The sequence below is a fragment of the Halichoeres trimaculatus genome, unplaced genomic scaffold (genome assembly GCF_033239565.1).
Source record: "Halichoeres trimaculatus isolate MK-OKI-2021-1 unplaced genomic scaffold, fHalTri1.1 fHalTri1_scaffold_5, whole genome shotgun sequence".
Classification (NCBI taxonomy): Eukaryota; Metazoa; Chordata; class Actinopteri; order Labriformes; family Labridae; genus Halichoeres; species Halichoeres trimaculatus.
The window spans coordinates 36,315,284-36,603,641 of NW_027437183.1; the positions used below are offsets into that span (position 1 = coordinate 36,315,284).

General features: G+C 42.2%; 4 protein-coding genes across 4 annotated transcripts in view; 3 read left to right on the forward strand and 1 right to left on the reverse strand.

The window, feature by feature from the left end:
- Positions 1–87,809, forward strand: part of whrnb (whirlin b) — a 200,259-nt gene extending 112,450 nt beyond the window's left edge. Inside the window, exons 4-12 of the mRNA XM_074669842.1 lie at positions 24,919–25,187; positions 33,148–33,184; positions 52,562–52,747; positions 55,576–55,767; positions 62,325–62,399; positions 66,674–67,385; positions 71,199–71,374; positions 73,619–73,747; positions 87,585–87,809. Of these exons, the coding sequence (XP_074525943.1) occupies positions 24,919–25,187; positions 33,148–33,184; positions 52,562–52,747; positions 55,576–55,767; positions 62,325–62,399; positions 66,674–67,385; positions 71,199–71,374; positions 73,619–73,747; positions 87,585–87,761 (1,953 nt within the window). The 3' untranslated portion in view covers positions 87,762–87,809. The remainder of the gene's footprint in view (positions 1–24,918; positions 25,188–33,147; positions 33,185–52,561; positions 52,748–55,575; positions 55,768–62,324; positions 62,400–66,673; positions 67,386–71,198; positions 71,375–73,618; positions 73,748–87,584) is intronic.
- A 28,284-nt stretch (positions 87,810–116,093) lies between these two features.
- stxbp1b (syntaxin binding protein 1b) lies at positions 116,094–148,718 on the reverse strand. The gene is made up of 20 exons (XM_074669846.1): positions 148,659–148,718; positions 137,876–137,925; positions 137,636–137,717; positions 135,256–135,332; positions 134,583–134,661; positions 134,207–134,310; positions 131,393–131,541; positions 127,879–127,963; positions 127,512–127,642; positions 127,209–127,316; positions 127,046–127,106; positions 126,798–126,863; positions 125,092–125,172; positions 123,414–123,552; positions 123,116–123,225; positions 120,979–121,080; positions 120,806–120,891; positions 120,513–120,670; positions 120,132–120,255; positions 116,094–116,911 (listed from the first exon to the last, which is right to left on the reverse strand). The coding sequence occupies exons 1-19, from the start codon at positions 148,693–148,695 to the stop codon at positions 120,146–120,148; spliced, it is 1,815 nt and encodes a 604-aa protein (XP_074525947.1). The 5' UTR covers positions 148,696–148,718; the 3' UTR covers positions 116,094–116,911; positions 120,132–120,145.
- A 13,003-nt stretch (positions 148,719–161,721) lies between these two features.
- niban2b (niban apoptosis regulator 2b) lies at positions 161,722–233,546 on the forward strand. The gene is made up of 14 exons (XM_074669843.1): positions 161,722–161,996; positions 192,519–192,649; positions 194,737–194,865; positions 194,963–195,068; positions 199,367–199,534; positions 213,137–213,252; positions 213,897–214,001; positions 216,332–216,494; positions 216,891–217,078; positions 218,230–218,385; positions 227,700–227,813; positions 228,317–228,424; positions 228,679–228,790; positions 231,885–233,546. The coding sequence occupies exons 1-14, from the start codon at positions 161,942–161,944 to the stop codon at positions 232,751–232,753; spliced, it is 2,520 nt and encodes an 839-aa protein (XP_074525944.1). The 5' UTR covers positions 161,722–161,941; the 3' UTR covers positions 232,754–233,546.
- Positions 233,547–268,988: 35,442 nt separating this feature from the next.
- LOC141790362 (NLR family CARD domain-containing protein 3-like) lies at positions 268,989–275,832 on the forward strand. The gene is made up of 11 exons (XM_074670186.1): positions 268,989–269,098; positions 269,765–269,870; positions 270,052–270,180; positions 270,255–270,371; positions 270,650–270,722; positions 271,132–271,339; positions 271,621–273,409; positions 273,549–273,722; positions 274,246–274,419; positions 275,126–275,172; positions 275,297–275,832. The coding sequence occupies exons 2-11, from the start codon at positions 269,779–269,781 to the stop codon at positions 275,830–275,832; spliced, it is 3,339 nt and encodes a 1,112-aa protein (XP_074526287.1). The 5' UTR covers positions 268,989–269,098; positions 269,765–269,778.
- The last annotated feature ends 12,526 nt before the right edge of the window (positions 275,833–288,358 follow it).

Genomic DNA, 288,358 nt, shown 5'->3' on the forward strand with positions numbered 1-288,358 from the left:
GAGCCGAGGTGTAACCGTGATTAATGTCCGGTCGGAAACGGCGTCCAGTCAGAAGAGAAGGATGGTGTAGCAATATTGTTGTCAGGGTGGAAATCGGGAGAAATTCGTGAGAATTGTGGGCCCAGTAGATTTTCCAGAGGGGCACTGAAATTCGGGACTCTTCTGGGAAAATCGGGAGGGTTGGCAACCTTGGGTTAACTCTAACCCTAACACTAACCCTAACCCTTCCATTCATCAATCAACAAGCAAAGTCATTTGTATACGGGGCAGGCAGTGATTGACTGAGGTAACCACACTTATTCTCCAGCCAGAAACATCACAAATACAACCAAATCATCAACAATCAGGCTGAGGAGGGGGTTGAGACAGACACAGATACCGACACACATGTATAGAGGCTGATAGGAGACGATTGAGGAGGACTATCCCGGTAAAAGTTGACATTTTATATTTTTAGGAAAATCCTGCAGACCCTACCTTTAGATCTACAAACAGTGAATAGTGTTCATTAGGAATGGGTACCGAATGAGGTACTTTTAAAGGTACCAACTGAATTCCATCTGTAGTACCGAGTATCGATTCACATAAAATCAAGAGGTTCCACGTATAGGTACCTAACACATCCTGTGACTGTGAGAGTGGAGGAGTAGGTGATTTCCCACGCTGGACATGAACACAGCATTGCAAGGTTACATATTGAAGAATAAATATGTTAAACTGAAAAAGTTTGAGATTTTATTTGTAAACAATTTATTACCACATAAACATACACAAAAGTACCGCTGAGTACCGATACCAATTTCCAGGTACCAGGCATCTGTACCATATCATTTCAAATGTGAAAGGTATCCACCCCTGGTGTTTGTGTTTTGAAAAGTGACTTGTGTTAAGCAAGGCAGCTAACATGCTGGAGTGAGCACCCTGACTGGGGAACATAGTGAGTGACAGATTTAGCCTCCAGCTTAAAGCTAGAGCTGTTAAACACCTCCTAATAATGATGACCAGCATGTACCAACAGGGAGCTGTAAGCAGCATTGATCTGGTTTGTATGCAGTGTGTGTGTAGAAGAATAGACTGGAGGGGAACAGTAGACAGGAGGTTCAGTTTCTTAGCCTGGTAGCTTTTTGTGCCTCTAAATAATAAATGTGCGTCAAACTAAAACACAGACAGTAGGGTGGAGAAACCATACTCTCTAAAGTGACAGTAGAAAGCATTAGAGACTCTCAGAATAGTCTGTTTGTTCCAGCGTTTGTTCCAGAGTGGTGGACGCTCTCTGCAGTCCGAGCTCCTGCATGGGGTGTGCTCAGGTCAAACAAAAGCAAACGTGGGACGTGAGTGAAACAAACAATCATTAAAAGAACCTGTGCAAACATGGTGTGTTCGAGGAGTTAAAGCAGATCAGCAGCATGTTGGCAGCTGAACAGGACAGAAAGAGACGAGCAGCGGGTTTCAGGGTTTTTACTGAAGGTTAAAGAACCCCTCAGAGCTGAACACCAGGATGGAGATAAATGAATCAGTCAGGAAGTCACCTGAACCAGGAGTTAGTTTGGTTTATCCTCTTGGACTCACAAACTGAAGGAGAAATTTAGTCTAACAGTTTGTCTGATACACTGATGAACTCTACACTCCCAGTGACAGCTTGAACCACCCATTCAGTGTCTCTTCATTCACTCTGTTTTTACACAAAGGTTCAGCCACAATTTATAGTCAGAAACAAAAAAAAGAACCTAACTGACTCAGCTTCTTTTTTCAGGCAAGTATTTTTTGTTTAAATCGGGATTCAAAAAAAAAAAAATATATATATATATATATATATATATATATATATATATATATATATATATATATATATATATATATATATATATATATATATATATATATATATCCCAGAAATGGAAACTGTCTCATAATACGCCTTTGTGTCCTTAAAGAGTGGGGATTCTACTTTCAGATACTTTTAACACATATGTAAATTAATACAGCTTTATGTTCAGTTGAAACATGCAGATTTTCAAACCTCTACATATTCATATGTTGTAGAAATCCCTGAATCTGTCTGTGAGCTGATCAAAAACACCCTGTTTTAAAATTAGCACCAGATCTCCATGAGACTTGCTGAAATGGATAATGTTAACACATTGAAGGGGCTGTGAGGAGTTTGAAAGTGGTCTTGAAAAAGTCACCCATCTATATATATATATATATATATATATATATATATATATATATATATATATATATATATATATATATATATATATATATATATATATATATATATGCCTAATCATAACCCGCCCCCTTAAAAATAAGATTATCAGCACCAATATAGGTTATTTTGAAATGCTACTTCTTAGCTTCTTTGTAGCTTCTTGACAGGGTCGGGCAAAACCACATTGATTTAAGGCAAGTCCAAGTCTCTATGACAACACCACGCTGGCAAATGAAGTTTAGTAGCAAGTAAACAGATCTGTGTTTTTCCCTGCTCAAAAAAGGATTCCTGTGATTAATTTTGTAGTGGTGGTGGACACTGGAGCCTAACTGTCAGACAGAAAAAGGACAGATTCTAACACAGGGGCTAAACTGTTTGTGCTAATGTCCATTCCAACCCACAGTCAGCAGTTATTCTGCAGTGGTCTGTTCAAACTTGAGAGTCCATCAATAAAATGAAGAGTTAGATTATGTTAACTCTGATTGGTAGATGACTGGCAGGATATAGCTAACCAGGACTTAATAACATTACACATTACAGACGTGTCTTAGAGCATCAAGTTGTCGGCTGTGCTAAATATAAACAGCTACTTTAGTACCTACAAACTGACAGTGTTTACTTGTTGTCACGTTTCAAACAACAGGGCCACACAATTGAACTGAGAAATACCTTACTTTTTTTCGTTGTATCTAATAAAAAAATTGCCTTGGACAAAGAAAATTTGTTCCAAAACAAACACACTTGGTTAAAAGTCACATCTTTACGACAGTGTGCGTGGGACTCCGGGCCCAGAAGGTGGCGATGCAGTCACATTAAAACAGACCCTCCTTACAGCATCTTTAAGCATAACTCTTTCGTGACCATACACTGTAAAAAAAAATAAAAAAGTAAATAAAGGAAGTCATCTTGCTCAGCTCAATGTGAGGTCGCCACAAAAACTGATCCCCCTGGTGACTGGTTGCAGTATAGGTCCAAAACTCTGTCTCCCCAGCCACTCCAGATGAACTGTGGTCAAACTTAAAAAAAATTGAAACACCTGGTAGAAATGTTTCTCACACCCACATGCTGTGGTGATTTGAAGATATTATTGAGTTGAGTTGTTGTTAAGTCTGCTTTTTTTCTGAAAAGTTTAATTTTCATTAGTTATTAGGTTTAAAATAAGGCTTTACATTATGTTTACAATGATTGGCAGATGACTTTCTTTTGTAGGTTTTTTCTGTTAATATGTTGGGAGGTAGAGCAAAGAAAAGATTAGACTTTCAAAATAACATTTAAATTTAAAGGGTGGAGCCACGCTGTCCAGAGTGGGCCTCAAACACCGAGGTCTGCACAGGCCTCCAGTGTTCTGGCCAATAAAAGGGAAAGAGGATTGTAGAGCAGGGGGCCTTAAAGAGACAGCAGCCAGATAAAGTGTTTCAGACAGAGGCTGAAATAAAGGTTGTCTTCAACAATGCTGTGAGAAAAATAGTTGTTGTTTTTTTTCAGCTGTAAATCATGTAAGATTCTACAGGGGCACCAGAGACAGAATAAAGCTAATAAATAGCACAATGCCCTCTCTTTAAAGCTACACAACTCCTCTGCCATTACAGAAACTTCAGACTGATTCTGAAACTCATGGATTTGTTTTCTATTACACAACATTTGGAGGTAAAATCCAAAAAGAAATGATTTTTCAAAGCTGGATCTGACATATTTTCTGAGGAGTTGATTTGTGTTTAAAATGCTAAAACAGTAAAAACTCTGGTGTGGTCCTTAAAGTCATGTTGGTGTATTAAAGTGGTTGTTGGAAAGATTTTCCGGCGCAGAGCCAGCTGTCATCATCAACATCTGCTCCCTAATTCAGATGAACCTGTTAGCATTCCTGCCACCTGCTTCCCATTAGACCGCTAAACCTGTTAGCGCTGCTAACATCTGCTACCTGCCTAACAGCCTCAGTCAGCCAGCTGACTGCACTGCAGCGACGGGCCAGCAAAGATGCTTTATTAGCCGTCTAAATCTGTGCTGTGTGCTTTCAGGTCAGCTTTCTGCCTCAACAAGCAGGCCACTCTCACTGAGCTATTTTTCATCCTGCCCGAGGCACCGCGAACAGAAGCCAGCTTCTCCTACCTGTAAACAATGAGGCTGAAACCTCAATCTGGCTTTCCTGATAATATCACACTGTGTCCTACTTGGGGATGGAAATCAAACACGTCCTTATCTATTTATTTCTGTATTATTTCCCAGTCATCCAGACCATTTGGGATGCTTTAGAAAAATCATCTTACGCTAAGAGGAAGGAGATTAAAAAGCAGGAGCTTGAAAGACATCCTGGAAATTTAAATGTTCTCCTTTGAAAGAAACAGCGAGACGTTTCTCAGCTTCTGTGACGGAGAGATGAAGAGGTTCCTCTTTTAACACAGGGAATTGTTCAGTCATGCTGCAGGACTGGAGGCTCTGACGCGCAGTGACAGAAATGTTAAAGCAGAGAAAGGTGAAAGAGCGGGGCGGGTGGAAGAAAAAAGAAATATAGTAGATTTCCCTCCGTTCCTCGCCAAGTTTCACAGACGAGCCTCCATTCAGCGCTCGTCTGCAGGCAGTCGCTGCTCATGGAGCAGAGCTGCTGTCCATCTTTACAGTGTGTGTGTGTGTGTGTGTGTGTGTGTGTGTGTGTGTGTGTGTGTGTGTGTGATAGACTGGGTGCATCAGATTGAGTGATCCTGCCATTAGACTGAGAGCAGCAGACAGAGAAAGAGGCTGTTTATAATTTCCAGCCGAGCATCTCTCTTCCTCTGTTTACTCCCATTCTGTCTCTGCCTCTGTCTGTCAGAGTTTTTGGCTCTTAATAAAATGGAGGGTAGACGAGAAGTAGTGACAGTAGTCATCACAAGATAAATGTACAGCCTGTTTTTACTCGTTTGTCTTCTTTAGATATAACTAATCCCATGTTTTGTCTTTTTTTCTGCACAGCCCCATTTATTTGTCTGTTCGTGAAACATTTCTCTATTCCCTTATTTGCTTTTTATGATTATCATTTTGCAGTATTGCAAAGCAAAATGTGATCACACATGTGAGACCCTGCCCCCTTGTACCTCTGAAATAAGTCTGCAATGTAAGATTTAAAGGTAGAGTCAGCAGGATTTTCCTAAAAAAAAATAAATGTCAACTTTTCCTGCCCCATTGTCGTTGATGGGCTTACATGTGTGTCAGTGTCTGTGTCAGCCCCCTCCTCTGCCTGTATGTTGATGATTTGATTGTATCGGGACATTTCTAGGTCACGGCTAAAGTACACCAGATGCATCTGCAGTGCATCTTCGCACCATCACTGCAAACACAGGTTTTATTCAAGTCAATGTATCTGGATCTGCTCTGTTGCAGTCTGTCTGCATGGCTGATCCGTCGTGTTGCAGGTAACACGCAACCATCCTACTTTTGACAGACGCAGAGCTGTGACGCATAAATTCAGCGTGGGTGTGGTGTGTTTTATAGCCTCACTGACCACCGCCTGCTACAACGCTGCCTCCTTTTTTGTCTTTTAAGTTAGAGGTACGTCAGCAAAAGTCCTCCACAGTCACCATGTTTGTTTTTGAGTTTTTTGTTGTCATAAACTTTTGACCCCACCTTAACACGAAGAGGAAGGGGTCTGATCTACGTTGTTGTCGGTTGCAGATCATTTTTTTTTGCTACTATACGTCGCCTGGTACTGTATGCATCAGGGTTGTAGATCTCTGTTATGTGTGCTCTCAAACCTAATAGTCACACCAGCAATGACGGTGTAGAATCCTTGTCATGGTACAGTGCATCTCCAGTAACTGTAATGAAACATCATACGCCACTATCAGGTTGTTCTTCCACTTTGGTGGTCTAGTTAGTGATGCAAAGTTGGTTAGAGCTCCAAGCTCGTCAGGACGGGTATGTGACATGACCAACAGTTTGGAAATCAGTGATTCAGAGGAACCAGTGATTTTTCTGTTCACTTTTTGTGGTTTGTTTTGGTGTTGTTGTTGTTCTTTGATGCCAGTGGGTTTGTGCAGTATGAGCATTGTGCAATGTGTTGAGCAGTGTGTGTGTATGGGCCATTGTGTAGATATGTTTAAGGGTTTTTATTACAATTTATGAAGGCAGTATGATGTCAGCACTGAGTCCACAACAAATTTCCCCAAGGGGCTATTTTAATCTATTCTGTTCTATTCTATTCTATTTTATTCTATTAGTTAAGATTAGATTAGATTGTATCGTCCCTTTTCAATAGAGATTTGGTATGGTGAAGGTAAACAAAAAAAGTATTTAAATGTTAAAAAAAAAAAAAAATGACATAACCCCTTATCCATCCTGTCTTTATACAAGACTCTCAGTTGTTGCACCTTGCTGATGCAGCAGTTTTATAGTTTCTTGTGCCTTTGACAAAGAACGAGGAAAAAACATCCACTTTTTTATGGTCCATTTATTCTGATTACAGCACAGACAGATTTTTTTTTCCCTCACAGCCACCTTTGTCTGAATAAGCTCCGTAGATGTTAAATCATAATCAAGAAGAAACATAAAGTCTACACTATGGGCCATCGGGCACCATATTATTTCAAAAGTGAGGGGTATCCGTCCTTAATTTTCATTAGTGTTGTGGTGCTTCATATTCATTGAGGCAGAAACAGATTCTGTGGTTAAAAAAAAAATCAACATAAACATTTAAACAACATCTGTTTAAAAGTCTTTAACCCTTACTGGGTGACCTCCTCCAGCACCAACACCCTGATCTGTGACAGACTCCCACAGGGTATTTAAATACATGAAAGTGGATTGTGAGTCCATCGTGGATCTCCTTTAAACTAGTCCATTTTGGGGCAGGATGCTTTGTAACACAGCATGTTAGATTTATGGTCCAGCCTTTATGAAGCTGAAAGCAGCAGAGCAGCCTCCTACATACTCTGAAACTGTAATCTGAAATATCCCTAGACTCAGCAGTGCTGAGACTGTGGTAGATCCATCATCTGCTCCATGTGAATAAGCCCAGCTGAAAGTCATATTACTCATTTATATTTGTTCAACATAGCGACACTTTGTGCTGCCCATTCATTACTTAAAGAGAGTGGAAACACTCAGCCGTATCCATTAGAAAGTTATATAAATCTGCCCCAAATCCATCCAATTATAAGGCTGCTTCTGACCTTGGAGAGGGGCACTGAGACCAGCATTCTGATCCATTATTTTACTGAGAAGTACTTTTTTATTTGTTTGGGTTGCATTAAAAGCTGGAGCAGGTTGATAAGAAAGGTATCTCCACTTCAGTACTTAAGGTATTTTGGTTATTTACATAACATCAGTAAATAGCAGTGTGGCATGATTAGAGGTAATTAAAGAGCTTTATTGATCCCCTGTTGGGAACTCAATTGCCACAGAATACACATGACTTATTTGCCAGATACATCATACATCAGCTGTTACGAGGCAGAAGGAGCAGGACAGGAAATAAGAAACGAATATATATCCAGTGAATTTTTCAGAATAAAACACAACATGGTGACCCCAGATCCTACTTCACTCTGCTACAAAATAAGAAGAACCGGGCCTGAAGCCGATAGGCCCATGGTGTTAAGAGGCAGAGGGAGACAACATGAAGCATTTTGGCAAAGCATCTGATGGTCACTAACAGATAAGAAAGGCAGTGGAGAAGGTTGGTACACAGATCTGGTGCCTCTTGATTGACAGGTGGTCACCCTGTAGCTGTTTGAAAAGAGGCTAAAGTCCCGCCTCTTAACCTCATTTAACAAAGCTAGGTAAGGTTTAGCTTTTCCAATGTGGCCCCCAACGATGATGGGCTTTAAATTCTGTATGAGAAAAGAATGGGTGATGTCATGAACAATAAGTCCATAGTATACATATTCACTTACAAGCTACTTTATTAATCCTCTATTGTACACATAGTGATGCCAGTTAGAAAAAAAAGAGTATTTTTTATGTTTTTTTTTTTTGTTTTTTTTTTTATTTTTTAATAGATCAAATAAACAGAATCTAAAGAAATTTTCAAAAAAAAAAAAAAGTAAAAATTAATAAATAAAAATAATATATCTTTTGGATTTGTTGCGTAGCATAATGGTCAGTAATGAAGGGAGAGTTATTTATACATATTTCAACACATAAAAAAATAAAAATAAAATAAAAATAAACACATGCATAATACTTGATGGCCTTAACAGCTTACAATGCATGCCACAAAAAAGTGTTTCCATTTATACATGTTCCTATTTATTAATAAGCAAAGATAGTGCATTAAACTATTTACATATTTTATTACATATTTTATTTTATTCAAACATATTTTTTTTCTAGACTGAGAAATACTCTGGAAAAAAAGTTATTGCACAGTTTTGAAGAGAGAATTGGCTGAGTTGATCCTTACAAGAAAGTCTGCAAAAAAGAGATTCTGTATGACCTCCAGAGGGTCACATGGCAAATCAAACACTGCTGTTGGTTCCTTAAGGTCAATTCTCTTTTTAAAACTATTTAATGACAACTGTGATGTACTGCGCAAGTGTCAAAGGCCAAAAAGTTCAACCTGAGCATCAGAGTGAAGAAGAAAGGTGATTTAAGATACTTTGAATGTGGCATGGTTGTTGGTCTAAGTGTTTCTCAAACTGCTGATTTCCTAGGATTTGAACCAACAACCATCTCTAGGGTTTACAGAGAATGATCCCAAAAAGAGAAAATATCCAGTGAGCAGCAGTTCTGTGGGTGAAAATGCCTTGTTGATGCCAGAGGTCAGAGGAGAATGGACAGACTGGTTGGAGCTGATAGAAAGGCAACAGTAACTCAAATAACCACTGGCTACAACCGAGGTCTGCAGAAGAGCATCTCTGAACACACAACACGTCCAACCTTGAGGCAGATGGGCTACAGCAGCAGAAGACCACACCGGGTGACCCTCCTGTCAGCTAAGAACAGGAAACTGAGGCTACAATTCACACAGCAACACCAAAACTGGACAATAGAAGATTGGAAAAACGTTGTCTGGTCTGATGAGTCTGGATTTCTGCTCCACATTCAGATGGTAGGGTCAGAATTTGACGTCAGCAACATGAAAGCATGGATCCATCCTGCCTTGTATCAACGGTTCAGGCTGCTGGTGTAATGGTGTGGGGGATATTTTCTTGGCTCACTTTGGTTCTCCTTAGTACCAACTCAGCATGGTTTAAAGTCCACAGCCTACCTGAGTATTGTTGCTGACCATGTCCATCCCTTTATGAGCACAGTGTACCCATCTTCTGATGGCTACTTCCAGCAGGATAACGCTCCATGTCATAAAGCTGGAATCATCTCAGACTGCTTTCTTCAACATGATGGTGAGTTCTCTGGACTCCAAAGGCCTCCACAGTCCCCAGATCTCAATCCAACAGAGATCTTTTGGGATGTGGTGAAACGGGAGATTCTCATCATTGATGTTCAGTCAACGAATCTGCAACAACTGTGTGATGCTATCATGTCAATATGGACCAAACTCTCTGAGGAATGTTTCCAGCTCCTTGTTGAATCTATGCCAGTCAGACAGATGAGGGAGGATTGGACAGCAATTCAGATCAAGTTGAAGTCCAGCAACACTGCTGACAGCTCCTCTCATGCTGAAGGTCACAACACTGTTTTGTCCATCATGCTCTAGTCTGAGTCTTCCTCAGGCAGCAGGGCAGAGCAGGCCTCTCACTTCACGATGAAACCACCAGAGGAGGAAGATTTGAAGATATCTGAGATTAGACAGATATGAATCGATAGTGGGCCTGACTTTGGCAGTCTAACAGACAGTCAGTGGGTCTAACAATGACTGGAGCCCACTGATGCTGACAGCCAGTGTTTATTTGTCGATTTTGACTGGGGCTCAAAAATTACAGGCTGCCTACAATCAATGAAATCATGGATTGTGTTTCTCTAAAGCTTGATGCTTGAATACTGGGCCAGATGATCAGGATCTTCAGTTTTAATACAATGAAACGCTGCCTGAAAGTGTTCTTAATTTTTAAAGATTACCAAGTTAACATTCACTAAATCCTCTTACCCTCCATGTTTTTCTCTGACTTGTCTATCCTGTATGCTCTGATGGATACACAGACAGAAAATGTGGAGAGAAGAAACAACCTGTTCACAGCCGACATCAACATGTGCATGTGCATCTTGTGCTCCATTCATCCAGACAGACAAGCCTTCAACAACAGATGAAAAGTGTAATGAGCTTTGAATCGTCTGGCTGTTGTGTGGATGGTTGTCAGAGTCGATGCTCCAACGGTTGACACGGGTTTCATTCAGACAGGATCATGACTTTGAGCGACTGGTGTGTTAACTCCAGTCGCTCAAAGTTGATTCAGGTCTGACTGCAGACAAATGACATTAGCAGCTGAAATTCAGAATCCATTTGCCACTGTGTAGCTAATAAAGAAGTTAGTTTAGGCCCCACAGTAAAAGAGAAAACCACAGTAGACAGAAAGATCAATGTTGGTGTTTCTTCTTTAGCAGTTAAACAGTCAGCTTCAAAAACAGAGTAATAAAAGAAAATGTGGTAAAACAAGAAAATCTGTGCTCTTAGGAGGAGGTGCTGCTCTGTGAGTGACTCCTGGCACCGCTGTCTTCTGAGCCATGTCAGAGAAGAAATTCTGTCACCTTTAGAGCAGACAATAAAGTCTATCCACCTGTCTATCGATATACCTCAGAAAGTGTGTGTCACTGTCATTTTTCATGCCTTCTTTTGCTGCCTTTATGCGACTCAAGGTCTTCTTGAACCTTGGTCTGGTGCAGAATTGTTTTAGTACTGTACCATAGGTATTTAAAGCCATAGACTGTGTCTCCATGATGTCACTCATTTGTTTCTGATACAGAGTTTTGAAGCCTATTGTAAGCAGATACCATATTGAAAATGCTGAATTCATCCTCACTTTGTTAGAGTTAGGGCCAAAGAATCAACAGAAGAAGATTATTTGTAGCCCTAAATATGTTAACATTTTGTCTCTCCCATTCTCTTATTCCTCTTCCCTACAGTGTCCATGACAGTTACATGCAAACAGTACGGACTGAGACAAAAACCATCCCTGGTATTTTAAACCATATGGGACACCCACATTTGATAACCCACACCTTTTTTGCTCTTTTCAGTCTCTTGTGTTCGTGTTCTATACCAACTAGGGCTGGGATGATATGCCATTCTCGCGATCAATTCTATTACGATTTTTGGGGTGCTGATTAATTTTAAATCATGATGCATTGATATTTACGAGTTTTGCGATTTTTAGTTCACTTTTGTAACACCAGACCAAGTGAAAAAAGTGAATTTTAATTCAATTTAAATTTTAAAGTTGATTTCAAACTTTTGTTGTTTGTGTTAAATGCCACTCAGGGCCTGGTTCCTCTATATCTGTCAGAGACTTTAACTTTACACAGCCATACAAGGTTCCTTTTAGATGTTCCAAGGTCTAGATACAAACATTGGAGGGACCATTCTTTTGCTGTTGCTGCACCTACAGTGTGGAACAGGTTACCCCCCAGACACCCGCACCACCACAAGCTTTGGTCTTTTTAAATCTAAACTGAAAACTCACCATTTTAGAACGGCTTTTAACCCTGACTAAGGCTTTTGGGTCTTATGCTCATGTTAGTTTTATCTTGTTTTATCTCTTTCGAATGGCTTTTATGCACCCTGCCGCTGCATCCCACCTACCGTTGCTTTTTTAAGGTATCTTTTTTTTATGTTTTGTTCTTACAGTATAGTTTTATGCTGCTTTTATCTACAGTGTTCTTATTTATTCTCTGACACTGCCGTAAAGCACTTTTGGGAGCCTTTTGATTGATTGATTGATTGATTGATTGATTGATTGATTGATTGATTCAAATGATGATGATAATGTCTACAGACTATATCAGGAGCCATATTTTCGCATAAAATGCACATCACCTGAGTCACAGAGAAACATTTTGCCCTCCCCTGGAGAAAAGTGGTAACTTTATTCCAATCCTGTTTATGAGAAAATACTGAAATGAAGATTTTGAATTTGAAAAAACAAAAAAAAATTACGAAGAATCCCGATTTTTATAATGTCAAACAAAAAATCTCAACATACAGATTTTTCGTTTTTTCTACCACCCCTAATACTTAGTGTGCAACTCTTTGAAACCATGTACACCATGCAATGGGTTAACTGAAATCATTGAGAGTGGACACAATTTATACTTAGAAAAAATGTCATTTATCAACATTATAAAGTATTCACAATAACTGTAGATATAAATTCACTGCAAAACTATTGAACTATTCATCCATGTTTCTCCCTATTTATGCTATCCAGTCACTGCACATGAATACACTCATTCAATTACTGTTCATCATCTACTGACCACTCATTCACTTACTGAGGGTAAAAAAAAACATTGTATTTTGTTTTCTTTGTATTTACTTTCTACAAAGTTTTGTTGTCTATTTTATACAATGACAATAAGGTGTATTATATTCTATGTTTACCCCACCACTCCACTCCAGTAATGAATCTTAAAGCAGCATTCATCCTTTTCAGTCTTACAAATAGCTACCGGCAGTGAGGACATTTAATTCAATTTCACTTGAGTTCACAATACACACTTGGCCAAACAACCTTAGCCAAAATGATCTCAACATTTTATAATAATAATAAAAAAAAAAAAAATACAGACAATGGGCCTCAGTATGTCTCAATGGCCAGTGGTCAGGAAACCTTTTTTTTTTTTTTTTTTTTTTTTTTTTTAATGCATCACAAAACAAGGCAGGACCAAAAAAGGACTGGTGTCTAACAATGTGATTGGTCCAGTCCAGTGTCAATCAGTGGCTGATCTACTGGTTTATCTATGTACCGTTTATCTACTCAGGATACCAGATGGCCAGTCTATCCCTACATGCAAACAGACAATTTTGCAAACCAGGCAATGACTCCATTTAGCAACTTCTAGCAAATTCTAGGATAGGTGGTAGCTACTTTTCTTACTGAAGAGTGGGCAACACTTCAGACAGCTGCAGACACAAGACTGAGGAGTTCCCACAGTCGGTATGTTGTTGTAGTTAAGCTAAACACAATCTGGTTTTGTCACAGTTGGTTTTATTGTGAAAGTCAAACGATTACTGGAAATGTACAGCATACTTCAATGGAAGTTGTTCTGACCAGATAGCTGTGAGCTGTGGGGTGCCCCAAGGAAGTTGTTTGGGCCTGCTTTTGTTTTCCATATTTATTGATAATTTTCCTTTGATTTTGGATTGTGCCACTGTTGCAGCATATGCAGATGATTTGACAATTTATGCTTCAGCATATACAATAGATGAATTGACTAAAATATTAAATAAGGCATTAGAGTTAACAGAAAAATTGATGCATTGTAATAAACTGGTTCTTAATAGGGGCTAAACAAAATGAATAGTTTTAGGCTCTAAACAATCATTAAAAGAAACTCATAAGCTTCACATATCTTTGGGTAACATAGAGATAGAACAACTAACAGAGGTAAAACTATTACGATTGTGTACAGTCAAATGTCCGGGAATAACCAGGTAGATGGAATAGTTAAAAAGATGGGTAGTGGTATGTGATTAAACGCTGCAGAAATTTAATGTCTAACTAAAGTCTACTAAAGCAAGTGAAGCAGGCAATGTTGCAGTCACAATTAGACTATTGCTCTATAATTTGGTTGAGTAGAATAGAGAGTGGTATGAAAAGGTTACAGGTGGCCCAAAATAAAGCAGTTTTTTTTAATTCCTATATGCCCCTCTAAACAAAAGTTAGATCAATGAATGACAGTTTGGCTTGGTTAAGTGTTAAATGCAGGGTGCAATACTTACTAATATGTCTTATCAAAAATATCACCAGAAATACTACAAAGGACCTCAGAATCATAATCATTTTACCCGACAGTCATCGGAACGTCAGTTGGTGTTGCCCTGATGCAAAACCAACTTTAAACAGAGGACAATATGTTACAGTGTAATGGTGGCATGGCATGTCTTACCCTTTTTTTCTGGTCTGAAAGAGTAATGTTAGGTGCTTTAAGAAAAAATTTAAGATTGTTTCTATTTACCCAACATGTATAACTGAGAAAATGCATTGTCAAGTGAGCATTATTTATTTTGTTGAAGTGATGAACTGCAGTCTGAGTTTGTGAATTTGACTGTGATATAATGTATTAGTGTTTGATGTTTGCTGCTTTTTCGGTTGATGAGATTGGTCAGACCCCAGGAAGAGGAGCTGCTGTTAATTTCAGAAGGGGATCTAATAAATAATAAATAAATAATAGATTGACAGCTGTTCTTCTTCTTCTTGTGTATTATTTTCGGGGATTGTAAAGATGTGGGGAGGGAGACCCAAGAGGAGGTCAGACTCTCAAAAGAAAAAAAATTAATTGTTTTTGTCACCCGGCTCCACTCAGATTCTCCCAGAATCCCTCACAGTCTCTACTCCGCAGCCATTGGCTGCACAACTGCTGCCAATGGCTGCACCTGTGACGGGGGAATTTTGCTTCAAAACCGTACAGTGGTAAATGGCAGAGCCACGCTGTCCACTCTATACAGTCTATGCTTAAAACCCACAGGATCTTTTAAGAAACTCAAAATGAATCTTGCTGTGTCCAACTTTTAGACTGGTGGCGTGCTGTGAGAGGCCTTGCCGGTACTCTTTAATAATCCTGTGAAGATTGAAAACAAAAAGTCTAATCCCAGTGGGAATACAGGAATGAAAATGTGATGAAAAACTGATTTCTGAGCAGGTTTTGGCTTCTTGAGACTCTGGTCTTAAACTCTCAATCAGCTGATGAACAACCTGTTTGAGTTCAAATCCAGTTTTGGATTAAAAAAAAACATACTCTCTATTTTTTTGTCTCTTGCTCCTGTTTCTTTTTTTTTTTAAATTTGCATTTTGAAGTTTCACTTACAAACTGCGATACCATCTATCTGTGCAAAATGCAGATTCTTGTAATTCTATCCCACGGTTTGCAGATATAGTTCAGGAGTGTATAAAGGAGATGCAGCTGTGTATTATTATTAGTAATATGTGTGTTTTTACTGCATGGAGTGGTCTGTTTTTACGTGTAGCAGGCTCAGAGTAAAACTATCTTTTATTTCGACCTGTGTTTGCGTTCCCTGTGTTTCTATCGCCTGTGGCCTGGACAAATCCTGTGCAGACACAGAGGAGGAGTGAAGCCTCCGCTGCTGCGCTCTGACACGCTGCTCACGCTACACATCCTGTGTAGGTGTTGGAGAGGACACTCATATTTGCACAATCACAAGAGGTCTCTTGTCAGATAGTGTTGGAACAAAGCACAAAGCCGATGTTTGTCCCGCTCTGTCGTGCTCAGGAAAAACAACTTCAACTCGAAAAGGCAGGTGAGATGAGTTTGATGAGGTTCGTGCTCGGTTCTTATCACGGCTTGTTCCTTTAATACCTCATGTAGGACGGTCTCTGCGTTATTAACAACCTCTCATCTCTTCCTCCAACAACCTGCAGGCCAAAAAAACAGCTCCTGCTGCTGAAAATAGAGGTTAGCTTTCTCCTTGTGAAGAGGACAGAAACCATGCACCTCCAGCGCTCTGCACTCACATCTTTCATCTCACACTTTATCAGGAGTGATCGATGAAACTCAAAAATGTAAATCATTACCGCCGTGGACTCAGAGAGAGTGGAGGAGCTGCCGTTCCTGGAGGAGATATTGAGTTAGAGTGACAGCTGCACATGTTTCTGTGTGTTCCAGCTGTTAATAAGTGTGTGTGTGTGTGTGTGTGTGTGTGTGTGTGTGTGTGTGTGTGTGTGTGTGTGTGTGTGTGTGTGTGTGTGTGTGTGTGTGTGTGTGTGTGTGTGTTTACAGAAGGTTATCTTATGAGGGTGATGGGACAACGTGTGAGCCCCTCCGTGTAGTGTTACGTTTGCAGAATATGTAAATCAGGTTCCTCTTATCCTCAGCGGGCTCCTGCTGCTTCTGCTTTACATAATCATGGCAGTGCAGGGAGGTGAGGGGAAGAGAAGTCAATAACTAATTTCTGCCTCCACTCTTCCTGCTGTGATATAGTGGAAGCAGGCTTTTTCTGCTGCTTTCAGCACTCTCCTGTTTTCCTGCATCCTGCTTCACGTCAGTCTTGACGAACAGGCCTGATTAGACGTGTAATTCACAGATTCTGTCCGTCTGTTTACATGATCCAAGCTGGAGCTCATTTGGCTGGATTAAGTTGAGCATTAAGGTTGTTTCATCCTCTGATAATCAGCTCTGCGGGTCCTTAAAAAGGTCCTCAAAGTGAATTACATGGTGAACAGGGAGGGGGTTATGCAGATGTGTGTAAAAGTCTTTAAAGCAGGAACCTTTGATAGCCCTCTGTCAGAAACCACAGAGCAGGAAACAAAAGGAGGTGGACCCAATCACAGTTTAACACAAAAAGTTTTTATTTAAACTAAACTCCAAAACCAAAAACACTAGAAAAACTCACTGGGTAACAGAGAAGATATAGCAACACAGGACAGCCAACACAGACAGGATACAATGAACCACCCAACAACATACTACGGGCTCTAATTTCGTAGACCAGGCACAAGCGCAAGCGCACCTGCCCTGCGCCGGCCGCACAGACAGGGTGTGACCAGGGCACTTTGCAAGTTTCCTGCAGTGCCAAGAGAGGTGCAGTCAAGGCGCAGAGGAGCGCAGAAACTCGAGTCCACGCCTCCCTCCGCGCAAACGGCAGAGAGGGAGGAGAAAAGCCGTGAGTGGGTTTAACACAGCCAAGCACTGTTTTCACCAATCAAATGAGCACCTTTCCTCGCCTTTAAATGCCCTGCGGCCGAGGCGCAGCGTCTGATTGGTCTGACTGATCCCTGCCACTGGGAAAGTGTGCTGGAAAGACCCAGTAGCGGAGACGGTCAGAGCCGCTGTCCATGCAGCAGGAGGATGGACATTGGAGTGCACGAAACGGGTCACCTTGTGGGCCAGCTCCTGGGACAGATTTAATCTGTTCCTTTGTCATTAATAGGAGTACAAAATGAAGAGACATTTACACAGCTGGCTTATCCATTCAGAATACTTTTGATCCACCCGCACTCCTGGTTTGTCATCACCAAATAGCAGAACCTTTGGTGATATACTGTATACTCTCCCAGTGTCTCCACCTCATCCTCCTAACAATAATGTACTCCATCTTTTTAGATCACCTGAAAAATAAAGACTAAAACAGAGAAATATGGGAAATCACGGGTAAATCCTTAGTGACATACATTTATTTTGTCTCTTTTTTCTCCGTCTTTTTTCTCCCTCTTTTCTTTGAATTCAATGAAATGAGAGAACCAGATATATACTCAGTATCAGATGTTAAGGCTGTTTATTGTTTAATTGTAAGATGTGCATCAAACTTCCAGCTGCCGTCAGGTTAACTTTCCATTATGACAAACGGCTTTAATCTGACATCAGATGTGACGGGACAGTTAATATAGATACAAATGTATATGCTGGTTCAGACAGTTACATTAAATAGTGATTGCTGTGATTGTTTACTGCATTAAAATGTGCCTGACACTCTGGAAACCTGCCTCTGAGGCTTTGTTAACGTGAGCGCACATGTGCACCTGTCACCAAATTACAGCTGTGGAGGGTGCGCTCCGCCTTGTGCCGAGGATAGACCAGGTTGGAGCTGGCGAGCTTTCAGCGCACTTTCTGCGCTGTTTTTGGCACAAAAATGGCACTGTGCCAACATGAATCTGCCGACACCTCCCCCTGGTGCGCCGTCAACTCCCCCTGGTGCGCAGTCACACCCATCTCTGCGCAGACGGTCTACCAAATTGTCAAACTGGCTGCACACTGTGGTGTGCTGCACGAAATAAACACTGCGCGGGGAGCGCGGGGTGCGCACCCCTTGCGCTGTGCCACGAAATTAGAGCCCTACATGTGAATGTTGTATGTAGTAGGCACAGCATACTGCCTACTGCTTTTACATGTGCTATGTAGTCTGACTGTTCTGTTTGGTCTGTTTTGTAGCATACTACTCTGGTTGTAAATTTTAGAAGGTAGAGCTACAGATGATATATATATATATATATATATATATATATATATATATATATATATATATATATATATATATATATATATATATATATATATATATATTTTTTTTTTTTTTTACCTTACCTAATAAAAAAACATACATAACAAACCAAGGGTAGATCTTGACATTTAAGTTATTGTGTTAATCACATCACAACAGAATCATCATATTTGATTTTTAATCTTACACCAAAAGTTATATCTGTTACTGCAAATAAATCTGGAAGGGGTTTACTTCTTATTTTTACAGCTGATGGAAAAAACACTTCTCTAAAATCCATGTATGGTTAAAAAAAGTAATTATTGGTTTATATAGGCCTTAATGAATTTGTAGAAGTAAACACCTCTTTAACAACTGGAAGTAACAAGATTTACTATTGTTTCTTTCGGTCTATTCGTTTAACGTTAGTACTGTTGTATTGTAGTTGTAGTGCCAACTCATTCCAGTAGATGGCGGTAATTCACCAAAACTCTCCACTCACATAGACAAATAGCGTTAGCACCGTGCATTGTTGGAAACAGTATGCCAGGTAGACTGGTGTGTTGCATGCTGCATATTTTCCTGGATCATTACGGCATCTGGGGATTTTGGCATACTGCAAATTTTGCTGTGCATTGTGGGAAACAGTATGGTACACTGGTCCGTTGTATACTGAGAAATTTTCCTGGATCTGTAGGGCAAGTTTTCACATATTGACTACTACAGACTGGATTTCAGCCAAAATAGTAGGCACTGTTGGTGTAGTAGGCGGTTTGGAAAACAGTCAGAGACTATATAGGGAGGTGATCAAACACAGGTGAGTAACAAGACACAGGTGACACTCATGAGGGGCAGTTAACCTGGAGGGAAACACAAGGAGAACTGAATCAAACACAGTATGTGGTGCCATCTTGAGCTACCACAACCATAACATTTTAAAGCACAGTGTAGTACAGACATGGCAGTAGATGGAGACACTCCTGCTATGGAGAGACACATATGGAGTACCAAGGTTTTTTAGGCAGATCTTTCATGATTTTTGAAGTTGAGATGATAACATGGTCTGTCTTTGACCTTGTGTGTGTTTAAAATAACATCTTAATGCCACAATCTAATGAGCTGCTTTGTTGCATTAAGTCTCCTAGCACAGTTTATTTCCTCTTTGGAGTTTGTAGCCTTCATCGTCTGTCAGAAACAGTAACAGAGTTGTGTTTGTCATGGTTGAAATGTCCCTGTCCACACAGTGATTTTTGGAGCTTGGCTAAAAATCAGAGACTTTTCATCTGGTATTCTTGCTGTTTGTTGATTCTGTGACAAAGACAGAGTCTGAATATTCAGTGTTTGGTCCTGGGCCGCGGTGACTGACCATTTGTTGTCCTGTCTTGTGTCTGTCATCTGGTTGTCTTATCTCTGACGCGCCGTGTGGAGAAAAGCCAGGATGTCACCTTTTGTTCAGCTGTCCCAAACAGGATAATTAACCTCAGAGCTGCATCACTTTGTTTGTCTGTGCATGCGTGTGTGTGTGTGTGTGTTCCATCCTGCAGACAACTGAAAAGTTGGGAAAGTTGGAATGACCTTGTGTTTCGCACTTCCTGTTTGGTAATAAATCTGTGGCCTGAGGCGGGGAGAAAGAAAAGACACATTGCCCGAGTCACAGATTGTAAATCGAGGCACGTGGAGAGGAGCATATATAACCAGAGGGGGAAAAATGGAGATATTCACTGAGTACGTGAGAAATGCTCTCTGACGTGCTGCTGTGATCGAGGAGAATCAAATCAACCTCTGTGCCTGGATATGTATTTCTTTAAAATTCCTGGAACGCTGACAACAAAAGAAACCTTCCTGGAGTTTCAGGTTCATGTCTTCAAAGCCTGACTCTTCATTGTTACAGGAACTCTGTAAAATAACAACAAATCCTTTTTGTTTGGCTCTCTGTGTTTGCTGAAGATCAAAGTACAGCCAAAGAAGCAGTCAGCATGAAACCACCTGACAGTGAGGTCTGAGGATTACTGAGAGTAACTCAGCTTCAAACAGAGAGAGGTCTCTGAACAGGAGCTTAGCATCATAACCAGACACTCATGTGGTTTTCTTTAGCTTAGCATGTCACCCCAATCATAGCTTTTATATTTCACTCTTTAGAGAGCACCTGTAAAAACATGGGTTTATAAAGTGCTTTGACAGACGAGCATGTTTCACTTATAATGATAATAACAGGGTGTTTTCTGGGTTTTAAAAAGTTTTTAAAGGTGTGTTAAATGGGTTTAGATGGGTTTTCTAGATATATGCCTGATCATAATCCACACTGTAAAATGAGATTATCAGCAACAATATTACACAGTACAGGTTATTTTAAAATACTACTTCTTAGCCTTCTGACCAGGTTGACCAGCACCAGATTGATTTACAGCACGTCCAGGTCTCTATGACAACACCACCCCAGCTGACGAAGTTTAGCAGTGAGAAGAGAGATCTGTGTTTTTCTCTGCTGAAAACGATTTCTGTGATTATTTTTGTAGTGATGGTGGACACAGGAGCCTAGTCAGAAAGAAAAAGGACAGAAGAGCAGAGGAAAGAGAAACAGGAGAGAGATAGAGCACAAGCTAAAGGCTAACACAGGAGCTAAACTGTTGGTGATGATGTTCACTCCAACCCACAGTCAGCAGTTATTCTGTAGTGGTCTGTTCAAACTTGAGAGTCAATCAATAAAATGAAGAGTGAGGTTACGTTAGCTCTGATTAGTGGATGACTGGCAGGATTCACTAACATTAGACATTACAGACATGTCTTAGAGCATCGGACTGCCAGTTGCACTAAATTACGACAGCTACTAAACTACAAACAAACTACACAAACTGACAGTGTTTACTTGTTGTCACGGTAGCCTACAGATACGTCGGAGCACCAGGCTGCCAATAGCGCAACATATAGCCGGCTACTACAACGTTTGCTTGATGTCAAGTTTCAAACGGTAGTGCTATGTAACTGTCCTGATAAAGCCACAGGTGTCGCTGGTGTTTCAGTGTAAAGTGTGACCCTGTTAACTGTTGACTCTTAGTCAGTCATCAGTAGCCACATTTACATACAGACCTTTTCTCATTCGGATTATAATCATTCCGATTAAAGCTCTCAGGCGAACTGTTTACATGTTAAGCAATCTATTCCAATTTGGTGTTTACATGTGCCATATTCTTCGTGGACTTTTTTAAATAGTTCAGTATTTCTTGTTTTCCTACCGTCTAAGCGTGCAACAATGTCTAGTTCTTTGAGAGTTTGTATTAGAAACAAACTTTCCGACGCAGACCAGTGCTGTGTGCTCTGTTTGGAAGCCGCCATGTTTCCATGTGAGTAAACGTCATACGTCACTGCTTGTTTACGCCAGGACAGAGCATTCGCAGACAGAACCCAGCCTGACAACTTTCCGATTCACTGTTTACATGACAGGATTTTGCTTTTAATCGGAAAGAGAAAAGGAAAATTCTACCCCTGTGTATCGGAATGAAATTCCATTCAGATTCGGCCTGTTAATTCCAAATGAGGTGTTTATATGGAGCATTTCATTCCCTTTGGGCTTCTAACCCGATTCTATTTGGAATATCTGGCTCCATTTTAACGTGGCTAATGACACGTTCAACTGAGAGTGAACAGTTAGCAGGGTCACTCTTCACTTCAAAACACCTGCAGCTCTGTAACGTTCAGTACTTGACAGAAGTTGACTCCATGGTGTAGTGTCTTTTCTGACAACTGACCACAGAACAACCAGACATTTTCATGCTGCTTACAGCTTTAATTTAGTGTTTATAGAATGTTAACTTGTCCGAATGAATGGAGCTAAACGCTGCTTCCATTGCCAAAATGCACACACATATTTATAGACGTTGACAGTAAATTGGTCTCTAAAACATTTTCATAGGTTTTGACCACTTAGAACTATCATGTATCTCTGACAGCTGGAGGACACACACTAACACACACTGACAATTTAAAGTCTCTAGTTAACCTCAGTCTGTGGACAAAAAGCCCACAAATTAACAAGTATAATGTGCAAAGGCCCCAGCTGAGACTCAAACCAGGGACTCTCTCTAAGTGTAGCAACAGCTCTGACACTATGACGCCCCACATTCAGAAGACATGTTAGATTCTCCATGTCATAAAAAAAAAAAAAACCTCTCAGCCTCACAGGTTACAGAGCTCATCTGTCAGGATCCCACACAGCAGTGACTCAGCTCCTTCAGCACTGATGACTTATCAGCTGTGTGAGGATGTAGTCATCATCTTTAGGGTCAGAGGTCAGTTAAGAGAGCAACTTCAACCTTTGCAAGCACTGACAGAGACCAACATGCCATTGTCCTGATTAGTTAGAGCCTCTTACAGCCTTATCAGAGTTTCAAAATCCTGGGAATCTTCAGAGTTGGAAGCTTTCCTGGGGAGTATTAGGCAATTTATGGGAATTTCCTGGAATTTATATCAACTGCATTTATCTGGTCATATACGTGTATAAAAATACATTTTGGTTTGGAATAAGCAGACTTGGATATAAACATGTCAAATGCAATCTTTTCAATCGGCATAAATTTTCTCTGAGTCTAACTGTCTGTATATAGGAAAATATAGGCCTGGCTCAAGGGCCAGGGCAAAAACAGGAAGGACACTGTAAGTATTACGAGGGTTGACTGTTCATTGAACTAAAGTAACCCTTATTAATGAGTAAATGTAAAAAGGTGTGTTAGTCAAGTCAGTGGTGTGAATGCGGACATGTGTGATATTGAAGTGTGAGAAGTTGTCAAGCAAAACAAAGACAGACGAAGGTTCATGTGGTGGCCTTTTAAGTCAACTCCAACATTGAGCACTTAAGGATCTTCAAGACCGAGCGGAGGTAACAGGGCAGGTTCAACAAACATAAATGCAAATGTGCTTTATACAACATTCGAAAATTGATTCAAGTTGTAGAACAGTAGAGGTTTAGTGGTTTCTTTCACGGAACAACAGACACAACAAATGGTGAAAAATAAAAGAAGATTCCGAAATTTAAAACAAACAAACAAAAAATTCCTCTCAGCACTAGAGAACCTAAGAAAGTCCCTTTCAAAAATGACAAAAAAAAAAAAATTCATTGAGCTTCTCTTCAGGTCATGTTTTCTACTCATCAAGAAGCCAGACTTTGGCTAACATCTCATTATGACTGTTCATTGGTTTCTTTTTTTATATATTTATTTTTATTAATATTGGCTTTCAGCCCCGCGTGAGACTCTTCTCCTGTTTTAGTATTTTAACGCTTGTTTTCATTTATTCCTTCAGTTTTTAATAATAAATCCATCATTTTAATTGTTTTATGCCAGCTTTTTTATCTTTTTTTTTGTTGTTTATTTATGTACAGCACAAGGGGCAACATCCGGTTTGGAAAAACAAAGCCTTTTCAGGAAGTGCTAAAAGTTTCTGTTCATTGTAGGGATGTTCAATACCACTTTTCTTTTTTTTTTTTTCAGACCAATACCAGTACGGGTACGAGTACTCTCTGATACCGAATACCGATACTACTAGTACTTTTGATCCATAAAATTTCAATGAGCAGTGACAGATCATTTTGATCAAAGACAGCACAGTCACTCTGACAGTAAGTCCAAATAAAACACAAACGACTCTCTCTGAGTTTAGCTTTTTTTTTATAAATATTTTTTAAAAATATTAAAAGTGCACAATAAAACAAGCAACTGTCAGAGTTTAAGATTTTTTTTAGTAAACTAAAGCGCAAAATCAAACATTCATTCATGTTGTCTGAACAGGACCCGGCGCACATTTGCCGTGGTGTTAAACTGCAGTAATTAGCAGCAACTTGTGGCCAGGAGGAGTTACTCAATGTCGAGATTTTCTTGCCTAGAGTATCTACTGCTTGTATCTGCAGCCTTCATAAGTACTGATCCCTAGTTCATTGAGAATCCACTTGAGTCTGGCTGCAGAGACCTGAAGTCAGCCACACACCCAGCCATAAAAAAACAGACTTTTACAGCATTAAAAACATAAATAAATAAATAAATAAATGAAATTACAGCCTGGCTCCAAAAACAGCCTTTGAGTTGAGTTGAATTGGGAGCTGAGGTCATCATGGTCAATGTCATTAAATGATGTTTTTCACAGAACAACAAAACCATGAATGGTGAAACATAAATAAAAGAACTTTTTAGCAATCAAGTTTTTAGTAAAATGTATTCAAATTGACGGTGACAAAACACTGAAAACCAATTAATTTCCCAATATGCCATGAAAAATTTCTATAACTTACCAGAAATTTCTCCAACTCGTCCAACCCTGTTCTCAGATGAAACCCTCACAACCAAACAAGTGGAAGCTAAAAAGCCAACCTGACTAGTCACTGAATAAGAGAGGGCCAAAATGTTCACAGAGGCAAATACTGACTCTGGGGTCAAATTGGTCTGGTTAAAAGAGTTACTGAGTTGAAAGGGAAACCTGTGCCTCAGGAAGCTAAGAAGACCTGACTTAAAGTGCCATCAGTACAGAGTTTGACATCGCCCACATATCTGTCTGACCCAGTACAATAAAATGTCCTCCACTGCTGACGGAGGTCCGCCCGAGTTCATCAAAATAAAAGTGCAACCAAAGGTCTTACAAAGACCAAACTGGTCTGGGAAGGTGGATCGTTTACCTGGTGTATTTCCCTGGTGTGTTACAGGTGGGCGACCAGATCATGGAGGTCAACGGTCAGAGCTTTATCACCATTTCCCACGATGAGGCCGTCCACATCCTGAAAACAGGACGCCACCTGTTGATGAAGGTGAGGGATGTGGGTCGTCTGCCTCACGCTCGAACCGTGGTGGATGAGACCAAGTGGATCTGCAGTCAGGCCATCGCAGAGACCAGCGCCACAATTAACCAGGGCTCGGTTAGCAGCCCTGCTGTCAACGCTGGAGTCCAGACCAGCGCCGGTACCTGCAGTTCAAGGTAAGAGCATGACTCAGGTCTGTGTGTGGCGCTGCAGCACAGGTGTGTCTTTTTCCTGGGTGGATTACAGTGGAGAAAAACACTGATACAAAGTTAAAGATACAATCTGTAATGACTTTTGTGTTATATTTGCTAAAACTGTCATTACGATCCAACAGCAGAATAAGATACAGAGAAGCTGGGACATAATTCACTCTCTCTGGGGCTAACTAGTGTTTTCCAAATGATTTTCCTGAGTAAAACGTTTCCACCAAGTGGTTCCGTTTAGATCAGTACTATTACGGGTACGGGTTGGATTGGTAAAACCTGATCCTGTTTGCGTTTCCACAGCCAACCTTGACCCTCTTGGCAGGCAGCGTTTAAGCCAGATGTGGTTAGCCGCTACGTAAAAACATGGTGCCACAGTAGTGTAACACAGTGTACCCCGCAAATAAATCCAACGAAGAAGAAAAACACGAAACAGTAAACAAGAAGCAACAATGATCATCCAGCAGTTTTTCCTCTCTGTGATTGGCATGTAGCTCTTTGTTACAAAGAACAATCGAGCTTTGTTTCAGAGAAGTCTGTGTGCCACCAGGAGAAATACAGCAGCCACTGTTGTACAGGAAGTGATGATTCTTTTGACCAATCAACGGACAGCAGTGTTGTAGATCCACCTTCTGGGGTTGGAATGTCGGGCACCCCAACAGAAGGGTACCAAAAAGTGAGACGGTACGGGTCAGTAATTTGAGGAGCTGTCTCAGTTTTGGTCAAAAGAAATGCCATAAAATTTGTGCTATACCAAGACGATCCAAACTTAACATTTTGACCGGAATGGGGCTGTAGATGTCCGTCTCCAGTGCTGCTCACAGGGGCCGTTTACACGACAACAGTTTTAGGGTGAAACACAAAAGTTTTGTTGCGTTTCAGCCTCGCATTCACATGGAAACAGCATTTCAGCCGACCTAAAATGCAAACTTTTGTAAACGGCCTCCAGAGTGAGATTTTTCTGAAATGCTGCTGACACTGTTGAGTGGGGGACAGGCAGCTATGAGCCTCAGCCTGGGCTACTGTTGACGTCCTCAATGACGTGGAAAGCTTTGACAATAAAAAGATGCTGTCACAGGCAAGACAAAAACCGTTGGACTTGGTCATCCTTGGCCATCCATCCTTGTTAAGGAAGCACTTGACCTGTGCCCTCTGATCATCTCTGTTAGCGGTAGTCTCCTCCTGGGACTATAAACAAAAAAACACAGCACTGAGTCCCAGTATTTGCACTGCTTTCAAAGTTGTTGTACAATTATGATTTTAGTCTTATAGTTAATATCTAGTTTTTCCAGGGCAGGTCTTTGCTGGTACTGTGTCTCCTGACAGACGTGCAAGGAGGTTGTACCACATTATTAAGTAAGGCACAAATATTAAATTATCCACCTACACGGCTGGTTTATGTAGGCTATAAATGATCATACCTTCTGCTGTAAGTGGTGTATGGTCCCTGAGGAAATGGTTGAGTGCGATACACGGTGTAAAGCCCACTCAGTGGGCCCTCAATTTTCTTGGCCGTCACATTTTTCCTCACTGCATCTGAAAAGCGAGCTGGAGTCTGTGGGCCGTGCAGTGGATCCCCAGCGTGTACGATCAGTCTGCACGCAGCTCGGTAACTACGGCGTTGTTGACCCCTGTCATTACGGCTGCACCATCTGTGCTGATGGCCTCCAGCTTGTTCCTCCAATCAGTGCTGACTTCACTCCGCATTACGTTACACACAGCCTCAGCCATGCTTCGAGCATCTGGCTTTAAAACAACTTTAATCCCCACAAAATCAACTTTGATGTTCCCCTCAGTGGCGCTCCTGACATAGACCATTTCTTCCTCAATCACTGCTCCGTCCAGGGATCCGTCTGAGATGACAAAGATTAACCTGACATCTGACAATCTTGCCCTCATCTTCCTCCTCTCATCCTCCGTTATGAAGTGAACGAACTCTTTTGCCTGATAGTCCTTTCAGTATGTATCTTCTATAGTCAAGCCTGAAATAAATAAAAGGCAAAAACACACATGAATAAATACACTTCTGGTAGGGCAACCATGGTGGCCATGTGATATATTCCTGGTGGTTTTTTTCCTCAGGTGCTCCTGATGATTCTGACTCTCAAATGCACTCAAATGATCCTTTACTGCCTCTGCTTTGTAATTATTAGTTCCCATCACAAAGTAATTCATTTTGTGTTTCACTTTAGCATGCATTCAGCAATCCTTACAGACTGTACATTATTTTCACGATCATACATGAGCCACTCACCACCAGTTAGCCATTTACAGTAAAACTTCCTTGAATCCAAGGAGGTCCAATATCCTCCTCCTCCCAGATCTCTTAGGTTGGCCCATCCTTTTTCTTCAAAGCTGGCTGTCCCAACCATCACCACATTTTAGTTCCATTTCCACCGAGTGGTTCAGTTCGGTTCGTCTTGCAATTCCACTGACTAATCCTGGGACAGATCCCCAAATAACTGCAATGAGTGGTCCCACTTTTTAGAACCCCTCTGTTGGGGTGCCAGACCAAACTGATCTAATCCCAGAAGGTTGAGCTATAAAACTGCAGTCATTGATTGGTCGAAAGAATCGTCACTTACCGTGAAACAGTGGCTGCTGTATTTCCCCTGGTGGCACACAGACTTCTCTGAAACAAAACTTGATTGTTCTTTGTATCAAAGAGCTACATGCCAATCACAAAGAGGACGAACTGCTGCATGTCTTCCATCGTTGCTCTTTGTTTACTGTGTGGCATTTTTCTTCTTTGTTGGATTTATTAGAATAGAATAGAATAGAATAGAAAATACTTTATTTATCCCCGAGGGGAAATTCAGGAGTCACCGCAGCATTTAAGAAAACAAAAGTAAGAAAGAGTATAGAAAGTGCAAATAGGTCCACAAGAAATTAGATGACGACTTCCCGTCCACCACTCGTCCACCACTCTCCAGCCCAGCCAGTCTCCACCTCCACAGGGTCCAGGACTCTCCAGCAGTCTGTTCAGTCTCTGTCTCCTGGATCCTGTCTGCTCACAGCAGGCGAAGCTCCTCCGATGTGTCGCCGGCGTCCGATGTCAGCTCCGTCAGCCACGTCCGTGAACAGCACGATGCCGCTGGGTCAGCACGACTAGCTCGTCCATCCCCTGGAGCTGGATCCCACGTTCCCAACAACGATGGATGGAAGGACAGGTCCACGTTGTCATCTCCCAGCTCACACTGGAGAACCGGCACGTCGTCCTCACCTCCTCCTCCTCAGCTCGAGGGAAATCATCAAGCCCTACACTAGTTAGCATTGGCATGCTACAGGCTGCTAACAGCTAATTTCACATGTAAACAATGCAGCCATGGTTACATGTAGGATCTCCAGACAAACACAGGAGAAAAGTAGTAAAAAATACCGCCGAAGCCACAAAAAGTTTGGTGTCCGTGACCGACAATGAACCATACAAAGTGATGATCCACTCCAAATACAAAGATGACGAAAAAGAGACGAAAAAAATTACAAGAAACGGAAAAAGACGAGAGAGCTGCTGCAACAGGCAGCTACTTGGGTAGCGCCTAGCAACGGAAAAATGAATTAGTGGGGTAAACTGTGTTGGGCTGCTATGGCGTCACGTTATTGTGTTACTGATCTGGCTGTCAGCATCTGGCTTGCAAGCCACCTACCACGAGGGGACACGGTTGGCTTTAAAAAAAAAAAACAGTGCCAGACTTAGCCAAGCCAACCTGTACCAAACTTTACTGACCAAACCAGACTACTTAGTGGAAACGGGGCTGTGTTTGTTTTTGTACTGGAATCTACCTTTTTTTTCCAGACCAATATAGATGAAACCATGCCCCCTTCTTTAGTACCATGTTCATGTCCCGCAAATTAGATGGTCATGGGATGCCCTTTAATCACCAGTCAAGCTAGCTAGTGAGGTTTTTTTAATACCTTCTAAAATGAATTTTCACCCACATTTGGTGGGTTGATGGGGGATGGGGGGTTAGATCAAAAGAACAAAAAAAATCACCCTGTGATGGGCCCATTGAAAAATGAGGTATTGAGACCCGAACAGGAACAGGCTGTTAAAGCTATGGTCTACGATCTGAATCCTAGTTTGGCTGATGAGACACATTTGAAAAACGCAGCCTCACTCACCCCTCCCCACCGTGTTCCAAGATCCCGCCCCCCAGCTTGTATGGCCCTTCTTCACCTCCTAACAACACGCCCCCTCCGACAGAGCAAGAAGTGGCCAGCAGAAAATGTAACAAACAACACAGTCACCCTCCTTGTAACACACAGTGGTAGATTTTTCAATTAGACCAACGCGATCAAAACCATGAATTAGCCGGCGAAGCAGGTCTGGCGTTGCCACTGCCAGCTGATCAGAGAAGAGCCGACTGTGGGCGGGGCTTTACCTTTCTCTGTGTCTTCACCAGCTCAGTTTACAATGCTAAAGATGTGTGGCTAACTTATGCTGAAATCTATTGACAGAGCTGACCCGTTCCGACCAGCAGCGTTCAGTCATTAGCCAGTACAGGTACAGACTAACCAGAGTTATTCAGCTGACATCTCCCACTGTGGGAAACAAAGTCATTACCTGTTGTGGCGAACAGTTGTTTGCCAGCTGATATGTGAAGCACAGCCTCGGTTTCCCCGTGACACACACAACACACAGCCAAACTGCGTCTTAGATTTCTGTGGTTTTTAAGGAAGCACTCACCAGAGCAGGTAGGCACTTGTCTCCACCCTGGTGGGTTTTTAAGTAGTTTGGCATGAGTTCAGCTACAGTGGGAGTAGCAGTATCCAGTGTTAAAGCTAATTAGTTTGTGTTTAGCCCTATGTGTAACTGTTGGGGCGAGCGCACCTGTCCTGTCAGCTGGTTTGTGTGCACGTTAATTGCTCAGCTGTGTTAATCAAGCAGGAGGAAAGGAGATGGTAAATGTGAGCAGGTCAGATCAGTTCGGGTTTCTCATCAAGCTATCTACTGAGCTGTGTGTGTACCAAAATCCAAGAGCTAAACGGACAGCCGGTAAGATCAAACTTATTTCTTTTGTGGATACAGCATGGCACTTGTGGTGGTGAGGCACTGTGACGTGGGGGAGAAATGTTTGTTATTGTGTTGGATCCTTGAGGAAATTAGAGAAAGTGATCATTTTTCCGCTTGAAAGGTCAAACTGAGTGTTTTACTGTTCAACAGAAACTCCGCTGTCTCTGCGTCAGTCGTCATCTCTGGCTCCATGACGTCTCGGTAGCTGAGCAGCTAGCTGACGTGAGAGAGGTAGTGGGGAAGGACGAGGTGGGACCATGGGCATAACGGTGCGAAGCGAGGGAGATAGATTGGATGGACCCACGTACCTATGCGAACCGCGCATAGGTCAACTAGTATGCAGCTTTGCAGCGGATATACTGAATGGAATTTTTTCATTTTTTTTGGTCCTTATATTGTGTAGTTTGGACTACACAATAGAACCATTACAGCCCTAAAATCAGTATTATTTAGATGTACAAAGCCTCCAAATCGTAGACCGTAGCTTTACCATGTTAGCTTCTGCTGTATTTTTTTCCCTTTTTTAAATTGGTGTTTTCAATTTCTGGTGTGCCAGCCTCAAGTAGACTGTTTAAAAACTACGAATTGTGGCACTTACTAATTGGCTTCATATTTTAACCTTTATTGGGCAAGGTACTAGGGCTAGGTACTGCCAAGAACCTCACAATTCGATTCCAATTCTATTCTTTAGGTCATGATTAGATTCAATATCAATTCACTATTGATTTAAATGCTTCGATTATCGATTTTCATGCCCCATGTGATCATATGTGGTACGTCACCTCACATTTTGGAGCAAGAAAACAACCCAAACATCAGACTTTAAAGTCGAAGGATCTGGCTTTATGCTGCTGCTGCTGCTGCTTTGGCTGCCATTTTTTGGTTGTAGGGTCTCTGGTGGCGCTCATCCATACAACACAAATAACACGCACAGTCCCCCTCACTTGCCAGGAGATGAATCATCAGAGGATTTGCTGAATTGATATTGAATTGGGCGAGGAAATATTTCGATGCATAGATTCATCAATAATTTTAGCCACCCCTACAAGGTACAATACTTGGTTTATTTGGAGCGCATGGGAATGAAACATTTTTTAAAATATCACAAAAGGTTTTCTTTTTTTTAAGGGAAAAAGTTATATCCTCCAATAACTCCAGGGTTGACATTTGGAATTTCAAAGGATTTCATTGAGTGCTCTATAAAAGGCTGCTTGGTCTACGTGGTGATGCCTCTTGGGTGAGAGTCAAACAGGGCTTTATTCAAATTGGCCAAAAAGCTGCAACTTACAGTTTGACCCGGCACACCCAGGTCGGTTTGGTTATTTTTTGGTTAATCCTTTTTTTTTTTTCTTTTTTTTTTTTTTTTTTTCAAAAAGCAGTTTCAGCCAACCTGTGCTGCTTTCCTAACCTGACACACCAGACAAACAGTTTCATATATCCGCCACGGAAATATTTCACTAGTTCATCTGGGTAACAGCTCTTCAGGTTTGTTTTCAGAGGTGGGACCTTCAAAAAAAATCAACAGCTGGTGGTTGGACGACCGTTTTGATTGACACACTCACTACAGACCAATTCACATCAAACCACGGTAAGACGTAGCTTATGTGTGCCGCTGCTGAGAAACAATAGACGAAAAACTACAGGAACACGAGGAACAGTTGTGATAATGGCGTTAAACGACTGCTGCCGTTTTTGTAAAGTTAACTCAAGAATCAAAGGAACGCCCACAAGTACGAAAGTCTGCTGACGGCACGTCTGCTTGTCACTTCTGCTGCTCCCGCCTCTCTTTCCTGATTGGGCTGGTCAGAATTTAGCCGAGTGAAATCGTTGGTTATTGGAGCCTGGCAAGATGGATCTGCAGGATTACAGAAACTGAATCAGGCAGGTCCATCTACTCTGCAAGGTTACTGCTTTCCTGTACATTTAACCAATCACTGTCAGTTTCTGTTATGTCACATTTGAACATATTCAATTCCTTTAATGCCCATTTGCAGTCATGTGTTTTCAATGATCTCAGTACAGTGGATGACAGAAGTTGCGGTGTTAGCATCGAGGCTCAAACAGCTAAAAACCAAAGCTGTTTCAGTTTGTCTCTCCTGGGAGGACTCTGGGTTTATTTGAATACGTGACTCTGTCTTCTTTGCCTGACAAACAAACCTTTGCTGTATCTGACTCAGACTGTCTCCAGAGATCCTTTAAATGGTTTTGTTTTAAGATTCACAGTATTTTTGCAAAGTTTTTTGAGGACAAGAAATGATTTACTACATTAAGGGAGGCCTGAAAGTTCCTGGTGGGACGAGAAGAAGCAGGGCTTTGATTGGCTGAGAGCAATTTGATGATTAGACTCTTGACTCTAGGCAGTCAAAGTATCATTACCCATGATTACTGTGGCTTTTTATACAGATGCATGACCGCAGCTGACTGAATGTGAAGATGTAAAAGAAACTCTGCGGTTCATGTTGGAGCTGCACCGTGAGAGCAGAAACTCTGTCATGTGGAGGCACTGTGGTCTGATGGAGGCTCCATTACTGGGTGTGGGATCTGTTCAGGAGGTCCATGACATGAGGGATTATGTTTGACAGGAAAGCAATATGTGGACGCCCCCATGTCCCCCCCGCCCTCCTCCATCTGTCCCCAGCTTTAATGGAGCTGGCTCTGATTGATAAACTGAAAAGGTATCAATTTCTCCGCCTGCTGTTTCTGTGGAGATCACATAAAGTGTTTGACAGCCACACACCTCATTACGGCGGCGCTTCCTCTGTGCTGCCTCGGGGCTGACCTGGCTTTAATGTGCTGTGTTTTTAATGTTTAACATGCATCAGAGCTGCTAAGACGTGACGTTCTGCTTTTAATTTCATGCGTTGCTCTGGTTTCACCCTTTCTCTGATATGACGTGCGTTTCTTTCTTCTTTGTTGCAGACCGTCCTCGGCTAGAGCTACACCTGTTCTTGGAAAGGTAAGAATAACGGTCATGCACATCTGCCCTCTGCAAACACATTAAGATTCAAAGCAGAGCTATGTTGCTCTCACACACAGCACCCTGAATTTGATGTTCATGCTGCTAGTTTTCAAGTTTTGTCCTTGTGTTTTTAGAAATGAAGCGTTTTTTTTTTTTCTTTTTTGTGAAACCATTATCTTTAATCTGTTTGCATGTCACAAATCTTCTGCACTACTTCCCATGTACACGTTACATCTCAGGCTGCTGTGACATTGCACTACCTGTACTGTGCAGATTGTTTCTTTGTCTTCTTGTTTCTTTTATTTCATTTCCTATGATTTCTTACACTGACTTCTTCTTCCTTGGAAGAGAGGAACAGTATTTCCATTTTTCCATACACAATGAAAACCTTTGAATCTTGAATCTGGCATCAGAGGGCTCTAGTCAGACTGGTTTAGTAGTTACCCTGTTTGGGAGACACCAATAAGTTTGTGTGAGAAACCTTAAATGATCTTACAAATCCATCAATCATGGGGTTCCACAGGGTTACATTTTAGTGCTGCTTCTTTTTATTCTGAACATAAAGGATTTTGTTGATACCCCATCTATATCGCATAAAATATTTTTTGCCAATAACACAAACTTGCAATTTTACTTACAAGACTCCAGATGAACTTAACTCTTTCACTGCCATTGACATATATAGATGTCCTTTCAGTGCGGAATGTTTCCCTCTGAAGAACAGAAAAAGGTAGAGACAATCTTTTTATTGATGACAGAAGAGAGTCTACTCTTTATTTCGGTAGTTTCTGTGTTTACAGAGTCATAGAACTCAATATTCTGTGGATCTTGAAAGATAGGTCAAAATGCGCTAAAAAGGCTGGCAGTGAATGAGTAAATCATAAATGATGAGTTTGTGGAAATAGGTAACTGGTTCAGGTGCAACAACAAAAACTGCACTGATCCCATAAAAAGCCTGACACGCAGGGTCTGATCTACTAAAAGTTTCTGTGTTTCAAACACGTGAAAACTTCATATTGCACGTAAAGCTGATGCACTACGAGAGTGCATAGAGGCTAGCGTCTGTCAAATGAGCGAAACAGCAATCCAATTCAGCGTGCTTGCCTTCAAGAATGTGCAGATTATACACAGATTAAAAGGACACACAAAATTCTGGGAGGAGGAGATGCTATGTAATTTCATACAAACACCACAATACAACATTAGTACAGCCACATCGCAAGTTAAATGGTCAGTTATCCCAAAAATAAATAGAATATAGAAAAATGGTGAAAGTTGGTAAATGATTATCCTTTATAACTTCATCCATGATAAGTAAAGTTTTGTAGTGGTCTCACCTTTTGACATCCTTCATATTACTTATATTTCAGTATTGTGTCATCTTGTATTGAGGTTTATGAATCAGTCATGTAAATATGCTACTTAATGCTGTCAAAGTCTGTTTCTCTGGTGTGTACATGGTTTCCTGTCTTTATGCAGCCAGCCGCGTGATTATGCTCAATGAACACTTTTTGCACTTCTGCATGGGCATCATTCTTCTAAACTAGATGTTGCCCCATGGTCTATATTTAGCATGTTTGAAAGGCAGGTGCAAACTGGCACAGCGTTCAAACAAACAGCTGTTGACATTGTGGCGAGGAGGAGGCAGAGAGAATCTTCTGTGCGGGGGTCAGCATATTCGGACACTCAGACATAATATCTGAATACAAACAATCCTCTTTTTATTGCATCTTCAGATTTTCTGGTTTTAATCACCTAGCTGCTACTAAGTCAACCATATAGCCGCAACAATCCCACAAAAAAGTCTGCAAAATCCTGGAGGGACTGATAAAATCAATTTGTAGCTATAGCCAAGTTAAATTCAATCTGGTTTGGCCAAGTTTTGTTTTTATTTTGAAAGTCCTGGTTGTTCTGGGTGGTTTTCACGCACAACTTTTTGTACCCCTTGATCTGCTTTTATGTGAAATTGAGGTGTAACAGCCAGACAGTTGGACTTGGGTCATAAAGACTTGACTCAAGTCGCAAATTTGACAACTTGCAACTCGACTCAACTTGAGGGTAAAAAACTTCAGACTTGACTCGACTTGAGACAAGCTGAGTCGGACGACTCATAGTATGTTCTCCACGCTATGGGTTCACACTTTCAGTGATTGATTGATTGATGGATTGATTGATTGACTGGAGACAGGTGTGTAGCAAGATAACAAGCACGCAAGCAACCAATGGGTACACACAACACAGTGCAGTTGTTAGCTGATAATGGCGACCGTCCCCAAGCCTGTAGCCAGTTCTGCTGCTCCAAAAGTCGAGCAGTTTGTGTTCAAAAACTTCCACTGGAATGGAAAAAGGAGGAACGCGCAATGCAAGATATGTGACGCTAAAATAAACCAAGAAGAGGGAACGACGTCCAACTTTATCTGCCATTTAAAGACTGCACTCCAAGCCTAGGAAGTGAAACCAAGCTAACACTATTAGAAGTGTGTGAGGGTGTGCATGTGTGTGCGCATATGATATGTTTGTCGATCGTGTTTTGAACATTGTTGTTAATAATAAGACAAACACTTTCACTCACCACTGTCGCAGTAACAAACATCCAGTTGAGACTCATCAGCAGAGGAAATAACTCCCACAGTAAACCTTTATTCCTTCTCATTTAGCCTCCCATCACATTTTCCTGGCCAGGCAGCTAAATTAGTGCCTGATGAAAAATGACATTAAATATGATTAAACCTCTCCATTATAATATTAAAATATATGGTTTAATCCACGCAGAGCTGCAGACCAATCTACATGGTATTTTTGGACATTTACTTTAGGAAGATAAGGTTTCTCTCTTCAAGACATAAACCTGAGATATAACCTGTGACTCCACTCGACAACCTTGTGACTTGACTCGACTTGACTTGCCCACAACAGAAAAACTTGAGACTTGCTTGGGACTTGGACCAAATGACTTGCTACTTGCTTGGGCTTCGGATTGGAGGGACTCGTACAATTGTCTGGTAACAGCGCTGGCCCCTTGGGGTCACCCTCTCCACACATCCAGCCACTGTGAAAATGTCCACTGAGTGTATACATGTGTGTATATTTGTGATGATGTGTGTGAATAAACTGGATGAATAAACTAATCAAGCACCACTTCACTGACAGCAAACTGAAGAGGAGGATGTGGCAGGGATACAGCACAGCAAATCTTACAAAGGCAACAGCCATGGGATTGTAGGTGCTGACGCCTCGCTGGCAGAGACATTAAACTGTTTCTTTGTCCAACTTGAGGCTGAAAGGCTCCTATAAGGCACTTCACTTCCACAAGCCTCCAGTTCTGACACAGTGACTGTGGAACAACATGAAGTGAGACGTGCTGAGCTGTGTTCACCTCAGGAAGCTGCTGGCCCTCACAGAGTACCAGGAAAGGTACTGGAGGGACGTGCTGATCAGCTGACTGAGGTCTTCACTGGGATTGTTAACCTTTTTCTGTGACAAGCAACCATTTCTTCATGGCTCCAAAGAGCCACTGGCATCTTTGTCTGAAAACAGACATAGACAGTTTCAGAGACACAGGCCAGTGACACTATGGGCTCCAATTTCGTGGCGCAGCGCAGGGGGCGCAAGCCTGGCGCACCCTGCTAAGTTTTAATTTCATGCGGCGTACCGCCGTGCGCTGCCAATTTGACAATTTGATAGACCGTCTGCGTAGAGGTGGGTGTGACGGCGCGCCAGGGGGAGTTGACGGCGCACCAGGGGGAGGTGTCAGCAGATTCATGTTGGCGCAGTGACAATTTCATGCCAAAAAAGTGCACTGAAAGCTCGCCAGCTCCAACCTGGTCTATCCTTGGGGCAAGGCGGAGCGCACCCCACGCAGCTGTAATTTGGTGACAGGCCCACATGTGCGCACATGTCAACAAAGCCTCAGAGGCAGGTTTCCAGAGTGTTACGCACATTTTAATGCAATAAACAATCACAGCAATCACTATTTAATGTAAACGTCTGAACCAGCATATACATTTATATCTATATTAACTGTCCCGTCACATCTGATGTCAGATTAAAGCCGTTTGTCATAATGGAAAGTTAACCTGACAGCAGCTGGAAGTTTGATGCACATCTTACAATTAAACAATAAACAGCCTTAACATCTGATACTGAGTATATATCTGGTTCTCTCATTTCATTTAATTCAAAGAAAAGAGGGAGAGAAAAGACGAAGAAAAAAGAGACAAAATAAATGTATGTCACTCAGGATTTACCCGTGATTTCCCATATGTCTCTGTTTTAGTCTTTATTTTTAACGTGATCTAAAAAGATGGAGCACATTATTGTAAGGAGGATGAGGCGGAGACACCAGGAGAGTATACAGTATATCACCAAAGGTTCTGCTTGGCGATGACAAACCAGGAGTGCAGGTGGATCAAAAGTATTCTGAATGGATAAGCCAGCTGTGTAACTGTCTCTTCATTTTGTTCTCCTATTAATGACAAAGGAACAGATTAAATCTGTCCCGGGAGCTGGCCCACACAGTGACCCGCTTCGTGTCCTCCGATGTCCCCCGTTGTCCATTCTCCTGCAGCAGGGACAGCGGCTCTGACCGTCTCTGCTACCGGGTCTTTCCAGCACACTGTTTCCGTGGTGCTGGGGATCAGTCAGACCAATCAGATGCTGCGCCTCAGCTGCAGGGCATTTAAAGGCGCTCATTTGATTGGTGAAAACAGCACTCGGCTGTGTTAAACCCACTCACGGCTTTTCTCCTCCCTCTCTGCCATTTGCGCGGAGGGAGGCGTGGACGTGCAGCTCTGCGCTCCTCTGTGCTCCTCTGCACTCCTCTGTGCCTTGACTGCGCCTCTCTTAGCACTGCAGGAAACTTGCAAAGTGCGCCGGTCACGCCCTGTCAGCGCGGCTAAGGCCGGCGCAGGGCAGGTGCGCCTGCGCTTGCGCCTGGTCTACGAAATTAGAGCCCCATGTCCTTGCTGCGTTGGCTTGCTTGTGCTCATGTATGAAGTGTAGCATGCTGGAGCATACCCCTCAGAAGAGTACCATGCTTGAGCATAGCACGGGGCGGTCACACTGGCCGTGTGAACTGGACTTTATGGTGGAAGCGTGCCTAGCCACGATACAGATGGCCAATTTGAAACGTGCACTAAAACATCAACGTGAGGATAAAAAAAAAAAGAAGCTTTTTTGAGCTGTGAATCATGAAAGCTACTACAGGGTACTGAAGTGAAAGAATAATTCTTAAAAGCCCTTCTTTAAGATTTATACCTGTTACTTGTGTATGTCTGCTTTCTTTATAGAGCCTAGCTTCCTGCTCTGATCACTGAAGTCAGATGAACTGAGATGAAAAGCCTTTGCTTGTGGTCACAAACAAACCTGAGAGGGTTGTTTTTATGCACAGGGATCACTGGGTACCATCCAGCTCCAAAGTTTCGTTGTCAGTCCACCTTGGTGCTGATATTTACAGTTTGTGCTGTGAATTAATGCCACATTGTTGACTGAGCTCATCCTGAGCTGCTTGTTTGTTGTTGGCTCTATCCTCCACAGTGCCTCTGTATTGGTCTCTATAGGGCCCAACATAAATCTGTTTGTACACAAACTCTCTGGTGGGATAATGTTTGCGTGTGGGCTTGGGGAATTGCAAACTCAGTTCTTTCTTTTTAATTTATATACTTAAAAGAGGAAACAAAACAAGAGCTAGTGAAAATTATAAAGCTCTTTTCACATCTCCACCCCTAATACATATAGGATTACTGCAGCAATACTTTTGTTGTGTAAAGCAAACAGCTTTAAAGGGACCAATAAGTTAAATAAAAAACTACCAAGTTCTTCCTAATCACAGAGGACCCAGACGCAGACATAAAAGAAGAAAGCTCATGATGGTCACAAAAGACATCAAAAAAGAAAACAAGGTCCAGGATACAGAAAAATGTTTTGGCATCCAAAACCTGGAGGATAAAGGAGGGGGATTAGAAATCACAAAACAGAACTAAAAAGTGTTAGTCCATAATGATATAAAACTAAAACGTTGGCATTATGCTGACTTAACAGACATAGCTTTAAAGGTAGGGTCTGCAGGATATTTGATATTTGTTGATATTTTGATTTTGTCAGGACGTTTCTGGGTGGAGAGTAGCCATGGTTACCTCAGCCAATCACAGCGCATCCAGTGCGCAAGTGACTTTGGGTGTTGATGATAGCAAGTGGAAGTAGCTAATTAGAGAAGCTATGATAGTGGACGTAGCACAGAGAAAGAAAAATAAAGCAAAGTTAAACAGAACGCCAAACAGATAAAGCTTTTTACTGAAAGAGGTTGAAGCTTGGCTCGACTTTCACTCACTTTAGGGAACTTGGAGAGCAGCACGGGACAAACAGCGCATGGGTTAGCTTCTGCTAACCAGGTATGTGTCAAATACCTGTGGTTAGCCTGTGCTAACATGTCAAGTCAGGTGCACTGCTCTCAAGTCTCTCCCACATAGAAATGTGATGCTACAGGTGGTTGGTGGGGCTAGTGAGTGTGTTTACATAGTCACGGTTGGAGGCTGTGGGTGTGTGCTGCTGCTGGCACTGAGCCGAGGAGGAGGAGCCCGGTTTGAATGTTGTGTGTACTAACGAGCAGGGAAAATTCCTGCAGACCCTACCTGTAATGTCAATGAATAACTTGAGCAAATATTTAATTTGTGAGGTTAGCGTGTTCTGAACTATCCCAGGTGGAGACTGAGGCTGCTCTTTAAGTCCTGTCCAGAAAGTAACTTAAAGGATAAGTTCGGTTAATACAGCTTTTACATTGTTTATAGAATGAAGCAGAACAAAATACTCACCAAGAAGGTTTTCCTGATCCAAGCAGTGCTTCAGGAGATATTTAGATCCAAAATCTTGCTGCAGACATCCGTTCAATAGCGAGCCGGCACTTCAATGGAAGAGAAACACGAGCAAACCATGATGAAACATTGGTGAAACTAATGAGTTTTTGGACGATTAATGCAGTTTTAGGAGTGGCGCTGTCTATGCCCTGATGAATCCTATTAAAGGGACGTCCGCTGCACGATTTTGGATCTAAATATCTCCCGAAGCACTGCTTGCGTTGTGCAACGCCCCTCAATCCAAGGGGGAGGGCTGGTCCTTGGAGAGTGTCAGGCTCTCGTGTAAATAGCGATATCACACGATCACCATCCACTCCCATAACTTTTGATATGACAGTCAACACCTAGTCCTTTCTGCGTGTATCCATATTAAAAGGATGTTTGGGATCATACAGAATGTTGAACTTCTCCACTTCCAAGATCAGCCTCTCTTCATCCACGGCGTTGCGTTGCATCTGGGACCCTCTGACCGACTTTATACCTAATGCATGTGAAGTATTTATAACATATTGGGAAAATTTACGTTTGAGAGTTTATGCAATGTGTCTTATTTTGAATCTTCCGGGTACTTCACACGATAACTTCCTGTCTAGTGCTTTCTTATCCACAGTGAATTTACGAGGTTTGGAAGCGGTTGCGCAGAAAATAGACCTGAAGTGTATTTCTTGCACCTGGACCTTCAACAGTGCGTGCAGTAGAATTTGCCTGATAGATTAAGGTGGAAGCTAAGTGCTCTGTTTGAATGTTTCAAGGGCCCGGCTCGGCGCGTGCGTTGGAATTTAGCGTGAGCCATGTGGGATTTGCTCAGACTGTGACATCACTGATTGGTGGGTCTCCTTCAGAGAGCAAAATAAACGTAACTCATTCTTCTCTTTTCTGGCTGAGGATCTGTGTTTCCCTGCAAACCATCTGGTTCTGATTCATGTCCCGAAACACAAGCCATATTAAATCATTTTTTTCTTTTTAAATGGCAAACCAGTTGTTAGCTTAGCGAGGGGATCATCAGCAAAGAAATGAAAGGTTTCACAAGGAGGCGACAAAGCTAACCCAGAGTGCCTGACTGTAGCTTCAACATTCAGCACCTTGGTTAGGTCACTAAACACTCACTTTTCAAGTCTTAGATGAAAGTTTTCATGCTTTGGAATCTTAATTTTTCAAATGACCTAAAAAAAAAGTAATGTGGAAAGAGCTTTTCCTTGTCTGGAGAACGTAAAGGTTTGAGTTGTGCCTTGAATTAATGGTTCCTGTAGATGTGACGTTTCTTCGTTTTCACAGCCTGGTCATGTGGACCTGAATCAAGAACTTTGAAGTGGCATAAAGTCTTCATCAGGAGGAGATAAACAGGAGAGATAAAAATGGATGGACATGATGTAACGTCAGTGCCTCCTCCATGAATATTAAACCCTCTGATGTAACTGTCATGGTAATTATTCACGTCTTCTATTACAGCCCAGTACTCGTTTCCCCTCCCCCTCCTGTTGTCCCTTTTGTTAAATGATCCTCATTGACACAGTAAACAGCTAAGCTAATATGTGCACAAAGACAACCCCATGCATCAAAGCCTCCGCTATGATGAGGCAGCATCTCCTCAGAAACTCTCTGTGCCCCAGGCTGCCCGGCCTAATGAGTTCTGTAATTTAACAACGGATGGGTGGCCATGTTGATTTAATGCATGTCCAACAAGCGCTGGAGCAGCCGCTGGGCAACCGTTAATGAATTAAGAAGAGTGTATGAAGGATGCCGCTGTGGGAGCCGAGTGGGTTCTGGAGGACAGGGTGTGTGGTGTTCAGGGTTTGTGTCACAGTGACTCAAACACAGTGTTATCACACAGCAGCTTGTTAGAGGAGGCTGTGTGCCCAGCGTTAATTTAGACTCCAGCTTTTGTGATGGATTGGCAGCAACGTGATGGATGACAGGACAACGTTTAGAGGTCGGACAGCTTTTTTCCCTTCTTTTTATGGCTTTCCCTATAGTTCATATACAGACAGATCCACACAGAGTAAAAAACAGTCATCTACACACTGTTCATGAAAAACAAGAAGTCAAGGTGAACAAGCCCGGAGTGATGTGAGAATGTTTCCCCGGGGGTAAAATTAGCTGTTTTATGGGGGTGTATCGCCCACTCTGCCCTCTGTGGATTCTATATGTGTGTACCCCATCAACCACAAACATCCATTAAAGCCCTCAGCCCCCCCCCCCTTTAAAGTTCTCATGAGACTAATATGCACTGTGCTTCATCAAGGGGTAAACTCATCCCTCCACCTCATCGTTTACACCTATATTAATCGACTTTTCAACCTTGGGCCTATGTGAACTCACTTTGGTTGATCTTATACTAAAAAAAGGTAGGAAAGTTTCTCCAGTAAAATGTAGCAGCCACCAATTCCCAAATGTAATGACTTCAACAAATCCCACTAATAGTTATCTGATCATAATGAGCAGAAAAATGAAGTACAGAAAAGAAAAGCTTCATTAATTTACAAGGTGGAATATGTTTTTCGTGGCCTTTAGAGGGAAGACAGGTCAATCTATACTTCTCCATGATGGTAGCATTTCATTCAGCAATGTGCAGTTTCTGTGCAGATGTGTAGCTCTTTCCAGTTTCATCTTGTATCACTATCTTGCTAACAGACTTCGACTTTGGTAAATTCAATCAATTGATTCAGCTGTGAGATAAGGGTAGACCCACTTCACCTCCCACCAGTAATTCACTGCCCCCTGCTGGTCACTTGCTGATTTTGAATGTCTGTTTCGTCAAACAGCATCCCACAAGGTTTATCTTATACTTAATATGCCACTGTTTTAATTCAACGCACACATACAACCTAAAGAATAAGAAAAAAGTGGTATGTCTTTTGAACCGATGTTCTGTTAAGCTGGACTCATCAGGGCTGTCTCAAGAACTAGTATGATGATCACTGTCTTTAACCCTTTAACTTTCACTTTTTAAATGCAGGGGATGCAAAGTTAGTTTGGTTTTTAACCCTTTAACAGTCCTTACAAGACAAGAACAGGACGAATTTTTAAAATAACTTTTTGCTGTTGGAGCACTAAAATCAGAATCCAAAAAAAAAGACAAAAAATTATTTCAAGCTGAAGAAAGTGTGTTCCACCCACAAATATTAAATTAAATTTAATTCAATTTAATTTAATTTGATTTGATTTAATTTAATTTGATTTAAAAAAAATAATGGGAAAGAGGCCTTCATCAAATTTCACATTCATAGAATAACAACACTTACCAAAACTAATTTTACTCTTTTGTTATGTAAGATCAAATTTATTCAGAAAAATTAAAGATGTGAGGTTTGTCTCATTTTGGATACATGTTTGACTTAATTGAACCTTCAAAACAGAAATTAAAACATTCAATGCCTTTTCATCCCATGGTGATTAACCTTTAATTAATAGTTTTGCAAAGGGGATTTCTATTGGCAGACAAAACTGCTGAGGAAAATACAATATAAACGTGAAATCAACAAAACTAACAAAACTAAAGTAATGATACATGTGAAACAAAATCATTTTAAAGTGTTTTTTCCCAGAGTGTTTAAATCTTCAATCACAGTGTCACAACCTTACACTATCTTGAGTTTCCAGGTGAGGTACACAGTATTGAAGCAGAATGGAAGAGGAAGTGAACCTGGTGAACCAGATACTTGATCATTTGTGACTGTGCCCTGACTAACTGGGTTAAGTTGGATTATGAAATGGACGATTATAGAAAGTAAAGGCTCAATAGTAAATAAACTACAAAAAATAATACAAAAAATTAACCAACTTCTAAAGCTAGGTCCAAGAGGGGTTTATTTTTTTCTTTTCTTTTTTTAGGAGTTATTAAATACAGCTACTAGTGGTGTTTGTTCTAAGATTGCAAGGAAAGCTCAGCTTCCCCTAAAATGTCCCCAAAAAGTGGTGATGTGTTCTGCTGTGTGTACATTTTATTGACAAAGTATGAGCTACAATTCCTTCATCTTTTGTTCAGAATCAGCTCCTATCACAGGTTACTGGCTCCACCTCCTTCTCATTCATCCTCGCAGCGTCTCAGCGCTTTAACAGTTATACGCTGAGCGTCTTCTGACTTCAGCAGGGAAGTGTAGAGTGGGTTGTTCCACTGTGGAAACTGGACGGTCATTGGGTAAACGCTGGGATTTGTCCTGCCCATCGGACTCTCAGCGTCTCTGGGGGTCTATGAGGCAGTGAGCTGGCCTGGACACTGAGATTCTGCATGATGATTGGATGATCCGTCTGAGGCTGAATCCCTTTTTGATTGACAGTGAAATGAGCCAGTCAGCGATCTTGAAGTATAACCCTCCACCGGAGCATCTTCTATGTTGTTCTGGACTGATTCGGTGGCTTTATTGATCCCCAGTGAGTTTACCTTTCTTAAAATCAACGGGCGTTGAGAGAACACTGGTAAAATCTCTGGAAAAAACACCTGGTTGGTACGACAGGGTCGTATGTTCATAACTTTTATGGACAGAATTTCTAGGCGCAGCCAGGGTGTCGAGGGGGTCCAGTTTGGTGACCTCAGGATTGGATCACTGCTTTTTGCAGATGATGTGGTCCTGTTGGCTTCATCAAGCCGTGACCTTCAACTCTCTCTGGAGCTGTTCGCAGCCCAGTGTGAAGCGGCTGGGATGAGAATCAGCACCTCCTAATCTGAGTCCATGGTCCTCAGCTGGAAAAGGGTGGAGTGTTCTGACCGGGTCGGGGATGAGATCCTGCCCCAAGTGGAGGAGTTTAAGTATCTCGGGGTCTTGTTCACGAGTGAGGGAAGGATGGAGCGAGAGATCGACAGGCGGATCGGTGCGGCGTCCGCAGTAATGCGGACTCTGCACAGGTCTGTCGTGGTGGAGAGGGAGCTGAGCCGGAAGGCGAAGCTCTCTGTTTACCGGTCGTTCTCTATCGTCTCGAGACTATCTCTCCACTCCGTTACATATTCCATATGTACGGGATATGATCCCTGCTGCTTGTCAGGGTACTTGGATAATTCTTTAAGACACACCGGCTAGCCTGGCCACGCCCCATCGCGTAGCTATAAAGCGCCAGCGCAGGCGTGTGATCATTGATTGTTTGATCTCCACGTGTGCGTCAGGGTGCAGAATCTCTCAATCTACGTACAGAAAGAGCCAGGGTGCTGTTATCGAATCCGCTTACCTGTTGTAAGTCGGGACGTCTGTCTTTGGCAGCCTCCCTGGATTACTGTGTCTTGGGCTCTTCTTGTCTGTCTTTTGTGAACGAAGTCATCCTGTCTGGTTGAGCCGGAGGTCCTCCGGCTCCCGGCGGGGGTGGCTGTGTTCCTCTGAGTGTATTGCTCGCGGATCGTGAGCTAACGCGCTCGGTGGATACACGCTTGGTGCTGACTGTTCGGTACGGTGCTCTCTCCCCAACGTATTGCTCACGGCTCGTGAGCTGACGCGTTCGGTGGTGAGGTACTGACTGTGACAGCTGCGCTGATCGTCTGAGGGTCGGTCCAGAGCTAAGCTCCGGCTCCCGGCTCTGGTGGTGTCCTCTCGCCGGTGTATTGCTTGCGGCTCGCGGGCTAACGCACCTGGCAACGGATGCCGGTCTTTCCTCCTCCGATAGTTTAAGCACTCCTTTGTCCACCCCACCGTAGCGCACGGCTCTCACGAGAAGAAAGGCGACCGGCGCGCACAGCCATTACAAGAACAAACACACACACACAAAAAAAAAAAAGAGAAATAAGTGAGCTAGCTTCAGTGCTACGGCTAACAGGAAGTGACATATTACCTCGGGGTCAGCATGGCGGCTCAGGAGGGACATTGTTGTGTGGGCTGTGGGGTGGCGATGCCCCTAGAGGATGGGCATGATAACTGCATTTTATGTCTGGGGCATGAACATGCTTTAGTCTCCAGAGAAAACCCTCAGTTGTGCATGGACTGTTTTATTCTGCCTGCACGTACAAGAGAGGCCCGTTGCAGATTCTTTGCTCAAAAGCGTATGGGTGCTCAGGTTTGTGAGGTACCACAGCCTAAGACCAGTCGATTGGTTGCGGCTTCGGAGGGGAGGGGGGAGTGTTCTGGTGCCTGGCAGGCTCCATTACCTCCTCTTCAGCCTATCAGGGTTCGGCCTCCGCTGAGCTCTTTTCCTCCCTTAGGGGAGGAGGAGGAGGAGGCGGAGGACGAGGATGTAGATGTGGAGACCATTTCTTCCTCAGAGGAGAATGTTCTCTCATGCGCCCAGCCGTCTGTGAGTGAGGTTACTAGGGGAGAGGTAGCCCGTCGGTTTGAGGAAGTAATTACCAGGGCTTCTAGGGCTCTGGGTGTTGCCCTTCCTGAGAATCCCAGGGCTGCGTCCTCAAGGTTTGAAGAGGGTGAGGAGATGAGCCCTGCTTCTACGCAGGTGCCGCTCCTACCTGATTTTAAGGAGCTGCTGTGCCAGCAGTTCCACACTCCAGCCACTGCCCACAGGTGGTCTGCAGCATGTCGCCGGTTCTCTAACATGCACGACAGGGACCAGGTTGCTTGTGGGACACTTCCCCCAGTGGACCGGGTCCTCACTCCTTTGGTGTCCCCCTCTAACTCCATACTTGGCAACGCCACCTGCTCGAGTAAAAATTGCAGGGTCATGGATAGTCTGCTCGCCAGGCTACATAAAGCCATGTCAGTGCAGACTCGGCTGGCAAATACAGGGGCTATCTTGTCTCTTTACCTCCGAGACTTGTCTCGGCAGGTTCAGCTCGACACCAGTATCGGTGAGGAGCTGCAGATGGCCTCCTCATGCCTCTCCTCAGTGATGAGGGAGCAGGCTGAGGCGGCAGGCAGTGCCTTAGCTTCCTTTTGGGTAGCTAGGCGCCACTTGTGGCTGTCTCAATCCCAGCTGCAACAGGGGGATAGAGACTGTCTGCTTAAGGTGCCGGTGGAACCCACAGCCATGTTTGGCCCTCACGCCATTGCCTTACTGCAGCAGGCGCAGGAGAGCCGCCGCTGTGCTAAGGAGGTTTCAGGGGGCCTTGTCAAGCGTGCCGCAGGCTCCAGGCCTAGACGGTCTCGCTCTCGACCAGTAGCAGCTCCTGAGGCCTCGTCATGGGGTCAAGGGGAGGGCAGGGGCAGAGGACTGTCTGCTAAGGCAGAGGGGTCCTCTAAGCACCCTCAACCCTCCTGACAATTATCGGACTTGGGCCAACCAGGCTCCCCCATCCGCTGCTCGCAGGATGGCTTGGTTGGCCCTGGAGGCCAACCCGTGGGTGGTTTCCACCATGACCCACGGGTATCGCATCCAATTTTTGCGCCGACCGCCAGTTACAAGGACACCCATGTTTACAACAGTGGCCGATCCTCACCAGAGGGCGGTTCTGCAGGCAGAGCTGTCCGCTCTTCTGGAAAAAGGGGCTATAAGGGAGGTGGCCTCAGGGGATCAGCAGGCTGGGTTTTTCTCCCGCTACTTTCTGGCCCCGAAGAGGGATGGAGGGCTTCGCCCTATTCTGGACCTCAGGGGGTTGAATCAGTATCTCCGGCCCCTGCGATGCCGGATTTTGACGGTCCCCAGGGTGAGGCAGGCAATCTCTGCAGGAGATTGGTTCGCCACTATAGACCTGAAGGACGCCTATTTCCAGATACCAATCTGGAGGGGTCACTGGCGGTTCCTGCGGTTCGGCTTTGCAGGCAAGATATACGAGTTTCAGGTGCTGCCGTTCGGTATTTCTCTGGCACCACGCACCTTCACTCGTTGTATGGATGCGGTTCTCTCCCCCCTGAGGCACAGGGGCGTCAGGATCCTGAACTACCTCGACGACTGGCTGGTTTGCGCAGTCTCAGAGGAGCAATGCCGCCAACATGTGGCCCTGCTGCTGGACCACGTTCAGAGTTTAGGCCTGCGCTTAAACTACAAAAAGAGCAGGCTCGAACCGGCCCAGGTGACCTCCTTCTTAGGTATGGTCCTGGACTCGTGGAGCGGTACACTTTCTCTGACCCAGGAGAGGCAGCTGGCCTTCAGGTCTTGTGTTGCCCTGTTCAGGTTGCACGATCTGGCCAACTGGGGCCTCTGCCTTCGCCTCATGGGCCTAATGGCGGCCATGGTGCAGGTAGTTCCCCTCGCCCTCCTGCACATGCGGCCTGTACAAAGGTGTCTGCTAAGCTTGGGGTTGTGCCCTCAGAGGTCCCACAAGACCAAAGTACGGGTCTCCCGGAGGCTCCACAGAGCCCTACGGTGGTGGAAGGTCCCCGCGAACATCAGGGCGGGCCGCGATCTGGGTCCAGTGATATATCGCCAGCTGGTGTACACCGACACATCCCCGGCAGGGTGGGGCGCGGTACACGAAGGCTGGGGGGTCAATGGTGTCTGGACCGGCCGGTGGCAGGGTCAGCACATAAATGTCCTGGAACTGAGGGCGGCTCTTCTTGCTCTGCGTCATTTTCTGCCGAGACTGAAGGGTCATCATGTGATTGTCCGCACCGACAGCACAGTGGCGGCCGCTTACATCAACAGGCAGGGGGGGCTGGGCTCTCCGGTCCTGTGCAGGCTGGCGACAGTTCTCTGGCAGTGGGCCCACCCCATCTTCCTCTCGCTCAGAGCCGTGCATGTGCCGGGAGTTCTGAACTCCGCGGCGGACATCATGTCGAGGGGGGGCCCTCAGCCGGGGGAATGGAGGCTCCATCCGGAAGTGGTGTCCGAGATATGGCATCGCTTCGGCAGGGCAGAAATTGACCTGTTTGCATCAAGGGAGTCGTCCCACTGCCAGCTCTTCTTCTCGCTGAGGAACGACGATCCCCCCTTGGGCTGGGATGCTCTGGCTCATCCATGGCCCAGGGTTCTGCTCTACGCTTTCCCCCCCTTTGCTCTTCTCCAGCCTCTTCTGCAAAGAGTCCAGGTGGAGCATGTGCGGGTGATACTGGTGGCGCCTCTGTGGCCCCACATGGCATGGTTCTCGGGCATTCCTCCTCTGCTGGACGGACCACCATGGGAGCTCCCGTGCCGGAGGGACCTTCTCTCCCAGGCGGACGGAGCCCTGTTCCACCCCTTTCCAGCGGGGCTCAGGTTGGTGGCTTGGCCCCTGAGAGGGACAGGCTTCTGGCCTTAGGGTTACCAGAGCCAGTCGTGGCAACGATTCAGCAGGCCCGGGCTCCATCCACAAGGGCGGCGTATTCCTACCGTTGGCAACTGTTTGCTGCCTGGTGTGGGTCTAACCAGGTAGACCCCTACTTAGCCTCAGCCCAGCACATCCTGCAGTTTTTGCAGTCTCAGCTGGAGGCCCGGAAGGCTGCGGTAACACTGCGAGGATTGGTGGCAGCAATTAAAGCAGTGCGAATCGGTCATGTTGCGCTTGGCGCTGAGGACTGTGCCCTCATCTCTCGGTTTCTCCGGGGGGCCCACAGGCTTACGGTGCAGACTACTGGTCCCGCAGTTCCTTCATGGGACTTGTATATCGTCCTTGAGGCTCTTCAGAGTCCCCCTTTTGAACCCCTAGGGGGTACTGGTCTGAAGTGGCTTTCCATTAAGACCGCCTTCCTGCTTGCCATTACATCGGCCAGGAGGGTGGGTGAACTTCATGCATTGTCAGTGCATGGAGACTGCTGCCGGTTCTCCTCAGACGGTTCCAGTGTCGTTCTGAGGCCCAAACCAGCCTTTCTCCCTAAGGTCCTCACTGAGTTCCACCTGTCTCAATCGATTGAGCTTAGGTCTCTCTCCTCTCCGGATGGTGGTGGGGATGCCGAGCAGGATCAGTCCGCTCTGTGCCCGGTGAGGACTTTGACAGAGTACATTCGGCGGACTCAGGCTATCCGGAGGTCGGATCAGCTCTTTGTCTGCTATGACCCTGGACGTCTGGGAAGGCCTTTGTCTAAGTCCAGACTGTCACATTGGGTGGTGGACGCGATCCGTCAGGCTTACCTTCTGTCAGGCGTGCCCGTCCCATCAGGGGTCCGGGCGCACTCCACTCGGGGTGTGGCTGCCTCCTGGGCCTTGTGGCGAGGAGCCTCACTTGCCTCCATTTGCTCTGCCGCCACATGGTCATCCCCGTCGACCTTTACCAGGTTCTACCACCTTAACGTCGCTGCCAGCCCCTCTCTTGGGGAGCGGGTGCTGGGCTCAGCACGACGGTAGACACGTAGTCTCCCCTCGGCCTTGCGTCTTGCGGGCCGGGTGAGCGGCTTCCCTCCGGCCAGCTGGCCCTTGCGTCTTGCGGGGCCTCTGGCTGGTTCCCTCTGGTTGTCTAGCGTCTTGCAGGCTTCCATACCGCCCCTTTCCCTCTCAGGATGGGCCCTAGCGTCTGGCGGGGCCTACTCCGGGGTCTTGTATATATTGTATATTTGTACATAGTTCATTCGTTGCACATTGTGGTGTGGGATTGTGGGCTGCACTGTCTCCTCACGGGGTGTCTTAAAGGTCTACCCCGTTCATATGGAATATGTAACGGAGTGGAGAGATAGTCTCGAGACGATAGAGAACGTATGGTTACTGTGTAACCTTGGTTCTCTGAGTGAAGAGACTATCTCTCCAGTCCTAAGGCCGCTCGGAGACACGTTTCAATCAAACTATCAATGATCACACGCCTGCGCTGGCGCTTTATAGCTACGCGATGGGGCGTGGCCGGGCTAGCCGGTGTGTCTTAAAGAATTATCCAAGTACCCTGACAAGCAGCGGGGATCATATCCCGTACATATGGAATATGTAACGGAGTGGAGAGATAGTCTCTTCACTCAGAGAACCAAGGTTACACAGTAACCATACGATCTTTGTTCCCACCCTCACCTATGGTCATGAGCTTTGGGTAGTGACCCAAAGAACAAGATCGCGGGTACAAGCAGCCGAAATGAGCTTCCTCCGTAGGGTGGCCGGGCTCTCCCTTAGAGATAGGGTGAGAAGCTCTGCTAACCGGGAGGAGCTCGGAGTAGAGCCGCTACTCCTCCGCGTTGAGAGGAGCCAGATGAGGTGGCTCGGGCATCTGACCAGGATGCCTCCTGGACGCCTCCCTGGTGAGGTGTTCAGGGCACGTCCCACCGGGAGGAGACCCCGGGGCAGACCCAGGACACGCTGAAGAGACTACATCTCTCGGCTGGCCTGGGAACGTCTTGGGATCCCCCCGGGAAGAGCTGGACGAAGTGGCTAGGGAGAGGGAAGTCTGGGCTTCCCTGCTTAGGCTGCTGCCCCCGCGACCCGACCCCGGATAAGCGGCAGAAGATGGATGGACGGATGGATGGACAGAGAAAAGGTGCAGACATGCTCATCAAGATGTCAGAGCAGTTTTTGTCTGTCTCCTTCTCTATTTTGCAAATTTTTTGTATGAACTCATTTATTTGTCTCTGAGGACAAACCTGTCTCAGATTTGGATGCTGCACACATTTATCCGTCTCCATAGAAGCATTTAGAGATATCTACACTAATAATAACTCCATCCTTTAGCTAAACGTCCCTTCAGTTTGGAGAGCCTGTCACAGACAGCAGTCTGGGTACGACCCTGTTTCTATTGATGAGCCCAGACGGTGAATCCAGCCTCAGTCGGGCTAACCTAATACAGCTGATTAAATTGCAAACATAAAGGTCAGGATGGATAAATTATGTCAGAGAGGAGACATGAGCTGGAAACATTCAGACCAGAGGGAGCAGGATGACCTCAGGTTGTTTTCCTCTCTTTCTCTCACATGTGCTTGTGATGAACTCCATCTGTAAACCTGTTTTTATGGATATCGACACACAGCTTGAAACCTACTCATCCGTCTCCTCCTCATATTACATTTGATAAACTTCATCTGATAAACCCAGCTTCAGGTGCGTTTCTGTTAGACATCAAAGTGTTCATTCTCCTTCACCCTGAACTTTAAAAGTTCCTCTTTTAGAAATTCAGAACACAGAGACGATCCTTTATCCTGACAGGAGAAGACTCAAGGACACTTTTTAGTATTCAAATATTGATTTTCAAATCCAGTAAAATTACAGAGAGAGCTCCTCTTCATCCTGGTATTGTCTTCATCTTTTCTTTTCTCTTCCCTCTTTGAAAGTCAGCCTTCATTTCTGTATTCAAATGCAGAGAAAAGCTTTCTCATTAATGGCCTGTTGTATTTTCATTTATTGTGATGGGTTTGACTTGAGTTTCATCATCTGAAGCGCATCAGCGCAGAGGCCCCTTCTGTCTGCATTCGCTCCATCTTACCAGGCGTGTGTTTGTTTTGCTCCTACGTGGGTAACTCTTTGTGGGAGGGAGGAATCGTCCGCCGCAGCTCGCAGGGTCCCATTTTCTCTCCTTATTTAATACAAAGGTTTTCACAGTTGTCACAAAGCCACAGGACCTCGCTGAGACCGTCTCTGAGCAGAGAGACGAGCTGTTTCCAGAAGGCGAGCTGCTCGTGGAGATAACAATGATGGAGACTTAAAGGCAAATAAGTTCTGACTGTGCACCCTGCAGCTTTGAAGTGCTGCCTTTCCTCGACAGAGATAAGGCCGCCGACGCTGCCATGTGTGTCCGTGATGTGAGGCTTTGAGCACATCTGACGACTCTCACTCAGCACACAATCAGTTTATATTACTTTTTGCATGCTTACATGTTTTCCTCCACTCTCCACAGCCAGCAGGGCACCGAGGCGTGGGCCCCCCAGGAGCTCAGGTGTCCCTGGAGCAGCAGGCCTACATGCTGCTGACAGAGCCGGAGAGACAGACCATGGCTTACTACCTGCAGGAGTACCAGGAGGGACACATCGGAGTGGAGCCACTGACCATGGCTCTGTTTGAGCTCTTCAACACACACGCTAAGGTACCATAGCCAAGGGAAGGGTGCAAGAGAGCCTCATCGAGAGAAAACAGCAATAAGTGAACTTTGGGTGAAGCTTTATGTTAGAAGATGAAACAGAAAGTCAGATGATGGGAGAAAGTTGTTCAGTACCTATAAAGATAACATCTCTTAACTGTGGAACTGGCCTCCACATTGGTCTCACAGCCCGCCCCCCCTAATATTAACAGAGGAAACATGGGTTAAAACATGAGATAAATGTTCCTCAAGGTTTCTGTTGTCTGCTTAATGTGACAGTTTTTTATTACCCCTCGCATGTGTTTTCAAATGAGCTTTGAGGATTGATGTGTTTGTTGCTGGTCATCCTCACAGTCAGTGTTCTTCTCCCACACTGCTTTAACTTTTGACTGCAAAACAAATCCAAGTTTGTGGATTAGGCGAGGTCTTCAGCCCAGCAGTCAAGTGTACCAACTTTCCATCATGGATAAGTACAACATGCTGATAGCCCTTAACTGCACTGTAAAAAATATTTGTTGATGAAAATTAACTCACTTAAGTCATCTTGTTGCTTCGACTGAAATAAGCTAATTTGAACTCGAGGAAAAAAACGACAAAACTACAAAAGGGGTTGAACTAAATTCGTTAAGTTTTTACAGCAAACTGAGATGTTGCAGGAGGCACAGACTGTGTTCTACATAGCACAGACCAGCTGTTTATGCTCCAAGACAATAACCAGCTGTCTTGTCTGTCCTAACTCCAACCCATCACCACATCTCAACTGTTAGCATAAACACTAAATGCAATGTAAAAATCATTGAGCACATGGGTCCATACCATGTGGAGCACAGATAGATGGTCTGTGCCGTCTGTGCAGAGGGGCACAGACAGCTTGTGCCTCCCACAGTGTAACAACTCAATGTAAAGCAGGGGCTCATATCTGCTGTGTTTCCTCCTCACTCACGGTTACATTCAGCCAATGATATTTTATGGTGGTATTTTTTTCAGTGCTGTTTTTTAACATAAAAGGATTTTACTGTTGAAATTTCAAAGTAAATTTTCAGTTATTTTTGACAGTGTACTGAAGAAAACTCTGCTTTCATGAGCAAAAAAAAAGCAAGTTTTTTTGTTTTGTTTTGAAAGTTATCCTGTTTATGGATACAAAATGTCATTTACTAAAATTACATTTATTGACAATAGTAAATGACATAAATAACCTTGAAATTTTAAAAAAATAACAGCCACAATGCACCTGGGTAACACTTGCAGAAACATGATGACGTAGGCGTGTTTTATTCCCACTGCCACCCAAATGCCTCCATTGTCAAGTGGCAATGCATTTCTGATTCATGTGAGCATAGAATTTTTGACATATTTTGTAGTTCAGACTAGGCCAACTTACAATCATGTGTTATCACACTAACTTCAGTAATCTTTTGACATCCCAAAATCACTTTTCACAGTGAACTGACATCGTCAGCACATTGCACCTGGTTTCCTGTAGGACAGATGTCTGTCAGCAAGGGAATGTTGACCCAACCTGAGTCTGCCTGCACCAGCTCAAAGGATGAGCAGCCTAAAGTCTTGCCCTGTGCAGCACTTTGCTCACTGCCATCTGGTGACCAGCAGTGTTACAGACCTCAAAGTCAGGTTATTTAGATGAAGTCTGTTCATTTACATCTATGAGGCTGGTTGCGGTTAATTTAAATGGAATACTGCTATATCAAAGGTCCCGTTAACAGAGCAACATTGTACCAAAAAAGCACGAAAAACACAGTGAAAAAAAAATCTGTGTTACACACAAACACTGTGAGATTGAAAACGCTGTATGCATGCATGCCTGTAGTTGGCGACAGACAGACAGAAGTGTCTTTTGTTAGCCCTTTGCTAGAGTAGAGCTGGGTTGATCATCTGACATAGACTCATACTGAATGCGTCTTCACTGAATGTAGTAGTGGAGTAACAAGTGCACATTTTGTTAAGAGGCAGTCAGTAGGAGCACAACATGGAACTTGACCATTGTTACTGTTGTTGTTGCCTGGCTTAGCACACCAAGTTTATGTTGTCACAATGAAAATGTAATGCGCAAAGTGCAGTGTGACGGCATCTCCACTGAAAATTTGCTTTCTGTTTGTATCGCAATAGAGTCCGTAATGTCTCTGAAAATTCCACTCTGGAGGCTGTTTTCAAAAGTTTTTGTTTTGGGTCAGCTCAAACACTCTTGGGGTGTCAATGAGAGGATGCAACGCAAGAATACCTTTGCGCCTCATCCTAAAACTGTTGTTGTGTAAACGGGCCTTAAGGCCTGCGTCCTAGATGTCCTGTAATCTCTCACTTCTCTCTCTTTAACGCTGTAAACCTCTCTGAGAGCTAGAGTGTTGGCTGGACTAAGTCACTGAGTGGTATCATTACAAGAAGCTTGGAGGGATTGTCAGTCTTTGAATGTGTTCTGTAACTGAAGAAGTCTCTTAGGCTTATCTGATGTGATGGTATCTCAAATTAAAGTTGAGATTAAGACCGTCTTTTAAGAATCCAACACTATTCATTTTTATTCTCACTGATTTTTGTAGATACTGATATGGGGAGCTTTTTTTTCCCTGACCACCTGTTTCTCATAAATCTTTCAATCAAATTTAAGCTCATACTGAAGTTCCACTTCTCCAAAACAATGAAAAGCTGGTTGAATTAAATCTGAGATTGAGCCAGAATTATAGCAGACATCTTTGGGTCGGATCCAAGTTTGCTTATGTTCATAGAAATTATTTGGATGTTTGTACTTGAATTTAGTATTTTCTATGAAGAATATTATGACTAATGCTAACAGGTGTTTCATTTCCTGCTCACCCTCCCTGCAGCTGTCCATGCTGTCCGAGGTGAGGAGTCTGGTGGCCCCTCAGGATCTGGAGCTGTTCGACAGGCTGGTTCTGCACAGAGAGAGGGAGGCCCACCAGGCCTGGCATGGAGGGATTGGAGTCATACACCCACAGGCTCTCTGCACCCATGCAGCCCCTGTGGTCCACGACCCAGGCCATGGCGTCACCTCTGGGGTAGATCTCTTTAGCTTGCTGTCCCTCTAAATGTGCCGTTCAGTGTAATTCTGCTAAACTCATCCCTCTCTGCCTCGTTAGTGTGACCTCACTCAGAGATGTGTATCAAATAATGAAGCTGTAGTGGGGTGAGATAAGCACTGACAGGCATGCAGGAATTTTAAACTTCTCAAGGTGATTTTAAACAACAGACGACCCTGTTCCTACAGCTTATCATGAAGCTGCTCAACAAATCATCCCACTGCAAACAGTGACTCAAATTATTCTCTGGGAGCTAAACTCTGCCAGCCGGCTGCACAAAGAGCTGCTTCTTCATTTAATCAGCGCTTTAACAAAAAAAAAAAAAAAGGCTTAACCTCTCGGAAGTCGGCTGACGGACTTAATTGGATAAAAGGTGAGAAATCACGCTGAGTTTCATTAAGAGTCAGGCTTCATTTATGACACAATCACAACTCAACACAGCTGCTGAACTGACGAGCTCTTTTATACCTGCGCTCTTTTTCTCTTGAAACATCATCAGTCAAAGCGGAAAGTCTGAAAGTTCAATTAAAAGTTCCCTTAAAGTCCCTGTGAGGAGTTTCTGAGTGATCTCGAAAAAGTCTCACTTTTAGATTTATGCCTGATAATAACCCACAATTTAAAACGAGATTATCAGCAACAAATTAAGTGATTTCTAAATGCTATGTGGTTGAGTTATCCAGGATCAGATTCATTTATGGCACCTACAAGTCGTCATAACAACACCTACCATGCCAGCCAATACAGTTTAGTAGTGAGAAGAGAGATCTGTGTTTTTCTTTGCTGATTTCTGTGATTAATTTTGTAGTGATGGTGAACACAAGAGCCTAACTGTCGGACAGAGAAAGGATAATGTGCGTCATTTCCACTTTATCTTAACAACAACAGCAGCAGCAGCAGCAGCAGCACAGAGGACTTTCTGTACTCAAAAGACCATGATTCCTTATGAACAGAACATGCACTGAACACAAGTTAAACTGGACATATCATGCTGATCCGTGATTTAATACTTGCATATACAATAAAAAAGTTGAAAACAAGACCTTACAACCCCTGAATTTTAAAAAAATGAGGTATTGTGTTTTTTTCTGATATCCTAGAACGAGATTTGATGCCTCTGAAAATAGGTCATTGACATTTGGCTTCGAGATTTCGATCCTCATGACGACACAATGATCCTTTCTTTTTATTGGAGTAATCTGATAAAGCAGCTCCTCTGCCACCGAGGGATACACTCACCAAGAGCCGAGTATAAACATATAAACTATACATGTTACAGTCTTACCACACTGAAGCGTCCTGAGATGATCTGTGTCCAGGTGGATTTTCTTCCTCCTGAGCTGCAGAACTGTCCGGGTCTGACTCGGGGTCCAATACAAAAGGACGTATCCTACACTCTGCCATTTTATTAGTGCTATCAATGCCTTACGATGAGGTTTTGACAAACAGCAAACTCGCTCGGTCTGCCCCATTCAATATGGCGATTTTGTAAATACTGCCATGCTGCAAAAACCGCCCCCTGGCTCTACCCCCTCCGCCCCTCTGATAGAACTGACCAATCAGAGCACAAAGGGCTGTGACGTTGTGAGGTTACTGGAGGTCATTCTCCAAACGGAGCGTTCCAATGAGATCTTCAGAATGGTCTAAACTGAGGATATTGCGAACACTATTGTGGGGCAATGAAGGAACTAAATGACTTGTACTGAGGGCAGAAATGCTTTACAGGCATCCTAGTCTGGTTTAGTGAAAAGGAGAAACAAGCATGATATGTCCACTTTAATGTTCCTCTGGATGTGGATATCCTAATAGGATCTCCCCATCCATTAGCAACTACTCTTCCAGGGGTCCACTGGAGATGTCCCAATCCTGATCTACTATCTAACTGTCTGATCTGAGTCGATCAGGGTAGAAAAGTTGGGTTCAATACTTCCTACCTAATTTGATGTGTTGATATATCTTATTTCCTGACAAAACAAGAGTGAAACATGCACCAGGGTATCTGCAGGTTTCAGCAAGTCAAATGTAAGACTTTTTACTCCCACCTTAAATAAAGACCCAGACTGGCTAGCTGGCATGCAAAAACTTGATATCACAGGGATAATAGGAAAAAAAAGTCTATAAATTGCATGCTTTTTTTCGGGGCCAATAAACAGCTCCTCCCAGCTCTGCACTCCACCACCTCCCAGTGCTGCAACAGAGAGCAGGGTGAGACAAAGGCTGTTTTCCAAACCGCCTACTACACTTGCAGTGCTAACTATTACATTAGCTGAAATTCAGTCTGTAGTAGGTAGTATGTGAACACTTTCAAAACCTGCAGTTTGCCATAAATCCCCAGATGTCCTACTGATTCTGGAAAATTCCCTAGTATGCAATGGACCAGTCTACCTGGCATACTGTTTACCACAATGCATAGCACTAACGCTGTGTGTCAATAAGCGTGGCAAGATTTGGTGAATTACCACCATCTACTGGAACTATAACTACAATACAACTACACTAATGTTAGATGGTCTGTGAGATAGAAGTGAAGTGATGAAAAGTAAATCTTGTCACTTTCACTTATAAAAGAGGTGTTTACTTTTACAAATTCATGAAAGCCCATATAAACCATTATTACCTTTTTAACCATACATAGACTTGATGGAAGTGGTTTTTCCATCAGCTGTAAAAAATAAAAATGCCTTTCAGATTTATTTTCAGGTAAAGATGTAACTTTTTGGTGTAAGATTAAAAATCAAATGTGATGATTCTGTGTGATGTGATTAACATGATAACGAAACGTAACAAACCCAAAGTTTGTGTTGTACATTTATAATGAAGGCAAAATAAAATCCATCAGCTGTAGTTTCGTTTTCTGAAACTGAAAACCAGAGTAGTATACTACGAAACAGATCACACAGAACAGTCAGACTACATACTACAAGCAAAAGCAGTAGGTAGTATGCAGGAGGAGGAGGAGTAGTGGGAGGGGCTGTCACACCAGTGCAGAGTTGAGGTGAAGCCATGAGTCACATTCACCTAACAAGTCTAGAAAAAATGTCTTTTTCAAGATTTTAAAAAACAAAAATGATGCGAAGTTGCTTGTAAAGAGTAAAAATAAATAAAAAATAAAAAAGATCTATGTCTTTACATATTTGTTTATTATACAAAGTCATTATTCTTATTTCAAGAAGAAAGCAAATCTAGATATTAGATTGATATATTTTTACTTTACAAGCAAGTCAACTATTTTTGCCTTTTAATATCTTTTTACAAGTTGTTTTTTCAGGACTTTTCAGGTGAATGTGTCTCAGATTGACAGTCTAAAAAGACCTTTTTCCTGTAAAATAAGACGTTAACCCTTGCTTAGATTTCAGGTTTTGCAGAGAAGGAACCTCCCTGTATCTCTGTGTTTGACAAGCAGAGGAAAACGACACACAGTATCGCCTGTGTACCAAAATAGTGTGTCAGGTGAACGATCCAGCGCCCCACATTTGAAAACACTTTGATACATTGAGCTTTTCCTGAATCCTGCAGCAGAGCTTGTTCATAAAGTCGTCTTCTGCCTTGGACCCTCTTCAAACAATGCTCTGGTTTTTTGGAGGGTCCCCATAGATCACTCCAAATGTGTGTGTGTGTGAGAGAGAGGGAGAGGGTCAGTCCCTCCATCAGTCTGAGATCCCTGCCATCAGTCTCTGACACCCAGCAGCTCGTCTTTGTGTCAGGTCAGAGACTCTGCGCTGTCGATGTTTCACTGAGGTCCTCATCCATCCACAGAGACCTCATTCTGCCAGGTCACAGTCTGCTCTGAACCCACTTCCTCCTGCAGCCAGGCCTTTTCAGAGGCCCCAGCAGAGCAACGTCCCCCTCAGACTCTGTGACCTCAGAGTGTGGGCTCTGGCCCTGCTCCTGGCTTCAGGTGTTGCATCTGTCTCCTCAGCGTGCTCGTCTGTCTGCCGCTGCCTTTAAAGCTTGCTGGTGACAGTGTTTGCAGCAGCACACCATGCGTCTGTGTAATTGGCCGCGCTGACACACTCATTACTGTGCTGGTGAAATTACAACCCCTCAATAAAAAGCTAATTGTGTTTAATTTACAGGCAGTTAGTAACTCAGCAGGAAACACTGAGATTCATGGTTGTAAAACCATGTTGTGACACATTGTTGTCTCATTAGATGGATTTTTTTTTACGCTGGTTGGCTGCATGATAGTCATTTAGAGGAGCCAATAGCTGTAATTAACGTAGCTTCAAACGTGGGAGCATGCCAGGAGAGGGGAGTGGGAGTGGGAGTGTGTGGAGACGGGTACAAAGAGCTGTGCATCATGCATACTAATTTATTGAAGTGTTTTTTGTTTTGAGGTTATTAAGCCCACAAATTAGATTCAGATGTACACTTTGTTTTGTTTTACGCTTCGTTTTTAAATATCAATACTTGGATGTTAGATTATCCTTTTGAAAACTACCAGAAAACCAGAAGAGGAGCAAAGGTCAGGATCAGTCAGACATCCAAGGATTGACATGAAGAATGATCCCAGTCAGATTAAATCATGATCACAGGTTAAAATGTGAATTAGGATGTTTGTGAGTCTTGGAGCAGAGGCCCACCAGAAAGACATGCATAAAGGTGCTTGTTGAAAGGTGTTTGTTGCTGTTGGTGTCCCACCTCTTCTTGTTTACTCTGTGTGTCTCTGCTTCTCCCTCTGTCACAGCCTCTACACCTTCTACTTTCCTCATCTATAGAGGGGTTATCAGTCTATGCAGTGTTGTGCATGAATGAGGAAAAATGAGTGCATTCATTGAACAAGCAAAGATTCCTGAGGTAGTGAGCAGCCACTCACAATCTGACCCTAATTCACATATGCATGCGCGCTGTGATCCACCAGTGCCGAGATCACCAACAGCTGCGCATGTGAAACTGTCAATTTGATTACAACCATTGAGTGCATCTAAAAAAGTCAATTATATATTTTAGCAGGGGGAGGCGGGGTTTGGCAGATCTTGTCAATCAAAACCCTTCTCGTAAACTACTGTGGGTGAGAGCAGTGTGCCCTTTGGATGAGAGCTCAGCATGGATATGGGGAGAAGATGTGAGATGACAGAGACATAGTGAGACGCTGCAAGTCAGGAAAGTTCAGGCAGCTCACGCTCCAACTGAGGACGCTCGTAGTTCAGAGAGAAAGAGCGGCCTGATTGTAAGAAAAGACAACAGAGATCAAGGAGAGGATCAAAGGATGGAGCGCCAGAAGTGAACATGATCAAAAACAGCAGGAGACATAAAAGAAGAGAGTCCATTCTTCTTAGGTAGTTTTGGTGTTAACATGATGATAGGAAACAAGATTATTTGGGTCTTGAATGGTTGTTCAAGATGCTCTGGAAATGGTTGGTAGCCAATGAGTTAATATAAACATCAGTTTTGGCGACCAGCCTGAATAGAGTTCGTTGGCTGGAAATGAGCCATACAGTTATGGGGCGCAGTTGGAGAATGCGCTTGGTCGGTGATCGGAAGGTTGCAGGTTCAAACCCAGCTCTGGGCGACACATGGCGACGTGTCCTTGGGCAAGACACTTAACCCCAAGTTGCTCCCACTGCTGCGTCAGTGGTGTGTGAATGGGTATGAAAGGGCGTGACTGTGTTAGATGTACTGATGGATAGCTATCATAGTAAAGATTGGATCCATCAGTGTGTGAGTGTGAGAACGAATGGGTGTGGATGGGTAAGTGTGACCTGTGGTGTACAGCAGCTTTGAGTGGTCCATGACTAGAAAAGCACTATATAAGCTCAAGTCCATCCATTTACCATTTAAATGTCTGTGCATTTTCATCATTTAAAGCTTTATGAACTTTCTGTAATTTGAAAACTCTACAAGAAGTCCAGACTTTGGTTGCAGCTGTACCAACAGGAAAGCTGCAGTGAGTCTAAATCAGAGTCTTTGTAAATCAATGCTGATGAGATGAAACCGTGTCTGTGGAGTTTCAGCCAGGCTCTCATCCAGCTCTGACCTTTGGGTTGGGCAAACCATGGGCTCACCCGTTTCTCCACAGGGTGAAGAGATGACCTATGAAAGATAACCAGAACGCACATCAGAAACATCCTGTAACATGCACTGTGACACAGGATAAAAGGCATCAGTTGCCTGGAAACAACACCGTTTCAATGAGTCTGCCCAAAAACCCTGAAACACGAAATTCTGCTGCTTTACACAGTGAAAAAAACCCTCTACTCTGATAGATGTGTGGTGAATGTAAAGGTAATCCTCCCCTAGATGATCTGGATTTCCCTGAGGTATCCCGAGGCTCCCTAAAGCCCACTCTGAAAACTCCACAGATGAAACAATGGAGCCTGGAGCCTGAAACGGCCCCAGATGATTAAGCTGTTGCATAAAAAGCTGTCTCTCAAACACTTTGTTCCAACTGTCCAAACTTTCTGCACTCATTATGTTGTCCTGTGGGGTAAATCCCATCCATCTGCTATCTGTAATAAGTAGGCTGAAGTAAACTGTGCAAAGTTTTCATTACAGATTGAGCCCTGCGGTACTCAAACGCCTCACGCTGTCTCTTTCAGACTGACGGCTCCGCTGGTGGCTGGACGGAAAAAGGCGAGGAGGAGAGCATGAATGCCTTACAAAACATTGTACTGGTGAGTGTCACTCTGTGTTTGGAGAACAAGGGAGGATTTGTTTCCTGGTTTTGACATTAAAAAAAATCCATTATGAAAGGAAAAATTAGCCTGACGTTACAAAACGTCAAGCTGGCAGTCTGAGAAGGATCATTACTAACAGGATGATGTACATTTAATCAAACAACCAGAAACTGAGAGAGTATTTATTAAACACTGGGACTTAAATCCAAAGCATCCCTCTAAGGTACCAGAGCTTTGTTTAAACTGTAGATGGTCACATCCTCCAATCACATCTTTTAAGATTGGCTCTGCTGTTTGCCCTGGACAAGAAGACAAAAACCTATCATCGCAACTCTTTCAATAATCACTACATTCAGTGGGCATCATCTCTGGCTGATTTATAAGTTTACCACATTATATAGACATGAACAGTTTATATGTTTTTATTCTAGGTTTATACAACCAATTTATGGAATATGCAACTTTTTTATAGTTTGTTTGTCAAGAACTTAGGCTCAGAAAGGTGGATACAAGTGCAGGACGCCAAAACCAAAGTTCAAAGGCAAAAGAAGTTTAATCAGAGTCAAACAAGGTCGGTACACAGAAAGGCAATCCAAAACAGGCAGAGGTAACAGACAGATGTGAGGCAAAAGGGGAGGCCAAAATGAAATATGAAAGAAGGCTGGGACAAAGACTTTGAGGTACAATGAACTGGGAACAAGACAGTAGCCACGTTTACATGGACCCAAATATTCCGCTTGCATTCGGTTTATTTGCGCAAACAGAAAGAATTTAACCTTTGTGTACACCTCATTCTGAAAGAAAAGTGCCAATCCCAATGGACATTTAATTGGTTTCACAGGGGTGGAATATTCCTTTCCCCAAACCGATTGAGGTATCATGTATCCACTCAAACAGAAAGTTGTCAGGGTACGTTCTTTCAGCGCATGCTCAGATATGACGTAAGACGCAACTAAAGACGCTCCTCAATTTTAAAAATGGCAGTGAGCAGTCAGCACTGAAGGAAAGTTTGCTTTTGATCCAAACTTTGAAAGAACTGAACATAATTTCAAGACTGGTCGGACAAAAAACTAGCAATACGGAGTTATTCCAACAAGTGAAAGAAAAACTCTTTGATAAATCACGTGATGTTTACATTTTTCAGCGCATGCCCCATTGACTATTCTGTTTGATTACAGCGACGCATGTAGACCAGAGATTGGAATATTCCTTTCCATGTATACTAGTGTTTTTGGAAAAGTCATTCAGAAAGGTTACATTCGGACAGACGAAAAACTCCTCATATAACCGTGGCTAGTGAGAGACATGAGTTTAAACACGAGAGGTAATGAGGGTGATGGGAAAGGGGGAGGGATTGGGGAGGAACAATCAGGGAGCAGGTGTGACCAGACAGGACAGAGCAGACAGGAACACATCTAAAACAGAGACAAGGGTTGGTGACTTCAAAATAAAAGCATGACATGAATGTGCAGAAATGAATCAAACTATAAAGACGTAACAATGTACCATAAACTGTACAAAATATGGATGTAGTCTCTGATACATCACCTGTTTGTTGCAGAGTGATGAAGTACAGTGGTCTAGGTTTGATTTCCACATTGTTGGAGACATAACAAGCATCAAGGATTTAACCTCTTGTGCGCCTTATGAGGCTCTTTTTTTTTTTAGCAGTAGTATTGGTGGGGACATTTCAGCCATCATGTGAGATTGGTGTGGACATGTCCATACTGTCGATACGCAATTCTACACCCTTGGAAGTTGATCATTGGCATGGGAGCAATACTGGATACGATGCTGGCTTTGAGCTTCCTTTTTAACAGCGACAGGGCAACTCTCAGTCACGTGAGCTGAGCTGTGACTCTGATTGGACAATCAGATCCTAATATCTTCTTGAACCACAGAGTTAGAAAAATTTACCCCCGAATGGTGTGTGTTGATAGTGACTTTAGCGTTTTTCGAACCAGGCTGTAAATATGCTTTTTAATACCGTAAAAGTCTGTTCTTTTGGCTGGGTGTGTACAAGGTTTTTTGGTCAGTTCTCAACTTTTAGCACCCTCGTGTAGGCTTATTTTTCTAAATTGGATGTTTCCCCTTGACTTTAAATTAACGACTGTAAGGGAGTAACAAGTCATTTTTTAACTGTTATATTATTACCAGAATTTCAAGTATCTAGTTACACTACTTCTTACTAGTACAAGTAAGATTATCACTGTAATGTGTTACTGCTAACCACCAACCACCTCCCCACCACCAAAATAAACCAAGAACTGGACCAAGGGAGACAAAGCATTCTGGGTATCTGCTCTCACCCTCTGAAATTCCCTGCCAAAGTTTATCCATGACTGTTGTAGCGCAGCAGAGGTACAGCATATGACAGTCGGTAATGATTCTGATGATTTCTTGCCTACGGCTGTGGTATAAATATTAATAACTTGTTTTATAAACCAGTAATTAGTGGGGAGGAAGCGTGTCTCTGTTAGCCCGTTTTTAAATGAGCCATTGTGCTTTTATTTGGGTCTGATTCACAAACACAGACACTAAGAGCCATGAACAGTGACAGGGAAATTAGAGCTGTCTGCTGAGTGTTGGAGTAATTATACAGCAGTGTTTATAAGGGATCAAACTATTCAATGATCATGACAATAACTCCACCTCTGCATTAGTGCTGCATGAATTATCTAACCACAGCGGGGATGTGAGGATGTGTAATAGCACAAAAGGCTTTGTTGTCTGTTTGGCTACGCCTCAAATGTTCTGTCATTTCTAACAGACTTTATCTGGTTTACTACAAAACAACAAAATGCAAGTCAATTTACAGATATTTTCGGGAATTTTATTAACGTTTGATAACCCTTAATTTTTAAGTATTTTTTCTGTTTTTCAAAAAACGTATACAGAACTCTAAAATTACAGACATTTTCTGGAAAATAACAACCTGTATGTTTGTTTGTTTGATTGTTTGTTTAAGTGTTGTGCTAATAATAACATACTATGTTTACTTCTCATTTTTTGTGGGAGAAAATATTTTTCGGTCTCTTGAATCACAGTCAATTGATGTTAAATGACAGTAATTATCTGTAACAAAATTTGCAGCTCGTTTTATAGAAGTTTATGTCCATACTAGTTATCTAATTTTTAAATTGGAATTTGCAGGTAAACCTTAGTGTATGCGGCTGCATTCTGTTCCCTCCTGATTGATGGTTAAACACTGTGGATGTGTGACCCTGCCCACGGGGGCACAGCATGTCTGTGCTCCTGAGTATGGACTGGCTGTTTGTGCTCCACAACACTGACTGGCTGTCTGTGCTGTGGAGCACAGACAGACCATGTATCCAGTGATTTTACAGTGTGTTTTGTGGTTTAATAGATTAAGTGTGTTTATGGGCTATGCTGTGTTGGTCAGTTTAAATAACAGTAAGATAACATTTACACAGCTGGTCAATGCAGCGTTGCACAGGCAGCCTGTTCCCTCAGTGCAAAATTTTGATGTACAGAAGAGTCTTGTATCCACTGTGTGCCCTCCTGACTCAGGGTTACAAAACATCATCACTACAAAACGTATTTTGCTGCAAACAACAGTATTTTTTTCTGCAGAACTCTTTGCATTTTCACTAAATTGAAGGTTTTTGACTGTAATAATTTAGAAAAAGTCTGTTAAATTTATTTTTTATGCAGAACTCTTAATTTCTGTAAATGTAATGTATTTATACTTTATTTGGATAAGAATAATTTCCTTAATTTAGAGGTTTTTGTTTCGCAACTGAAACTGCCAGCCATTTCCTTTTTTTTTTTTTTTTTTTTTTGCAGGTTTCTGATTTGAATCAGTTTTGACTGAATTTTAATTTTATTTTAAAGTAGAATGGACATTTAAAAATGTATGAAACATTGTGTTTTAAATTTTTTCACTGTAAAATCTAGTCCTGTATTTTCACAGGTATTTCATGTAGTTCTATGTAACAGTGTTTGTAATTTTACAGTATCTGTCTGGAAACTTTGCTGCCAGTGCTTTCACTGTTTTTTTTTCTTTCCTTTTTTTTTCATTTATTTATTTATTTTTTAACAGTGTGTGTGTATACAGTCTTTGTGAGTGTGTACATGTTGAATACACACACACTGTCCAAAAAGCTGGTTTTAAAACATCCCTGCTTCTGATGAGGCGTCTAACTGATCCTAGGTCAGGCTTTTTGGTGACACCAAAGTTGGTCAATTGGATTTCTTTTTGCAGCTGAATCTGCTTCATGTACTCAAAGCGACCGTCTCTCCCCTGACAGGAGGACAGACAGGCTTCAGGAGAATCCCCGCCCCCCTTCAGAGCAGCCCCCCTGCAGGCTCAGAGCAGACCGTCCAGAGAGAAGGAGCTCAGAGGGAAACCTTCAGCCCGGCTGGTGCAGCCCGGCTCTAACCTGGTCTTCAGCGGCCCCACCCGGCTCCTTCAGGAGTGTCTCCATAAGTCCCTAAAGTCCCTCCCCACCATCAACCAGCCCTCCACAGCCTCCGCCCACCACACCTGTGCTGGCGCCTGTCACCACACCTCCCTGCCCAACCACCTCCATCACACCTGTCAGAGCCCACTCCAGCTCTCCGACTCTGAACACCTCAACCACTCCCAGTTCCCCCACCACTTCCACCACCACCCTGCTCCCCACAGCCGGCCCAGCTCAGGACACCACACCTGCCCGGGCTTCCTGCACCACCGGGACTCTGCTAAACCGGAAGGCTCTGTCAGGCTAGCTTCCAGATCCAGCTCCTACGAGAAGTCCTCCGTCTTGTCTAAGTCGGCGTCCTCGTCCAAGGCAGCCTCCCCCATGGTGTCCCCTCATCCATCCCCCCGCCCTTCACCATGCCCCTCCCCCTGCCCCTCCCTCATCACACCGTCAGCTCCGCCCTGTAGCCCTGACCGGCCCTGCTCACCAGCTATGACGCAGAGAATCATCGTAACAGACATGAACCGGCTGTCGGCAGACTCCAGACCCCAGCAGAGAGGTACGCAGAACGTCAGAATGTTATAACATGTCTCAGACGGACTTATGACTTTAACAGCTTAAAGAAACAAGAAATAAACAGCTTTAATCACATTAAAGTTTACTTTCAATGAAACTCTGCAGTTGGTAACTGCACATTTGTGATATTAGTCACCAAAAGAAAATATGACACCTCAGATTGTGACCTTTAGCTCATGAGGTGTCATATTTTCTAACATCCAGGACATGTGATACACCAGAGTATGAGAAGCCCTCTGAATACTGAGGTTTCTGCAGCTATTAGTTAATAAATCTGAGTGAACAAGTTGTTTCAACTCTATTTCAATGTTTTTCAACCCAGATCCATCAATGACAGGCTCAGGCTGATTGCTCCTTTCATTGATTCGTTCAGGCCACTTCAAATACTGTCTTATGAAAGCAGAAGACAGAGACAGTCACAGTGATGACTTCTGCTCGAACTGGCTGGAATACAATGAGACACAAGTTTTAGTCTTTTGAAATACACCAGATGCATCTTCAGTCCATCTCACACTTTTTGCATAGTTTGACTGGTCCTGAGACTTAGGCCTGAACCACATGTATATGGATATATTCCTAAACGCACAATTTTCTGTCCAATTGGGCCTCTCAACCACACGAACACAGCAATTTCACCCACATAAACGGAGATTTTTTAAAAACAGATAAAAAAGTGAAGAGATAAAAAAATATCCGGTTGAGAGGATCCGTGTAGCGGTGTCAAACGGAGCTGGTGTTGACGCGAAGACGTCAAGCGCCTAGCAACAAGCCACTGTAGCAACAGTTAAAATCCTGTGTTTGACTGCGCATGCTCATAACGTTCTTCTTCTATGGTTTTCACATTTTGCTAACCTGTGGCTTATCGTCCAGGCATGGCATTGCAGGCTTCAGAGGCGATCGTTTTCAGTTTGGCCTCTTCGTATGGACAGAGATATTTCGGTGGTGTGGACAAAGATTTTTTTTTAAATGTGGACAAAGACATCCGATCAAAAAAATATCCATATATGTGTGGTTCAGGCCTTATTGTCTGGTGTAAATTTGACATAAATAAATGAGGTTCTGTGTTATTTGATACTTTTATGGAAAAAGTTTTTGAGGAGTATTGATAAGGAAATATCTCCACAGCACTCACTGCGTGCTGTCAGAGGCTCTGCATCTACAGCCCGACAGCTCCCGGTGTTCAGTGTCTGATAACGTAATTTACAGAAATAAAAGTTCACTTGCGTCTCTTTTGCTTTCCAATGTTGGTCGTTTTTCAGGATTGAGTCACAAACTAGTGTCAATACTTGCATATACTTTTCAAAGTGAGGACGCTTATCAGATCAATTAAGCTCACACTGCACCAGTCCAACAGGCAACACTCACAGTAGAGCAGGAGAGGAGGGCGAAAGCACACATAGAAAGGAGAAACCGAAACTTAACTATGGCCACACATATATGAGGTGCTGGAGGAACAATATTTAAACCTCCTAATACACAAATACCTATCAAAGTTTTATAAAAGTACTTCCCTCGATTTTCAAACTCAACAATATGAATGCAGGTGACATGACAAAGCAAACAGAAAAACACGAATGCAAACACAAGAACACAACAGAGATGCAGCCGTTACACAGTAACGAGGACAATTATCCCAAAAAACACAAACAAGTAGTGAAAGTTAGTAATTGATTGTTTTCTTATTGAACTTCAGCTATGATAAATTTTGCTTTAATGCTAATGTTATGAGATGACTGATTCATAAAGCTATTAGATGACATATTACAGGTAAATTAAGAAATATAAATTCTATGTAAGACATCACAAGGTAGCAAGTTAAAAAAAGAAAACATTTACAAAGTAACTCTTCTGTGCCTATTTGGATAATCGACTTCTTTTAACTTCTGCTGTGGCTGTGCTTCTGTTGAGTTTTTGCTTTTGCATTCATGCTGCGGCTTTTGCAAATCGTCTGACCCCTACTGGCCACCATAGAAAATTCTGTAAACACACTAAATCACTCCAAATAAATGCTTTTTAGAGTCCATTGAGACTTAAATATGTTTTTTCCCCCTCATGACGCAGTTTTTCACTGATGAGGCTAATACTCTGGAGTGACTTCTAGTCCAGAAAATGTGCTATGTGTAGCAGTAATCTGAGTGAAGAAGTGTGAGGAGTCTGAGCCTTCAGTATGACTTATTTATGCAGCAAATAATCTGGTTGTTGGTTTAATCTCAACACGGAGCAACCTGCTGATGATAAAGGCAAACAGAAAAGGCTAAATGCTCTGAGTATTTGCCCCCGTGTCTTTCAGAACCAGGTTTTATTTCTCAACTGTTATTTTCAGAACCCAAAGAAATGTTTCTGGGCCTCTGGGAACAATAATGGGGTCAGTGATCTAGAAAAGCCACAAGTCCAGAGGGCCATTGGCACATTGAGTTTAATGTCATCCCCTAAACGTGTCAAAAGCTTGAGTTGGCAGCAGCTTTGGGCTCCTGTAGACGAAGTTTTCCCTCACCCTGATGTGTCTGTGTTCAGAGCTTTGCTGCTAAAGTTTGACAACAAGCTGGAGGAGTTTTTTCTCTTCAGATCATTTACTTTGGACAACACGTTTTGTCCTCGTGGTTGATACTGGAGCAGAAAAGACTTTCTGTTCAGGTTTTGTTTCTCTACAACCAGAGCTTTGCTAGCTGAAAGAGCTGAATGTCAATGAACAGGATTTAATATTCATGTCTGTGAATGCTTCACTGCTCCCTGAGGATTGGATAGCTAAACTGTGTTCACATTTACTAGTGGTGAGACTGGATTAGAAAACTGAAATGTGATGTTTCTTTTCAAGTTTAACTTGCAGAACATGCTTCAGGTGCTTCTTACAATCAGAATTCATGTTGGGTAGCAAAGGAAGTCCTAATGTCATAAACAGTTGCTTCTATGTGGAGTGAAATGTACCCACATCAAATGTGCACACATAAAATTTATACCTAAGTGAAGAGAACTTACATTTAAATTGAAACGTTTTATGTAATAATATATGGAAGAGTTCATCCTGAATTTTGCTGAGTCATCTTTTTGTTACATTTCATCCAAAGGGTTTACCAGAATCAAAAGTACAAGGACAATCCTAACAGAGCCTTTAAAAAAAAAAAAATAACAAGACGCAAAATGAATTTAAAAGATATTTAAAAGAATGGGAGTGTGAGTTAAGATGTATTAAAATGATGAACAATAGGATTAATGAGATATTAAGAACACAGCACAGATTTCAGGAGAAAGCCTCTGAATGTTGTGACATGAGACCAGACTGAAAAAGGTTAAAGATGAAGCTCAGCCTCCTCTGAGCTGCTCTGCACCCCGAGGCGATGAACTGGTCAGGGCATCACCACCACGGTCTGACCTTTGTGTGTAGAGCATGTGGAAAAGGTCAGCGCCCAGTGCTCACACAGCATCAGTGTCATCACCAATAAAGCTCACACATCCCTCCCCAGGTAGAATCACCTTTATCCTGCTCTTCATGCTAAAAAAAAAAAAAAAAAAAAGTTATCGTTGGTATTTTTGATGACTGTAAATGTTGTTTGGTTGTTGGTGTGTAGAAAAAAATCCTGCACAAGAACATTTCTAATCCAATGTAATCCATAACATCCTGCTTGGCTTCATGAGACGTTATACGAGGTCAGTGGAGGTAAACTGAGCCTCTGATAACCTCTGCAGCAGAGGAGAAGAAGGATCACCGTTAGGTTTTACTCTTCTCTCCTCTTTGTGTGTGTGTGTGTGTGTGTGCTGCTCTTTCCTCTGCTCACCAACGCTGTGTTCCTCCACCCAGGAGCCACGCTGTCCCAGCTGTCAGACAGCGGGCAGACTCTGAGTGAAGACAGCGGGGTGGATATAGCTGAGGCAGGGGGCCTGAGTAAGGACGGCAGCCCCCGACCCAGCAAGAACCAGCAAGGCCACCAGGAACAGGCAGGGGCCCACGCACCTCCTGCAGGGGCCACCAGACAGGTGAGTCATGAAGTCTTTAGATCCTGAAAAGAGAAAACACCACCAGGAGGACTTTGGACTTTGAAATCAAATTGTATTTTCAATCATGCTCTGAAAGAAACTTATAAGGATAAAGTGTTAGCATGCTACATTAGCTACTAGTTTAAGGGATGGGTTTGGAAAATTAAACCTGCTCAAAATAAGGCGACAACTCTCCACATCGAGCTCTAACACCTTGTAAAAACATGGTGTGGATCTTTTCAGTTACTTTTTTCTATCACTTTTAAAGCAATATTTAATCTTTTTAATATCTATTTTACGATTCGTGATATTCAGCTCAGAGGACATAAACTTCATGAGCACAGAATAAACCTGCAGATCATCACGTTTGGTCAGAGTTTTAGGACAATCGTACACCAAATGACCCAGAGGAGGAAGTTTCTGAGCTGACCAGGTTTCTTGTTGCTCTAATTAACTTGAGCTAACTTAGCTACACCAAAGGTCATTAGACACAAATCATGCATAATGTGAGCTATAACCTCACCACTGTCTGACTGCAATCCAATCACAGAGAGAAGAGCTCTGTCTCAACACGTGCTTTGAATGATTTGTTGGTCGTTCAGTCATTGCATGTGAAAGAATTATGTTAAAAATGATTAAATCTGTCACACACCAAAGACAATGACACAGATAAGCTTCTCCTCTGGTATCTGGGTTAATCTTAAAATTAAAGCACAGATGAGACAACGAGAAATGAAGAGGGTAAACTGGTACAAACTCAAAAAAAATAAAAAATAAAGGAGATTATAACAGAGAGAGGCATGGAGCTAATTTAAGAACAGAGGTCCAAACACTCTGGACATGTTTCATGAGCATACAGCTACACCACAGAGGTGTTAGAGAAACTCATCAAATGTCTGTTTCTGCTTTAGTTCACAAATCAAGTGAACTTTTCCATTGAAGGTAACAGAACACAAGGTAAATCAGGACTTCTTCAAGAATATATTTCTGTCCTTATTCAGCTCTCCTTCACAAAACTTTGACGTTGACTGACTTCTTTAAACAGAAAAGAGTCAAATGCCTCAGCTTTTAACTTTACTGCTGTCATCTCTTCCTCTCCTGACTGAAGTGACTCTGTAAAGAGTCTGCAAAAAGTTGCTAGGCGCCACCCAAAGTGCCTGCCTGTTGCGGCAGCTCTCTCTTCTTTGTCCGTTTCTTGTAATTTTTTGTCTCTTTTTCGTCATTTCTGCATTTGGAATGGATCATTACTTTGTATGATTCATTTGTTGATCCTGGACACCAAACTGGTTTTGTCTTCAGTGTTTTTTTTATTGTTTTTGCTCCTGTGTTTGTGAGGAGAGCCTACATGTAACCATGGCCACACTTTTTACATTTGAGATCAGCTGTTAGCAACCCATAGCATGTCAATGCTAACTGGTGCAAGGCCGGATGTTTCCCCACAAAGTGAGAAGAAGGAGATGAGGACGACGTGCTGGTTCTCAGGTGTGAGCGAAGAAGTGACGACATCCACCTGTCATTCCATCCATCATTATTGGGAACATAAAATCTATCTCCAGATGGATAAGCTTGCTATGCTAACCCAGCAACAGAGGGAATACCGGAGAGCAGAGTAGCATCATGCTATTCACAGACATGGCTAACAGAGCTAACACCAGACACCATTGGAGGAGCTTCACCTGCTGTGAGCAGACAGGATCCAGGAGACAGAGACTGAACAGACTGCTGAAGAAGCTCAGTCCTGGACCCTGTGGAGGTGGAGGCTGGCTGAACTGGACAATGATGGACAAGCTGTCAGCATCTATTTTCTTATGGACCTTTTTGCACTTTCTATACACTTTCTTACTTTTGTTTTCTTGATTGCTGCTGTGATTCTTCCTAAATTTAGTAAAGTATTTTCTTTTCTATTCAATTCTATTCTAAAGATCAGCAGCTCATAGCTGCTCCCAGCTACAGCTGTGTCTGGATTGCAGGACAGGATGTTGTCCCACATTTCTCTCTCAGAGATGTTTGGGGTCCAGTATCTCCTCAGGCTGCTTTAACACCTGTATGTGAGAGAATGACACCCACACTAACCTTTTTACCTCAGAGTCACCCAGTAAAGTAGTTATGCGACAGACTGCTTTCTGCGAATTGAAGATTCATCACTGTTGTTTTGACCAATCAGATTCAAGTATTTACCACAGCCTGGTAATGATTTAAAATCTGCTTTTTATACTAAAACCTCTTCGCTTCGTGTCCCAGCAGACTGCCTCACCGGTCCCAGCGACCTCTGCTACTCTGGTGCGAGTGATGAAGAACGCCAGTACCCTGGGCATCGCTATAGAGGGCGGAGCCAACACACGCCAACCTCTGCCACGAATCGTCACCATCCAGGTGAGACAGCAGCCTTGTCTCACTGCTATTGTTAAAATATAATCTGATCAGATTAAAAACTTCAGACTCAGATTTATCTAGAGACCATAAGGGTTTAATCTGGATCAAACTTCCTGTTTATGTTCAGACTATTGAGAAGGACTGTGGTATCTCTGATCCAGATCAGGATTATTCTGATTCAGTCATTCATGTACTCACATGAAGATGTTTTATGTGAGACATTTCTTCCTTCCCTGCGAGAAAAAACTCACGGCTGAATGCTAAGGCTGACTGAATGTACAACAAAAGCACAGAAAGGAACAGAAGAGAAAAAAACATCCTCAGTGCTCACACGCACAGCAAAGCCGACTTCACCTCAGCAGTTTCAGACCACTGCAAAGAGAGAACAGCATCATGGGTGAGAAAAGGCCAAGGTCACCTGCTCAGAGGAACAGGTACCAGCACTGGAGAGGGCGGCTGTAGCTCAGAGGTAGAGTCTCTCTGATCCTCTGTCAGTCAGCAGCAAACCAGGATCAGACAACAGGGGGCGTGGTCATCCTGCTGCTCAGATCAACCAAACCTTTATAAGTCAGCTGACAGATCAATATCAAAACAATATTGCATGGTTTATCAGAAGAAGAATGAAAGCAGAATGTAAACACACTAAAAAAAAAAAACATACTGTTCACATCTCATGACCAGCCCAGAGTTAGGGCTGACGTGAAGCTACATCCTGTGGACCAGGTAGACTCTGGTGTCCCTGTATCTTTACATGATTCACAGCTGGAAATAACCTCTATTTTTCTCACACTGAAGTTTAAGAAAACCCTTATTTCAGCCTCTCTCTGAAACACTTTGTTTTGGATGCTGTCTCTTTAACAAACCCCCTTCCCTCTGATTGGACAGTACAGTGAGTACCAGAGGCCTTTCCAGGGCAGAGCTACGGGCAGATCTTGGAGCACTTGATGTAAATTTGATAGAAAGGGTCTTTTCTAGCTTTAACTGATGTGAAGAGCCAAATCGGACCAAAACAGTCTCCAGACCATGTCCGCAGCATCACAGCTCTGACAAAAAAAAAAGTTTCAGTTTAGGTTGATGTGTCAGCTACCTTCTGCTCTGCTACGTTCTGACTGCAAGTCAGATCCCTGAAGGTCGGATAGAATCCTTTTCACTCAAACAATGACGCTTAACTTTGAACAAAGCAGACAGAGCAGGACAGGAAGTCAAGAACTGTAAGCACATTAAAACATCTGGTCAACTTTCAAATTGGAACAAACCACATCCACGACAGATCACATTGACAGCAGTGGTGTAAAGGAACCAAGTAAAAGCACTTAGTTATAGTACTTAAGTACGTTTTGGGAGGATCTATACTTTAGTTAAGTTTCTATTTTAATTGCAACTTGTACTTTTACTCTGCTACTTTTACGTTGTCACCATTGTTACTCGCTACAAAAGGAAATGTGAAAAAAACGCTAATCATCTCATCATGCTTGGAGTATCAGGACTGTATTCTCGTGCATATAACTGGCTCTCTATTGTGAATTTGACAATCACCTCAGTGAGACCGCACACAGCCCAGGAGAATTCCTCAGTGTTTACAGCTTGATTGAAGGAACCTCGTCCACTGGTGATAGTAGACATACCACCACCTGCTAGTTTAGCTTCAGAATAAAACAGACACCTGTCGCTATGTCTAAGGGCGTATTCAGACCTGAACTGTTTGGTCCACTTTAAACGGACCAGGGTTTGTTTCCCACGCTGGTGCGAACTTTTCATGCAGGTGTGAATAGACACAAATGAACCCTGGTGCGGACCAAACAACCGGACCGAGACCCACTTTTTGAGGTGGTCTTGGTCCGCTTCCAAACGAACTCTGGTGCGGTTCGTGGTTCTCTGGTGCAGGTCTGAATACAAACCAAGGTCCATCTGAACTAACTTCAGGATACATGCTCCTTTTGGGCCTATAAAGCCACCGTAACCTGACCGTCTTTGGTTCATACCTGATTCTCCGTCTTCTGTTTAGCCACGCTGTTGCTAGCATGTTGTGGGTCAGGACACACAGAGCATAGCGCCTCCTTGCTGCGCGCATTCGTCTTCGCTGTCCCAAAATTGTAAACGGTGTTGTTAAGCCTTCTTTGAAGGAGCTGCTCTTGAAACAGAAAATGATTTTGCTGCTCTAATAAGAGCACAAACACGTTTACCTCCATTTCTGGGTCTGTATTCTGTGTGCTGCCCTTTGTCAGTGCTGTCCAATGAGAGCACTGATCGTCACACACGTGGATGTGTTTACAGAATATAGTCCACTTGCAAAAAGTACAATCTGAATACGAACCGCACCAAACGAAAAAAGTAAAGTCCGCTTTTGGTCCAGACCAAACAAGTGGACCAAAGGACTTTTCTGGTCTGAATACAGCCTAAAAGACATTTTCACTTTTGTCAGGGTTAAAAGTTCATCCTACAGGATAAACAGCCTCTGTTTGCCAAATAACAACATATTGGCCAAAACTCATCATCAAACCTTTAAAAAGGGAGTAGGAGGAGAAGGAATGAGTTAGATAGCAAGAGGTGATGGTGGGAGGGAGGGAGGAAGCAAGAAGTGAAGGAGAGGTAAATGGAGTTGAGGGAGGGATGGAGAATTAATCGTATTAAAAAATTTTGAGAGAAACAACCACTTCTAACTTTTTTGTTTCCTTGTGTTTTGACTTTTGACACTTTTAATTTGATCTACTTTAACCCCTTGATGCATGTTGTCACAAATTTGCAACATACCCTGTCAGGCCTTGATGCAGCTGAAATGACCTTTGTATCTCATGAATCCTGGGAAAACAAGAAAGGGAGGACCCAGATTCAGATAACTTAAAAATAACTTTTATCTTAACTTAACTGAAAATTCAAAAACTCTAAAACATCTAACAAAAGAAACAACAACAACTCCAGAAAGCTGGAGTCACAAAGCCAAGGAGTTCCCACACTTCCCACAACAGTGAAGAACCTTTCCTCATTCATGTTCAGCTGTAAAACCTCTAAACTGTTCACACTCCTGATCTGACCCCACTTCTCAATTCATTTCAATGGGGAAAACTGATTTGACGCAGGAGTCAATTGAGTTACAAGCTCCGTCATGTAAGTTAAGGCGCCGCTGTATTTGTTTAAGAAGTTTGCTTCTCTTTAAAACTCACTGAGTTGTCTCCTTTAACAGACCCTCTGTACCTTTTCAGCGTCTGATGATAAGCTGCCTTAAGCTCGGTGCAGGAAGCTATCTACAGCAGTAAGTCCTAAAAACAAAAGTCCTGTCAGTACCACTTCTCTCCAAGTCCTTTTCAATCTGTTAAAGCCAAATAAGTTACAATAAAGCAGAGCAGTACGTTTCTGTAAGAGTCGTCTACGGGCTGCGGGGCGAAGGCGATAACATCAGCTAATCACTGAATGAGTTACAGCCTCACACACACACACACACACACACACACACACACACACACACACACACACACACACACACACACACACACACACACACACACACACACACACACACATACACACACACACACACACACACACGCTCACATTATTCAGTTTTATACTCAGGCCATCCTTGAAGGGGTTTTGTTCCTGTGCAGTCATTTCCATAACAATGGCTCCTCTCCGTAGTCTGTGAGAGTTTCAGGTCTTCAGGGTGACAGTGACTGTCAGTCCACTCCTCAAACGCAGCGCCCCCTACAATCAGTCTGACAAGATGCACACTCATCCAATTATAATCCTATCATTTGATAGGGCTCTCATCAAATGAGCTTCATGTTTCTTTCTTCTGGCTGGTCACACACAGACAGAGGGATCATTGTGAGTGCTGCAGAGACCAAACGGACGAAGACTGTGAAAGGAGAGGCAGAGGAGATATTTAATTTAATCATGAAACACTGAAGAGTGGTTCCTGTTCTGTTTCTTCCACTTTGAAATAAAAACGAATGAAAATGTGTTCGCTTTTTATAAGATCCACTTTGTTACTATAGATGAAGGGGAGTTAAATCACGGCCATGGGTGGATTTTGAATTTATTATTAAATATATCCAAGTATTCTGACCCTGAAGTTGCAGACAGAGTAGCTTTTCTGTCAAGAGAGCGTAGATGAGGCTGACTGGATGTTAGTTGTAGATGCAAGGATGAACGGTTGCTTTCATTCAAAAGAGCTATTTGTGACATTAACACTTCACTTTGTGAAGGAGTATACATAAAACTGACATGACCCTGTCATAAACATGACATGACATCTATCATTAAGATAAAGGAGGCTTTGTGCATCTCTATGGATGTTGTCATTAACCCATTTATTCCTCTTTTTTTTCAGAGTTGTAAGGTATAAAGTTTTATCAGTTGAGTCCCTCTGAATCATGTTGTGTGTTTTTTTTTTTTGAGGAAAATAGGACTTTTAAAATACCATTATTTTACAGACTTTTCCTAATGATTACATTCAGACACATTTACAGGTATAATTGGTAGTTTGATTTAGATACACTTTTTGTTATGCTGGTTAAAATGATCTTAAAGTAGAGCTGAAAATATCCGCTTTCTACAGCAAGAGTAAAACAGGGAAAACACCAACCAATCGTCTTCCCGGGACACCTTGGTTGTAAACCAATCAAATCCTGTCGCCGTTCTGCCCGCCTCCTGCGCGTACATTTCGCAGGCGTGCACATGATTCAGTGCGCGTGGCCGAGCTGAGAAGGGAGGAGCAGCGCTGCAGAACGGCGGAGATGCTACCTATACCTCCATTGCCCGCTACCGCTCCTCCAGCTAAACAGCGCAAGAAAAGAAAGACGGAGGCTTTCTTTTCTTGCTCTGTTTAGCTGTCTCTAATTACTGCCCCTCTCGCTCCACCTCGGGCATGTCCCCTCTGACCTGATGAGGTACTTGGCTCTGGGCTGTAGTCTGGATCAGAGTCTAATAAACTCTCACCACAGGGGCTCTGACAAGCAAAAAAAAAAAAAACTGTGATATTTGGTAAGTCTAAGAGAAAATGTACATGTACTGTTTGTATTTTAGCTTTACTCCTGATATCATGTCACAGGTAAAAGTGGACGATTCTAACATGACAGTCGCGAGTACTGACAAAAGCCACGTTTGTTTATTGTTTTTTTTTTAAGCTTTACATTTTAACGTTTTGGTGTTTCCTTACCTCTAAATGAAACATGACTCAACGTAGTGCAAAACAAAAACTGATGTGCTGAGTCTGTCTCTCAGTCATTCACAATCATAATTGCGAATCAGCGGCACCTGTGCATGTGAGCAGGGGCGTTACTTTGTGGGAGCCCCAAGGGGAGGGGGAGGAGGGGCTAGGAGGAGTCCTGACGAGATGCTACATTCAAATTCATGCTAGTTTTTCAGGACTGCCAACCCTGCCTTTAAATAAGAGAGAATTAAATCAAAATCAGCCCATAGCCCGTGATTAAACTTCCCTTTTTTGGATCTATTCTAAAGCCTGTTTCCACCAAGCAGTCCGGTTCAGATCAACACGGTTTGGTACAGCATGTCTCGATTAAGCTTGGTCTTGTTTGTGTTTCCACAGCCAACTGTGCCCGCTCGTGGTAGGCAGCGTATAAGCTGGAAGCTGACAGCTGCATGTAGTGTGACACCTTAGCAACCCGACGCAGTTTACCCCACCTGTGGAAACACGGCTTAACAAACAAAAGATTGAAAAACAGACAAGTTTTCCTTTGTTTTTCATTTCAAAAAGGAAAAAGAGGAAATATAACCACTGAATATCATTAAACGAATAATACACAGATTGTATATGTCTGTGTGTAAAGATGATTTAGTTTCTCACTTGGAGCTTTTTCAAAAACAATCAAAGTTCAAGTTTGAAGTTTTCTGCGTGTTTGAGAGGTTTGCAGCGCTTCATCTCCAGTAACAATCTGTGAAGCGGAACACAAGCAGGAAGGCTGGGGACAGGTTTTCCTGGAAAGATGAAGAAATGATGTGAAATGCTGGGTGCTTTCACCGTCCGTTGTTGGTGAATTCCCTCTGAGTGTGTTCTGTCTGTGGTTTCCTTTAAAGCCTCCTCTTCACCAGCAGGTGGTTGAATGTGGCGAGCTGCTGCCAGCAGGAAACAATGTCTGTGTGAGGACGACTGAATGTGTTTGGCATCGAGGCCTGTTTCCGTTTCCTGTAGTGACAGCCGTACAGATTCCTCTGACACACGACGCGTCTTAGTCATCAAATCCCTGATACTTCATCCTGCTTCACAGCTGACAAAGCTGCGTTTATGTGAATCCGCCTTAATATGTCAGGAATTTCACGCACTGGCATTCCCCACAGGATGTTGAATCCCTCTGGTGAAGCCTTTATGTTCGAGAAGCGAGCAGAGAACAACGACCTCCGCCTGTCCTGCAGCGGTTGCAGTGAAGCAGGCTGGTTAACGCCTTGCTCGTAGGCACATTAGTGATAGCTGCGGAAGCAGGAGAGAGTGAAACTGATTCATTACCTTCCTCTTGGCCCGTCTGCAAAATAAGAATTCATTAATGGGGGCCTGGACGGCCTGTAGCGATGTTTTCAGCCGCTGCGCTGTAATTGAATGTCACAGCTAATAAACATGTTTAGCTCTGAGGATGAAATTGGAGCAGGCAATTTGTCCCGTTTGTCCTGAGTGATGGAGGGATCAATGGATGGATGGATGGATCAGACTGCCCTGTGGAAGATGAGTAAAGGTCATGTTATTCTACACACAGATTAGCACACACACACACACACACACACACACACACACACACACACACACACACACACACACACACACACACACACACACACACTCTAATAACAAATGACTCATCTCACCCCAGGACTCGTGTCCTCACTGATGCTTTTTTTGTTTTGCCACATTAACACCACTCTGAGCGCGGAAACTCAGCTCAACCGTCTTTGTTCAAATACTGAAACACACTTCAGACTGTGGTAAAGATTACATGGAGGTTACTTTTTGATGCAGACTGACCGTCAAGCCTCCACTCAACGAGCAAATGTTGCACATTCTGCTAAAGGAAGCATGCTTAGGTACAGAACAACCCAGACCAAGCTCTTTAAGCAGCTTTAAGCTGTCGTTAGGTCACCATCATGCAGTCAGAGAAAACAGAAGTAGTTTTGAAAAACACCTCGTCATGAAACCTGGACACATCATCAGTGAAGATTCCAGGTCATTGGGTGTTTGCTTGGTCTCAACATCATACACCCTCACTCCAGGCCAGGGGCGTATTTAGTGGTTTGGGGGCCCAAGGCAAACCCAGTCAATGGGGCCCTCCATGTCCTTGTAACTCATCTTCCTCAGAGCTAGACTGGCCTTCCCTGGGTCCACTGTCTCTTTCTGAGAATCAAGGCATGAGACAGTGCTAATCTTGTACATGGTAACTTAACACAACTAAATACATTTCCTCAAGTTCTGTACTTTAGTTTGATTTTGAAAAAAGTGAATACATCATTTAGTCACTTTGTCCTGGATTTGAAATCTTTTATGGTCAACTGACAGCTTATTTGTCCCACAATGGGGAATTTACAGAGTAACAGTAACAAACAAGAAAGTATGAAGTGAAAAACATTACAATAGGTAAATATTTGAAAAAATAATTTTGTAAAGAAAAAATATGTAAATATCAAGCACAACATAAAACTGGAAAAAAATCTACTGAAAGAGGTGATACTTACAGTGACCATACTTTCTGGTACTATTATTTTAAAGTTAATGTATTTTTATTTGACCCCCTGTCCAGTGAGTTATGTTTCCAAAAAAGAGATTTTGTACAATAATGTTTCTCACCAACTCAAAAAGTTTGATTTAGAGAAAATGATCCTGTTTCCTGGGCTAGATAAAGTCCTTAAAATCCTAAAAGTCTTATATGTTTATCTCAGATCTCAGAGCAACATTGTTTTTTATTTCCGACTTGGTTGAAAATAAAAAAAATAAAAAATAGGGAAAAAAGTGGGGGTTTTTTTCCACTTTCTTCCTGAATCAAATTTTCAGATGTGTTGTAACATGGAACAGCCCATTGAATAAGAAGGGAGGGGGAGTACCCAAAACCATCATTAAAGATTAAGCCTTTTGATGTATTTTGAAGCATGTGAAGTAAGATTTAGAAAAAAGAAATGCTTTCAATTGAAGAGAACTTCATAAATCAGTTTTTAAGAGATGCTTTGGGGGCCCCTGGGAATCTTGGGGCCCCAGGCAACTGCCTGTGTTTGCCTAATTGTAGCTACGCCCCTGCTCCAGGTTGCCCAGCCAAGGGTGAACAGACCTGTTAGAGCCCAACATGTAAAGACTCAAAACGTATTTTAAAAAAATGTAAGAAAACCCGCAATGTGATAACTTTTTCCCCAAATGTAACAACTTGTTCGATGCTGGTGTTATTACATGTTTGTTTTTATGACATTTTAGGCTCAGCCCTTTTTATATTATCCAACAGTTATTACATTTTAGGCTTTATTAGATTTCCATTATTACTTTTTGGGTTGTTGTTACATTTCTGCCCAACTTGTGTCCAGATAGCACACTTCCCCACTTTTCACCCCTCTTGTACGAGGAATTGCTCTGCAGCCCACACCTGAGCCTCTAATGTCTACCTGGACTTTTTTTTTTTTTTTTTGCTTGTTTTGACAATAAAAAGTTTGGAAAGTGTCCTGTTAGTAAACAGTGATGACGCTAGTAAAGCAGTTTTTTCTGTAACAACTAAATTAATGTGTCCCTTTTTTTCCAAACCAGTAATCTGATTACTCATCTAATTCACTGTGAATTACTGTTCTTTTCCTTTTTCTTGTAAAAAATATATATATTTGCTATTTCCTTGTGTCGCGGGAGTGATGAGCTTTGTTTATTCATCACGTTTTCAGCATGAGGACAATTCAGGTGTAATAGCAGCCAATGACACAAAGGTAAACAGAGGAGGAGAGGAGAAATGAGCGTTTTCTAGCAGGAAATACAGTCACTGTTTAGAGTTTTGTGTCAGCTAAAGATGACAATACTATGGTTCATTGCTCACTTTGCTTAAGATCTTTGACTGAAACATTTAGGAATCAATCAGAGAGAGATCAGCGCACTGCTGCTTAAGAAGTTGTTAGACTTTTACCTGGGGGAAAGGTGAGTCCTGTCTTTCACAGTAACCTTGGTTTAGCATAACTCCATCATAAATGAGCAGAGCAACATAACATAAGCTACAACAAGACAAGCAGGAGCGTACCCAGACTTTTTAGAATGGGGTGCCCCAAGCAGGGTACAGTGGATTATGTGAACAGACTCTCTAATAATATTTCTTTTTGTTTAAAAAAATATTTTAAATCTAAAATTGAACTAAACAGTGCTGTAGTGTCCCAAAAATAGTACATTTAAATTGGGTGTATTTTAAAATTAAGAATGTATAAAATGGAAATTTTTGTTTTAAGCAGCAGGTGTTGTCAACAGCTACTTAACGTAACTAAAAAAAAGTAACTTGTAATCTAACATAGTTACTTTTAAAATTAAAGGTCCCATATTCTGCTCCTTTTCTGCAGTTTAATATGGATCATTGATGTCTTCATGAAATGGTAGTAACATGTTTTGGTCCAAAAAGCCAATAAATTAAGCACAGCAGCATTGTTTCCAGGCTCTCATAGCCCCTCTGTTCAGAACGCTCTGATTTAGTGGGCGTGGCCTTCATATGTAAATGAGCCACCGCTGATACCGCCCCACTCTTCAGCGTCACTGAGAGCGCCGCCACGAGCTCCAAGTGCACAATGTTTAGAAAACAGAGAAGCTCATTTACCGTAACATTACAGGCTTAAACAACAGGCTAACCGCAGCTAAAGTTAGCATCCTGAAGCTAACACAGAGACAGGGGGGACACTGAGGAAAAGCTCTTACATCTGCTCCACAGCACACAGCATCTAAAACACTCACATTTCCAGAGTCCCAGGTTTGTTGGAGGATGGTTGGTAATGTGCCTGGATTCAGGACCGGTCTATTCTCTAGCCCTCTGTTTTACTGTCCAAAGTTGGAAAATCTGTCGACCGTGAGGTGACAAGCACACACATGCACAGTTTTACTGAGTGTAGCTGGAACATTTCCTTGATTAATGAACTCTAGCCACTTAGTCTTGTCTTCTTCAGAGATGGGAAGCTTGTGCAGCCAACAACAGCGCAGCGCTTCAGCTTTTGCATTCTGAACAGCAGTGGGGGATGGACCAATCAGGTCAGACTTGCTCCTGATTGGTCAACAAAGGAAATCGCTGACGTCGGCAACTCTCAGAAATTCCAAACAGCTCGTTTTAGGTCAGGATTTTACATTCACAAGTACTACTAAGTCCAGGTTTTGTCATTAAATATCACATTTTGTGGGCTGGGAGGAAAGCCAAAGACCCACAAATTTCAATAAAAGACAACAATGATGTGATTTTTGCATAATATGGGACCTATAAGTAATTAGTAAAGTAACTTCTTAAGGAGTAATCAGTTACCACATTACTTTTTCAAAGTGGCATCATTGTTAGTAATCACTTTGGGCTATTTGTCTGCAATACTTGGAAGTTTGAATATCAGGGAGTTATTTCCAATTAACTGCAGGTTACATTAGAGAAAAACACTTTGAAATGAAGACAAACACAAAAACAGAATTGGATTTTAGAGGTTTAGTCAAAGAAAAAACATCAAATTTGCACAATTTAAAACATTTGTTCAGTAACATTTATGAGTTTTTGTTTCTCATTTTGTAAATAAAGAAAGCTCTCTGGTAGCGTGACTAAAACCTGTCCCTCTCCAAACACACAAGTCACTTTGAGGTCACTGCTCCTCATCAGGAGACAGACTGAAAGTAGAGGAAAGAAATGTTCAGCTGGTTATGCACACTGTACAGGACAAATAAGCCATGGCGTATTGTTGTACAATACAAGCTCACACAGTAAAAAGAAAACATGGTACATTAATCTAACATGACCAAAAATCCATTGGTCAGTCAGGATCTTTTGTTTGTCAGATCAACAGTGGAGCATTAAATCCATGATTCCTGGAGCCCTGTGGTTTCTGTCTGTGAGCGTGTGTGTTCTGACACACTGTGAGCTTCTTTAAAGACGCTGCACAAAGGGACTGTTGCAGCCCACTGATGTCTGACCTTGACTCGCTGATGCTGAAGGAGTCTAATTGGATGTTTTTCAGCTGGAGATCTTTTTTTAATTAGTGTGAAGAATGCTGACGCTGAACTTGGCCAATAAAATCTCTTCATAAAAACATAGTCTGTACGACAAGAGGATTAATCACGCAGACCTACATCTGTAAATGAAACCTGCAGGGCAGTGTTCAACAAACACGCATAGAACCAGGATTAGAGAACTACAAATGAGAGCAAATCCTCCAGCACGGCCTCAGATTGGATGAACCACTCCGTCTGCTTTTCTTAATCACTTTATTTAAAGAAGTTCAGGTTATTGGCTGGAAAAACTGCAAAAATCTAACGCCTCTTGAGGTGGAAAAACCCACGTTTTCTCGGTGCTGTCATTCTCATCCTTAAAAACACAGCGCTCTCCAGGGTGGCTGAAGAAATGCTGACTCAGCGTAACTTTCACTCACAGGCACAGGTTGAGCCAGGTCCCCTCCCAGCTTTACGACCTGTCAGTCAAATCAACGCGCCTCTAGTTTCTCTAATGTATGCATCACTCTCAGCCTCAGTTTAATCAAAACAGTGTTTATTGAAGGGAACAACCTCTTGATATGATGTTGTTATATAAAAAGGGGGTATTCTACCTTCTCGTTTCAAAAATGGATACGAGCTCACCCTGGTCACTCTGATTGTGCGGCTACAAAAAGTGATTAATGATATACTTGTCGCTCTTTATAAAAAGCTCTTTCTTGATCTGTCAAAAGCTTTTGATGCTGTGGACCATGCTGTTTTACAGTATAGGCTCCTTCGTATGGGTCTGTCAGATCATGCAGTTTCTTGGTTCACAAATTATTTAAGCGACAGAGCACAGTGTGTTAAATGTGATGGTCTGTGTGCTGAATTTGTGAGTGTCCATAAGGGGTCCCACAGGGTTCAGTATTAGGGCCTCTCCTATTCATTATGTACATTAATGACTTGGGCCAAAACTTGTCAGACACCAGTATGCATTTCTATGCCGATGACACAATTAGATATTGTTCTGGCATAACCCCAGCAAAGGCTATTGAATCTTTGCAGAAAGCTTTTGATGTTGTCCAGCACACTCTTCAAGAGCTAAAAATAGTTCTTAGTGCTGACAAGACCAAGCTAACGTTGTTTAAAAACTCAAACAAAAGCTCTAAGAATATATCTCAAACTCTCCACACAGTGTGAACTCTTGAGGGTAAAGTCACAGAGGAGGTTCATCTGTACAAATACCTCGGTGTGTTACTTGATGACTCCCTCAGCTTCAAGCCCCATATTAACAATCTAGTTAAAAAACTCAGACTGAAATTGGGATTTTTCTTTCGAAGCAAATTTTGTTTTTCCTTGGAGTCAAAAAAATGCCTCGTCATTGCAACATTCTTATCGATTTTAGATTACGGAGATTTGTTGTATATGACTACTTCAGATCGATGTCTTCGACAGATTGACGCTGTGTATCATGCCTCTCTGAGGTTCATTACCAACTGTAGACCTTTGACCCATCATTGTGAACTGTATTCTCGAGTGGGATGGCCAGGAGGCTGGGACATTGGTACACTTTCATTTATAAGGCCATCCTTGGACTTCTGCCTTCCTACATTTGTAACCTGATCACTCAGGGATGTGTTGATTCCTATGCTTTGCGCTCAAACGATCTCTTGTTGCTTTCAGTTCCATTTGCCCGCACAGAACAGGGTAAGAGGGCATTTGTATACTCTGCTCCTTCTGCATGGAACATGTTGCAAAACGACTAGAAATTGACTGATCTTGCTTCTATAAATGCATTTAAATCCAGACTGAGAGCACTTGAGACAGCCACCTCAAATTGTACCTGTTTTTCATAATATTAATTTTGATTGTAAATCGCCATAATTTTACCGTGTAACTTTGCTGCCTCTTGGCCAGGACTCCCTTGAAAAAGAGGTTCTTAATCTCAATGTGACCTTCCTGGTTAAATAAAGGTTAAATGAATAATTTAAAAAAAAAAAAATCTCAGAGTAAACGTGCAGGTTTTTCATACTTCTACGTATTCATTTGTCAAAGAAATCCCTGAGTCCATCTTTGAACTGATCACAATGGTCTGTACAGGAAATGCTGTAAGATCTTATGAGATCTTCACGAGACTAACTGAACTGATGACATCATCACATAAAGATCTCCTAACTGATACATAACATGTTAGAGGGGCAGGCCTCAAACACCAAGTGTCTCCATAGCTCCACTCCTGAAAGCCAATCAGAATGAAGGGAGTTTTAGAACAGGACGTCTTAAAGAAACAGCATCTAAACCAGAAGCTGGAATAAGGTTTTTCAGTTTGAGAATAAGAGGGATAGATATATACCTGATCTTAATCCACAAGCTACTTCTTAGCAGTCTGGATTACTTTTTGTGGATTCAGGTGACCCCTGGTAACAGAGTATGTGGTCCCATTCAGAGCGTGGTGATCTAGATTCAGTGATTTTAGAAGTTGACCTGGAGCTCATTGATTGAACCCAGTTTCACTTTTCAAAACCAGAAAGTGATCTGGATTACCGAGGACTGTCCTGAAAAAGGATGTCTTTTCAAATCCAGATTACATTAATCCAGATTAATCCTACTGAAGATCTGCCTCTTATCCAATTACACAGACAGCACTCACACAGGGTCTGCTTCACTCCTCTCTCACTGAGTGGAGCTTCATTTCTGTCTGAGTGTCTGACTTCGTCTCTCTGCTTCTTGTTTTGACAGAAAGGAGGCTCGGCTCATAACTGCGGCCAGATAAAGGTGGGTCAGGTGATCCTGGAGGTCAACGGCATTTCCCTAAGAGGTCGTGAGCATAAAGACGCCGCCCGCATCATCGCTGAGGCCTTCAAGACCAAAGAGAAGGACCACATTGACTTCCTGGTGGTTGAGCCGGGACTCTAGGAGGAGGACTTTGTTTAGGTGGACATGGTTCAGTTGATTTGGAGGAGCTGTTTGGACCCCACATGGTGTAAGAACTGAGACCCTCGCTCTGACTGCAGACGAGTCAGAGTGGCGTTGCTGATTGCACTCTACAGAGAATTGCACAATTTAAATCTAGACAACAGTACTATATTAATATTTGCCATGAAACCTGGGTCACATGGTTTTCAAACCCAGAGTGTTAATGCATGTTTCACCAGGAGTTATGATAGTATGCTTTCCACACCAGGCAACACAGAAACAGACTCATTTATAGCTCCAGTGAAGTTACACTTCAGCCGACTCAAAGGTTTTAATCTCCAGAAACTAAAGAAACGGACAGACACTTCAAGAGGGTCCATCTGTGCACATTATATGAAGAAATTCATCAATCTATGTTTTTTATTTTCTTTTTTTCATGAATAAGAGAAAAACCAAGTAATTAATGTTACTACAACCCTCTGAGCAAAGAGACGTTCAAAGGGCGTCCTTTCACCGCTGTTTTTGGATATCTATCTTTGGTCTCCTGAAAGACTGTTACTCTGGACAGTGTCTTTTTCTGACATCTACTGAACGTCCATTCATGATGTTCACAGTACCTCTATGGAAAGAAAATTCTCCCTCCAGTTCCAAAGCCAAGTCCCTATGACCTGAATTATTGTGGCTGTTGCTGCCACAGGCGTTCTCGTTGTTTTGATCCTGTTTTTTAGTTCCCGTGTCTAAGTGTAGTCCAGTTTCTGAAGGTGTCAGACTGTACCTGTTCATTTTCCTGTAGCTTTGTTTGATTTTCTCAACAGCAGATGGTAACTGTAAATACAAAGGTGTTAAACATTTCCACTTCAAAACCTGCTGCTGAGCCAAATGAAGCTACAGGAAAATTAACCTCTACAGGAAAATACATCAGCATTTTAGGATGGAAAACAGGAAATGGAAAGAAACAAAATTAATGTCAATGTCAAAACTAATGTTGAAAATTAGACATCCAAGAATTAGGTTGAAAGGATGTTCTTTGAACGTCTTTTTGTGCAGTGGGGAGGTAATGTGAACGCCGTAAACTAAGTTTGAGGAGACCTCGGAAAAAAGACATGGTCTGGAGTAACAGTCTGCACCATAGACTGTTCATAGAGTGGACAGCATGGCTCCACCTTTTACCATTAAAGCCAGAATTCACCCTCCCCTGCGCAGCCATTGGTAGCAGTTGTGCAGCCAGAGTCTGCGCAGTAGAGGCTATGAGGGATTCTGAGTAGAGCCAGGGTGATATTTCTTTTTCCTTTCAAGAGTTTAATCACTTCTTGACTCTACCTCCCAACATATTTGACAATCTCTGAAAGAAATACACAAGAACGGCAGCTGTCAATCATTGTAAGGTTATTGATGTAAAGACTCATTTAAACCTCTTATTACAAATGAAAATGAAACTTTTAAGAAAAAATAGGAATTAAGTACAAGGAACTCAAATAGTATCTTTAAATCACCACAAAAAGTCGATCTAAGAAACATTTCTACCAGGTGTGATAATTTCTTAAAGTTTGACTACAGCCCATCTGGAATGACTGGGGAGATGGAGCTTTTGACCTGTAATGGAGCAAGCCACCAGGGGGAGCAGTTTTTGTGGAGACCTCACTTAGAGTCTAGCAAATTCACAACTATTTTTTTTTTTGTTACAGTCTATGGTCCGCACCTTTGGAGACTAAAGTTAGACATTCATAAAATGACGGTGAAATGATGTCTTCTGAATGTCCGTGTGTGAGGCGTGGGCCCACTCACTCACAAATGTTGAACTGAATATTGACGTCCAAGTGGGGTCATGGTTAGATGTCCAAATCGCTGACCTAATATGAGCATTGTGTAGATGTCCAGGATTGGTCATGACCTGACAGACACCATATAGACTCGATTTGTACGTCTATCAAACATCTGATGTTTAGTGGGAACCTAATGTCAGACAAAGACACCATTGGTTAGTTCAACCTCTTTAAAAATCACATTCAAAATGCAAGGACATGCAAAACCCCCACTGTGTGTCTAATCTGTCAAAAAAACTGAATTCTGACCTGTTTCTTGAGTCAGTTGAGGGGTCCAGTGTTGTTTTTTTTCCATTCCCTGCAACAAGTGCACAGCAGCTTTAAACCCTCCCTGTCCCTGTGCATCACTCTCGTTTTCCCTGATGGATCTGACACAAACAGCTGCAGGAGTTCTCATCTGTTCAATGTTCAACACTTTTTTTTTCTTTTTGTACTGGTGTTGACTTCAAAACCTCAAAGCTGTGCAACACTCCTGTTGAATAATAGTTTGAGGATGTATAAGATGACAGTATTATTCTGATTTTTTTAACAGTTTAAATGACCTCATGTCACCACAAATGTGTATGCAGCAGAAAGAGCAGTGAGTTAACTCGTCGTTCAGTGGGTCTGTCACAGCAGGAACCTTTAGAGTCTGTTTTATGTACGAGGTGTGCTCCTGGTCTAGGCCTGCAGGGGACATAACACACCATAACTGTGACTAGGGATGGGTACCTTTCACATCTGAAACAATACGGTACCAATGCCCGGTACCTGGCAATCGGTACCGGTACTCAACGGTACCAAGTTTCGGTACTTTTTTGTGTTTATGTGGTAAAAAATATCAATTTGTTTAATAATGAAATATTTAAAAAATTCAATTTAACAAATTTATTCTTCAATATATAACCTTATAATGCTGTGTTCATGTCCAGCATGGAAAATCACCTACTCTTCCACTTCCTCATAGTCATAAGGATGCATTCAGGTACCTAAACATGGCACCTTTTGGTTTTACATGAGTCGATACCCGGTACTTTTGACAGAATTCTGTCAGTACCTATAAAAGTACCTAATTCGGTACCCATCCCTAGCTGTGACAGTTCAGAGGCAGGAGAGGGACTCCAGTCACAACACAAATAGGATTATTGGTCTTTGGATACTGTTATAAAACGACTCATTTGGCTGTACACTGCAAAAAACGGAAATCTTAACAAGTGTTTTTGTCTTATTTAAGTAAAAATTGTCTTGTTATACTTGATATGAGCCACATTCACCTGTCTAGTCCAGAAAAAATCCTGTTTCATGTTATTTAAAAACAAAAATGAGCCCTGAATTGCTTGTAACCAGTGGAAAAAATCTGCCAACGTAACAAGAAAAATTTGCTTGAAATTAGAATAATGTCTTAATTCAAGTAACCTTTCTCTCGTCCCATTGGCAGATTATTTTTTAGCTTGTTACAGCCATTCAGACCTCATTTTGTCTTACAATAACTTGAAACAAGACATTTTTCTGGACTATTCAGGTGAATGTGGTTCATATTTAGCCTAAAAAGACAGTTTCAACTAAAATTAGACAAAAACAATTGATACGATTTCACTTTATTCCAGTGTAGCATTAGCCGCGTGCACAACTCCAAACCTAAAAAGGTTGCCCAATTAGTTGCATCATGAAAGTGAGGCAGGTGCAGAACGTCATATGTACGTGGAACTTCCTGGAAAGTCCAATCCAACAAATTCAGATTGCACATGATTACTCTGCATAAACAGTGATAAACATGAAACATGTTGGGTCTCTTAAATCTAAATTTGCTGTTTATCTCGACATCATTGTACATTCCAAAATTATTTATTCAATCCCTAAATATTATGAATATTTGTTCTTTCTGATATTTTTCTTCATAAACAGTAAAGCAAAGCACGATGTCAGCCATCTTTAAAACAGCCAAACATGTGCAGTAATCCTGTTAGTGCTTGTTACAGTGGGAACTACTGCCATTCAATTTACCAATCGTGCAAACAGTAATGGACATGTATACAAGCCCAGAACACAGACAAGCAGACAAAGTTCTGTCATCAAAACAGTTCAGACGCAAACAAATCCAATCCAAAGGGTCAATAATCAGGCAATCAAGCACAAGTAAGGACAGGTTGGAGTCCATATACACCAAAGTGACATCAATCTGGTAGAAAGCTGGTGAAAAAACAGGGGTTAATGGACAGAGCAGGACAAAGACAAAAGAGGTACGGGTGTGATGAGAAAGAAAACAAAACAACAGAGGAAAGAAGAACTGACTTAAATAATTACAATACCAGAATGACAGTGTTGAAAATTATGATGATCCAGTACATATTTCATATTCCAGATCTAAGTTTCCCGAATATTGCTAGGTTCTGGATCGTACCTTTACATCTGTCAGAAACTATCATGACCTTGTCTTGTATTGTTTTGCCAATCAATCCGACCATTTATGGTGGAGTTATATACACATACAGTGAAAACGGCCCTATCTCACAATGATAAAGAATCCTATAAAAAATCCTGGCTCGCCACCAAAACTTCTCCTGTATTCCATTTTGAACATTTCCTGAAAATTTCATTAAGATCCATTCATTACTTTTTGAGTTATGTTGTTCACAGACAAACTAAAACATAACCTCCTTGGTGGAGGTAACAAAACAGGAAGTGTTTTTTACAAGTAATTCAGTGGTCAATTCTGGACTTCCAAGGCAGGCGTATGAGTCTCAAATGAAGTCTTCTAAGACAATTTGTCATGAGAATAAGACAGACACATCTTAAGTTTATTTCACATTGTTGGTGGCTGCATGTCATGAGAGCTCATGGACGTTTTTCCACCTCTACCTTTGATGAAACAGTCATTAAAATAAAGACCAGTCAGACGCTCAGGCAGAGCTTTAGCAGCTATCTTTCTCTCTGAGTCAGAAACAGTTTTAATGAGCTGCTCAGTTTCTTCTTTCACAAGCTAAATAAATGAACAGGGTGACTTGGTTCGGCTTTCTGAAAGCTGAATTATCCTGACAATGTGTTTTTTAATCGGTCTTTTAATGAACCAGCTCTGTTTAACATGATGCAGGCTGGAACATTTTGACCAGAAAATACTTTTTTTTTTTTTTTTTTTTATCTGTGCAGTGCTTCATGAGGTCTGATCAGCTCAGCGCCCTGTGCCCCTGAGTCTCAAATCTCTCTAGACCAGTGATCCAAATAGTTTATTCCATCCATTATTTTATAACAAATACAAAATAGAGGTTAAATTGTGCAGAAACCATGCAAACAGAGGAAGTTTGATCCTTGTTCTGCATTTCTTTGTTAAAGAGCCCAGAGTAAAATTGGTATCAGAGGAGGCAGATTAATTTAGGAAACACAGAAATATGAAACCATAAAAATGCAATAGCTCTAAGAAAGAACACACATTATGGTTGCCTGTGCTGTTGATATTGATAGTTTTCAGCCAGCAAAGTTTTTCTGACATCCTTCATGGCATAGATAGGCAGCAGGATGATATTTCAGTTTGAAAAACCTTCACAGTGTGTAGACATGAGCCAACAGGAAACACCAAGTTCCTCACAGGAGCTTTAAGACTTTGATTGATCAACTAATGAAGCTTTCAGCCCCTGTAGATTTATACCCCATCAGCTCCTTTAATCAGAGTAAAACGGTCAAATCATTTCCACCACAGCATTAATATAACCACACGTCTTAAATTCATTTTTTCATGAAATCACTCCTTTTTGTTGTCAAGAAGCCGATATTTTCTGAGAGAGCTTAACAAACGCTAACAGTGAGGTCGTTTGTGTATACTGTAGATTGTTTATGGTCCAACATGAGCCGACTTTAATGTTTTTTATCAGATAGTTTAAAGTAGAAGAGTATTAAATACGTTCATAGATCATCACACTGCTTCACTTCACCCATTTTTTACTCCATGTCCACGCTCAGCTGTGCAGAGACGATCAATGGAGGCTGAATATGAATGAGAGAATCCATATCCTGTATGGACTGAGGAGGACTGGATCAGATAGAGTTTCCTGTGATCAAGAAGGTGAACAGACCGGTATTCAGGACTGAGCAGAACAAACCCTGACTGATAACTGACTGTAGGAGTTTGTAATATATCTGAGGATGCTTTCGCACCACAAGACACAGCAGGGAACACAGAAACCAAACTTTGATGCAAAGAAAAACAAGCCAAGTTAGTCTAAAAGAGGAGATCTCTGAACTCGACACACCCCAGCTGGGGGAGCAGATTAACGTTACTCATCGTCACTTTAAAAAAGTAAAGTTACTTGTTACTTTCCCCCAAAATAACTGATTTAGTAACTGAATCTCTCCTTCATAAATTTAATTAGTTACCAGGGAAAGTAATTGTTATGTTAGTTTTTTTTGGCCTGCTACTAGCATAGCTGGCATCATCTGTGTTTTGGGCCACTAGCTTCGTAGTGGCATGTGTCGTTGAGATACTTTTCATGAGATTAGAGTAACTCAGAACAGACTTGGACAAACAATGTTCACCTCACATGTATGTTCTTGCTTTTTACATCAATGACGTTAAAATAGTGGCTGAAAACGCCAGTTTTAACTCCACACACTGCTTCGGACTCACCAGTGTTGCACGTCTGGTTCTCTTGTGTGGTTGTTTGCGTCACGTTGAGGTTTGTAGAAATAACACCCACCTACCTGGACTCTGGCTCCGATCAAGGGGCAACATCCAGTCAGTAAAAATAAAGCCTATGCTGAAGTGCTAAATGTTGTTGTTCACTGAGAATCTGCTGGCTGCAGAAAGAGCTGAAGTCCTGTACACACCTAGCCATAAAAACAGACTTTTATGGCATTAAATACATATTTACAGACTGGTTCAAAAAACTGCTTGGGTCTAAAAAGCTGATTTCACTATCAGCACACGCTGTTCGTTGAGTGAATTTTTTCCTATCCCTTCGGTTTAGAAGTTATTACGATCATTTGATTTTCCAATCAGAGGCAAAGCTCAGGTCACATGACCACCGTGCGCCCTGGAGCTGCTTGAAGAAAAACTCACAGCTGGCATCATAGAGATTGTGGCTGCAACTGTAGATTGGCTTCATTTCACGGTTTCAGGAACAGACAGGTGACATTGCAGATGCTACACTGCTCACCTGACATGACCACAAGAGCTGGTGTCAGGTGCCGTAGCATAACCCCTTAGCATCTCCTGGTTTTCCAGCTGGTTCTGTTTTGGGCCGTACAGTTAGACAAACCAGCCATTTGCCTGGAGCCCCGGGTCCCCACACTTTTGTCCCCATACTAATTCAATCAATTACTCGTGTTTCAACGGCCTTTCTACCAACGTGCACCCCCCTTCAGTCTGTACTACATGGACTATTCCTTTGTAATGCATCATGTGCATCCTATGGTGGTGTTCCATTATTATCAGAACTGGGAAGTCGGAGCAGGAATGACATCATCTCCGGGTCAAAAACGTTCCAGTTACAAAGTCAGAAAAACACGGCATAACAACAATATTTCTATATATAAACAGTGAATAATGCTATGTGAACAGATGGTTTGTTACAACAAACACTCAGAAATGCTAAAATAAACAGACTATGACAGGAGCTTAATTACTGTTTACACCCGGGGCAGCCATCTTTGATTGTAAACTTGGGGATGGTGTGGATCCACCGTAAAAAACTCCAACTTCAGGGGGTGTTCCAGGTGAAATTTCCCACTCAGAACTCATAAACTCTGACTTCTGAGTACAATTGAAATGCACAACTGCTATGTATATGCAAAAATGATTGCAGTAGAGGATCCAAAGCAGTAAAGTGGTTAAAGAGAGAGAAAGTAGAGACAAATCAACAAAATGAAGCCAACACAGGAAAGCGGATCACAGAGGAAGAGAGATCAGAGACAGGAGTTCATTTCAAATCTGCCAAAGCTATCAAGGCTTTTAACAGAAGCCCCAATGGCAGCAGGACCGTTGACAGGTAGAGAGCTTTGAGTATCTCATTGTGTGATATAAGGTACGTCAGACCGGCAGATGCAGGCCCTAGATGGCTTAGTTCACCACTGCTTCAATTTAATATGAGCCATATTTTCCTGACAAGTCCATAAATAATGTCTGGTTTTTAAAATATTAAATCACAAAAAAAAAAATAAAATAAAAAATTCAGTACCTTGACATCTGGTGTGTCACACATTGGTGTTAACACAAACTTTATGTCAACCAAGAATGAATGTTATCTTCATCAAAGCCCCGGAGCACATTGCTTTAAATCAAAGAGAAACCACTCAACCATCAAAGGAAACAATACAGAAAGAGAAATACATGGAATAAAAACTGACATGAAGTGATGGATAAACAAAGAGTTAATATAAATAAAGACAATAGTGAGATGTTTAAACTGCTGCAGGAACAAAAGAGAAGCCAAAAACAGACTCAATGAACTCTTTAAAATGGTTTGGATCATTCAAGACTGACTTTTTAAAAGCTTTGAGGTGGAATATTTCACCCAGAGTGGTTCAGCTCTGAAACAAATGTTGACAACCACCCTCAATCTGTATGATCACATTCAATAACACAAGCGTAGGAACATTCAAACTGTGCAGCTTTTGTTTAAAACCCCTGATGATGACTTTCTCCTGTGTAGTGTTGAAGTCAGATGGTGGTCTTTCTGCAGCCAGCCTCAAGCAGATTCTTAATCAACCACCGTTTTTAGCATTTCGGCATAAGCTTAATTTTTATTAACCATATGTTGCCCTTTGTGCACTCCCCACTGACACAAAACTTGTGTACACAAACTCAGACCTGGCGTGGGGTTTGAGCGTACCCTCTGCCCACTTTCAGATTGATAAATGCTGATCTGTTTGTGGATATGTGCGTACACCCATTTTTCAGGTGTACCCAGGTTTGATAAATGAGGGCCAGTATGTCCATGAAGTCTGTTCCTTCGAATGCTGTTGGCTTCATATTTGATTTTATTCAGAACTCTACACTGCAAAAGCTTAAATCAGACCAAGTGTTTGGGTCTGATATGAAGATATTAAAGAAGCTGTGAGGACTATCAGAAAAATTTCTAAATGTGGCTCATTATAAGTCTATGAAGACAAATCTTAGCCAAAATATGACCACCAAAAATTGTATAACGCTTTGGACAAAAAGATGCTGTCAGTAAACATAGGCCCTATGTCACAGTTAACCACGTGTTGGTGATCGCTGAACACCCAGATCTTTAAGTATAAAACACATTTTGACTTTGTGCTTTATTTTAAAACTCTGATTTGATCCCTGCCTGAATTGATATAATTTATAGCTTCTACTTTATCTATGATAAATACTGTTTATGCTGCAAAACCAGCTGTATAAAAACTGGAAACCAGCATTAAAGTGTCATCTAACAGCACTCACAGATCACTCACTCTACCGTTCTTTGACTGAACAGACGATCAGCTGAAATTCAGTGTCTTAATTAAGAGAGAGAGGAGGCGGCAGATTAATGTTAATGGAATAAAACTGAAGTGAAAATTTTCACACTATCACAGAGGAGATGCATACAGTATATTTAACTGTACGTCATGTTCTGTGTTACTAAAATCCAACATTATGGAAATAAAAGTTCTCACGCAGACCTGCATATGAATCAGCTGATGAATTATCACAGTGATTTCCATAGTGGGATAACAAAACAGTGGTAGTAGGGTCAGGAAATGCTCTCCAAAATGAAAAACTATTTATAACTCTGTATTCCATCAAAAAATGGGTTGAATTTGGTTTTAAAAATCATACATGCAGAAAATGTTTAATCTGTTTCCAACACTTCTTTGTTGAAGAGAGTCTCTGACCAAGCCAATATGTGCACAGAGGTGGTATAAATCTATACCAATCAGCTAAATTGAGTATTAGAGGCCTGTCTTTGTTTTTTTGTTTTTTCCAATTGGCCAGTTCATAAGTGTTCCCTCTGATCTGTGGTATCTATCAAGAACACTAGCCACGATTACATGAGGAGTTTTTCGCCTTTCTGAATGGAATCTTTCCGAATGACTTTTCCGAAAACAATAGTATACATGGAAAGGAATATTCCAATCTCTGGTCTACATGCGCCGCTGTAATCAAACAGAATAGTCAATGGGGCATGCGCAGAAATACGTAAACATCACGAGATTTATCAAAGCTGGAGGAAGACAGTTTGTTTATCACGGTGTTTCAATACACCGTATTGCGAGTTTTTCGTCCGTCCAGTCTTGAAATTATGTTCATTTCTTTCAAAGTTTGGATCAAAAACAAACTTTCCGCAGCAGTCCAGTGCTGACGGCTCGTGGCCATTTTCAAAATTGAGGAACGTCTCTGGTTGCGTCGTGCGTCATATCTGAGCATGCGCTGAAAGAACGTACCCTGACAACTTTCCGTCTGAGTGGATACATGATACCTCAATCGGTTTGGGGAAAGGAATATTCCACCCCTGTGAAACCGATTAAATGTCCATTCGGATTGGCTCTTTTCTTTCAGAATGAGGTGTATACAAAGGTTAAATTCTTTCCGTTTGAGCAAATAAACCGAATGCAAGCAGAATATTTGGGTCCATGTATACGTGGCTACAGTCAGGCATCAATCAGTGACATCACGACTCTTTACGTCTGACCTAAAGCCATAGCCCTGAACATGACCTGTTCCCGACCAGGAAGCCTTCAGGCCAATCCCAATTGTCACCCTTCCCCTTTATCTACCCCTTTGTCTACCCCTTCACCTTGGCCCTCTGTTTTGAGGACCAAAGGAAAGAGGTGAAAACAATTTCATAGAAAGAAGACCCACTGGACTCCTGCTACGTCATCACCCCTAGACGCTCACTGGCTGTGTCATAAGCAGAGTGACTGTTTATTCTTTTCGTAACCAAACACATTTTTACAAAAAGATGATAAACTGATGTCTGATTAGGGTGACAAAGTCACAGCAAACTGACTTCACTATGATGTACTGTATTCCATGAGTGATGAGACAACTAAGCTATGAAAGTAAACGTTATGCAAAAGCTACATCATGAAGTTTCTGAAAACCGTAACATTAGCTTCTCATAGCTTATGTAGCTGATGCAGCTCCTGAATGCAGCTTGGCTGTCTAATCATTCATGAAATGCAGTTCATTGTAGGGAAGTCTGTTTGCTGTGAATGTGTCACCCTGGTCTGACATTGATGTAGCTAATATTAGCTGTAGCTATAGCTGCGTTAGCCAGATCGTTTTAACCAGCAATTTCAAAACACCACCAACTCTTCAAAACTAATATTTACCTGGAGCGGCAAAGGATTGGATATCTGAAATAAAATATTGACATCATGGAAATTTGGTTTCAAGTGAGGTCCTGGTTGGTCAGGGGCTGTGTAGCTCTTTCCCTTAACACTTCCTCTTGACCTCACAGAGACACAGGGACACCACTTCACTAGATGTGCGCACACAAAACCAAGGGCTAAGGGGTAGAAATGAGATTGGCCATTATTCACTAAAGAAAAGCTGACTCTACTCAATTTTAGATCAATCCAGAAATAAAGATGTGAAACTGAGCTCCATACTTTATTTATGACCTGTTTCCATGATGGCCCATGTTTGGGAATAGGTTTCTAAAGTTGCACCCATTGATTCACCTTTTCCTTTCTGTCTTTGTCTTTCGTATTATTTCTGTCCGGTTCGACCGACAATCTGAGAGAGCTGTCAGAGCTGTGTGTGAGGCTGATCCTGTTTAAGATGGTTATATTATATTTTTCTAACACAGTGACATAATCGTACTACAGTGAGGTAACAGAGGATACCGGAGCGGTGTGGGAGTTTGATGAAAAGATGTGTGAGTAATACAACTCTGAAGTGTCTGGATTAAAGGGTTGAGATTACTGTGCTCTTTAAATGATGTGTTTAAAAAAAGATGTGTTTTTTTCTTATGAAGGCAAACTGTGCAAATATTATATATCTTGTACAGAAAAGGCACTTAGATTTATAGAGATGTATATATACAGTATAAATATATATATATATTAAAGGGTCAGATATAAGAGACTTTTGTTAAACACCGTTATGTAACCCTCTGTGGCTGATATAACTGCTGACATCTCCTGTGTGTTTCCTCTCCCGTGTCCTCTCACAGTAAACCTGCAGAACCACTCACTTCTTCTTGTGTTGCAAATTTTTCAACTGGCAGAACAAGAGAAACACTTCCACATATTCCCAGAGCAGATTTCCTGAAGACACAATAAAAAGTCTGATAAAACCAAAACTTTTGTTTCATGTTATGTTTTTGCTGTGGAGATATGAGCTGAGCAGAGTTTTAGGGCTCTAATTTCATAGACCAGGCGCAAGCACAGGCGCACCTGCTCTGCACCGGCCTTCGCCGTGCGGACAGGGCGTGACCGGCGCACTTTGCAAGTTTCCTGCAGTGCCAAGAGAGGCGCAGAGGAGCGCAGAGCTTCGCGTCCACGCCCCCCTTCACGCAAATGGCAGAGAGGGAGGAGAAAAGCTGTGAGTGGGTTCAACTGCAGCACTGTTTTCACCAATCAAATGAGCACCTCTCCTCGCCTTTAAATGCCCTGCAGCCGAGGCGCAGCCTCTGATTGGTCTGACTGATCCCCAGCACAGTGTGCTGGAAAGACCCGGTAGCGGAGACGGTCAGGGCCGCTGTCCCTGCAGCAGGACAATGGACAGCGGGGAACGTCGGAGGACATGATGTGCGTCACCTTGTGGGCCAGCTCCCGGGACAGATGTAATCTGTTCCTTTGTCATTAATAGGAGTACAAAATGAAGAGACAGTTACACAGCTGTCTTATCCATTCAGAATACTTTTGATCCACCTGCACTCCTGGTTTGTCAACGCCAAGCAGAACCTTTGGTGATATACTGTATACTCTCCCAGTGTCTCCACCTCATCCTCCTTACAATAATGTACTCCATCTTTTTAGATCAGGTTAAATTTAAAGACTAAAACAGAAAAATATGGGAAATCACGGGTAAATCCTGAGTGACACACATTTATTTTGTCTCTTTTTTCTTTGTCTTTTCTCTCCCTCTATTCTTTGAATTAAATGAAATGAGAGAACCAGATATATACTCAGTATCAGATGTTAAGGCTGTTTATTGTTTAATTGTAAGATGTGCATCAAACTTCCAGCTGCTGTCAGGTTAACTTTCCATTATGACAAACAGCTTTAATCTGACATCAGATGTGACGGGACAGTTAATATAGATACAAATGTATATGCTGGTTCAGACGGTTACATTAGATAGTGATTGCTGTGATTGTTTATTGCATTAAAATGTATCTGACACTCTGGAAACCTGCCTCTGAGGCTTTGTTGACATGAGTGCACATGTGCGCCTGTCACCAAATTACAGCTTTGCACCGAGGATAGACCAGGTTGGAGCTGGCGAGCTTTCAGCGCACTTTTTTGGCATGAAATTGTCACTGCGCCAACATGAATATGCCGACACCTCCCCCTGGTGCGCCGTCAACTCTTCCTGGCACACAGTCACACCCATCTCTGCGCAGACGGTCTAATAAATTGTTAAATTGGCAGCGCACGGCAGTGCGCCACACGAAATTAGCACTGCGCAGGGTGCGCCAGGCTTGCGCCCCCTGGGCTGCGCAACGAAATTAGAGCCCTTAGTGTTGAAACACTTATTTAGTGTTCACTGGACTCAGTGTACAGCACTACGACCATGTGTTGTGCATTTTGCCTCCATTGGTAGGACAGCAACAGAGCCCTGCGCACCCTCATGGGGTGGATTCGACCAGGTGCAGGCCATCTATCTGGAGGTCTGGATACGGTATGAGCTTGTTGAGGGCGCCAGAGGAGAAGGAGGCTGAGAGGTAGTAGGAGGAGGCGGGTGAGATGAAGACACCGGGGTAGTGGTGGCTGTTGGACGTCTGTTGGCAAAAGTCCCAACAAGTGCGTCAGGAGCTTTGCACGGCCCTCAAAGAAATGTGAAATGTGTTTTCTTCACCTTTCAGCCTCCTCTGAGGTGAGAGATGGCGTCCTGGAGGAGAAGCCCAAAAAGTCTGACAGGACTGTAGGCGCCAGATCAGGGAGCTGTGACATGCTCAGCTTTATGTTCCTAGCAATCATTGCCTGCAAGGTCATGCCACGGCTACGGCACAAGCTAGGTCAGCTACCTTCTTTAGCCTTCTTCCAGGGAGATGTCGGATCTTTCCGCCACCTCTGACAGAGATGACAGGACTAGAAACAGGTTTGTTGCAGCTGCAACAGCCTGAGTGTTGCATTGATGGGAGCAGCCTATTAGATGGTAGATCATCTGATCTTTTTAGACGGGGGTGTGGGTCTCCACTTTCCAAAAATAAAGCATGAAACAGCTGGAAAACTGGTGGCGGCACAAGACCCTCGATAGAGTAGCACAGCCAATGAGAGGGAAAATGGGTGGACAGATGCCCAGCCTTGGACTCCACGTCCAAGGAGGATGCACGCTGGCAGTGATGATGGCCACCACAGAGTCCTCGTCAGAGACATAATCACCACAGCAGGGACAGTCCACCCAACTGTCTTTTGCTTCACTCTATGGCTTTGAAGCGGGGGGGAAGTTTCCTTGCTAAAGGCGTTCTGAAGAGGGCAGCGTAGCACAGGCAGCCAACTTGGAGAGGACAAGTCGGCCATGGTCCTCCCTAAGACAAGACTTTTGTCGGTCATGGTGGTCTCGAAGATGAATGAAGATGACGGAGCACCAAAGGCAAAGTGAAATGGCGAGGTGGGAAAAAGTAATCATCTTCATGTTCTCCATCTGATCTATCCATCCATCCATCCATCCATCTTCTTCCGCTTATCCGGGGTCGGGTCGCGGGGGCAGCAGCCTAAGCAGGGAAGCCCAGACTTCCCTCTCCCCAGCCACTTCGGCCAGCTCTTCCGGGGGGATCCCAAGACGTTCCCAGGCCAGCCGAGAGATGTAGTCTCTCCAGCGTGTCCTGGGTCTGCCCCAGGGTCTCCTCCCGGTGGGACGTGCCCTGAACACCTCTCCAGGGAGGCGTCCGGGAGGCATCCTCATCAGATGCCCGAGCCACCTCATCTGGCTCCTCTCAACGCGGAGGAGTAGCGGCTCTACTCCAAGCTCCTCCCGGATAGCCGAGCTTCTCACCCTATCTCTAAGGGAGAGCCCGGCCACCCTACGGAGGAAGCTCATTTCAGCCGCTTGTACCCGCGATCTTGTTCTTTCGGTCACTACCCAAAGCTCATGACCATAGGTGAGGGTGGGAACGAAGATCGACCGGTAAACAGAGAGCTTTGCCTTCCGGCTCAGCTCCCTCTTCACCACGACAGACCTGTGCAGAGTCCGCATTACTGCGGACGCCGCACAGATCCGCCTGCCGATCTCTCGCTCCATCCTTCCCTCACTCGTGAACAAGACCCCGAGATACTTAAACTCCTCCACTTGGGGTAGGATCTCATCCCCGACCCGGAGAGGGCACTCCACCCTTTTCCGGCTGAGGACCATGGGCTCGGATTTGGAGGTGCTGATTCTCATCCCAGCTGCTTCACACTGGGCTGCGAACCGCTCCAGAGAGAGTTGAAGGTCACGGCTTGATGAAGCCAACAGGACCACATCATCTGCAAAAAGCAGTGATCCAATCCTGAGGTCACCAAACCGGACCCCCTCGACACCCTGGCTGCGCCTAGAAATTCTGTCCATAAAAGTTATGAACAGAATCGGTGACAAAGGGCAGCCCTGGCGGAGTCCAACACTCACTGGAAACGAGTCCGACTTACTGCCAGCAATGCGGACCAAGCTCTGGCACCGGTCGTACAGGGAACGGACGGCTCGTAACAAGCAGCCCGACACCCCATACTCCCGGAGAACCCCCCACAGGACTCCCCGAGGGACACGGTCGAATGCCTTCTCCAAGTCCACAAAACACATGTGGACAGGTTGGGCAAACTCCCATGCACCCTCAAGAACCCTGCTGAGGGTATAAAGCTGGTCCACAGTTCCACGGCCAGGACGAAAACCACATTGCTCCTCCTGAATCCGAGGTTCGACGATCTTACGGACCCTCCTCTCCAGTACCCCCGAATAGACCTTACCAGGGAGGCTGAGGAGTGTGATCCCCCTGTAGTTGGAACACACCCTCCGGTCCCCCTTCTTAAAAAGGGGGACCACCACCCCGGTCTGCCAATCCAGAGGTACTGCCCCCGATGTCCACGCAATGTTGCAAAGTCGTGTCAGCCACGACAGACCCACAACATCCAGGGCCTTAAGGAACTCTGGGCGGATCTCATCCACCCCCGGGGCCCTGCCACCAAGGAGCTTTTTAACCACCTCGGCGACTTCAACCCCAGAGATGGAAGAGCCCACCCCATCATTCCCAGACCCTGCTTCCTCCAAGGAAGACGTGCCGGTGGGATTGAGGAGGTCTTCGAAGTATTCCTTCCACCGATCCACAACATCCCGAGTCGAGGTCAGCAGCGCACCGTCCCCACTGAGCACAGTGCTTACAGTGCACTGCTTCCCCCTCCTGAGATGCCGGATGGTGGTCCAGAACCTCTTCGAAGCTGTCCGGAAGTCGTTCTCCATGGCCTCACCAAACTCCTCCCATGTCCGGGTTTTTGCCTCGGCGACCGCCGAAGCCGCATTCCGCTTGGCCTGTCGATACCTGTCTGCTGCCTCGGGAGTCCCACACGCCAAAAAGGCGCGATAGGACTCCTTCTTCAGCCGGACGGCATCCCTCACCACTGGTGTCCACCAGCGGGTCCGGGTGTTGCCGCCCCGACAGGCACCAACCACCTTACGGCCACAGCTCCGATCAGCCGCCTCAACAATGGAGGCACGGAACAAAGTCCATTCAGACTCAATGTCCCCTACCTCCCCCGGAACACAGTTGAAGCTCTCCCGGAGGTGGGAGTTAAAGCTCTCTCTGACGGGAGATTCTGCCAGACGTTCCCAGCAGACCCTCACAATACGTTTAGGTCTACCAGGTCTGACCGGCTTCTTCCCCCACCATCGGAGCCAACTCACCACCAGGTGGTGATCGGTTGACAGCTCCGCCCCTCTCTTTACCCGAGTGTCCAAGACATGCGGCCGCAAGTCCGATGACACGACTACAAAGTCGATCATCGAACTGCGACCTAGGGTGTCCTGGTGCTAGGTGCACATATGGACACCCTTATGCTTGAACATGGTGTTTGTTATGGACAACCTGTGACGAGCACAGAAATCCAACAACAAAACACCACTCGGGTTCAGATCGGGGGGGCCGTTCCTTCCAATCACGCCCCTCCAGGTCTCACTGTCATTGCCGACATGAGCGTTGATGTCCCCCAGCAGCACGATGGAATCCCCAGACGGAGCACTCTCAAGCACTCCCTCCAGGGACTCCAAAAAGGGTGGATACTCTGAACTGCTATTTGGACCATAGCCACAAACAACAGTCAGGATCCGTCCCCCCACCCGAAGGCGGAGGGAGGCTACCCTCTCGTCCACCGGGGTGAACTCCAACGTACAGGCACCGAGCCAGGGGGCAACGAGTATCGCCACCCCTGCCCGCCGCCTCTCACCATCGGCAACTCCAGAGTGGAAGAGAGTCCAACCCCTCTCGAGAAGGCTGGTTCCAGAGCCCTTGCTGTGCGTTGAGGTGAGGCCGACTATGTCTAGCCGGAACTTCTCAACCTCGCGCACCAGCTCAGGCTCCTTCCCCGCCAGAGAGGTGACGTTCCACGTCCCTAGAGCTAGCTTCTGCAGCCGAGGATCAGACCGCCAAGGTCCCTGCCTTCGGCTGCCGCCCAACTCACACTGCACCCGACCCCTATGGCCCCTCCTGTGGGTGGTGGGTCCACGGGAAGGGGGTCCCACGTTGCCTCTTCGGGCTGTGCCCGGCCGGGCCCCATGGGAACAGGCCCAGCCACCAGGCGCTCGCCATCGAGCCCCACCCCCAGGCCTGGCTCCAGGAGGGGGCCCCGGTGACCCACGTCCGGGCAAGGGAAACGTTGAACCATTTTTGTTGCTCATCATTAGGGGTCTGTGTGAGCTACACTTTGTCTGGCCCCTCCCCTAGGACCTGTTTGCCATGGGAGACCCTACCAGGGGCATAAAGCCCCCGACAACTTAGCTCCTAGGATCATTGGGACACGCAAACCCCTCCACCACGATAAGGTGGTAGCTCACTCATGGAGGGGCCATCTGATCTACTATTGCTTTATTTGTTTATTGTTTTTAGCCTCTGTGAGGCACTTTGACCCACCATCTGCGCTGAAAAGTACTCTTTAAATAAAGTTGAATTTGAATTTGAATTCTTCAAGGCGGACTGCATCTACACTGAAGACAAAATGGAAATAGATCGCTGGTCAAGCCAAGTATGATATACAGGTGGTCCTCGAGTTACAAACAAGTTCTGTTCCAAGACGCGTTGTAACCCAAAATTCTGTGTCAGATTTTTACCCTAAATACCCCCTAAATCTCTGAATAACTATCCAAATACATGTATTATAATTCATATTCATGGGAAAAAATTACAGTTACAACATTATGTGTCCATGATGCGAAAAAGGTGAGGATACTGAGAAAATAAGAGAGCACAAATACAGACATATGCTTGCTCGGCTCCAAGTGAGGTCTCTACAGAAACTGCTCCCCCTGGCGGCTGGCTGCAGTATAGGCCAAAATATCCAGCTCTCCAGTCATTTCAGATGGGCTGTGGTCAAACTTTAAAAAATTAATACTCCTCGTAGAAATTTTTCTCATATCCAATTGTTGTGGTGATTTGAAGATATCATTTGGCTGCCTTGTATTCCAGTCCTCTTTTTTCTTTCATTATTCTTTCATCATTAGGTTAACAAGGTTAAAAGTGAGGTTTTACGTGACAGTTAATGATGATTGACAACTGCCGTTCTCGTGTATTTTTTTTAGGGTTTGTAAAATATGTCGGGAGGTAGAGTCAAGAAGTGATTAGACTCTCGAAAGAAAAAAATATATATTATTTTTGTCACCAAGCTCCACTCAGATTCTCCCAGAATCCCTCACAGTCTCTATTGCGCAGACTCTGGCTGCACAAATGCTACCAATGGCTACGCCTGCTTTATCCTGTAACGCTTAATGAATCACTGTCATTTTTCCTTCTGCTTGTTCCCTGTGAATCCCTTTGGGCTGTGTTTTTGGCTGAATTTAAGGTGGTATAGGGATAAACCTGGGTTTGATTGAATGTGATCGTTTAGTTTCCTCTGTGGAGGCAGTGTAAGGCTAATTATTCCAGTAAGTCTCAGAATGATTTCACTTCATTCACTGAACAAGTTGATTTGCTCCTGTAGCTCAGGGGAAATCAGGGATCTTTCTGCAGCGGCACTGAGGCTAACAGTTGTGTTTCTGCTCCATCACGGCTTCACACTGCAGCACACACACTGTTTGAAGCAGAGAGAAGCTCTAATTTGTATTGATTTGGCTCACATCCCTCCTTCCATTAGCAGCATGCTGAGTTCACCAAATGCTGCAGAGCCCACAGGACTGGATCTGGAAGAGGCCGCAGCAAGAACAGGGCTTTGCCAAAACAAGACAAGGCCATTCCTCCTGAAGTTGAACAAAAAGAGGTGTGTGACTCTGCTCAGGAGAGATATAAGCTGAGTTATACACTCAAACAATAAGAGATTATTGTTTTACACCTTTGTCACACCTCACAGCTGGAAGCATTTCAGTCTCAGACTCTAAGGTCTGACAGAGACGGGGCAACTCAAAGTGTCCATTAACAGGACTACAGCTGGAGCCATGTTCAGCTGCTTCTCCTCACGTCCTGGAAGAAATGTAAAAGACAACAAAAAATAGAGAAAAACTAAAACTGGTTTTGACAACAGCTGCTCTGATGTGTGTGGTGGGTCATGAAAGCAGCTAAAGAAAGAGGAATGATGTTGATGAAAACTACACGTGTTTCAGAGAGTTGCATTTCCGTAATCAGGCAAACACAACCAGATTTGGGAAAGAAAAGAACCCCGCAAAAGTGGGATCACATAGCTGTGGGAACAAAGGTACGATCCCCAATGCTTAGTGGGGTATTCCTGTTTGCATTTTCAGTCATGGTCAAGGCATTGCTGTACTTAGCAGCAGATGTATAGGTGGTGTAGCATTGATAGAAGAGTAACTCCTCTCTGTTGCCTTCAGAGTCTCACCTGATGATCTTTTCTTCAGGCAGTGCCTCCCCTAAAGCAAGAGAAGGGAATCATTTAAAATCTAACTTTGTTTGCTGTAGTATCGTGCTGTGGATTTTTTCTTAACCACTAACAATAAGGTTGGAACGGTTTATGAAAAAAATCGCAACCATTCACTTTTCCTCACTTGGGTTGGTGCGAGCGTGCTTCATTCAGTTTGTGTGTTTCTTTTTTAAGCATGTGCAACTCAAGGTGAAGAATACAGCAGAACAGTTGTGGAGAGGCATGTGTGTTGTTTACATGACGAGCAGAAAAGACAGAGGTAGAGGGTGTACCTGTGACACTCAGTCATTCTGCTGTCTAGGAAAAATTTAGACTCAGTCTGAGCTCTGATGACAGCGGTAAGAGAGTGGAGGATAAAACCACGACTGAGTGTTAACAACTTGGAGACTTTGTTGCTACATTTAATGACTTTTCAGAACCCTCTGGAGGGTTTTTCCAAAGACAACAATTCTTGTGAATTTTCTGGAGTTTGAAGAATCTGAGGTTAAAGCGTGTTTTGATCTCCTCAATGGTCAGAGTGTGTGAGTCCCTCCCCTATAAAGAAACACAGACAGACAGTCCTCCTCACTCACAGCAGTCTCCTCCTGCTGCTCCAGAGCAGACAACTGCACTCACATGAATCACACAAGTGTGTCTCTCATTATGGTCACTTTTGACGATCCCCAGCCCAGATAAAGGAGGAGGGTAGATATTTAGGCATAAAAAAACAAGAATGGACAGAGGAAAGTTAATTTGTTGCTGTGCACATATACTTTAAAAAAAATAGAAGGAACACTTAAATAACACATCCTGGATCTAAATGAATGAATGGAATATTCTTAATAAATACTTTGTTTTTTTATAGTTGAATGTGCTGACAACAAAATCACACAAAATTATCAATGCAAATCAAATTTGTAAACCCATGGAGGTCTGGATTTGGAGCCACACTCAAAATTACAGTGAAAAAACACACTAAAGGCTGATCCAACTTTGATGTAATGTCCTTAGAACAAGTCAAAATGAGGCTCAGTAGTGTGTGTGGCCTCCACATGCTTGTATGACCTTCCTACAACGCCTGGGCATGCTCCTGATGAGGTGGTGGATGGCCTCCTGAGGGATCTCCTCCCTAAACTGGACTAAAGCATCCACCAACTCCTGGACACTCTGTGGTGCAACGTGGCGTTGGTTGATGGAGTGAGACACGATGTCCCAGATGTGCTCAGTTTGATTCAGGTCTGGGGAACAGACGGGACAGTCCATAGCATCAATGCCTTCGTCCTGCAGGAACTGCTGACACACTCCAGCCACATCAACTCTAGCATTGTCTTGCATTAGGAGGAACACAGGGCCAACTGCACCAGCATATGGTGCTGGGCTGCGGCCCTTCGAAGAAATGCCACCCCACACCATTACTGACCCACTGTCAAAGCGGTCATGCTGGAGGATGTTGCTGTCAGCTTAGTGTGAACCTGCTTTCATCTGTGAAGAGCACAGTGCGCCAGTGGAGAATTTCAGCTTGAGATTCAGCTTGAATCAGTCGCATAAAAATGAGATCCAAACATGTTTTGTTTTTTTTTGACATCTGGACGGCTTTTAAAGTGAAACTTTGGAGGAGACTCTAGTTAAAGTGGTATTCTTCATACTACCAAGAGTAACATCAAGGTCACAACGGTGTTAATCGTGCTTGTTAAATGATGAAAAAATATGCTTACATAAATAAGACTTTTAGTGTGGTCAGTGACCTTTGTCTGTACTGCTCCATAGACTTCTATAGCAATGTCAAGTATAGAGATAATGGGCTCTAATTTCGTGGTGCAGCACAGTGCACAGCCAATTTGACAATTTGACCGTCTGCACAGAGATGGGTGTGACTGCGCGCCAGGGGGAGTTGACAGCGCACCAGGGGGAGGTGTTGGGAGATTCATGTTGGTGCAGTAACAATTGAACAAAGTGAACAAAGCCTCAGAGGCAGGTTTCCAGAGTGTCAGGCATATTTTAATGCAATAAACAATCGCAGCAATCACTATTTAATGTTACTGTCTGAACCAGCATATACATTTATATCTATATTAACTGTCCCGTCACATCTGATGTCAGATTAAAGCCGTTTGTCATAATGGAAAGTTAACCTGACGGCAGCTGGAAGTTTGATGCACATCTTACAATTAAACAATAAACAGCCTTAACATCTGATACTGAGTATATATCTGGTTCTCTCATTTCATTTCATTCAAAGAAAAGAGGGAGAGAAAAGACGAAGAAAAAAAGAGACAAAATAAATGTTTGTCACTCAGGATTTACCCGTGATTTCCCATATTTCTCTGTTTTAGTCTTTATTTTTAACGTGATGTAAAAAGATGGAGTACATTATTGTAAGGAGGATGAGGCGGAGACACTGGGAGAGTATACAGTATATCACCAAAGGCTCTGCTATTTGGCGATGACAAACCAGGAGTGCAGGTGGATCAAAAGTATTCTGAATGGATAAGCCAGCTGTGTAACTGTCTCTTCATTTTGTACTCCTATTAATGACAAAGGAACAGATTAAATCTGTCCCAGGAGCTGGCCCACACGGTGACACGCTTCGTGTGCTCTGATGCGCCCCGCTGTCCATTGACCTGCTGCAGGGACAGCGGCTCTGACCGTCTTCTCTATCGGGTCTTTCTAGACACTGTTTCCGCGGTGCTGGGGATCAGAAGCTGCGCCTCGGCTGCAGCGCATTTAAAGGCGAGGAGAGGCGCTCATTTGATTGGTGAAAACAGCACTCGGCTGTGTTAAACCCACTCATGACTTTTCTCCTCCCTCTCTGCCATTTGCGCGGAGGGAAGCGTGGACGCGCACCTCTGCGCTCCTCTGCACTCCTCTGTGCCTTGACTGCGCCTCTCTTGGCACTGCAGGAAACTTGCAAAGTGGGCAGGTCACGCCCTGTGCGCACGGCGAAGGCCAGCGCAGGGCAGGTGCGCCTGGTCTACGAAATTAGAGCCCAATATCTTCAGATTATTAGTAACTACAAATGATATTAACCTTACAGTGTTGCAGTGTTAAACTTACATTTAACAGACACTTTAGTCCTAACACTGAGGACTAAAATCAGCTTTGTTTGACAAGTATACCTGCACATTCAAGAAATTTGACTCCAGCAAACTTTGCTCAGTGTGTACGTACAATAAACAAAACAACCATGCTTATCTGTAAAATCCAACATTAGACAATCAACTAAAAGATTGGATTTCATACATATTGTTTCACCCAGGTGCAAAACTGAGTGCATTGAGCCCTGTTTCCACTAAGTAGTTCAGTTCAGTACACCATGGGTTTTGGATCGTTTCCAAATCGTTCCTAATCCCAGGACACTTCTGCTGGGAGCTACAGCACTGCAGACTGTTAACAGGTCAAGAACCATCACTTACCGTGTGACAGCGGCTCCTTTACATTTCTCTCTGTGGCACACAGTCTTCTCTGAAACAAAGAGTAATTGTGTTTTGTAACAAGGAGTCACATGCGATCATAAAGAAGACTAACTGCTGGATGTCTCCCATTATTGCTCTTTTGCCCTGTTTCCACCAAACAGACTGGTTCAGTTCAGTATGGTTCGGTACCGGTTGGCTCAGTGAAGCTGGTCCTGTTTGCGTTTCCCAAGCCAACGTACTACTGGTAGGCGGCGTGTAAGCCGGATGTTGATAGCTGCATCAGGTTTAGGGCTGCAACCAATGATTATTTTTAATGTCGACTAATCTATTGGTTATTTTTTCGATCAGTCGATCAATCACAATTATTTTGCGGCGTCTGCATCAGTGCGGCGTCTGCAGTAATGTGGACTCTGCACAGGTCTGTCGTGGTGAAGAGGGCGCTGAGTCGGAAGGCGAAGCTCTCTGTTTACCGGTCGATCTTCATTCCCACCCACACCTATGGTCATGAGCTTTGGGTAGTGACTGAAAGAACAAGATCGAGGGTACAAGCGGCCGAAATGAGTTTCCTCCGTAGGGTGGCTGGGCTCTCCCTTAGAGATACGGTGAGAAGCTCGGCTATCAGGGGGGAGCTCGGAGTAGAGCCACTGCTCCTCCGCGTTGAGAGGAGCCAGATGAGGTGGCTCGGGCATCTGATGAGGATGCCTCCCGGACGCCTCCCTGGTGAGGTGTTCAGGGCACGGGAGGAGACCCCGGGGCAGACCCAGGACACGCTGGAGAGACTACATCTCTCGGCTGGCCTGGGAACGTCTTGGGATCCCCCCGGAAGAGCTGGACAAAGTGGCTAGGGAGAGGGAAGTCTGGGCTTCCCTGCTTAGGCTGCTGCCATCACACTGAAACTCTTACTCCTTTGTAAACTCTTCCTGTTTGTGTAATTGATACAGAGCACCTATTTGCACAACAATCCTAGACCCCCCAAATAAACTATTATCTAATCTTAAGAGATCGATCTCTTGTTTTTGCCTTTCTTTTCACACATCCACACACCTGCAGCAGATGAACCCATTGTTCGGTTGCTGTGAAGTGAAGTGCTGGCTGCACTGCTCCCCCCGCCGAGGGCTGCTGACAGCAGGTGAATTGATGAATCAATTAACCTGCTTTTAAAATGAGATTACTGTCCCTGTTACATATGTGTGAGTTATTCTGATGACTTTTCTTCTTGTTTTTTAAATCACAGACTGACATGTGCGAACATGTTTGCTTTATATCTTGTTTTTTTATTGTGAACCATTTTCTCCCCTCTTCCAAATTTGACTCATTTAGCAATTCACCTCCGGAGAGTTAAACTATTAATCGATTATTTTATTGGCTTACAATGATTCATGCTGGCATTATTCTGAAACAGACTCTGCAGTGAGAGCTCAGGATCTTAACAGCACTCCCACTTGAACAGTCTCATTTGTTAATGCACCAGAGAGCGCACACCTCAGAGAAGAGGAGGGGGCATTGTTTGTCCATACTTTCCCGGATGCTCTGCTTATGTAATCTAATGTTGTTCCACACTGTGTGAAGTAAACCTGTGTTCATCTGGTTTCCATAGCATTCAGAGACTGGTCTTTCTCTGCCTGCGGCCTTGAGAGATGCAGTGTTCCCTGTGCAGAGCTTTGATTGCAGAGCTGTGTTCCCTCCAGACCTCCGCAGCTTCATCTACAGCTGTTGTTGCTTTCTCTTCAAGCAGAGGAGTGTCCCTGCAGGTACCACGCAGGGTGGGAGGGAGAGGTCAGCGACCTGTGTGATTCATCGGTCACACATCCAGACAGCTCTTTGCTTTTTCAACCCACCATAATCTTAGTGATCACAAAATCAATGCAGGAGAAAGGACTCTAAATATAGACTCTCCATCTCAACTCTGTCAGAAGACTGTCTCATCTGTCCCTCACTCTCTGCAGCTTTAGTGTGTGTTTGGATAAGGCTCCCTCCAGTGGCCGTCTGAAAAAATGCAGCTCTTGTTTGTTTGGACCTTAACGCTCATCACATTTAAATTCAAAGGAGGCTCCAGCCATGATTTATTAATGCAAACAAAAGTCAGCATGATAAAAAAGAGTTTTAATTCTCATTCAGAGGCTGTGATGCAGTTCAAACTGATTAAAGTTACCACACAGTCAGAACAGGTTGAGGAGCCTGTAGGGGAGAGCGGGTTCAGTTAAAACACGTCTTTTTATCTCTGTTCAGAACAAACGTCGCCTATGGTTTGATCAAATAACAAGACTTAGGAACATCTACTGACATTTTGGGGGTAGATACAAATTGAAAAAGTTCTAAGAGAGGCACAAGTCACATCTTTAATGTTTCACCTGGCCCTTTCAGGAGACCGGCTGTCATGGCATTTTTCAAAACTGTGATCATTCAAAGATGAGGAGGAGCAGAGAGTTTTAACATATGTGGTGTGTGGACAACAGGTCAGTTTATTATGAATCAAAGAGAGCTGTTTACTGTGTGTTGTAATTCACACTTTCTTCACTCAGCATGTAATATAACTTAATATTATATAACAATATTGGAGAGAAATAGGCCTTTGTCTACATGAATAAGTCTTGAATCTTCCATCCATCCATTCCTACATCGATTATCCTGGTCTAGGTCACAGGGGCAGCAATGCCATCAGCCAAGACCAGTGGTCCCTGTCCTGGCCGAGTACAAGGCCTACTGGTGGAAGTGGCCGAGGACAGGGCTACAGCGAAGACCAGTAGCCCTGTCCTCGCCACTTCCACCAGCTCCTCTGGGGTGATACCAAGGCATCTCCTGGTCAGCCAAGAGATCTGATCTCTCCATCCTATCCTGGGTCTATGACCATGGTCTCATGGGCACACCTGATACACCTTCCCATGGAGGCATCTTCACAAGATGCCTGAACCACCTCATCTGGCTCTTCTCGTTCGACTCTGTCAATCTCTTACTTCTTTTGCCCCTCACTTGTGAACAAGACCCTGAGATACTTGAACTCTTCCACTTTGGGGCTAAGACTCCCCCCTTACCCGGAGTGTGCAGTCCACCCGTTTCTGACTGAGTACCATGGCCTCAGACTTACAGGTTCTGATCTTCTTCCTGGCTGCTTCACACTCAGCTGCAATCTGACCCAGTGTGACCTGGAGGTCTGTGTTCAATGGGACAATAGGACCACATCATCTGCAAAAAGCAAGGATGAAAACCCAAGACCCCTGAACCTGACTCCCTCAACCCTTTAGCTGCACCCAGAAGTTCTGTCTATAAAAGTGATGAACAGAATCTTAACACAAAGATAGGATGAGTTTTTTTGTTGTTGTTGTTGTCGTGTCAGTCGATTTGCAAAAGCAACACAAATGCAAAAGCTACAACACAATGGAAGTGCAGCCACAACAGAAGTTAAGCAGACAGTTATCCTAATGGACAAAGAAAAAATGTGATAGTATGTAAATGACTGTTTTTTTTTCCCTCAGCTATGATAAAAATTGCTTTAATGCTAACGTTATTGATTCATAAGCTAAATAAAGGATGAGGTATTTTTACAGTAAATAAAAAATACATAAGTACTATGAAGGATATTACAAGGTGACACCCTTTTAGAGCTTTAGTTATCAATACTGAAGTTAAAAAAGAAAATCATTTACTTACTTTCCCAACTTTTCTGTGCCTGATGGGATAACTAATCTCTTTTGAATTCAGTTGTGGCTGTACTTCCATTGTGTTGTAGCTTTTGCATTTGCGTTTTTGCTCTTGCATTTGCATTGTGGCTTTTGCAAATCATCTGACACCCATCAGACACCATATATATCACATCTGTCAATAAAGCCTGCCACCACTCTACTTCACCTCCTACAACATGAACAACCCAGCACCTTACCATGCATTTGTGGCTAACTTCAAGTTTTAGACCTAAAACTAAATTAACAGAAAGACCAATCTAGAAAATATAAGAGATTTTGAGTCTGTGAAGTGGGATTCAACATGCCGGCTTGATATGGACTCACCGGTCACTTTATTAGGTAGACCTTGCTAGTGCCGGGTTGGACCTACTTTTGCCTTCAGAACTGCCTTAATCCATGGTGGCATAGATTCAACAAGGTACTGGAAACATTCCTCGGAGAGTTTGGTCCATATTGACATGATAGCTTCACACAGTTGCTGCAGATTTGTCGTCTGAACATCCATGATGAGAATCTCCCGTTCCACCACATCCCATTGGATTGAGATCTGGGGACTGTGGAGGACATTTGAGTACAGGGAACTCATTGTCATGTTGAAGAAAGCAGTCTGAGATGATTCCAGCTTTATGACATGGAGCGTTATCCTGCTGGAAGTAGCCATCAGAAGATGGGTACACTGTGCTCATAAAGGGATGGACATGGTCAGCAACAATACTCAGGTAGGCTGTGGACTTTAAACCAGGCTCAGTTGGTACTAAGGGGTCCAAAGTGAGCCAAGAAAATATCCCCCACACCATTTCACCAGCAGCAGCAGCAGCCTGAACTGTTGATACAAGGCAGGATGGATCCATGCTTTCATGTTGTTGAGGCCAAATTTGCATCAACGAGCAGTTGGACAGGTGTGCCTAATAAAGTGTCCAGTGAGTGTACATGCTTGATATGTGGCAAGACATTAGCAGACAACAAAAAATGATGAGTCAAGTGACATTATCAATATGTAATCAGATTCAAATATTATTTGAATTTTTATTAGTTTCTTCTACAAATTCATAAATTCATAAAAACTTGCATGGACACGTTTGCATATAATCTTATACATCGTACTGTCTTTATTGAGAAGCAGATTTTAGAATGACTTTAATCCAGGTGAGATGAGGTAAAAAAGCTCCTTTGATAGTAAAGGTTGCAGACCCCCATTCTAGACTTTACAGCATCAGACAAAAAGTCCATGAAGGTTTTCTTGAAGCCGTTTTATTAGCATAACACACATCCTGCAGTAAGTATGGTTCATGTGGACATAAAAGCACAGACTTGTCTTTATGTGGATCTTTCTTCACACACAGTAGTTTACTAGTTACAGAGAATCACAAAACAACAAAAAGCAAAGAGAACATCCTGATAAAACAGAGGTGGACTGAATCTCTACAGGAGGAAAAAACACACTGAAAAAAACAGACGAGACAAAGCACGAGAGACACTCCAGCTACACTGAGTATTAATCTGTGAAGATGTTGATCTACAGCTCTAAATACACCATCAGAGGCTTTATGTTGGCATTTATTCCAGGGTCAGACACGTCACTGTCAATCTGATGATTCGTACAGCATGGCATGGTAGCTACTGAATGAAGAGCACGACATTACAACTAGCACGCTCCAACGAAATACAAAAATAAAGCAGAGAGAGTCGAGTAAAGGGGGTGATTACGCCAGAAATGAAAGAAAGATGGAGTGAAATCCACCAGTTTGACATAAAAAAGATGACTCTGACCTCTGGTGGCTGCTGCAGAATAACTTTCAGGTTATAACCTACTCTAATTTGTTTTTTATAATCTCTGAAAATCATCCAGTCATCTAAACCACTCACACACACGTCACTTCATAAACATGTCAGAATAAACAGTAAACAACAGAATGATCACTCCTGTCCATCAAACGCTGGACACATGAAGGTGTGATTTAAAGTCTGCTTTTTGAGTTTCATAAAACAGAAAGTCAATGTTTCATGTTTAATGCTGGGGGAGCTGGAGAGGACGGGGACAGGGTGAGTCTGCTCTTCTCTCTCCGTGTCGTACAGGGCGTTCTGAAGGCGAGAGGGGCTGAAGAAGTCTGCTGATCCTCCAAGACAGAAAAACAAACAGGATTATTTTTAGGTTCCGTAATCTGAAAAATAATAATCCTTGAATACTCTCTGAAACGCTCTGTAAACAAAAAAATGTGTCCCGCTGGATTAAGATCAAGATCATGATGTAACATCCTAAAGGCCAAAACAGACCAGCTGTGTCTCTGCTCCGTCACGACACCAGGTCTGATAGATTCCTGTTCAAGTCAGTGTCAGGCTCACACCTGGCTCAAAGTGGCTCTGCTGCATAACTTTCCCTGAGGTTGGAGGTCCTAGATTGGATACCCATTTTTTTTTTTTTTTGTTGTTGTTATTTTTACCAGATTCTGGTGTTGTGCTGATGTACTTATTGCCAACAGAAAGTGTTTCCTCTGACCGCGGGGGAGCACATATGCATTCAGTGACGATGAAGAAACAGCACTGTTCACGATTCCACCCAAGTACATTAAAACTAACACGACTGCCTTGTTTAATTGAATGTTTTAGTGTTGTAATTATCTATGGGGGGGGTGAAACTAACTCTTTCAGGCTGTTTCTCCCGTCTGCCAGAATACCCACCCACCCTCCATCTTTGTCTAGAAGAGAAGAAACTTGACCATAACCAACATGACCACAGGATCTGGAGTAGATATGAAATAAATCATTTGATGGTCAGGTCTCATCTGTCCACTATAGAGCATTTGGAGTGAATAACACTTAAATAGATTAACCTGACGCCAGAAAACAATCACAGTGATCTTGATTTTGAATACCACTTTTTTTCCAGACTGATACCAGTATGAGAACTCTCTTTTGAGTAAGTACCGACACCATCAGTTCTTTTGAAACATAAAATTTCAATTAACAGTGACAGGTCATTTAGGTCAAAGACAGCACAGTCACTCTGACATTAAAGGGCAACTCCGGTTTTTTGACTCCTGGACCTTATTTATAGGTGTGTGCATGCTCATATTTTTTCATCCATCATCTACCATCTACTGAAAAAATATAGCTGAAATGAGCGACTTTGCAGAGATTATGTCCCGCGCTGAAGCTCCCTTGCCGTGGCCCCCGCTAAGCGCAGCTAAAGTCGGTTGGATCTACAAAACTTCAGGAGGACTCTGAGCTGCACGATGTTTGTCTGAGTGAGTATATGAGCATGCACACACCTATAAATAAGGTCCAGGTGTCAAAAAAACGGAGTTGCCCTTTAAGTCCAAAATAAAAAACAAACAACTCCCTCTTACCATTTGTTTTTGGTTACATTAAAAACAGGCAAAATAAAGCTAACAACAGTCAGAGTTTTAGTAATTAAGAAAAAAAAAACTCTCCCTAGTACATTTATGATGACTGAACAGGACCTGACACACATATGTGGCAGTGGCAACTACTGGTGAGGAGGACTAACTCGACTTCAGTTTTTTTTTGCCTTAAGTACCTGCTGCTGGAATCCCATAATGAAAACCAATACCTTCAAATAAGACTAGTATTGGCCTGATACTGATACCTGGTATCGGTACTCATCCATCCCTAATTATTGATATTGACGTGTCCAATCACACAAGAAAAATACTGCCTCAGTTTTTACATTCAGTACTTGGTGGGATGTTGGAGCATACAAAAGAATGAAAGCATTTATTTTTAAGGGTTGGCCATGTTGTAAAACCTTGTAGAAAATAACAACACCAAAAAAAACGCATGCTGTGACTTTCAGAATAAAATGAGCTGTGTCAAAATCAGATTGTTTTTAGCTTTAGAATAACGACAGGGTGGAAGAGTGGCAATATGTGGCTATACAGTAACTTTAGATTTAGGAGACACATTCTTTCACATTACTGTTTTTATTATTGAAGTTTTCTAATGTGCGCTCAGAAACACACATTTACTCTGTTCAAGATCACCAAACTTTCTCTTTCTCTTTGTTTACCTGATTGAGTCACTGGTAACAGCTGTTTGTCCATGTGTATTCTTGAAATAAAATCACTGTGTCTCCGGCCAAAAAATGTTTTCCTTGGTCTTCTCTTAATCACACTGTTACCACTTGCCAGGTTTACGGCTGTTTATGAGCTGTAGACATGTGCAGTTCGAGTTTGTTTGATGGGGTTTTCCAGGAGGTTTCCCTTAACTATGACGTAATCTGCACCTACGTCTCTTTCATGGTGTATTTAGTTGACTGTCCGATTATTTGCAGCTCTGCATGCAGCTTACCCCTAAATTCCACCGCATGCACCACGCCGCACAGCGGAGCGCCGTGGTCTTGCTCAAATTGTCAAACCTCACCAGCTCAATCCGGAGGGGGGGCCGGTCCTCGGAGAGTCACAGGCTCTCGTGTGAATAGGGATATCACAAGATCACTGTCCACTCCCATAACTTTTGATATGTCAGTCCACGCCTTGTCCTTTCTGCCTGTATCCTTATAAAAAGGATGTTTGGGATCATACAGAATGTTGAGCTTCTCCACTTTCAAGATCAGCTTCTCTTCATCCATGCCTTTGTGTTGGGTCTGGGACCCTCTGACCGACTGTTTACCTGATGCCCGTGCCTCCAAATGTGACATATTTATAACATATGGGGTAAATTTACGTTCAAGACTTTGTGCATTGTGTTTTATTTGGAATCTTCCGGGTACTTAACACAGTGACTTCCTGTCTAGTGCTTTCTTATCGACAGTGAATTTACGAGGTTTGACAGCGGCCGCGCAGAATATAGCCCTGAAGCGTATTTCTCGCGCTGGCAGCGCTTGCAGTGGAATTTGATAGATTACAATGTAGTCTGAGTGCTCCACAAGAGCGTGACGATACACTGCGCTGCGCGGCGCGTGGGGTGGAATTTAGGGGTAACACTGCAGCCAAACGGGCTGTTCCGTATCAGAACGTGTCATGGTCATATTTGTTTAATGACTGAACGTGCATACAGGCCCTGGTGTCTGATCAGAGAGGGGTGCTACTTGTGCTTTGATATGACGTAGGACTGGTGTGCACATCCTGACAATCAGGGAGCAGAGTTTGCCATAAAAACATTCTGACATATTTTTTCTCCCCTAGTGGAGAACATGTTCCTTGGTCAAAAGCAGAGTTTGCTGATGTGCAGCACGTAACACTGCAGAAAACTGACCACTGATCATCTGGATCAGAGACACCTGAGGGACAGGTGAGCTTTGTTTTCATCAGTCTGTGATGATGGAACGAGGAGGTTTGAGCACACAGAAATATCACATCACAACTTGTGACCATTTACCTGCAGACTGGTTTTCACTCTGCAGGCGGCTCCTCACTGCCCTCTGGTGGAGCACTGGGGTCCAGGAAGTCTGGGTGCTGGAGTTCCTTCAGGTACTTTGGGGGGGTGAGGATGTGGGTGGAACCTGCAGGGATCAGAGATTTATGAGCAGAGGTTTCATTTTAGGCTTCTTTAGCCATTTTCCTTTCTTTAAGATGTGTTTGAGTCTGAATCTTTAAAGTCTAACAACCTCTGAAATCAAACATCATTTCTCTGACAGATCTTACACTTCGACACACACACACACACACACACACACACACACACACACACACACACACACACACACACACACACACACACACACACACACACACACACACACACACACTGTGAACTCACCGATCAGAGCCTCCCATTTGCCGTTGGCCTGTGTGACCTCATACACGCAGCGCATCTCGCTGTATGTCACCCCTCCAATGATGAAGACGATGATCCTGGGCCCCGTCTTCATCTCTGTGGGGCCCCGGTTCTTGTGCCAGTTACCGTAGCGCGCGCTGCTGTAAAACAGAGGTTAGAAACTGTGATTTAAGACATGATCGTACAGTTAGATGAAATGAAACACTTTGAAACCTCCTTGGAGCTGCTGCTGTCAGTAGGAGTGAGTGTTGGGGGTGTATCTAAAGACCGCCTACCTGGATGGAGCGCTGGCTTTTGCAGAAGCCTGTCGCTGGGAAATGTACGGGTACTGCTTAGGGTCAAGTTTGTCCTCGATGGCGTCCTGAGGGGACATATTTAGGTGAATGAGTCAGAAAGAAGAAGCAGCTGTGTGGTGTGTAGACGTTTGATGTACGGCTGAGAGAAGTACCTCGATCAGATCCTTGACCTGAGGAGTCCACCTGGACAGCTGGTAGGTCTGCTCACTGATCCGCTCCTTACGATCCGGCTTCTTGGGTTTCTTTGCAGGACCCTGAGGGGAAAAAGAAGACAATGAGGCTGCAGACATCAGCTGATTGACTCACTGAAACAGTAAAAGGGGTGTGTCATTTTAAGGCTCTCTCTTAAATCAAACTCTATGGCTGTTTTTAGCATCTGAACCAGATTCTGATGGAGCACGTTGTGGTATTTATGTGTTCCCCGCTGAAATTTTCTGAGGCAGTCCAGTCTGAACCCTGACACCTGACAGAGGTTTTCCTTTGACCTGGTGCTTCTTCATCTGACATCTGCCACCTTACTGAAGACCTGAGGATGTCCTAATATGTGAACCGTAGTGCTGGGTCTTTGTGATGATGACATAAGCCGCATTTCCACCAAGCAGCCCGGGTTGGTTCAGTACAGTTTGGGACGGTTTGGTACAGTTAAGCCTGATCCCATTTGCGTTTCCACAGCAAACTGTGCCCTCTAGTGGTAGGCGGCGTGTAAGCTGGATGATGAAAGCCACAGCTGGTAAATAATAGCGTGACGCCAGAGCAGCCCAACACAGTTTACCCCGCTATTAAATCCAACAAAGAAGAAAAACGTGACACAGTAAACAAAGAGCATAGATGAAGACATGCAGCATTTCATCCTCTCTGTGATTGACATGTAGCTCTTTGATACAAAGAACAATCAAGTGTTGTTTCAGAGGATACTGAGTGCTGCCAGGAGAAATACAGCCGCTGTCGCACAGAAAGTGATGATTCTTTTGACCAATCAACAGTCTGCAGTGTTGTAGCTTCACCTTCCAGAAAGGGAATGGTTCAGTCTGGCACCCATACGAAAGGGTCCCAAAAAGTGGGACGGCTCGTCTCAGTTATTTGGGGATCTGTCCCAAGAAAAGTCAGTGGAAACGCGACAAAACGTGCACCATACTGATACGAACCAAACCGGTCTGCTTGGTGGAAACATGACTTTACAGGTGCTCTTTGAATCCCTCAGGTCTTCTGTGTCAGACATAACTATGGAATAAATTTTCTATCTTAAATCAAGAGCATTTTAAATTGATTTGAGAGCAGTATTTTATTGATTTCATGCTCAGATTAAGTGATATTGTCTCTCAAAACTCTGCTCTTGCGCTCAAATTTGCTCTGCGCCTGCTCACACTGTGTCCTCACGCTCTATCCTCACGCTCTGTCTGCTCTTGAATATTTTTGTGGATCAACCAATAGAAGGCCGACTAGTATTGACCAATCAGATTATCCCTGTTTGTTTACGGGGATGGTCGCTGTTCTTCACGAAGCGTCACATATAGTCAGGCACTCTTTCAACCTGGTTTATCAGCCCCTGACATCTGGGCTGTAATAAATGTGATTTCTTTAATTTTTTTGTCCACTGTTGAAATCAAATATCATTCAATAAATACACCAGCGCCTGTGTTTTTAACTGAAATAGCTATATTGTATAATCATAGCTGTATGACACAGTGCTCTTTGCGGTGTGCTAGAGGAGAAAACAATGTTAATTCCACATAATCATTATTTATGGACTGAACGTTGTGATTTTTTGTCATGTGTGGATTATTTGAGTTGATACCAATGTCTGGTAGAAATTTTGTTTGAATTGCAGCTTTGGAAATAAATGTGATGAGAAAAAAGTTGACGTGTTCAATACTTATTTTAACCACTGTAAGTACAATAAAATTCGGCCCTTCAAGACTTTAACTTAAGTAATATTCTAAAAAGTGACTTTAAATTCCACTTAAGTAGTTTTCTGGTAACACACTTGTACTTTCACTCAAGTAGTTTAAACAAGACTGATTTGGATGCTTTCTTTGGTTGTGCTGGGCCAGTGTCATGCACACGAGTTCAAGGGGTCTGATACAGGAGAGCATGTACAACAGATTAAATGTCTGGTAGCAAAGCATCAGTAAAATGTATCTCTCTGCAAAAAGCATTTAATATGACAGAAAACAGGCAGCAAGCAACAAGTTTCATGATGCATTAGGAAATATTAACATCCAGCGTCACAAAAGAAGCTCATGCAGACAGAAACGGGGTCCATGATGAGACTCTGAGGACAGGACTCACCTCAGAGACGATGGGGACCCCCATGTGGGCCATGTTGGAAATGATGTCACTGTCCTCTGGTGGGATGTTAGCATGCTGGAGAAGCTTACACAGGTTCTCCTCAGTCACACCTGACACACACACATACATACATGCAATGTGAGCTTACACACATGCACCAGAGCATGCACAGACATGAAGAAGCTCAGAGCAACAAAGACACAAAGAGATGATGCATATTAACAGAGCTGAGAGGACCTTCACTCATCGAGGGGCGGGTGTGTGAGTCAGAGGGAAAAAGAAAGACAGGGTATCTGACCGTTCTTCATGAAGATGTAGAGCAGGATGATGCGGATCTTGTCGGTCACACCAACGTTAGCGTCCAGCAGGATGGGAACAATGAGTCTCATGGGATCTTTGATCTTTTCTCCCTCTGCATCCATTCCCATCGCCAGATCCTGGAAACAGAGTCAATGGGAGGAAACGTGTTACCTGTCGTGTGATTTGATCAAAACATCAGGTGGTCCCTGAAGGAGTCCAGTCTTGTTAACTGAGGGATTACAGATATCTTTAGGGGGTTAGGAGGAAAGTTCTCAGGTCTGAAACCATCACAGTCCCTGTTCTGTGACCCCCGTGTGCCTGTAAGTGTGTGTTTTTGTTTACTTTCAGAACTTTAGGCCTTGCACACATGTAGCTGGGTATTAGGGAAACCACATATATTTTTATACGTTTAGGCCTGTCATCCACATGGAACTACAGCTTTACGTCACTAAAAATGATGTTTTCTTCAAACTCCAGCCAAAGTGAAGATTGACCCTGTCGGATCGTTGTGCTATGACCGTTTGTCTGTTTTTGTGGCCAAGTCCAGCTCTATTTTAAGAGCCTTTGCTTAGATTTTAAGAAGTTTATTTGTCTGCTTTCAACCATCTTGACACCCTGCCTCCAGGAGTCACCTGCATCCTGCTCAGCTACCTGCTTACTCACCACAGTCTGGACCTCAAGACCCTCTCCAGCTAACCTGCAAACCCTGAACTTATAATAAAAGACTCAAAATAGATCTGGCTCAGTCTGCTTTTGAGTTCAGCCTTGAACTGTGACAGAAACATGTTCATTCATAGTTAAACATACACTGAAAAAGCAGAAGTTTGATTATTCTTTCATTTCTCAGTTGGAATCATCTACACAGCAAAACCTGAAATCTCAGTGACTGTTTATGTCTTATTCTTTGTAAAACTAATCTCATTAGACAAAATATGAGCCTCATTCACCTGAAAAGTCCAGAAAAATGTCTCAGCTCTCTGAGGTTTGAGTAGACAGTGTTCTGTCATCACTTTTAGAGGTCTGAATAACCTTTAACACAGTAGCTATATAAGTCTAGTTCTTTTTCTCTTTCTTCTCTTTTTTCTTTTCAATCAGGGCCTGTCCTTTAACTCTCACATCCAACAGGTCTCAAGGACAGCTTTTTTTCATTTTCGTATTATCAAGAGAATAAGACACATCTTGTCTCTGAGTGATGCAGAGAAACTAGTCCATGTTTTTGTTTTTCCTCCAGGTTGGATCCGGCTGTCCTAATAAGTCTATGAGGACTCTTCAGCTGGTTCAGAACGCTGAAGCTCTGGTTCTGACTTGGACCAGGAGGAGAGAGCACATCTCTCCAGTGTTAGCATCTTTACACTGATTATCTAAGAAATCCAGTATAAAGTTTAAATTCATCTGCTGACTCACAAAGCTCTTAATAGCATCAGGCCATCCTATCTTAAAGAGCTCATTGTTCCGTATAATCCGTCTAGGTCACTGCATTCTCAGCACCAGGTCTGCTCGTTGTACCTGGGTTCTCTAAAAGTAGTCTGGGAGGTCAAGTCTTTAGTTATCAGGCTCTTCTTCTTTGGAATAACCTACCGGCTGAGGTCCAGAGCTAAGCTAAAGCTAAGCTAAAAGTAGTCTCAAACAATCTGCAGACAGATCTTAATGTATCAAAGTGTATAATCGAGATTCACCTGTTCAACACGACACAGCTTGTCCACGGTGCCCTGGTAGCGGTTCATACAGTCCTCAGCCAGGTGGAGGTGGGTGGAGTACTGAGGTCAGAGAGGAGAGGTGGTGAGGATACATCAGCTGCAAACAGTTTTTACAGAGGGAGGTTTTACAGATCCTCCCATCAGGCTTCCAGTCTGACATCACACACACATGAATGTACATATACGTCTTTTTAGAACAGCCCAGTTTTTCCAGTTTTCACTGATAGTGCTGTAGGATGAGCCTCAGCTAGGCTTGTTCAGAGGGTACTGCAGGGTCCCTCACACAGCTTGTGTCCAGGGTCCCAGACCCTGGATCTAGAGAAACAACCCCAGACCATCATGCTTCATCCTCCGTGTTTACATATGATGTCACACACAAAGGGTCCATCCTAAGCCTAGTCCTACACGTACAAAAATCCTGTGTGATGAAGCAAAGAGTTCAATGATTTATCAATCCATAGCTCCATCTTCCTGTCTTCAGTAGTCCATTGATGGTTTTTGATGGTCCAGCCTCTGGTTCTTCTTCTGTCTCTTACTGTGATGGATGTCTTCCTTTCTGCAGTCTGGCCTGTAAAAGCTGCAGCTCCAAGTCTTCTCTTCACAGTAAGTGAAACTGAGACTGGGACACTACCACCTCTTTGAAGCTGTGAAGCTCGAAGATGTTGACTCACAGAAACTGGTCTTCTGGTTCTGGTTTAGCTTTAGCTCTTCTCAGACCTCTTCCTGTCAGAGTCTCCAGTCTGAGTGTTTCTGGATGCAGAAGGAAACTCTTCACTGAGCTCAACTTGACTTTCTCTGACTTCATGTCTCTGTAGTGAAGACCTGTTTCTGTAAATGTTCTGATGCGCTGTCTCTTTTTCATCATCAATTAACGTCTTGGTCTGTTTATAGGAAGAACCCCCTCTTGTCAAGACCAATATTCAGAAGAAGACTTTGATAACTAAAATTTACTTTGGTTTCAGAAACTAACTTTTTTGTTGAAATCCTGAGAAAATCATTGAAATAATAATTAGAGACCGCTTTGTTACGTTTCTCAATAACAAAGTCACTCCTGTCAGCCTCTTAGAAACGGACACTTTGGGGACCACCAGTTTCTTCTACAGTTCACATTTTTTCAGACGGTCTTTTTTTGGACATGACACTATGTAACTCCATGCTTTTGGCTGTCTGACAGAGCATCTTTGCTACAGTCTTAACTTAAAATTAGCATCATCACAATCACCGCTCCTCTTCATGTCTTCTCTCCTGTCCGTAGCTCCTGTCACTGAATCTCTGCTGTGATTGACAGGTCACAACAGCCACCGTGAGGTCACTGGCTTTACAAAAGAACGGTGAGTTCAGCTTTACTACTTTTAGACACAGAGATGTCTGAGGGAATCAAGAAAACTTGGGTCACCTGTAGGATCTGGTACCCCCAACTTTAGAGGCTTGATCAATCTGCGTTTCTGCAGAACAGCAGCTTTGAACTCTTTGAAGGGCCTTTCTGTACCAATATGAAATGTTCAAAATTCCTTAGTTCTGGGTAACCTTACCTTTTTTTTTTACATTCTATTTGATCATTTTACGCTTTTCATTAGACTCAAACTGCTTTAATTACAATTAAAAACTGTAAAAAATTGGGCTGCTCTAAACCTTTGACCGGTAGTTTACATTACGACAGGAAACAGTGAACCCTCACTCCTCACCTTGCTGAGCTCCTTCTGGTACTGAGGCATCTTCTTCAGCATCTGAGACAGCTCCTTCATGGTGGTCTGAAGAACACAGGACAGAGTGAGAGTTAGATCCTGTGCTCTTCAACAAAAATCGGTCTGGATGCAGAGACGGTTTCCAACTTTGGAGCCACTTCTGAGAAGATCTGGTGATTTGTTCTGAAGTGCTTTGACTTTATTTCTCTGTCCTCTGAGTGACCCAGAGCGGAACAGTGAGTCTCTACCTTTTCTCCTGTGTTCATCTTTTTGCTGGCGGAGAATTCTTTCAGAGAACGGGTCACAGCCCTGAGCAGAAAAAGACAGAAAAAACAGACATGAGACATGACCAGAGTGTACGTGTGAGTGTGTGAGTGTGTGTGGAGGGTGCAGAAAGTCAGGGACACTCACGTCGACACCTCAGCGATGTGTTTGTGTCTCAGACTGAGCCACAGGTCGTCGTCCTCGTCCAGCACCACCTCCTTTGTCCTCGTCTCTCCCATCCCGCTGGTCTCAAAGCTGACAGACAAAAACAAGTGTGCTGAGGAGTTAAACATCTGTTTCTTCTTTACACACACACACACACACACACACACACACACACACACACACACACACACACACACACACACACACACACACACACACACACACACACACACACTCTGATGGTTTTTGAACCAGCTCTCAGACCTCCTCCAGGACCATCCTTACCTGTACACGTCGTTCTCTATGCCCAGCAGGTCGTAGGCCATGGCCTGCAGCGTGAGCTCGTGCAGGACGGGGGAAACACAGTCAAAGCCTCGATCCAGGATGAGCAGCTGAGTGCGAGACTTGTCTGGACCCTGAAGGCATCAGAACACAAAAACTCTGCACACCTCGTTTCTTTTTCTCCTGATAAATCATCCAGAGCAGACAAACTGTGGTCAGATCATTCTCTGAAGCACTGACTCTCAGACCACTCTAAAAATGACTGCTGCAGATGACATTTATTTTTCCCTGGCCTAATGTGGAGTGACCTGAAATGACGGTGAAGACCCTGAGTCTGTGAACATGATGAGTCATGTTTTCTGCCTCGTACCTCTCCCATGGTGGGGTCGTCAGCTTTGTATCCGTCCAGCTTCTCCTGCAGCATCTGAGCCAGAACGGCACAGTCTTTGTACTCCCTGAGTCCAACACACACACACACACACACACACACACACACACACACACACACACACACACACACACACACACACACACACACACACACACACACACACACAAACACACACACACACACACACACACACACATAGAAACAGGTTTTGAAAATAAATGATTTCTCTGTTTGCTTTCTTGTGCAACTTCTGAAGTTTCTGTTGTGATCTTCAGACACAGTTCGTCGGCCCACACACTTCACAGCTCATATATTTCCTATCTTTGTGGTGCACTTCTATTTGATTATTCATTCCTCATACTGTGTTCATTAACATTAGAGCACTCTACGTTGGCCCTGAAGGTCCACCGCACAAATGTGTCAATTAAAGCTTTGCTGAATACAAAAATATTTCATAGGTGAAACATGACATCATGACCTAGAAATATTCAACAGGACATTAAAATATTTCATGAAATACAAAAACATTTCACAGAACTAAAGGATATTTTGCCAAAAAAATTTTTTTTGCAAAAAAAAAAAAAAACTGTCTCACTATCTGCACAACAAGTAAAACTACAACTTTTTGTTTTAATTGTTTGAAACTTGTTCTATGTTTTTTTTATTTTGTTTGTATTTTTCATTTCAAAAATATTTCAGTGTTCTTTAAATAATCTGTATCTCATTAAGTACTTTTAAGCTTTGTGAGACATTTTTGAGTTTAGAGATTTTTTTTATTTTTCTCGAGTGTTGCTTAGAGATTTTGATTTATTTCTGAAATGAAATGCTTGCGTTTATGACCCCTTAGGGCCACCATACTTTTCTCTGCTGGCTGTTCATTAGGTCACCTGGGTTCTGACAGATACAGTATGTGGATGATGTAACATCAGCCCCTAATTTTTTGTTGATGTTGTTTGTTGAAAAAAAATGAAATGTTGATGCAGTTGACCTTAACCCCTTGATGCCCGTTGATGTGAATTTGCGTCACACCCTGTCAAGTCTTGATGCAGCAGAGATGCCCTTTGTATCTCACTATTGCTTTTTGATTCATATTCTACATACACCAAGGAGCATATCAATTGCATTATGTCACAATACATTGGTCAGAGTGTGAAATAATTCTATATTTACATAATATAACTTATTTAAATCTATTACATGTGCTGTATTCAAATTTAAAATCTCCACTCAGTTTAACATCTGATCGCAAAATTAAACAAAACATTTTTTTTATAACTATAAATTTCTTCAGGCACCTTAACTTAAATTAGGATTGAGAGAATTCCTTCATAGAGTGATTTTTATGTCTATTTTATGTAGGGATGGCCAGATACTGATACCAAGTATCGGTATCTGGCTGATACCAGCCTATTTTCAAGGTATCGGTACTCGAGAGGGCTGCAGAAACCAGCAGCAGATACTCTAGGCTAGGAATCTCAAACTCGTGCCATGGAGGGCCAAGAGGCTGCAGGTTTTCCTTTCAACCAAGAACTCCACCAGCTGATTCCAATGATTAGTCCCTGCTCTCTGCTTGAAGGTGAAATAATCAGTGGAATCAGCTGGTGGAGTTCTTGGTTGAAAGGAAAACCTGCAGCCTCTTGGCCCTCCATGGCACGAGTTTGACATCCCTGCTCTAGGCAAAAAAATCTTACATCGAGCAAGTCCTCCTCACCACTAGATGCTGCTAATTGCTGCGGTTTTACACCACGGCAAACGTGCGCCAGGTCCTTTTCAGACAATATGAATGAACCAGGCAGAGTTAACAGTTAAACTTTTTTATTGTGCACTTTAGTTTAATTTAAAAAATACTTAAACTCTGACAGTTGTTTTATTGTGCACTTTTAATATATATATATATAAATATATATATATATAAATATATATATATAAATATATATATATATATATATATATATATATATATATATATATATATATATATATATATATATATATATATATATATATATATATATATTAAAAGTGTACATATATATTGGTCAAAAAATTCTAAACTCAAAGAATTGTTTGTTTTTTATTTGGACTTAATGGCATAGTGACTGTGCTGTCTTTGATCAAAATAATCTGTCACTGTTAATTGAAATTTTATGAATCAGAAATTCTAGTAGTATCGGTACTTGGTATCAGTGAGTACTCAAGAAGGAGAGCTCATACTGGTATCTGTCTGGATAAAAAGTGGTATCGAACATCCCTAATTTTACGACATGTTTTAGGCCATTTTAGGATTTTATCTTGATGATTGCAACACTCAGCAAACCTCGAGCTGCAGCCTCTTGTTGAAAAATAAAGTCGACACATAAGAGAGGAAACTGTTGTTGTCCTTTTCTATGGGCTGACTCAAAAAGTCAAGAAGACCCCACAGAGCTCTGTGTTCAACTGTAAACCTTAACAGGAGAGTTTAAAGTTTTTACTTCTGGGCTCAGACACAGTTTGGCCAGAGGAGCTGTTCATATAAGTTTGTTGGACTGGCTCTCAGTGTTCAATATTGTAGGGCAGAATAAGAGGCGTGGCTGATGTCACATCAAGAAGTATTACTGATGGTCATTTCTAATTAATAAAAGTTTGCTTAAACAATGAGGGGTACTAACTGCAGCCTGGCCATCTCTCCCTGAACCTCAACATTTGATTAAATAATTTGTTTTTTTACCTCCACAAGGAGGTCATTTGTGGGAGAGTTTGTCTGTTTGTCTCTGAACAACATTACTCAAAAAATAATGAACAGATCATGATGAAATTTTCAGGAAATGTTCAAAACAGGATTAGGAAGGAGTGGCTAAAATTTGGAGGTGATCAGGATCACGGTCTGGATCCAGGAGTTTTTTTAAGGATTCTTTATCATTTTGAGATAGGGCTGTTTTCACCATACGTGTATATAACTCCATGATAAATGGTCAGATTTCTTTGCAAAACAATACAAGACAAGGTCACCATAATTTCTGACAGATGTAAAAGTATGATCCAGATCCTGGCAAAATTCTGGATACTAAGATCAGGAATATTGTTACACTAAGTATAACATTAAAGTAGGACTCAAGTGTTGTGTGATAATCACAATATGCTTGGTGGAGGTTTGCGCTTTCTGAGAGCTTCTCCAGGTTGTTTTGCTGTCAGGTTTTTGTTTTTGTTTTCTGTGTGAGGAGGTTTGGGATTGGGTGGATTTTCAAAAAAATAAAGTGGGACACAACTCCAAAACACCTCACTTAATACTCTGGATATACAGGATAAGTCTATCAGAACAAAAATCTTCATAATGCTGTTTTTGTAGAAATGTTGATAACTGAGTGACATTTCAGTTGTTTCGACCTCATTGTGATGATTTGAATGAGACCAAGTCAGATTCTGTTAAACTAAAGACAGAAAAAACATGGAGGCCATGGACCTGGCTTTCAGTTTTATGGTCCTGTTAGATCATTCATGTGGTAACTGGTCTCACCCTCTGTATCTGACTCCAGGGTACTCTTTGAGAGTGGCACAGAGGGTGGCGATCTGCTCAGCACAGCGCTCCAGCATGTTGTTCTTTACGTCAGCCTTAAACGGGCTGTAGAAGTCCTGAAAGGCATCCGTTTTATCCAGGGAGAAGACCTGCACACAGAAGACGTGAGCTCTCGTTAAAACTGCATGAAACAGGTTTACAGGGACACATCAGCTCAGAGAGTTCAGGCTTTCACCACATCGGAAATAATGAATCAATAGTCTCTGCACGTTTGAAGAAACAGAAATATGAATGTAGGCCTCTATAATCTCACATGTAAAGGAATCACACACAGACACTGGGAAACACTGCAGAACTAAAACCCTTTCTCACACACACACATGTGTACATCCACCCATCTGTTCCTGACTCCATCACATGATAACATCGCTCTGCTCCCCCTCCTCACACGTCCTGTCCACGCTCTCATTGGTGTCAGAGGAAGAGGCTGCTGCTGTCAGCCAATGAGGAGGAAGGATGAGTGGAGGACAATGGGGGTGGGGCAGGTAGGGCGTGCCCCTCCCTCTCAGGATTAGAACTACAGGACGGCCGAGGATTGACGGCTAAAGCTGATCCAGCACAAACAGAGTTCTTCCTCCTCTTCTTCCTCCTTTCCTCTCTCTGTGGGGCTGAGGAGCAGACCCATCGATCCCTTTCACTCTCAGTTTCAGTTCGCTTTAATCTGACCCTGTAAAAGCTCATTAGCTTTGGCTTTTAAACACACCACTGCTAAAAAATTCTGGACGGCCTTCAGCGTATTTATAGGCTGATAAAATGAAAACTGGCGATGCTGACTCTGCAGAAGTTTTCCTCTGCATAAAACTCAGCTGCACACTTTTTAACTCCCTCAGCACTTGGCCCAAACACATCTGTGTGGTTTGATTTCCTGTCTGACACTTTAAAGGATCAAAGATGGAGAGCTTTGTGCTTAAGAAAGCTCCAACAATAAACATCTTATAAACACCAGTGAGACACATGAAGGCACAAGAAATAACACAGCAGATGGACAGCCACAACAAAAGTTAAAAGAGGTCACGTTTAATGGTTTTCTAACAGACGGCTATCCCATCAGACACAGGAATGTTGTGAAAGTAAGTTAAACATTGTTTTCTTTTTTAACGTCAGCTTTGACAAATATTGCTTCCAGGGGGTCTCACCATGTGATCTCTTTCATGGTACTTGTGTTTTTATTTACCTCTAGATTTAGGACTACCATGGCCATAGGATGGTGTAACTCAATTATGTCTTCATGCAGAGTAAAACAATCTAAGTTATAAATCACGTCAAAATGGGTTTCCTCTGATTTTTACCTTTTAAAATTTGAGTTAAATAAGGAATTTGTGTATAGAACATATTTTCAGGTACCCCCAAGCCTTAGGAACAGAGGAAAAATATTGGTAATGCTGCTAAATTCAAAGAACCTTCCAGTTTTGACGTTTGGAATTCATTTTACTCACTGTGGGCCCATTTTTCACAACAATATGAAGTCCTGCACCTCTACGTATGTCTACATTACAGGGGCACCATGTCAGTCTGCAAATGGGATGACAAATTAAAAGACTTTTTGAAGTAGAAATACAGGGCCCACTGACAGCAAGATATATATATATATATATATATATATATATATATATATATATATATATATATATATATATATATATATATATATATATATATATATATATATATCATTTTTGAAACAGAATTTAAAATTGTTCTGTACATTTTCAAGGAAGACATGAGGATCAAAGCGGTTTTGATGGATTTTTCCCATCTCCTCTGGCCTGTTTAGACATGTTGCTAACATAAAGTGTGATACATTCAGGTACCCTTGGAATCTTGAGAATCTAATAATTGTGCCTTATTCTTATTTTTATGATTTTCAGTTTTTGGATTGGAAACATTGTAATTGTCAGTCATTTAAAAAGAAGTGGTATATTGATCCCACTAGTGGGTAAAAGATCCTGAGGGTCAACATTAGCATTATAGTTATACTTATCATTGCTTTGTGTTTTTCATTTGTGTGGTTGTACTGTTTCCTTTTGTAAAGTACTTTTACTTTTCAAATCATCTGCCATTTATCAGCCACCATATACCAAGTTTTATGTTGTGTTAGCAAAGCAGCACATGGCTTGGCAGCCTGTGCCTGTAAGTCTGAGTTAAGGAAATCAAACCATCGCATCACACAAGCCTTTCTTTTACACATTTGCCACATTTTGAATTTATTTTTCTATTCATTTATTTTGCATTTGTAGATATTGTTTTTCACCAATTGTTATTAGTCACGTCACAGTATCTCCCTCTGGACCAGTGAAAAACTAAGCCTGTTTCCCCTCCTGTCAGGTTGGTGTAACTGTGTTTGTTCCTCCTCTCTGAACATGATGATGAACCACATACCCCCACCAACTGAGCCAATTATAAGCTTTTTAATGAACAACTTATATCAGCTGTTTTCACGGAATCATTAATAGCTTTATCAGTTGTATTTAAAGGTAAAAACCATCATCAGAATAATAAATGACAGTAAAGTAATCTCATTTATCAGCCTGAATGAAATATAAAAGTGTTGCTATCAAACAATAAAAATTCCCAAAGCAAATAATCAAACAAAAATAAAATCATGGCCATGACTGACATGAAAACAAACCTCATCAGTTTTTCTCTGCAGGTTTTCTCACAGCTGACTGACACCTCCTCAACCTCCTCACCTTACCTGTGCTGCAGATTATGAGCTGCTGCAGAGATTTAATCCCAGTCTAGACGGAGCCTTACCTGAGATTCATAGGGCAGAAAGGCGACGTGGATCTCAGTCAAGGCCTTCATGGCTTTGGAGGCGCGAGATTTGGTCAGCAGTCCAAACAGCATGTCAGGAATCGCTGCAGACACACAGAGACAGGGAGAAACAGGGTGAGTGACGACTCCCATGAGACCATTAGAGAGGTTTTCTGTTCCAAACAAAAGGGAAACCTGGAGATGAGTCAGTTTCTGTGAGGCAGTTACAAACACCTGCCCCTGCTAATACCTGGTTAGTCTCACTTTTATCCATCTCTTTTTAAATGTTCACTTTAGAACAGAAAACGGTTTCATGTCCCCACTGAGGAGTGTGCACACGTTGTATTTTCTGGTGTGTGATGATAGATGCACTCACTGTCAGTGAAGAAGACGTGAGCTGCTCGGTATCTTGGATTTTGTGGGTCTCTGAAGTCCTCGATTAGCCCCTCGACAGACTGGAACAGAAGAGAACAAAGGTTTACATCATGAAATGAGGACGGGGAAGGACCACAGTTCAATGCTAATATGTGCAAAGTGAACTGGGTTTGCATTTGGAGCCTTGAAACAAGAGTTAAAGAGGGGGTATTGTACTCTTCTTAGGTTATATACAGTCCCTTTTATACACCCATAGAGGCTTTAAATAATTTACTGCTCAAAAAGATTTCCATTTTTCTCACACTAGTGTTCTAGGAAACCCTAATTTCAGCCTTTTTCTGAAACACTTTGTTTTAGCTGCTCCACAAACACCCTTCATTCTGATTGGCCAGCCCTCTGGAGGCCTGTCAGGGCTGAAACTCAGGGCAGGCCTTAGTGTTTACAGACAGATTCAGGGATTTCTCCAACACACGAATAAATAGAGGTTAGAAAATCTTTATATCAACGTAAAGAATATGAGAAAGCAGAATAACCCCTCTTTAAGTGTTTTTTTTTGTTTCTGCTGGATGATGTTGTAGAATATCCAATAGGACGTCCCTGTCCACGCTGAAACAGGCTGTATAATATGTGTAGTGGAAGTAGAAACAGGTGTTAGAGGAGCTGAACTCCTTTACCTCGTCTGAAGGTGTGATCAGGTAGATGGCCTCCATGCTCGGCAGCGGCTCACGCCGTTTGGTGATGTCTTCTACAACTGGAGAGCAGCACCAACAACCAGAGTCACTACTCAGACATCAAGTTGATCACAGAATGAGCTTTGACTTGGGAGTTGAAGAAGATACAGTTACACTGACAAGCACATGCAAAGGGATCAGGGGTCGGCTATCGTTAGCTCATATTTGAATGAGGGTTTTCTCTCAGTTCAAGACTGGTGCTGAGACCCACACACAAAGGGACATTTTTAATGCCTGCTCAGCGTTGGTGGTTTCTGTGCAGGAAATAATTGGACCTCGTCGGGCAGTAATCACAACAAAAACTGGATGAAGAGCATTAAATCTGTCCCTCAGTCAAAAAGTCTCTGGAGTTGTAGCAGAGACTTTTTCTATGTCTCATTGTGCTGACTCTGATGGATCACACTTTGTGTAAACAGACTCTTCACGATGACGTAGGCAGGCCATGCGCGTTCCTAAGTTTGAATGGAGTAGTGTGACCATTGGCTATACTCTCCAGCAGGGAAATGGCGCTGCAGGGGGTGCAAGCATGCTTAAGTACGGCGTGGTTTGAATGGCCAGTGTGAACGCACTCTTAATGAACTGTTACTTGTAACACATCTGTCAACAGTGACAGTATTGATTTTATTTCTCGATCTGATTCTTTACTGATTCCCTTATCAACTCTTCCTGTGAATTTTCTCTGTCCAAAAAGTAGCTTTACAGGTTTTCTGCCAACAACATATCATATTTGATATGACACTTTTGGTGCGTCAACAAATGTTTTAGCATGTTGGTGGTCTTACCACCCTTGCTAATATTACACTGATGCACTTAGCATTGTTAGCATCCTTTTTGGTAAAGTGAAGCCAAGCTTTTGATTAGTTCAATCTCTTGGAAATTCTGCTGCTAACTGACAGGTGTGACAGGTGTGATTGGCATGTGGCACATCAGGTGATGTCATCGTAAGGTCTGTCTTGCAACATTTCTAATCAATTTTTTAAGGGGAACTTCAGCACTCATTTTGGTCCTGGAGAGGACACTTAAGAGCAGTTTGTCAACAGGGTTGGCTGGGGGGGGGTCCCTGTGCACACCACTGTCTGTCAGTAAACTGACTTCCTGAACTAAAGGCAGAAGTGCCTCTGCTCATTCAGCTGATCATCTATATGCAGCTCTGTCAGGATGGGAGCACACAGTGCAGCTCCCTGCAGCTGAGACAGAGCTGCAGAACTGTAAAAGTCAACTGAAACTTGAATAAGTATCATTTTTTAAATTACTGTGATTATCAGGGCAGTTTTTGTGGCATGTACCTTCAGATAAATCAGATCCACGGGACAAATGATGATCTACTCACGGTGCTGCATTCTCGGTGAATCCCACAAGAATGGATTACAACCACTAAAAGCACCAAAATGTTTCATCATTTCCCACCTAATCTGCTCCCCCTGAAGAGGTAAACTGCTCTGCTAATACTTGAGAAGAAAAACACCCAGAAAGTTCTGCAGGTCTGTTCAGTTTACTCTCTCTTTAAGCTGTTAGCATCTCCACTCTGTGCTGTGTCAATCTGACCTGTGTCTCCTCCTGAAAGCATTAACTTCTATCCCTGTGTATGATGAGCTGGATTAAGAGATGTGGGGGAAAAAAATCTCAGTTTATATCCTGCTGACTTCCTGGAGAGAGCTTACAAAAAGCAAGTTGTTCATAATATAAATAAATAAATTAATAAGGTCTTACATTGTACATTATGTCACAGCACAGATTAGCATGGAGCGTTTCACTCGTGAATGAGACAATGTCTTTTTGGCTCATTTTCACACATTTTAAGAGCTAAAGCCACACAATCCCTGCGTGAATCAGGCCCTCTGTGCACCTGAGAGGCAGTGTTAAAAGACTGTTTTTATGTCTTATAGAGAGTTTGAAGCTTGACCCATCTAATCCTAAACACCAGCCTGAGACGTAGAGAGAGAAGTTACAGAGATTGATTGACAGGGAGTGAGAATTTTAAAAAAAATGTTTGTAGATCTGAGACTTCAGTCAATATCAAGACAACACTTTCATATTTCAGTATCAAAAGCATCAAACTGAAGATTTATTATTTCAACCGTTTATTTCTCTGTGTGAATATTTAAGCTCCCTCACATCACTGCCCATTGATTCTCAGTAAAAATATACAACAGTTAATCAGCCTCAAAGGTTTGTTGTTTAATGGCTCATTTTGGTTAAACTGCATTGAATCAACCTGCTCTCAGTTTGATTAAAGTGACTTTAAAGCCTCAGTTAAGGTCACCTGAGGTCACCTAAGGTCAGCTGAGGATACCTGAGGTCAGCTGTGTGTGGTGGTACTCACTAGTGATGCCCTCAGACATGATGTCTGTCATCCTACAGCAGGAGGAGACCATCCTCATGCTCAGCTTGTCCACCACCAGCACCTAAATACACACACACACACACACACACACACACACACACACACACACACACACACACACACACACACACACACACACACACACACACACACACACACTTTCAGAGTCAGGAGTGAAAGTAAAAGACCCCAAACGTACCAAAACATCACAATTCTTACCTTCCACTTTCCTTTCTCTCGTGCCTTCTTGATGACATCGTTCATGATCTCTGTGGAGGAGAAAAACCAATAATTGAAGTTAAGAATCAGTATAAAAATGAAGATTAGAGGGAGATATAAGAGTCTAGAGCAACAAACTGTCTCTGCTCTCTGCCTATCCAGAGAGAACCTTGGAGTTTTTTTGCTCTTTACTTTGATTATTCTCAGTTTCACTTTGTGTGTCAGGATCACATCTCATCCTGGAGCTCCTGTTTGTTCAGCCTCGACCTGCCCAGCTCCTCCACAGCCATCATCTCTGTCATGAATTCTCATTTTTTGGGTCGAGGAACTTCTGCAGCTCTTGTTCAGATTTTCTGGGGTTTTTTGGGTCCAGGAACTACCAAACCTGACTGATACCTGACAGTACACTCCCTAACGTTCTGAGACCTGAGCTTTTGTGTGGTGTGCTTCTTTTTCTTCCCTTCTTCTTGCTATGTGGGATAAGGAAGGCCTATAAATGTGATAACTAAACTAGGTGTTTGTACAGGAGGTTTGAAAATTTGTGTGATGAATTTGCTATTTTTTTTTTTTTTGTTATTTCTGTTATTTTACTCTTGTTATTCAATATGTTGTTGTTGTTGTTGTTGTTGTTGTTGTTGTTGTTGTTTTTCACCTTTTTCACTGGGTTCAATGTTGTGATATCATCAAAGATGACATGGGCAGTGTCCCTAAATGTGGCTAATGGGTCAAAGTTTTAAAAAAATCAAGTATCATGGGTATACGTGAGTATACCCCCCCCCCCCATTAACGACGATTGCATCCCACAACTCTCTCAGAAAACAAACTCAATACACAGACGACTGCTGAACTGTCAATCGTGGGTGATGCATTCACTGAGCCTTGTAATTCTCAAACACAGAATAAAATTACCATTTTCTACCACAAACAACCCATTCAGTCTGTAACAGAACCAACTTCCTCTTCCTTTATGGGCCCCTGACGGCGTCTGGGCCCCGGTGCAGCTGCACAGGTTGCACCGTCTGTGCAAGTTGCACGGCTTGTATTCACGCCCCTGGCTCAGACCCTGCTGAGAAAACTTGTTTGACCCCTTTCTATCTACAAGTTTATTTTTCTGGTCATTACACAAACAAGTTCATTAGTCTGAACGTCCCTTTATGGAACAGCCCTTTTGGCTGTAGTGTTAGCCACATGCACAACTGGCAAAAATTGCTCAATTGACTAATCAAAACATGAAAGCCAGGCCGGGGGGGGGGTACTCTGTGGGAAAAGCCCATCCACAATTGCCCATTCAAATTGCACATACATGGTCTGCAGAAACAGCAATAAACATGAAAAATGTCATGTCTCCTAAATCTGCATTGGTGAATAAACAGTAATGCATGAGCATGACGCCGGCCATCTGTAAAACAGTCTTACAGGTGAGGTGATCCTTCAATGAACACCCAACACATTTGAGTTTAATGCTCTGTTGGGGTGTTTTCCTGGCTAATGCATACTGCTAACAGTCGGTTTTTATGGGGAGACGTGCAAACTGGACCTGGTTAGTGTCTAAAGTCGAGGGTTGAAACGTGGATCAACGATGAGCTTTGTCTGTGGCTCATCAGACCGTAGCTACACAAACCAGTTTCTCACTATCCCAATCCTTTGACCCTCACACATCACAAAGTTTCTTTTCAACTGTGTGATGTACGGAGAAAAAAGTAACAATTATAGCACATATTGATTATTTATCCTTGCAAAACAACAAAGACGACCATCCAGAATAAATGACACCACCAAGGAAGAAGACTGGCCAGAATCGTTATGTGCAACACCCAGCGGTGTGGCAATCAAGTGCATGTTTGGCTCCCAAGAGGGCAGTTTAGCATGTTGACTAAATTGTTTCTAGAAGCTTGTTTTGACCTTTTGGATCAAGAAAACAAGTCAATCTGTGCCATCTAAAGCCTGAAGAGGCCAGAGATCCACCGGTGTTTCAATTAAATTTAGACTATGTTATGTGACGACTTTAAGCAGAATGTATCCAACCCCAAACCACTTCAGTTGATTGTCAAAAACTAGTATCATGAGAATATTTAAAGTCTTTTCTTAGATTAGAAAGTAAATCCGTAAAGGGTGCTGAAGAATACAGGGGAAAACCATCAGTGTGTGAGGCAACATGCTCCTCAATTAGATTTGGGGATATCAAACATCTTAGTTGCTTCAAAGGCAGAAAAAATATGGTCTATGAAGAGATCCTGAAGGGATGATATTCCATGACTGAGCTAGATGTTAAAGGCTCCGTCAGACACAGATGGGGCAAACATTTTTTTTTTTTTTTTTTTTTTACTAGCGGGGCAAGGGGAGAAAGATTCTACAGAGCAAATGCTTTACAAAACTGATTCCAGATTCTCACACACTGTGCCACACTGGGGTTAGAGGTAAAGAAAAAAAAAGAGGTTTGGCCAATGGGAGTTCAGAGCACAGTAGAGCTGGCAGGGAAGATGTAATCTCCAAGGTTAGCCAGCTAGGTGTATCAGAGGTATTTACATCTTTCATCCAGCTCATCAGAAGCCTAATATTTGTTGCCCAATAGTGATAAAGAAATGCAAAAAAAAAAGATTTCTGCCACTGGAAAACCTGAAATCTTATCAGGTGTTTTGTCTTATTTTCGGTACAAAATATCTCTTTAGACTAAATATGAGCCACATTCACCTGAACAGTGCAGAAAACTGTCCTGTTTCAAGTTATTTAAAGACAAAATGAGGTCTGAGTTTCCATAATAAGAAAAAGGAAAAATCTGCACTTGGAACAAAAGAAAAGTTACTTGTATTGAGACATGAACCCTGGTTTCAAGCACATTTTTCTTGTTCCATTGGCAGATTTTTTTAACTAGTTCCAAACAATTCAGAGCTCATTTTTGTCTTTTACTTGAAATGCGGTGAACGCGGCTCAAATCAAGTATAACATGACAATTTTTTCTATGCAAGCCTTTTTTATTCCATATGAAATCTGATAAAATACTATCCATGGAAATAAGGAAATGTTTTGTAAGAAACATGAGCAGACTCTGACAGAAAGTAGTAAATAGAAAGAGGATCTAAGGAAATATATTTATCTTAACTGTGCAGTGTTTAATGTCCTGTTTCAAATGTTCAATCAGGGGCAGAAAGTTAGCTTTGTAAATATCTTTGTGGTTGTGTGTTGTCCAGACTTCCAGATACCTGAACTAATTTGTCCTGATTTTAAAAGGGATTAAATTAAATGATACATTCCTGGCTGCTCAATTTATTGCCATCAGTTCACTTTTTTTCAGGTTTATCCAATAACTGGGTATGTCACTGATTTTCTTCAGAATATCCAAGAGCCTATGAAGGCTCAGCAAAGGGTCTGATAGATATAATATCATGAGGATATTCTGACACAGGTAAATACACTCACCGGCCACTTCATTAGGTACACCTGTCTAGTACCAGGTTGGACCCCTTTTGCCTTCAGAACTGCCTCAGTCCTTGGTGGCATAGTTTCAACAAGGTACTGGAAACATTCCTCAGAGAGTTTGGTCCATATTGACATGATAGCATCACACAGTTGCTGCAGATTTGTCGACTGAACATCCATGAAGAGAATCTCCCGGACATGGTCAGCAACAATACTCAGGTAGGCTGTGGACTTTAAACCATGCTCAGTTGGTACTAAGGGGCCCAAAGTGAGCCAAGAAAATATCCCCCACACCATTACACCAGCAGCAGCAGCCTGAACCGTTGATACAAGGCAGGATGGATCCATGCTTTCGTGTTGTTGAGGCCAAATTCTGACCCTACCATCTGAATGTGCCACATTTAAAGTCCCTTAAATCACCTTTCTCCCTCATTCTGATGCTCGGTTTATATGCAGCAGATCATCTTGACCATGTCTACATGCCTAAATGCATTGAGTTGCTGCCATGTGATTGGCTGATTGGAAATTTGTGTTAATGAGCAGTTGGACAGGTGTGCCTAATAAAGTGTGTGAGTGTATATATGAAACTAATCTAGAGGTACTTCTGTGTTTAAACAGGTGTAAACTGGATCTCTTCTGACACGTTCGGCTGAAGGTCTCCAGTTTACAGGGTCACTCTTTAAACTGGAACACTGGGGGCTGTCAGAGACACATTCACACAACCAGGCTCAAAAAAAAACATTGTTTAGGAGTTACTTAACAAGTCCATCATAGCTGGGGTCATCTTACTGTGGAGATGGAGAGAGGGAGAAAAAAAAACACTGTGGCTGCTCCACCAATCAGGAACGTGATCATTTTCTTTGCTAAACACAGTCAGGGATTGGTCCTGAAGTAGAATCTCAGCCTTAGTGAGATCACAACTGAACCCTGAGCTTCAGGCTATAGGCATCAGGGACACACCCAGGCTCATGAGGGACAGAGATCCTCAGCCAGAGGCTCAGAGCAGCAAATGTAACCGTTAACTCTCTGGTTCTGGAAAACTCTCCTACCACAGCACGCTTGCTCCCGCATGTTGATGCCCCAGTTTCCCTGCAGTGGCTTAAAGACACCGTCCAGCGTGTGACACTGCAGAGGCTTGCTGTGGGAGGAAGAGGGGGGCGGGGCCTGCAGCAATCACAGCCTCTAATCTGCTCCCAATCCTCTTACCCCATCCACCGCTCCCCAACGCTATTTCTGGGACGTTTCTGTGTCAGCGGGCGTTACGTCACAGGGGGCAGCACCATTCACACACACACCCAGGAAAAAACACGCTCTCCTCACACAAAATGAGTAAACATGTTTCCAAAGAGAGCAACGGAGACATTTCACTTGAACAGAACAATTTCCTGCTCCACAGTTTTAGAAAAGGTTCACTGATGTTTTCTTTGACTGTATTTCGCCTGTGGTTCCCAAAAAGTCAGCGACCAGATAAATGTTCAAATATGCCTCGAGAGACAGACACGATGAGTTTCACACCACCTGAGAACAGTTGGTGGTGACAGTATCTGATGTTAGCACGATTGAATAGATCTCTTTATCCAATTATTCAACAGGATTAAGAGGAAGTGGAAGTGAGAGAATGGGATGGCATGAAACCAGCAGGTCTCACAGAGAAATAAACAACATCATTACAAACCATCACACCATGCTGCTGTTTGCTCTGTTCTCCTCAGGGTGACGACCCTCTGACACTTTTGATGGGATCAGCCACTTTGTCCTTACCATTATTTAAGTCCTTGATCCTGATTTTAAAAACATGCATACTTCTTATCTTCTGTTACTGACCTCTAAACTGATAGCTTGTATTTTGGTCTACTCATTTGCTTCATGAACAGAAAGCACTGAGAAGCGTAGACCTCAGTCAAGCATATTGTGATTGTCACGCAACACTTTAGTCCTACTTTAATGTTATACTCCCTTTCAGCAGACTGTCTGCTACAATTTAGAGTTAGTTGCAGGTTTATACAATAATTTGTTTCCTGACAGTGTTGAAAATGATGATGACTCAGTATATGTTTCACATATTCAGGATCTTAGTATCCAGAATATTGCCAGGATCTGGATCGTACTTTTAAATCCGTCAGAAATTATGGTGACCTTGTCTTGTATTGTTTTGCAAAGCAATCTGCCCATTTATCATGGAGTTATATACACATACGGTGAAAACAGCTTTATCTCTTAATGATAAACAATCCTTTGAAAAATCCTGGATCCAGACGGTGATCCAGATCAGCTCCAAAATTTAATCACTTCTTCCTTATCCTATTTTGAATAGTTCCTGAAAATCTTTGGCAGAGGTAATTATTTCAGTAAACAAAATAGCCATCCAGTTAACATAGTCAACAAACTTTTTCAGCCACAAAAAAATATCACAAACACACTAAGTTCTGTAATTTCATAGCAATGCTTTCTTGTCTCAGAAAGATGTTAGTTTGTGGATTTTGGCCGTATCAAACCACAATCACACTTCACATATCCCAAGTAGCTGTGGGACTGTTTTCACTTTCTACAGTTTGATATATTCAGCTCCTTCTGCTCCTTCTGCTTCAGCTACCAACAATCTAACCATCAGCACCAACCAAGCTCTCTCTCTGAATCCCTCTCCTGCCTCCGCTCTGAACCCCAAAACTGCCTCAGCAGATGTCTCTATGAAAAACAAATCTGGTTCCAGATCTACCCAATTCTCAGAAGGCCCTTTAGTCAGAAAATTAGTTTGGATTTAGTCGATACCATCAAGTTTTGGTTTGGTTTTGTGTTCTGTGTATTTCTGGGTTTTGGATTTTCTGGTGTGTCTTGAGTTTCTCGGTTGTTCTTTGTGATTCTTGTGTTAGACTGACTTATTCTTATTGTGTGTTTTCTGTGTTAGCTGTTTTTGTCTTGTCCTTAGTGTTTCTGTGTTTTGGATTTGTCTCTGTCTTTAGGCAATGTCCACATGTAGCCAGGTACTTGGGAAACCACATATACTTTCATACATTTAGCCGTCCACATGAAACCACAGTTTTACACCGCTCAAGAGGATGTTTTCTTAAAACTCCAACCAAAGTGAAGATTTGGGAAAACTGGTAGAGATACAGAGTTTTTGGTTCTCAAATGTCACAGTTGAAAGATGGGGGTTCATTCTGATTGGCTGGCATGGTTTTTACATGGGTTGTTTGCTGTTGTGCTCCTGATTCCATCAGTGTTTCTTTGTATAAGTTTTCTAGAGTTTTTTGGTTTCGAGTTTTTAAATAAAGTTTAGTTGAAATACACCTTTATATTTGAATCTGCAACGGGGTCCTCTTCCCTGTTTTTTTCCTGCGGAAGTCCAAATTAAGTTTCTGACTAACAGGCATTCTGACCTCCAGACTTACAGGCCTTTTGGTTCTCTGACTAACAGGCCTTCTGACATAAAAGTGGGCTCTGTATGGTTCCATTTGAGGTTTTTATCTGTTAGAGAAAGTTTGTCCTCCCTACTTTATCTGACTGATGCTGTACAAGTCTATACTCGTGGTGATAAAGATGAGGTCAGACTCCTCATCATGTCCTGATGTTGGTGGAGGCCTGTTGTTTTTGGGAAGTGTTTTGAGATATAGAGATATAAATTAATTTTTTGTGTGTGATAGGGTGTTATATAAATAAAGATTTATTGACTGATATTAGCTCTGAGGCTGCAGCAAACTGAGCTCAGTGAACATTAGCTGAGTGGCTCAAAAAGCTGATCGCACATGCACGATTTAACTTTTGACAGGCAGCTGCTGGGAAAAACTGATTCAGTCACATTCACAGTTTGCTTTCACACAAGAAGCCTTCTGAGACTATCTCAGGAACTTTCAAGAAGCTAGGAGGCTTCAATGTGACCCCTCCAACTTTGCGCTTCTGGGTCCACGTTACATATCAAAGTCTCTGAATCACATTGAGGCATTTCCATAGGCGTGTTAAATGTGTGTTTCAACTCCATCCTGAACTGAAATCCATAAACTAGATATTTAAAACATAATGAAACATCTTCTTGGGACAGGATTTTTGTTCTTACCCTTTGTAGCAGAGCCTGTTTTGTAATGAACTGAACTGTAGAGGTTCATTTAAAGTCTCTGTGAGGACCTTCTGTTTGGAGTTGATAGAGTCGACGCTATTGGCTGGAATCTGTCGTGATTTACAAAAATACTAACTCCATTTCCCATGAGCACTGTCACTTATTGTCCTTAAGGCATGACTCCTGCAAAGATGTGCAATTGTCATCATTTGGCTGTGTAGGTGTAGCTATGGGGGTTAACTTTAGGACTTAGTTTCTCAGACCTGAACAAATGTGGAGAACAGGGTCCTGAGGGACCAGTAAGATCCTGGATTCAGGTGTGTTGATGTCAGGCCGGTGCACAGAGGTCAGTGTGTGAGGCCCACAGTGCTGCCATGTCCCGCTGTCAGAGCTCACTGGTTCATCCTTACGTAACAGCTCCAGCGCGCTCTGCCCTGATGTGACCCTGATCTCTGATCAGGTTCACCATCATTTGGTCTAATCCACATCTCTGACTCTGGACTCACCTCCTCATCAGAGCTGTGTGAGCTGAGACTACGGCACACTGACTGAAAATAATCAACCACTACAGTCATCACTGAAGATTTTGTTACTCGTACCAGACACATTTGATCACCATCAGTGTTGCTATGAGCATATTTTTCCTCAATGAATGTGCCTCTCCGTCTGTGTTTTATCTTTATCCATCTGTTGATAAAAACATAATCCAACCGTTCAAAGCCTCAGTTTAACTGATAACAGTGCGAGGAAAACTTGTCAGATGTTGAAGCTGAAAACTATTAGCTCTTAAATATTTGTTTCAGCAACATGATTACAGCTGATGGTAGAGGAACTTGTTTCCTATCCTGTGTCTTCAGATCTTCTCTGAACGATTCTCTGTACACGCTTGTGAACCAGGAGACCAGTTTCTGGAGTCTGAAGTGAAATGTCGTCCCATTCAGTCCAGACAGAAGATTTCAGCTGCTCTTACAGCTCGGGATCTCACTGGTCACCTGTTTAATACAGAAGCCAGGACTGCAGCAGGTCAGTTTAGCCCCTGAACTCTTCTACTACGGAGCCACGCTGTTGTAATCAGTGCACAGTGTAGTTTGTCGTTGTCTCTCTGAAATATGGAAATATCTGGACAGCAGCATGTTGCTATAAACCTGTATACAGTCTCCATTATTAACAAAGCCTTCACAGATGTGTAACTCTTCTGATCCTCAGACCATCAGGGATGCTGGCTTTGAACTGTGAGCTGAGGACAAGCCCAGAGCTCCTTCTCCTCATTAAAGAAGAGGACGCAGCGTCCATGATTTCCAAAAAGAGTGCCACACTAGGAAAACACCAGATGCGTCTCCAATCCAGCACCTTGCAGGACTGTCAGACAACTGGAGTCACAGACTGAGGAGTTCCTACGCTCCCACTCCATGAGTGATCCTCTCCTCATTCATGTTGGGCTGTATAACTTCAAACCCATAGACTCCTGGCCTAGCTCCACTCATTATGATGTTTTTGTTGCAGTCATGCTAAATACGATCTAATTTAGACACCGTTTGTTATATTTTGAAAGTTAGTGGCTGCTTTTGGGTAGTTTACAGATGCAGTATGACTTTACACATTTACTTGAACAGAAATTGATCTGATCCAGTGGAGCAGAGTGGAGCTGGACCTGAGATGCTTCCGGTTTATTCTGCGTCTCACCTCAGCCCATCTTATACATTCTCATAACATTTTTTGTCTGTGTGTGGTACAGTTTTTACCTGAATTCAATGATATCAAGTAATAGAGAGTTTGGAATCCACTGGTTCTTTGATTTTTTCAAACACAGTGAACATTCCTTTAAAGTATTTGCTCACACAGTCTCTCACAGAGTGGTCTTCCTCTTGCATTCAGTTTATTATAAGATGCTCCTCCAGGTTTTCTTTCTTTCTTACTTACTTTCATTTTATTTATTTATTTATTTATTTTTCTCTGTCTCAACTTTTTTTCTATTACTATTGACATGCAATGTAAAAATAAGAACAATTATAATTTTAAAAAATGCATTTACATTTTCAACATTCAATTTTTTTCCTTAAGTCTTGATGAAAAAGTCGGCGTCACATAAATTGTAAACCACTGACACCTGATTTGTATCAAAATTCTACACAACTTCACCCCTTGGCTGTTGTGTTTTGCTTTTTGTGCAAAATAGATTTTGACAGGGTTGTAAGGCTGTTCACTTCTCTGCATGTGTGTGAATGTGCTGCAGGTAATGAAACAGGGTGACATTGAAACAACAAGAAGGGCTTCCTCACCCAGAACTCCACTCAAAAATCAAAGGAGAGATAAAGAGTTTGGATCTGACAACAGGTTGATCAAAGTCATCAGACATTTATATAGTCCAGCTTAGAAGTAACTTCAAGTATGTTGAGAGGAGTGACCCCACCAAAAACAAAAAAAGGCCAAAACAACTGGGTAAGAAAAATTGACCTGTCGAGTTTTTTGTTTGTTTGTTTGTTTGTTTTAAATAAGAATAATATCTCAATAAAAGAAACTACATTTTTCTGAACCCACCGGCACATTTTTTTTATAACTCCGTACAAACAATTCGGCGCCATTTTTGTCTTTTAGTATCTGAAATGAGACATTTCCCTGGGTCTTGTCTGGTGATTGTGGCTCACACTAAGTCTGGTAAGACATTTTTAGTAACACTAAGACAGACTGACACATGTATTTCTTATTAATAATAATAATAACTCTATATTATACAGTATTTTGATGACCTACAGTCTTCTCGTATTGATGCACAGTGGAAACAAACACTTGTTTGTCTGTTCCGCTCCCCTTCCTCTGAGGATGATGTCAAAGCGCTTAATCCGCACAGACTGAAGATTAGTGAGGCAGATTTACGCCGAACCAAGCAGGACTCTGGGCTCTCACAGACCACACAGCAGCTCGATAAACTGAATAAAAATCATTAAGAGTCACGCTTTAAACACCCCTCAACTTTTTTTTTTTTGGTTACATCCTTCGTTTTCACTTTAAAATCAGGTGAAATAACCGAGTGGAGCGCGGCGTGCGTTGGATATGTGCGCGCGGAAGCACAGTTTCCTGAATTTTTTTAAAGCGCTTCATTAATACTTAAAATGATCATAAATTTTAAAAAATGGAATTCTAAAGAAAGTGCTCCTGGGAATCAGAGCACAGGTGAGGTTTGGTGATGCTCCATCATGCCTTCACTTTGTTCCGCATGACTTCAGTGTAATGATTCTAGTAAAGCAGCTGTGAACGCGTGTGTCCTTACAATCAAAATAAAGACATTAAATTGAATATTAAAAAGAATCTTCTTACTTTCTCCAACGATAGCTTTTAGCCCCAGCGGTGCCATGATGATCCCTCTGCTGCGCGTCCTCCTCAGACCACAGGAACAACACAGAGTTACTGTCAAGCTCACAGTGTGTGGAGATGTACGCTTCCGGAAGATTGGCTACAAAATAAAAGTCTTTAGACTGGAGCCTAAAAATCCACCATTGACGTTAACAAAATAAAATGAATAAAAATCTTTCAATATTTCAGTGTAAATAAATCAATAAATAAAGAGACACCTCTTAGTTTCCTTAAAAAATACAGAAATGTGGTCATGCTGTAAAAGAATAAGCTAAGCTCGGTTTATTCTGAAGTTTCATTCATTAAAACTTTACAGAAAAACTGTAACCAGATGTCGGTAAAATAAACAATAACTAGTCAAATTTGAACAAAAATGCATACTAAATTAAAAAAAAACTTTTGTGACGTTGATCTTAAAAAACAATAACAACCTTGAAATCATCTGTAAAGATTACAGGGAGCCGCTGTGGAGTCTGAAGAAGTGGAGGTATGGGGTCAGGTGTGTGTTTTATTCTTCATTAAAAACCCTAAAGCTGAGAAAAGAACCTTCTGTTTTTTCCTAAAATGATTTAATTTCATATAACAACGCCCTCTCTTTACATTGATGTTATATTATTTATGAACTGAAGGTCTGGAGTTATTGTTTTTAAGTATTCAAAGCACTTTCTAAAATCATTGATGCACGACTGCTGTCATGAATATCTGAATAATCAGGAACATCACTCTGCTGTCATTTTTATTTAGAAAACATTTTTCACATCTCTAAAAAGTAAACTGTGGACTGAAAGAAGAAGCTTGGTTACTTTAAGCACAGGCAGCTTAATTTTTTTATTCTTTTTTTTTTTTCTGGAAATTAAACTGATCATCATACCTTCTGCCTGTGAAGGGCAAACAGTGAATGAAGTTAGTGCAGAGCATCAAACAGAGTGAACATTTAAAACAATATGACACATTCTTTGTTTGAAGCGTGGGCTGAAGACCAGACCACAGGTGCTCAGGTGAGGATCATCGTCCTTCTCTGCTGTGGCCAACATCAACACCTCTGAATGAACAGTCTGAGTCATGGTCTCTCTGTTTGCTCTGCATGGAGCTGTGGAGACGCACAAAGTACAGGTATGGCCACAACATTTAAAAAAATATATTAGTGAGTTAGCTGTAGAGCTTTGATAGAAATTTAGCTTTTAGAAGTTCAAGATTTGTGTTTGAAAATGTAGAAGAGGACAAGTGAAGAGCTTCCCCAAGAGTAAAACTCAAGTAAATTACAGATACTAAAATGATGTACTTAGATAAATTTACCGTTACTTTCACCATGTGCACACTAAATGTTAATATCTTTGTGGTTGCCTACATTTAAGGAAGTATGAATTCATCCACAGGGTCCTCCGCTAGTTATTTATTCATTCATTCATTCATTCATTCATTCATTCATTCATTCATTCATTCATTCAAACAGATTTATTCTTTACGAAGAAAGAAAAAAAATATAAACCTAGTAGCCAAAAGAACACATCTGGGAAGACCAGCTTATAATTGCTTTTAATTTGAAGGGAATCCATGGAAACAGGAAACTGTATATTCATTAAGTTTTATAATATGAGTGGTTAAATTTTCATATTTAAAATCTAAAAAAAATTCTATAATGTTGAGATCTTTCTTGTCTCTCTTCTGCCTCAGATCATTGGTTCTTAATGTTCCAGAGAGAATCAACGCTCTTTTTTTTTTTAATGTTTTAAATGTTTTATTACCGAGGACGTGTAGGCCTACAGTATACCGGAAGACATAAATGACATGGAATACAGCCACGTGTTAAGTCTGTTACTATAAACCATTGAATAAAAACATTCAGAGCAGAGCACTTGTCTTTAGGGTTTTGTTGTTAGAGTTGTCCATTAATTGTATTTATTGTTCCACACATTTGACAAAAAAAAAAAAAAGTTAAAGTTGGGTTTCTTGCTGCAAAATTTGCATTTGAAACAGTCATAATGGCCCTCATTTATCACATTTATCAGATTGGCATTTATCAATCTGAACGTGGGCGTCGGGTAATATGGAGTTAGATCAGTCTCATAATAAATAAATGCGCACAGAAGGATTCACAAATGTACTGGGATTAATGCATACTCCCCACAGCTTCTATTCCTATGTGATGTCTATGATTTCAGTGAAAGAAAGGAATTTAAGAGGACGCTCAGATATTTGGCAACAATGGAGATTCTTCTGAGGGAACCCTTTCATTTTGCTCGTTTTTGGCTTGTGTTGTGTGTGTGTGTGTGTGTGTGTGTGTGTGTGTGTGTGTGTGTGTGTGTGTGTGTGTGTGTGTGTGTGTGTGTGTGTGTGTGTGTTTGGGGGGGTGAATGTACGGTGAGGGGGTTTGGTTGGTGGTGGGTGGGTGGCAGGTGAGGGGGAATAAAAAATATTATTGAAACCAAAGTTTGTGAGTTTGATGAGGAACCCCCTAGACCTGCATAGTAATGTCTAAGTTAGTGCGTGCATGTTAAGATTTTTTATAAAAAATATATTTTTGTTTTAATATGTGTCATTATGAGTTGACAGACTTTTTTTTGCCAATTATTATTGAATACATATAAGCAAAGTCCTCCGCTTAGAAAAAAATATGTTTGAATTTAGCATGTGTGATTATGAGTTAACAGACTTTTTTTTGCTAATTATTATTGCATAAATATTGGTCAATTACGCCGCAAACGTCTCCAATTGATTCGGATTTGAGAATCACCGCCGTGAGCTAAACGACAACTACAATTCACTAGGTGGCGCTGTTGCGGGAAAACAGCAGCCGTGACTGCAGCCAGCCGTGAGACTGCGGCCTGCAGGGATGCAGCTCGATACTATTGCGCCGAACAGTTCATCGCGGGTGATGCATTCACAGGACATTGTAATTCTCATTCACAGCATAAGTTGCTGCGAAAATATACTGTTTGTTTATTTAAAAAAAAATACTCATAGTAAATGTTTCTATTATATTTGACTGTTGCGGAAAATACGCTTAGTATAATATTAGTTATAACTGAAATAAATACCGTTTCACAGTGTTTCAAAATTATGATACCTATACATCCCCAGCCGTCCGTGAGTGACACGAGAGTAATTACGTCACTATCAGCGGCTGGTGAGTGAGTCATCAGTACCCGGAATGTTGTTGATTGAGTGGACCAGAAAATCCCCTATATCTAATTCACTATATAGTGGGTAGTGAGTAGGGAATGAGTGAATGATTTCGGACCCAAGTAATTAATTTCACGTGTTTTTCTCTAATTATTTTTCCGAGGTCACGCACCGTTTCCATGGCAACAACAACGTGACCTTTGAACCCGGTTACTTTAGCGCTCCGAACTTGCATTATTTCACTTTGAAAACAAAATCGACTGCTGCCGGACCTGTTGCAAATTGCTCTGCTAAAAAGTAGAAATTTGTTAAAAAACACAATCTTTACCTACTATTACAAACTTGGATACCTAATAAAGAGGAACACCTGCGAGGACCTTCGTGTTAAAGGATTTCGAGCGGAGAAATGACGTTTAACTGTCGCCCTGCTGACCACCAGCCTCTGCTGGCCTCGTCCAGCCACCGACAACGAAGTCCAATAGTGAGACATCCTTAAATTTCCCCAATAAAGCGACTTATTTATCTGAAATTAACTCATTTGATACTTTTTACTGAAGGTTTGGCTCATTTATGTCGAAGTGTTGAGTTTAAAGACACTAAATCAGAATTTTAATGACATGCTAGCTAAGGGATGTGAAGGTTTTGGTTTTACTCAACGTTTTCTTGAAGTAAAAGATTTTTTTTCTCGTTAGAAATTTTCCGATGTAGCCGGAACAAACCTTGAAATTAAATCCTCAAGATTTACTGGTTGAGAAACTCATTTACTTTACTCCGAAAATATTAAATTTCTTCAGATTTCGTCAAAATTCAATCATTAAAGATGGCGACTGGGCCTGTTTGGTTCTCTGTTAAATAATGCAAACAATATGTTTTGGTTTTTAACGTGTGAGATGATGGAAGGCAGAGTTAAAGTTTATTTGAACCACTTTGCAGCTGTTTTGTGATTAATATAAAGATGAGACCGTCAATAAGGATTTATTTTCATGTGTTTAGCTTGTTCATTTTGTATTTTGATCTTAACGAGGAGAAGAGTGTTTGAAAAACAGCCGATGTGTTACGCACATGATTTCCCGCTCATATCTCTGTTATAAAATCAGAAAAGAAAACGGTTTGGTGTCAAGAGGCAGACAGTTTTATCCAGCTGTTATATTTAACTAAACTTTGACTATAGTTAACAGGTTAGTTTAAATGGAACACTCATTGTAGATGTGCGTACTGACGCAGGAGCTTTGTCCCACATCTGTGGACCATATGAGCACAGCCCAGAGTGTCACACAGAAAACTGCAGACCACAGAGATTGATACCTGCTTCTAAAACACAGTTTTCACCTAGTCATGAAAAACCTTCTTCTTGTAATTTGATCTAATACGATCATGTCTTCTCTGTGTTTTTGATGTGTTAGGGTTTAATTCAAATTTGATGCAGCGTGACTGAAGTTTGCTCTGTTGTTAACTTTATATTCTGTCATTATAAAGAAGTATGGACAGGTTTTAAACATAAAGAAACAGATCAGGAACATGGTCATGAAGAGAAAGTGTTGACACAGGACTCCTTAATGACAGACTGATGTTTTATGAGTTTTGATACAACATCAGCAACAAAATCCAGAAATCTCTTTAAAAACATCAAACTTTACCTTTTTTAATGTTCTACTCAAAAGAAGCATAACCTTTTTAAAAGCTTTCTGTAAATTTATCAAATGATATTTATTCATCTCTGCCTTATAGAGCAAAAAATGAATCAAGCAGTTTTAAAGCAGTGAGTCTGTTTCAGAGTCCCTGTTCTCTGCAGCTGTTTACTGTTCTTTAGATGCTCTAACACACAGGTCTACAGCAGTGACTGTGAATATGTGATTATTGAAGGAACAAACAAAGATCAGCTCTGTCTGCCAGCTTTGTGTCTCACTCTGTTTGTTGGATGCTCACATCTCAACTTTGTGCTGTTTTCTTTGTTTTTCAGACTTTGGACTTCCGTCTTCTGCTGCTGCTGCTCCTCTTTCTGCCCCTGCTTTTTCTGCCACCACTGTTCTTTCGGCTCCTGCTCCTCTTCCTGCTCCTCTCTCTGTCCATGTTCCTTCTGCTACCTTTCCTTTTGCTCCTGCATCTGCTCCCCCTGCAGCTTTCTGCTCCTGCTCCTTCTGCTCCAGCTCCTTTTACTTCTTTTTCTGCTTCTGCTCTTTCTGCTGCTGCTGCTCCTTCTGCTCCTGCCTCTCAGTCAGCGGTCCAGGGGCATGACTCCGACGTGGAGGACATGGAGGTTGAATACTATCAACCTGATGACTCCGACGTGGAGGACATGGAGGTTGAATACTATCAGCCTGATGACTTCGACGTGGAGGACATGGAGGTTGAGTATTATCAACCAGATCACTCCATTTCTGACGCTGAGGACATGGAGGTTGAGTTTTATCAACTTGATCACTCCAGTTCTGACCTTGAGGACATGGAAGTGGAATACAACAGTGGACAGGATGAGTCTGAGTCGGTGAAGGAGGGTCATGACTAAGTCAGTGGACAAGGAGGTTCACTCTGAGTCCTCAGACTCTGGCTCTGACTCTGGGGACAAGGAGGTTCACTCTGAGTCCACAGACTCGGGCTCTGACTCTGGGGACAAGGAGGTTGACTCTGAGTCCACAGACTTGAGCTTCGAGTCAGGGGATAAGTCTTACGACTCTGAGTCTACGGATTCGGGTTGTAGACTACACGACTCTGAGTCTGAGTCTGACTCCAGGGCTGAGAGTGACCAGGATGAGGAGAGCGACCAGGACGAGGAGGATGAGAAGCGTCCTGTGAAGAGGAGCTGGGCTAAGGAGAGGTCTGCAGACTGATTCTGTGGACCTCCAGGAACCATCAGTCCACTTTGGTAGCTGTCCTCCACGTCTGCAGGACAAGAAATCCAGGAGAAGTACTGCCAGCTGACAGAACCTTCTGGACCCCGGGTAGCGTCTGGCACCGGGACCTTTGGTTTCCAGGGCAGGGATAACGAACCCTTTTTGACCCTGAGGATAAGCCTCTGCGTCTGGCGGGGCTTGGGACAACCTGAGTAGCATCTAGCACCAGGACCTTTCTTTATTTCTTTCTTTGAAGGGAGATGGACCCTTTTAAAGTCTCACCTTTGCGTCTGGCTGGGTGAGCTCACCTGAAGCAGTCTTTGCGTCTTGCGGGCTGTTTCAGTCCCAGGTAGCGTCTGGCACCGGGACTTTTTTAGATGTGTTTTTTCTTCCCTAACACGATGGATGCTTGACTTTTCTTGGATCCTGAGAGCCGGTCTTTGCGTCTGGCTGGACTGGTGATGCCTCAGGTAGCTCTTGCGTCTGGCAGAGCTGTCAAACTCCTCGTGTTTGAAACAGGAAGCTTCAGCGTGACCATGTGGATGGACCAAATGCAGCAAGGAGAACCTGGAACCACCTGAAACATGGAGGAAAAAAAGTAAGTAGGAACTTCTGATTCTGATCAAACATCACTTCTTTCATCAAAGCAAAGACTTTCTGACTAACCACACTCTGTCTCTCCCCGTCTCCTGAGGACGAAGAAGGTAAGGAGCAACTTTTCAGCTGAAATATAAATCTGATCATTTAAAGAGTTTCTGTCTGTCTTACTAACCCTTGGATATCTCTCTGTCTCTTCCTCCCGAGCGGCGGGGATTCGCCGCAGATGAAGAAGGTAAGTACCAGCTTCTGACGTGTGAACAAAGTGATGTTGGAGAGATTAGACTGTTTTTATTCTCAACATCAGAATGTGTATCTGAGAGATTTTTTTCCCTGTATTATTGCTCTTATGTAAACCTTCTCACTCAGTGAAGTCAGCTCCCTCAGATGCTGACCTGCAGTAGAGAGCTTTGAACAACATGACAATGACCCACTCTTTCTGTGAGCCAGGATGTTTTTTTAACTTGTTTTCTTTATTTGTCTCTTTCAGTCCGGTGAGCTCGCTGATGAAGATTGTAAACAAAAAGTGTTCAAAATGTTCATGTTCTACTGTAACTTGTTGCAATGTTGAAAACAAAACAAAAAAAAAAAAAGAGAAAAAATTGAAGATAAATACGGAAGCGTATTGCATTCACTTGAAGAAAAAAAAAAACAACTCAGGTTTTTCAGAGTAATTTATTCTTCGGTTTGTTTTTTGTGGTAATTCATTTTGTTTTTCTAATTAATATTTTTTTATTGGTTTGTTTTTTGTTATAATTATTTCTGTTTTTATGAGTAATTTTTTGTGGTTATTTTTGTTTTTCTGATTAATATTTTTTTATTGGTTTGTTTTTTTTGCTATAATTTTTTTCTGTTTTTCGTGGTAATTTTTTCCTCCTGTTTTTAGGAGTAATTTATTTTTCTGAAGTATCGAGCTACTTCGAAATCCCCTGAGAACCTCCAACCTACAGACACTCCCATGGATGTGTGGTGGCTCCTGTGTCCCGCACATAGGCTATATGCCTTAATTTTAACTTTCTACCGGTCTGTACCGGGTCAATAAAAGTAAGGTATTAGCCACACACAGGGTATGATACCCTTGTTATGTTTTCGACTTTATCCTTATATTTTATATAAGCCTTTTGTTCAATGTAATACTTAAAGAATAGACGAAGATATGGCATTAAAAATGCATTGCTTCTACACTGGAAAGCCAGTAGAAAGTTAAGGATAAGGCATATATGTGTCGAACAGGATCTCTGATCCGTGCGTGACACAGGAGCCACCACACATCCACGGGAGTCGTCTGCAGGTTGGAGGTTCTCACGGGATTTCGAAGTAGCTTGATACTTCAGGAAAAAAAATACTCCTAAAAACAGGAGGAAAAAAATTACTCATAAAAACAGAAAAAATTATAACAAAAAACAAACCGATAAAAAATATTAATCAGAAAAACAAAATTAATTACCACAAAAAATTACTCATAAAAACAGAAAAAATTATAACAAAAAACAAACCGATAAAAAATATTAATCAGAAAAACAAAATTAATTACCACAAAAAATTACTCATAAAAACAGAAATAATTATAACAAAAAACAAACTAATAAAAAAATATTACCACAAAAAAAATTAATTACCACAAAAAACAAACCAAAGAATAAATTTCTCTGAAAAAACCTGAGTTTTTGTTTTTTTTCTTCAAGTGAATGCAATACGCTTCCGTAGATAAAAGATTAAATCAAAAAAAAAAAAAAAAAAACAGTAACTCCGCCATGGTGTCTCTTCTGGGTCACTTTTGCCGGTCCCAAGCCCGGGTAAAGAAGGAGGGCTGTTGTTTTCACATTTCAAACACATTTAAAATGTTTTGTTTTTTTAATTATAATTTTTTTTTTTTAATTTCAAAAGCATGATCCAAAATTTTAATTTAATGTTTTAAAATTTTCAGCAAAACATCAACTTTCATCACTGAACAAATAAATGTACAGAACTTTCTCACAAGAGATTCATTGTTAATCCATTCAGCATGTTATATATCTCTCTACACCACACAGCAGTGGTATGGAGAAGGCTGAACGAGCTGTCATTCTGTCTTTAAAAGGACACTTACGTACCATCACATGTAATCTCCTTCAGCGCATAAAAAAACAAACCATATTTAAAAACATCAACATCACTGTTAGAATTAAACACACAGCAACAAACAAAATGCTCCGTTTTGGATGATTTGACAACAAACATTCAGCTGTGACTGAAAATCCCCAGCAACAACAAGCGTGTCTGCTTGCTTGTGTTTTGTCTTTTTGCTTGTGTTTTCATAAGTTGCAGGGCTGTGAGCTCTCAGGGCCACCGTAGGTTAGAGCCAACTTTGGAAAAATACCACATAGTTTATACATTTACAGTTTAAGCCAGCTAGCCATGCAAGAAGCTTTTAAGTGAGTACACTGCAAATGAAAAAAGTTTCAGAGGAAGTTCCCTTTAAGTTTCTCTCTGTGTCTCTTAAACGGACTGGTCGTCTGACCTGAATTATTTTGGTTGTGCTTGTGTTTTAGTCAACATTAAAATGTTTACGATTATACATCATACAACTTACCTGGCTCTGGTGTTTTATACAGTCCATGGTGTAAAACAACAGCGTTACTGTCCCCAAGTCAACTACAATTCCCATAATGCATTGAGACTGAAACGTCCAAACACCGGGCTTGGGCTAGACCCAGTGTCAGCTCTTGCCGCACCATGGTGGAGAGATTGAAATGGGCTTACATGGTTTCAACAAAGATTTTTAAAGAATTATGCATATGATTTGAATAAAACTCTGAAACTATTTTTTAGAGCAGAAGTTTCACTTTGGATAAAAAAAATAAATAAATAAAACAGCACGACAATAGTTGCTACACTGGAATCTCTTGAAGTCTTGGTTTGACTTTGGGAAGCTGCTTTTATGTTTTGACAGAAGATGAAAAAAAGTAAAGTGTGTTTTACTATGATTATTGTTATGATATGATTATTATTGTTTAGTAATAATGATGCAATAAATACATTAAAAAATAACTTACAAAAACGTGGAAACATACAGAAAAGAATCGTACAGTTTATGTTTCTAATAACGTCTAAGGAATGAATTGCATGCACGTATTTTGCAGGAGAAAATTTGGGATTAAACGGGTCATAATATCAGTTTCCCTAGAAACCACTCCCTTTGCACTATATCGTGCACTGTATAGTGCAGGGGTCTTCAACCTGCAGCTCTGGAGCCTCATGCGGCTCTTTGACTCCTTTGCAGTGGCTCCTTGTAGCTTTAAAAATATTATTAAAATAAAGGGCTTTTAATATTTTAATGATAACAACACAGACACTAAGTAAAATTATAACATAAAAGTTGGGCTATAATGCATCACCTCTTGACAAAAAGGCTTTTTTGTGTGTGATTTCTTTTTTTTTTTTTTTTTTAATTGATTTTTTTGATTTTAATTCTTGACATTTTTGCAAATTAAGGAAAAAGAATTCCACGTTTTTTAAAGATTTTGCACATTTTTGTATTTTTTCTATATAAATCCCTTTATAAAGTTTTTACAATTTTTGGAAATTGAGCAAAATTTTAAAATTGCATTATTTAGGTTTTTTCATCAATTTCTTTGAAATTTTGCACATTTTAAAAAATTTTACTTTGCAAATTTTGATCTTTTTTTTCAATTTCCAAATCTTGCAAAATTTATAAAAATCTATGACACTACAAATTTCTTTTTTTCTTAAGTTTGCAAATGTATTAGAAAATAGATTTAATGAATTAATTAATTAATAAAAATAAAAAACTAAGAAATCACATGTACAAATTTATAAACACAAAAACTTCTCGTTTAGATAATTATTCACCTGATTATACACTTTTTTTGTCTTAATGTGAAGGTAGAGTAGATTTTGCGGCTCCCGAATGACTTTCATCCAGGTGAGCTGAGGAAAAAGGCTCTTTTGAAAGTTAAGGTTGCAGACCCCTGGTATAGCAGATACACCATTTTGTAGTGTTTTTTTGTTGCATTGTTTTGCTTTTTACTATCTGCACTTTAGATGTTCAGTGTGAACTGCACAGCAGGAAGCTTACATTAGCGGTGCAGTGGAGCTTTAACATTTTAGAATCACCAGGCCTACAGCAGCAGCAGCATTCTGTTGACACAAGTTGTGTTTTTGTACAATGATTTATTCTTGATGGTGTAGAAATCAAGACTCACACATGCAAAAAATAATAATAATTATAATATTTTCTTTTTGTTGATTGCTCTTGGGGGCCTCATATCAGCTGCGGGGTCCCAAGCAGGTGCAGCGCCTCATCTTCCTCCCACAGCAAAATGACAAGTGCGGATGGTCCACTAGAGGGCAGCAGAGGAGAGGAAGTGACTTCCAAGTGAAGGGAAGACAAGATGGTTCACTCTTAAGAGACAGAAAAAAACAACAGTGTTCACTGAACCCTGCATTTAGTTTCCAAGACTGAATTTGAATCCAACCAGGTGCTAGTTTGACTAGCAAGGCGTGCTAGCTTGATTAGCAACAGTCAAATATAAAGTGGCTAACTCAGACAGGTGACACCAGGCTTAAGACAAGAAGTGTTCTTACCTGAATAACACAAGCAACTGGCTCCTCAGTGACTTACAACTAAAGAGAGCATGATTTTATTCATTTATTTATTAATTTTATCATTATTTCTATTTGTTCATGTTTTTGTGATTGTTGACTGTACATCACGGTGACCAGTCCCTTCAGCATACTGAGTGGTATTGTGTACCTGGTTGTAAGGGACCACCAGTTACAGAAGGAGCATCATGCTGTATTAAAGACAAAAAGGAAAATCAAACAATTTTCTGTCCATTTTCACTTTATATTGAATGTATAGACAGGCAGAACTCATCAGCTCCATGTTTCTCAGCTGCTTTGATGCTTTTTTTCTAACAACTCTTCCTCTCTCAAACCTTCTTTAAATCGTTTTATACCACAATGACAATATCATTAACTTTCACTGATCTCTCACAAATAGATAATCAATAAATAGAAATAAAAATTATCACATTAAGAAAATAGCAATACACAAGCTCATCCACAATTTCACATCTCTTCCTGTAAAACAATATCTCTTTGTTCATATTTACAATTTAAAAAAGTGACACAGAGATACCTTATTCCAACATCAAATGGTGCTCAATTAATTAAGATTGGTTTACTATGATTTCATAAACAAAAAATCATATGAATTCATACCTTCCTAAATTTTCTTTAACCTATTTTCTCCATCTGTTATGGCTAATAATTAAGCTAATCAATCACTTAACTGAGAAAAAGGGCATGTACTTTGTCTCCAACTTGGGGAACTTGTCATCTTAATATGTTCTAAACTGCAGATTTAGAACAAAAAAAAAAAATCAACCCATGCAGTGTGTGCTGTAAAGAAATGGACTATTCATTAACATGTTTATAACATGTTCATTCTGCTGGGAAAATGACTTTTTTGTGTGTGTTTGTGATTCCTAGTACATCTGGGGCCATCCTCAAGTAAACACATGAACGTCTAACTCTAGACCTAACCATTTCTGCATAGTCTCATACTTTTAAATCGGAGAGTGTCGCTGGATTCAGACCATGAAATCTTAACTGGGGCAATCTCCGCCACGCAGGACATTGGGTAAAATGCTGATTTTTCATGTCTCAGCTTTTGCTTCTTAGTCTCACAACCCATAAAACAGTACACAATTTTTTCATGTGAGTAATGGCAGTGTTTGCTTTGTTTATTTATTTATTTTGGGTCCTAAGTTATTTATTTATCCATCTATTTATTTATTTATTTATTTACTACGCATATTTGCAACAAAAAAACAAACAAACAAGTTTTTCCATACAGTGATTCATCGCCTAAGAAAGACAATCTTTGATTGACTGAAGCTTCTGGATTTTTCTGGACATAAAATAATTTGGTTAAGCTCACGTCTGTCCTCTTCAGGCCTTAGACAACAACTTTGAACCCCCTTTTTTATTTCTATTTTTTAATCAAACATAAGTATATAAATATCTTCACTGTGATTCTCTGAGCCACAAACCTGAGGAAACCCCGCCTTCACCACAGTGGGGTAAGATGCGTTCAGGGACGCGCTCAAAAACCACGCCATCTTTTATCAGCAAAAACAGCATAGAACCTACTGATCCTTAACGTGTTTGTGTTGAGACGATTTTTCGTAAAATATAATTTGGAGAAGTTTTCAGAAACTCGTCGTTTGTGAAAAAAGAAGAACGAGTCTTCGTATTTTTCCGAAGGTGATCACAGTGAGCCTTAAATGTCTCATGTATGTTGATGTATGTTTATTTACCTCTCAAGTTTGTTTCTATATGAAAAGCTTCCAATTTTGTTGCGTTAAAAGTTGGCGCTAATGCCACCCCCTTTCAATCCCCCATGGGACGTGAACGCACCACCACAGCGAGGTGGGAGTTCTCCTTCTTCTCCTCCAATGAGGGTGTGTCTCTGTGAGAAAAGCCGTCAGTTTCTACCTCTGCCAGCTACTTCTGCCTCCACTTTCTCACAGTCTGCAGCCCGCCTTTCCTCAAACTTTGAGTCCGCTCAGGTTTTACTCCCAGAGGAGCCGAGCGGGATCCTACAGGTCCACACAGACCACCTCAGTCCGTCTGAAAGTTCAGTCGTTAACTCGTGGAGTCGATCAGGAATAGTGAGTTTCATCCACCATGGGGGACGTGATTTCCAGTCACCTGGATGAAGCCAAGCGGGAGATGATCACAGGTGAGGAGCGTTTTCTGCTCGTTTGTTCGCTGCCTGCTGCTCTGGCACATGTGCGTTTCCAGAGGGAGAGAAGTTTGCTTAGCTTTCAGGGTGACTCTGACACTTCTGACCACACTGTTTCTTTTCTGTGGGGTCAGTGTTAACCCTCAGCTGGGGTAAACTCAATCTGCCGAGGTTCAGCGTGTCTGCTGGGCTCTGAGGACTTATTTGATAGTCTGACCAAACTTCCACCTCTGCTTCACGTAGATTTGAAAATAGTGCTTTAGTGTCTGCACTATTCATACTATTCATCTATTTGTAGACAATGCTTAGGACTTTTGTCCTCATTTTATGTCTCTAAGTTTCCCACTTTGATTTTTTTTCTGAGACCTTTTTATCTTTTCAGGAAAAAAAACATTTTCAGGGGAATTTGTTCCAAGTTTCCTGACTAAAATTGGTCAAATATGGTTTGCATCATGAGCATTTAGAAAGTCCAAAGAGGAAATATTTTGTTTTTTAAGTTTTAACTACACTTTAGAATTTAGTACTGTTTCTTTGTATTTCAGGGTCTCAGTTAGGAGTAGATTTGGAAGACTGGTTCAGTTTTAAGATTTCGTAAAGAAAATGTAAATATGATGCTGATGGCTGCAGCAAAGACAAGAAAATAAGTTGATCTTCACATCCTAATGAGTCTCAAACCACCGGGCCTACAAATGTGAGCTGTTAAGAAGCTGCTCTGTCCAAATGTTTCACAGGATGTGTGTAAATGCTTTACTTTGTCGTTCAAAGCTTTAGAAGATCTGTAGTTAACTGTTGCAAGACTGACACAAAATCAGGAAACCTGACCACTAAAACTTGAATTTGTTGTCAGCTTTGATTGAGTCAGCGTGACCTGTTGATGCAGATTGTTTGTCTACATTTGGTGTCTCTGCTAACCCCCCAGTTTCAGCGTGACAGGTCTCTCGGGTGGAGCTGCACCCAGCAGCCCCACCCTGTCTGTTGATCTACTGGCTCTGTCACTGCTTTCCATCCCAGGTTCACCCCACTGTGACGCTCATTTGGTTGTCAGCCTCAGTTTGATTATCAGACTCACTCCTGGCCCTGAGATGTTGACTCAGGCTGGGTCAAAGACTTCATCTTTCCTCTTTCATCAGACGGTTGAAGAACTTTACACGGAGTCCTTATCAGCTGCTCTCACAGGCCAACATGTGGTCTTGTTATTGGGCCTGTTAGAACATGCTCAGTCATAAGTGAAGTCAGCACAGTGTGTGAACATGAAACGATAATCCTCAGGGGGCATCAAAGGCAGCGGTCCGTGTGAACCTCTCCTCTGCTCTGCTCTGCGTCAGTGTCAGGTTAGAGATTGTCCAAAAACGTTTTCACTGAAGAGAAATTAAAGTAGCTTCAGTGACACTTTGGATTGATTCTGTGGAGTTGGAGTTGTGTTGACCAATCAGGTGTCAGCAGGCTTTAGTCAGCAGGAAAAACAGACGGTATGGAGCAGAGCTGAAACGAATCCTCAAATGATTAGAGGTACTCGATTACAAAAAATACTCAAGTAATTTTCTCTGCCTTGAAGAATCGTTTAATTTTAAAAAAGATCAAAGAGTGGTATTTCCAATAGAGCTGAGGCCATATTAAGAGAGTTTTCAGACCCCTCAAGCTACCTCTTATACAAAATAGCAACTAGCAACAAATCTAGCTTCTTTTCTGGAGTTTGGAGACTAATGGGTCATTCTACGAAGCGGGTGCCATTTGGGTCCCCACCATTTGATGAGATGTACAAGGCACAAAAAATGTGTCAAAGTGTGTTTACAAATTTTGTAGCTACCAAAGCAAGTGCTCTTATTGACATGCTGTATCAGAAATTTCTCTTTCTTAAAGAGAAAAGTTTCATCTGAAAAATAACTGCTCTTTAACGAAACCAAAATGTATTATATCCGATTACTCGATTAATCGATGGGATTTTCAGTAGAATACTTGAATACTAAAATATTTGATAGCTGCAGCCCTAGTATGGAGAGCAAAAGTAGGAGGAGCACAATCCAACATAAAGACCTCCTGGCTCCCATGGTGGGACTCTGAAGACAGTTTCTTTCTCTGCATGAGGATCAGCTGACGATCTGTTCTGGATCAAATATTTACACTGAGACACAAATCTGCTTCATGCGGAGTCACTAAAGATGATCAGCGGTTAGATTTCCTTACTTCCTGAATGCATCAGAAGAAGTTATGGAACTCATCGCTGTTAAGCAAAGTCTGTCTCAGCCCTGGCAGGTCAGAACCTTCCGGACCAGATACACGAGCCTTGTGTTTGTGTCAAATGCTGGAGCTGGATCACGTCAATTTAAAAAAAGCAGAAAATGCAGGACAGGAAATTGTCCACTGAAACCACCGAGAAACGCCCAGTGACCTTAAAATAATAATGAAAAAGAAAATGTGTTGACGCTAGACTGTTCAAAAAAAAAAAAAAAAAGGACGTCATCTTGCTGGGCTCAAAGTGAGATCTCCACAGAAACTGCTCCCCCTGGTGACTGGCTGCAGTAAAGGTCAAAATATCAGTCTCCCCAGTCATTCCAGATGTGCTGTGTCAAACTTTAAAAAAATTATATATATGGTAGAAATATTTCTCACGTCCAATTGTTGTTGTGATTTGAAGACAGTATCTAGCTGCCTTGTATTGAGGTCCTGTTTTCTCTGAAAGTCTGTGTAACAATGACTGACAGCAACTGTTCTCGTGTATTTTTTTCGGGGATTGTAAAATATGTCAGGAGGTAGAGTCAAGAAGAGATAAGATTCAAAAGAAAAAACTATTATTTATTTTTGTCACCCAGCTCCAATCAGATTCTCCCAGAATCCCTCACAGTCTCTACTGCGCAGACTCTTGCTGCCAATGGCTGCGCCTGTGACGGGGTATTTTGGCTTAAAAGCCGTACAATGGTAAATGGCAGAGCCACGCTGTCCACTACAGTCTATGTTTGACACCACATTGTATTAAGCTTGACTTTAACAACAACCTGACTTAATGAGGACAGCCAGACGTCAACAGGTTTGAGGTTTTACAGCCCAGCATGAACAAGGAGAGGTTCATCAGTGTGGTTGGAAGTGTGGAAACTCCTCTGTCTGTGACTCCAGCTGTCTGTCAGTCTTGCTTCAGTTCAAGCTGAACACGCAGCTGATGTGAGTAGACAGATTAGAGAGTACAAAGTCAAAAAGCAATGGAGTTGAGTTGAACCATAGACCGTATAATCAATGTAAGTAGTCTCCCTGACTGTTCTGAAACAGACTTCCAAAGCATATCAGCTGGCCCAGCCGTGTTAGAAATGAAGCAGGGTTTGACTCTTTACTCCAACAGCTACAGGTGCCCGTCAGTCAGTCAGCTGAGCTGTGCCTCTGAAGGCTGATTTATGCTTGATGCGTCTGCGGGGTCTCCGTGACTTCGTGCAGACGAATGATGTCATTTTCACACCGACGCCCCCTCACACGGTCTTTTTCACATGGAAAATTTCCGCGGAGTGCACTCGACAAATCTCTAACCTGCTGGACAGAGAGACGCGAACAAGGTGGCGGAAGAATGGGATCTTCTAGTGGTTGAAGTGCAGAAATACAGGCATCTGTATGACTCGTCACACAGTGATCACCATAACAACCGAGTGGTCAATCATTCATGGTGCGAAACTGCGGCCACTAGGCCTGTCACAATAACCAATTTTGGTAGATGATAATTTTCCAAAATATTATTGCCGATAAACAATATTATTGTCAATATTATTTTGATTTTTCTTTTTCATTTTTTCATTGATGTAATTATGATAAATGGGATAATAAAGTGAGTACACCATATCAAAAGCAAGAAACTTTGATTTCTTTAGAGTATTTAACTGTAATTAAAAGGTTGGGATCTTTTAAATAAAATAAATTAAACAAAAAATATAATACATTTAACAAACAAGAAGGGTTAGCACATTGACTTGAATTGAAAATTATCAGACTCTGAGCTGTTACAGAGCAGAGACCCATCTTTTGGATTTGACTGTCAGCCTCTGGTAGCAGGAAGCAGCAGGACGGCCCGGTCCAGTTCTCAGAGAGGGGGGGGGGGGGGGGGGGGGGGGGGGGATTAATCGGGCAGTGTGTGAGTCAATCTGATGTTATGAACACAGAAGGTAAAAACAAATGAAGCTGCGGTCAGACTCCTAAAGCTGGCCAAAAATGTGCTTTGCTATTTTTAAAACATTTTTCAGGCTTTAACACCCACCAGCTCCGAGGACTGATGAGAAACTGCACCAAGCTGGGGATTGCCCTTTGACCCCAGACCACAAGGGGCCTCCAAAGGCACCGAGTTGACTGCGTGGTAATTTAATTATTGGTGTAATAAATAACCTCAGGGCAGAATATTACAAAGCTGCCATGTGTGCATTGTGCCTGATGGGAGTGTAAAGACCACAGGATACTCAGTCAGAGCTCAGAGAATGGGAGGAACTGGCTGCTCAACAGAGGGGCTTTTTGGGCCTGGTTCCAAGTGGGCTGAAGGCCCCTCCCTGTGATTTATTACCATATGTGCAGATTTTGTTTTCATGCTAAGAAACTGTTAATCTGCTGCTGATTGGTCGTCACAGACCCTGCTCTCATCATTCTGGGTCAAACAGACGTTTTGAAGTTTCGATCAGATCCAGCTGAGGAGGAGGAGACAGAGAAACGCTGCGTTGCAGACCAGGCGTCATCTTTCCTTTAAATGCTCTGAGTGCCTCATACAGAGCAGCGTGCACACACACACCTATCAGATGTGGAATCTGAGGAATGCATGAATAAGTGTGTTATGTGTGTATGTGTGTGTCTGTGTGTGGAAACCTCCTCCAGGCCTTGAGCTGCAGAGCCAGCGCCACAGTCTCTGCAGCCAGGACGGTCCAGAGCCTGGCTCTCTTTAAGGGAAGTGCCTGGATTCATCATTACAGCCTCAGACACACTCACACACTCACACACAAGTTAACTGGTTGTATTCATTCCTGCTGCTCTGAGGAACTGATAAACTAGTTTTCCAGAGATCAGATTGCACTCATCGTGCTCACAGATAGCTTCATCACTCCGTGTTATTGTTCATGTGGCTGATTTATGTGCGGCCACTCCTCTCCGCTGTGATCTTGCTGTTCGCCGCGCTGATAAGAGTGACTGTGGGAGTCTGCGAGCTGACTCATATGTTACCAGCAGGCAGCGTGTTCGACTTCCCTCCTAACCTCAAGCATGAGGTCAGCTCAGGAGGGAGGCTGGAAGTGACCCAGATCACATGACTAACCCTCATTTCCTCTTTGGGAAGTTGCTCGAGTGCACATGTGTTTGCTGAAGTCAGACCTGTGCACAGAAACCAGCACATCAGGGTCACTCTGCTCTGTGAGCTGCAGCTTGACGTACAGGGAAGAAATGTTGTGCAGTAACTCAGTGGGGGTGTTGAATTGTTGTTTGTAAAATCAAAGTGTTGTTCTGTGCATTCAACACTTTGATAGTTTTTGTCTTGTTTATTTATATTCTGATATTTTAAAATATTCAAAAATGATTAGGTTAAATAAATGGAGAGCAACGGACACACAGTGGCTTCTACAATCGGAGAATATTCTATTAAAAATCCTGAAATCGATGTTGATGCCGCTTCATCAGCTATAAATCCAAACCAGACAATCATCCTGAAGACTCATTATTTGGACGTGGTTATTATTAGTGTCTGGACCTGCTGCTGCTGCAGGGTCTGTGTCTCATTCAATGATGCATTGGCTCCATTGTGAACGGTGAAGACCCCCAGTGAAGCGCCAAATAACGACACAAACTTTGTCAAAAACATGAAAATCAACCATGTTGGAGCTGGGGATGCACTGATCCAGCTTTTCTGGTCCCAATACGGATACATAGGCTTTGGGTATCGACGGGCACCGACACTGATCAGGAACCAGCGCTAAAATAACAACCTGCATGCTCTACTTTGGGAAGATACGATGCCTGGTACTTAGGAATCAGTATCGGTACTCAAAGGTACAAATTTCCAGTACTTTTGTGTGTGTTTATGTGGTGATAAATGTTGAGTTGTTTAATAATAAAATCTGACAGTTTTTGAATTGAGTTTGGCACTCATTTGTATACAATACAAATAAAAGAGGAGAGAGGACGCACCCCTGTGGAGACCCAGTGGAGGATAAAAGAACATCTGATAAAACACTGTTTACTTTCACACGTTGCGTCTGCTCAGATAAAAAGTCCAACAACCAGGATATGAGGCCGGGCGCAATGCTGTGGATGCTCCTCAGCCTTCCTGCTAAAGTATGCGGCTGCATGCAGTTAAAAGCTGAAGAAAAGTCAATATAAATCAGGTGCACAAAGGTCAATTCTAGCCAATCCTCTCAACCGATCATTCACATTAGCCGTCATTAAGCCAAAATTGCTGCCGAACGCCAACTCATCAGTAAAACTGAGCGCTATAAGTGTGTCCAACCTCAGAGTCAATCAGAAAATGATAAAATAAGGTATGGTACAGTTACGTAGAACAGCAGGCACACTGCTTTATTACAGAACACGTGCACAATCAGCAACGTTGCAACAATAACATCTGCTTTACAGCAGTCTACAGTGACTCTACAGGGACAAACGTTTAAAAGGGCGAAAACAAACAAACACGGTAAAGTCTGTTAGCTTAGCACCAACAACTCCGTGGCTTCAGTGTCAGCAGTGTGGAAATACATCAAACTAGAAAGTGAAGACAGTCCAACAGCCGCATCTATGCTCTGCAATCTTTTCAAGAGGTTTTCAGCTCGACCAAAACATCCTGAAACATGATGCAACGTAGTTCACTTACAGAGGAAAGGCTGCTCTGCTGTTTCTGAGCTTTAAAAGAACGATAAATATCCACAGAGAGAAGACGACAATGCCCAAAAAGCTCTGAGAAGAAGGTTTCTAAATTCACAGGCAAACAGGCACTTCTAGTTATCCACAGTATGTCCCTCTGTTCAGACACTCGGTTTATCAGCCTGCTTCAGTGAAGCTGTGCAGCACAGTCTGTACTTATAAGTGAGGATGTGATGAAGGTGTGATCAATCTGACAACAGAAGTTTGTCTGGTGTTTCTGCTGGGCCTCGCAGCACACTAGATTGATCCCTTACCATGGATGGTTCATTTCAGTTAAAGTTATAATCCAGTTTGTAGCAAAATAAGTATTTCCATAAAAGGACAAAAACATGAGATAGTCCAGTTGGTGTTCAATATGTAAGATTGAACTCTCTCACCGTCTTGGGAGAGTTGTGTTCAGAGCAGCCTCTGATTCTAGTGTGCTGTATTACATGCCAAAAGTTGACCACCATTCAGGGCTTGCTGGAAGCTGTAAGAAGTGTGATTTTTATTTTCCAACTTAATTTAGGGAACAAACTGGTCATTTTCTGCAAATGTTCCAAGAAGACAAAGCAAGCAGCAACCTACGGTCAGAGAATATGAGACAATGCGGAAGAGCTAAAATCTGCTGTTTCTCCAGTGTTCGCTTGAGGCTGGCTCCGGAAGTAGCGGATGTCACCTACACACCAAGCTAAAAAAGCCATTTTCAAAGCAGAAATTAACCTATTTACAGCCTGGTTCAAAAAACATCCCCTGTCTGAGTCGCTTATTTTACTACCAGCTCCCACTGTACGGGGGGTGATTTTTTTTTCTCATGCAGCCGTTCAGAGGATATTAAGATTGCGAGCTTCCCCAATAAGAGGCACAGCTGAGGGTCGGCCGGCGCCCTATGGCTGTAGGTGAAGCCCTTGCCACCACCAAAATGGCCGCTATAGCTGATGTGCTTCATTTTCCGTTTCAGAAACAGACGGGTGACGTCGGCGAGACTACGTTCATGTTTTATACAGTCTATGATTCAAAACGGTGTTGATGAAATTCTCCCGTCTTCGGCATCATGTTAAGACATGTTTCCGGCTTCCTATGTGATACATTCAGGTACCCTCGGAACCTTGAGAATCTGACGATTACCCCCGGGTTTTCTGTTTTTGGATTGGACGATCATTTAAAAATAAGTGGTATTTTGAGCCCACTGACCGGGTTGGGATCCAGAGGGTTTTGACTTCAAAACTAGCTGGGCTTAGTAAAATAGACTTAATAAGCTGTAACTATTATTTCTTTTACTATTCAGCATTGTTCACAAACAAAACAAAAAGACTGTTGTTTCACTTTCACACTTCTTCAGCAAAGATTATCCTTAAACCCCAAAATTGGATGGGGACTCGATATCAGCCAGTTTTAAAAGATTTGGATCCGGGGCAAAAATGCTGATCAGGACATCCCTATTGAAAACATTTCTCTATAACAAAATGCTCTAACTGTGTGTGAGGGACGCAGGTTTAGGAATGTCCTTGAAAGCAACAAAGTCATGTATGTGTACGAGTTTCACACACATCCAGTCACCGTCCTTCACAAAGAGCTCCCACAGGTCGTCACACACACACACACACACACACACACACACACACTCACACTCACACTCACACACACACACACGCACACATAGGCACACACACACGCACAGCTATTAGTCCAGTCAGGGAGGTGAGGGACAGGAAACAGGAAAGCCCAAAACAAAGTGTGTTTCTGTCAAACCCGGTCGACCAGGCCGTTGGAGGCTGTTGGAGGCTGTTGGAGGCTGTTGGAGGCTGTGAGGTGGTCCGCTCTCTGCTGAAGGTGAAGGACACACACACCTCACAGTTTACCCACAGGAAGTGTTTTGCTTTTAGATTACAGATATTTAAATACAGTTTGGTCCTAAAACCAGCAGTGAAGAGCCCAAAACCTGCAGTTCCTTCAGTGGCCACAAGAGTCTGTTTCCAGCAGTGAGTCAGTCTCCATAGAGTCCCATTTTCAATTGTCTGAGTTTAAAGCTGAATTAAACATTTACAGCCTGCAGCAGAAACTCTCTGGCTTATATCTCTGTTTGATGCGTTTTTAGAAGTTAAATTAATATTGGTCTCACTGTTAAACATAGAAGTTATGTAGGATTAGGGGCGTGGCCTCTTTGGCTGTCAGACTGAAGTTTTAAGCTGTCTGCTTTGTGTCACCTCACCTAGTTTTTTTTTTACCTTTTGGGATGTTTTGTAGTTTAATCATTGATTTTTTCCACTTTCTTTCTCTGATATCATTTTTTGCTGTTGTAAGGCATTCAGACAAATCTTTGCAAGTTGTCTGTAGTTCCCTTGTTTTACTGCCAAATGGCACTAGGGCTTAGATGTTTTTACTTCAGTATGGATGTTTTTTATCATTTTATGGGCAAAAGTGAACAGCTTTTAGCAGCTCTACAACCAGCAGGAGTTTAATTAATTGAACAGATACATTTAAAATGATGTGATATTCACATGAACCTTTTTTCTTGTTGAACGATTATTTGAGTGTCTAAAACCACAACTCATCCCAGTCCCGAGGCATTGGTCAAATTAATAATGTCCTTTGTGTTGTATGGGTGTTAGTCAGGTTTGCCAGAATCTGGTACCAGGTAGGAGCTGGTGTGAGGTTTTGGTGGTTTAATAATTTTAAGGGCGGAATATTTTAAGACTTTCTACTACTCCATACTTAACAGGGACTATTTAACAATCATTGTTGCCGACTCAGAACTTAGTGGCTGTATTAAGTGAGTTTTCAGACTCCTCCAGTGATTCTTTCAAGAGAAATGTGACCAGCAACTAATCCAGCTACTTTTTCTGGAGTTTGGGACTCTAATGTGAAAGCACATATTGATCCCTCCTCCCCCTGTTTCTAACCACAGACAGACAAGTCCTCCCTGGTCACAGCAGTCCCTCCCAGCTGCAGCCAGAGCAGACGGCTGTGTCTCTTTTGAGTCACTTTTGCTGGTCCCAAGCCCAGATGCAGGAGGAGGGTTGATATTTTGACATGCACCAAAATAAAAATGAAATGATAATAGAATAAAATCATTAAAAAAATGAACAGAACAAAGCTAATTTGTAGGTAAATATATATATGCACAGGTTTTCCGTGGAGTAACACCACCCCGCTGTGCATCGTGGTGTTCCCACTCCACGTCGTGCCTTAGAATGGTCTAACGCATGCTTCGGAGTAGTTTAATCTGCTTTTACCTTGGTCCCACAAACTGTAAACTTTAAAAGTAATAATGAATAATTGCTGCACTGATGCGTAGAACTCTCTTAGAATAGTATTTAGTTCAGCAGCTGACAAATTCAACTCAGCATCTCTTCCTTTCGACATTAAATAATCTCTTAAAATTGTAACTGCCCATTTTGTAACTTTTTTTGTGTTCTCTTCATCTTTTTCGTTTTCAATCTTGTTGAGCTATTCTGATGTTACCTGCTTGTAACGTTGCCTAGCTTGTTCTATTTTTGTTTCCTCTTCCTCCCATTCATCATATGTTTTGTTTGGTCCAAAAATGTTGAAATTGACTTCAAAATCCATATTTGAGCGCTCTTGTGTTATCCTCACCCGTTGAAATGTGTGTGACGCGTTGCTATGGTAACACACACAGCGAAGTGATACAATGGTGATTTAACTTGCCGAACTAACTGTCAACTGGCATGCATTCGACCAATCTAAAGCACGCCAGTTGACATTGGAATTCTCACTGACCATGGTATGATATTGATTAATCATGGCTACTGTAGTCAGGGGGCATCGCCCAAGTAACAGTGGTAAGAACTGGTAAAAAAGGAATTCTGCTAAGTGCTAACGTTAGCTCACAGGCTGGCCTGGGCTTCTTCTCTTGTTTATTGTCAGAGCAATAAAGCGCTCCCCCAAAGATCTGGCATGTGAACTGATCTCTGTAAACTATTTTTGTGGACGTCAGAAACGGCTTTGTCTTTACAGCACACGGCACAGAAAATAGTAGGATAGGAAAATGTGCGGCTCCGTGTGGATGTAGCCTGAGTTTGACTGACTCATTGACTGTTTTGTTGACGTTCCCTTCAGCCCAGCTCCATCTAGTGGATGCATAATGCAACCCCAGCCACTACTGTAGCTTCTACTCTATGCGCCTTATAATGTGGTGCGCCCTATACATGAAAACAGTTTTCAAATAGGCCATTCATTGAAGGTGCGCCTTATACTCCAAAGCGCCTTGTAGTGCGGAAAATACAGTTCATGTTATTTTAAAGAAGTTCTTATCTTCAGCTTCTGAAAGCTCATGGTCAGTGTAATTTTTCTCACCAGTTCTACTGGAGCTTGGAATTCATGGTTCTTTCTTCTTTTTGGTTCCTAATTGGTGGATGGCAAACAGCACTCAGAGGGTCACAGCTTTAAAGCCAGGCCTTACTAAAGAAAAAAATAAAAATAAAAATATTTGAAGGAAGGAAAATGGTCATTTGGATTATTTTTTTTAAGTTCAAGACTTTGAATGAAGTATGTGAAATTATTTTTCTACCATTATTTTTTTTTGTTTAATTTTCAAAAAAAAAAAAAAAATTTAGAGCAAAATTAGAACTTTTGTGGAGTATAATAATTAAATGAATAACTGATTTGTTAATTTTATTTGACACTTGCAACAAGAATATTCCTAAACATACCAGATTAGGGCCACAGATGGGCTAGCGATTTAGGTCGTGCCCCATGAGGTTGGCCCTGGAGCGGGTGGCCTGGGCTTCGATCAAGTTTGTGGCCTCTTTCCAGCATATCATCCCCAAGTCTCACCCCTTTCTCTGCTCTGTCCAAAAAATAACATAAAATAGATAAACTGGTCTGGTAGTGACAGAGACTGGTATAACCTCTGACCTAGGGATGAACCAGTGAAATTCCCCTGCACAGACTTGGTCGGACACTGTTGTTGGTTTTCTTCTTAGAGAACACGGATGAAGAGAAGACTTTGAATCAGCCTTTAGCACAGACTGATAACTTTATCAGCTGTGATAGTTTCTCATGCTTAACCCTCTGCTCCACTCTCCTGCTCCACCCTTTCGTCCACTTATGGTCGTTCTGGTTCAGTGAAAACCATGTTCATGATGGACGTTACACCAAGCTGAGGGCATCAAAAACCACAGGTAACAAATCCTGGTGGTGTTAGTGGATCAGTTCTGAGACGGTCTGTGGTTTTCCTCCACACTGCTGGGCATGGTGCTGTCCACACTCTGACCAAACAGGCTGCTGATGTATTCATATGAGCACACAGGCCTTCATGGTGACAGGCAGTGATCAAACTGCTCTTAACGTCTTTGTCACACTTGGTGTTTTGGGTCTTGTGAAACTCAGCCCTGGTGGTCGAGCTTTCAGCACCAGGGAGACCTACAGATTTAAAACAGTTAGTCTCCTTAAAGAGAGATGTTTGCTCTGAATCTCCTGCCCTGCCTCAAATAACCTCAGTAAACATTTAAATCTAACCAAATCTGCCTTTTTTAAGTGGCCTGGATGCTTGCACAAGCACAGCAGCTGCTCTGATGGGAACACAGGCTAAATTTATGAGTCAGGCTGTGGGTCTATCTCAGAGGAATGTTTTTGTTAAGGCCCTGTGGAGGAAGAAAAGAGGGGGCGGGGAGCTTCTCCTGTGACTCTATTAAGTATCAGTCTGCTCTTAACTTGGATCCTACTGATCAACGTGTGCTCGCTGCAGAAACAAAGCCAGGGATGGGACGAGCTGACATGTAAACACACAGTGGGTTAGATTAGATTACTGCAGCGATGGATGATGACACAGCAGTCATCACAGAGCTGAAGTCTGGGCTCAGCACCGCAGAGACTCCCTCAGCAATTATTCTGGTAGTCGACTGCAGCTACAGACAGAGACAGGAGCAAAGCAGCTCCTTCATATGCCTTTACCACCTCTGAACCTCACAGACACAGCGAGAACATACGTGTCTAACTCCAGTTAGTACTGATTTCATTGACAGACTTTCAGGGATCTACTCGAGACGTAGAGGACAGTTAAATACTTTTCCTTCTGTTTGGTGGAAGGTTTTGCTTTCAGGCCTCCTGAAGTTGTTTCCAGACAGACACCAGGGATTGAAAATTCCTCTAAAGCAGCCTCTAATGTGGTCCTGGTTACCTCAGTGACTCCTAAACTGGAGGAGCCTTGGTTTAGCCAGGCTATAACAGATATGGTGCACACAAAGCATGGACACTTCTGTTAAAACTGACAGGTGAATGTAAAGCCTGGTTACTTCTGCATTGTTGATTTGTCCATGTTGCTCTGCAATAATCCTTCAAAACACATGGGGGCAGTGGTCTGTGCGGAGCTTGAAGCACATGTTTCTGGTCTGGCTATGCTGTCTGCTTTTTTAAAAAGCATTGGGCAAATTTTGTTGTGTTGTAGCTAGGGCTACAACTAGATTATTTTAGTAATAGATTACACTGACGATTATATTTACGATTAATTAATGAATCCGGAAAAAAAAGAATGAAGATGCATAGAAGTTAAATTAGCAAAACCTAACGTGTTGTTTATAGTTGAAGAACTTAGTGGGCCAAAAAAGCAAATAAATAAAAATGTGTCCTCAATCTTTTCACCTGCAGGTCAAACATTTCACCCCCTCTGCCCACTATCTGTAGCAGCTAAGCCTGTCACGATAACCAATAAATCAATTAACCAAACGATAAATAAAAACGTCCTCGGTAAGTTTGCCAGCCTGGATAAACTGACAGGTGCATGCATGTTTGTTTTCCTCCTCTCTTTCCACCAAAGAGGCTGAATGAGAAGATGGCTCACTACGTCTATCTTTCCTAACATCAGGGTGCATAGGTTCTATAGCGGATTTAGCGGATTTATAGCGGATTTATAGCAGAGTGAGCATCTGTCAAAAATGGGATCTTTGGGGTGAAGACGGGACTGCTCGCACGTACACACAGAAAGAGCTGAAGCGAGCGTCCTGAGGGGTAAGGAGGAAACGCTAATATGAGTGATGGCACCAAAGATATGGTTCTTAAGCCGCCTGCCACAGTCCCAGTGTGGGAATATTTTGTTTTTCAACAGAATGAACAAAGTGTGAGCTCATGAACACCAACAAGCTGATATGTCGCATTTGTTTGAAAATAGTGGCGACGAAGAAGAAGAAGAAGGGGAGGTGCAGCGGAGCCTTGTTCTTTGACAATCAGCTCTTACTGAGGCTTTTGGTCTGCAAAGTAAATAGAAATAAAAGCGCCAAATGGTGGGCGCTCAAAGACAGCTACATTGCCAAAGAAATGCAGCCCTTCAGTACGGTTGAAAGCCAGAAATGTTAAAAATGTTTGACAGACATTACGGATTGACTGGGAAAAAGTACATGTTACAAACAATTCAGGAACTGTTTAAACTCCCTTTTATTTAGGCTATAGTTTTTATTGTTGTTATTTTTTGGAGTTTTGTTTTTTCTTTAGAGACAGGGTCTATGTTTGATTGTTTTTGATTAGTATTAATTATTTTTATTGACATGTATTTTTTTCTAAAAGAGTCCATTTCATTTTCATTGTATTTCTTTTCTCTTTCTTGTTTGTAAAATTTATTATATTTTTTCTTTAATTTATTTTATTTAAAAGATCCTGACCTTTTAATTACACTTAAATACTCTTAAGAAATTAAAGTTTCTTGCTTTTGATATGGTGTACTCACTTTATTATCCCATTTATCATAATTACATCAATGAAAAAATGGGAAAAAAATCAAAATAATATTGACAATAATATCATTTATCGGCAATAATATTTTGGACAATTGTCGTCTAGCAAAATTTGTTATCCTGACAGGCCTAGTAGCAGCTAATGCTAATGTTGGTTTAATGAACTCCTTGTGGTTTTCAAACAGAGTGACAATTTAATAAAAAGACTGAACAAGTCCTAAAAGACAAACCATACACTTCACAACATATAAAAGTAGTGTATGTGGAATTTTGTAGCTCATCACCTCACTGTAAGCTCCACAGCTCGTTATTGATAAGCCCAACATGTTTGTGTTTTAAGAGCTGGATCATTACAGTCATACTGCCGGGCCACCCAATGTCATTTTTGTCAATTTACACGCTGTGGGCTTTCACTCAGCGTGAAATTCTCCCAAACTCAGGAACTTTTTGGACCAACTGCTTCTCCAGCTCTGCCATTATTCATGTGTTTACTTGTTCCTCACCTGCTGGCTCGGCTTCTCCTCTGCCACGCTGATGTGTTTACATGTGACGTATACAGCCCCACAGCCCAGGTAATCTACACTCCAGTCCAGTAGGTGGTGGTAATGCACCTTCAGCTAGTTGCTAACTGCTAAATAATCCAACATAAAGAAAGGAGACAAATAAACTGAAGACAAACTAATACAGTAATGGTACTGCACGGAGCAACGATTACACAAAAACACTGTTTATGCTTTTACCGATCGATTTTTATCCATTTTTATTGATTTTAGTGATTCGTCGTTGCAGCCCTAGTTGTAGCTGAGCCCAGGTTGAAAGCAACCTGACCTCTCGGCAGACCTTGTGCCAGATATTGTAGGGCTATAAAATTCCATCATAATGAACAATGATCCCTCTATTAAAAAAAACATGATAATGAGACCTATTAGTTATGAATTAAATATTTTACTTTTTCATTACAAACGCGACTCAAATGCAACTTGTACCTTTCATTATGGAGGGCAGTTATATTGCTTATCAGCAGCAAGAGAAAATAATAGACAAATTATAGAACATATGAATAATAACACCAACCCTGCCGTAGAGCTTTATGGGAAAAAAAAATCGCTTTCACAGCAGAATGCACTTTTTTTAAATTAAGCTGAAAAAACTCACAACTGTTTTTACGATAAGTTTCAAGTCAAATTTTTTGCCAACTTTTTTTGTATTTTGATTTGCCTGAGCTCAAACTTTTCTCCTGGGCTGCATTGATTGAAAGTGGATGCTAATTTTGCCGTAATCAAGGTCATGAAGCCCATGAGCAGCAGAGGAGATCAGTATCAGGTTACGTGTCTTTGCCTCAGACGAGCGACTTCTGGCGTCTGTTTTAATAGTCATGAACAGTCACCGCGACTCTTAGAAATATGGGTTTCCTGATCCTGCCAGAACCTCTTCACCAGGAGGAAATCCTAGTCCCAATGTACCAGAGTCTGTCTCAGTCTAACTGGTCACAGATGCGTCCCAACGCATCAACTCCATAGATCTTAGGTGCGCTATCAGCAACAACTTGTGGCAACAAAGTGACAACATAACACCTAATTAATTATTCACGCTGGCCACCAACTGGACAGAAGGTCAACTGCAGGTGTTGTATGTGACTAATGAGTGGTTGTGTCTGACAGTGAAAGTGATGGACTGGATCACTCTCGGACTTCTAATCATCAAAACAATGTGCAACCTTCAGATGTTTCTGTTGTTGCTCCAAAAATGTTGTCAAAGATGGAGAATAATCAATTAGCGTGACCTCTGCCTCTAGGCTAAACCAGCTCCCTCAGAGGTTAAGTGTGGCACAGCCAGCTGTGACATGGTACATTCTCTGTGGGAGGCTCACTCTCCTGTCGGTGTGACTTTGGTCTGTTAATCAGGACATGTTGTAGAAACACTCCTGGTCCTCTTTTCCAGATGTCCATCTTACTTCGTGCAGAACATCTGGTGCTGTTGCAGCTGTGTTTCTTCAGTCTGTTGTCGTTCAGTTTCACATGACAAACCACAGAGTGCGTGCTTCGCTGTCTCGCCACTAAACAGGATATCTAAGTGTCACTATCGAACATTATCAAGGCACAAGATCAGCTGTGGTTTCCCAGCTTGGTTGTGCAAGCGTAACTCCAAACATGATAGTGTTAAACATGCATCATAACAGAAATCAACCTCTGTCACAACAACAACAACAACAAAAGAGCTGAAGAGTCATAAACTGTTTTTTTACAGACTGTTCACAAGTTCACCTTTCCTGTAAAAACAGACATTTTTCAGAAGTGAATCCAAGTGAGATCCCCTGATTGTAGAGATAGCTTCTGGCTGATTCAGTGAACAGCCATATGTAAGGATGGGCTTCAGTGATCAGACCATCCTTACATATGAAACTGATCTGATTTACCTCCAGGAAGGTCTGACCGCCAGCCATTGTTGCTTTTTGCTCTGAGACCTAAAACTCAGGACACTTAATTGGTTGTTTAAAGATTTTATTGTTTCACAGGTATTGTTCAATGATTTTCAATGAAATAAGATTGGAACATTGAAGGTATATGCTGTCAGTTATAAAAAAATAAAAATCAGTTTTGGCCCAAGTCGGTATCGGCAGGTCAGGCTTTTTAAAGATTTGTGATTGGTGATCGGCAATAAAATTGTGATCAGTGCACCCATAGTAATAGGAGTCTATATGCTTTGCTACCAAGGAACATGCAGAGATTATTGGTAGTTGTGAAATATTTATTTCTCAATCAAAAACACACAAATTACTCTTTAATACAGTTTGATTTTTTAAAATACAACCGAAAACAAGCTTATACCTTTTGTTTTCAGTACACCATAGCAAACTGTTTGGTTTAATTGTAGTATCAAATGCTGTTTCTTTTAGTTTTAATCATTTTTTTCTTTTAGTAAATTGTAGCCTATAGAACTTTATTTCTACAACATTACTGAAACAATAAATATTTTTTATTGGATTGGGAGATCCTAAACTTCAGCCCCCCTCTGCATAGGTCAGTGCTCTGGTCAGGCCACCCCGGTATAAAAAGTCTGGTCACGCCCCTGCTTGAGAGCGCGTATGATTTTCTGCAGTCAGGTGGGGTGTCCTGAGAAAAATAAATATGTATTTATCAACCATTTAAATCAAATGGCAGAGAGGGAGGAGAAAAGCCGTGAGTGGGTTTAACACAGCCAAGCACTGTTTTCATCAATCAAATAAGTGCCTCTCCTCGCCTTTAAATGCCCTGTGGTCGAGGCACAGCGTCTGATTGGTCTGAGTGATCCCCAGCACCGTGGAAAGTGTGCTGGAAAGACTCGGTAGCAGAGACTGTCAGAGTCGCTGTCCCTGCAGCAGGAGAATGGACAGCGGGGCGCATCAGAGGACACGAAGCGCGTCACCGTGTGGGCCAGCTCCCAGGACAGATGTAATCTGTTCCTTTGTCATTAATAGGAGAACAAAATGAAGAGACAGTTACACAGCTGGCTTATCCATTCAGAATACTTTTGATCCACCTGCACTCCTGGTTTGTCATCACCAAATAGCAGAACCTTTGGTGATATACTGTATACTCTCCCAGTGTCTCCACCTCATCCTCCTTACAATAATGTACTCCATCTTTTTAGATCACGTTAAAAATAAAGATTAAAACAGAGAAATATGGGAAATCACGGGTAAATCCTGAGTGACACACATTTATTTCGTCTCTTTTTTCTTCGTCTTTTCTCTCCCTCTTTTCTTTGAATGAAATGAAATGAGAGAACCAGATATATACTCAGTATCAGATGTTAAGGCTGTTTATTGTTTAACTGTAAGATGTGCATCAAACTTCCAGCTGCCGTCAGGTTAACTTTCCATTATGACAAACGGCTTTAATCTGACATCAGATGTGACGGACAGTTAATATAGATATAAATGTATATGCTGGTTCAGACGGTTACATTAAATAGTGATTGCTGTGATTGTTTATTACATTAAAATGTTCCTGACACTCTGGAAACCTGCCTCTGAGGCTTTGATAACATGTGCGCACATGTGCCCCTGTCACCAAATAACAGCTGCGGAGGGTGCACTCCGCTTTGCGCCGAGGATAGACCAGGTTGGAGCTGGCGAGCTTTCAGCGCACTTTCTGAACTGTTTTTGGCACGAAATTGTCACTGTGCCAACATGAATCTGCTGACACCTCCCCCTGGCGCGCCGTCACACCCATCTCTGCGCAGACGGTCTACGAAATTGTCAAATGGGCAGCGCAGCGCGAAATTAGCACCGCGCCCCCTGCGCTGCGCCACGAAAGTAGAGCCCATTGTGTCTTCTATCACATTGTTTTTTTATCTGCGGTGAATGAAAAAGGATCTCAGCTTCATACATGTTTCAGGAGAAGATCTTGATCTTTGAGAAACTCCTGAAAAGTGCCCGATAAAAATAAGAATATTGAAGGGAAGGTTTGACGTTACACTGAGAAGACTGAAGAGTGTGTCCATCATGGTGCTCAGTGTCACAGAGAAACCACAACTTTTTTATGACAGACTTCTTGTTCCATCTTATTTTCTGTCATAATTGTGCTGCAAATTGTAGTTTGTTAGTAGAGGACATCAGGTCACTGACTCAGTCATTCCCCTGACATGTCCAAATGATGCAGAGACACGTCCACAGATGGTAGCCAGCAGGCTGTTTCTTTGACATCCAGTGTTTCTGCTTAATCAGAAATGATCTCAGCTGGTGGAAACAGTGAAAAGTTTGCTGACACGTTCCAACATAACGTGTGTTGTTAGATAATCTCTGAGTGCATCTCCTGCTGTCCTCAGCGGTTTGAGCAGAATGAGGTCTTTGATTCCCTTCAGATGTTGGGCTCGGTCTGCTGGTCATGTGATCACGTTGAGTGACTCGTCTGAAGGAAGTTCATGGACTGTTTCACAGTAACCTCTGTGGAGCAGCTGATGTCAGTCCAGCCTGATGATGACGCCAGAGATCAGTCTGTAGCTGCTGGTCGTGATGTTTCATTACTCTAAACTAGTCTCAAATATTGGTGGGTATGTGTTTTGTCTGCCGTCTACCTGATATTTAAGATCATACGTTAAAAGTTTCTGAACAACTTTCACAATCCTTCCTCCAAGTATTCTCCGTTGTGTTATAATTGTCTGGCTTCAGGTCAAATGGTTGAATCCTGTCCTCAGGATAGAGGACATAAACAAAGCACAAATGATCCTTTAGATGAAACTTTCACAGTAACTGTGTTTTGTGTGGTTAGGATCATGTGAAGCTGAGTGCTGTGTGACTGCACAGACAGCAGCATTGTTAGTGCCTGCTGTGAGTAATGAGTCAGTCCTGACTGTTTAAAGGTTTAAACATGTGCTCGTCCTGCAGCTCCTCCACCTGCAGAGAGAGAAGAGCTCTCAGAGAGGGTACATTGAGCATTGAGTCAATCTGTGGTTAATATTTGTAGATAGCTGCTTTGTCTCTGAGTGAGGTTTGATCCTTGTAAAACTTAATAAACACTGCAGATTTGATGTAAGTGGACAGTGGAAACAGTCATTTTAGTTCATTTTATTAAGACAGGTTTGTTTTCTCTGTCATCATGAATAGAATTTATGATCCAGGAGACCTATTTTGGTGTACGTGACTTTTCAGACCTGGAAAAAGTTTGGGGCATCTTTATGTTTATGCAGCGCGATGATGCTTTCAAAACAAAAGTGGCATACCAGTAAGGAGCTTAGTGAGGAGAAGGACAAAATCTGAGCTCAGGGTTACAGAGCCACTTCCTGTCTGACCTCTGTGCTGTGCTTGAGAACGGCACGGTACACATGGCCAGTGTGACCACGCCCTCAAAGACTCTTTGGTTGACACGTTGGACGATGAAATCAGGTGAAGTGACGGGCACCTTTCATATTTGAAATGATATGGTACCAATACCCAGTACCTGGCAATAAGTTTCAGCCAATTTTTTGTACTTTTTTGTGTTTGTGTGGTAACAAATATTTATCAGTCTAATAATAAAAATCTCTTTTTTTTCAAATTATCATATTTATTCCTCAGTATGTAAACTTACAATGCTGTGTTCATGTCCAGCACAGAAAATCTCCTTCTCTTTCACCCTCTCACAGCCACAAGGATGTGTTTGAGTACCTAAACTTTGGTACCTTTTGTTTTTTAGTGAATCAGTACTTGGTACCACAGATGATGTTGGTCAGTTCCTGTAAAAGTACCTAATTCAGTACCTATCCTTATTCAAGAGATGACTGTGGGTACCTGCAGAACAGGCTGCAGAAGCGTTCATATTAATGCCGAGATCAGACAGATTGTGTGTAATGAGGGTCACTGTGTCAGATTATATATGAGGTATCCGACCAGCCAAGGGGCTGGGCCACATAATATGAAGAAAAGACTAGAGCCCGACCAATGTGGGTTTTTGGGGCCTATGCCGATACCGATACTGGGGGCAAAAAAAGCTGATATCTGATATATCGACCAATATCCGATATCTAGGCTGATATATATAACAAATTAATTTATATACACAGGATATATACTGTATATGAAAACAAATTATTATTATATCCATATGATTCAAGACAGAGACAGGACACACTTAATTATAAAACTGTCAACATAAGAACTGTAGTGTAAACCAATGATACAAACAAGCTGTCAACACAATAATAAATAATGAAGTCAAACTTTAAACACAGTATGTAGAAAAAAAAAGTCAAACTGTAAACACACAATGACAAACTTACATGAAGTATTATAGTCTTACATTAGATAATGGTGGATGTGTGAAATAACAGTACCATTTATCTCTGTTTATCTCTCAAAAAAGCAACTAACACGATGTTAAAACACTGTTCTATAGTCTTACATTAGATAATGGTGGACGTGTGAAATAACAGTACCATTTATCTCTGTTTATCCCTCAAAAAAGCAACTAACACGACGTTAAAACGCTGTTCTATAGTCTTACATTAGATAATGGTGGACGGAGGGGGCGGGCACTCAGGCAGTGTGCAGCCCAACACACAGACACACTGGAACAGGAGTGACAGAAACTCCGTGGAGCAAAATTTTTTATAATTGGCTACATTTTGGCCGATGTTGATTAATCGGTGACAGGCATAATTGGCTCTAGAAAAGACCTGTAAATGTGAAGTAGGGTTAGGTGCCTTTCTCATTTGAAATGATACAGTACCGATGCTCAGCACTTGGCAATTGGTGCCGGTACTCAACGGTACCAACTTTCAGCACTTTTTTGTGTTTATGTGGTAATGAGTATCAATTTCTGTAATAATAATAAAAAAAACAATCCATTTAACATATTTATTCTTCATTATATAACTCTGTAATGCTGTGTTCATGTCTAGCATGGAAAATGGCCTACTCATTCACTTCCTCACAGTCACAAGGATGCATTTAGGTACCTTAACATGGTACCTTTTGGTTTTACGTGAATCGGTACCTGGCACCTTTGACCGAATTTGACCGAATTTGGTCTGTACCTATAAAAGTACCTAATTCGATACCTATCCCTTATGGGAAGATGAATGAATGAATGAATGCCAACAGCAGTTACTCTTTGGGTTTCTGGACTGTGTCTGCTTTTTCCTGCCAACGTTTCTCTTTTTTCATCATCCCTGGATAGGAGCGTTGTTGCTGGTACCAACTGATTTTCTGTCCCATTGTTCCCTCTTGCAGCACCACTTCACTCTTCTTTCACTTTGCTGCTCAGTTTGTTTACTGGTGTGACTTCTGCATGCGGAGTGCTCCATGCTCCTATAAACTGGTGCCACCAACTTTCTCAGTTGGTCCCAGCAATATGTGATTTGGTTGCACCCTTTTTTGAGGGGTACAGCATGAGCATGGATGCTGATGAATAATTGTCTTAACTGGCATAGCACAGTCTCCTATGAAGCAAAGATTGACAGTGACTTGTGTTATTATACTTGCTAAAAATGTTACTGTAAACAGGGATTCATGTGTTTACATGTCAGGATTATTATTGTTAACAAAGAACATGTTCTTTATCTGATTTTTTTTTTAATGAGGCTTTACAACATACATAAACGTCTCACACATAGACTCATTATTTTTAACAGACCTACCAGTCGGGAGCTCTGACTTCTGCCAACACACCTGAATATGGAGGGTGTCTCCCACTTTTGAACCCTGTCTCTTGTTCTTCTCCCAACTTGTGATTTTTCCTGATTATCCCCCAATTTGAGTATGATCCTGTGATCTCTGATATTGAAGTCAAATCAAGTGCTGCACTTGTGCCTTATGGAAAACTTCAAAAAGCATCCATCCCCCTCCCGTAGTTGGTTTGATCCAGAGATGCTGCTCTTGTCTGCGAAGACCTTTTGTGACTGTGGACACACAGACATACAGAGACAGGGAACTGTGTAACATTTGTTGATGTGAAGTTTGTTAGAACACCAGCTGTTTAAAAAAAATAAAAAAAAAATTAGCATGACATGTCACGAGTTAAACTCTTGCACTGGTTAAAACGTATATTCAGCCTGTGGTCAGCTCTGATTCCTTTATCAAAGACAAGCTCCTCTTCAATAAGGAGCGTTCAGAGCTGCGTGACTCTTAAAGTGAGGAGGCAAATAGTGAAACACTTGTTTAGGTCAAGTCCAGTCTGACTTAGGCATGTGATAGGTGCTGTCATGTACATGCTCAGCACATATGCATGTATGCGATGGTACTTATTTTTTAGAACAGGAGAGCGCGCAGGTAAAAGAGACTGAGCCAGTGAAAAAGAGGGAGACCTCAAACCACAGTGTCTTATCCAGCACCTGTGATAGAGGACGCATTAAACTTTATCACTCACATTCATGCGACCAGATGAAATTTTTACTCACATGCAGAAAAAAAGGTTGCATATGTGACCATTGTGGTCACAGTCTTGAACCCTGATATGGGATGAGGAGTGGCGAGGAAAATGACCATACAGCTTCAGGTCTATTCTCTTTTAAAGAAGACACAAGGAGGTGCATTTGATGTTTTCATGATTTGTTTTATGATCACGTGTCAAAGCCAGCAAAGAAGTGGTCAGCTGTATTTGCCTTAAAGTGATACTCTGGGACGGAACAAGTTGGGTCCAACACAAGGTTTAGGGCAGAAATTACCCCTACAGCAGTGATTTTGTGCAGCAGAAGCCCAGAGCGCTCACACCAAACACCCCCTCCCTGCTCCTCTGCTGGTTTCCTCTGCACTCAGACGGGGCCATATTTTACTTGACCAAAAACACAAATAAATGGACTCCCACCGAAAAACTCTGATATCAGTCTGCATTCACGCTTTATTTAGAGAATTTTCAGCGCGTTTCATCCTGGCAGACTACCTGTGTTTGTTTATATCTGGCACGCCCTGCGTGGACTGATACACTAAGCAGCGAGTGCCTCATAGCCAGCTGTGGCTCTGCAGTGGAGGTAGCGCCGTTTTACGACACGATGAGAACTAGAGCCTTATTAAGCAGTGTTTTTGTGTGTAAGTAACGCGCTGGAAATTCTCTAAATAAAGCGTGAATGCAGACCCATATCAGATTTTTTCAGTGGGAGTCCGTTTATTTGTGTTTTTGGTCAAGTAAAAATTGGCCCCGTCTGAGTGCAGAGGAAACCTGCAGAGGAGCAGGGAGGGGGTGTTTGGTGTGAGCGCTCTGGGCTTCTGCTGCACAAAATCACTGCTGTAGGGGTAATTTCTGCCCTAAACCTTGTGATAGGACCCAACTTGTTCCATCCCGGAGTATCACTTTAAAAACACAGGATTCAAAGGTTATTTGAGGACATGGATGATCAGCAGTAACATGGTGATAAATCCTCACAGTGGATTGAAAGTGAGCTGCAGTCGTTCCTGTGAGGTGTCGTCTGACTTTGGCAGAAGTTACAGTTACAGGACGTTTCTGATGACAGTTAGCAAAACCACACATTCTTCTGGCACTTTCTGGGTAGTTTCTGCTGTCACTCCTCCACTCATAACGTTTCCTCCCTGAGGCTTTAACCAGAGGCATTCATAACCAACTCTACAAATCGACAGCCTCACAGCATCGCTCAACCACAGCCACGCAGACCACAGGGATCAGATATGTCACTGAACTCCGCTGAGGTCGTTTCACTTTCACTTATTTAACATCAAGCCTGGATGAAGTCTTGACATGCTAATAACTTTTCCTGTGTGCTCCTAAAACCGTTTTTATTTTACAGAAACAAACGATGGGTGACGGCTTGTGAGCAGTGGCGCGTGGTGTTCTTATGTGTGTATGTTGGTGTGTGTCACCCTGACTGGGAGTACCTGATGAGTAGCAGAAGAAAAAGAGAGACCAAAGACAGAATAAAATACACCACAGCTTTATATTTTAACAGATTACCTATTCAGTTACAAATATCGTGTGAAAAATCAACCTCTAAAATTTTTCTCTCACTTGCTTTTCTCCCCTTGCTGAACCAAAATCATGTGCACTTGCACCCACAGAAGCCACGCACTCTTATCTGTATCTTCTCTGTTGGGATCAGAAAGAGTTAATTTTGTTCATGATTTAAGGTATGGAGGGTTATTAAAGTTACTCTCCAACCACACCTGAAAAAGTAGTCGCTGGATTGTGTCGGAGAAACCATTTTATTTTCATGAAATCACCCGAGGGTGCTTGGTTACCGACAGTTTATGGCCCCTCTTTAAGACTCCTGTCAGAAAAACACAAGGAAGGTATGAAGCCACATTTGTTCCTCTTGTTGGTTTTTCCTTGTTTGGAAACTTTCATGCTGAACTTTTTCTGATTATTGATCCATCAAACAGAAGCAGGATGGAACCACTGAGGAAGATTTTCCACCCTTAGCTCTAATTCGACCCAGATTCACCCACACCAAGCAAACCCTCTCTAAAATCCCAGAGTATCTAAGGTCTGGGTTTTAGCTGAGAGCTCTGATGTTTGAGCTGATCCCTGTTTTGGGTTTTGGAGAATTTTAATGAGCAAACATCAACTCTACATCCCTTGTTTACTGTAAAACAGAGTAAATCAGAAGCAGATGCAGATGACGTCACCCTCAGGTTTATGTTTTACACTTTTTCATGCTCTGAGTTTGGACTTTTTTTTTAAATGCCAACTTGGCGGCTGCAGTCTTGTTTTTGGAGTCAGATGTGAGCATTTTGATAAAAGAGCAGGCTGTAGGTTTTTGAATGCTCACACTTGGAACTAGCCCAGTTTGCTTGGTGTATCTGTGTTCACAGTAAATACTGTATGATGTTAACTGAAATAACCATTGGCCACACAAAACATTTACATTGACTTTTCAATTTTAAGCATTGAACTACAAGTTGTTGTCATAAAATAAATAAGGACAGAAGAGCAGAAGAAAGCTGGCAGGACATAACCAGGATTCATTAACTTTACACATTACAGACATGTCTTAGAGCACCGGGCTGCCAGCTGTGCTAAATATAAACAGCTACCAAACTACACACAAACTAGCCTACAGAAACGCCGGAGCACTGCGCTGCCGATAGCGCTACATATAGCCGCTACTACATTTGTTTGATGTCACGTTTCAAACTACAGTGCTTAGTAGCTGTACTGATAAATACCTTACCTTAGCGCGTTGTATCTAGTAAAAAGTGGCAGCATGTTGACTAGGACAGAGATGTAGCTAAAAGCACATCCAACCTCTGCTTACACTAAGTTGACTATCCTTAGCACAGTTTGCTTCTTTGGTCCTAAAATTGCTAAAGCCTGGTCTATATATTTTTCCAAAGGGGATGTCCTGATCCTGATCTCAACTCTCAGGATCTGGCCATCCTAATAAATATGCTCCAGACATAGTTCAGCTATAATTTTTTTTTTACTTTAAATTATTGTTTAAAACCCCCAAAACGTGCCACTTCATTATCTCTTTATCAGAGTTGATCTCTGCAAATCGAAGTATCGGATCAAGACTCTGTATCAATGTTGAATGCTGAAAAAGCTGATCCTTATCGGGGGCAAAAAATGATGATGAGGACATACCTAGTTGAGTGTGTACTGTGTAGTGGTTGGCTCAGTTCTGGGCATGACTAGGGATGGGTACCAAATTAGGTACTGTTATAGGAACTGACTGATTTCTGTCAAAATTAGTCGGTACCGACTCACGTAAGATCAAAAGGTACCATGTTTAGGTACCTAAACGCATCCTTGTAACTCTGAGGGAGTGGAAGAGTAGGCAGTTTTCCATGCTGGACATGAACACAGCATTACAAGGTTATATATTGAAGAATTAATATGTTAAATTGATTATATATATATATATATATATATATATATATATATATATATATATATATATATATATATATATATATATATATATATATATATAATTATTATTATTATTAAACAAATTGATATTTTTTACCACATAAACATAAAAAGTAGGGGAAAAGTAGTACCCTTGAGAAACTGTATTGATTGCCAGGTACCAGACATCAGTACGTTATAGTTTCAAGTGTGAAAGGTACCCATCCCAAGGCATGACATACTTCTGTGTGAATTAGGGATGCACTGATCCAACTTTTCTGGTTCCGATACTGATACTGATACCTGGGCTCTAGGTATCGACCGATACTGATACCAGTGTTTGATAATAACCTGCATGCCCTACTGAGGTATAAGACTGGTAATGTTTTAGGTAAAAGGCAAAAAAGTATATGGAGTTTCTGAAGTTAATATTTTTTTAAACTATAAAATATTTAAATGTTTAGCAGCAGTTTGGTAAAAATCATGCTTCAGAATGTGCAGAAATGAATATTCAGTTGTAATATTTTGTACCCTGTAGACTGGTAATTCAGAAAAAACATAAAAGTGCATCAGAGGTAACATTTCAAATCAAGTATCAAAAAGCGCCAGTAAAACAGAAAAGGGAGAACGCTGTTTACCTGGATCAGCACCATGGATCGGCCCCTTTCCATCGAAACCGATCCAGCTTTGAGGGGTACTGATCCACCGATACCTATTACCTGGATCGGTATTGGTGCATCCCTAGCGTAAATAATTTGAAACACAAGGGGGCAGTGTGGTCCGTATGGTGCTCAGCTAACCTGTTCCCACCTGGTTCGTCTGTTACCAATCACAGGACTTGTGGTCCTCATCATTTCATCGTGTGGTTACATTTGATAGGAGGTGAAGGACTGGCTTTATGCATCTGAAAAAAATGACTCTTGTTAGGTGTAAGAGTTGGGCTTTGGTATTGTGCAGTCACTCATACATAAGCACAAGCACAGGTACACAACGTAGATGCGACACACTGAAAAAGTCTAAGTGACTCAAAATACGCCACAACGACAGAACATCTGCTGTCCTGTGTTGTCCATTCTGCTCCTGAGTGCTGACTGAAGAACACACTTCTTGCAAATTTTGGACAACACAATGACTTAAAGCTAAATGTGTGGTAATTATAACACTATTACATCTGGACAAAAAGAGTGAAAGGATGTGAACTGAAGACCAGCAGTGGAATGGGTTGGGGGTTGTAGGTTGCAGTCATGCTTCATGGGTATGGTACGACCCACCCAGCTGAGAGAAAGTCCTTTTGAAGCACAGTGCTGTGACTTCCTGTCCACTGTGAACTGTCCATGCTCGCTGTGCTGTGGTTTGTAAACGTCCTGCTTTACTCTAAATACACTCCAGGTCTACTTCATTAACGGGAACCTCCTTTTTTTAAGAGATAAACGTGGGCCTGTTTGTGTTCAGGGCTCTCACGCTGAGTAAATAAGCGTCTTAAGATGAACTGAATTAGTGCGAGTGATTTTAGATGGACTGCTGTGTTTGGATTAATGAGCGACTGAACAAAGCTCCTGTTTGTTTTCCTGGAGTGGGGCACAGTTTGGCCTTTCAGAGCCTGATTCTCCTCATTACACTAACTCCATTACCTTCTTGGCTGTGTGGCTGTTGGACATGTGTCAACAGGGACTTTGTTCTGAAACACTCTCATTGTTCAGCTCTGATTTGATGAGAGCAGGCAGCAGCTCTCTGACACTGTCTGCTCAAAGATAAAGATGTTAAATCTACAGTTGATTAGAGAAACATGGATCAGGCTGATGTTCTCCACACCAACTTCTGTTCATCAGTCAAACCTGCTCCACATTTCCCACCACTGCTACTGTAGTTTAAATACTGAGCTCTTCTGCTGCTTGACCTGATCTGACTTAAAGCTAACATGACGCTCACACCAACGCCACCTCATGACCTGCTGAGTGGTAGCTCCAGCGTTCAGACTGTCTGTGAGAAAAAAAGATGATAAGATCTCTGCAAGTGGAGTCTTTTGTCAGAATGTTTTTGTCCTCATGGCTGAGTCTGGAGCAGGATTAACAACAAGATTTTAGTTTATTTTCTCTCTAATTTTAAGTGGGAGAACTCTGCAGCCAAGGCTTCGCTGGCTAAAAAAAAACTATGTTTACAAAGTTTAATCTTTGTTAAACTTCAGGTAATAAATTGACATCATCACAAATCAACAAATGACCTCATCACTCTGAGTCCTGATGAAAGTCCCCTGAAAAGGAAAAGTAGTTTTGAAAAGAAGATCTGTGTGATCTGATGCTCCTTTCTGTGGATTTATCAGATATAATGTGTGTGAGCAGGTGGTTTTTGCCACTGAGAATGAAACACTGTTGGGTCCAATCGGAATCAAGTTTTTAACACATCTGGGTAGTAACTGATGGTTAATGTGTTTTTTAGAAGGGAGTTAGCAGCTCAGTCAAAAGAAGAGAATTATTGCAGAAAAGTTTTTTTTTTAAAAACACATTTTGACATTTTCTTGTCCAGTTGAAACCTGGTCAGGATCAGAAAATCTGGACAGTACGGCCCAGAGAATGGCCATAAAGAGAAATGTTAAACATTATTGGTGTCATATCCAATTCAGCTTTTTTATAATATCAATCAGTGAACTTCTGTTTGTCTGTCTGAAAACACTCTGCACTCATATGATTTAACAATGCTCTGCCACGGACAGAGTTTCCTCTCACCGTGCTCTCCTTCAACAAGAAACTTGGGTGCACAAACTCAGACCATGGTGTGGGCTTTAAACGTATATAGGAATGGGTATCGTTATTGGTACTTTTATAGGTACCAAATTCTATCAAAAGTACCAGGTACTGATTCACGTAAAATCAAAAGGTACCATGTTAAGGTACCTAAACGCATCCTTGTGACTGCAAGGGAGTGGAAGAGTAGGCAGTTTTCCATGCTGGACATATTGAAGAATAAATATGTTAGACTGAGAAACAAAAAGAATATTATCAAATAAATTGATATTTTTTTTACCACATAAACACATGCATGCATGTTCCTGACAAATGTGGCTCCATTTAAGGAGAAACAAACAGGCTTTACAACTGTATAAGATTTACTGACAAGATGAATTGTTTCAACAAAGAAATTATCTGCAAAACATGCATTTTCCTACTTTTTAAAATAAGTTTATGAGTCCATTTTGGGATTGCATTTATTCCTAGACTTGACCTGATCTTTAAGTGAAGTGCCATGCTGTTTTAATGATGCAGTGAGAGAAAAATCACAGGACATCTTGAATCTAGTTTGCAGAGAGTTTTCGGAGCTTGTTTTTCTTTTATAACCCAACACAGAAATCAAGCTCAACATGTCAGTCTTAAAGAACCACAGGCTCTGATGGGGAAACAATTATTCCAAATATGCACCATTAAAAAAATCTTACCAAGATGCCTTTGTCTAATTTGAAGCAGACTTCATCTTGTCAAAAGGATCCTGAGAGAGAAAGCAGTGGTTTTAATCTCAGACGTTCAGCATTTATTTACAGCGAACACTCATGTAGCTTCAGTGATGATGTTTAACTTTCACTGTACAGATCAGCTGAGTTAAAGCTGCTCATTGTTCAAACACGATGTGAGACAGAGCACAAAACACAGTTATCGTCTCCTGGTGAAAATGATGGAAACTGAGAAAGAGCATAGAGATGTGTAACAACTTTCCTAACAGTGTGTGTTCTGTGTGTGTTTCAGCTCGGACCGGGGAGGTGATGGGGGAGTTTGGGCGTCTCTACGAGCAGCAGTACGCCGTGGCTCTCTTTAACAAAGTTCGCTTTGACATAGAAGGAGGAGGGGGTCCACAGCCACAGCTGCTGCACCGCAAGGTAAAACCTCTGCTGCTCCACCTCTGGCTTCATGATCCGGACTGTGTGTTTACTCTGCAGGACGACGTCCAAACAACCTCACAACACGTGTCCAAACTTTCTTTACACACACACACAGCTGTAATAAATCCAGATGTGATGTGGAAGAAAAAGAAGGAAGTGTTTTTAAATGTACCAGATTATCAGAGTAGAGGAGGAACAGTAACAATCACCAACATGAGGGTCATTGAACACATTATCTGGTCACTTTCAAATAAAGCACAACAAACACCTGATTGTTTATTGTTCAGGTTAGAAACACTCTTTGATTATAGATGTACATGTGTGAGTGTGTGTGTTAACAGCAACAAAACAGAAACTAATGATCAGTGATGCTGGTTGTTAGTTGGTGAGGCATTTCTTTAATATGAGCACTTTTTTCACTAACTAGTGATGTGATGCTGTTTCTAAACCAGTACTCAGATTAATGTTACTTATCCATGTCACTGTGGGTCACTTTTTTGGCCTTTTTCTTTACTAAAAAGTTATATTTGCTTCCTCCCTGCACCTCAGGGAGTGACATCAGGTAAGCAACCAGTTTCACCTCACAATTTAAGCATGAGGACTACATATCAATAATATGTAATACATATCAAGCAGCCTGAGACACTAGTTTATGTGTATGCAGCTTACTCTGCCGTGTAAAGGGCACGGAAGTCACAGAATCAAATCCAAAGGAGCAGAAATTCAACCACAGAAAGACACTGTGACCTGATGTTTGGTTATTGTTCTCTCTTGACTGTCTCTCCGCTGCACGATGCTCCACTATGTCTCCTGTGTGTCAGGGTGTATGCTGTTAGACGGAGTTAACCGGTGGTGCTGGTTCTCCTCAGTGCCACCAGTTTGGGTTGGGCTTTTTTGCATAAGGGGTAATAAAAGAATTTGAACAGAATTAAAGAAGCATAAAATCCAGGTATGGAGCAGCAGTTTGACTTAATGGTTAATCACATGTCTCATGTACAGAGGCTTCAGACCCAGAGTGATTCCAACCTGTGACCCTTTTCCTGCTCATCTCTTCATCAGTCAGCTCATTGTGTGCTTCAGTTATTGCACAGGATGTAACATCAGTCTGTAGCTCCTCCAGCCTGAGCTCCTGCACATGACTAGATCAGAAATATGACCACCCTGCAACAAGTCAGAGCCCAGAGCGGGGAGGACGAGGAGGAGAGCTGTTTGCTTTCAGTCAGATTCAGGAGACAGGCTGAACATCTTGTGAATATCATAAAGATTTTAGAAAAACAAAGTGCTAAAATCCCTTTCTCAAAGGTCAGAGGTTAACAAGTCTCTTAATGCTAAGTCATTCATAGTTTGCTGAACATTCACTGAAACTGCAGCAGTATTTTGGCTTAAAGTCACCACAGAAATGTTAAGGCTTCAGCTTTGGAAAACCATCATTGTTTGTTTCATGGTAGATGTTAGAATACACTAAACCGAAAGGTGTTTGACCACATTCATTTTAACTCCATATAGAAGTTGCCTCCCTTCGTTTTTGTTAAAGGAGTGCAGCTGGCACACGGTAAAAAAAGTTATTTTAACTTTAAAGAGGGGCTATTGTGCTATTTTAGTCTTTATTTTGTCCTTCTGGTACCCCTGTAGCAGCTTTACACCTTTTATTATTAAAGAAAAATATTTTTCTCATACTGGTGTTTTAGAAAACCCTTATTTTTGCCTCTGTCTGAAGCACTTCGTTTTAGCTGCTGTCTCTTTAAGACTGTGCCTCACACACCTCCTTCCCTCTGATTGGCCAGCCCTGTCACAAGATTTCATGAAGATCTTGTGACATTGAGTTAAAGAAAGTTAGTTCACAGACTAATTCAGGAGTTTCTATGACATATGAATATATAGAGGTTTGAAATTCTTTACATGTTTTGTCTGAACATCCAGTATTGATACTTTGTATCCATTTTTACATTATTGGAAAGAGGTATACCCCCTCTTTAAAGACGAAGCTGCTGTCGGAGATCTGTATCTTGATCATTTGTACAGCCTTACCCTGCTGCTACTTTATGAAAATGAGCAAAGTGTGTGTCACATTGTGTCGTCCTCAGGCTCCTCTGGAGAACAAGTCCATCTTCTCCGGCTCGCTCTTTCAGTACCTGGAGGAGAACAAGAAATGGAGGAACCGCTTCCTCTTCGTTCCCGACTCCTACAACATCAACTACTACGACAACAAAGCGGTGAGGTTAAAGAAAAGCCTGCCTGGTTCGTTTCTCCTGATACCGCTCTGATTCTCCGTCTTAACACGTGTGCTCTGCTCCCCGTCTGAACCTGCAGTCCTACGACAGACATCTCAATCCCAAAGGAAACATCAACTGTGCCGGGTACAAAGTGCTGACCTCCATGGACCAGTACCTGGACCTGATCAGCAACAGCCTGCCAGGTGAGGATCCACCCAGGGCTCAGGGTGTTAGAAGTTTTAAGGTGTTTCTGTTAGTGCTGAAGGTTTAAGGAGTCAAAAAGCCACAGAGCTTAAAGAACAGAGAGGCTTCAGTCAGAACGCTGCTTTTCTAAATGTCAGAGTTAATCCTTTAAAGATGTAAGCAGACTGGGTGTGTGTGAACCTGCCGTGGCAGCAGCTTCACGGTTAAACTGACTGTATGACTGAGTGTAAAACACAAGTGCTGAGTGTAAAACATTCAAACAGTAACTCTGTGAGAGCATTAGTCTCATCTGTAACTCAGGCCATGCCCACATGTTGAGTAGATGTATTTGAGGCTTTAATCTCACAAATAAAAATCTGTGATCTTAGAGGTGTTTCATAAACCTCCATTCAGTCTGTGTGGGTAGTGGTAGTTTTTTTTTCAGGGCTGAAACCGATATTTATTGTTAGTAGTCAGGGAGGCCAATAACATGTGCAGTAAAAATCAAAATATAGCATCAACATTTAATAAAACAAACTCCAACACTTAACTTTATCTGTACACTTTTAGGCACATGTTTATTAAAAAGTTCCCAGGCTCAGCGGCATGTCTTATAAAGGTAAACGAAAACTTAAAAGAAAACTGGGACTGGGATGTTTGATATGATTTCAGGAGAGTCTGCTGCCTAAACTTGCTTTGGAAACATACATCTGCTCTCCAGAGCTTCTCCACTTGGCAAACAGTGTGAGTGAGCACTGTGCATGCACAGCTTTCACTGCTGATTGGCTGTTTCTTGAGCCATGGCTCTGCATGTAACCAATCAGATGGTGTGGGTGGGACAGTTTTGGAGACAGACTAGTGACTGCGTTTGGAGAAGCAGGGCTGTATCAGAGACAAAATATCCCAGTTTTAAATTGATTTTTTTATTGGCTGTTGGATTTAAAAAAAAAAAAACAGGTAGATATGCCTCAAAATGCCAAATATTGGCACTGTCTCCACCTGGTAACACTTTGTTTGAAGAGGTATGCATAAGACTGAAATGATGCTGTCATAACCATGACACAACATCTGTCATTAAGATGAAGGAGGCTTCATACAAGCTTATGAATGTTATCAGTGAGCGTCATTCAGTCAAATGTCAGACGTCATGCCAGTCTTATGCATACTCCTCCAAATAGCCTTGACGGCGCTTTGATTTTTTACATTGTGTTATGTTAAAGCCTCATTCTATAATGGAATAAGTTCATTTTTCACCCAAAATTCTACACACACCATCCCACAATGACAATGTGAAAAAGTTTTTTTTGTTGTTGTTGTGTGTCTTTTTAAAGAAATATTTGCAAACACAAAACATTTTAACTGAAGTTAAATCAAACTAGCAGCAGTGGCTCTCTGGAATAATCCTAACCATTGCTGAGCCTGATTAGACCATTCTTTAGGTGTCTGCAGGAAAACAGTCTGTATGGAGAGCTAAAGCAGGCAGAACACAATCTAGAAAAACAGCATCCTGGCTTCTGTTGTTAATCTGAAGAGGATTTTCTCTTTTTATATGAACCGATATCTGCATGAAGAGCAGCTAACAATCTGCTTAATGCTGTGTCACTGGAGACAGTCAGCGTTTAGATTTCCTGACTTCCTGAATGCATCAGAAACGATGGATGGACCTCCTTTCAGGGAACAAACATTATAAAAGCAGCTTGACTCCTGATGAATTCGCGTCATGGTGTCAACACAACCATTCATTTTTCACAGCTAGAACAAAGTTTTTGAATTTTTCTCTGTCTAGACTAACACACACATGGAAATTCTTATGGCGTAAACATTCAGAAACTCAAAGTATGCAGCTCACTCACCATAAAGTGGGCTCACTCTGATAACAGCCCTAGAAGAAGAATTGCAGAATGGAACTACACAACAACAGTTAGCAGAGACAGCAGAGTCTATCATTAGGTCCTCATGGTGAGCTAACCTCTGCTAGTCAAGGTCTGTGATTGTTCTCATCTGAAAAAGGTACATGTTGGGGCAGTTTGGGACAAAGGTTAGCTATTTTTCTCTGTAAAGTCTTGTTTAATTTATTATTATATTTTCCATCTGTTATTTTTTTTTCTCACGTTAGTTTTTCCTTGATCAAAAGTGGTAGAAGTTTGGTCACACATAGCTAAAGATATGGTACCCTAACAACCTAGGTTTATCCACTTGCTGGAAACTTTAGACCCCAGGTTTGTGCTACCTAGCCACAATCATTTTGCTAAGTTGCCTTGGCCCATCCATAGAGCAGCACTTATGAGAAAATCAGCAGAGAGCTGAAGGGGGTGTTTCATCCTGCAATGGTAGACGTGATCCAGTTGAACCATGAAGCTAAAGATAATGAAAATGTTATCTTGTGTGATTTTTTCAGATTCAGTAATGAGAGAATTCCTTGTTGATGTTTCTGGAAATGGTGCAGCTTTCAGTGTGAATGTAAACAAGTTTTTCTCTTTCAAAACTACTAAGTGTAGTTTTTAAAACAAAAGAACAGCTGAAACTTTAATCCGAAAAGTAAAATAGGGGTTACTTTTGTTACCATAATTTCCGGACTATTGGGTGCGCCTGAATATAAGCTGCGCCAAATAAACTTAGAAAGATTTTTTTTTTTTACATATTTAGGCTGCTCTTGACTATAAGCTGCACGTTGTAACATGAGATATTTACACAGAAAGGGGTTAGCCTGATGTTCTCGCCATTGCATTTTGTCCCCACAATCTAAGGTTATTTAGGCTAATATCCGGCTCCTTTTTTTCTTCCACTGAAACAATATTAACCAATGCTTGTGCAGACGCCAGATTAAACTCCAGGAGAATTGTGTTATAAAGCCTTGTGCAAAACTGTTCAGGAGGACACACCCCTTTAGCTCTCCTATGAGGAGGACTAAAAGACTTCAGGTCTCTTTTATCCCCAGTGCTATTCATTTACTTAATGGCAGTTAAACCTTAGGTTGCTCTTATTCTTGCACTTTTACTGCTCCTTTGCACATCTGCACATTGCACTTTTAGATTACTTGGTAGTAAATTTCCATTTTGATATGAGCTAAAACTAAACTTTTAATGTTTTTGTGTATTTTTACGTTTTATAACTTTTATGTTTTTTTTAACCCTGTTGATGTTACCTTGTCTTTTGTGTGCACTGCTGCAAAACTAATTCCCCTCCACGGGACAATAAAGAGTTTCTGATTCTGATTCTGATTCTGACAGCGTGGTCTGATCCTGGATCAGCATCCATTTCTATCTGTTAGCTCTCTGACCAAGTTCACAAGTGAAGGGCGAATTATCTTAAAATATTCTGCTGTAACTAACCTGGGCGCTGGATTACAGCTGTCAGAGCTTGTTAATTTTTTGTAAACTTACATAATTTGTAACATCGAAGCTGAACTCATACATACTTTTGTTTTGCTCATTTATTTAAATCTAAAGCAAAAATAAGCTAAGGGCTGATACTGGATCTGCAATAATTGTTATTTTAATAAGGCCCGTTTGTATTCTGTATGCTAAAAATTAACCCTAAATTATCACAATGCTCAAACAACAACGTCCAAAATATACAAATATTTGTTTAAAACAAGGGGCCCACATGAAAGTCAAATAAGTCTATGTCTTTTTCTGTTTTTCTGAAATAAACTTTGGTGTGACCATGCGCTCTGACCGCGTTTCCCCATCCTCACCATGGGCTGCTCCGTTTGCTGTTTGTTTGACAGATAATTGTTGTTTAACAAGTACAACCTAAAGAATGCCCCCTGGAGGCCATGAAAAATCTATACATTAGCCGCACTGTTGTATAAGCTGCAGGGTACAAAGCATGAGAAAAAAGAAGCGGCTTATTGTCCAAAAATTATGGTAATTTTTTTAAATAAAATTAAAACAAAACTTATTTTGAGTCATCTTTCATTTTTACTAGAGCTGCACGATTTGGGGAAAAGGTGCGATTTGCGATTAGGTGGACAATATTGCGATTGTGATTGTGCTTGCAATTTAATAAAAAAAAGTTGTGTCATGATGAGTCTACAGACTTGCTTGGTTATCATGGAGAAAAATCTGAATTGCATGTGCTGACATTGCGATTGCGATTGCGATTGCGATTGCAATAATCATGCAGCCCTAATTTTTACTTATCGTTTCCTCTAAAAAGTGGGGAAAAAATTGTAAGGAATCGTAAACTGATTTTTTTGAGAAAATTCAGAAATTTTATGCTGAGGCCAAATCACCCAGCCCTGAATGAAAGTCGTCACCATAACATCCTGTGTTTTATTTACCTGAATGTGTCTGGGTTGTGTTTGTTTCTCCAGGTGTAAAAGCAAAAGTAGGAAGTACACCGTTCCTGAAGTGCCCCACTCAGTTTCCTCTCATCCTGTGGCACCCGTACGCCCGCCACTTCTACTTCTGTGTGACCACAGAGAAAGAGCAGCAGAAGTGGCACGCCGTCCTGCAGGACTGTGTCCGACACAGCAATGATGGTGAGTCCTGAACACCCATAACACCTGGACACCCATTACACTACGTATGACATGTCAAATGGAAGGTGGGTGTTTGTGGTCGTGGGAGTTGAAGCTCAGTTCCTGCAGTCACATGGTGATGAGGTCATGAGCAAGTCCCTGATCTTCAGATTTCTCCGGGGTCATAGCCAGTCCTGCGTGGCTGTGTGAGTATGAACATGGTGTGAGTGCATAAATCTACTATTTGGCAGGACACACTGTGCACATATGTAAAGAAGAGGCCTCCCATGATGCTCTGGGGCAGTTTCCAGGGATAAGTTTGAACCTGAGTCCTCTGTGTCAGTATGTGGTCGCCTGCAGCTTCAAAGGAGGGGGTCCAAGTCTCCCCACTGGTGGTCTCCAGGAGAGTCTGAGTGTGAGGAGCTGCTGGTTTGGGACGATACATTTAGTCACAGAAATGGAAACACAGGCACAGATCAGTGACAGTAAACAGGTGAATTTCCTGCTTTGGGAAGTTTTACCTGATGTGATGAAGCAGCTCCTGAGTTAGCAGGTCTCGTCTTGCCTCATGTTTCTTCACTCATCCAGAGCAGGTTTTCTGTAAATGTCAAGCACTTCAGAGCTCTTTAACTACATGAAGCCATGACGGAAATATGTTCGCACTCAGTTTTTGTTTAAACTTGCCAAATATGGTGAAAAAGCAGGGAGACCGCCTTCAGCCACCCTTCCTCAGAGCTGGAGTTTACTATTTTACAAACTCGACTGGTAATGGAGCCTATGCACGCTGCTTTCTTTGAAGCGTTTGTTACAATCAGTCGTGTTTGTAGTGAGAGTTGTATTTTAGCCATACAGAAGCTGAAAAATTGTGAAGTCTCTCAGATTCCCCAATCAGTGAACTCTGAGTTATGCCAGGAATTTCAAGATGAGGGACAAAATCTCTGCGTTTCACCCACCGGGCAAATTAAAGTGACTGTATCTCTTTTTTTACTCCAGTCCCTCTGGTTAACAAGGTTTCTCATGATCCTAAGTGTCGTGAAATGGAACTTTTTAAATTCAAAAGAAAAATAACTGGTCTTCAGATGAATGCAACATTTTGTAGGATTTAGAGCCAATCCCAACTGTCACTCTGTTCCCTTCCCCTTTCTCTTACCCCTTTGTCTACCCCTTCTCCTTGACCCTATGTTTTGAGGACCAAAGGGAAGAGGTGAAAACACATTTCTTAGAAAGAAGACACCACTGGACTCCTGCTACGTCATCACCCCTAGAAGCTCACTGGCTGTGTCGTAGGCAGAGTAACTGTTTATTCTTTTCGTAACCAAACACATTTTTACAAAGTTATGATAAACTGATCTCTGACAAGAGTGACAAAGTCACAGCATAGACTCTGTACGTCACTCATCTGTTCCTAAAACCATGAATTGAAGCCAATCTGTAGACCCAGCCACATTGGTTATGACTCATGCTTTGAGTTTCCTTTCTAACAGCTACAGGGGCCCCGTCAGTCACATGAGCTGAGCTGTGTCTCTGGTTGGACAAACAATCCTAATAACTTTTTAACCAGTAGGGTTTGACAATCGGAACAAGACCATGTCGCTCGAGGGAATTTAGGGGTCAAGCAGATTCTCAAAAAACTCTTACTTCAACCCTGTCTGAACCTCTGCAAACCCACTTCTCTCTGATTGGCCAGCCCTCTGGAGACCTGTTGGGGAAGAGCTATAGGTAGACCTTGGTGTTTGAGGCCCACCCTTCCAATTGTGATGAACCAGTCAGGAGATCTTCACAATGACCTCATGACTTTGGCAAGTCTCATCTCGTTTTGATCTGTCCACAGACAGACTCGGGGATTTCCTCAACATTTCAATATGTAGAGGTTTGAAAATCTGCACGTTTGAGCGTCTAACCATCCTGCTTTGTTACTTTAAAATGTAGGGATGTAGGAAAGCAGAATACCCCCTCTTTAAAGTTAAGTAATTTTATGGCTGCCTTCTTTTGCCCAGCCCAGCTCCCTCGGCCTCAGTGAGACAAGGCAAAGACGTTTTTCTCTCTTTGAATTCTCAGCTCTGTACGGGTCACGCCTGATGTGTTTCTGGGCTGTAAGTGGAAGTTTGAGTAAATACCTGATGACCTCATGCTGTGACATATTTACCTGGTTGCCATGGCACCCAGCTCTGATAAGAGTGGTGCAAGAGTGAAGAGGAAGCTGTCAGGAAAGAATGGAGCTTTGTTCTGACCTCACTTGTGCTGTTTACTCTTCCAGAGGATTTATCAAGGGGCAGGTGTGAAGTGACAGACCTGCACTTAGGTTCTGAGACACACACTCTGTGTTATTATGGGCTGTTAAAGGAATCAAATGAACATAGAGGTATTTGGAGTGCGTGCACTGTGTGTAGGATAAGCAGGTCGTACTATGCAGACAGTTTTTATGTGAAGAAACAGACAAAACCTGAAAGACTGACAGAGCTGAGCTCTAATTGGTTTTCTCAAAATCATATGAACCAGGAATCTTAAAGACAGAGTAATTATTGGTTAGGACAACAGGTCTTGCTGCAGCTGTGATGTAATCCAAACCTAGAATAACTCGTGTTTACATCGTCCCACATTTTTTTTCTGTATTTGCTGCTACTCTTATATTTAGGGATGCACGATATTGGATTTTTGCCGATATCCGATATGCCGATATATCAAAACCCCTTTTGGCCGATACCAATAATCACAAGTTTGTTTGTTTTTTTCACTGTAAAGAAAGCTAAGTCTATCCTGTACTGGAATTAATATGTTACTCTAATTGTGACGTTCTTATTTGTTTAAGAAACACACATAAAACAAGACAAAAAACATTTGATTTTACCATAAATAAGAAATGTATTATTTTTTCAAACTCAAGACATTCAGTATTGAAATACAGAAAAATAATTTCTTTAGATCACATGAACTTTATATGTACAATGCATTTTTAAACATAACCAAGGTGCATTTGATTATTTTAGAGCTCCTGTAACAACCTGATGACAGACACAGAGCTCTGCAGTGCAAATAAATGAAGTGCTACATTTTATTTAAGGAGCTTATTTTTCAGATGGAAAATAATAATAATCCTAACTGAATAGCACCTTATCGGCTGTGCTTATCTGCAGAAATTTTCATATCTGCCGATACCGATAAACATGTTTTTAAGCTTTAATCAGCTGATACTGATATTGTGCCGATAATATCGTGCATCCCTACTTGTATTATTATCTCCACTGCTGCTAAACATGACGGCATCATCTCAAACCCAGAATGTCCTTGAGACGTTTGTCTTAACATGAGGTGAAAACTGAGTTTCCATCAGAGGGCGTGGTCAGCGGTCAGTGCAGCACATTCAGATTTTTGACATGTAATAGAATAAAATAGAATAGAACTTTATTTGTCATTGCATAAGAGCAACAAAATTGCAATGATGACATCATGTATGATGCAAAAATTAACCTGTCAGGGGGCGAGGATGGGGGAAGTAAACATGCCAATGAAAGGGCTTCCTTCTAGTGGAGCAGATAAGTGAAAAAATCGTTCACATGATGATGCAAGCATGAAATTTGGTACAGATACTCTCAAAGGGACACTCTTTTGAAATAAAACGTTAGACACGCCAAAATTCAAGATGGCGGCCATTTTTTCAGATGGACGCCATTTCTATCAGACGATTCTTATTTCAAAAGTTCAAATGGTGATGCAAGCATGAAATTTGGTACAGACATTCTCTAAGGGACACTCTTTTGAAACAAAATGTTAGACATGCCAAATTCAAGATGGCGGCCATTTTTATAGATGGACGCCATTTCTATCAGACGATTCTTATTTCAAAAGTTCTAATGGTGATGCAAGCATGAAATTTGGTTCAGATACTCTCTAAGGAACACTCTTTTGAAACAAAATGTTAGTCATGCCAAAATTCAAGGTGGCGGCCATTTTTAAAGATGGCCACCATTTTGTTGAACACTTGTTATTTTAATATATTTCTATTGGTGATGCGAGCATGAGTTTTTGCACATACACTCTGTAACACTCATGAAAAATCAATTTAGACACCCCAAAATACAAATTGGTGACCATTTTTCATGATGGGGGCCATTTTATTCAAGATGGCTGCCCTTTCAGTTGAACGCTCATTATTCCAACTCAAACTCAAGCGGTGATGCAAATGTAAAATTTGGCACAACTACTCTTTAAGGGACACAAAAACTATGCTAGACATACAAAAATTGAAGATTGCCGACATTTTTCAAGATGGCCACCATTTTGTTTTAAAAGCTCTTGTTTCAAGAACATTAATAATAATGACAATACTAATAATTTAATGGTAAAAACAATAATTACATGAATGCTAAAAAGAATACATTAAAAGACGTTAAATAATAATAATAATTGTTGTTACTATTAAAATAATTTTATGAAGAAAAATAATAATAACCTGAAAAAATGATATATGTTTTATGCTACAGAGGTAAGAGAATTAAAATACAGGCACTTATTTTAGAGGGATTTTTTTTTTTTTTTTTAATCAAACAGCTTAAGTTGGAAGGTGCAAATGTTTCAGGTTGGGGTTCACCTGCACAGCACTGTGCAGCTGCAAGTGTGAATAGAAGAGTAAGCAGCCAGCTTGAGTCTTTGGTATGGTTCAGTCTTTGTGTTGTTATCTTTTCTTTCTTTCTGTGTCTCTCTGTTCCCCTCTCTCTCTTGCTCTTAAAAAAAAACATATATATAGTATAGTTTCCTCTACACTCAGACGGGGCCATAATTTACTTGACGAAAAACACAAATAAACTGACTCCCACCAAAAAACGCTGATTTCGGTCTGCATTCATGCTTTATTTAGAGAATTTTCAGTGCATTACTTACACCGCTAAATAAGGCTCTAATTCTCATCTTGTCTCTTCGTCCGGCAGACTACCTGCGTTTGTTTATATCTGGCACGCCGTGCGCGCAGACTGATACACATATACATTTTGGTTACTCATTGTGTTTTTCCGCCAATTTAACTTCCGGTTCCACCGCGTTCAGCAACAGACATACAAAATAAAAGCATGTGAGCAACATGCTCTAATGCGCGATAAAATATTCAACGGCGTTAATAGATTGACGGGTTAACGTGAAAATAACGCGTTAACTTGCCCAGCACTAGTATATATATATATATATATATATGAAAGCATAAAAAGCAAAAAAACATAACAAACAAAGCTTCCCTTGTGACTGTTACCTTGTTACGGTAAGGGAGCTTGTGTACTCTGATGAACTCTGTGAGCTATGCCGTTAGGGGGCAGTTCTGGCAGGTTTAACCAATTCGGACAGGTCAAGGGTAAGGAGTTAGACAAAACACAGTCAAATAAACACTCTTGGCTTACAGTTTTGAAGTTTCGAGTGGCTGTAAATGGTTCCTTGTAAAGGGACCTCACGAGCACTCTTAACACCAGTTTTCTAGTACGGTGGTGGTTATCCTGAAAAATAACTACCATTTTGAACATTCCTTGTTCAAATGAGTGGCTCAGAAGGAGTATTTGTGCCATCTTTTAAGCTTGCATCACCATTAGAACCATTGAAAAAAGGAGCATACAATAAAAATAGCAGCCATCTTTAAAAATGGCCGCCATCTTGACATTTTGTTGTGTCTAACATTTTGTTTCAAAAGAGTGTCCTTTAGAGAGGATCTGTACCAAATTTCATGCTTGCATCACCATTAGAACTTTTGATTTAAGAATCGTCTGATAGAAATGGCGTCCATCTATGAAAATGGCCGCCATCTTGAATTTTGGCGTTTCTAACATTTTATTTCAAAAGAGTGTCTCTTAGAGAGTATCTGTACCAAATTTCATGCTTGCATCACCGTTTGCACTTTTGAAATAAGAATCGTCTGATAGAAATGGCGTCCATCTATGAAAATGGCAGCCATCTTGAAATTGTGTCGTGTCTAAGGTTTTGTTTTAAAAGAGTGTCTCTTAGAGAGTATCTGTACCAAATTTCATGCTTGCATCACCATTAGAACTTTTGATTTAAGAATCGTCTGATAGAAATGGCGTCCATCTATGAAAATGGCCGCCATCTTGAATTTTGGCGTTTCTAACATTTTATTTCAAAAGAGTGTCTCTTAGAGAGTATCTGTACCAAATTTCATGCTTGCATCACCGTTTGCACTTTTGAAATAAGAATCGTTTGATAGAAATGGCGTCCATCTTTAAAAATGGCCGCCATCTTGAATTTTGGCGTGTCTAACGTTTTATTTCAAAAGAGTGTCCCTAAGAGAGTATCTGTACCAAATTTCATGCTTGCATCACCATTTGAACGATTCTCTTGAAATTTTACAGTTATCTGCTCCACTATTCTGCTTACTTCCGATTTTAGTATCCCCAGCACCAGCTACTGTAAATAGAAAAATGTACCTCTTATACCCTCTGTCGTATCCCTCTAGGTTTTATATATATATATATATATATATATATATATATATATATATATATATATATATATATATATATATATATATATATATATATATATATATATATGTACGGGGATACTCTGACCTCTGAAATATTGGTATTTCAACTAGAGCCTGACCAATATAGGATTTTTGGGGCCGATACCGATATTAGGGGCAAAAAAAAAGGCGATATCCAATATATTGGCCGATATCTGATATATCTACCGCTATGCGATATATCGGCTGATATATATAATAAATTCATTGATGTACACAGGATATATACTGTATATGAACACAAATTATTATAATACCCATATGATTCAAGACGGAGACAGAACACTATTAAATCAAAACGAGGAACTTTAATTATAAAACTGTCAACATAAGAACTGTAGTGTTAACCAATGATAAATAAGAACAAGCTGTAAACACAATAATAAATAAAGAAGTCAAACCTTAAACACAGTAAGTAGAAAAAAAAAGTCAAACTGTAAACACACAATGAGCAACTTACACGACGTTAAAACACCATATTATAGTCTTACATTGAATTAACAGTAGCTGTCTTTGGAACATGGGGGCGCTGCGTGAGCGACCCCTGACGGGCTGTGTGTGTGCGTGTCTGTGTGGAAAAGTGTGACTTTTGGGTGTATTTACTTTTCTTCTTATCTGTTTTGTTATGTCCCTTTTAAATGTGTGAAGAAGCCTGTCAAAGAATAATTTCTGTCACTTGTTACAGACAATAAAGTTTCTATCTATCTATCTGTCGATCTATCTATCTAACTCTGTTTACCTCACAAAAAAGCAACTAACATTAAAATGCTGTTCTATAGTCTTACATTAGATAATGGTGGACGGAGGGGGCGGGCACTCAGGCAGTGTGCAGCCCAACACACAGGAACAGGAGTGACAGAATCTCCATGGTGCAAATTTTTTATAAGTGGCTACAAATTTGGCTGATATTGATTAATGGATGACGGGCATAATCGGCCTGATTAATCGGCCTGACCAATTAATTGATCGGGCTCTAATTTAAACTCTAAATATATGTTTTGAGTTGAAATATCGATATATCAGAGTATCCCAGTGTATTACTTTATCTTTATTTTTTCCCACCTCCAGTAATGGGTGTGATGTGGTGTTTGTCCATGCAGGAACAATATTTCCTGTCTGATTCATTTTCTGACTGTTTTGGACATTATGTTAGCACCAGTCATTGTGCAGCAAGTGAAGCGCTTTTTAACAGTCACTGAGAAAAGATAACGTGCTCTTTGTCCATCATGGAGCTCGTGCATATCTCTGAGACGCCAGGAAAACCCAATGAAACACTGGCACATACATGCCATGAGGGTAACCGCCGTGGACCAATCCGAACACTTTATTTCTTGATATGTGACAGGCTGATTTGTTGTTGTTTTAGCTCGTTCAGGTTGGGTAAAAGCCTCTCTCTTGGGCTCTCACAGTTGCTTATGAAACAGGCCTTTGTCACTTCCATATTATAAATCTGTTTCCAGTTTGCACAAATGTTTAAGAGCTGTGGCCGTGAGCCAGAGCTGCTCTTCATGCTGTGTAGCACTCTGGCATGTGACACTTTGTTGGCTGTTTAGAGAGCCGATGTCCAGAGGCAGTAATTGTTTTTACAGGGCAGACTAACAACAGCTCATTGTTCAAACGTCTGCTCTCAGTCTTTAGACTCCTTCTCTCAGACTGCTCCTCTCACCTCTCAGACCTGTGTGTTTCCAGGCTTCTATTAAATATTGACACAAAACAAACCTCCACAAACACACATTTGTGCAGCAGTCGTTCAGACGTTCAGCAGCGCAGGGTGTGCAGCGAGCCCTGTGTGAGCCGCGAGGAACCTGAAAGAGGAAGCAGCAGTAATAGTTAACATGCCTGAGCCGTGACACAGTCCAGCTGCATGACGTATGTGGGGCTGACTGAGTCCACATGGTCTCAGTGTGGCACACACAGACCTGCAGTGACTCTCCCACAGCTCTGTGTAACACGTGTGGGCGCAGAAATCTCCACTCAGGTCAACAAGTCATTTCACACAGGGTGCAGGGTGTGGATTATGGTGCAATACAGGGCTGGGTTCACTTCAGGCTTAAATAAGCACTGCACCTCTTTGGGGAAAGTCCTCTTCCTTCTTTCTATGTAATGCTTCAAGATGGTAGCAGAATATACAAAAATGAAGCAATGCAAAAAAAATAAAAAAAAAAACATTACAACAACATTAAATACACTCCTCAGGGGTTTTGCTCCATATTGACATGATAGCATCACACAGTTGCTGCAGATTTGTTGCCTGAACATCCATGATGAGAATCTCCCGTTCCACCACATCCCAAAGGTGCTCTATTGGATTGAGATCTGGGGACTGTGGAGGACATTTGAGTACAGGGAACTCATTGTCATGTTGAAGAAAGCAGTCTGAGATGATTCCAGCTTTATGACATGGAGCGTTATCCTGCTGGAAGTAGCCATCAGAAGATGGGTACACTGTGCTCATAAAGGGATGGACATGGTCAGCAACAATACTCAGGTAGGCTGTGGACTTTAAACCATGCTCAGTTGGTACTAAGGGGCCCAAAGTGAGCCAAGAAAATATCCCCCACACCATTACACCAGCAGCAGCAGCAGCCTGAACCGTTGATACAAGGCAGGATGGATCCATGCTTTCATGATGTTGACGCCAAATTCTGACTAGGGCTGCAACTAACGATTATTTTTAGTGTCGACTAATCTATCAATTATTTTTTCGATTAGTCGATTAATCATGATTATTTTGAGTTTCAACCTAATTTGGCCTTTAAAAGGTGCAGACCTTTATAATTCAACCTGTGTTTTGCATTTTTACTGCATTTACCCAGAGTTAGGTTCTCACCTCCGATTGGTCAGCCCTGTGTCACGTTTGTTTGTTTGTTTGTCTTTATTTCATTCATGATGACCTGAAAAAATATAAGTACTAGGCTATACAAAAAAATAAATAGGCTAAATCTCAAACTGAATAAAGCAGGTAACAGGGAAATTAAGTTGTTGTACGCAGTGTTGGACAGACCGCTTATTAGTGACTTTTGGCTCGTTTTCTAATGTTTATTTGCTCATTGGGGCTTTGCTCTCTGTATGACCCCGTCTGACTCTCCCAGCTCTCCATAACAACGCGTTAAGTTTCGTTTCTCTACATGCGCTACTTCCACTTCACTCATGCACACTCCGCCCCTCCTCCTCCCCACTGAGTGTTACCGCTGCAGTGTGAGCTTGAGAGTAATAAATGTCCTCTCTTTTCTAAAGTTAGGGGAGTTTTGACACTAGTTTGTCGCTTAGATCCTGAAAAATTGTCTGTAACAGAGAGTGAAGGAGACTCTCTAGATCACGTTGTCAGACGCTAAACTCCGGGAGCTGACAGGCTCCATCAGAGCCTCCATCAGCGCACAGCGCTCTCTGGGAGTGGAGATTTTTCCTCATCAATATTCCTCACGTATGAACTTAGTGATCTTTTCCCATTAAAATATCCAATAACACAGCACCTCATGGTGTGAACTGAAGTTACAAATGAGTATTACCCCCTGGTATTTGATTTCACCATGTGACAACAACAATAAAAACAATAATACGACGCGTTGACTATTAAAATTTGCGTCGATGAATTTTTTTCGTCGACGTAGTCGATTATGTCGACTAATCGTTGCAGCCCTAATTCTGACCCTACCATCTGAATGTGGAGCAGAAATCCAGACTCATCAGACCAGGCAACGTTTTTCCAATCTTCTATTGTCCAGTTTTGGTGTTGCTGTGTGAATTGTAGCCTCAGTTTCCTGTTCTTAGCTGACAGGAGGGTCACCCGGTGTGGTCTTCTGCTGCTGTAGCCCATCTGCCTCAAGGTTGGACGTGTTGTGTGTTCAGAGATGCTCTTCTGCAGACCTCGGTTGTAACCAGTGGTTATTTGAGTTACTGTTGCCTTTCTATCAGCTCCAACCAGTCTGTCCATTCTCCTCTGACCTCTGGCATCAACAAGGCATTTAATCTCAGAGACCTGCTGCTCTCTATAGATTTCCTCTTACTTCTGTCAACCACAACAACACTTTCTGAAACATGTAAAAACTTTTCTTTAAGATTACAAACTTCATGACTAGCTTTCCCTTTGACAGGGACGCCTCTGTGCTGTGAGGGTCAAGTGCCAACAATATGTGAGGCAGATCTCCTGAAAGTTTTTAGAAAAAGTTCTAGGACAGTCTGTGTGAAAACTGGTTGCCCTAAAATCGTACTCAACATCAGCTTGAATGAGTGTGAGAAGCAGCCTCAAAGAAAAGGCTGGAAATCCCGATTTTGGATTGTTTGAAATCACCTCATTCCATCAGACCCCCACTTCCTGTCTCTGGTCCAGTCAGTACCTAACCTCCTCCCTCCCCCATACACAAGCACTCACATACACACACACACACACATACTGACACACTTCCTGGCTTTGTGAGAGTGGGTCTTTCTCACACTGAGCAGTGTTCCAGAGTTTTCCTCATCACAGCTCAGTGTTAACAGGCTGCTCGGTTTTACATCAGACTCTTATTTTCTTTGGAGGATGGACAACCTGAGGAATTCAAACAATCTTTTTTTTTTTGACGTTCTCTGTCTTTCTCACACTCTGTGTGACTCCTGAGACTCTGCCAGGGAGGATTAAAAAGGGAAAACCACTTTGTTTGATTTAAAGGGTTTTAGTTTTATTCCCATGTTTCTTACTTTGCTTTATAAGTATTTTACATGTTGGAGCCACAGAGACCCAGTTTCCAAGTTGTAGCCATGGTAACAGACAGAGGGATACAAAAACAAAGAATCACAGAGATGATCATTTTAGCCGTAAAAAGCTTGACTCATCATACTGTGTTGAAATACTTTACGAAGGTTTGATGGCAGATGATTATTCTCTACATTTTCAACTCCACCCATTTCAAATCTGCATAAATGGACCAGTTCCATGGACCAGTTCCATGGGTCCTCACAGGTCACAGCATCCTGCTCCTTTGTCTTTCTCTCACCTGGGACAACACTGATGTCTACTCTGGCTTAAAGATGAATGAAGGTCACATAAACCATCCGAGTCAAAAGTCAGTTCTATGTGCCAGTCGCAGCCTGAGGTCCACTTTCATCCAGCCCCAGCTTTTCATCTTATGAGTTAACTATGGCTGTGTGTACATTTACCTTTTAAAGATATCAAACCAAAGTCTGTCTCATGGTTTGTGGACCAATCAGTGTTCATGTGCTCTTACGTGGATGTGTTTGTGGAAAACATCCCGTTCCATTGATGTGAATAACAGTTTAACAGTAACTTCAGCGAATCACAGATGGGTTTATTTCTTTCATCATTTCTGCTCTCTGAGCACTTCTCCTGCTTCCTCTGAGCTTTTCTCTGAATCTGCAGTTTATGCCTTGATGTGACTCAGTAGAAAGGTGGAGGAGGTTGGGTGTGGTCAGATATATTCACTGTCTCTGACCTCCCTTCAGCATACGCTAACCTTACTCATGGAACCATTAACCATTGCCTTTTCATCCAATTACACATTCCTTTTGGAAAAAAAACACCTTATCACTAGGGATGTCCCAATATTACATTTTCACTTCCGATACAATACCGATATTGCAGCATTGAGTATTGGCCGATACCGATATTAATTCGATACAATATCAGCATTAAACATGCATACTTTTATTACTTATTTTGTAGTATGTCTGTCATGTTAGAAAAGGCTTGATTAAGTGATATTATTCAAACAAAGAACAGTATTTAGCAACAGTAGGTATGATGAAAAACTGACCCATTTATTGTTAACTAATTGGTAACAGAAATTTTAACATTAAACATAAGAACAACTAGTAATTGAATAAAATAAAGATAAATTAGAAAACCCCCAAAATATCTTAAATAAAATCAAATAAAAACAGCAGGAGCAGAGTCTGGAATGGACTGCTTATATCGGAGATTTTAGATGCATTCTGATATAATCGGATACTTGTTTTTTTGCTGACATCAGACCGATATCCGATATCAATATTGGACTGGGACACCTCTACTTATCACAGGAGAAAGTTTCACCTTCACTTTTCTTGTGTTACAACTCTGTCCTCTCTGGACATTTTCTCAAAGTTTTTATTGTTTTTTTTCTTGTTGTATATTTATTAGTGGTTATCTACAGGGCTTGACATAATCTTATTTTGCTCATCAGCCATCATTGCTAGTGCTTTCCCAAAGTTACTAGCCACTCAGCATTTTAGCTAGCCACAGTTTTGATGTTGGATAAATAATTCAACTATGACATGCCAAAGTTTACCTGAACTACATTTAAAACCTTTTTTAAATTGGTGTTGTTCAAACTTAAATCTAGACTATGTTTACAGTTTTTCCAGAGATAACTAACTGCATATGACTTTAATAAGTGTACATAGGGAGGTTTAAATATTGTTCCTGCCACACCTCATATCTGTGACCTCTTTCTCTTCTCTATGTGCGCTCCTTGACCTCAACGCCCCCAACCCCTCCACCCCTTTGCGGGTGTTAATGTCAAGCCCTGATTACCTGAGATTCAAATCTTATGTGTGCCTGATACTTGTTCATGTCTCTAACTCAGTGACATCTTAAGCTACAGTGCTACAGTGGATATAAAAAGTCTACACACAAGGTTCTGAAAGTATCCTGGTCTCATTTTTTTACATCACAAAAACCTCGAGTTGCACAGGGCTGTGTAGACTTTTATATTGTATGTGAGCATTCTGAATCTGAAAGGTCAGAGGTTTTATTAAAACTTTAGCCTGTTACCATAGTTAGCTTACACTCTAGACAACAGCTTAAGTCACAACAGTAGACAATGAATTTTGTTGGAAGTAAGAATTGATTGTTACGCTGATGATAAGCTGATATAATCTGATGATGCTCATTTTATTTACAAAAAGTCTCCACCGTCACATCTAGCCAAAACCAGGACCCTGAGGCTAAGGAACTTCAGAAATCCAGCTCCATTAAATATAAATTCTCTTCCACTGATGGTTCCACTGGTTGAAATGATTGTTTACTAGAAGATTGATGATCATGATTTAAAAATGGAAAACCCTCACATTCCAAAACTCATCAGCAGTGCACTTAAAGCTAACGGCTAACTATCCTCCTGTGTTTCCAGGTTTGTCAGAGGAGAATAAAGTCCAAACCCCTGCCTTTACTGATGCTGTAAGACTCTACCGCCAGGCTCAAGGGCACTACGGCACCTGGGAGATGATGTGTGGTGTCCCCTCACAGGTGAGCCAGCCTGGGGTCTTCTTCTTCTGCTGTTTCTTAAACAGAAACTCGTCACACAGTGTGTCAGGGGAACCTGATGAAACAGACTCTGTACCCTGACATTCCATCAGAGGGTGCTCACCACATTCCTGCTCTAACCTGATTTCTCCTCTGACCTCCATTCTCTCTGGAATCCAAACACTGAAGTGTCTGCTGAGTGTCCCCACTTCAGAGCGGTTCAGGCTTTCTATGCCCTGCAGGCTGCTCTCATGTCTGTGTGAAGCGTCTCACAGGCGCAGTCAGACCCGGGTCCCTCCTCGGGTTTCTACATGAAACTGGTTTATCTGCACGCACTAAACATGCAAATAAATCACACCATGAACAGTAGCAGCGTGGTTAGAAGACGTCAGCAGTTTTACAGATCTGCATGTGCAACATTTTAGCAACAGCCATCTATGCTCTGAAAACATCAAAGCTTTGTCCAAGGGGAGATTTAAGACCTCAGTGTTAAAGATCTATCAGTTTCAAAACAAATACGACCAAACTGACATTTATAACTGAGTCACACATGAACTTCTCTGACCCGTAGCGCTGAAGTCCCTGAATGTAAAAACACATTTGGTGAATTTTTCCTTTTGAATTTCTTGTCTTGTTTTTCTGTGAAGATCTTGTCGAACCTGGTGATGGAGAGTCTCCTCCCTGAGCTGAGGGAACTCATCTCCCCCCGCCTCAAAGGGAAACTGCACGAGAGGCAGAGGACCTGGATGCTGGTGAGAAACTTTCTGCTTCACACACACAAAAGATGTGCTGCATAATTTCCTTACAGCTAATACAAAAAAAAATTGGACAATGACACAAGAAGTCAGGAAGGATTAAGGAATTGCAGATCTTCAGTATGTAGCTGCTTCTTTTTCAAGGGACCATAAGTATTTGGACAGATGACTGAGAAGGCTGCATAAGCCCTTCAATCGTTAACCTGTCTTTGGTTTAAAGGGGTTGTGAGGAGTTTGAAAGTGATCTTGAAAAGGTCTCCCTTCTAAATATAAACCTGGTCATAACCCACACTTTAAAATGAGATTATCAGACTGAATAAAGGTTATTTCTAAATGCTATTTTACCTGCCCAATCAGGTCAAGCAGGATTTATATTCAGCATGTCAAACGCTCTATGACAACACCACGCCGACTGACAAAGTTTAGTGGAGAGAAGAGAGATCTGTGTTTTTCTCTGCTGAAAACAATTTCTGTGATTATTTTTTAGTGATGGTGGACACTGGAGCCTAACTGTCAGTCAAAGAAAAAGGACAGAAGAGCAGAAGAAAGATAAACAGGAGAGAGATAGAGCATGAGCTAAAGGATTAACACAAGTTAAAGGCTAAAACACAAGCTAAAGGCTAAAAACAAGAGCTGAAGGCTAAAACAAGAGCTGAAGGCTAAAACAAGAGCTGAAGGCTAAAACAAGAGCTAAAGGCTAATACGCAGGTTTAAGGCCAAAACACAAGCTAAAAGATAAAACACAAGCAAGATGCTAATACACAAGCTAAAGGCTAAATCACAAGCTAAAGGCTGAAATCACAAGCTAAAGGCTAGAAACAAAAGATTAAGGCAAAAACAAGAGCTAAAGGCTAAAAACAAGAGCTGAAGGTTTAAACACAGCTTTACGGCTAAAACACGAGCTCAAGTCTTAAAACAAAAGCTTAAAGCTAAAACAAGAGTTTAAGGCCAAAACAAAACTAGCAAAACACTGAAACACATAAAAATTGTTTAAACACAAGCTAAAGGCTAAAATGCAAGCTAACTGCTAAATCACAAGCTGGAGGCCAATACACAAGCTAAAGGCTGAAATCACAAGCTAAAGGCTAATTCACAAGCTGAAGACTTAAACACAAGCTGAAGGCTAATTCACAAGCTAAAAGCTAAAACACAAACTGAAGGCCAGTACTCAAGCTTAAGGCTATATCACAGCTGAAGGCTTTAACAAAAACTGAAGGCTAAAAACACAAGCTAAAGGCTGAATAACAATCTGAAGGAGCATACACAAGCTAAAAGCTCAAACACAAGCCAGAGGCTAAATTAAAAAGCTAAAGGCTAAAACAAGAGCTATAAACTCAAAACACAAGCATAAAATTTAAACAAGAGCTACAGGCTTCAACAAGAGCTGAAGGCTAAAAGCACAAGCTAAAGGTTGGGGCACATACTTTCAGCTTAAACACAAGCTAAAGGCTCAAACAAGAGCTATAAACTCAAAACGCAAGCTTAAATTTTAAACAAGAGCTAAAGGCTTACACACAGGTTTTAGGATAAAACACAAGCTTTCATCTAAAAACAAAAACTAAAGGCAAAAACATGAGCTTTAGGCTAACAAAGGAACTTAACTTTTTGTGCTATGTCTATTCCGACCCACAGTCAGCAGTTATTCTGCAGTGGTCTGTTAAAACTTGAGAGTCTATCAATAAAATGAAGAGTGAGGTTACGTTAGCTCTGCTTGGTAGATGGCAGGACAAAACCAGGATTCACTAACGTTACACATTACAGACATGTCTTAGAGCACCGTAGCACTTAATATAGCAGGCTACTAAACTACGGTACAAATTGACAAAGTTTGCTTGTTGTTTAGCTTCAAACCGTAGAACTACATACAGTTTCTTTTAGTTACGTTGATGCTCTCAATGCAACACGTTGATGTTGATCACTTAATCAGAGCCACTGAGCCGCATTAAAGCGCAGAGAAATGAATGTGTTAGGTGTTTAAAGACAAGAGATGACTCCTGGACTTCTCCAAGCAGCGATTCCCAACCTTTGCCAAATCAGGGCCCACTTTTACATCCCACAGAAACAGTGCTTTCTCAGAGCACTTTTTGATTGAAGATCAAACATAAAGGACTGAACTAAATACTGCCAAAAGTTCCTATCTCTCATTTGCTTGTCACATGTCTAATACTTAAAGGGAAAACAAAACAAAAAATTAAACAAAATATATTTTTTTCGATATCCTTTTGAACTTTACTGAGTTCAAACATTTGGATCATTTTTCTGAATATCTATGTTCAACACGTTGTTGAGTCTCTGTCTCTACATGTGTGTTTTCTGTGTGTGCACAGATCAGTGATGCGGTCTACAGTCTGGTGCAGTCTCAGTGTCAGGCTCAGTACGAGGCGGTGCTGCAGAGATGTGAGGTGGCTCGCTCATCTCTGGAAGCTTCCATACGAACGGACATGGACCAGATCATCACGTCCAAGGAGCACGTCACCAACAAGATCAAAGGTCAGCCTGAGAGCAGACTCTGAGTCAGTGTTTGAAATGTTTCTGGATGGTCAGTTCAAAGATTAGCTTTTCCCGACAGAGCAAAAACAGCAGCAATCAACTCATTCATTTAGAAATGAGACTAAAGATGCACCAGTCCAGCTTTTTATCTCCCAATACCAAAACTGATACCAGGGCTTTGATATTAGCTGAAACAGATACTGATCAGATCCAGTTCTAGAGATGATTTAACATTCTTATTGTCATTCCTCCTTGAAGTGAAGATGAGACTGAGAGTTATGTTCCATCAATCTCAGGATTTCCTGACTTTGTCAACTAAAATGAAATAGCTGTCTTCTCATGTAACTGTTTGAAGGAGTAACCCTAACTGTTTATGTGATCCTCCTTCCCTCTCAGCCGTGGTCCTCCCCAAGGCGGAGAAGCTGCTGAAGGTGAGCATTCAGCCGTACATAAACTCCATCCTGGACGCCCTGATGGAGCCGACCAGCAGAGGATTCTCCGAGGTCAGAGACGTCTTCTTCAGGGAGCTGGTGGACATGAGCAAGAACACACTCAACCAGGGCACCAAGGAGACTGTGGCACAGGTGAGGGGTCAAAGACGGAGGGGACAGTGGTAGATTGGCTCTGAGAAGACTGAGGTCCAAGTGAGGTCAAACATAGACTCTGAAAAGATAAACTGGTGAGGTTGAAGATAGGCTTTAAAAAGACCATGGCACAAGTAAGGAGGTCAAAGATAGGCTCTTTGGAGACAGTGATTCAGGTGAAGTCAAAGATAGGCTTGAAGGAGACTGTGACACAAGAAAAGAGGTCAAAGATTTGCTCTAGGTTCTGAGATGACTGTACCACAGGTAAGAAGGTGAATTCCAGGTTTAAGAAGACTGTGGCCCAGGTGAGGTCAAAGATATGTTTTAAAGGGCAACTCAGTTTTTTTGACACCTGGACCTTATTTATAGGTGTGTGCATGCTCATATACTCACTCAGACAAACATTGTGCAGCTCGGAGTCCTTCAGAAGTTATTTAGATCCAATTGATTTTATCTGCACTTAGCGGGGGCCACGGCAAGGGAGCTTCAGCGCGGAACATAATCTCTGCAAAATCGCTCATTTTGGCTATATTTTTTCATCCATCGCCAGTGTTATCATTAAGTCGGCTCGTCTACCCTCAGGTGGTTCCTGGCCCTTCTTCTTTGGCTTCGTGCGAAAATAGTCCCCAGGAGCAAAGTGAGCACTGCAGACTCGGTGACTGGCCCACTTCAAATCCTCTATTTTAGTATTCGGATCCATTTTCAGTGCAACGAGCCACACTTTTAGTAATGCCGGGTAGTCCAAAGGAAGCCTGTGGAAGCTAAGCTTTGAAGAACTTGTCATTTTATTTGGACAAAGTGGGAATACGCTCTACTGGACCATGTTTGCAGCCGAGTGTGAATCAGCATGAAGTAAATCAGTTGTATCTTTGCGTCGCGTGGCTATGACATCATCTAAAGTTTGATTACCAGGTCAGCTCTGGGTCAGCTGACCCACCTGAAGACAGTAAAAGATAGGCAGTCAGGAAACTGGCACAGGTGAGGTCAAAGATTTGTACCCAGGAAAGAAACATATTTGTCAATGAACTAAGATTTTTGTCTCTTCTCCTCCCTTCATCACCTCCCAACTTTTCCTCCCTCTTTATATTTCTTCTTTTCTATCCCCCTCTCATTTCTACATTCTGCTTTCTCTCCTTTTTCCTCCTCCTCAGCACATGGAGAAGATCTCCATGCTGGCCTTCCACCCAGTGAAGATGCAGAGCTGCTATGAGAAGGTGGAGTCCCTGAGTCTGGAGGGTCTGCAGCAGAGGTTTGACGTCTCCAGCCCGTCGGTGTTTGTGCAGAGAGCTCAGATCCTCATGAGAGAGGTACCACTCTCAAACTTTAACTTTAACTCTATGACTTCACGTTTTTCACTTTCAGGTTGAGTTGAATAAACCTGTTTTTGAGTCTAAATTCACGTCTTCCTCTAAAACAAAAACAGGAAGTTTCTCTCAGGCCAGTGTTTCCCTGGGTCGCTGTTTTCCTGAGAGCGCTCATGCCTGTATGAGTCAGACTCACTTCTTATTTAGAGCTCAACAATCCCAGTTAAAGAAACTTTCTTCTTCTCTCTGACATGTTATTTTGATCAGATGGACTTCCTGTAGAAGGAATGGTCACTCTGAGTCATTTTAGTAGTGTGTGGATTATTCTTAGTTCTTAAACTCTGTTATTTATAAAGCACTGGGACTCAACAGTTACCAACAGTTGTGACTGTAATGCAGTAACTACAGAAACGCTTTTCTTACCAAAATGAAACTAACAAGCTGAGGTGGTTGTCAATTTTATGTTAAGATATTTTAAGACAAGAGATGACGCCTGGATTTCTTAAAGCAGTGATTTCTAACCTTTGCCAACACAGGGCAAAGTTCCTATCTGTCATTGGCTTGTTACATGTCTAAAACTTGAAGGAAAAGCAAAACAAAAACAAAAATGAAAAAAATGTGTGAAACTTTTCGGTATCCTTTTGAACATTATTGATTTTAAACATTTAAAACATTAGTATTAGTGGTGGGACTTGATTAAAAAAATTAATCGAATTAATAATGCCATTTGTAATTAATTAATCGTAATTAATCGCATTTTAATCACATGAATATTCAACATCAGAAGCAACATTTTTCAATTCAAACAGATTTTGGTAGAAGACTAAATCATTGAATATTCTCATACGCAAGTTTAAACAACAAAATCCTGTTTATGTTGTTTAGAAGATGGAATTTTGAAGACACTACTTTCAAGTAGGTACATTCATCAGCTGTTATGTGGTAAATATTGCTGTCAGGAGATTAAAAAAAATAATCTTATTAATTACAGGATTTGTAATTAATTGATCTAATTAATCACATTTTAATCTTATATCTGCTTAAAGGCCCCACATAAAGAATTTTAATTCTAAGGCATTACAAAATAATAGTGCATGACTTATGAGTGAATGAATGTTTTCGAATGAATACACGAAAAAGAGAAGATTTGTAAATCCTTTTTTTTTTTAACTGGACAATATTAATTACAATGTCAGTGTTCCCTGCCATTGACATTTGATTACTGTTTACTGCGTCTATAGAAGTAAATTATATTTTTCAGCAGAGGGAGGCGGGGTCTGGTGGAGCTTGTCAATTAAAATCCTGCTCGTAGACTACTGTGGGTGAGAGCGGTGTGCTCTTTAGACGAGAGCTCAGCATGGATATGAGGAGAAATGTGAGATGACAGAGACACAGAGAGACGCTGCAAGTCAGAAAGTTCAGGTAGCTCACGCTCCAACTGAGGATGTGTCGCTGTAGCTCAGAGAGAAAGAGCGGCGCCATCGTGAGAAAAGACGACGGAGATCATGGAGAGGATCAAAGGATGGAGCGCCCGAGATGAACACGACCAGAAAAGTTTGATTTGTCTGTTTTTTGGACCAAAAATAGGAAGAGAGACATAAAAGAAGAGAGTCCACTCTTCTTAAGTAACTTTTGTGTTTACATAGTCATAGAAAACAAGATTATTTAGGTCTTAAAAGATCATTCAAGATGCTCTGAAAATGGCCAGTAGCTAATGAGTTAATCTTGCGTTGATTTTTATAACGCGTTAATGTGCAGTGTAATCAATTAATCTAATTAACGCGTTAAAGTCCCAGCCCTAATTAGTATGTATAACCCAAGTTCAAATGCTGAAACATTTCAAGGTATAGAAATCCAGTGACTTTATTAAAGTTATTCTGCAGTAGGTTTATTATTTTTTTATTTTTTATTTTTTTTATTTTTGAGAAAATGTTCAGAAAGTTCAGAAGAAGTGTGCATGTACTCTTCACATTTCTTTTTTTTTTCATATAATAACACCAAGGGCTGCATGATATGACCAAATACTTATATCTCAATATGTTTAGGCTATGCCAGGATACATAGTGTGCACCTCGGTATTCTGATTTCTCTTCTAAATCACTATATAAACGTTTAATTTAACCCTTTGATGCATAAAATGACACCAGAACAAAGAGTCAAGCAGACCTTTCAGTTGGGTTTTTTTAAAAGTTGCATGCAAAAAGGGGAAAATCACATTTAGCTTGATTTTAGTCAACCTTTTATTTCAAACCAAACGTTTTTTAGTTACAGATTTTCAGTTCAAGTAAAATAATTCATTCAGATTATTCAACTGGTTTAATACGTCATGTCATCCTTTGAAAATAACATGAACTAAAGTTGGAGCTGACTTATTTTAACTTTCATTTCCATAAATCAGCTACCTGGATGTTGTTGGTCGTGCTGAGAGGACTCTGCTCGTGGATTCTTTCGCTGAGCCTGGGGTCTGGTTGTAGTTCGGGGATTCACCTCCTCCTTCTGTTCACTCTGCAGCTCAGAGTGCTCTCTCTTTGGTGTGTTATTATCAAGCAGAAACATATGGTTTAGAAAAACGAAGCCTTCAGTGGAAGTGCTGTTCATCAAAAATATACTTGAGGCTGGCTGCAGAAAGACTGGGAACCATGCACACACCAAGCCTAAAAAACGACTTTTACAGCATTAAAAACAAATGTTTAAAACATATTTTATAAACAGCTTGGGTCTAAAATGCTTATGTTGCTATCAACACACACTGTATGGTGGGTGAAATTTTTCTAACTCAGTGTTTAGACTCGACTGACAGGCGCCCTCTAGCTGTTAGAAAGGCAGCTTAAAGCTGAGGTCATGTCCATTATAGCTGCGTCTGGGTATTGGCTTCATTTCACGGTATCAGAAACAGATGGGGGACATCATAGAGACTAAGTCTCAGCAAGCGGGGGGACAGAGTGCGCAGAGAAATGAGAGTGAAACTGAAGTACTTGTATCTCGTTGTAGAGCACTGGAAGAGGATCGTACAGGCAGCAAAGCAAACCCAAATAAGCAACCACAAGTTAGAAAACAAGCCAAAGGACCCACAACCTGATACATATAGGGTGTATTCTATATATCACCCACCTCTAGTTACACCCACCCACCCCACCCCCACACAAACATAAAAAACTAGTTTGGAAAGGATTTGGTAGCCCACTTGCACTACAGCCCACAGGTTAGAAATCCCTGGCTTAAAATAAATTTGTTAAAAGGTGAAGACAATGGCACTATTTAGTTTTTTTTCTGTTAAAACTTTATTCTTATCTCAGGGAATTTTTTGAGTGCATTTTTTTAACCCATTGGTGGATTTTTATTTAATCTTAAGAAGCAGGTCAAGCGTCTGTTGTGTCCTTTAATATCTTGGAATAAGACATTTTTTCAGGACTTGTCAAGTTAATGTGAATCATTGAGTCCAGTGAGACAGTTTTTCTAACAATAAGTCTTAAATACTTGCTTGGATTTCAGTTTTTATTGTGGGCATGGTTTTTAGTGCATGAACGTGTAAACACAAAGGCAGCACTACGTAATCTGACCAGACTCTATTTGTTTGATATTATCCAATTGGATTAAAACTGTTCAAATCAATTTAGATCAGTCGTTTCAGAAGAAAGATAAAGAAATCAAATCTTGTTTGTCTTGATGAAACCTCTGACTTTTGTGTTGACTTGGGTTAACTCCAAAACAATCATCTCTTATGTACCCAGACCCTAAAACTCCCTTTCTGGGATCCAGCAGGCGTTCTGGTATTCACCCCGCCTCCACAGAGGAATCAGTCATCATGACCTCGTCTGTGGGGCCCGAGGCCAGGGGGGGGGTCTGCACTTTAACTCCAGGTCATTCAGAGTTCAAGTTCTGTTTAAAAATCAAGCTGTGACGCTGTTTATCAAGTCCTGTAAGAAGAAAAGAGTCTGAGTCCTGAAAAGCAGATGTCTGAAGAGTCAGTGTGTGCAGGATCTGTCTCCACTGATCTAAGTAGAAACTGAGAGAAACCCTTTCATCTCTTCTTCTTTAAATGCAAAACTCTGACGTCCTCTGTCATTCAAGGTGTAAAGTTGTTTGTCTTGAGGCGTAAATCAGAGAGGAGAAGTTTGAGTGACTGCTGAATAGCAGGAAAACAATGTTTCTGATGTTTGGTTGTGGTGTTTCTTTCAAGCTGAACAGCTGATCTGTGCGCTGCAGGCAGAGGAGCAAAGATTTGTTGTTTCTAAGAAAGGTGGAATGATGAATGGGCTTTTTGACGGACAAGTTAAGAGCTGTAAAATGTCATAGCAGAGGGTACGATTACACGGAGAGTACTGTTTGTGAAAATACTCTAAATGATAGTGGTAGTCTAGCTTCTGGTCTTGTTCTCAGACCCTTTTATCAACAAAGAGGCCAAGCTGAGTGGGATAACTCATGGGTGAAGCTGGGGAGGGGCATCAAAAACCAGTTCCTGTAAAGAATCAAAAAGAAATGTTTAAATCCATCGACATCATTAGCCTTTATGTTCCCTCATTGATTCTTTACATTACGCCAGACCTGCCAGACCTTATGTCCGCTAGTCTGCCGCAGCTATTTTAGCGTTTCCCAAGAAAACTCTGATTCAGCTTGGCTGAAGAACTGAGCACATTAAGAAATGTACATTACTCTCTCACAAGAGATTCATATTCAATACATTGAACATGACATAGAACTCATAATGTATCATAAACAGTAAAGAAAAAATAGATCTAGCTTGATGCTAACGTATATGTGAAATTGCATTGATATGCTAGTGGTTATCCTCCCTCAGATGCTGGATGCAGGGACTCTGCTCTGTTGAGCAGCTCGGCTTTACATGGTGAATTAGCAGTTAAAACACTGTAGTTTTAGCAGACGTGGTAATACTTGTGAGACTGTGATATTTGCGTGCTTGTTCTGACATGCACTTTGAACCTGGACCACAATAATGCTGCGGTAATAACATTGTGACGGTAGAGGCGATCTTTAGACTACACTTTCAGCATGATGGATAAAACAGACAGAGAAAAGTGAAGGAGCAGGATGGAGCTCTGTTATAGAAATAGTTTATTGGTGAAGTCTGCCTATATTTCCACGTATAAACTATACATGTTACAGTACTGGTTTGACTCACCACACTGAAGTGTTCTGAGATGATCTGTGTCCAGGTGGATTTTCTTCCTCCTGAGCTGCAGAACCGTCCGGGTCTGACTCGGGGTCCAATACAAAAGGAGGTATCCTACACTCTGCCATTTTATTAGTGCTATCAATGCCTTACAGTGAAGTTTTGGCAAACAGCAAACTCGCTCGGTCTGCACCATTCAATGTGGAGATTTTGTAAATACTGCCATGCTGCAAAAATTGCCCCCTGGCTCTACCCCCTCCGCCCCTCTGATAGAACTGACCAATCAGAGCACAAAGGGCTGTGACGTTGCGAGGTTACTGGAGGTCATTCTCGAAACGGAGCATTTCAACAAGATCTTCAGAATGGCCTAAAATGAGGATATTGAGAACGCTATTGTGGGGCAATGAAGGAACTAAATGACTTGTACTGAGGGCAAAAATGCTTTACAGGCATCCTAGTCTGGCATAGTGAAAAGGAGAAACAAGCATGATATGTCCCCTTTAAGTTTTACAACAGAATTTAATCTTTCATCACAGAAACATATCACGGTTAGTCTTTGTGAACAATACTGAAAACTCCAAATGTCTTAATAGGAACTAGCAGTATTGAAGAAAACGTGCGTCAGGGTCATGGCAAGCTCAGTGTTCTTAACTTAAAGCTTTGCTGTACCCACTTTGCAACACTAGATGGCCTATTTCAGTCAATGACGTATAACAAATCAGCACATCAGTGTCACATGATGTGCCAATTTAACTTACTGTTATTTATTGACATCCAGAGATATTCAGGTCCAGTGACCAATTCCATAGAATTACAGAAAACCTGTAAAGCTACTTTGTGCACAGAGAAAATTCACAGGAGGAATTGATAAAAGAATCAATAAAGGATTAGATCGGTAAGCAGAACTGATAAAACATTGATATCAATAAAGTATTATCAATACCCCACACACGCCAACCATGCTTAGGAAAAAACACCAACTGTCCCTTTAATTCTTCCTTCTCTCCAGCTCAGACTGCTCAGGATTAGTCTGTACTCTTTAAACTGTCACTAAACAAAAGCCAGTTGTACAGTTTTTTAATTTTCCTCTTTTGAGCCATTCAGCCAGAACTCAATGAGCTGTCAGCTTTCACTTCTCTATATTTGTTTTTAAACACATTACTTAAAAAGTGTTTCCTGTTTCATGGGATCAGGATGTAACAGGGAGATCTGAAAAGACCATGAGGTCAGAGTTTAAGTTTTGTTTCTGCTGAGCTTTTTTCTGTGTCATCAAACATCAAATGATGCTGGAGGAACTTTGAGGAGTTCATCTGTGGTCCTGTCAGAGCTCACAGTGACCTGACCATGTCGACATTACAGCAATGAATCATAAAACAGACGGAGATAAAGTAAAGTTGAGAAACACGGAGGAGTTTCCCTGTGACTGTCTGTGTTTGTGAGGGGATCGCAGCTGATCCTGGAGGCTGCACGTACAGCAGATTAGTGTGATGTGGAGCGCCCTCTGCTGGTGGTTCAAGTAATCTTCCTTATTTTCTTTTTATCCTCTTGGATTTCTTTTTTTTTCCCAATTTTATTTGCATTTTGTCCTTCTTTTCTTTTCTTTTCTTTTCTTTTCTTTTCCTTTTCTTTTCTTTTCTCTTTTTTTCTTGGGGATGGGGTTGGGGGGGCAAGGATGTGGGTTAAAAAAAAAAGCTGTACAAGTAATCTCATCACTGATATTTTATCAGGATAGACATTTCTGTTGTGTTGCATTTCGTTTTATTGGAAATATTTTTTCCCCATTAAAAAAAAATAATAAAAGAAATCAGAGGTGTAAATGTGAGATAAGGAGCAGAGAATTTTTCGTCCATAGTAACAACAAAGCAGCAAAATATGAGTTGAAAAAAAAACAGATAATTTTTTAGACCACACTGATCTAAAAGCTCCAGCTTTTGCCACAACTCCATCTAAATTTTGCTTTAACTCCATCATTATCATCACTGGGGTCAGGTCTGAGCATCACTTCTCTTCGTCCTGGTGGGTCCTCAGTGGGGCAGATTACACAGAGTACAGAGGCTGATTCAGTAGTGTACCTTCATAGTAGTGTGGGCAGGCAGGAGGTGATAGTGCAAATAAAGGGTTCACTAACTTTTCAGCCTTTTTTGACTCCCAAAATAGTTGTGCTGCAGACTGATGTCTTTCTTCTCTGGGAATACACTGACAGACCAATCCAAAAACAGATGTCTAAGATACTTCATCTATCTAATCTGTAGAAAATGAGACTGCCTGTGTGCACATATAACCTGTCTTCACTGATACCTGATTACCTCTGGGGTGGTAAAAAATATCAATTTGTTCAATAATAAAATATATATTTTTTACAATTTAACATATTTATTCTTCAATATATAACCTTGAAATGCTGTGTTCATGTCCAGCATGGAAAATCACCTACTCTTCCACACCCTCACAGTCACAAGGATGGGTTTAGGTACCTAAACATGGTACCTTTTGATTTTACATGAATCGATACCCGGTACTTTTGACAGAATTCGGTCGGTACCTAAAAAAGTACCTAATTAGGTACCCATCCCTACATGTGCAGCATCTTTACACCAAGATCTTTATTTATAAAGCACCTCATCGCGCCTCATCGCAACCAGAGGTGTCAAGTAACAAAGTAAAAATACTTTGGTACCTTGCTGAAGTAGAAACTTTTGGTAATTACACTTTACTGGAGTGGTTCATTTTTAGCCAACTTTTTATTTCTACTCTTTACATTTTCTGACAAATGTCTTTACTTTTTACTCCCTACGTTGTAAAAAATAGTTTGTTACTCCTGTTCCCTTTGGCTGGTATAAACATGACACTGCCTGAGTATGAGTTAATAAGGCATAGTGAGGTTCTCACTACAACATTTATTTACCCATTTCGAGGTGAACACACTGTGCATCATCATCGTCAATTAGCATGAAAAGCACCCAGTGCCGCGCTCTGCTGGCACAACATTAACATTTTGACGAAAATGAAACTTAATGGTCATTAAGAACATATTATTTAGAGTGCACTTTAGGTTCCTGTGGTACTGCCTAAGCTTTTGTCCTTGATGACATTTTTTCTTCTTATATTACTTTTACTTTTAAACTTTAAGTAGTTTTGAAACCAGTACTTTTACACTTTTACTGAAGTAAAAAGCTTAAGTCCATACTTCAACTTTTAGAAAAGTCTATTTAAACCCTACTCAGTCTATATTTCTACTTGAGTAATGAATGTGAATACTTTTGACACCTCTGCTCACGACAAACATTATCTTTAGACCCTCACAAAAACTTCACTAGACCTGCTCATGTTGTTTTATTAACACAATCTCAAACATGAAGACAAGATAAGGAGTCTGATCTCATCTTAACTCACCATGAGGTGAGACCTTTGCAGGATTTAGTAGGTTAAAGAATTACATATGAACTTCCATGAACCAGACTCATTTTAGACAGACAAACTGCTGATGGTTGAATGGATTGGTGATGATGGTGAGACTGTTGCTGGCTATAATGTTTTTGCATTTCAAGAAAAATATGTAAAAATGTATAAAAACTGTGAAGCAATTTTTGGCTGTTTTTGCATTACTCAAGATGTTGCAAAATGGTAACAGTGGTATTAAGAAAAAAGTTTTACATTTTTCCAACATTTTTTGACATTGGATTTTTTGTTTCTATTTTGTAAAAAGTTTTTGCATTCAATGAAATAATTTAGGTTCTTTTTAAAAGTCTGCTTGTCACTAAATATTTTTGATTTGCAAAATCTTTAAGAGAAGTATTTAGGTTTTTTTGTAAAAAAAAAAAATTTGCAGTCACTGATTTTTTTGTTTGTTTGTTTTAATGGACCTCTAGGGCCACCGTATGATAAACGTTACATTGATAGCACAGTGAAAAAAAAAAAATAGATGTAGCAGCTGAAGCCTGTTCAGTAACTTTAATGAAACAGTAATGTTTAGCAGGATAACTAAGAGCAGGTCTTCCCAACACATGGGACACCAAGGACGCTAAGGATGGAGTTGAGGAGGCCTTAAGTGCCCTCAGGTGTAGACTGTCTGTGGTCTGTAATGATGAAGCCCCACCAGCACAGCTGAGTGTCATCCTCAGTGTGAGCTAAACCCAAACTGCCTCATAGATGTTAAAAGTCTGTGTGATGTGTGTGTTTTTCACAGCAAATGGACGACGCCGTGTACACGTTTGAGCAGATCCTCCACCAGAGTCTGGAATCTCAGGGTTCAGAGGATCTGTGTAAGACCATCCAGCGCTGCCAGGACAGAGTCATCAAGGTAACACACACACACACACACACACACACACACACACACACACACACACACACACACACACACACACACACAAGGCAAATACATCAGGGTTCACAGATAAAAAAAAAACAGTGCTGGGACACATTTTTGTTTTGTTTTTGTACTTCAGAGTCAAAGACGGGGATCGAGTGTGAGCAGGTCCCTAAAATGACTACTGCTGTACTATTCCATGTGGCTCCATACTCTGTAAAGCCCATCTCTGTGTTTGATTTTAGCTAGACAAAAACTAAGAATTTAAAGCTATGGCACAGTGGACAAACAGCCCTTTTACTCCTTACTCAGCAAACTGAGGATCAGGATGTAAACCTGCTGATCTCCCTCAGACAAAATGATCTCAGAGGAGGAACAGTCCCGGCTCAGACAGTTTGATGGGAGGAAAAACTAAAGAAGGAAGTAATTGTTCCAATAAGAAAGTCATCTCTGAGGTAATGTTGTTTCTCTTCTGTTTTTCTCTCCCGCTTTAGAAGTTTGACTACGACAGCAGCACGGTGAGGAAGCGTTTCTTCCGCGAGGCTCTCCTTCAGATCTTCATCCCCTACATGCTGAAGCAGCTCAACCCCACCTGTGCTCCGGTCAGTCTCACAGCTCCCAGCCACCAACACCTGAAAGACGAGAGGAAAATCTGCTACATGTGTCAGCAGTCATTTCTCCTGAAGTCTTTGTGCTGTCTAGATTTCACCCTCTCTCTGACTTTTTGTGCCTTTTTGAAATACATTGCTAAAATCTTTTCTCCTGAGCTAATCCCATCCTGACATTTGACTTTTGAACAAAACAAAATCAAGTACTCTTGATGACGTCTGTTAATATCTGACTGTTCTTGTCTCAGGAGCTGCCCCGTTTCCGGGAGCTGATCTTCGAGGACTTCTCTCGATTCATCCTGGTGGAAAACATCTTTGAGGAGGTGGTGCTGCACTCCGTCATGAAGGACATCATGATGGGTCAGTGTTTACATTCTGAATCATCTGTGTTTATTGGGAAAAAATGTGTAGATTTTATCATTTAATGAGAGTCATAAAGACTGCAGCCCCTTCCACACAGGGGGCACCAGCTCTCCCAACAGAGCTCATCTGGCATCTCATATTTCTCTGATGCGGTCTCCGTTAAACACAGTCCAAAACCGGTTTATGAGGCACATAAATGACCTTCATACACCTAAAGGTTGCGAATTAGAAATCAAGTTAACTGCTCAGTCTAGGGAGAAACATCTTTCTTCATGTTTAAACTTTTGTCTAACGTTTGTCTATCTCCTACTCTGAAAACTAAAATCCAACCTAGAATCATAGAAGAAGACAAACAAATTAAAAACTTTAAGATCTTTATTATTCTTTTTAATCTGATTTTAAAGTCAGTACAGTGGCACTTTGACTTTAATATGTTCTGTGTTGGAGCTCGTAACTGAAATTACTCATATCTTAAATCAATTTCCCCCATTGAAATGAATTGAAATGTCATTAATCTGTTCTTGACCCCTAAAGAGCACCATATTTTTTGTTACATGTTAAAATCAGAATAAAAAGAACTTTTAGATAAGGAATGATGTATTAGAACACAGTGTAGCAGAAAGTACTGCAATGAAGATGCTGACAGAGGTGGAGGAGGAAGAATGTCCTTAATAACTGAATCTTATTGGCTGATTTTTATCCTTTTCTCTACAGTTTGCTCCCTTTCATCTTCACCTGTTTTCCATAAAAAACTGTCCTATGGGCTCTGATTCATCCTCCCTTTCACAATGTTTCTAAACGAGTTAGGCAAGCGTTATCAATGATGCCGTCGCACGCCCAGTTGCTTTTTTTTTTCTGGTAGTTTCTTTTGAATAAAGTCTGAATTTTTTGTCTAAAAAGTAAAACCACCAAGCACAAATGTGAGCACAGCTGCTTAAAGTGAAGGAGTGAAACACAGGATGCAGGGCACCAGCGCGTAGCTCTCAACTCAAAGTAATTAATCAAACAACATGTGGCTTGTGTCTCAAAAAACTTGTCCTAATCCAAGATACCAAAAAAAAAAAAAATTTCCCTGTGGTCAGAGAGGCCCTGTAAGGACTTGCAAAGTGATCTGGGAAAAAAAGCTCTCTTTTTTATATTTTCCTGTCATAATCCATCATTTAAATGAGGCCCTGTTTAAACAACAATGTTTCATCTAAAAAAATCTGAAACGCAGTGAAAAAATCTGGGTTAACACGGAAACACCGAGGGAATGAAAACGCTGTAGTAAGCATGCCAGGCCTGCAGGTGGTGCTACAACTGTCTTTTCCAGTAGCCGCTTTTGGTAGATCTTCACTGAAGTAGAGTTGAGCCAATTATCTGGTGTATTGGTAAAAACTAAGAGCAGAAGTGGAGCAACAGATGCTCACTTTGTTGAAAGACAGTCAGCAGATTCAGCAGATTGAGCAGCACAACACGTTAGTTCACGACGTTTGTTACAACTGTACTGTTACAACTTGTTACAACTTTTGTGTTTCACCCTAAAACCGTTGTCGTGTAAGAGGCCCCTGAGACCGTCAGCACCTGAATCAGTTAGTTCTAGAAACGACATCTGAGGTCCAGTCAGATATTCCCAGGAGAGCATGAATCCAATGACTGAAAAATTGCTTTGATGACACAACGCTGGTTGAGAAAATTTAGCAGTGAGAAGAAAGATCAATTTTTTGCCAGTAAAAAAGGATTTCTTGGATTTATTTTTTTGTAATGGTAAACACTAGAGCTAGACTGTCAAAAAAAAAATGAAGTCAGAGCAGAAGAAAGCTTAACGGGAGAGTGACAGAGCACAAGCTAAAGGCTAACACAGGGGCAGATCCAGTGGTTCCCAAACTCTTTCTGCAGGGCCCCCCTTTTTGAAGATGAGAATATTTTCAAGCATTCACATTGAAAGTTGCACCATTTCATACATTTTAAATTAAAAAAATACAGCTAAAACAAGCTTGTACACTATTTTCAGTGCACTACAGCGCTGTTCAGTTATATTCTATTTTTTATTATTTAAAAAAAAGCTTTATTTTGGTCTAGTTTTATGTTTTGTTAAAGCTGTAGCCTGTTAGTATGTAATTTTAATACAATCAAATAAGCTAAATAAATGTTATTTATTCTAGTGTGGGCTAACAAAACTCATGCCTCCCTGCATAAGTCGGTGCTGTGGTCGGGGCACCCCAGTCTAAAAAGTCTGGTCCGCCCCTGCTTGTCAGAGCACACCTCATTGCAGGTTTGTTATGTTGCTTTGCTCGTCAGTGGATGGATTTATGCCAAACAGAGGGTTCAGTTGGTGGAATAGAGGGAGTTACAGAGAAAAAGAGGACTCAGCTTTACCCAGGTAAAAGTGAAACACCTTCTCAAGCGTTTATGTCTGAGCAGTGCCGCTCTGGTTGATGGCCCGTCTCCCTCACTGCAGTCTATTTTCACAAATCATAATCCGTCCATATCACCAAAAAGAGGGGGGTTTCTTCAGCAGAGTGGGGAGAAAAACTGATGTATATTTCTTCACCATCTAAATCTCAAAATGATCTGAGTATTATCTTTGAAGCGCAGCAAGTTTTATGTGTGTCAATCACATCATTAATAATCTGCAGGTGAACCTAAAAGAGTCCCTGTTTGTAAATGTTTCAAAGATCTACAATCAAACTCCTGAAAGATGACAGATAGAAAACAGAGTATTGGAGGAAAGGGGTTTAAACGTTCACTGATAATCGGTCTTGTTTATATTCAACTCTTTGCGCTGGTGATTCAAACCGTAAGGAACACGTGTCCGTCAAGGTGCTGGGTATCAAAGACGCACAAGAACATTTTTATGATATTCAGGTTTCTGTTGTTCTATCAGTGAACTGTTAAATCACACTGCACACATGTGGAGTCAGCTGCAGTACAAAAGGTGGGCTAAAGCAGGGGAGAAAAATTTGAATTTTTCTTGTTTAAAATCATCCAAGAAGCAAAACTCATTTTATCACCCAGGCCTACATTTAACTGTGCTAATGAAATGAATCCGATCCAGTTCCATCCAACCTTGTAGAATCACACTCCAACTTTTCCTCTGGTCTCTCTGTAGCTGTGAAGGAGGCAGCGGTCCAGAGGAGACACAACCTGTTCAGAGACAGCATCGTCCTCAGCAACAGTGACCCCAGCCTCCACCTGCTGGGAGAAAACCCCTCCATCGACTGGGCCGGGGAGTACGGAGGGGGCCAGGAGGAGGCGGACGGTGCCGTGGAGGAGCTTCAGGGTGATGCCGAGGGCGACGGAGAGGGTGAGGGTGGAGAGTCCCAGAAGAGGAAGAGGATGAAGCAGGTTGTGTCCATGATTCAGGTGGAGGGCTCGTCTGTCCTGCCCAGTGAGTCGTGTGTGGAGGTGCCAGGTGTGGATGACATCCCGGAGGAGGACAGGGAGGAGGAGGAGAAGGGTGGAAAAGTGTCTCCTGAGCAGAACGGATCTGTGAGTCCCACAGTTTCAGAGAGTCCTGCAGACTTATCAGAGAGTTCTGAGGTGAAGGAAGACAAAGCAGAGCCTGAAGGTGAAAAAGTGGAGAAGGCTGCTGAAACTCCTGCAGAAAAAACTTCAGCCGCTGAGGAGGGATGTAAAGGAGGAGACAGCCAGCCAGCAGCGGTGGTGGCAGAGGATCAGCCATCAGAGGAGGTGCTTCCACCGCCGCCTCCAACTGAAGAAACCCCGTCTGAAGCTGCAGAGCCAGCACCTGAGGTGACATCAGACTTTCCCCCGCCTCCACACGATGACAGCGGCTTCCAGTCCCCCTGCAGCGAAGGAGCCGAGGGGGAGGAGCAGGAGGAGGTGGCTCCTCAGTCTGCAGAGGAGCAGAAGGAGGAGGAGGTGGCTCCACAGCCTGCAGAGGAGCAGCAGGCAGGTGAGCCAGCTGCAGCAGAATCAGAGAGCAGCCCCAGAGACTCTGAGCCCACAGAGCAGTGATGAAAGCATCCTGACTGCGTGAGCTGAACTGAAACCTGCCGCTCTGGGTTGGTCGTTTACCACGGAGATAAAAAAATAAATAAAAAAAGGCTTCTGGATGTTTCCACAGCAAAGTGATCCCTCTGCAGATCATCTCACCGAGCAGGGCTCAGGTGCTGTCCAAGTTGTAGGATCTTTTTTTTCTGTCACACTCATATCACACACTTTCCACTTGTTATATTTTCTACACCTGGTTTGAACGTGAGCACACAGGTGAGCCTCTTGAGGTGTTTCTAAGTGACGGCCTGCAGGGGTACCACCGTTCAGGTAGAGTTGGTTTAAAAAAGCCAAGTTCTTCGACTCTCCTTCCTTCATTATCCTCTGCGGTTTATCCTTTTAAATCTTTTGTGTTGTTTGAGTTTTCACTAATAAAAACATACCTATCACTTTTTATTGGACCTGATCAACAAACGCTAAACTTCACGTTTAATTATTCATGAATTTCCTTAATGTATTTTCTCTTGGCTCGACAATTTCTTCAGTGTTGGTGGGAATGACGTGATTTTACCCGTAACAAAGAAAGCATGAATGTGTAAATTTTGTATAAATTCTTCTTTGGACTGATCAAAAACAAAATGTCCTTTTTACATCATTTTATATGATTTCTTCAATATCTCTGCTGATTTCAGATCCTTCTGTTTTATTTATTATTTTGCATCCTTTTCGTCTCTTTTTCAGTAATGTCCTTTTAGATGTATTTTACCCGTGTGTTATATGTAACTGTTATAGATAATAAATCATTATTGATTCATTATTATCAGTTTGTCCTGGTGATCTCTGCTGTTGCTCTGAAAGACATGAACGTCAGTTCTGCTCACATCACAGCTAATGGTATCCAACACATGACAGTTTATCACTGTCTGTTTGGTACATTTCTTGAATCATCCTTGCTATTTGCTAAACAGGAAGTGAATTTCTCTAAACAGTTTGTATAAACAGAAAAACACCATGGATTACCTACAAAAGCCAGTCTCTTCCTCAAAACCCTTGTGTCATCCCTCAAAAGTAAGTTTATGTCAGTGAACCTGTCAGTGCCTCAGAATGATGAGTCCTGGTGTCAGTGTGTACAGATAGGACAGTCAAAGTGCTGAGTCATGTCAGTATAACAGTTTACTCTTACATCTCAGTGATTACAAGAGACTGGACAAAATCCACTTTTTCTCTTTCACTGTTTGTGCTGTAATCATAGACTGTTAAAAAAAAAATGGATGTCATCTTGCCCAGCTTGAAGTGAGGTCGCCACAAAAATGGCTCCCCCTGGTGGCTGTCTGCAGTATAGGTCAAAAATCAAGCTCCCCAGTCATTCCAGATGAGCTGTGGTGACACTTCTAAAAGATTAATACACCTGGTAGAAATGTTTCTCACGGCTGATTGTTGCAGTAGTTTGAAGATATCAGCTAAAGCAGAGTTTTTCAACCTTTTTTGAGCCACGGCACATTTTTTACATTAAAAGAAGTCCCATGGCACACCACCAACCAAAAGTATAATAAAACAATACTCTGTGGCAGAATAACAATGCAGTCTGTTAGACTCATGCACTGCTAAACGTGGGCCTGTTTAGATGAACACAGAGCTGATAACATTACTTCTTTTATCGCGTCCGAGCCAAGAACCCCCCAGTCAATGCTTTTGCAGGAAGGTGGTTTTCTTTTTTTTTTTAATGTTTTTTTTTTTATTTATGTTTTTGTTTCAGTAACAAGTTCAACAACATAGTAGCTAGCTTTGTGGGTCTGTTTATTCATTTTTGTGGTTTGTCCCATAAAAGTTGGCCCCATGCTTGTACATATAGGTGAACAAAACAGTCCACATGCTTGTTTTGGTCGGGCCCTGTTTGAAGTTTGGATTATTCCTTTTTCAGAAACTTCTCTATCTCTGTCATGGACACCTGTCTCATGCATCACTACAGCTGTCTCATTACGCCTGTCTCAGATTACCGAGGCAATAAGCTACCTGCTGCCACCTACAGACATAGGATAAAGTACATTACTTTTAAAGCACAGACACTCAACAGTGGTGTGCTATTAGTTTTTAGACCAATTAAGTTCAACTGGATAATTCCTCACGGCACACCTTATAGTGGTTGAAAAACAGTGAGCTGAAGCAACTTGTTCTCTCTCTCTCTCTCTCTCTCTCTCTATACATTTATATATATATATATATATATATATATATATATATATATATATATATATATATATATATATATATATATATATATATATATATATATATATATATATATATATATATATAAACAGACTCCATGAGGGTGGTATGAGGGCCTGACGTCCACAGGTGGAGGTTGTGCTTACAGTCCAGCACCATGCAGAACGTTTGGCAAATGCCAAGATTGGCAAATTCTCCACTGGCGCCCTGTGCTCTTCACAGATGAAAGCAGGTTCACACAGAGCACATGTGACAGACGTAACAGAGTCTGGAGACGCCGTGGAGAACGTTCTGCTGCCTGCAACATCCTCCAGCGTGACCGCTTTGACAGTGGGTCAGTGATGGTGTGGGGTGGCATTTCTTTGGGGGGGGGCACAGCCCTCCATGTGCTCTACAGAGGTATCCTGACTGCCATTAGGAACCGAGATGAGATCCTCAGACCCCTTGTGAGACCATAAGCTGGTGCAGTTGGCCCTGGGTTCCTCCTAATGCAAGACAATGCTATGGACCGGCCCGTCTGTTCCCCAGACCTGAATCCAACTGAGTACATCTGGGACATCCACTAACACCACACTGCACCACAGACTGTCCAGGTGTTGGCGGATGCTTTAGTCCAGGTCAGGGAGGAGATCCCTCAGATGACCATCCACCACCTCATCAGGAGCATGCCCAGGTGTTGTAGGGAGGTCATACACTACATACAATCACACTGTGAGCTTAAACAGCAAAAAAATAGAATAAAATAATTAAAAAGAAGTTAGTTATTAGTTTATTTTAAATGTCACATTAGCAGAGGTCCTGAACTGGGTAAACATATTTGACTGACTTTTGATTGACGTTTAAGGCACATTTTAACCTTTTTAACTTTGCCCATTAATGTATCTTAGAATGGTTTAACACCAAACAGAAGTTGCAGACGTTGATTCTATCAAAGCTTAATTGGGAATGGTATTAAAGAGGGAATATAACATCATGTCCAAAGTGCTAACTTGCTCACTTCAACTGGGAATGAAAGTTTGAAGAAATCTGGCCTGTAAAAGCGTTACTGCCGGTGAGACAAACCAAAAGCCTCCAGTGTGGATGGCAAGTAAACTGAAGTTGAAGCAGATATGGGCAGCCAGGCGCTGCCCAAGTAGCTGTCTGTTGCAGCAGCTCTCTCTTCTTTGTCTGTTTCTTGTTATTTTTTTGTCTCTTTTTCGTCATCTTTGTATTTGGAGTGGATCATCACTTTGTATGGTTCATTGTCGGTCATGGACACCAAACTTTTTGTGGCTTCAGGGATATTTTTACTACTTTTCTCCTGTGTTTGTCTGGAGATCCTACATGTAACCATGACTGCATTGTTTACATGTGAAATTAGCTGTTAGCAGCCTGTAGCATGTCAATGCTAACTAGAGTAAGGCTTGATGATTTCCCTCAAGGTGAGGAGGAGGAGGTGAGGAGGTGCTGGTTCTCGGGTGTGAGCTGGGAGGTGACGACGTGGACCTGTCCTTCCATCCATCGTTGTTGGGAACGTGGGATCTATCTCAGGTGGGATGGACGAGCTAGCTGTGCTAGCCCAGCGGCAGAGGGGCTGCCGGAGGGCAGAGTGGCATCGTGCTGTTCACGGATGTGGCTGAAGGAGCTGACATCGGACGCCAGCGCCACATTGTAGGAGCTTCGCCTGCTGTGAGCAGACAGGATCCAGGAGACAGAGACTGAACAGACTGCTGGGGAGGCTCAGTCCTGGACCCTGTGGAGGTGGAGACTGGCTGGGCTGGAGAGTGATGGACGGGATGTCGTCATCTATTTTCTTGTGGACCTTTTTGCACTTTCTATACACTTTCTTTCTTTTGTTTTCTTAAATGCTGCTGTGACTCCTGAATTTCCCCTTGGGGATAAATAAAGTATCTTCTATTCTATTCTCTATTCTATATGAGAGGAGTGGATCTTAGTTTGAATCTTTGAGTCTTGATAGCTAATATTTTAGTCAAAATTTAGAAAACCGTTTCACAAAACACTTGGCAAAGTCCCAACATGTTTTTGGCCTTCACGTCTCCCATTAGCTAACGTTAATCCCCGCTAACTGACAGCTCGTTGGACATGATCCCTTCTATCCGCAGTCACATAGCAAAAAGGTGCAGGACTCATTCAGGACATTTATAAAGTAATTTTCATCAGTATGCCTGCATGTAGCATTATTCATATTAGTTTTTTGAGGGGGATAAAATAGATAGATAGATAGATAGATAGATAGATAGATAGATAGATAGATAGATAGATAGATAGATAGATAGATAGATAGATAGATAGATGGATACTATTTTCATCCCCATAGGAAAATTGTTGTATCCAGCAGCTCATATGAGACATATAAAAACACATAAAAACATCATCACATGTAAATAACATAAAAGAGGCCCAACTAAATTAATAAGTGCAAGTGTTCATGTGCAAGTGAAGGACTATAAGGAGTCATATAGTCTAATGGCTGAGGGGATGAAGGATCGCTTGTAGCGCTCAGTCCTGCAGCGCATTGAGAGTAGATGGTCGCTGCGGCTGCTCTTTTGTCCGGGGTGTACTGTGCAGAGGATGGTTGGGATTTGCACCTTGCTCCTCATGCGTCTCTCTACTACTGTCCCTACATCATCCAGACCTCTTCCGACCACTGAACCAGCTCTCTTTATAAGCTTGTCCAGCCGCCTTCTGTCCTTGTCCATCTGGTGAAGCCGACTCTGCTCCTTCTTGTAGATGGCAGTTTCGTTGGAGGGCCAGTCCAGCTTGTCATCCAGGTGGACACCCAGGTACCTGTAACTGGACACCACCTCAATGTCAGCACCATCTATGCTGACAGGCAGGGGAGGGGATTTGTATTTACAGGGTCCACGACTATTTCCTTTGTCTTGGTGGTGTTAAGGAGGAGGTGGTTCTTAACACTCCATTAACTGAAGGCCCTCACCAGCTCCCTGTATTCCCCCTCCCCATCCCTTCTGATACATGCCATGACTGCTGTGTCATCAGAGTACCTCTGAACATGACAGGACTTAGAGTGGTATTGAAAGTCTAATGTTTACACAGTCTCTGACACACAGTTCTCAAGCCTGACGTGCTGTGGTTTTCCGTAAGGTAGTCAGAGACCCAGTGGTGAGGTAGTTGTCCACCCCCATCTTTTCAAGTTTGCCCTGGTGTATGCTTGGTTGGATGGTGTTGAACACACTTGAGAAGTCGAAGAACATTATTCTGGCATATCCTCCCGGTTCATCTAGGTGTGATTGAGCCTGGTGAAGCATGTACAGAATAGTGTCTCCTACTCCAATGTTCTCACGGTAGGCAAACTGCAGCTTGTCCACCTGAGACCTCAGGTGATGGAGTAGCAGTGACTGACATCCATATTGAATACAGTTAGCAACACTAGCCCATAGGTTGAGGTTGGATAAAATCAACATTAAGTTCAACATCAGTTACAGGAGGGTAAAAACACTATTGAACGTGTCAGTGACTAAATCAAACTCAGCTGGCTGCCTACCTGTCAATTGAGTGGTCATGGTGCCCGTAGTGTTCAGCTGGCCATGCAGGCAGCCAGACGCACAATGCATGGAGCACCGCTCTGCTGCTCTGCCTCTAGAAAGTTGCTAAAAATAGCGACAAAATTGCTAAGTTGGCAACACTCTGTGGAAGCTGCTGAAGAAAGAAACTCCAAAAAGTATTCAGTTATCATTAACTATGGTTAAGTTATGCTTATAAGGCACTCCTATAGAATGGTTTCTGTCAGGTTACTGATCTCAAAGGATAACTAAATATATAATTTAACTTGCATTATACCATGGTCAGTGAGAATTCCAATGTCAACTGGCGTGCATTAGATTGGTCTAATGCACGCCAGTTGACAGTTAGTTCGGTAAGTTAAATCACCATTGTATCGCTCCGCTGTGCGCGTTACCATAGCAACGCGTCACACATTTCAACGCATGCGAGACCAGCCTGCGCTCCTACTGGGCCCCGTCTCTATAAAGCCTGGCTCACACTACAGGATTCTCGCCCGATTTAACCCAGATTCGGTCCTCCCCACAATCAGGGAAGAAATCTGGTCGGGGACTAAAATCGACCCCGACGTTCAGCCAAGATTATCTTTTAGTGTGAGTGGTTGACAGATGAATCTTTAGCCCCACGATCGTCTCACAGACTCGTCGGAGCCGCCCCGATAATTTTCAAACATGTTTGATATTTATCTGGATGATTACAACATTCATTCTCACTGAGGATGACAACAGACAATTAGAAAGAGCCCCAGAGACCGGACAACAGACAACACACGCAGGCTCAAAGTGAAACTGAAAGGCTTCGGGTCAGCTGACTGCGCGCTCCACTGGCTCCCTCCAGCCAGTTCAATAATGCCTTTAAAAATAACACATAACCACGCCATTTTCATACAGTAGCAAACTGTTGTTTTATCAGTGATCGGTGTGAGATCATGCCATTATTGGCTGATACAGCAACAGTTTCACCTCTGTCCCTCTGCGTGCGCGTAATGGATGAAAGGCACCACTGCAGACAGCTCCTCCTCTCTCCTCCTGTCCCACCAGTGCACTAAAAACCTCAGATCAAACAACTGAGCACATGTGGTGCATCACTCTCTCTGGTCAAATTATTCATCATTTCTTTTAAAGTTTACAGTTTGTGGGACCATGGTATAAGCGGATTAAACAACTCGGAAGCGTGCATTAGACGGTTCTAAGGCACTCCGCGGAGTAACACCACTCCGCTGCGCGTCGTGGTGTTCCCACTCCACGTCGTGCCTTAGAACCGTCTCACGCATGCTTCCTCGTTGTTTAATCCTTACTTAAGGGACTCTTATTGTAAAGTGCTGCCAGTTTGCTTCCATTTGTTATTTTTCAAATGTCAGCAGCTCAGATTGTGATGATGTCACAATGAGTGGAATGTGATGATGTCACAATGAGCGGAATGTGATGATGTCACAAAGATGTCAGACATCAAGGGACTCTCAGTCGGCAGTTTAATGTGATTGTTGATGAGTTTAATTTCACAGCAGGAAGATACACAAGTTGTTCACAATTTTGTTTTCATTGAAGCAAATCCTTCAAAAATGAGTGAGGAACAGAGGGACGGACAGAGCAGACTTGAGGCTCTACAGGAGATGAATACAGCCCTCACCAAAAACAACAAGGACCTCCAAACAGAAAATCAACTCCTGCGCCAAAACTCAGAGAAGCTTCGATGCAAACTTGAGCACTGGAGCATGAAGAAGAAAAGCAACCTCCTGATAGAAAATGAGATGTATGAAGCCCAAAACAACGCCCTCAACGAAGAAGTCAACACGTTGCGCAGGAAGTTTGAGGCTGCCTCAGCAGAAAATGAAGCTCTCCAGGAACATCTAAGAAAGGTTCAAGATGAGAACTTTGTTTTAACTCTGCAGAGAGCAGTTTCTAATCATCGGGTCTCTGATTTAGAAAAGGAAATAGAGAGCTTGAAAAAACAAAACAATGCTTCACAGGAAGAAAACAGGGAGCTGAGAGAGCAAAAAGAGGCCCTGCAGGAAGAACTGGATGAGTCCAAAAAAAGGTTGCTTCACACAGAGAAGGCTTTGGGAGAGAAAAACAAGTTAATTGAAGACCAGGCTCAGTTCAAGCCTATGGAGGAGGAACTCAAAGCCTCTCAAAGGACTTGTGATGTTTTAGCTCAAGAGAAGGAGTCTTTGAGGCAACACAGTCTGGCTCTTCAGGATGAACTTCAGAAGGCCAGGACAAATTTGCTCACCACACAGGACGCCATGAAGAAAAATGATAAGGCTCTTGGAAAACAGATTCAGGAGCTGAAAAGTGTTTTGGAAGGACTCAAAGCCTTTCGGGGTGCTCATGATGCTTTGGCTGAAGAGAAGGAGTCTCTTCTTAAACAGAATCTGGCTCTTCAAGAGGACCTTCAAGCTTTCAGGAACAATCAACTAGAGTTTCAAGCCTTGGACGCAGCCTTCAAAATAGTTGTTTGTGACAGCAAATTCATCAGACAGCAAAAAAAGGCCCTGCAGGAAAAATTTGATTGGTCCAAAAAAAAGTTGCTTCACACAGAGAAGGCCTTGGTTGAGAAAAACAAGTTTATTGAAGACCGGACTCAGGAGTTTAGACGCATAGAAAAGGAACTCAAAGCCTCTCAAAGAACTTGTGATGCTTTAGCTGAAGAGAAGGAGTCTCTGAGTGAACAGAATCTGGCTCTTCAAGAGGACATTCAAGCTTATAGGAATTATCAACTAGAGTTTCAAGCGTTAGATGCAAGCTTTAAAAAAGTTGTTAGTGACAGCAAATTTATAAGACAGCAAAAAGAGGCCCTGCAGGAAGAATTGGATGAGACCACAAAAAGGTTGCTCCACACAGAGAAGGCCTTGGACGAGAAAAACAAGTTAATTGAAGACCAGGCTCAGGATATCAGACGTATAGAGGAGGAACTCAGAGCCTCTCAAGAAACTTGTGATGTTTTAGCTGAAGAGAAGGAGTCTCTGAGTGAACAGAATCTGGCTCTCCAAGTTAAACTCCAAGAGGCCAGTGAGCGGCTGAGACAGAAGGAAGAAAAAGAGACGTCCTCTCAAATGTCACAGTCTGTGCCGACTACGAGTCAACACCAGCACCATGAGGTGGAGCAGATAGAAAGCCCACCTCTTGTAGATGATGTTGCGGGGCAGGCCAGAAAAATAATGATTGTGGCTGACAAGATGGAGGAGGACGTGAATAAAAGAGCCCCCAGAGCCCAGCCTGGGTGGTTCTCAAGATTTGGTGGCTTGTTCCGCTAACTCCTCAACCTCCACCTCTTTCCCTTTTAATAGATGTTTTACAGCCGTCCTGACTCAGCTGGAGTTCCTGCTCATATCTGCTTCAGGAGCTACAGCTGAGGTAGTCCCTAAAAATCTGTGGGTTTCCTCCAGGGACCCTGGTTTCTCCCACACTCCTAAAATGTACCTGTTTTTAAAAAAGATCAATAAATGGTAAAAAATAGTAGAGAATAAATAGTATGTGTTAAATGTATTTCACATGTGTCTCACACATGATGTTGATTTTAATACATTGAAATAAATATGACACCCTCCCTAAATGTTGAACCTTTTGGCTGTTTGTGTTTAACCTCTTTTAGATTCTGTAACTTTGTCTCATGAGTATACACAAAAAGTACACAAAACTCCATGCTACTGTCATGTAAACACTGTAAAACGCTTTCAAGGACCTTGTAAATGTAACAGTTATATTGTGTCATTCTTGCTTAATAAAACTACTGCTTATCAAAATGATGTGAATTTGGGTTGACTATATTAGGTAAAGTTTAAGTAAAATTCAAAGACAGAAATCTGATTTAAATTTATGTATATTTAATAAGTCAGTTTCAGAAAAGTAAATGATGACTTTCCTGACAGATCACTTTGTTTAAATATGTATAATGATTTCTGAACATTTCAACAACAGATTTGAGAATAAACTATGAATGGAAATTGTTTTTAAGAAAAAAATTCAATTTAACTTAAAATTATTTGAAACTTAATTGGTCAACTGAAGATAAATGAGTGAATTAGTGATGGGAAACTCAATTCTTTTTACTGAGTCGAGTTTAAATGAGTCACTCAGCAAAGTGAATCAGGTTTTTGAGTCATTTGAGTCACTGGAGTCAGTTACCCAGAAAGTGCATAGAAATCACTCTCCTCTTGACAAATATGACAATAAACGGAAATAGCTTAAACAATAGTGAAATAAAAATAAGTGGTTCCTAACAGGGCTGAAGTCTCTGCAAATGTAATAACAGTTAACAAAGACTGTTGTGACCCGTGTGCAGCTCTGGGTGAAATAAGAGTAGTGCTATCAGCCCTGCATGTGGTATAGCAGAGTATGTTGCAATTCTTGTCCGTTTCACTGTAATGTAAGGCCTGCAAACGCCCCCCCCCCCCCCCCCCCCTTTTTTTTTTTTTTCTTTACCTTGCAGCTAATAAGAACATATTGAGCAGCTAGCTTTTTCCCTAACCCTAGGTTGACACAGCTGGTGACAGGTGCGACGCTGCTACGAGGGTCTCTGTGTATTACCTTTTTCATCATTTTATGAGATTACCTTTTTTTTGCATATATGTTGGGTTTATAATATGTTAAAAGTTTTAAGAATATAAAAACATCATAGCTACAAAACACCAGAGAACAGTCAATGTATGTTGTGCTTGTTCCTGGCCAGGCCTATCTTGAGTCTCACTGATACATGCATAGCTTTGGTCGACCGGAGGGACTTAGGTGTACTATCTATCACCATTTAGAGTAAATGGAACATCTAAGACCATGTATAAAGAAAAATGTTTTAAGTTGTGCTCAAAAGATCATCCACACATGAAAGTTTTTTTTGACATGCATGCTAAATCTTTCCGGTTTTTTTTTATTTATTCATTTTCTTGAGAGCCCAAGTAGGTTCTTGCTAATTATATATAGTATGATCACATAGACTGTAAAAAAAATGGACGTCATCTTGCTTGACTTGAAGTGAGGTCTCCGCAAAAACTGCTCCCCCTGGTGACTGGCTGCAGTACAGGTAAAAAAAAAAAAAAAAAATCGTCTCTCCAGTCATTCCAGATGAGCTGTGGTCAAACTTTAAAAAATGATTACACCTTGTAGAAATGTTTCTCACGTCTGATTGTTGTGGTGATTTGAAGATATCATTTGGCTGTCTTGTGTTCAGGTCCTCTTTGTTCTGAAAAGTGTTATATGAGGTTAAAAACAAGGTTTTATGTAACGTTTCCAGGCGGCTGGGCTTGAAGAGACCTTTTCCAAATTGCAGCCTGATAGTTTGCACCACAGGAATGCATGAAAAGGCAATCCTTGCATGGTGGAAGTTGACTTGACTCTACTTCTCCTCGTATGGTGCAGAAAAGTTGACATTGCAGCATGTTGACTTCAATGGTTTGTGTGGAGGGTACGTACATCCGGCATATGATTTCCTGCAGCTTCTTGAAGAGCTCATCGGACACATTCCAAGCACAGCCAAGCTCAAAGAAGGCTTCTTGGTATGTCCTGTCTGTCTTCCATTGTTTGAAGGTGCCCACTTTCCCTCGTCCTGCAAATGCACCAACAGTGTCACAACCGGTGAATGCATGCATTCCAATCAAGGCACCAGAAATACTATCACAGAGAGACTGGCAGAGTTGGGTGATGTTGAGGAACCTTGTCTGGCTCTGTGTGCCACATTTTTGATAAATTTGGCATTGGATGTCTCTAGTCAAACCTAGAGCCAGCACCAAGACATCTGTGTCATCAGATGTAATGATCACAGCCTTATAGCCAGACTCTGCTGCATGAAGAGCATACAACAGCATGCGGGTATCAGCTTCTTCTTGAGAGGATTTGAGCTGTGTTACCTCTTCACACACTTCCTTAGAGGTTTTGTAGCAGGCTTCTTCACAGGTAACATACAAGGTCTTATCTTTCACTTATTGCCTGTGCTTGGGTGATTTCCATTCCTCAACCAATAACTTAATTAGACTGGCTTTGCTGGCATTACTGCAGGGTAGTTTTCTCCACTGCTGGATCCCCATGTCTGCACTCCTGTTCACCCTTTCTGCATTTTTGATTGACATATCCCTCTAAACGTTGGAGACAACATCAATCCTTTCACTTGTGGCTCCTTTATCTAGGACCCTAGTCAGCATTGATTCTGCCAGTTGTGCAAATGTCTTGTCATTTCCTTTCATCTTTTGCACCAAGCACATTCCATCAATGATGGTTGTTGTTGGTCCTGGAATTACTTCAGCTGGGGCAAACCCCTGCTTCAATTCTTTTGCCAGAGCTGCCTTGTTATTTTTGCGGAGAGAGCCATCCCCATGTGAGCAAACAGATTCCTGTCTGCCTTGAGAACTGTGTCCTTGGCTTTCCCTTTGCTGGATGATTTCTTTTGAATCTCTGAAAATGTCTTGAGCTTCTTTTTTTTTCATCTTATCATGGTTTTGTGTAATTGGTGGTGCTGTCTCAAGACGTTCCGATTTGAAGGCTTGATATGCATCCTCCCCTATCTTTCGGGCCTCAAGTAGATCATTGACCACATCCAGAGGGGCAACAGTGGCACTTGACAAGCTCACAAACTCAATCTGGTATGGATTCAGTGGATTAACCCAGCAGTTTTCCAGAATATCAACAAGCGACTGTGTGTCAGCCTCATCTCTTTTGATCCGGGGCACTTGTAAGTCTGGGTGATTGAGGTGTGAACCCACCATCTCTCTTAGTTTCCTCAGGTAGGTGCTGCAGTACTCTGATGTTAGATAGTACTTGGAGACAGTTCCAGGCTTGAGGCTGAAGCCTTTTGTTCCTCCCGGTGTTTTTGTATCCTTGTTTACTGTCTCTTCTATGGTCTGATCGACTGGAATTCGTCCAAAGGGATTTTGGCTGCCAATTTGGACTAAGAAACCTCCCTGAAGAAAGTGGGCATGAACTTCAGGGTGTTCCACAGGCAGCTGTGGCATCTTGGCATAGTAAAAAGACAGGTAATAGAATAGAATAGAATAGAAAATACTTTATTTATCCCCGAGGGGAAATTCAGGAGTCACCGCAGCATTTAAGAAAACAAAAGTAAGAAAGAGTATTGAAAGTGCAAAAAGGTCCATAAGAAATTAGATGACGACATCCCGTCCACCACTCGTCCACCACTCTCCAGCCCAGCCAGTCTCCACCTCCACAGGGTCCAGGACTGAGCCTCCCCAGCAGTCTGTTCAGTCTCTGTCTCCTGGATCCTGTCTGCTCACAGCAGGCGAAGCTCCTCCAATGTGGCGCCGGCGTCCCATGTCAGCTCCGTCAGCCACGTCCGTGAACAGCACGATGCCGCTGGATTAGCACAGCTAGCTCGTCCATCCCCCGGGGCGAGATCCCACGTTCCCAACAACGATGGATGGAAGGACAGGTCCACGTCGTCACCTCCCAGCTCACATCCGAGAACCAGCACGTCGTCCTCACCTCCTCCTCCTCAGCTCGAGGAAAATCATCAAGCCCTACACTAGTTAGCATTGACATGCTACAGGCAGCTAACAGCTAATTTCGCATGTAAACAATGCAGCCATGGTTACATGTAGGATCTCCAGACAAACACAGGAGAAAAGTAGTAAAAAATATCGCCGAAGCCACAAAAAGTTTGGTGTCCGTGACCAACAATGAACCATACAAAGTGATGATCCACTCCAAATACAAAGATGACGAAAAAGAGACGAAAAAATTACAAGAAACGGACAAAGACGAGAGAGCTGCTGCAACAGGCAGCTACTTGGGTAGCGCCTAGCAACCAAATAGGTAACGTGCATAGTTGAGTTTGTCATAAGCAAAACACCAGGGGATCAACTCACGGATGCATGCAAGATGCAACATCCAGTCTCCTGAGCTGGCAGCTCGAATCAGGTCCAACATGATCTCTGTCATATCAAGGTATTACATTCAAAAGGCTGAATGGACATGTTTTGTCCTGAGGGAGTTCAGGTAGATCTGGAACAGTTTCATTGTGCACTTGACTGAAACATTCTCATGGAGCTCTTTTCGAGTTGCCTGACAGATATCACAATGACAGCTGTAAATGCTCTTCAGGGCTTCTTCAAGCTAGCAAACTTCTGCTGGATTTTGGTCTTTAAGCCACTGAAGAAAGCCTTTCCAGGCAAGCCGCATTAATGCTTCGTAAACAAGCTAGTGTAGCCTGACAGCTCTGTTGTACTTTCTGTCTTCCATAACACCAGCCACAGACCCCTCAGCAATGACACCAGAATACACACAGAGGTCTCTCAACCCTGCATCTTGGGAACATTTCCCAAGAATGGAGAGGAGATTGCAAATGATGTGGAAAACACCCATCCTGATAACAATGTTGTTGAATTTGTCATGTTTCCAAACAATTTCAATAGCTCTGGCATAGAGTGCTTGGTCAAACACAGATGATTTTCGTTAACCGCAGGGACTACATAATGCTTATTGTCTGGTTAGGTATTTCATACACCGTGGACAATTCTGTAGCAGGAGTATTTATTGTTGGCAGGTAGCTCACAGTGTCCATCCTCACTGTAACATCATGCGGGTCTGGATGTTGAATCCAGTCCAGCTGCTTACTGTCTGAGCTTCAGGGGTAAACATTCCTGCAAGCACCCAGACAAGATTTTTTTCCTTTGCATTTTGGAGCTGTGTGGTAGTGCCAGCATCTAGAGTTGGAGTAATTGGTGGCCCCACTCTTTGTCCAGAGCTGTAGGTAGGCAGCATCAATGCTGTTGGGCTGATACTCTGTTCTTTTGATTTGGTGATTGTAGGCATGATTCTTGGAGGTGCAGGTCCAAAGACTTTCTCTTGAACATGTAACCCAGGTAAAATCAAACCTTCAGCTATCTGCCTCTCAGCATAATCTCAGGTGCGTCATGGCTTCACGCTGTATGTCATGCGGTCAGGTGACCGGGCGTAGCAAATTAGAACGGTTTCTCAACATGTGTTTAACCAAATGAAACGCACTTTATGTCGATTCATTGTTGAAGTATTCTTTGTATGTGACTGTCATTTAGTAGCTATTTGTTGCACTTTGATGCTCCAAACGTATCATTGTTTGGGTCATTGTTACACGTGCTTCAAGGCACTTTAAAGCCACACTTGAGCTGCTATGATGGATTGCTGCACTTTGACAACTTTATATGAACTCAGTATGATGTTTGTATTACATTGATGGTATGATATTGTACAATATGAGATTATTTTTCACTTAAGTATGATGCAACCTGCATTATTTATGCTGTGAATTGATTAGAAGTTTTGTGAATGAAATGAACTTATGTGTGCACACAAAGAGTTTACTCTGGTCCTGTTACTTTTTATTCAGGCCAGGTTTGATGGCGAGCTATGAGCCTATGATGAATCCATTGACTTCTATGAGCCTATGATGAATCCATTGACTTCTATGAGCCTATGATAAATCCATTGACTTCTATGAGCCCGTGATGAATCCATTGACTTCTATGAGCCTATGATGAATCCATTGACTTCTATGAGCCTATGATGAATCCATTGACTTCTATGAGCCCGTGATGAATCCATTGACTACAATGAGCCTATGATGAATCCATTGACTACTATGAGCCTGTGATGAATCCATTGAATTCTATGAGCCTATGATGAATCCATTGACTTCTATGAGCCCGTGATGAATCCATTGACTACAATGAGCCTATGATGAATCCATTGACTACTATGAGCCTGTGATGAATCCATTGAATTCTATGAGCCTATGATGAATCCATTGCCCAATCCATCCTCCTGCTCTGGCCGGGCTGGTAGGAGGCTTCTTGCAGCCGCCCTTCTTTATTTCATTCTTTCTTCTCTCTTTTATTCTTTTTTGTCCTAGAACCCTCAACTCACGCACTCACGCCTCACACTAACACGTCCCAGAGGGAACAAAAGGACTGAACTTTATCTACGTGGGAAGAATTCAGTGATCGCACGCACTGTATTTATGAACTGGTGTTATTACTGTGTTATACTGTTATACTGTGTGTTTATTGTGCAATTGTTTTTGTCGTGTGTATCTTTATAATATATGATGATCATCAAAACATACTCGTCTCAGTCTCTCTCTCCGCTCCTTGAGTCAAACTAAGAGTCTTCTGATCTAGTAGCCTTACCAAACTCTTAACTGTTCATGTGATACACATGCTACAAACAGCAATGCCATTGACTCTGTGAGAGGTCCCTGCTCCACTGACTGTCTCTTCAAGGTGGTCTATGTTGTCAAAGACCAGGGCAGTGAAAACATTTTGGTGAATGTTTTCAGGCAGTGGTACGCCATCCCTTTATAGTGCCATCTTTTATAGACACAGTGCTGAGTCAATCTCCTCAACCTGGGAATAGTCCTGTGTCCAAGGCAATTCAAAGTGTGTATCAGCTCTGTTTCCTGTCAAGGACTTCACAGCAAATGGGAGCAGTATGTGCTTTGTTGGCTTGATTTTGCCATGGGTGACTGCAAAGACCATGTCACTACCAAAGGATGTGGTAAGTCGCTTGATGGACTTGTGTGCTCACAGTTTCCAGTCAGTAGTGTTTGCAGGAATTTAGCCATTAATCCAGGAATTATGAATTCATCATTTTCAATATCAGGTGGCTACACTTTTTTGCCCTCTTTTTTCTGTATTTCATTTCTCATCAGTAAAGCTGATTATTTTTTTTTTTACAATATCACCTGAGTTGACAGATCTGGAATTATGTTAAACCATTTTGGCTAGCTCTGTCTTTGATAGGCTGTCTGGGCACAGAGGAAGTTTCCCATTGTCATCAGGAATGATGGATCCACCAAGGTCAGTTTCCAATCTACAGTGGAGGTGTTTCTTAGTTGACTCCTTGATCTCAGTGATACCAAGAGATTTTATTGATGACTGCAGTCTGGATGAAAACTCTGACATGGGTTTTATTTCCGGATTGGAAAAAAGTTCATTCTTTATGTAACCAAGTAGTTCCTCATCGGCAAGTTTTTCTGCAAACTCATACTGTGCTTCTGCATCTCTACTGTGTTCACTTAACTTGGAGCTGGTGGAAGCCTCTCCTCGAGTATATGCTCTGTAGCAGGAACTGTGATTATGGCCCTCAGCAGCAACAAGCGCTCTGCTTGTGATAGCAATCATCCTATGGTCCAGTTTGGTAAATGCAGCTTTTCGGATCCGATCATCTGCACGTAAATCTGAACACTGTGCAAGAGGTTCCTTTGTCCTTTGGCACTTAAGATACTTCACTGACTTATCACAGAAGATGCACATTTTGTCATACACCATTGTCCACAATAAAAGGCCACCCTGAAATGTGCATTTTTTTTGCTTAATTGGGGGTCTGGGGACTCAGAACCAGTCAGTATCCGGTGTGACCACGATTTGCCTCATGCAGGGCAACACATCTTCTTCGCATAGAGTTTATCAAATTTTCAGTTGTGACCTGTGGAATGTTGGTCCACTCCTCTTCAATAGCTGTGCAAAGTTGCTGGATATTAGTGGGAACTAGTACACGCTGTCGTATACGCTGGTCAAGCACATCCCAAACATGCTCAATGGGTGACATGTCCGGTGAGTATGCTGGCCATGCAAGAACTGGGACATTTTCAGCTTCCAAGAATTGTGTACAGATCCTTGCAACATGGGGCCGTGCATTATCTTGCTGAAACATGAGGTGATGTTCTTGGATGTATGGCACAACAGTGGGCCTCAGGATCTCATCGCGGTATCTCTGTGCATTCAAAATGCTATCAATAAAATGCACCTGTGTTCTTCATCCATAACAGATGCCTGCCTATACCATAACCCCACCACCACCATGGGCCACTGGACCCACACTGACATCAGCAAAGCGCTCACCCACACGATGCCACACACGCTGTCTACCATCTGCCCTGAACAATTTAAAGTGAGATTAATCCGTGAAGAGAACGCCTCTCCAACGTGCCAGACGCCATCGAATGTGAGCATTGTTCCACTCAAGTCTGTTACGTCGACGATCTGGAGTCAGGTTAAGACCCCGATGAGGATGACGAGCATGCAGTTGAGCTTCCCTGAGATGGTTTCTGACAGTTTGTGCAGAAATTCTTTGGTTATGCAAACCAATAGTTTCAGCAGCTGTCTGAGTGGCTGGTCTCAGACGATCTTGGAGGTGAACTTGCTGGATGTGGAGGTCCTGGGCTGGTGTGGTTACACGTGGTCTGCGGTTGTGAGGCTGGTTGGATGTACTGCCATATTCTCTGAAACGCCTTTGGAGACGGCTTATGGTGGAGAAATGAACATTCAATGCACGAGCAACAGATCTGGTTGACAATCCTGCTGTCAGCATGCCAATTGCACGCTCCCTCAATGCTTGCCACATCTGTGGCATTTTGCTGTGAGGCAAAACTGCACATTTCAGAGTGGCCTTTTATTGTGGGCAGTAAAAGGTACACCTGTGCATTAATCATGATGTCAGATCAGCATGTTGATGTGGCACACCTGTGAGGTGGGATGGATTATCTCAGCAAAGCAGAAGTGCTCACTATCAAACATTTAGACAGATTTGTGAACAACATTTGAAAGAAATAATATTGTTTATCTGGAATTAATTTTAGATCTTTGAGTCCATCTCATGAAAAATAGGAGCAAAAACAAAAGTTTTGTGTTTATATTTTTGTTACGTGTATGAATGATTCTTCAGGTGTGGTCTGACTAACAACATCAATCTGATTTCAGTGTTTTCTCAGTACGTATTTCTGTTCATTTACCCTTTATTTTCATTGATGTTTGACATGCAGGATCCGGTTCAAGTTTAGTGTTCTATGTTTTACATCAAAAAGAGTAAGTGTTGTGCATTTTCAGCTGCTTGAATTTTGAGTATCTTGAATGAAAGAAAAAATAATGATAAAATAAAACAGGTGTCTTCAAAACAAGCATTTCCAACACAAATGATAAAAGAGTTCCGCAAGTGTAGTTTCATACCTAAACATAAATTAAATACGCAGTAAAGTTTATTTTTGTTTTATTACACAAATTTTGTTTTTAACCAGTGTGTTAATTTCACTACAAGTATCTTCAAAGAAAACACCAGCTGTTTTACCCATATAAGTTTTTAAATTTTGTTTGGGTGTCAAGAAATATTTTTAACATTTGACAGTAATGTTCTTAATCTCTATTCAATTTACTGATTTAGGATATCTCCCTTGGTTGTCTTTCATCATTTATTTCATACTTTAAACTTAGATGTGTGTCAAGAAAATCAAAGTATCTACACTGCGTCTTCAGATGGTGTCTTAATGTCTATATTAAAAAGTTATACTAAATATAGAACTGGGCCCTCATTAACTCGTGGAATAACTATTCAAATTTTTCAAAATACTCATTTTTGGGGAAAAAAATATACAACACTTGAGTTATATAAATGTTTGTGTTCATGTTCTTTCGAAATGCCCTTGAAATAATGGTAAAGAATCCCCCCATCCCCCTCAATACAAAAATGGTTTGGCCCATGATCAAACTCTGATGTTGTCTGTCGTGAACTTAAGCTCAGAAAGGTGGACACAAATGCAGGATACCCAAAATCAGAGTTCACAGGCAAAAGCTTTAATAAAAGCTCAAGCAAGGTGGGTACACAGAGAGGCAATTCAAACAGGCAGAGGTGCAGACAGATGTGAGGCAAAAGGTGAGGTTCAAAAAGGCAGGCAGGATTCGGTACACGACAAGACTGTAACTATGGCTGTGAAAGAAGGCTGGGACGAAGGCTGGGACGAAGACTGAGAAGTGCAACGAACTGGCAACAAGAGGTTCTTGAATACATCCGTCGACAGGTGTTTTGGGTCTGTTCGAACATCAAACACCCTCGCCCAGGCGACCCGACTGGGGTGATCAAATCCCGGCCTGCATCCCAGCAGCAGTTGACCACGGGGCTTCCCTCTTTAGCCGGAGCCATCTAGTGGCTCTCTCTGCAGCATCTACGGCTGATTTGATGGCCCTCCTCTTAGCCAGGCCCACGATCCCAAGCTTGGCTAAGAGCCTGCACAGTGTCCGTCCTGCGGAGCCCCAACATCCCACTTCAAATGGCTCGCAGAGGGTTGTCCAGCCGTTGCTCCTGCACTGCTCTGTCAGCTCCTGGTACTTTGCACGTTTCCGCTCTTGGGCTTTATCCATGCGTTCCTCCCAGGGTACAGTGAGCTCTGCCATGATCACCTTTTTGATGGAATTGGAAAAGATGACCATGTCTGGACGCAGTGTCGTTGGGGCAATGTGCTCTGGAAAACACAGCTGCTGAACTAGGTCCACTCTCAGCTCCCGGTCAGCTGCTGCAGGCGCTGATTCAGGCTGTGGGCAGGGCTACTGTCCAGCCTTGATGAAGGTGATGGGCTTTGGGCGGCGTTGTCTGATGGTGGTTATGGCCATGGCTACCACCTCTGCAACCGCTTTGAGAACCTGGTCATGCCGCCAGCGATAGCAGCCATTGGGCAGCAGCTGAGGATGTGCTCGAGGGATCCTCTTCCAGAGCACAGTGCACAGGTAGGAGTCTCGATTTTGCCCCAGACGTGGAGATTAGCTGGGCTTGGTAGGCTGTCATACACAGCTTGGATTAGGAAACAGACTCTGTGGTAGTCTGCTCGCAGGATGTTATCCCAGGTGACGCTTCGCTGCTCTACCGATTCCCACTTTGTCCATGATCCTTGCTGCTTCAGCCCCACCATCCTGCTCGCTCTCTCTTCTTCCACGCCTGCTCCGACCTCCTCCTGGAGAAGATGGCGCCTCTCTTTGCCCTTGGCTTTGCAGATCTGACCACTGGGTAAGTAACCCAGACCCGCTCGGCCTCTGGCCACATTCCCCACGAATGGTTAAGTAATGCTTATAAGGCACTGCTATAGGATGGTTTCTGAAGGGTTACTGATTTTAAAAGATTACTTAATATATAATTAAACTTTTATTAATGCCTATACCATGGTCTGGGTAAATACTCAATTCTGATTGGCTGCAGGGTGTCCGTTAAAAGGTGGTAATGGACACCAGGAACAGAAGTTCCAGTCAAATAGCCTGATGGTTCTAAATTACTGCGCTGGATCGAACAGTAGTTGGTAACCGTAGCAACGGAAACTTAACAATGCCAAGCTCATAGACAGTAGACAAAATCATTTTGAAGACAGGGATGCAGCAGAAGAAGAGGAGAAAAGAAAAGAATATGAGAATAAAGAGATGTGACACAGGGAGGTGGCACGGTAAGGAATTGAACAGTTTAGAGGAGGACAAAGACGAGGTGAACACAAAGAAAACCATTGAATGGGCAGTTAAAACATTAAGAGACTTCTTAGCTCAGAAAAACATGGATATCAACTTTGAAAGCTACACTGCTCTCAACGACATTTTGAGACTGTTTTATGCATCTGTCCAGTCAACCAAGGAGGGAGGAGAATACAGTGTTGCTGGTTTGAGGAGTTTCTCCTGAAACGCCCCTCGGCCTTGTCAGAAAGGTGTGGTTTGGCGCGGCATGGCAGGGAGGGGAACTGTGAGCTAACCATGACATGACTAGCATCCAGAGAGACAAGGATGGCGTTAAATATGTCTGCCTAGCATATAATCCTGATACAAAAAATCATAAGGATTGTAACGACCCACACAAACAAAACCTACAGGTTTTATGTTTGCAGGGCCCGATTTGCTTCAGAGTGCATATAACCTGACTGAGCAGAGAGAGCTCATTGATGACCTGGAGAGGGTTGATGGCTTGCTTGGTGAGCTGCAGAAAGAGGAAGCAGCAGCACCAGTGGCAGCTTTGCCAGTGGTGAGGGGGAAAAGAGAAGCAGTGATGGAACTTAATCCATGAAGACCACGATGGATCAGAAATCAGTCAACACAGGGTCAGTATTGTTATTGCATTTTAGATATCTTTAAGATGTAGATTTTTATTAGTTACTCAAGTTTATCAAATCAAGGGAAACCTAAAGCTTGATTATTTTTTAACAAAATCTTGATCTGTTTGGTACAAAACAAACCAGAGCTAGTTTTTACAACTGATTTGCAACTTCAATTCTGTACATAGATAATTTAATCTCTGACTGTTGAGTAATACGGCAGCATTAGAAAAAAAACACACTAAGTTGGTAAATTTACATTATAGTGTGTGTGTTTGGTTTGTGTTTTTCGAGGACGTCATGAGCTCAGTCTGCCTGAGTTGGCTTGTGAAGCCTGCAGAGCCACATGGACGGCTGGAATTGATGACATTCTGCAAAGTGACGACTGGCCAGCTACCCTTCACTTTGTAACTATTTATGCCACAGATGTTTTCTTCTCATTTGAAGAAATGAAAATGACTGCTCCTGGTCTGTCCTGTCGAGCACTTTTTAGAATGTTCGAGCAACAAGCAGTCTGCTTTGGTCACTTGAGTATTGAAGTTATTGCTCAGTTTTCATCTATTTAAGTTGTAATGAAAAGCTGTGTTCATAAAGTTGATATTTTAAGTCATCAGCTGTTAATGTTGTTTTTTGTGGTAGACCTGGAAGATCTCAGCTGACAGCTTTCTCAAAAGTTTCTCTGAGTGGGAGGCTGTACGATATGAGGTGGACAGCATCTGCAAAGAAGAGCCCTTCATCTGTCCTTCAGGCAGCTCAGATATGCTCACAGTTTCTGTGGATGGAAACCATAAACATTACTGTTTGAAGAATGCAGCAAAGTACTATAAGATTTTTATAATGTCATCATGTTTGAACTGAAAACAAAACACAACTCTCTGACTGTTCACTGATAAACCTCATAAGATAAGATTTATTCTGTCCCTTTGCTGTACTTAGATCTGAGGAACAGGTTGTTTTTGACAGTGTCTTCATAGCAAAGGACAAAGACGTCACAAGATTTGTCAGCTACATACAAAGCACAACCAAACATGTAATATTGTCATCATCATACAGAAACACTCATCTCCAGTTGAACAGTTTATAAAGGAAAGTGTGGATCATTTCATCAATTAGTTTTTATTCTGTAGGTCTCTGGTAGAGGTATTTGTGGAGGGAAATGATCAGCAGCCAGAGAGACCTCCCAAAGATCAAGCAGCGAGCTGGATGAAGAGGGACTGGAGCTGCAGTCTGTCCACACAGAGTGCTCCTCTGCGCCCTCAATATGTACAGGGGAGAAATATTCTCATATCCCCTGAACATACAACACAAACTGAGCAGTAGTATTAGTACCACATTTCTTCACCAGGAGGGGCCGGATTAAGACTGGGGGAGGAGGTGGAACAGGTCAGTGCCTTCCTCTCTGGTATAGCAGTGACCACAAAACATACGTCAAAAGCAGGTGAGATGGCAAAATGATATAAAGTGTCTGAAGGTTTAAGAAAGAAGTGGAATAGTGAAAATCTCCTGTTTTCTGTTGCAGGGCGTACAGACAGGCTGACTCTCATGTCCATGTGCTGGAATCAATCAAAGATCAATAACTTGTCCACCTCACTGTACCACACATATCTGAAAGTAACAGCAGGAGGTTTTGGGGGTGAATAGTCTTTGATAGCAGTTCTTGAGGCTCTGGGCTTCAGTGTTTCATTTTTGATCATCATTTTCATCTGTAGACCACAAAAGCTGTGGAAAAGCAGTTGTGGAGCCTGGAGTCCCTGAAGGTAGAGTTGGCAGTGACTGACAGCCAGGTGGAAGATTGGGTCAGTGATGTGAAGGAGTGGGCAGAAGGTGAGGAATTATGACTCTTTTTGTTTGTTTGGTTTTTCATTTTCCAGCACAGACTTAGTGTCAGACTTTGATGTAGTCATGATCAATAAATGAACATTTTCAGTCTCAGGATTAATGATAACACCTGCTGGTAACATCCTGTATGAGCTGGTTTGTCAAGAAGCACTGAGGATATATTCCAACACTTTGTCCTGGAGTTCCTTCATCTCTCATTTGGAGTCATTTACTAAATGGTTTCCCTCTTATTCTATGGAGAGAAGAGATGTTTAATGTTGGTTTTCATTCAGGAGCAGAATTTGGAAAACTAAACCAACTTCAGTCTAGTTACAAAGTTCAGCATTTCCAGGTAAGCCCCACCCCTCAGGTTGCAGGTAAGTGACGCATGTGCTGTGACGTTGATTCCGTGAGACGGCAGACTCAGTCTTGGCGCGCACAAAACATTCATTCATAACTTAATACATTTGCCAATTCAAACTTAATCTGTCGAAAAGTACTAAATATCTCAACATGGTCATTCTGGAGAAGAACGAGGAGGACCTGGCCAGCTTGACGGACAACATCGATCGGTGCTTCGAAAGGATCGTCATGGGGAAGCCGAGTATGACATCAACCCCGTCCACCTCATCCAAGGCGAAGAGACTGCGCAACAGGGAACCATCTGGTGCTATCTCGCCTCCAGGTAATGATACAACTAATATCCTTTTGTCCATTGAACAGAAGTTGACCACCCTGGACGGCCAGTTGAGCTTGCTGGAGGTCCTCCACAAGGAGTTCCAGGCGCTGCGCGAGTTGATGGAGTTCAGTCAACACCAGGTGGAGACGCTCGCTGCGGAGAATTACAGCCTCAGAGAGTCGGTAAAATCTCTCTCCGGTGGGATGACCAGACTCTGAGGAAAACAAGAAGATCAAGGAAACAGTCCTTGATCTACAGGCACGTAGCATGCAAGATAACCTGGTTTTCGCAGGCATCCCCGAGCAGGCTAAAGAGGTCCCAGAAGCTTGAATGTTATTCAAGTGGATATGAATGACTCTGAAGATTTCAGCCTCTTGTAGTTTTAGGAGTCAGTAAAGAGGACAGAGGTCACCTCATGGACCAATGCTCCAAGCAGCTCCTCAGCTCCGTTTACTGAAACAGCGCAACGCTGCCACACAGTGGTGGTTTGGAGCTCCTGCATCAAACTTTCAATCTGATCATGAGACCATGAACAACCACAGCAGAAACTTTGCTTCAGTAACTGATTTGTTTTATTTTAAATGATGGTTTTGTCCAAGAAGTAATATTTAAACTGTAAGAGCCAGATTAACCCTGTGTTGACTGGAGGAGGAGTTATTCAGACACCATGTGATCCTCCTCTAAAGTCACCATCACACCTGCTTTTAGCTCACTGCACTGACTGAAGACTTTAAACTCACATGGATTTTTAAGGCAGGACTCAGACAAACCATGGACTATCTCTGCTTCAGTGTTTGCTGGAGGAGGAATTCCTGATCAATCTGAGCTCTAACAGCTTCATGATGTTTGTGTTTCTCTCTTTGCTCTCTGTTCAAGTTTGTTTTTCATCACGTGATCACACAGTAACTCACACACGGTGTGGAGTGTACAGGAACAGGTCAGATTTATACTGTGTGTGTTTGTTTTTAGCTTCATCTACAGAAAGTCTTGTCAGAACTATCACTCCCTCTGTGTCCTCCTCCTCTGGGAGTGTAGCGCTGCTGTGGCTGTCCCAGGTGCTGAACAACATCAGGTCAAAGATGTGCTATTAAAGCTCTTTCTCTCCAGACAAGTACCGTAAAATTATGGTCAAACATTGCGAAAACATGGAACTACATGAAATGACTGTAAAAATACAAGAATAGATTTTAAAGTCAAAATAAATTAAAACACAGTTTTTCATAATTTATTAATGTCTGTTATACTGTATCGTGACATATCGATTCAGTCAAAACACATTCGAATCAGATTTCTTTAAGGTTAATATCTGTAATGTTCTGGTATAAATGATTTATTCTAGGAAACAGTCAAATATTCTACAGTAGTTTTCTGTGAAAATAATGTTTTTCCCATGTACAATAACAAAACAAACTCGGTACGTAAAACTAAAGATAAATGTCTGCAGATTTACAATATTGATATCTTTAGAGAAAAATACCATTATTTTACAGATTTTTCCAAAATTATTCGGGCAAACTCCTTCAATGTATTGACAATGCAAAGAGTTCTGTAAAAAAAATACATTTTTTTAACACTGCATGGACCGACTGTGTGATTTAAATAACATTGTTATTAAAAGTTGACCAAGATAGCAACGACCATCAACACATCTTTTTTATTAAAAACAAAACACAACATAACTACGGGGTACAATGGAGCACAGACAGCCAGTTCGTTCTTTGGGGCACAGACAGCCAGTTCGTTCCTTGGGGCACAGACAGCCAGTTCGTTCTTTGGGGCACAGACAGCCAGTCCAGTCCATTACACACAGACAGCCAGTCTGCCCCCTGGAGCTCAGACAGCCAGTCCGCTCTTTGGAGCACAGCCAGCCAGTTCGCACCTGGGAGCACAAACATGCTGTGCCCCCTGTATAGCAGGGTCTCATATCCACAGTGTGTCCTCACTCATGGTTACAAGCACTGTTCCAATAAAAACGACTTTGCTGGGAAAAAAAAGGAAAATAGTAAAATTTATGACACAAACTGATGGAGGACAAACTGACCAGTAATGCATGAGAAGAAAGTGTTTTTAGGAGAAGGGCAGTGTGTTCAGTTTGGGGGTTTTTCTGTTTTTTTTTTTTTTATTTTATTTTATTTTTTTTTATTTTGTCTCTTATCAAAAAACAAGTCATTCCTGTATTTTAACAGTTTTTTTTTTTTTTTTGTAGTTCTTTGTTACAGCGTTTTACTGTAATTTATCGGTATTCGTCTGGAAACTTTGCTGCCAGTGCTTCTACCATTTTTTACAGATTTTTATTTTTTTTACGCTGAGGTCCTGTATTTTTACAGTTATTTTATGTAGTTCCATGTTTTTACAGTGTTGACTGTAATTTTACCGGTTTTGTCTGGAAACTTTGCTGCCAGTGCTTTCACTGTTTTTTTTTTTTTTACAGTTCTTTTTGTTTTCTATAAAGCAGTCCTGGATTTTTACACTTATTTTAGGTTCTTTACTTATTTAAAAATTAAGGGTTAAAACCATAAAATTCAGATTTATTTAATTTTTTTTTTTTTTTTTTTGGGGGGGGGGGTACATCTGAGTCAGGGTCCTGGGCAGCTGTCCCCCCTCTCTGGTCTTCAGCACATCCTCCAGAACTGTGTCAGTGATCCAGCAGAAGACCGGGATGTGGCACATGATGTGGAGGCTTCTGGAGGTCTTGATGTGGGAGATGATGGTGCTGGTCTGATCCTCATCTCTGGATCTCTTCCTGAAGTACTCCTCCTTCTGAGGGTCACTGAACCCTCTGACCTCTGTCACCATGTCAACACACTCAGGAGGGATGTGATTGGCTGCTGCAGGTCGTGTGGTTATCCAGAGGCGAGCAGAGGGAAGCAGGTTCCCCCTGATGAGGTTTGTCAGCAGCACATCCACTGAGGTGGACTCTGTACCATCAGTCAGGACCTGGTTGTTGTGGAAGTCCAGAGGAAGTCGACACTCATCCAGACCGTCAAAGATGAACAGGACCTGGAACTCTTCAAACCTGCAGAGTCCTGCTTCTTTGGTTTGAGGGAAGAAGTGATGAAGCAGTTCCACCAAGCTGAACTTTCTCTCCTTCAGCACATTCAGCTCTCTGAAAGGGAATGGAAATGTGAACTGGATGTCCTGGTTGCTTTTGTCTTCAGCCCAGTCCAGAGTGAACTTCTGTGTTAAGACTGTTTTCCCGATGCCAGCCACTCCCTTTGTCAGCACTCTTCTGATTGGTTCCTGTCTTCCAGGTGGGCCTTTAAAGATGTCTTCTTGTCTGATGCTAGTTTCTGCTCTGTCTGGTGTCCTGGATGCTGCTTCAATCTGTCTGACCTCATGTTCCTCATTGACCTCTCCAGTCCCTCCCTCTGTGATGTAGAGCTCTGTGTAGATCTGGTTCAGAAGGGTTGGGTTTCCTGCTTTAGCGATCCCCTCAAACACACACTGGAACTTCTCCTTCAGCTCAGCCTTCACTTTACATCTGCACTCTGCAGCAGCAGCTCCTGAATGAAGAAAACAGAAATGTAATGAATGATGTGAAGCTACAATCAGTCTGATGAGTTTCAACTTTCAGACATCAGGATGGATTTGATTTGTCTCCTCTCTGAAATCTCTTCAGCTCATCAGTTGTGAACAGTTTGTCTCAGCTCATAGATGTGATCCAAATGTGAGCGTCATGTTAAGAGCAGAGTTTGAAATGTAAACCTCTCCCATGTTGTCTCCATTTCCTCTTTCCATCATGTTAAATGTGTTCAAATCCTCTTACTGCTCTGCAGACAGTCAGCCAGCTCCTCCTGCTTCATTCTCCTCAGGAAGTGCAGAGTGATCTTCAGGAAGGCCTCTCTGCTCCTCCTCTGCTCTTCATCCTCATCCTTCCTCTGACTCTCAAAGCATTCTGGGTAATCTGGACTCAGAGCTCTCTGGATCTCCTTCAGCTGGCTCTTTACGAAGCTGATGATGTTCTCCTGGAGCAGCTGGAAGAGAAGAAAATGTCAGGTTGAACTTGTAGAAGCTCAGATCAGATCATGTGTGACAGACAGAAAGCCTGCTGGTCTGCAGAGTCCAGCATGGAGACTGGATCACAAAGCTGCTCCACCTCTTAGTCTGTGGATGCTCCTGTCTTCTACAAATCAAGTTTCTATGAAATGAACTCTGCTGACAAAGTCTGAGTGTGTGAGAGCAGCATCCAGCATGACCTCTGACCTGTGAGTGTGAGCAGCTCAGAAATGTGCGGCTTCATTCAATCAGTCAAACACTGAGTGTGAAGAGAATTCAGGCAGAGATGATGTTTGCAGTGTGATCAGGAAAGCATTCAGAAAGCTCCAAACACAATGAGTGTGTGCTCTGAGGCTCAGGAGGAGCTGTGTTTGGACATTTACACACCATCAATATGGAGTCCAGCTGTGTGTGATGCTGCTGGGCAGACTGACCAATGGGAGCCTCTGATCTCTGAACTCTGAGGAACAAACAGAAGATCATGGAGTGTTTCTAACAGAGTGACACACAGTGTTCATGTGATAGACTCTATCTGCTGGATCCTCCTACAAACACAGGACACACATGAAGAGACATGCTGAGTCCAGGTCTTTCTGCCTCCAGTCCTGTTTACTGCTGTTGGATCCTGATAGAAACACAAAGACTGAAACATGTTCACCTTCACAGAGAAAACACCAAGCACAGTTAGGATCAAATGTTTCACACACAACAACAGGAAGTTACCTTTGAAACACTCACCTTTCATCAACACAATGCTCTGATGATTTGAAATCATGACGTATATCCATAGACCAATCACTCTTCAAGGAGACACAGCTGGGTCCAGGTCCAGGTTCAGGTTTAGGAAAGTCTGCTGTCTTACGTTTGACCCTGACAGAATCACAAACACTGATGAATAGACATGAACACTGAAAATCTTCCAGGTTTGAGTTCTGCTGAAATTTACCACAAACTTTCCTCAAGTTTGAATTCTGATAAAAACTCTGAGATGGATTCTTACTTTAGACGATCAGATTTAAAGTTAAGAGGTGTAAACATAGACCAGTCACTTTTTAAATAGACACAGCTGGGGCACACACACACACACACACACGCACACGCACACGCACACGCACACGCACACACACACACACACACACACACACACACACACACACACACACACTGCTCTCTGACACTGTGTCTTTTTTTAGATCCAACCACCAGGTGGAGCCACATTCGTTCTGTTCCTCTTAATGAGTCCAGAGTTGATCTGGATCAGCTTCTGGTTCAGTTCTGTTCAAAATGAAAACATGAGAAAACTTTCAGTTTGATTTTTGACAGAAAGAAGAAAATACTCACCAGATGAATTCAGACTGACTTCCTCCTTCACATGTAGAAGAAATCCAAAGAGAGACACTGCAGCTGATCCTCACTTCATCATCATCATCATCATCATCATCATCATCATCATCATCATCAATCTAAGGACTCGGTCACGCTCTCTCCACTGAACAGTCAGAGTCTAGAAACATGAAGAGAACATGAGCTCAGTGTGAGCTACGAGCAGAAAGCAGAGGTCAGCTCCAATCACAGAGCAGGAACCTGCAAAGACTTCCTGTCAGGACACGACTGAGAAAGCTTCAGATTACAGAACCTAATCCCTGATCTTTGAGAGCAGAGTGAGGTGTTTCTGTGAACCTGACTCTTTATGAGAAGATGTCACATGGTTTGTTCTTTCTGTAGCAGACAACAGCAGGAGAACATGAATGTTTCCGTGTTTAAGAATGAGCAGCAGTAAAATTATACAGGATCCTGAATCACTCTGAGCTCTTTTCTAAGTTTTTTGGTGTCTGACAACAGGATGACACCACTTCTGTAAGTCACAGGTCGAACTGTACTGAGCCACATATTAACACAGTTGGAAACCCTTACAGTTAAAGGTGAAGAAAGTGTGCCAGTTGGCCCCCTTAAGTAAAACTCTCCAGCCAACAATCAAATGCTAACCAATCCCAGAGGTTAAGGGTCTTATGTTGCACGGGTACTGGTACCTCTGTAAACAAATACTGAGCAGCTGGTGGGGCAGCTCGCTTTGACGCAGACACTAATACTCTCAGTATCTGTCAAGTTAGAATATTATTTTTGAACTTTCTGTTTCATTTTGCTAACCTCTTGTGTTTTTCAGTTCCTGTCAAGTTACCTCCCTCACCGCTGATCACCGGACCCCTCCCTAATGTGTTGCACCTGTGTCTTTTTTGATTCACTCCCCTTGTTTTCTTCTACTTCACTGTTCTCTCACTTCTCTGCCAGATTATCACAGGCTATGTTTTTGTGCTGCCAATATTCGGGTTGAGGTTGATATTCCAGTTTCTGAAACATTTGGAATAACCTGTTTATGTGTGTCATAATTCCTTCTGTAACAAGTATGTATTTTTTTGTGTGAAGTTTGTCAAAATTCTTCCTAGTGTTCCCTAAATATCATTTTTCTAATTTATTTTCATTTTGGAAAATGTTAACGTTTTGTATTTACGTGCAAGGCTCTACTTTATGTGTTTGAAGAAGGAGACATTTATTTTGAAGGGGCGTGCTTTGATTTGTGACAGAATCCAGCAGCTCACTCTCTCTGCTGTCTGGATTCTAATTAACGGTACGGTACATTTTTTGTTTTAACACACAATACAAGAGTCTTAAGTTAAACCAAGTGGTGTGTACTTCCATGAAAGGTGCAGACATTTTCTGACACAGACTTTCTGTGAATATTTTCATGTATGACTTTGTTATGTCCGTGATAAAACCGCTGAATCACTAGCGATGCTAGCGCTGTATCAGCCACGTGGAGACGAGTACTTAACTGTGTGTGTGTGTGTGTGTGTGTGTGTGTGTGTGTGTGTGTGTGTGTGTGTGTGTGTGTGTGTGTGTTTGTGTTTGTTTTGACTCATAGGAGCAGGAGCTGTGTCCTATGTCTGTAAATAAGAGCACGTACCCTGCGTCTCATCGTGTTTCCTGCATGCAGGTATGGATTCTGTGTTAAAAAACTTGATCTGGTAGGCCTTTGCATGAGTTTTGTATTGCATTTTTATAGACCTGTTGAATGTTTGATATCTATAAAGAGAAGAGAAGTAGGTTCACAGCTAAAACACTGTATGAGTAATAGATGATGAAAAACTATACGATCACCATAGGAGTGTTGTACAATCTGCTTTTGCTCTCTGCTGTCTGGATTCTAATTAGCGGAGCAGGAGCTGTGTCCTATGTCTGTAAATAAGAGCACGTACCCTGTGTCTCATCGTGTTTCCTGTATGCAGTACGCAGTAAACGCTGTGACCCTGAACTCTGAGTCGTCTCATCATTCTGCCAGAAGTACGACCGAAAAGAAGGGGTTACACTTCCACATGATACACTGATCAAAACAGCAACGCACAGACAATATCTGGAAGAAAGGAGATACCATGTTGCATTTGCATCATTTCCGCTTCGTCTTCCAGTATGCATAGCAACACCAGCAACAACATCAACAAGACCACGCACGGCGGACTTCCTGTACTCAAAAGACCAAGATTCCTTGTGAACAGAACACAGATTAATGTTTCTTTGGACGGGGATATACCGATAGGCGTATACATGAACAAATATTCAGGTTAGAAAGGAGGAACCCACAGTTTTGGATAGTTTCCTAACAGGAAGTGTGAATGGTTTAAGAGTCAGTGTTGTGCAAGCTCACACAAAAAGTGAGTTAGCTCAAAGTTCTGTTCACACTGATGAATATGAGAAAGTGTCATGTACTACCAACCCCTCCTTGGAAAACCGGTAACTTTTATAAAGGTGGTCATCCGAAAAAGAGAGTGGGTCGGGCTCCGATGTCCACGGGATCCTCTAAGAACGGAAAAGCCATTTTTTCGTGAGGACTCATTGGTCAGTGGGCGGGGTTTTTATAGTCTGCGAGTTCAATCTGGAACCTAACCTGCCCCGGAGCAGGTTAGCCGTTCAGCGTATGTTGCCATGGAGACTCGCCTCGCTGAGGAGTGATCCCATGTCGTAGAACAGGGAATCCGGAACCTATACTCAAAGCTATCTTGCTAGGCAGTAATCCTGCTTCATAGAACAGGGCCCTGTTGTCTGCTACAGAAAGAACAAACCATGTGACATCTTCTCATAAAGAATCAGATTTTAGTTTGACTAAACTCAAAGTAAATGAAACAGACAGAAAAATGACATGTGGTGTAGCTAAAGCATGAAGGGAAAAACATTTTATGTTTTATAACAAATAATAAATGTGTGACTGTTTCCTCTGGCTGTTGCTTTTGGGGTCAAACCAAAACACCTGGACCCGTATAGAACTTCTAAGGCCTTGGACACACGTAGCCGGGTATCTTAAGAAATGAAATCCACCAACCCAACATTTGATTTAGAAATACTTTTTTCTGCATGCACTGGGCAAATCTGCCGAAAAATCTGACTTGAAGCACGACAGTGGCAGTGTTTTTCAGATGTGAAACCCGCACCAGCCAATCAGAATGAACTCCCTTCATTCAGCTATGACGTTTAACAATCAAGAACTTTGGATCTCGGCAAAAAAACACAAAACCATTAAACCAGATTATTTTTTAATCTTCACTTTGGCTGGAGTTTTCAGAAAACATGGTTTTTAGTGACGTAAAACTACAGTTATGTGTGGATGACAGGCCTGTTAGGGCCTGAAATGTAACAACGACCCAAGATGTAATAATAAAAAAAAAAAATAATGAACCCTGAAATGTAATAACTGATCAAATTAAAACATTTTGGTTTTCATTATATTTTTTTGATTTACATTGTGGGCTCTAATTTCGTAGACCAGGCGCACCTGCTGTGCGCCTGCCTTTGCCGCGCGGACAGAGCGTGACTGGCGCACTTTGCAAGTTTCCTGCAGTGCCAAGAGAGGCGCAGTCAAGGCGCAGAGAGGCGCAGGAGAGCGCTTCCAAGCCTCCCTCCGCGCAAATGGCAGAGAGGGAGGAGAAAAACTGTGAGTGGGTTTAACACAGCCAAGCACTGTCTTCACCAATCAAATTGGCGCCTTTTTTTGCCTTTAAATGTGCTGCGGCTGAGGTGCAGCGTCTGATTGGTCTGAGTGATCTCCAGCACTGCCGAAACAGTGCTGGTAGCGGAGACAGCCGGGCCACTGTCCCTGCAGCAGGAGAATAGACAGTGGGGCGCATCGGAGGACACGAAGCGCGTCACCGTGTGAGCAATGCTTTTGATCCACCTGCACTCCTGGTTTGTTATCACCAAATAGCAGAACCTTTGTGATATACTGTGTACTCTTCCAGTGTCTCCACCTCATTCTCCTCACAATAATGCACTCCATTCCACCAGAAATTAGAGCCCTCAGGGTTGTTGTTACATTTTGGGCTCTAGCAAGTCTTAAAAGTATAAAACTTTATATGGTTTCCCAGATACCTAGATGCTACATGTGGACAGAGATCCTCTCAGAGAGCTAACTTAGCCTGAAAACTCCTAGCAAAGAGTCTTAGCTTAATAGGGGACAGAAATTTTGATCTTGGTGAGAAGGTGTGGTTGACCTCTTTGTTAGGTATGATGCCTTCTAAAGGTTGTGCTCTGAGCAAGGGGAAACATCCAGTTAGTAAAAATGAAGCCTATGTAGAAGTGCTAAAAGTTGCTGTTCATCAAGAATCTGCTCGAGGCTGGCTGCAGAAAGACCAGAAGTCACATTCACATCTAGCCATAAAAACAGACTTTTACAGCATTAAAAACATATTTACAGCCTGGTTCAAAAAACATCTTAGGTCTAAAACTCTGATTTCACTATCAGCACACACTGTACGGTGAGTGAATTTTTTCCTAACTCGTCAGTTTAGAAGTAATTAGGATTGTTTGATTGTCCGATCAGAGACACAGCTCAGGTCACGTGACTGATGAGCGCCCTGTAGCTGTTCAAAAGAAAACTCACAGCTGACGTCACATCAAATGTGGCTGCATCCGTGGATTGGCTTCATTTCAAGGTTTCAAGAACAGTGATGTCAGGGAGACCAAGTCCATGCCTCATACAGTCTATGGCTCTTTGTAACGAACAGACATGATATTGGTGTTGATAGTTTGAGTCACTGCTGCTCTCACTCTGCTTTTAAAACTGAATAATCAAAGGTTAACAATATTTCAGCTGTGATGAGTCCAACTGATTCTCCAATGAAGAGGTTCAAATGGTTTGTGTTTTACAGAGGACTGAATGATCATAATCACACTGGTTGTTGAATATTTGCTCAGTTTATAAGACACCAAATGATTGACCTTTGATACAGCCATGAAACTTATAAAACAATAAAACCAACTGCTGTATAAAGGTGTGTTTTATCACTTCAGACAACAGACAATACTTCATTTGTCTGAACAGCTAAGAAATGTGTTTATAATCAAAGGAACTTATGAGGACAGTGCAGGTTTTCCTGGTTAAATAACACACAGGTAACATGTAAATATGGAACATGTCACACAGGTAACATAAAGTTTGACCTTATCCTGTTTCTGATTCTCCATCTAAACATTTACAGAATTTAATCAAAACATAACGCCCTGTATTTAATCTCTGTGATTTGATTTGTTGGTCAAAGTTTGTTGGTTCATTGTGTTCTTCTTGAAATAACAAATATAAAGTTCTATAACATTAGTATATTAAATGATTAGCAGATACTTTTCAAATAAGCATATTGATTTAAAGTTACATATGTACACCTGTATATAACACAGAAAAAAATGAGCAAACCTACAGAGAAGGCTCCCCAAGGCACACACATGAAGAGAGAAGCTCTCTGTCCGGCTTCACAGAGACTTTTCCACAAACTGAACTCTCCTCTGTCCCACAACCCACCCACAAGTCAGATGAGTTGAACCAGCCAATAAGGACACACCTAATTATTACAACCATTCTAGGTTGTAAACAGTGTTACTGCCATGACACTCTAAGTAGACAAACAAACCTACTACTGTCTAATATCTTATATCTTCTGGCTAGATGTGTATGTGACTTCCAGTCTTTCTGCAGCCAGCCTCAAGCATATCTTTGATGAACAGCAACTTTTAGCTCTTCCGCAAAGGTTTCATTTTTCTAAACTGGACGTTGCCCCTTGCTTCGGACACTGGAGCTCTGGTTTGCGACTCTGCACAAAAGTTAGAATTTATTGGATGTGTGCGGCGTGAAAACTTTTTTCTTGAAAAGGACAGTTTGAGGGGATAAGACTGCTCAAATAAGATTATTCACCAGCAGGATGACCCCGCTGACCTCGTGGATGTGTTAAGCATAAACCAAGGTTCACACTTTCATATTGTCTTTGTTTCTCGAGACGTCGAGACATCTCGTTGTAGATTTCCTTCATCTTTTGTTCAGAATATAGGCCCTCGGACGCTCAGCGTCTCTGGGGGTCTATGAGACAGTGGGTTGGCCTGGACGCTGGGCTTCTGCATGATGACTGGATGATCTGTCTGAGGCTGAATCCCTTTTTGATTGACAGTGAAATGAGCCAGTCAGCGATCTTGAAGTATAACCCTCCACCGGAGCATCTTCTGAGTTCTACATTTACTTAATGTTAAAAGATTCTCTCTCTTTTCACCAATAAGCAGCTGCAGCTGCAGAGTTTCTCCCCCAGTCACTCACACTTACAGCCTGTTGTAGGCTCATGTAGTGGCTCCAGCTTCTAACAAGCTGACACGGAGGGTAGAATTTACGTTTAAATAAATAAACAAATTTACAATGGAGGCCAGGAAAAAATAACTTCCCCTCCTTGACTGACCAGCAGCCACCACTGATGCTGACCCCTCCTCACTGTTAGGCCCCAAAAACAGCTCTGTATTCACCAGAGCTACAAGCTCAACATTACTGAAACTACACCGAACTTGCCTGTAAGAAGTGGGTCAGGGCTGGTAAAAACCCTAACTCTGGTGTTTGGACCATCTTCAGGACTGTCTCTGTCTCTGAAGAACTTGATGTAAAATCTATGAGGGCAGACTGTGGGGTTCAGAATAATAAAAACAGAAAGTGGAGTCTCAGAGTGATCCACACTGCTGCTTCATCACATCTGACTGCTGCTTGTTCCATTAGAAGGTTAGTCAGCACCATCTAGTGGTCAGATAGTAAAACTACATCATGTGAGCAGTGTGTAATCTGAGAGTGTGTTTCTGATACAGGTTAGACCAGTTCTGACGTCACTCTGAAGTTAGGCTGTGACTGTCTCTTCAGGTCAAACACAGATCAACACCAGGACCGACAAGGGACAGAGCAGCAGCTTCTTCTCTCCACACCTGAAGCTGGAAAGTGTCTGTGAGCTGAGCTGAACTCACTTCAACAGGTGAGAATCCTTCCAGAGAAACCTGTCCCTGTTTGATGATCAGGATCACTGAGCTCTCATGCTGCTGGATCACTGTTGACCTGTAGAAATGTTTCTGGGTGCTGATTGGCTGTTTGAAACATGTTGGAGAACTTGTCTGTGAGTTAAAGAGCAGTGATTTTACAAAGACTGATCTGTTTTATAGTTTGTGTCTGATGAGTAGAGTCAGCAGCAGTTAGATCATAGTCTGAGTCACATTGTCTGTGAAAAAATGCAGGGTGTGTCTGAACCGGTCTGACAGCCTGGATCAACTTAGCTCAGGGTTTTTTTTATTAACTGTTGAGACTCTGAAGTGAAGAGTGTGGATCAAAAGGTCAGAGGTCAAATATCTTCCAGCACTGAAACTGACTCTGTTTCTCTAAAGACCCTTTAACACAGTCCACACACTGGAGGATTCAAACAGAGACTCTTTGTTTGGACTGTGACAGACAATGAAACCTGTGTAACATATGTGTTTATAAAGTGTTTTTTTTTTTTTTTTTTTTAATGGGGGGGCTCCTCAGATCCTGTTTTTTCTCTAACAAGGTTTGATTCAGTCCTGAATATCTGAGTCATGTTCCTGAGAGGAAGGAGAACTACGATGAAGCTTGATGTAATGACTGAACATGTTGTTGTGTTTGTGTGAAGGTGGGGGCTCTGCTATGGATCAGAGTGAGGACAGAGAGGAGGGAGCCCCTCCCTCTAAAACCCTCCCTCTGTGTGGGGACCATGAGAGCCAGACCAGAGCTCAGAGGTGAGACCAGGATCTCTAACTGTCCATGGACCAACATCACTGCACCATCATTATTCACACTTACAGCTGTGTGTGTGTGTGTGTGTGTGTGTGTGTGTGTGTGTGTGTGTGTGTGTGTGTGTGTGTGTGTGTGTGTGTGTGTGTGTGTGTGTGTGTGTGTGTGTGTGTGTGTGTTTTGAAGCAAAAAGCATCAGAATAGACCAGACTTCCCTGGACCTGGACCTGCTCCCAGCTGTGTCTCCTTTAAGAGTGATCAGTCTAAAGATCGATTCATTAACTTCAAAGATGGCTGTCAGTCTGCTGATGAAATGTAAGAGCGTTAAAGTGAAATTATTTACTAAACTTAGAGCGTTGTTGAACTTTCTCTGTTCATGATTCTTTCAGAGATAAGGGACCTGAACCTGGACCTGGACCTGGTCCCAGCTGTGTGTCTTTAAAGAGTAATGACTCTATGGATATACGCCATGAATTTAAATCTTCAGAGCCTTGTGTTGATGAAAGGTGAGTGTTTCAAAGGTAACTTCCTGTTGTTGTGTGTGAAACATTTGATCCTAACTGTGCTTGGTGTTTTCTCTGTGAAGGTGAACATGTTTCAGTCTTTGTGTTTCTATCAGGATCCAACAGCAGTAAACAGGACTGGAGGCAGAAAGAGCTGGACTCAGCATGTCTCTTCATGTGTGTCCTGTGTTTGTAGGAGGATCCAGCAGATAGAGTCTATCACATGAACACTGTGTGTCACTCTGTTAGAAACACTCCATGATCTTCTGTTTGTTCCTCAGAGTTCAGAGATCAGAGGCTCCCATTGGTCAGTCTGCCCAGCAGCATCACACACAGCTGGACTCCATATTGATGGTGTGTAAATGTCCAAACACAGCTCCTCCTGAGCCTCAGAGCACACACTCATTGTGTTTGGAGCTTTCTGAATGCTTTCCTGATCACACTGCAAACATCATCTCTGCCTGAATTCTCTTCACACTCAGTGTTTGACTGATTGAATGAAGCCGCACATTTCTGAGCTGCTCACACTCACAGGTCAGAGGTCATGCTGGATGCTGCTCTCACACACTCAGACTTTGTCAGCAGAGTTCATTTCATAGAAACTTGATTTGTAGAAGACAGGAGCATCCACAGACTAAGAGGTGGAGCAGCTTTGTGATCCAGTCTCCATGCTGGACTCTGCAGACCAGCAGGCTTTCTGTCTGTCACACATGATCTGATCTGAGCTTCTACAAGTTCAACCTGACATTTTCTTCTCTTCCAGCTGCTCCAGGAGAACATCATCAGCTTCGTAAAGAGCCAGCTGAAGGAGATCCAGAGAGCTCTGAGTCCAGATTACCCAGAATGCTTTGAGAGTCAGAGGGAGGATGAGGATGAAGAGCAGAGGAGGAGCAGAGAGGCCTTCCTGAAGATCACTCTGCACTTCCTGAGGAGAATGAAGCAGGAGGAGCTGGCTGACTGTCTGCAGAGCAGTAAGAGGATTTGAACACATTTAACATGATGGAAAGAGGAAATGGAGACAACATGGGAGAGGTTTACATTTCAAACTCTGCTCTTACCATGACGCTCACATTTGGATCACATCTATGAGCTGTGACAAACTGTTCACAACTGATGAGCTGAAGAGATTTCAGAGAGGAGACAAATCAAATCCATCCTGATGTCTGAAAGTTGAAACTCATCAGACTGATTGTAGCTTCACATCATTCATTACATTTCTGTTTTCTACATTCAGGAGCTTCTGCTGCTGCAGAGTGCAGACGTAAAGTGAAGTCTGAGCTGAAGGAGAAGTTCCAGTGTGTGTTTGAGGGGATCGCTAAAGCAGGAAACCCAACCCTTCTGAACCAGATCTACACAGAGCTCTACATCACAGAGGGAGGGACTGGAGAGGTCAATGAGGAACATGAGGTCAGACAGATTGAAGCAGCATCCAGGACACCAGACAGAGCAGAAACTAGCATCAGACAAGAAGACATCTTTAAAGGCCCACCTGGAAGACAGGAACCAATCAGAAGAGTGCTGACAAAGGGAGTGGCTGGCATCGGGAAAACAGTCTTAACACAGAAGTTCACTCTGGACTGGGCTGAAGACAAAAGCAACCAGGACATCCAGTTCACATTTCCATTCCCTTTCAGAGAGCTGAATGTGCTGAAAGAGAGAAAGTTCAGCTTGGTGGAACTGCTTCATCACTTCTTCCCTCAAACCAAAGAAGCAGGACTCTGCAGGTTTGAAGAGTTCCAGGTCCTCTTCATCTTTGACGGTCTGGATGAGTGTCGACTTCCTCTGGACTTCCACAACAACCAGGTCCTGACTGATGGTACAGAGTCCACCTCAGTGGATGTGCTGCTGACAAACCTCATCAGGGGGAACCTGCTTCCCTCTGCTCGCCTCTGGATAACCACACGACCTGCAGCAGCCAATCAGATCCCTCCATGGTGTGTTGACATGGTGACAGAGGTCAGAGGGTTCAGTGACCCTCAGAAGGAGGAGTACTTCAGGAAGAGATCCAGAGATGAGGATCAGGCCAGCACCATCATCTCCCACATCAAGACCTCCAGAAGCCTCCACATCATGTGCCACATCCCGGTCTTCTGCTGGATCACTGCTACAGTTCTGGAGGATGTGCTGGAGACCAGAGAGGGGGGACAGCTGCCCAGGACCCTGACTCAGATGTACATCCACTTCCTGCTGGTTCAGTCCAAAGTGAAGAGCATCAAGTATGATGGAGGAGCTGAGACTGATCCTGTCTGGAGTCCAGAGAGCAGGAAGATGATTGGGTCTCTGGGAAAACTGGCTTTTGAGCAGCTGCAGAAAGGAAACCTGATCTTCTATGAATCAGACCTGACAGAGTGTGGCATCAACATCAGAGACGCCTCTTGGTACTCAGGAGTGTTCACACAGATCTTTAGAGAGGAGAGAGGACTGTACCAGGACAAGGTGTTCTGCTTCATCCATCTGAGCGTTCAGGAGTTTCTGGCTGCTCTTCACGTCCATCTGACCTTCACCAAGTCTGGACTCAACCTGATGGAACAACAACAAACAACATCCTGGTGGCCTCAAATATTCAGAGTCAAACCTGAACTGGAACGTCTCCATCAGAGTGCTGTGGACAAGGCCTTACAGAGTCCAAACGGACACCTGGACTTGTTCCTGCGCTTCCTCCTGGGTCTCTCTCTGCAGACCAATCAGAGTCTCCTGAGAGGTCTGCTGACACAGACAGGAAGTGGCTCACAGACCAATCAGAAAACAGTTGATTACATCAAGAAGAAGCTCAGTAAAAATGTGTCTGCAGAGCAAAGCATCAACCTGTTCCACTGTCTGAATGAACTGAATGATCGTTCTCTAGAGGAGCAGATCCAACGGTACCTGAGATCAGGACGTCTGTCCACAGATCGAGTGTCTCCTGCTCAGTGGTCAGCTCTGGTCTTCATCTTACTGTCCTCAGACAAAGATCTGGACCTGTTTGTCCTGAAGAAATACTCTGCTTCAGAGGAGGCTCTTCTGAGGCTGCTGCCAGTGATCAGAGCTGCAAACAAAGCTGTGTGAGTGAATGAGTGAATGAGTGAATGAGTAAATGAGTGAATGAGTGAATGAGTAAATGAGTGAGACATTAGAAACCGAATGAATTCTGTTCATGACACTGAAAACATCTGTTTGTTCTCTTTTCATGATCTCCTTCAGGCTGAGTGGATGTAACCTGTCAGAGAGAAGCTGTGAAGCTCTGTCCTCAGTCCTCAGCTCACAGTCCTCCAGGCTCAGAGACCTGGACCTGGGTAACAATGACCTGCAGGATTCAGGAGTCCAGACTCTGTGTGCTGGACTGAAGAGTCCACACTGCAAACTGGAAACTCTCAGGTCAGGGTGAAACTTAACATAAAATTTTAGTGTGAGCGAAATTAATCCATCAAGCTTCACATGACTGTACTTCCTCAAAATATTAATGATGAAAGGTCTGGAAAGTCAACACATTCAGTCAATCTTTTCTCAAGTCTGAAAAAAATCAGGCTGGTCGTTAAAATAAATTTTACTGATTATAAAGAAAGAAAAAGTACATGGCTTTCAATCTTTGTGAATTAACACATTTATTAAATGTTCATGTCTTCAAAGGTTTCATGGATGTAACCTGTCAGAGAGAAGCTGTGAAGCTCTGTCCTCAGTCCTCAGCTCACAGTCCTCCAGACTCAGAGACCTGGACCTGAGTCACAATGACCTGCAGGATTCAGGAGTCCAGACTCTGTGTGCTGGACTGAAGAGTCCACACTGCAAACTGGAAACTCTCAGGTCAGCTCTTTGGCTCATCCTGCTTGAGGTCAGAGATAAAGAAATGGTGATAATCAGTGGACTTTTTCTTATTGCCTGATTCTTTTTCTAACCTCAGACTGTCAGGATGTCTGATCACAGAGAGAGGCTGTGCTTCTCTGGCCTCAGCTCTGAGCTCCAACCCCTCACACCTGAGAGAGCTGGACCTGAGCTACAATCATCCAGGAGACTCAGGAGTGGAGCAGCTTTCTGCTGGACTTGAGGATCCACTCTGCAGACTGGACACACTGAGGTAAAAGCAGACAACAAGAGCTCAAAGACTGAATCTGTTTGATTCTTTTCAGAGCAGTGATTGGAGCTGAACCAGGAAACACACAGAGCAGCAGAAGAGCATCAAATAGAAAAACTCTGTTTCATAGAAACAGCAGCATGTCCTCACTTCTTTGATGGTTCTGTTCTCTACAGAAAAAGTCCATCTGAGCGTTCATCCACTAATAATGTGTGTGAGCAGAAAGAAGGCAGATGTTCCATGGTCAGATCATCAGGATGATTGAAAAGATGGAGAAATAGAAAGAGCTCATCTCTAGGAGACAGTGCTGTCTGATCAAATGAACAGGATCAAATATTATAGAGGTGAATTTTTCCTCCTGACTCCTAAAAAGAGCGACTACTTTAAAGAGACAGGTCAGAGGTAGAGCAGGATTTGGCCTTCCTCATTTCAAAGAGGACATGAGAAGCAGAACGTGGACTTTATTGATCCAAAGAGCAACAGGCAGCCTTTGCTTTTTGACTCTTTTTCTTCTTCTTTTTCTTCTTCTTTTCCTCCAGGAGCTCCACACTGTCAGAAAAAGTCACAGAGTGATGGAGACAGTTGGCTCAGATGAGTTTCAGCCTGTTTCTCTGTCACAGGGACAAACTGAGGATCACTGCTTCATGTTGAGCAGCAGTTAGGACTCATGTTGGACAGAAAATCACTCTGACTGTGTTTCTTCCTCCAGGGTGGACCATGGTGGACAGCAGTGGTTAAAACCTGGTCTGAAGAAGTGTAAGTATGGAATCAGTTTGACTCCTGATGAGCAAACAGCAGACTGTCAGCTAACAAAGAATGAAGCCTTCAGGTGTGTCTGATGATAAACTGCTGCTGTGTTGTGTCTTTTTCTCTCCATCAGATTTCTGTGAACTCACTCTGGACTCAAACACAGCTCACAGAGAGCTCAGACTGTCTGAAAACAACAGGAAGGTGACAAATGTGGGAGAGGATCAGTCATATCCTGATCATCCAGACAGATTTGAGTGCTGGCCTCAGCTGCTGTGTAGAGATGGTCTGACTGGGCGCTGTTACTGGGAGGTGGAGTGTAGAGGATTGGTTGATATATCAGTGAGTTACAGAGGAATCAGAAGGAAGGGAAACAGTGATGACTGTGAGTTTGGATTTAATGATCAGTCCTGGAGTCTGTTCTGCTCTATTGAAGGTTACTCTGTCTGGCACAATAACAGAGAAACAGACCTCCGTCTCTTCCCGTCCTCTGACTCTGACAGAGTAGCAGTGTATGTGGACTGTCCTGCTGGCTCTCTGTCCTTCTACAGAGTCTCCTCTGACTCACTGATCCACCTCCACACCTTCAGCTCCACCTTCACTGAACCTCTCTATCCTGGGTTTTGGTTGTCTCTGGGTTCCTCAGTGAGTGTGTGTGTTCCTCAGTGAGTGTGTGTGTTCCTCAGTGAGTGTGTGTTCCTCAGTGAGTGTGTGTGTTCCTCAGTGAGTGTGTGTTCCTCAGTGAGTGTGTGTTGTGTGTAGGAGGGAGAGTCTCCTCCTCTCTACACAAACACAAACAGCTGCTGAAGAAGAGTTTAGCCTCTGCACTAACACACACAAACTTCAGCTGATCCTTTGACTCTTTCTATCCTGTCACATCAGTCTGAATGTTATCAAAGAGCAGGACTCAGAGGAAAACTGGATCACTCAACTTTACTCATTTACATCTCTATGATGAAAAAATCATTCAGACTTTTTTCTTTGATGTATTTTAGCTTTGACTCATATATTAGACAAACTGTTTTGTTCAATCATGAATCAGAAAATCAATCTGACACAAACTGAGGATTGATTCTGTGTAATGTTGATTTCAATAAAGTTGTGCTCAGCATTTTCTCCTTAATAATCTGTCAAACTCTGTTTTAATCCCAGCTCATCACAAACCAAGTGTTTAGAAACTGACCATGATGAAGATCTGTTTCAGGCTCCTCTCAGTGACTGTTTTCATATTTCTCTTTTCTCTGCTGTTAAACTCTGATCACAGTAAGTTTGGGTGAAGTCAGGTTCACTGCAGCACGGCGTCAGGTCTGGTCTGACCCTGTTTCTACTTCATTCAACAACCCTCTAACCGTACATTATCCCAGCAGCAGCAGATAAAACTCCTCACAGGTGATTTAAGAATATAAATGAGTATTTCCTGATGAAATCATAAACTGAAGGATCAATCAAATACACTCGTTAGACTCCACGCCTATGAGTGCAGAATAAACATAACCCCTGTAGATTCATGTTATATTAACATTCCTGTTCCAATGGATGGTCTGCTGCAGGTCAGTGTGTATGAAACACTTTGTCAACACATCCTCACAGAGTGGAAATCATCTTTGTAGCAGAGTGAGGTGGCTCTTTAAAGAGCTGTAATACCACTGCTTTGACCTGATGTTGTTCAGCACCTGGGACAGTGACAGCAGCGCTACACTCCCAGAGGAGGAGGACACAGAGGGAGTGAGAGTTCTGACAAGACTTTCTGTGGATGAAGCTAAAAACAAACACACACAGTATAAATCTGACCTGTTCCTGTACACTCTACACCGTGTGTGTGTTACTGTGTGATCACATGATGAAAAACAAACTTGAACAGAGAGCAGAGAGAGAGACACAAACATCATGAAGCTGTTAGAGCTCAGATTGATCAGGAATCCCTCCTGCAGCAAACACTGAAGCAGAGATAGTCCATGGTTTGTCTGAGTCCTGCCTTAAAAATCCATGTGAGTTTAAAGTCTTCAGTCAGTGCAGTGAGCTAAAAGCAGGTGTGATGGAGACTTTAGATGAGGAAAGGAAAAACAGCTCATGTGTTGTTTGTAATTAAAACACAAAGAGAAATTTGTACAATGTTTCCAGTAGGAGGATGTAAACCTTGTGTCACTCATTGTGAGCTGAGTAAGTGACATTATTATTTAATTGTCTGAATCAACCAATCAACCCATAATTTTATAAATACAGTTTCTAAGAACATTGTAAAATGTGTGCACATTATTGTAAACAAACTTTATTTAAACTTTGACTTCCTCTGTTTCATCAAGGTAATTTAAGAAATATTTGAAATTCATCATAATAAGCTACCTGTGATTTTTTCATCTTTACTGTAGTTGCACCATAAATTAGCAGTGCACAGTGGAGTACAGTAGGCTCTAAGGAGCTCAATATTAACATTGTCTGTACACATCTGAAATTTGCGTGCATATTAGCTTGTGCATACAATTTACAGAACTGACGCTGAACGTCATCATCATCATCATCATCATTATCATCATCATCACCATCACACAAATCACTTCTGATAATGTGTCCCAGGTATTTACCTTTTGCCACCACACTGAGGACTTGATCAGAGGTAAAGAAGGGTGGAAACTGCTGCTTCTGATCATCTTTGTACACTTTTTGTACAGTTGTATTTAATGTCAAATTGCACACCACAGCTAGAACAGATTCTCATGAGTTGCTGCAGGCCAGGGGCTGTTAACACGGTGAAACACAAAAGTTTTGTTGCGTTTTAGCCTCACGTTTACACGGAAACGACTTTCAGCCGACCAAATAAGCAAACTTTTGTAAGTGGAATTTTTCTGAGGCCATGTCCACACGGAGCCGGGTATTTAGGAAAACACATATATTCTTATGTGTTTACGCCTGTCGTCCACACGAAACCACAGTTTTACATCACCGAAAACAATGTTTTCTAAAAAGTCCGGCCAAAGTGAAGATTTTGGAAAACTCTGGTTTCATGGTTTTGTGTTGACGCTGGTAACCGAGTTTTCAGTTCTTCTTTCCACTGAAAATGCCGGCCTACTGTTGACACCGTTGCAGTGTGAACAGTAGGCCGGCATTTTCAGTGGACGCTGATGTCACACTCCGCCTCGAGCGCATACTACAGGACAACAGTACTGTTGTTAGGATCGCCACGAACTACCGTGTTCTGCTTGTGCTGCACAATCTGCTGAATCTGATGACTGTCTTTAACAAAATGAGCATCTGTTCCTCCACTTCTGCTCTTAGCGTTCACCAATACACAAGATGATCGGCTCAACTCTACTTTGGTGAAGATCTCCCCAAAGCCACTTCTGGACAAGACAGTTATAGCACCATCTGCAGGCCTGGCATGCTTACTACAGAGTTTTCAGTCCTTCAGCGTTTCTGTGTAAACGCAGATTTTTTCACCAAGTTTTCACTGCTTTTTAGCGTTTTCAGATGACATGTTGTCGTGTAAACGGGGCCTAGGGTTAAAGGATAATCAAGTTATCAGCACACATCAGATGGTTGATGAGCCTGTCACCCTTCATGCATTCAGTCTTACAAGCTCTCAGCTGTTCCAAAAGATCATTCATGTAAACATTAAATAAGAGAGGTGAAAGTATACCACCTTGGTAGGCTCCATCAGTAACAGAGAAAGGTGCTGACATACACTCCTCCCCATTGAACTTACATGGTTTGATGCAAGTACCAGACATGTAGTTTTCTTTTCAGATAAAAAAGGACACCCCCCATTTTGTAGTTTCACAAATTATTTCATTAATGATTAATTCTGTAGAAAGCTTTGGATGCGTCAAGGAAACACAAAATATTGTAGAGTTTTTCCTTTTGTATGCACTTACAGCTTCCTTTGAGGCATATCTGTACTGGGTTCATGTTTAAAGCCAAACTGATGGTCTGTTGTTGTAATACACTCTTGTAACGATCCAAAAGAATACGTTTTAACACTTTAGACAATATACTCGCTAAAGCAATAGGACTGTAGTTCTCAAAGTGGGGGGATTTACCAGTTTTTGTCTTTGACTACTGGTACTAAAAGCACAGATACACAGGAAATTTTAACATTAGACCATCAGAATGAAAGGTTGCTTTGAAGTAAAAGACTTTAACCACAGACCAAGGATTCTCACAAACACAATAACATCAATTTATTACAACAAGCTTCACAGTAGTTTTTCTTCCTATCAGGAACATGACACAGATATTCAGGACTGGATCATACCTTGTTGGAGCCCAAAACAGGATCCAAGCAGCCCCCTAAAAAACTCCATAAACACAACCATTAACACACACCAATAGTGTATTACACAGATTTTATTGTCCAAATGTGTCACAGTCCAAACAAAGAGTCTCTGTTTGAATCCTCCAGTGTGTGGACTGTGTTAAAGGGTTTTTAGAGAAACAGAGTCAGTTTCAGTGTTGGAAGGTATTTGACCTCTGACCTCTCCATCCACACTCTTCACTTCAGAGTCTCAACAATTCATAAAAAAAGCACCTGAGCCAAGTTGATCCAGACTGTATTGACTGTTCAGGCACGTCTTGTATTTTTTCACTGACGTTGTGGAGCGGACTACGACCAAACTGCTGCTGACTCTACTCGTCAGACACAAACTATAAAACAGATCAGTCTTTGTACAATCCCTGCTCTTTAACTCACAGACAAGTTCTCCAACATGTTTCAAACAGCCAATCAGCACCCAGAAACATTTCTGCAGATCAACAGTGATCCAGCAGCATGAGAGCTCAGTGATCCTGATCATCAAACAGGGACAGGTTTCTCTGGAAGGATTCTCACCTGTTGAAGTGAGTTCAGCTCAGCTCACAGACACTTTCCAGCTTCAGGTGTGGAGAGAAGAAGCTGCTGCTTTGTCCCTTGTCGGTCCTGGTGTTCACATGCATTTGACCTGAGAACAGGGTCACATCAGTATATTACTGAACCCCACAATCTGCCCTCATGGTTTTTACATGAAGTTCTGCAGAGACAGAGACAGAGACAGAGACAGAGACAGAGACAGAGACAGTCCTAAAGAGGGTCCAAACATGAGAACATGAGGGTTAGGGGGGGGCTCACAGTTCATTGTGTGGAAGTGCCATAGCAGATCCACATGCAGTTAGTGAGGCTCTAGATTTGACATGGGTCTTCTGTTTTGGCTGCTGTGTACAAAGCCATCTATTGTTCCCTCACGCTGTTCTTTTTAAGCAGACAATTTCCATGTCACACATCTCAGAAAAATTGTTACTTCCGTGCAGAGATGCAAACCGATGTGAGTGTCCGAAGCAAAATCTGGTTTAAAAAAATGAAGCCTTTGCAGAAGTGCTTAAAGTTGCTGTTCTCGAGGATCCACTTGACGCTGGCTGCAGAAAGACCAGAAACCACCTACCACCAAGCTAGAAGATATAAATTAGATACTGGAAGGTATTAGGATTTTTTGTCCAATCAGAGACACAGTTCAGCTCACATGACTGATGGATGACCTATAGCTGTTAGAAAGTTGCTGCCCCTGCAGATTGGCTTCATTTCATGGTATCAGGGTTAGATGGGTGATGTTGCAGAGACTATGTCCATGTTTTATACAGTCTGTGGTCCAAAGTACAAAAAATACTGGCATTTATATGATTCACCGCACAGAGGTCACCATTAAACTGTGTGGTGAAAATTTCCTGCCATCTACATGCCATATATAATTTGGCCCCATGAAGTGGTATGTGCATCTTGTAAACCGGCTTTGTGTTCTCAGAGCCGTTCCTCGTGGATTAAGTTGCTTCAGTAGCCTCATAGCAACATCACGTTTAACACGTAATTTGTGTTTCTGTTGAAGAACCAGCCACATGGTGCGATAACCGAACAGTTGCCCTGGGGGGTATTCCTAAAATAGGCTGGGCTATTGCCGGTTAGCGTTGCTGGAATAAGCAGCCACTTTAATCTTAGCTGCAAGTCGTTCCACTAACGAGGCTCAGCTGATTTTCAGATAAGCTTATTCAAGCCAGGCTGATCCAAGCTGCGGCTAAGCGCGCGGTAGATAAAAAGCCCCGATGTGTCGATTGTCGCAACGACCAAATCATGTCAAAACCGAGAGCGGAGCTGTTTCCCTTAGCGTAAAAAAAAACTCCCCATGAAGTTGTAAGATGACTACAAGGGTAAATTCACATAAAAGGGTAACAGTTGGCAATAATTAAAGCCAGAGACGCTGCTGGTTCAAGAATATCATGCTTATGTGTCAGATCAACACTGACTGATTATGCTGAGTTTGATGAGCTTTTTGTCTTCTCACCCTAAAGCTCCTCACACTGCTGTGGCCCAGAGGAGATTGGTCTTGATTATATATATATATATATATATATATATATATATATATATATAGTTAAGCCTGACCGGGACCAGGCTTGTTGCACTGGCTAATTTACTATGGTTACCAAGCCACACTAGCCCTAAGCCTCGTTTGTGGAACCAAACTCTCGCTAAAGTTAGCGAGGCTAACCCAAATAAGCCAGGCTTTGAGCTAAGCCAGCTTTGTGGAATACCCCCCTGGTCCTTGCAGTTCGATCAAAATAGCATGCCTCACCTCAAGCAATGCTGAATAGTTACACTGTCTGTGCAGCCCAGCCTCCTTCAAATGCATTTTCAGCATGCACAGACTAATGGAAATGTCATGATGAGTCCGAAGCATATCTAGTATTACCTCATATGTGTGTCCTGAATCAAAATACGCTTTGATAGTGGCAGCTACGTTAGGGTCACCAGTAATGTTCATGTTTAACAACCACACCAAATGAACAACTTCCTGGTCAAAGGAGCTTTCCTCCAATCAAAAACGTTCTCCTTCTCTCTCTCTCTCTCTCTCTCTCTCTCTCTCTCTCGTCCAATCACCAGCGACAAATACCGCCACAAGTACCTACCTCTTCTGGTAGTGCAGGGCCCTGGGCCCTGTTCTACGAAGCAGGATTACTGCATAGCGAGATAGCTTTGAGGATAGGTTTCGGATTCCCTGTTCTACGACACGGGATCACTCCTCAGCGAGGCGAGTCTCCATGGCATCGTACGCTGAACGGCTGACCTGCTGACCTGCTCCGGGGCAGGTAAGGTTCCAGATTGAACTCACAGACTATCAAAACCCCGCCCACTGACCAATGAGCCCTCACAAAAAAATGGCATGTCCTTTCCTAGAGGATCCCGTGGACATCGGAGGGGTTGGTAGTACATGACACTTTCCACAGGTAGTTAAAGGGAATGAAGAACTCTCATTGCCGTAATAAGATCTTCAATGCCAACACTTCTGTTCCATGACAATATTTTATCGCCTGTATTAAAACTGTGACAGGAATTCATGTAGGGCTCATGTGGGCTACATATCACAAAAAATGTAAACACGATAGGAATGAACAAATGAATCAATTCATCTAAGAAATAATTCAGGTATGGTGCATGTTACAGTAAAAGTGCATGGTGAACAGTGCTATTTCAGGATGATAATGGCACAAAAGATTTTATTTGCACTACACCACTACACTTACGCATTTAGACTGTCAGCAATTTTCTGCCAGCACTCCTACCGTGCTTTAGCAGCGGCGACGGTGCTGCTTTTAATGTTAATTACATGTTTCAGCTCGTCATACTTCCTCATGATCACCTCCTGCTCCTCCTGTGTGAAGTATGCGCTCCTTCTCTCTCCGGCCTGCTCTGACACTCCAGACTGCTTCATGTTCGCGATTGGTCGGATGCAGAGGGCTCTGCCTTTTATGTGTGCATGCGCTCATGCCTACCTGGATCCACTTATGAGGTTGATAACCAGCGTCTTAAAACCGTGTAGCGAGACCGCCGGCTACCACGCTCAGTTCAGCGAGGTAGCTCCAAGGCTATCTCGCTAGACCGAACTTGCTTAGTAGAACAGGGCCCAGTTCTGGGAAGCAGGATTATTGCCTAGCGAGGTAGCTTTGAGGATTGGTTTCGGATTCCCTGTTCTACGACACGGGATCACTCCTCAGCGAGGCGAGTCTCCATGGCAACACATGCTGAACGGCTAACCTGCTCCGGGGCAGGTTACGTTCCAGATTGAACTCACGGACTATCAAAACCCCGCCCACTGACCAATGAGCCCTCACGAAAAAATGGCTCGTCTGTTCTTAGAGGATCCTGTGGACATCGGAGCCCGACCCACTCTCTTTTTGACCACCTTTATGAAAGTTACCGGTTTTCCAGGGAGGGGTTGGTAGTACATGACACTTTCTACAGGTAGTTAATGGGAATGAAGAACTCTCATTGCCGTAATAAGATCTTCAATGCCAACACTTCTGTTCCATGACAATATTTTATTGCCCATATTAAAATTTTGACAGGAATTCATGTAGGGCTCATGTGGGCTACATATCACACAAAAATGTAAACACGATAGGAATGAACAAATGAATCAATTCATCTAAGAAATAAATTAGGTATGCTGCATGTTACAGTAAAAGTGCATGGTGAACAGTGCTATTTCAGGATGATAATGGCACAAAAGATTTTATTTGCACTACACCACTACACTTACGCATTTAGACTGTCAGCAATTTTCTACCAGCACTCCTTCTGTGCTTTAGCAGCAGCGACGGTGCTGCTTTTAATGTTAATTACATGTTTCAGCTCGTCATACTTCCTCATGATCACCTCCTGCTCCTCCTGTGTGAAGTATGCGCTCCTTCTCTCTCCGGCCTGCTCTGACGCTCCAGACTGCTTCATGTTCGCGATTGGTCAGATGCAGCGGGCTCTGCCTTTTATGTGTGCATGCGCTCATTGCCTAGCTGGATCCACTTATGAGGTTGATAACCAGCGTCGTCAAACCGTGTAGCGAGACCACCGGCTAGTGCGCTCAGTTCAGCGAGGTAGCTCCAAGGCTATCTCGCTAGGCTGAACTTGCTTCGTAGAACAGGGCCCTGGAGTGATTTGCCATTGTGTTAAGTTGATTTGCAGTTGTGTTTAGTTAATTTGCCGTTGTGTTTAGCTTATTTGCTGTTGTGTTTAGTTTATTTGCCATTGTGTTTAGTTAATTTGCCGTTGTGTTTTGCACTTTAGGGCCACCGCATGTTTCTCCAGTGTTGGCTTGAGGCTGGCTCCAGGAGTACCGGAGGTCACATACACACCAAGCCAAAAAAAGCTGTTTTCAAAGCAGAAATTAACCTATTTACAGCCTGGTTCAAAAAACGTCTCCTGTCTGAATCACTAATTTTACTATCAGCACACACTGTACGGGGGGTGAATTTTTTTCTAACTCTGCCGATTCAGAGGAAATTAAGACCGCGAGCTGGCCCAATCAGAGGCACAGCTCAGGGTCACGTGACTGACAGGCGCCCTATAGCTGTACGCAAAGCCCTTGCAACTACCAACATGGCCTCCATAGCCAATGTGCTTCATTTACCGTTTCAGAAACAGACGGATGACATCAGGGAGACTACGTCTATGTTTTATACAGTCTATGGTTTAACCCCGCCCCCCATCATCAGTTTAAAGGAAGAACAGAGAACTCAGTGCTCTAAGGGTGCTTCTCAAAGCTCCAAAGTTCCATCCTCGCCTCCTCCACTCGCCTCCTCCACTTGCGTCTTAGTCCCGCCCACCAGAGATGCATGCCAGAGATGCGAGGAAACGAAGAGAGGAGAGAGGAGACGAGGAGGTTCATTTTATGAGCATTGAGATGTCCTCTCCTCTGGAGCGTCACATGAAGCGATGTCGTTTAGCGATGACGGCGTCACAGCTGGAGAAACCGGTCTGAACGTACATGAGAAACTAAACTAAGGAAAATAATGTAAACAACAGGCGCTCGACCACGGAAAATTCATATTCACTTTTAGATCAGTTTAACATGAATATGTTCATGAATGAACAAGAAAAATGTCACGTTTTCCCAGGCCCAGATTGATAGTTTTTAATTCTTATATTGGGGCCACTTTGTGTTCATAAATAATGTGTTTATTCTGCTATAAGCACTGCTTAGCGCACTGGTGGGACAGGAGGAGAGAGAAGTGGAGCTGTCTGCAGCGCTGCCTTTCATCCATTACGCGCACGCAGAGGGACAGAGGTGAAACTGTTGCTGTATCAGCCAAAAATTGCATGATCTCACATCAATCACTGATAAAACAACAATTTGCTACTGTATGAAAATGGCGTGGTTATGTGTTATTTTTAAAGGCATCATTGAACTGGCTGGAGTGAGCCTGTGGAGCGCGCAGTCAGCTGACCCGGAGCCTTTCAGTTTCACTTTAAGCCTTGTTGTCTGTTGTCCGGTCTCTGGGGCTCTTTCTAATTCTCTGTTGTCATCCTCAGGGAGAATGAATGTTGTAATCATCCAGATAAATATCAAACATGTTGGAAAATTATCGGGGCGGCTCCGACGAGTCTGTGAGACGATCGTGGGGCTAAAGATTCATCTGTCAACAGCTCACACTAGAAGATAATCTTCGCCGAACGTCTGGGCTGATTTTAGTCTCCGACCAGATTTCTTCCCTGATTGTGGGGAGGACCGAATCTGGGTTAAATCGGGCGAGATGCCTGAAGTGCGAGCCAGGCTTTACACTTAAACAGCGTATCTTGCTCCATGGAGCTCACGTTTCACACATGTGGACAGCTGACGCTTTGTGGCCGGCTCTGATACGTCACAAGGGGGCGTGTCTGTCAGTGAAAAGACTTCCGCGAAGCCTGCACTTGTGTTTCCTCAATTATGCCTCCTCCAGCTCAGTCTCCTCTCTCCTCTCTCCTCCGAGCACATTTGGCGCTTTGGAATGTCCTCCAATATGGTTGCTCACAAAGTACTTCCGGTGTCGCGGAGGAGAGAGGAGATAGGAGACAGCATTTTGGCACATTGGGAAGCACCCCAGGTATACTCATCACAGAGGAGGCCAAACTACCACGAAGCAAGACGGAATCCACTGGCGCCGGTCCACACCTGAAGAGCGTCTTAAGAAGCCGGCGCCTGATTGCAGATCTGCTGCAGCCGTGCAGGCTGCAGCCGCGGGAGAGAGGAACAGGGAGGGGAGGGGGAAGGAGAGGAGTGCTCCCAGAGCGCAGCAGATTCACCACACAATGGAGCTTTTACTTTTACTGGAGGAGATTCACAGAGCAGGGGGGTATTCCACGAAGCTGGCTAAAGAAGGCTGGGCTATCGCCGGTAAGCGTGGCTTGAATAAGCTGCCACTTCAATCTTAGCTGCAAGTCGTTCCACTAACGAGGCTCAGCTGATTTTCAGAGACGGTTATTCAAGCCAGGCTGATCCAAGCTGTGGCTAAGCGCGCGTCCGCGGTAGATAAAAAGCCCCGACGTGTCGATTGTCGAAATGACCAAATCATGTTGTAGTAACTCACCGGAGAATAATCACTGGGCAACATGGGAGGAGTTTATTTTACTTCACTCGGTAAGTACAACATATGAAACCCACACGGTCATTTCTTCTTCAAGGCTCAGAACAACAACTCTGTCTTCTAATGTAAACCCCGTGGTCATCAGCACCCTCTGCTGGACAACCATTGTGACACTCATTTCCACATTACTACATCCCTCCCCCCTTAAGCAGATTCCATCATTCACAATAAACAGACTTTTTTTTCTTTTTCTTTTTTTCAACATTCAACATTCAACATTCAATGCTCTCAACAGTTCTCCCTTATGCTAACTGAAAGTCTGTAAGGTAACTAGGTAACTTAACCTCCCTTTTAGACTGTCTCCTCACTGAACTTGCTTCAGTCCCCGTCCCTCTGTCTGTCTCAGGTTTTTTTACAGCTTCAGCAGCTGCTGGCTCTTCCAGCTTGCCATCACAGAGCACAACGTCCTCCACATCCAGCCACATCTCTCCCTTTGTTTCCATCTGACTTGGCTGAGTTGTGTCCATCTGCTGTCTCTCTGTGTTTTTGACTGGTGTTTGTTGATGAGCCAGAATCTGATCCACATGTCTCCTGACCACTCTCCCATCACCAAGCATCACTTTATATGACACCGGTCCTGTCACAGAGTCTATGATCCCTTGGATCCACTTGGGTCCTAGACTGAAGTTGCGTGTCAGTACTGAGTCCCCCACTGTGAACCAGCGCCCCTTTGCTTTGATGTCATGATCTTTCTTGTTTGTTTCGCACTCTCCTGTTAAGATCTGGGTGGATTAAATCCAGAGTACAGCGCAGCTTCCTCCCTAGAAGCAGCTCTGCTGGTGACAAGCCTGTTGTAGTCTGGGGTGTCACTCTGTAGCTAAATAACACTCTGGCTACTTTTACAGACAGTGGGCCTTCTGGACAGTTTTTCATCATCCTTTTAAATGTCTGTACCGCTCTTTCTGCTAACCCGTTGCTGGAGGCGTGATAGGGAGCAGAGGTCACATGGCGAATCCCATTTTTACTGAGGAAGTCCTCAAACTCTGTGCTGACAAAACACGTGCCATTATCAGACACCAACAATTCAGGCAATCCATGGTTGCTGAAACTGGTACGTAAGCACTCGATTGTTGTGGCTGATGTTGCAGAGGTCACCGGATACACATCCATCTATTTTGAATGAGCATCTACCAGCACAAAAAACATCTTGCCCATAAATGGTCCCGCATAATCCACATGAATACGGCTCCAGGGTTTGTCAGGCCAGTCCCAGGGGTGTAAAGGAGCTGGCGCCGGAACATTTCTGTGCTCTTGACATGTTGGGCAAGCCTTCACAGTATCCTCCACCTCTTTGTCCAGCTTTGGCCACCAGACATAACTCCTAGCCAATGCTTTCATTCTGGACACTCCTGGGTGGCACTGATGAAGCTGTCTCAACACATTTCCTTGGCCTGGCTTCGGCACAATTACTCTTGCCCCCCATAACACACACCCATTCTGGATGCTGAGTTCCTCCTTTCTCACTGTGTATGGTGCAAATTCACTGTCTTTTAGTTCTGACAATCTGCCTCTGTGCACCATTTCTCGCACCCGCGAGAGTACAGGATCTTTATCTGTCCATGCTCTCACTTGATCAGCCGTCACCAGTGTGATGTCAGAATTTTCCAACATTAGAACCTTCTCCTCTGGCCTCTCGATGTCAGGGTTTACTGGTAGAGGTAAGCGGCTCAGAGCGTCTGCGTTGCTGTGATACTTTCCCTCTTTATACACTATTGTGTATTCATAGGCCCTTAAAGTGACAGCCCAACGTTGGATTCTTGGAGATGCCATTTGTGGTACTGCT

Coding starts and splice junctions, on each gene's coding strand:
- LOC141790362 (XM_074670186.1), top strand. CDS start 269,779: ATGGATCAGAGTGAGGACAGAGAGGAGGGAGCCCCTCCCTCTAAAACC. Junction 270,372..270,649: donor GAGCCTTGTGTTGATGAAAG/GTGAGTGTTTCA, acceptor TTTGTTCCTCAG/AGTTCAGAGATCAGAGGCTC. Junction 275,173..275,296: donor AAAACCTGGTCTGAAGAAGT/GTAAGTATGGAA, acceptor TCTCTCCATCAG/ATTTCTGTGAACTCACTCTG.
- stxbp1b (XM_074669846.1), bottom strand. CDS start 148,695: ATGGCACCGCTGGGGCTAAAAGCTATCGTTGGAGAAA. Junction 127,643..127,878: donor ACGACCCCACCATGGGAGAG/GTACGAGGCAGA, acceptor TGATGCCTTCAG/GGTCCAGACAAGTCTCGCAC. Junction 127,107..127,208: donor CACATCGCTGAGGTGTCGAC/GTGAGTGTCCCT, acceptor TTTTCTGCTCAG/GGCTGTGACCCGTTCTCTGA.
- niban2b (XM_074669843.1), top strand. CDS start 161,942: ATGGGGGACGTGATTTCCAGTCACCTGGATGAAGCCAAGCGGGAGATG. Junction 161,997..192,518: donor CAAGCGGGAGATGATCACAG/GTGAGGAGCGTT, acceptor TGTGTGTTTCAG/CTCGGACCGGGGAGGTGATG. Junction 194,866..194,962: donor ACTACTACGACAACAAAGCG/GTGAGGTTAAAG, acceptor CTGAACCTGCAG/TCCTACGACAGACATCTCAA.